The following is a 288,358-nucleotide window of genomic DNA, read 5'->3' as shown; positions in this document are numbered from 1 at the left end:
TTTTGAATTGGATGTTCAAAGGCAAAGGCTCCACACCACATCATGCCACAGACTCAACATGGTCTAAGTGGATGGCTCTGATAACACAGAGAGCTCGAATGGGAAATCTTGAAAGACCTGATCTGGTGGAGGTGATCACAAGTTGTCCTGAAGGCACCAACTGTACTAAACCTCTGCAGGAGAGAGTAACTCGTGCTGAGGAAGCTCCTCCTTACAATGACCTTTCTGATGCTGAAAAGAAATATGCTTTGTTCACAGACAGTTCCTGTCGTCTTGTTGGAAACAAGCGAAGGTGGAAGTCTGCAGTGTGGAGTCCAACACGCCGAGTTGCAGAGGCGAAAGATGGAGAAGGAGAATCCAGTCAGTTCACAGAGGTAAAAGCTGTCCAGCTAGCTCTCGACGTGGCTGAATGTGAGAGATGGCCAAAGCTTTATCTCTACACCGACTCATGGATGGTAGCCAATGCTCTGTGGGGTTGGCTAAAGAACTGGAAAAAGAATGGTTGGCAGAGAAAAGGAAAACCCATTTGGGCAGCCAACCTGTGGCAGGACATTGCTGATCGAATCGAGAGAATTCCAGTGAAAGTGAGACACATCGATGCTCACATTCCTAAGAGCAAAGCTACTGAGGAACAGCAACACAACCATCAGGCAGATCTGGCTGCAAGAGTCTCTCAAGTAGACATGGACTCTAATCTTGATCTGGACTGGAAACACCGAGGTGAGATGTTCTGAGCTCGCTTGGCTCATGATTCATCAGGACATCAAGGCAGAGATGCAACCTACCAGTGGGCTCATGAGAGATCCATAGACATTTCCATGGATGCTATCACACAAGTCATCCATGACTGTGACATTTTGCTGCTATTAAGCAGGCAAAGCGAATTAAGCCCTTGTGGTATGGTGACCGATGGTCCAAGTACAAGTATGGTGAGGCCTGGCAGATGACTACATCACTCTACCTCTTTCTTGATCTGGTTAGTAATGTGTGCTGAATATGGTAGAGGCAAACACTGGATGGTTGGAAACTGATCCTGTACCTCATGCTACTGCATGCAACACCATTCTCGGTCTGGAGAGACAAATCCTGTGGAGACAAAACTCCAGAGAGGATTGAGTCAGACAACAGAACTCATTTCAAAAGCAGTCTCATAAAAGACTGGGCCAAAGAGCAGGCATTGAGTGGCTATGCCACATCCCCTACTATGCACCAGCTGCAGGAAAATTCGATCCTTACAACAGTTCACTGAAAACCACCCTGAAATCAATGTGGAGTGGAACTTTGAAAAACAGGGACAAACATCTAGCACAAGCAATCTGGTTCATAAATAGTAGAGGTTCTGTAAATAGAGCTGGACCTGCACACTCAGATTTGTTACCAAAGAAAGAAGATGATAAAGTTTCTGTTGATAAAATAATTAGTTAGGGAAAACTGATTATTTTGTCCTTCAGGAGATTGTAAGCCTATCCAAGCAGTGGTTTCTACTGAAGGTCCTGGTCACACTTGCTGGGTAATGCGAGAGAATGGCGAAATTCTGAGTGTTCCACAATGAAATCTAACTTTAGCTGAGAGTTTAAGTTCAGAGTGTATAGAACAAGCTGTTAGGAGTTTCTGTTTCAGATCCAACATCACACCCAAAGAAAAACTTCTTGAGGAATCTACAGTACACAAGCACAAACCCTGAGTCACCTGGGAGACTCTGTTCTGTCCTTTATCTCATTGGCAAAGAGGTCAACTGTTTTCTTATTTCCTGCTTTTTGAATTTTTGAATCACCTACATCTGAGATCGCTGGAATGGAGGATGAACTGAAAATACAGACTTTGATATTCATTATTGTAGGTATTGTATTAGATTAGATGGATAACATTAGCAAACAATGGAATTATATAGGATGGGTGGATTGTTGCAGTTGTCACAGTTTGAAGGGAGAACTTTAGCCTAGATCCTGACTGCAAAGACTGAAAGTAAAATAAATTACCATTGGATGCAAAACAACAAATAATGATAAGGTCTATATAATTCATTGGATTGCTAATGGGATATAGACCAGAGGCATAAACAGTTCTCTCCCTCTTCATCTCCTGTCGCTTCTGCTTGCAACTTTCCTCTTTCTCTTCTGTGGCCTTGCTGGGGTATCTTTGTTTTGACTACTGTGTGAGGTAACAGGGAGGAAGGGGGGAGGAGGGGAGGATGTCAATGGGTCCACTGGTTTGTTTATAAATTGTAAAAATATATATGTTATACATATCTTGGATATTTTGTCCATATTCATTGCATTTCATATTTCTAGATTGTAGTTTGCTTGTAAATACAGCTTCATTAGCTTCCAAAACCTTCTGAGCTAGTCTGGCAATTTTATTTTTGGGGTAATTTTCTCCAAATTAGCTGGGGAGAAATTTCAACCCACCACACCAGCACACCACACCCTTCTCCACTTTGAATCTAGTTTAAAGCTTGATTAATGAGCTACATTAATTTTCCCATCATGAAGGAAACAGTGGAAATACTTGTGCTGGTTAATCTGCAGATATAGTGGTTAATAAAAAATTGTTTAACTTTCATATCTAAGGTACTCCCATTTTATTCAGATTAGCACTGGGTAAGCTTCAATATTCATGCTTTTATGCCTGGCTGCACAAAAGATTTTAACTTGTAGAAAAAGCCCCCTTTCACTTGATGGAAAAAGTAGCTAAGGACACTGATTATCACACAGCCATGTTATGGATGTTTTTGAAGCCTTCTGTGGGATTTTCAGAGAAATATTGGCACTTTTCACAACTGCCATGACAGCAAGACCCACTTTTGAAAAAAGTGGGGACAGGTGGCTAAAGTTACTGTCTGTCTGTCTGTCTGACAAACCTGAATTATCCACAAAACTGAACTTTCCTCTGTGTCATACCTTCTTTCTTATCACTTGTACATGTTTCAGAATAAGGATGTGAATACACATTACCTTTTCCATGGAAAAACCTAAAACTTTTTGTATTGTATTAAAATAATCATCTGCTGTCATCAGGTGATGACCTGTAAAAGAGTCAACTTCCCAGTAAAAAATGTGTCACAGGATACTTATGGCTTTTATGTATTCCCCACTTTTTTGCTGGGCTAATGCTTTCCCGGCTAATGCTGTTCACTGGAAGACAGTTTAGTTTGCCTCTTAGACTTGATTCTCAGATCAGCTGCAGCTGTCTCTTTATGGTGAAATGTACAAGATGACCTAGAACCTGGCTGGAGTTCTCAGTGCCCAGGCATATTGAAGCAGCTCCTTCAGAATCAGTCTTCATTCAAGCCAAGGTATAGGTAAAGAAAAATATTTACTTCCAAAGCAGCCAAAGCAGATGCAGACGTTTGTCAAGACACAGCAGGCAGAAATTAAAGATGTGTTCCATCTATTTGTGCAATGAAATCTGAGATGTCTCATAGTGCCACTGGCAGTCTGACTTTAACCCAGGTTGCTGGGGACTCAGCAGTCTTGCACAGTTTGCACACTCAGCATATGTGACATTCTTTTACTTTAAACCTCTTACCTGGAGTCCCATTCAGCTTCAGCTCTTCTTTATCTTAAAGATTATTGATCTTCAACTTCTCTGGAAGCAATTTTGCTCCTTTGCCTTCTGTCTTCTGAAAATGCTCATATGTCTGCAGCAGCACAGTCATGATCTCTTGTAGATGACTAAATCATTTTAACTTATAAATGAGAAATTTTAAAGTCTGATAATTTTTTTCCATATGAAGCTTTTTTTCCCTTTTTTTTTTTAATGTAACCACCAACTCCTTTGATATAAAAATGTAAATATAATTGCTGGATGGAGCTCATTACTGGCTCTGACTCTTATTCAAAAGTAGAATTCTGGTTGAGTCACTATTTGGGGTGGGAGTGAGCTGGGGGGCAATTGAATTCAGACAATTAATTATTTGCTTTATTCCTTGACAAAAATTGTTGCCTCTGTTTCTGATAAGTAGATCCTACACCATCCTGGAATTGGAAAACACACCAGAAAGTAGAGAAGTGCTGCATAATACACCATCAGCATAACCTCTTGTCAAATGTAAAAATCACAATTAAATATATTTCAAGAAATAACACAATTATGTTTTAGAAATGTCAGCACAACCATTAGAGCTAGGAGCAATCAAAGCACAGTAGGATGATATTTGCTCTGTCTGGAGTAGTTGGCTAATGAAGGAAGAACTAAGACTTTGCTCTTTAGCATCAGTAAAGGGGAAGGGGGCTTTAATATGTCAATTCTATAGTCCTCACAAGGAAGACAGGCCAGCCTGCTTTTTTCCATCATTATTCTCAAATCCAAGCAATGAAATCTGCTAAGGCACAAAATGTCCTGTGCTTGGAACATCATCATGTTCTATGACAAGTCTAAGACAAGTTGGAAGAGAGAAGTTGAAGATGAGGTGTCAGGACATTGCTAATACTGTTCATATCTGTGAATCATTACCAACAGATGTAAAGCAAGTGAAAAGTTTTCTGTACAATACAACACTGAAATTCTAGAACCATCTTAGTGGTTTTACACTGTATTTCTCTCCATGTGGCTCATTGAGAAGTATGGTGCGAAGATGTTAAGCTTCTTAAAAAGCAATGCTTTCAATGTGAAGATAAATAACAATACTTAAGTGAATGTAACTGAAGTCATGTGCTTAAAGAATACCCAAGTATAGCTTTGATTGGGATTTATTGGTACAAGCAAGTACTCTCAAGTGAGCAGCGAGTTTAAGGAAACCTTGCCATTTTAAGAGCTGTCAAAAATATAGCACACATATATCTAAGCTAGATAAACAATTCTTAGCTGGGTATAGGTAAATACTTCCCAGCTGGGGCACAGGTGGCAGTCTAGTTCCAGCAGTTCAGCCAGATCTCTTGCAGTGATCTCAGGTAGCTTCAAAGTACTGTAAGCTATATCCTGAGCTTTTATAAATGTGATATCCTCTGTGTGACTACTTTTATGTCTCTTCTGCACCTATTTTATTTCTAGATAAAAAGCAATTGCCAAATTCAGCAAATTCAGCAAATCCTATATGGTCACCAGAGCCAGCAATATCGCAGTATCACAGTATCACAGTATAACTTAGGTTGGAAAGGACCTCGAGGATCATCGAGTCCAACCTATCAACACAGACCCCATGACTAGACCATGGCACCAAGTACCACGTCCAATCTCCTCTTGAACGCCTCCAGGGACGATGACTCAACCACCTCCCCAGGCAACCTGTTCCAATGACGAATGACTCGCTCGGTGAAGAACTTCCTCCTCACCTCGAGTCTAAACCTCCCCTGGCACAGCTTGAGACTGTGTCCCCTTGTTCTGGTGCTGGTTGCCTGGGAGAAGAGGCCAACCCCTTCCTGGCTACAACCACCTTTCAGGTAGTTGTAGAGGGCAATGAGGTCACCCCTGAGCCTCCTCTTCTCCAGGCTAAACAATCCCAGCTCCCTCAGCCTCTCCTCATAGGGCTTGTGTTCAAGGCCTCTCCCCAGCCTTGTTGCCCTTCTCTGGACATGTTCAAGTGTTTCAATGTCCTTCTTAAACTGAGGGGCCCAGAACTGGACACAGGACTCAAGGTGCGGCCTAACCAAAGCAGAGTACAGGGGCACAATGACTTCCCTGCTCCTGCTGGCCACACTATTCCTAATGCAGGCCAGGATGCCATTGGCCCTCCTGGCCACCTGGGTACACTGCTGGCTCATATTCAGGTGGCTGTTGATCAGCACCCCCAGGTCCCTCTCTGTTTGGGAGCTCTCCAGCCACTCTGACCCCAGCCTGTAGCTCTGCATGGGATTGCTGTAGCCAAAGTGCAGCACTCGGCACTTGGACTTGTTGAATGCCATCCCATTGGACTCTGCCCATCTGTCCAGTCGGTCGGATGGGATATCCCCAGCTCTGGAGCTAACAGGTTGAATTACATTACTGTCAGAGTTGCCTAGCCTAAACTTCATTGGATTTGTTATTGTAGGTAGTGAGGGGCAAAGTGTCAGGCTATTGGAACAGACGATAATACCTCCTGCCAGGCTTTGAGAGTTTCCTTCTCCACAACCAGAGCTAACCACCATGGGGTCTGGCCCACCAGTGCCTCTTTTGCTTCCAGAGGTAACAAAGTACCAAAGAACAGATGAGAATATAGAGAACTTTAAACCTGAGCATGACAAAGCAGAAAAGGCCAAGTATGGTTCTTGCTCTAAGGTTTAGCCTCTTGTATGGATTTTAAACAGAGCTTGCAATGTTGGTGCACTACTTCTAGAAGTATTCTTGTCTGGAGTTCTTGGACAGTTCACACACTTCCTTAGAAGAAAGTGTTTACTCTATATTTAATCTATATGATGTGTGCCGTTTTGGATATGTATGCTATTGGAGATTTGGATTTCTTATTTTGAATATTTAAATTTGACATATTGTTATCTGCTTTTTTAATTTTTATGGTTAATTAAACTCAGATGTTAAGCTCTACCACTGTATTTGAAAATAATTGGTGCCATGGTTTAGTTGATTAGGTGGTGTTGGGTGATGAGTTGGATTTGATGATCTCAAAGGTCTTTTCCAACCTGGTTAATTCTATTCTATTCTATTCTATTCTATTCTATTCTATTCTATTCTATTCTATTCTATTCTATTCTAATAATGTTGCTTACCATACCTTTTAAATATTCTATGGGATAAATTTAGGAAAAGAGAGGGAAATTCTTTAACATACTTCATTAAAGGCTCCATTAGTAACAAAGGAATTTAAAACTAAAAGTCCTTTGGCTTTGTGGTAGGAATGGGTTAATTTTTGTTTGATCAGCAGTACCCAGCTGGCTGATAAGAGAGGCTGAAGCTGTGAAAAACAGAGCAGGGGCGTGAGTTATGTAACGCGTTGCACAATAGAGAAGAGCTTTGCTCTCCTCAGCTAAGTCCAGCCTCCTAGGACGTAGTTGGCCCCTACATACAGGACACTGGACCCTATGTAAACCAGAGCCTCTGGTGGTGGGGGGAGCAGCTGCAGCAATCCTCTGTTGAGCCACAGGGATACCCACTGGGATGGGGACACTGGTCACCCCTGACATTTTGAAATCTCCTGGGCCGTGGTAACGTGTGCCTAGCTTTCTGCTTGTGCCGTTGTGTTCTGGTTTGTGCCTTGCGTTCTGCTGCTGCAGGCCTTGCTTTCTGTCCCATGTTTTGCTACAGCGTTACACAACCTCATTGGCCTTTCAATAAAGGAATGCTGTGCCTGGATGGCACTTGTGAGATGCATCCAGATTCCTCAATCTGTGAACCCCCTAGAACAGTCTTGGAGTAAGCTTTATGCATCTTTCTCCCTTTAGTGTGTGCTTGGTGGTTTGTTTGGGGTTTTGTTAAGTTTTCTGCTATGTGTTTACTCAACATCTATTTTTAAAATGCTTGGGAAACAGCATTAGCCAATTTAATGACAGCTTCAAAGATTTAGAAGTTTGTGATATTGAAGAGGTAATAAATTTATACCTGGATACCTTTGTTAGAATGCTGAAACTCATTTTGAATCTTACTTGGCTGATCAGAGGTTTTCCAGTTTTGATATCCCTACTTATTTCAAGTTTTAATAGGTTTTCCAATTTAGTTTAAATAAAAACAAAGCCAAGGACTAAATGAGAGACAGGTTCTGAGTAGATTTTTCAAAGCCCTCAACCACAGCTCTACATGCAGTCACTCAACTGCAGTGTATAATGCAGGTATCTAGGCTACCTATATACATTTACACTTTGGCAATATGGAAATAATGTTTTCAAAAAATAAATAAAAAGGCTTAGAGTGGATAGGGACCTGTCTTGTAGTGGACAAGATCTGCTGATATTTGTCCCAGTTTGTCCTCAGACAGTAGTACACTAAGAGCAAACTTGGCCTAGGTGTCAAATGTTTTAATCCACCAAAAAGGTGGTTGCAGCCACTAAGTCTAGCCAGAAGTTAACATACTGGGAAAACAGCACTGATTTCCTTGGGAATTGAGTTGGATCCAAACTATAATTATTTCTCAAGGAAGGAAGGCATTAATATTAGATGTTAACACTTTTAGTAACTCTACCTCTGCTAGTGTTTTTCCTCTGTTGTGCAGGATTTATGATTCTCTTGTACATGTGCAGATGTACTCTTCAGGTACTTCACCAGTTTTATATGAACAAATTCCAAAATTACTGCCAGCCCCCAAACTGCCCAGTTAGCTACTAATGTGCTCAAATGCCATGGTGATAGCTGCAGAGAAAGAAACCTTGTTAGGTTTTCACTCCTATTTCTACATACTGTCTTCAAACTATTAGAACACTGTTTTGCTCAAAACTATTTGTCTTTGTGCAAGTGTTTTAGCATCTTACAGCAAGGGAAAGTCTGTCCCACATATTGCTTTTATACAATAAGTTTATTGAATATTTTATACTTCCCTTGTCCCTTTGAAAGCAAGAAGCAAACATAAAGATCTAGTCCATGAGAAAGAGAGATGCTTAAGGTCAGAGAAATTAATTTTGTATGTGTGATATATTGCCCTCAGTCCTATGTACAACTAGCAATTACTATCAATGTATATTGATATCTGAATTAATTTTCCACATATTACATTCTTTTTCATTTTCCCCCTCCACTGCAAACTGTTACTTCTCCCTTTGGTTTCTATATTCCCCAGCATTCTTTTAGCTAGAATAAACCCTTCTGTGATGACTACTAAATTGTTGACTTTAGGAGACACTGGAGACAAGTAAGATTGTTCCTCTGGCTAACTCAGAGCTGTATCTTGGGAAATTATTGTGCACTCCATGGTCCACAGAAAGAAAGGACAGTGCAGTATACAAAGGAGCATTAACATGAAGAGATGTCCTTCTAGCCTCAACCTTATCTTGATACTATCTCATGAAACTGAGCTCCTGCTGAAAGCAGTAAGTCAATAAACCTGGTGTTAAACCTACTACTAGAGAAACCTTTGTATGCATTTCCAGTGTTCTCAGTGATGAAACAACTCCAGGTCCAACAGTCATGAGATAAAAAGAACATCTCTTTCCTCACATATGAACCAACCCTCAAAGCATACAGCATTAAGGATGCCTGTAAGCAAGTTTGAACTGAAAGACACTAATTGTAATTTTGAACATTTTATCAACAGTATTGAATATTCTTCTACCTAACAATTGTTTTGAAGGACATTTGTAATATGAAACAAATTTAAACAAGTGCTGTATAAATATCAAAACAAAGTAGTTTTGGCAGAAAGTGACAGCTGAACAGCTTTCATGTAGCACAAGAAGTCCCTACTCAATACTTTTTGGTGGTTTGATAGCATGTCTGGTTCACTCAGCAGGGAAGACAAATTTTACTTGGATAACACAACACCTTGAGTTTTTAATTTATTTTTCTAAATTCCTGAGGCACTCTTTCTGCTTCATTTCAACAAAAACAGGGTGACCAAGGATTTTACTTTTATTTAATCTGAAGCCTGGAAAAATTATATAGCAGCTCAGACTACAAGGGAAACATGACATAGTGCTTGCATTCTGTAAACTTCCACCTATAAAAAGCCCAGCCTATTCTATTATGACACACACAACTTGCAAGCAGTCATCTAGTTTTCTGTGCCAGAGGAACATTTTATTTCATATATAGTCCTCTAGACTAGGGCTACAACATTTTGCATACATGTTAGTATCATTCTTTTGGTAAATTTGTATTTCTGAAATATAAATTTCTTTCTGAGAATTATCCTAAATGGAGATTGTTAAGGCCCAGTCCTCCCCTTACCAACCCTGGTCAGCAGGGGGCGGGGGGTAGCCGTGCCAAGGTGTGGCAAAGGCACCATATGTCCAGAATTATGCCCCAAATACTGTAAAACTTGTCCCGACATGTTTTACCACATTCCCTCTTCCACCCTCCTTTTCAGAGTGAGTATTCAGCCCAGAGCTGAGTGGGACAAAGACCCAGAGTGCCAGTCAGATGGGGTAAACATCCCAAGCTGCCTTCTAAGGGGAAAACATCGAATCATAGAATCATAGAATCAATAAGGTTGGAAAAGACCTCAGAGAGCATCAAGTCCAACTTATTACCTAACACGTCCTGACAACTAAACCATGGCTCCAAGTGCCACATCCAATCCCCTCCTGAACACCCCCAAGGATGGTGACTCCACCATCTCCCCAGGCAGTACATTTCCAATGTCTAACCACTCTCTCTGTGAAGAACTTTCTCCTCACCTCCCCTGGCAACACAGCAACATGCACTCACTTCATGGGATGCTTGTGCTCCTGACAAGGAAATAATTCAAGCCTCAGGTTTTCTATAGATTGCCCCTTGGCCAAAGTGGACCTTTGAAAAACTGGGAGAAGCATCTAGCACAAGCAACCTGGCTAGTAAACAGTAGAGGTTCAGTGAATAGAGCTGGACCTGCACACTCTGATCTGTTACAAAAGGTAGAAGGTGATAGTATTCTTGTTGTCAGAGAGAAAAGAATCTGTTAGGCAAAACTCTTTGAGTATTTTCTCCCTCAGGAGTGGCCAAACCTGTCCAAGAGGTGGTTTCAGCTGAAGGTCCTGGTCGCACTTACTGGGTAATGCAAGAGAATGGTGAAATTCACAGTATCACAGTGTCACGGTATCACTAAGGTTGGAAGAGACCTCAAAGATCATCAAGTCCAACCTGTCACCACAGACCTCAGGACTAAACCATGGCACCAAGTGCCACGTCCAATCTCCTCTTGAACACCTCCAGGGATGGTGACTCCACCACCACCCTGGGCAGCACATTCCAATGACGAATTACTCTCTCGGTGAAGAACTTTCTCCTCACCTCGAGCCTAAACTTCCCCTGGAGCAGCTTGAGACTGTGTCCTCTTGTTCTGGTGCTGGTTGCCTGGGAGAAGACGCCAACCCCCTCCTGGCTACAACCACCATTCAGGTAGTTGTAGGGAGCAATGAGGCTCTGTTTTCCTGTTTCCTGGTTCATGGACTTCTGAATCATCTACATATGAGGACAGCCAGAATGGACTGTGAACTTTATTTACTAATTGTAGATACTGTTTTAGATTAGAGGAATAGTATCAACCAATTTTGAAAAGCCAGCGGCAACTCATGGGAGCTTCCATTTCAGCACGTGTGCTCTCTAGGGAACACACCGTGACCTACCTGGACCTCAGCAGGGCCTTTGACACCATCCCCCACAGCAAACTCCTGGCCAAGCTGTCAGCCCATGGCTTGGATGGGAGCACACTGCGTTGGGTTAGGAACTGGCTGGAGGGCCGACGCCAGAGAGTGGTGGTGAATGGTGCCACATCCAGCTGGCGGCCAGGCACTAGTGGTGAGCCCCAAGGATCAGTGCTGGGCCCCATGCTCTTTAACATCTTTAGTGATGATCTGGATGAGGGCATTGAGTCCATCATCAGTAAATTTGCTGACAACACCAAGGTGGGGGCAGGAGTTGATCTGCTGGAGGGTAGAGAGGCTCTGCAGAGGGACCTCAACAGGCTGGACAGATGGGCAGAGTCCAAGGGCATGAAATTGAACACATCCAAGTGCCAGGTTCTGCACATTGGCCACAACAACCCCATGCAGTGCTACAGGCTGGGGTCAGAGTGGCTGAGAGCGGCCAGGTAGAGAGGAACGTGGGGGTACTGGTCGATGGTAGGATGAACATGAGCCTCCAGTATGCCCAGGCAGCCAAGAGGGTCAATGGCATCCTGGCCTGCATCAGGAACAGTGTGGCCAGCAGGAGCAGGGAGGTCATTTTACCCCTGTACACTGCACTGGTTAGGCCACACCTTGAGTCCTGTGTCCAGTTCTGGGCCCATCAGTTTAGGAAGGAGGTTGACTTGCTGGAATGAGTCCAGAGAAGGGCAACAAAGTTGGTGAGGGGTTTGGAACACAGCCCTGTGAGGAGAGGCTAAGGGAGCTAGAGCTGCTTAGCCTGGAGAATAGGAGTCTCAGGGGTGACCTTATTGCTCTCTACAACTACCTGAAGGGAGGTTGTAGACAGGCAGAGGTTGGTCTCTTCTCCAGGCAGCCAGTACCAGAACAAGAGGACACAGTCTCAGGCTGCACCAGGGAAGGTTTAGGCTGGATGTTAGGAAGAAGTTCTATACAGAGAGAGTGATTGCGCTATGGAATGGGCTGCCTGAGGAGGTGGTGGAGTCACCATCATTGGAGGTGTTCAGGAGGAGACTTAATGGGGTGCTTGGTGCCATGGTTTAGTTGTTTAGGTGGTGTTGGATTAGTTGATAGGTTGGACACGATGATCTTGGAGGTCTCTTCCAACCTGGTTTATTCTATTCGATTTGATTCGATTCAATTTGATTCTAACAGCCAATGAAATTATTTAGAAGGGGTGGATTGTGGCAGTTTCAGGCTGTGCTTTTAAAATGAAGCTGCAGATTTCAAGCAGAAACCTAGAAAAATATAAATAATTCACTACTGGGTGTAAAAAGGAAAACAAAATATTATTCTAAACAAATTTCATTGGACAGAATGTCTGGTATAGGAGCAGTTGTTCCATAAACATCTTACACATTTTACTTCCATCCCATTCCTTCTTTTCTTCTCCGGTCCGGCTGTTCTGCTGGGAAGATAACTCTTCTAGCTGACCTTGAGTCTAACACTGCTTCTCTCCCTGCTTCTCTCTCTCGGTACAGGGGGGTTTGGGAGGTTTGGGGTGGGGAGCAGGGGGGAAGCAGTGGAGCAGCTTTTCTGGCTGGGGTTCCATGATGTTCTCTGATTGTAAATATCTGTATAATGTTGTAAATACTGTATATTTTGTACATATTCATTGCATTCCATTGTAGAGTGTAGTTTTTGCTTGCAAATACAGCTTCCATTTGCTTCTAACTGAGCTGATCATGCTTAGTTAATGTGAATGGGAAACTTTAATAATTGGCACCTATTCAACATGGGGCAATTGCTTGGATAATTCCTGCTCAGATTAAGGAAGCAAAGTCAGACAGCTGTTCTGACAGAGTCTACCACTCAAAAAATATTACCAAGAGGACCACAGGATTTAACTTCCTTAAGTATTTGAGCATTTTTGAAAATGCAACCCTGAAGGCTATTTGTGTATCATGGAGTTCAATCAAAATTTTAAAGTATGCTTTCTTTCCATTTGTTTCAAGGGACTATGAATCACACAGATTATTTTATTATTTTTTTTAATGTTAGATCGGTAAATCAAGCTCCTTAACATAGAATTGTGGAATCATTCAGGTTGGAAAAGACCCTTGGGAGCAAGTCCAACCATTGACACTATTCTTCAGAGTTCACTCCTAAACCATCTCCCCAAGCACCACATCTAAATGACCTCTAGACACATCCAGTGATGATGACTCAACCACCTCTCATTCTAGAGGTGATTTCCCCACTTTTCCAGATATTTTTTGGTGGTTGCATAAGGTTTGTAATGACTTAGGAAATCACTAATTATCAAAATCAACAGAAAGTGAAATTTTATTCTGTGTAATAATAACTTATTTAAAACCTTTTGAAGATAAAAAGTTACTGATCTGAGCATTGTTTTCATTAAGTATTTCATGGATGAACAGTGGCTGAAGAGTCTTTTTTAAAGAGAGTTGTTAGACAAATCCTGCTAAAATTAAAAGGAATTCTTTCTTTTTCTTCATCCTGGGTGTCTTGCTCAAGGCAATCCCCTGAGCACTTTATTCTGCAGAAAGCAATGTTCAAGACACAGTTATTTTTTAATTATATTTGCCTGGAACAGCAGCACAACAATGATCTTGGTTTTGCTCTAACTAGAGAAGATGCCAGGAGCCTATTGGGAAGATGAAGAAAACTAACCCTAGTAGTTGATGAGAGACACCCTGAAGCAAATTTAAATTTAATTAATGTTAAAGGTTATATAGATTCTGAGGAGACATCATTTAGGTTTCTTTGATTCTTAAGCTACACAGTAGCCCTGGTACTTGTAGACCTTAAAGTAAGTACTTATCCAGTGTACAAAATGGGAAGTGCAGAGATTCACAAACTGTTTCCAGCTGGCTGCATCTGTGGAATACAGTGCACCACTGAATAGAAAGAGAGTTCAGGGTTTAAAGTGGCTTTGCCATGACTACCTGTGCCTGAGTTCACAGACTTTCCCCTAGCCACTGTTAGCTTAGGTGCTTTTTCCTCATACTCCAGTGCACAGGCACTTGTTGACTTGTTACAACACAGCCTCTTGTCAGGCACCTGTGTTTATTGTGTCACTCTGCTACTTTCTGGGATTTTTTGGCATGGCTATGGCTGAGGCCATTACCTGCTTTGGAGCCTCTACCAAACCGGTCTGGTTAAAGGTTTGAGTGCATCCACCACACTGTACCCTGTGACTGCAGTCAATCCACTGTATCAAACCATAGAGTGGCAGTATGGTTGCCTTTCGCCTCTATGTGATAAATATGTGGTGTGTTGCAGATAAGTGATAAGAGTCTAATTATTTGATAAGCTATTTAATTTATGTGACCAAATTAGTGTTAATTATATACTATGCTAGCATACTTGCAGATTTGTGGTAAGCAAACAGGTTTTGGTGTAAAATATTTCTATTAATTACATTGTTGAGTGATTTATCCTGATGTTGATGTTATATATCAAAACTTTACATATAAAATTATTATAATTAACAAGTGTAATATTGTTAGAGCAAACAAAATCACAAACAGATGAAGCATTAGATTCAAAGCTCCTGATGCTGCTGGTAACCATCCAAAAAAAGTATCCCACCAATGATGTTGTTCATCTTTCTTCACTCTTTGTAAGACATAGCATATCTTCTTTTCAGTATGATGGGTAACAATTTGGGTTCTTTGCCCATTATTTTTATCATTTTTTCAGATTTGTTTTAGCAATTTACTCAGGTTATCATGCTGCAACATTTTCCTTACCAATATAAGATTAATTCAAAAGAGAGTAGATAAATCTTGGTATGATGTACAGTTAGATTGTAGCAATTTGTGGGTTATGACAGGAGCTGGAGTGTTGAAGTCACATCCCATGATTTCAGGAACATTACAAATATTTGAATGATTACATGTGGTGTAATCAATAAATGTAGAACCACAAAGGGTTCTCATACAAATGCAACCATTTCCAACACATACAAGTTCTGCCTCAGATGTACATGCCTCAGGATGTATTTCAAAATGACAAATATTTTGTGCAGTATCAAGACAAATGTCTTGGGCCTTAATGGTATTACTTTCACAAATAAATCCTTGTTGCTACCTTATGTGCATCAACATCAATAGTTTGCCGTTTGCTCCCATTATGTTGGGCCCATACTCTCTGTTCTAATGGGCAGAGGATAGTTCCATGGTGATTTAATCTCAGTTTTGGTATATAGTGTATAACAAAGCTTTGCCTATTGTTAGAACAAGAGCTGTGGCTTTACTATTTGTGATGTCATAAGTAAAATTAACCAACCAAGACTGGAAATCTTCTTTTAATTGAGTCACATTATCATAAATAAACTTTCCTATCTCAGTGGACAAGGTGCCCACATCACTCTCCTTTATAAATGTTATTAAAGTAGATTGCACCCACAACTGAGAAACATGTATGGTGCAGAATGTACTAGAGTTACTACATTGATAAGCATAAATAAAAGTGAGGGTCTCTACTTTGTGGGTCAAGCTTACTGACATGTGACCTGAAATTGGTTCATGCTGGCAATGATTACTTCTGCAAACAATCCTTTGGTGGTTAACACAGTCTCCAGGGAAGGTGTGTTGGTATTATTCCTGTTATGATTATGGAAAAATATTAATAAGTCAAATGTTATATTAAAATATTACTAATTTAAATTGTCCAAACTTTACTAATAGGAATATATATCTTTACAATGGGAATGTAAAATATTTAGGTAATATAACAATTTCATGCAAACCAGAAAAATAACTGAGAAAGAGAATCCCTGGTGCAGTATGGTGCTCAACCACTGGGGGAGACTCGACAAGAACCTTTTACAGAGGCAAGATAAAATTAGTTATTGACAATGAGTCCCATCCAAGCAGGGGGGTGCTGCAGATGTGTGTTAGCTGATAAGGCTTTTGAGGCATTCTCATACACCTTGCACAGCAAGATACTGGTGCTGGTTGCTGGCAGGGATGCCATGCTGTCTCAATGGCCAGTCTGGTTTCAGCACGACGGCGGGTGGCTCTTGAAACTTCTTCCCAGGAACTGCATGGTGTCCTGGGGTTTTGTAAAGCAAGCAATTGTGTTGGTAGCAACTTATCTCTGCAAAGGGGAAGGTTCCTGGGGTCTTGGCTCACCTAGGATTTGTCCCTCTACCCGACAAGACATGTCTGCCTGCTCCTGGGCTTTTACGACATGTTATTGTGAAGGGCACTTGTGTCTTTCTGGGTAAACTGAGGCACAGAGCGGATTCCAAATTGTGAGGCTTGGCTTCTCTCCCAGACCTTAGACAAGGCAAGGCAAGGTGAATACAATTTGGCCTGTGTTTATCACTTGCCTGAAATTCAGTTTGGGCCAATAGAGCAACTGAAGCAAGCAAACAGTTAACCAATGAAATGGGATTCTTCCAGGCTGTGACCACAAAAGGCAAAGACATAGGCCTGGTCTAGGAGAAGCATGGCCAGTGCACAAGCTCTTTTACTATAAAGGAATCCATTTGTTTACCAGACTTACTGGTGCCTGGGTTCTTTTGCCCTTTTCCTGCTGTTTCCCAGACTCCTGCAGGAGAGAGGCGGAGAGGGGGACCATGTCTGGACATGCCAGCACTTGATCCGGGTTTGTATTTGGCCTGTTCTGCCCCAGCTCCATAATTCCCAGTATTATTCCTGGAAAGGAAAAACAATACAAGTTATGGTGTTTCATTGTTTGTTTATTTGTTTTTCTGTATGGGTTTCTGCCTAGTGGCTCATCTTGTTTAACTTAACAAAGTCCCACTCAGAATATCTGTCCTGTCTCTTTAAATACAGTCAAGCTAAGCATAAATGGACAGCTTAGCTCTGCCCAGTCAGGAATAGATTGCAATAGGCAGCATGTTCTGAAAACACCCATTGTGGTATAATAGGGTCACAGGGGTCTGCTGGCTGTGCTGACTGGTACATCTTTCATGCCTACATTAGAGTTTTGATTGCCTCTTCGTATTCTGGCTACCATTTCCATGGTTTTCCTTTTTGTTAAAGTGAGTAATGATGGAAAATCCAGGTACATTTTTCTTCCAGTACCCTAAAGAACCCATATGATCTTGCAATTCTTTCTTACACTGGAATATCTGCAATTGTTCTATTTATCTTAGAGTGTCCAACAGAATTGCTGCACTATCTGCAGTCCACCAAGCACCTAAAAATTTTACTTTTCTACTTGGTCCCAGGCATTGTTCAGGTGGAACTTCAACCTCTGCTTTATATAGGGGCTGCCACACTGATGCTGCCACTTCTCCCAAGTTTTCAGGGTAGGTCCCTCCAGTTAGAATATCATCATTGGTGCAGTTTCAAATTGTGAGGGAGTGTTTTTGAAAGTTCAGTGAGAACAGCATGAGAAATTGTGGGTGAATGTTAAAGGTATATTGCATTCCTTCCCAAGTAAAATCAAATTTCTTATTATACTGCTCCTGCAAAAGGACCACAAACACCATATCTCTGACATCTGACACTGCCATCTGTAGATATCTTTTGCTTGTAATATGCAGATTTAAAATTGCAGGATTTGGTATGGCAGCCATTAATGGATCTGTGTTGGCATTTATCTGCTAATAATTAATTGTTAGGTGCCATCTCCCATCTGACTTTTGGGTTGGCCATATGGGTAAATGGTATGGAGAGTGGATTCTGCAAATAATGTGATACTTTTCCAAGTCTGCCATCACGTTACAAATTCCATTTTGTTCTGCAGCAGGCATCAGATATTGCAGTATATTGGTAACTTTTTAATCAGGGAATGCAGCGGCTATGTGGAAAACATGTGCTGTGCTGTAGCCTCCCATTTCCTACTAGGGTTAGGGTCAGTACTTGTATCAAAGAATTACACCCTGCCATCTGGCAAGTACCAGTTTTGTCCAGTCAAGATGTCAAAACCCAAAATATTTTCTTTGTGTTTTTTTAATCACAAAGCAAGTAGACAACATACACTTTTCACTTGGGAACCATTAATTAACTTTTGCAGTTTGGCACATAACACTTCCTCTGTTTACTCTGGTGACAGACTTGCCATCCGGGTTGCCCAGCCAGCTTCTTGGCATCCTTTGGTATTAGTTTTGAAATTTGTGTGTCTCTATTAAAATGTGAGGACCAGCTGGAATCAGAATGTATTCTGCTTTAATGATGGGTCTACTATGTTCAGGAATCTGAAAGAGGCAGGGGGTTAATATTTCTCTCTTAATAGTCATCAGAATTACCCCAAATATCACCATCTAAATCCTCTGGGGACACTATTAGTTTCCTAAGTAACATGGAGTTTGAGGGATATAAGGCCCACAGGAGCATCATCTTGATCTTTTCTTCCATTTCCCCTCTCCTTTTCTTCTTGTAACTCCTTCTGTAGCTTTTCATTGTGCAGAGATACTAATAATTCATCTGCCTTCCTGCCTTTTATTTATTTATTTCAGATCTTGTCTTTCTCTGTTACAGTTATTCCTGTCTTGACTGGCAACTTCTAGGCAGGTGTCTAATATCTTAGAAATAATTATTTTACCTTTACCATCCTTAATATTTCTTCTCGCTTATTTTAATTGTTCTTCAATAACACCCCAGACATGTCATAGGTTGTGAGCCCATTCTTCCAAGAATTCAGGGCTCAGACTGACCCCATGCTTCCCTAAGTCATCAGCGAAACTACTTGCTATTTTGCCAACTCACTAGTTTGGCACATATGCCTGTGTCATTCCGTGTCTTTGTGGAGTTTCTAGAAGAGTCTTCCACCCAGCTACAGCTCAGGCCTTTACTTCCTTTGATGTTTCAACCAAACTACTGCAGTTTGGTTAAGGGGTCACGTGCATCTGTTATAATTGCTAATATGGATTTAAAAATTCAGTGCAAACACAGTTAAACATGTTTTCACCTTGACAGGAATTTCCTTTTCCTTCTGAAAACCTCAGAGACAGGTCCTGTGCATGACTTTCACTGAGACAAAAAGGCAGCATGTATTTAGACTTTGATAGACACTTTGCTGAAAAGGTGGAGAAACAAAAAAGTATGAGATCAAAGCAGCACACCAAATCTTGTAAGTTTTAATTAAGCAAAAGCAGCTGCATCCTGTCTTCTCAGAGAAGTCCCATCATTTATGCTTGTGTAACATTAATGCTCACTGAATTGCAAAGCTCAAGGGAACTCCAGACACAATTTGGAAGAGACAAACATTTGCTTTTCAGAAACAGATTCATTATCATTTGAAGTATGGGTTTAACCTAACCAGAGATCTTATGGGAATATCTTAGAAGAGTTCTGTCTCTGCAAATTAATTTAATTTGTAAGAAAAAGAAATAGAATCACCAAAAAGGACCAGATCAGTATTGCACAGAGAACATTCAGATGGTATTTCTTCAAGGACACAAGGACATTTTACCCTCCAGAAACTAATCAGGAAAACAAAAAATAACTTGCAAAGACATTTTAAAAATTGATTATTTTCTACCTCATGGATTGCTGAGAGAACATGACAATGGAGATTATTTTGACCACAGTCTCCCAAAGAGGGATTTGAATTTTTGTCTTTTCAACAAAGCAATCTAAAAGTGTCTTAGAGCACTGGCATTTCTCCAGAGATTCAGGTGACAGGAGAAGCACAGCCTTAGTGTAGCTCAAGTAATTCAAGTATGGCTTTGGACAACATGCTCACAGCCAGGCTATGCTCGCACTTGCAAAAGCTTTTTGATGTGTTTTGTGACACCAGATGAGTTGTAAAGAAGTTTTCTTTACACAAAACCAATCATAAAGAACTGAATGAACCAAACTTTCAACAGACTACTTTGATTGGATTGATTTCTGAATTGCAATTGATAACAGAAATAAGACTGATTAAGGAGATGGCTTAATATAAAAAGCTCACCAGGGCTGAAACTTGGTAGAAATACAAAGCAGAACCAGCTCAGTGGCTTCATTGGTCATACAATCAAGGGCTGATTTATTGCAAAATACAGCTCTTCCTGTAGTACTTCTATTTTTCATTTTATTGCTTTCATTTTATCATTTTCAGCTTATTCAAAGAAAACTGTAAGCGAATCATGTTTGTTAGCATCTGCCTACACAGCATCAACACTTCAGGAGAGCAATGTGGCCAGGCAGCAGCACAGGATAACAAACAGATCTTGCTAGTGGAGTCAATTAGTCATTACTTGTATTCAAAATATTGCATGATGTTACTATTGATTGTTAATTCCTGTTAGTGTTTTTGGAAGTTACAGAATATAGCACCTCAAAGAGAATACAGCCCCAGCTACCCAGAACTGTTCAGCGTGTTAATCAGAGGTTTCTGTTAAATTAACACAGACTGGTTAGCACTCAGGAAAATCCCTATTAGACTTCACCTAAAGAGTTATTTGAGTTCAACTGAAAGAGTTATTTGAGATAGCCAAAGAAATCCAGATTCTATGACCAGCAATTAATCTGTCTATACTGTTACCCGAAGTCATTTGCATGTGCCTCAAAATACTTCTCACACCACAGTACAACAGCACTGAAGATCTTCCACTTCTTTCTAAAAATGCCTAATAACCTCTGTAAACAAGAAAAGCAAATTTATCTTTTAGTCTCATGCAAATATCAGTGTGACTGATGAACAAACCTTTGCCCTTATATAACCTCTTTTTCAATGTCAGTTTAACCAACAAACCTGTAAGCATGCTGTTGTAGTTATATAAATTTATTGGCCAGAAATATGATAAAATATGAATATTATTTATTAACTATAAAAAATCATTTTCCTCAGCCAATTTTATTCAGGTTCGTTTGCCAAGCTGCTAACTACCAAAACCTTTGCTGAATGAAGAGGTGCTTGAGTTCGTAGTTATAGTCCAAAGGGCAGTGTCCACAAATTTAGAGGTAATGAGAGGGCACGCTGCTGTAGTGAAGGCCCAACTTTAGCACTACACTGCTAAAACAAAGAAGCTAATTGCTCTGAAGATAGGACCAAGTAGGGTGCTGGTCGCCACCTTGAATCCCATTAACGAACAGGGGAGAGAGGTGAGAGAGTGTAGTGGTTTGAGCCTTAGCTGAGAGTTAAAAGCTCAAATGGGAAAAGGCTGAGAATCTCTTCCCCACTCCCCCCCCACCTCCTCCCTTCAAACAGGGAGAGGAGGAAAAAAAAAGGGGTAAGGAGCAAATCCACTAAGCAACAATCTGGAGTCAGCTTGGAAGTAGAGAGGCAAATAATTTTTTTCTTCAAATTATATGTATATATAACAATAACAGGGAAAAAACAAGGTTCACAAGGGCAAGGAACAAGAATGGATGGGAGTGGGACAGAAAAAAAATAATACAAAACCAATCTTTCTCTGAGGAGGTGCAGAGGCAGCAGGGAAAAGGAGCAGGTCCGGCCACGTGGCTGAGGAGCAGGAGGGCAGCTGCAGTAGCTCTCATCCAGCAGAGGCAGGAGCCAAAACAAGGAGATCCAACTGCTATGATGTCCTGCTTTTTATACCCTAGCTGGGCAGGGAGGGGGAAGTGGAACAGACTCAGCTTTCCCAGGGGGGAAAACGCCCTGCAGGGAGGGTAAAGTACCCGCAAGCCCTCCACCCTGCTTTCTTCTTTTGTTTTCAGAAAGAGGCGTTAACCCACCACAGAGAGCAACAAGCATGCAAGCTATGAGTGTGATGAGCCCAAAAGTATAGGAGGTCTTCCCCTATAAATTCCCTTTTTGAAAAAGGAAGGGCCCGATGGTACATCAGCCATGCAAATCCCGCCAATCAATTCAAAACTGCACACCTGCAGTGGCTTGGGGATCGGGTTCAGCTACCACTCCTCTCCAGGCAGCCTTAACAACACCTGCCTACTAGGCTCCTCAACCTCAATCCGGACTCTGTAACAGAGAGGGAGGAGAAAGGGACAGCGGCTCAAAACAGATTTAGCTGTATTGTTAACGACTAATCCAGGACACATGCCCACAGCCAGCTGACAAGCTAATTGTTATCACTGGGCAGAACTGGTTGAAGGCAAAAATCCTTCTACTTGCATAAGCACAGAAAGGCAGAAAGAGAAACTGAAACTGGATGTCAAACCACGAGAATAACTCTGTGAATCGCTTTTGAATTAAGACTTCAAAAAGTGATGCGAGAAATTATTTTTAATATTTGACTTTAGCAAGAGGAATTACTGGGGACTGTGGGGTTTGATCATTGGGCTGATTGGTTGGTTATGGTCTGTATTGTGTGGGGTTCATTCTTGTGTATTGGGAGAGAAAGGTGAGGCGCCAACAGGTCTAGAGACTGGCCCAGGTCAAAAGTGCAGGTTTTGTCTGTCCTGATGGAGAGGGGTGGGAGCCTGCTGGGGAATATGTATGTTTGAATATGAATATATATGTTTGCCGTCTATATAAGTTCAACTCATGTTGTTAGGGTGCGCCTCTAGCAAATTCGCTATGTGCCCAGCGCTGTGTTGCCTTTCTTTTATAATAAACTGGTTATAAAATTCAGCAGTGAGTTCGTTTCTCACAGTGATGCACTTCCATAAATATAATTTTGAAATGGCAAACAAATACAAAATAGATGGAATTAGAAAATCCTTGAAGACAAAAATGGACAATGAATATGGGGACTATTTTTAATGTTATAAAAAGAGAGCTGCATAGAGTTGTAGTTTGGGTATTTTTTAAACCATTAACAATTTATCTCTCTAGCATATATCTAAGGAGGTCAAACATTTTCTGCAGCAATATTTAATTTAGACTAATAGATGATCATTTATCCTCCCTTGCAAAAGAAAAATTTTACTGGGTTTTCAGAGGTTTTTTTCTTCATTCTTACGGTAAGATGGAGGATTTTCAATCAGAGAGGAAGAAATGGGGAAGGATAGATACTGGTATGAGAGGATTACATGTAGGGGAGCTAGATATGAAAGCAATAAATGACCAATCAGCAGATAGTAAAGAGCATCAGTGCGATGCACTTGAGTGTTGTTATAGTTGCTATTGCTCCTGTCCTTGCTCCTAGAGAAAATTTTCTCTGGTTTGATTCCCTATAGCAAATCTATTCTCAGCCTAGGAATATCAGTGCTGGAGAAACTCAACTGTCCTCAGAGGTAAGTGAAGACCTTCTGAGTTGAGCTTGGTAGTTTCCATGGAATGATGGAGGTGACCAGCTATACTTCAGAGCCTGAAAGCACATGACTGCAGCATGGAATCCCAGGATTTGGACCTGCCAATGCTCGCACATAAAGGAGAGTTTAAAACTATATGGAATACTATTAAGGTAGTGCATGGTATGTCTGTAGATTCAGATCAAAACAATTCTGAAAGCATCACAGAAGTTCATGTGCTGTATGTTATTCACCTGCTGAAACTAGACTTGGAGAACTGAAAGACTGAATTTTATCTGGAGACTGAACATAGAAGAACAGATTTTTGGATAAGACAATGCAAATATTGTATCTCTATGAGTCAAGGTATCAAAATTTGCATTAGATTTAAGATATCCTGTGTGATACTGTGATGCTGGGAAAATGTTAATGGGTGACAGTTGGTCTTAGTGCTTGAATTAATGAAGATGAAAGTAAACTGGGGTGCTTCTTGGTTTTAATATTTTCATTAGAGGCAAAAGGCTGTTGAGCTCATTCTGAGAGAAAGTATTGTGGGCTATTTTTATATTGCTTGTGTAAGACCAAGAAAACATCATAAAAACTCTGAATGTTTAATTTTGATAGGGCAGGAGTCTGGTGTGCTCTTGAAGCATACAGTATTTTCTTTAATAAAATACATGGTGATGCAGGGCTGCTCTTACTGCAGTTGTCAGGCACTGCAATTCTGATTAATGCAACTGTCTCCAAGCAATCTTTATACCTCCCCCCAGAGGAACTGTTATAGTGCAGTGGGTCTTCCCAGCAGGAGAGAATTCAGTTTCTGTAACATCCCTTTTAGGTAAGGGAAGAGGAGGAAGGAATGAAAGTACCCTTCTAAAATCTCAAGGGAGTTATATCCTTCATGTCTCCGTGACATCATACAAGGTTTTCCCCTTCATAGTTTCTAGATTTAATTTTCCTGTAACAGATTCTGTGTAGTTGATGATTTATGTTGTTGCACAATTTTAAGGGCAAGAATAAAACTCAATATTCTACTAACAAAATATTTTGGGGTGCCTCAAGAGTACTCAAAAATACATGAGCTGGATTTCCTGCCTTAGAGGAGAAAGTGGAAACTGCTAAGTAGTTCTTCACTCCTGTGAGTGAAGTGGTGTTTCCTGCAGACTGAGGTTTCAGGGGAGATTGTTTTTTAACTTGCTTCTTTACTGGTTTTTAACTTGCTTCTTTATTGCTTTGTTATTGTGGTGGTGATGAGTTTTCCTCTTGATGATGTTGGTTACCTGGAAGATGACAGCTTTTCCTTCAGTGCCACAAACTTGCAGAAATATCACTATCAAGACTTTTCTCTTCAAGCTGTAGTTAATCTGGTCTAGGTGCCTCACGGATTAATTACTCATCTCTTCTGTCATTTCATGAAGCCATTTAAGCTCTTACTCCTTCAAACAGCAGAAGTTCCATAGTTGGCAGATATAATTTTTAGTTTCTTTGATGGTGCAGAGACAGCTTTAACTTTGGGGCACGGAAATAGTACCCTGCTCACTCAGTAGCTTCCCACTTACATTCTCACACACTCCTTCAAAGTCTTTATCTGGTTGGTTGTACCAAAGAAATTAATCGACCCAAAAAAGAAGAGAAGTGTTTAATTTTTTTTTCTTGTTTGTTTTTTTGGTTGGTTGGTTGGTTCAGCGGAGTTGGGTTTTTTATATTTCTATAAAGCTTCCAGGCCATGGTGCCCTAAGGCTGTGACAGAGACTAGTTTGGCACTCTTATACCCGTACATTGGGTGAGACAGCCCTTCCTCTGAAGAACACGGAGTAAGTGTTGAGTGAGAGGTGCAGGAACTGACTTTTGCCTTATTAAGAGCTCTTCTTGATTAGATGAAAGCTCTGAATTATGTGGGGCAACAGAAGCCAAAAGCTTGCAGGATCGCCTTCATTGTCCCACATGTACTATTGCTCATACTTGACCTAATAAGCAGGACAGAAACATATGTCAGTGACCTGTCTCTCCTTAGAAGTGTCCCTGTCCTGTTGTGTAGTCTGTGCAAAATGAAAATACTCCAAGAAATTGAAAGCAAGCCACCAAGAAGCCCACACACATATTTAACACATCCAAGTGCCGGGTTCTGCACACTGGCCACAGCAACCCCATGCAGTGCTACAGGCTGGGGTCAGAGTGGCTGGAGAGCGGCCAGGTAGAGAAGGACCTGGGGGTACTGGTCGATGGTAGGCTGAACATGAGCCTGTAGTGTGCCCAGGCAGCCAAGAGGGCCAATGGCATCCTGACCTGCATCAGGAACAGTGTGGCCAGCAGGAGCAGGGAGGTCATTTTACCCCTGTACACTGCACTGGTTAGGCCACACCTTGAGTCCTGTGCCCAGTTCTGGGGCCCGCCAGTTTAGGAAGGATATTGACTTGCTGGAAGGTGTCCAGAGAAGGGCAACAAAGTTGGTGAGGGGCTTGGAACACAAGCCCTGTGAGGAGAGGCTAAGGGAGCTGGGGTTGCTTAGCCTGGAGAAGAAGAGACTCAGGAGTGACCTTATTGCTCTCTACAACTACCTGAAGGGAGGTTGTAGACAGGCAGAGGTTGGTCTCTTCTCCCAGGCAACCAGCACCAGAACAAGAGGACACAGTCTCAAGCTGTGCCAGGGGAGGTTTAGGCTGGATGTTAGGGAGAAGTTTTACACAGAGAGAGTGATTGCCCATTGGAATGGGCTGCATGGGGAGGTGGTGGAGTCACCATCATTGGAGATGTTTAGGAGGAGACTTGATAGGGTGCTTGATTGCATGGTTTAGTTGATTAGGTGGTGTTGGATTAGTTGATGGGTTGGACACGATGATCATGAAGGTCTCTTCCAACCTGGTCCTATTCTATTCTATTCTATTCTATTCTATTCTATTCTATTCTATTCTATTCTATTCTATTCTATTCTATTCTATTCTATTCTATTGCATTTCTCTGGAACATGAGAGAACAGGGTGAGACATCAAGGAAGACTTGAACTGAAATTGCTGTATTCTGGGTGTAGCCCTTCATCAATACATGAGCATTTACTGAGGAGGACTTCCTAACATCCATGGAGAAAGAAAGATCCGCTGGTAAGACAGAAGTATCCAAAGAAAAACTGTTGGGCAGAACAAAGCAACAAGAAGATTGGAATTAGAGTTATAGAAAATTCTAGGCTAGGGGGGACCTCTGGAGATCATAGAGTCTAATACTGCTTTCCAAGCAGAGCTCACTTCAGTGTTAGGTATGGTTATGATAGTCTGTTCTGGTATATTTGGACTCCTTCTAATCTGCTCTCATTTACAACACAAAAACACCTTAGGAAGTTGGAAAACTTGTCTTCTGCATTCACATTACATTGGTCCAGTTGAATATGGCACATCATATGCCAGTTGGAAATGTGGCACTGAGGAAAGGTGTTCCAAGGTGTGACAGAGTGATAAAGAGCCATGGAACTTATCTGGGAACTGAAGAAACAAATAATGTATAATGAAGCAACAGAGAAGTGTTAACAGAAGGAGCAGAACTAAAAGAAAACATTGAATAAAGTAGAAAGGAAACACTCAGATGCTTAATAATTTTGCACAGTGACTTAGCAACTGCAAACATGGAACAGGAGGCAAACAGAAACAGCTTTGCAAATCTTTCTTTTGCAAAAGTGGAAGGATTAGGATATCCAAAGATTGCTCCTGAATTGGTTAGTGTGAAGATAAAAGCTATAATACATTATATAGTTCAAGGTATAAGAGCTGGAAAATTTTAGTACAAAAACTGGAAGCATTTTAAGGCAGTTAATATTTCACTGGAAGCATACAAAAGTGTTCAATCTGAAGTATGTAAAGACTAAAGGGAAGAGCATTTAGAATTGTCAGCCTGAAAAAAACTTCAGAGTATCACTCTCAGTGTTATTTAGCCTTCAGAAAGAAAAATTTTACCTTCATAATGGGTGTTTGGTGCTTTAGAGAATGGTATGTGCACAGAGTGCCTTCCTACTTGCTCATGTCATCCTCTGGGAAGGGGAGATTCAATTATTACAGCCTGAAAGGGCTCAGTTTGACTTCCTTTTGCAGCTGGACACAGGCTGTAGGAACACAGCAGGGACCCCACTCCCTGTGTCACAGTGTGGCTTTGAGAAAAGTGCAGATAGGACTTTAAACACTAGGTCTGGATACAAAATTCAGGTCTTAAACTGGATAAGATGGTGAGAAAATGCTTGGCAAAGCGAGGTGAAGTTGATAATTGGAAGTATCACTGGAATATCTGCGCGGCTTGTGCTGCATGTCGTCACTGCATTTCTATTTATTGTACATCCTTGTTGTTTACATGGGAAGGATATTAAGAAGGTGTCACAAGGGGAAGATGTGTCTGAAAACAATGTAGATGCTGTCCTGAATGATCTGGCTTTGCCCAGGTCTCTCTGCTTGCATAGGCCTCTGGTACAGAAAGACAAGAAGTTGAAGGGCCAGGAATGGAGTCACAAACTGTTCGTGAAGGAGGTATGCAAGGCGTGTCAAAGTGGAAAGAAAAATGGGCTAAGAGAAAGCCAGATTGACTGCAGGCCTGGATTCTATTGATCTCAGGTATAAATTTTCCTTATGTTCTGGAGTAGAGTTTATTTAACTTCCTTTAACTCTGGGTGCCTCTCTCTGGTTGTTTTTTTTTTTCACATTTCAAGCCATATCTTTCATATGGGAGTCTTTTGGGGCTTGTTTTTTTGGCATTTCAATATTCTCCTGTTAGAAGAAGTTGCATTTTCTCCCTTTGTATTTAGTTCTTGTCTTAGTCATCTAGTGCTCATGTTTCTTAAATGCAGCCTCAGATAGACATTAATCATGCTCCAGACATAAAAGTAAGGATCAAAAAGTAATTAAAACCTGAAATTAGAGTGGAAATGTTCATACAATCCTTTCTGCAGATGTTCTCATGGAGTGGTGCACAATACTTGATGAACAAAACTCAGCTCTACAAATAGATATTAGCATAAATATGCCTACTTCACTGATATTAAGGAGCATACGTACAGGCACTTGTGGCAGCTGCTGTCCTGCAAACAAGAGCTTCTAAGATGCATGCAGAATGCATGAAATTGTGAAACATTCCCTAGCTGACCAATTACAATGAACCCCCTGGCAGTTTTCACAGCTTACAGAAAATTCTTCAGGTGTTAAAGTGACCATGCTGAAGGCTTTTTCCAGTTACAAGAGATATTGCAGATATGAACCCTGATGCCAAATTCTCTCTTGATACTTCAGTTAGTTTTCCATTGTGATAGATCTTAAAAATTAGCCTTTTCAATGCCTGCAATAATTAAGTTTTCAGAAACAACAGCAAGAAGAATATAGGAGCTAATTAAAACCAGTGTTTTGCTATAGACAATGTGATTGGATGTTTTCAGAGGAATGTGAGACAAATTAAAAGTAAATAGACAGGAGTATTTTGATATGAATAACACAATCTAATGTAAAATTGCATACATATAGTTATAGAATAACTATATAATATATATATAACTATATAGAATAAACCAGGTTGGAAGAGACCTTCAAGATCATCGTGTCCAACCCTTCAACCAATCCAACACCACCTAAACAACTAACCCATGGCACCAAGCACCCCATCAAGTCTCCTCCTGAAAACCTCCAATGATGGTGACTCCACCACCTCCTTGGGCAGCCCATTCCAATGGACAATCACTCTTTCTGTATAGAACTTCTCCCTAACATCCAACCTAAACCTTCCCTGGTGCAGCCTGAGACTGTGTCCTCTTGTTCTGGTACTGGCTGCCTGGGAGAAGAGACCAACCTCTGCCTGTCTACAGCTTCCCTTCAGGTAGTTGTAGAGAGCAATAAGGTCACCCCTGAGTCTCCTCTTCTCCAGGCTAAACAACCCCAGCTCCCTCAGCCTTTCTTCATAGGGCTGTGTTCCAAACCCCTCACCAATTTCGTTGCCCTGTGTGATATGCAAGAGGACAACATTAATAATAGCAATAATATTAATAGGAATAGGTACAGGAACCGTAGAAATAATATTTTTTTCTTTATTTTGTTATTTTATCTTTTAATTTTTAAAATTAATTGTTAAAAAAATTTAATTTTTAAAAAAAATTATCTATTTTTAATTTTTATTCTGTATTTTATTTTTTATTATTTTATGTTATTTTATTTTATTTTTAACCTAATTAATTGAATTTTTTCTCATTATTTTTATTTCTTTGGTTTATTTTTTATATTTTTATTTTTATTTTATTTTATTATTTTTCATCTTTTTGTGATTATTTTTAATTACTATTTTTTATATTTTATTTTTTTAATTTAATTTTTATATTTTTAAAATTTTATTTTATTAATAATTTTTTATTTATTTTTAATCTCATTTTTATAATTTAATGTTTTAAACTTTTCTTTTTTAATTATTTTTTATACTTTTAATGTATTTTTATTTCTTTTTTATTATATATTTAATTTATACTTTTAAATTTAATTTTTAAAAATTATTTTACTCTATTTTTAAAATTTATTTTTTTTTATTTTAATCTAATTTTTTAATTATATTTTTTAAATCTAATATTTACATTTTTTGTTAGTATACTTTTTGGTTTATGTAGTTTTTTTCTTCTAGTAATCCCTGTCTTAATAATCCTTATCATTTTTGCTAACAATCCTTATGTTTTTTGTTAATAGTTATTTTTTTGTTAGTAATCCTTATGTTTCTTCTTAATAATCCTTTTTGATTGTTTGTTTGTTTGTTAGTAATCCTTATCTTAAAACTATTATGAGCACAAAGAGGACACTTAAAAAGACTATCACTCTATAATATCCTTATATCAACCTCTTCACTTATGCTACTACCAAAACTACTTAAAACTTAAAGAACTATGTTAAGATTAAAGTATCAAATCAATGTCTAAAGAGGAAATAAAAGGATGTTACATTAGTTCTATGAAATCTAAATTATTGTTTTGCCCTTTTTGAGAAATTAACTTGATGGTTTAACTTTTAACATAGTCTTGTACTTTACCATAGATTTCTAGTATTAGTCCAGAGTTTAGAATAGGGATATCACAGAATGTTTTGGTCTTTTCTTTATACAAATGATAGTGCTTTAAGATAAGGATTATGTCAAGATTTAGAAGAATAGAAAAGTTATTACAACACATTGGAAAAGTTAAATTGGCAGAATTTACACATACACTGAGATTTAATTATAAAATACTAAATTAGATACTAGCTTTCTATCATAGATAAATAAAAAGAGGTGACACCTTTAAAAGATCACTTGGTATGTGCCACTGCAGCTACTGGAAAGTAAGATCACACCTATGGAGTCATTTCCTGAGTTAGTTTGCAATAATGGAAGTGCCAAAAGAAACTAAAACAGATAACAGGCATTTGAGGATTTTTCTGATACATCATACAGAGAGATTCAGCCTATAAAGGGCTGGTGTATTTGTCAGGGTAGGAAAGAGATGTGCGTGTGTTTATGTCACCTATAGGTCCTCAGTGATACCAGCAATAAAAGTCAAGCCATGTCATGAGCTGGAGAGATCTGTTGTACAACTCAGTACTGCAAATGTCTCAGCTGACAACGCAGGAATCAACGGATAGGCAAAACACCACTAGGAACACCATGGACGAATGAAGGCTAGCTGCAATGACAGCAGTGCCCACGAAGCTGAAAGTCAGCTAACCTAAGACTGATCACAATGACTGCCACCCTGAATTGAAACTGATGGCATTGATGTGAGGTGGATCACATGTAAATGAAAATAGAAGACATCTGAATCTGGACTGAATACCATGATTGCCTAGTTATTGCGTGATTAGTTGTGACCGTTTGAGGCTGTCCCCTTAAGAAAGGGAATATTGTGGTCAGATGTTTGTAAACGAAAGATGGATCTAAACTAATTTCATTGGTAGATTGGGAGGAAGCATCTTCTGAACTGGGAGTGCAGCAGAGTATCCTGGGCATTCCTGCACTTTTCTGGTCAGTCTGTCTTCCCCCTCCTTCGGTGGCTTGCAGCTCGCAGCTTCTGGGCTTTCAGCCAGGCTTGACCTTGAAACTGATAAACTGCAAGGCCTGTATTAACCACTTTCCAATTAACACATAACTGCTTTTAATTTTTTTTTCTCTTCTCTCTCTTTCTAACCCTCTCTGGGGAAAGGGGGAGAGAAGGGGGAGCAGAGGTGGGGAACCCCCTCAGCAGAGGGGGGAACTCTCATTTCTCTACTACTTTGTTGTATATTTCTGTATATATTGTAAATACTGTAAATTCTGTATATATTTCTCTGCATTTCCCTAAACTGCTTTGTAAATATACAGCACCCACTGCTTTGCTAATTCAGCTATGAGGTTTTTTTCCTTCACTTTCCGGGGGGAGGAGAAGGCCCGGCCTTTACCTTCCAACCCTACGACATTAGTTCACATGGGTTTGTGCATTAACTCATCAGAATATCCCAGATTATTTAAATAATAGTCTCAAATGATTAAATACAAAAAAAATTGTTTAGTGGTTTAAGAGTGTGCATTTCTATAGCTGTAGCAATAGTAATAACTTTGTTGCTTGCATCTATGTTATGAATTTTTTGGTCAATGATTACAAAAATGCAAAAAGCATCATTGCTGCCTTAATTGTCCCAAGTGTTCTGGAAAAACAAAGGGGAATTGTGGCAGCTTCTGTTCTGCAAACAAGAGCTTCTAAGATGCGTGCAGAATGCATGGGATTGTGAAACATTCCCTAGCTGACACGCTGCTAAGAACAAAATAACAACATTCTGTGTGTGCCAAGAACAACATCCTGCACGAACCAGACCTCTGCATGTGCTGGGGACTCTGTAGGAGAGTATTTTCAGTCTGTATATGGGGCTGGATTCTATTGGTTTAATAAGTTAGTGTGCAAGTATTTAAATAGCTACTTTGGGCAATAGAGGGGTGGGGCCTTAGGGATTCTGTTAGATATACTCGGGATTCCTTCTTCTGACTCTCTGGGATTCATTTAGAGATTTGGTTAGGGATTCTCTTAGGGACTACTGCTTCTGTTAAGGGCTTCTGGAACTTCTGTTAAGGACACTTTGAGACTCTGTAATGCTGGGTTTCTGCAGTGCTGTACTAAAGGACTTCTGAGATTCTCTACTCTCTGCATTTCCGGAATTCTATTGTGGAGCAAGGTTTGTGCATTCATCACCCAAAGGCCCCCCGACATCGGGGTTTACAACAGGGGCTGAGTTGTTTAGCTGAAGTTTTTTTGTGTCAATAGTCAGCAAAAATCCAGGAGTGCGAAGCTGGAATAACAACTCTAAGGAAGAAAATTAATGAGGAATAATATAGTCAGACTTTGAATATGGTAGTACCTGGCCTGATTACAGATGGAAAGAGGGCTGTTCAATTTGTGGATAAATTTAGAATAATGAATTTTCAAGTGTGGATTATGGCAAAAGAATGTCTGCTAGGTGGAAAGTTGCTGTTGCGTGATGAATCTGAGGACAACTGGTGAGCTAATTTAGACTATTCCCAGAAGATTTCTGATTAAGGCTCAATGACAGAAAGGAAGAGACATGGGGATGAGACTGGTGTTGAGTCTGAGCCAGAACCTTCTTTTTCAGACACCTTACAAACACAGTATGAGCCTGAATTACACTAAGACCACTTCCTTGTCCTGGCCTTAGGAAGTCCTTGCAGAGGGATTTATGATTCCATGAGTGTGAATTTGAGCCTCTGAAAGAAAAGCTGCAGAACTAAAGACATCTCTGCTCTCAATACTTTTGCTACTTCAAGAAGACAAAATGCAAGTCTTAAATGTCAGGAATGGAGAGGAAGGCTTGACAGTGAGAAATGCTATGGTTCAGGCTTATAAGATTCAGCATGTCTCTGTACGCAAGCAAATACCACCAGTACCATTTGGTGAGGTTACACTGGCAGGGAGGGATCTGGCAGCACTACGATGTCATATTTCAGCTATTTGATCTGTGCCAACAAGTGGGAGTTTGTGTGAGTTTATCAGCCTGGCCATAAAACGCTTTGCTAGCTGTTGTCCCACCTTGTCACTGGAATCAGGGTTGGGATGGTGGGACTGCAACTCACTATGTACTCAATGATCTGGTTCTGGTTTTGCTGGTTCAGCAAATGAGTTCCTAGATAGGGTGAGTCAAGGTTGCCTCCTCTGCCTGCCTGGCCTGAAGCATCCATATTTGCCTCATGGTATTGTTCAGGGTTTCCGGAAGAAGCTACGGTGCTTCCTTTAGAAGACTAACCAATAGGATGTAACAAGGCTCTTGTGGCCTCAGTTCACATTTCTTCTGCATTCAGAGGAACATTCACTAGGACTCATAACCCTCCCACTAGGTGGGATGAACTGGGAAATGTACATATTGTCTATATTTGGAATTAGGAGGTCAGACTACAGGTATGCTTTCCTCTTCATGGTGAGTGTCCTCTTGAAAACAGTCCAGGCTCTGTTTAGTAGCAGTTGTCTCACATATTAAACAGAAGTATTAAGTGCATGGTTCTGAACATTGGCATCCTTTCTGTTAGGAAACCTCCTTTGCCTTGATTTGTTTCATTATTGCCCTCTCCTCCTCTCCTCTCTCTCTCCCTTCATCTCCTCTCTCTCTCTCCTCTCTCTCTCTCCCCTCCTCTCCTCTCTCTCTTTCCTCCTTTTCCAAAAACAAGTGATTCATTTCTCCCTGTTGAGATGTGAGCTGTAGTAGCCCTGTAGTGAGGGAAAGTGTATCTAATCAGCACTATGAATGAGCAATGCTGCACAAGTAGAGCTGCAGCACTTGACAGCTTGAAAGGAGAAAATTCAGATATCCTGTGTGTCTGAATCTGCAACTTGAACAAATCAGGCCCCCTTGATGCACCCTGTCCATCAAGAGCAGTGTTCTGAGAGCCAGACATGAAAGTCAGGAAAGGTGATTTTTCAGCAAAACTAGCTCTTTCCAAACCTGAGCCTCTGTGATTTGATTCAGAAGTATTTCACATAAGAGCAGGAGCAGGCTAATAAGGAGAGTGAAGAACAAAAGATGAAGCAGAAGTTTTACCTAGGAGCAGGGACCTGGCTTAGAGCTGATGCAGCAACAGAGAGCACAGCAATGCTGTGCAGAGATGTGCAATCCTCATTTGTTTCCAGGGACTGGGGGGGTTTATGGTCTGGCAATTCCTGCACTGTTCCTTTTAACACAATTAATTAATTTCTAAAAACATCCTATTAGCTGTGTGGGTCCTATGTAGTAGCCCAGCAACAAGTATTTCTGAGAATGAGGCTGAGGCACCACAGCGCTGGGGAAAATGTGGAGGAAATCCTTCCTGTTCTGTGAGCTGAACCTGGTGGTTAAAGGTGAAATTTGAGCAGTCTGCCTGCCTCTCACCCCCAACTGCACAAAGCCAGATTCAGCATACAGCCCACTTCAATTGCTTAGACCTTTCTATCAGAGGCTTTGTTCCTACCTTAGGACAAAACCCTCTTGTGTGTGGCTGTTCCTTTAACATTTTCCTCAGGGAAGGCTTTAATATACACCTGAAAGCACTGTCAGAGACCATAGGAAGCTGACTTCTTTTTTTAATGGCCATGTGCAACAGGCTTTGCAGATTCTAATCACATACAGAATTAATGTAATGATTTTTAATGAGACAACATATTATGACTAAAACACCAGCTGGTGAATGAGAGCAATAAAAGTATTAGAGGTTTTTATCTTCTGAGTATCATGAGTTCATAGCTCCCTAATAACCTTGGGACTTAAATTGCTAATAACCATGCTTCACGTTGCTAGGGAATGGCGCTGCGTGCACAGTGAGCACTCTGTGCCCACGGCATGATGGCAACTTGCTAAAGCTTTTCATTATTTTATTGAACACTAATACAGTTTGATGACCCACAAAGTTGAATGCATTTTATAGTGTTTGTTAATGTCAGTTGTCCAGATTAAGTGATTAGTTAAACAGCATTTTACTGCAGCATGGTATTTTCAATACTGGTTGCTGACCTTGGTACATTAGATGTAGTAGTATGCAGTGGGTAGGGGTCTCCAGCGCTCTGTTGTCTGCCATGAAACTAATACATGCCTCAGTGTCCTTCTTGTACCTTTATCTACAAAGATGAGGCTCACCAGCGAGTATTTTGGAGCCCTTTTCCTACCCCCTTTGTAGCCTGCATGGTGTTTGGGATTCCCATATTTACCTGGGGTGAATGTTAATTTTCAGAAATGCACATTTATACTGCAGCACAGCACTGCCAATTTCCTACAACGTTACTCTTCAAACTAACAAACAAAAACCTCTTTGTAGCACTGCTGTGCCTGGCAGAAGATACAGATGATTTATAGTTCTCTGACATGAGCAGAGTGATGCAGTACCTCTTACATAATGCAGTCAGTTACACTGGAGGTGTAACTTGTGTGGCAGCCCAGGAAGCACCCAGCCCAAACTGCCACAAGGGGGCACGAAAATTATCCGAGGGATGGAACACCTTTCCTATGAAGAAACGTTGTCCAGCCTGAAGAAGAGAGAAACCTTAACTGTAGCCTTTCAATACTTTCTGTAAGAAAGTCTGGACAGCCTTTTTAGTAGGGCCTGTTGTGACAGGACAAGAAGTAATGATTTTAAACTAAAAGAGGGTAGATTTAGACAAAGAAGAATTTTTTTTACAGTGATGGTGGTAAAACACTGGAACAAGTTACCCAGAGAGGTGGTAGATGCCCCTTCCCCAGAAACATTCAGGGTCGGTGTAGACAGAGCTCTGAGCAACCTGATCTAGGTAAAGATGTTTGTGCTCACGGCAGTGGGGTTGGACTAAACGATCTTCAAAGGCCCCTTCCAAACTTTCTATGATTACGTGATAAGACAAAAGGGCTTTGATCAAAATAAATGGTAAGTGGTGTTATACACAAATATAATGAAAAGCTTCAAGGAGGTTTTTATTTGTAGAAAAGCATTAGGAAAACTGTGAGGAGCTTTCACTCTCAGTTGCACAAGACTAGTTCTTGCTCCTTCTGCAATATTGAAGCAATGACTAATATTTTTAAATACCATTTTTACATACTTCATTCCAAAAGGGAAAATCAAGTCTGGAAAATAAATTAGAACAATGTGCTAGCACCAGGGTCAGACAGAACATTTGCCCCTGAAAGGGAAGTCAAAGAGGCATCCAGGATTTAAAAAGTATTTCTCACTTTATTTATATATTAAAAAAAAAAAAAAAGAGAGAGAGACAAACAAAACAAACCCAACCACAACCAAGAAACATGGAAACAAAAAAACACCAGTGGTGTGCCCCAAGGATCAGTGCTGGGCCCCATGCTCTTTAACATCTTTATTGATGATCTGGATGAGGGCATTGAGTCCATCATCAGTAAATTTGCTGATGACACCAAGCTGGGGACAGGAGTTGATCTGCTGGAGGGTAGAGAGGCTCTGCAGAGGGACCTCACCAGGCTGGACAGATGGGCAGAGTCCAAGGGCAGGAGATTGAACACATCCAAGTGCCAGGTTCTGCACATTGGCCACAACAACCCCATGCAGTGCTACAGGCTGGGGTCAGAGTGGCTGGAGAGCAGCCAGGCAGAGAGGGACCTGGGGGCACTGGTCGATGGTAGGCTGAACATGAGCCTGCAGTGTGCCCAGGCAGCCAAGAGGGCCAATGGCATCCTGGCCTGCATCAGGAACAGTGTGACCAGCAGGAGCAGGGAGGTCATTCTGCCCCTGTACACTGCACTGGTTAGGCCACATCTCGAGTCCTGTGTCCAGTTCTGGGTCCCTCAGTTTAGGAAGGAGGTTGACTTGCTGGAATGAGTCCAGAGAAGAGCAACAAAGTTGGTGAGGGGTTTGGAACACAGCCCTGTGAGGAGAGGCTAAGGGAGCTGGGGTTGCTCAGCCTGGAGAAGAGGAGACTCAGGGGTGACCTTCTCACTCTCTACAACTACCTGAAGGGAGGTCTGATCACAGAAAGCAAGGGGGAGATCAACAGAACTCAGATGTGTCTCCTATCTTGCAGCCTCTAGGTTATATTTTCTCTGTAGATGAGACAATCAAAACTGACTTTGTTTCACCAGGCAGATATAACAATACAGATTTATGTGGGATACCTCAGACAGCAAAAGGACCATTTTAGTATAATTACTCTATAATTTGATTTATACTCTGTGTCCTGTTAGCTTTTCAGTCCCAAGTGCATCAAACTGGGTCACCTATACTGCTACAAATCTGCAGTTAGCTTTTTAATTGACATCAGTGTGAATTCTGTGTCTGGAGCTGCAAAGTGGTGTGGCCTACAGAGAAAGAAATTGCTCTTTGCAACTTGCTGCTTATGATTAGGAGACATTAAATGAGAAAGGAATCGTGAGGGGGAAATCTGTAGGCATTTCCTGTCATAATCTGTAAAAGTGGGCAGAAACTCTACCAGACCTCTGGGGGTTTTGGTGCATTATTTTTGGTTTGGTTTGGTTGTTTGGGGTTTTTTCCCTTGATGTTCTTCACCCTAACCTTGAATGTTTGTGTGACAGGCCATTGTAACAGGAAAAACAATCATAAAGAACTTTCTTCTTTCACATATACCATTTCCAATTTGGCCTGGATTTTGCCAGTAGGAATTAAACTTCGGAAGGCTCCTATGCAAACGTGAAATAAAAATGGTGAAGGGTATGGGAATACAACTGAAAATAAGTTTATAACTTGCAAGAAACAAGGCTTGTTTTGATACAACCTCATGAGAAAGGTTCTACCTGATATACATAGCAACATACCAGGGCTCTTGTAGCTCTAGCCAAACTCTCTGGGTACTAGCAAAGCTGACTCCAAAAATGATAGCGTATAGGAGGATCCTTGCAATTTTTCACACAATACATGAATAGAAAAACACTTGTCTGAAACCTTTTGCAGGATGTGGAGTTGGAGACCATCGTGTCTCCAGCATTTGCAGTCATGCACCTCCTCAGCATAAAACTGAAACAATTAATGAGAAAAAGGCGCAGCAGCACTTTTTTGGCCTAATGTATGTTCAAATCTGAAGGCAGACAGTGCAGTAATAGTTAAACTCTAAGCTGTCCAGAGTAAATGAACGCATTTTTTTAATGTCTCCTTTGTCTTGTAGAGACAGGTTTATCTGAGTCTTGTGTAATGTTTTCAAGCCAGTGGTGCAAAACAGCCAAAATGTCTGTTACAGGTTCTGTTTGCTCATTTATTGCTGCTCCTGGAAATCTGTTTTTCCTGCAGTGCAATTGAAAACCAGAATTACACCTTCAAGCTTCATGAATGCATAGCTGCATGTTAGTTCTGAGAAACAAAGCACATCATTACTCATTCTTCGCTGGATTGTGCAACTTCCAGGCTCAGTTATTAGGAGCAGAGCTATCAATACAAGATGTGATGCTAGATACTTCTTCTGTCCAGCAAATTCTAATTAGGAATACCTAATACACAATACAGAAATAACCAGGTTGGAAAAAACGTTTGAGATCATCAAGTCCAACCTAAAACCCAGCACCATCTGATCAACTAAACCATGGCACCAAGCACCCCATCCAGTTTTAAACACTCCCAGTGATGGCGACTCCACCACCTCCCCAGGCAGCACATTCCAATGGGCAATCACTCTCTCTGGGACGAATTTCTTCCTAACATCCAGCCTGAGCCTCCCCTGGTACAGCTTGAGACTGTGTCCTCTTGTTCTGCTGCTGGGTGCCTGGGAGAAGAGACCAACCCCCACCTGGCTACAACCTCCCTTCAGGTAGTCGTAGACAGCAAGAAGGTCTCCCCTGAGCCTCCTCTTCTCCAGGCTAAGCAACCCCAGCTCCCTCAGCCTCTCCTCACAGGGCTGTGCTCCAGACCCCTCCCCCAGCTTTGTTGCCCTTCTCTGGACACCTTCCAGCATCTCAACATCTTTCCTAAACTGAGGAGCCCAGAACTGGACACAGGACTCAAGGTGTGGCCTAACCAGTGCTGAGTACAGGGCACAATGACTTCCCTGCTCCTGCTGGCCACACTGTTCCTGATCCAGGCCAGGATGCCATTGGCTTTCTTGGCCACCTGGGCACACTGCTGGCTCATGTTCAGCCTACTATCAACCAGTACTCTGCAGTAATTTTAGGCTATGCCTTTAAAATTTTTTCACAGATCTTGCACAGAAAAGTAGTAAAATGTAAATAAACCTCTATTGGGTGTGAAAAGGAAAATCATGGTAACTAAACAATTCCATTGGAGAGACTGGTTGTACCAAAACAATTCCTTCTCCTCTTCTTGCTTTTTCACTCAGGAGAGATACTAACTTGCTTCTGCTTGACCTTGGCTGCATTGTTTTGGTTAAGTCTAACAACAACTTTCTCTGGTCCTTTCTCTTCTCCCTTTTGGACAAGGGGGTGGGGGGCACAGAAAAGGAGAAGCTAGTAGCTTCCCCTGGTCTTTGACCAGGGGGTGTTTTTGTGCAGTTTAATTGTAAATATCTGTAAATATTGTAAATCCTGAATATTTTGTACATATTCATTGCATCCCACTGTAGATTGTAGTCTTCCCTGTAAATACAGCTTCCATTAGCTTCCAACTGAGCTGATCTGGCAAAGTTAGTGTTGGGGGTGGAACTTCAACCCACCACATAGCCCCAGGTGCCTTTCCACCTGGCCACTCTCCAGCCACTCTGTCCCCAGCCTGTAGCACTGCATGGGGTTGCTGTGGCCAACAATAAAAGCAATGCAAGTTAAAAGATTAGTTTGGACTTGATCTAGCATTTGAAGACTCATATGCAGACAGTTAAAATTTATAGAGAGAAAAAGACAAAACAGAGATTGCTGATCCTGATGAAATGTGTATATTGGATGGTCATTTGAGTTTACAGCATGTGAAAATTAAAGGGCATATATGAGTGTCTGTACAAGAGACTGTCATCTGGCTGGTGAAAGCTGATGAATTTTGAAAACATGGAACTCAGACCTGAAATAGAGCACACATGTTTATATGTATTTGTGTGGAATAACCATCTGACACATAGTCACATGTGGCTTTCAGCCATGGTGTTCCGTTCTTAAAGGCGCAGCCTCAAATGGTCACACCTGCTGACATTCGATGATACTCTTTGCAGGTGATTACTTTGTGTAGGTGCTGATGGCTTTCTTTACAGAGACCGTGAATATCACTTCCCCATTTCTCTCTCTACTTGTACCTGAGAGCCAGTGGTGATAGCTGGGCCTGCTGTTGAGCAACTAGAGTATTCATGATGGCCTTCCATTTCTTAGGTCAGGCAGGCAAGGCACTACAGTTTTGGACAAAACCGCAGTCTAGCTATTTGGTTGTACACACAGAGAAAGGAATGGATTCCATGGAAACAAATTGGTTACTCTATAGCCATTCAATCTCCCTTGTTATAGAAGCAAGAAAACTCATTCTGGGAACAGGTACCTGATTCCTTGTTGCTTCCTGCTCCCAGAAAAAGAGGCAAGAAAGGCAAAGACATCCACACCTAGGAAGGAGAGGCAGCAAAGCAGGAAGAAGCAATGACTCTAGTTAATAGTGCTGCTGACAGTCTCTTCTAATTTTGCTCAGTTTGGTTTATCTCATACAATTTAAACAAAGAACATGGGATTTGAGCCTGTCATCTACAAAAGCTGTATTACACAGGCTTTTCTTGCAACTCAGTGCAAGAATGCGCCAGACAGCGGAGAAATTTCTTCAAGGGCACGTGTCTCCCTGAATGATTCCAACATTTGAATAGTGTCACAGTTGGATATTTTAGTTGCTACATGTTGCAGTACAGATAGATCAAATACGCAGCTTCTTGGCTGGCAGAGTTGATAGGCATTATCCATCAGATTCTGCATAGCTGAGTATATGTCTAAACAAAAGTTCAGACCTTTGTCTAGCAAGCCATTCTTCACTGGATAGGGAAAATTGTCAGCCAGACACAGACTGTCTGCAACAGCCTGGAGGGGGAGGCAGACTCTGGGATTTAAGCTTAGTGTATTTTGAAGTAATTCGTGTGCAAATAAAACCCATTCTGCTGCCAAGTGCCACGCTCAAAAGCAGCCTGGGATCAAGTAAGCACTGCTAGGAGAGAAGATCTTGTACCACTGAGATGTCATACAGATACGTGATAGCGTGTTTCCTGATCGACAGGCACGCTTGCCATCTTTCACAGCAAACATGCTTGTATTTCTCAGCAATCTGTGCAGCACTTGCACTGCAACTAACTGGAATGGATTCAAATGGATGATCTTTATTAAAGATTCAATTAGGACTGAATATGCAAAATACTTCAAGGTTGTTTTTCATGCCTATTGCTAAAATTAACGTTTGGATCACTTTCCGCTTTAAAGCAGAAATCCAAGTGTGGCTACCCATGAGACCCGGCCGAGTCCAAGCAAGCTATGGCATAAAATGCAGGCAGCCTCTGGCTTTTTTCCCCTTTCTTGCATTTTACATGTAACTTACCCAATATATTCCTTTTCCTCTTCGTGCAAAACATCTGTATTTTTAAAATGTTAAGATGTGCAGGGGTAATGCTTTGTGACAGGAATGGGGAAAAATTACCTGAAGCCTCTTGGAAGGCTTGACTTTGGAGAAAGGAGGGTAAGGGGGGGGGGGGGGGGGGCAAATACTATGTACATGTGTATGAGGAAACAGCTCCTAAACACTCTTTGGCTTGCTGGTGGCAGTAACAAGAGATTCCCATTTTCCTATTTTCTCTTGCATTTCTTTCTTAGTGCCTTTTCATCTGTCAACCTTAAAGTTCAGATCAATTAATTAGGATCTTCACATTGCAATTGCAGTGTTGTATCGCTGTACTGAGAATGTGAAACGTGAAGGCCTCTAGGGATGGCATGGCCATACTGAAACACTGTGGAGGAGTGCTCTCCTCAGCATACTTTTATCTTTAGGCGGCTGAAAGACACGCATACTATCAGTGTCTAAGTGCATTTATTCAACTACTCCCACGTAAAAAGTAGGGAGAGGGATCTTATTTAAAAACCATTACAAAGAGATAACAAGACATCATCTAAGCAGGAAAGCCCCTGTCTCTCAACAATAAGATAATGCCATGGGGGACAGCTGATTATCCATGAGATAAATTTGTTACTGAGCATTTTACGTCTCAGGTGGCTTTCCCTTCCAAATCCGGCAACCTGGGGTATGAAAGCTCATCAAAATTTATTCTCTACCATTCCTTCGTGCCAAAACACTACAGTAAAAGCTGTTACTTAAAAATGCATCTTGTTTTCTCAGTTCTCAGTGCTGGCAGGTTGCATAATTTGTAAGACAAAACAAAGCAAAAAAAGGCAGCACATCATACAAGTAAAATGAAGTTGTAGTACCCGGCTCCCATTCTTACTTCTGGGGGTGACAACTCAAAATATTGAAGTCGCTTTCTTGATGCTGCAATTCAGCGCTAGTTCTCCTTCCTTGATACTTTATGTTAACAGCAAGCCAGGGATAGATGATTCCTTGTAAAGGTAAGGGTGTACCTGAAGGCTTAGGAATAGGTTAGGTCTATCACCAAAAATAACTCAAAACACAAACTCTCTTGAATCTTCATAAAATATGGTATCCAAAATATTTCTGAGTAGGTATTTAACTAGGTTGGGTGGTTTTGTGGGGGGGAGGGGTTGGTGGAAGGGGTGTTTTTAGTAAGAAAAATAATTCACAATGGTGTACTTTCTTTACGATGATCTCAAAACTAAATGAGAGGTGGCCAAGGTTTTGCAGCTGCAGCCTAACCGTCTGGCTACAGCTTGCAAGCTTTCTTGTTCTTCAGGGCACTTTGCTGTGTGAACATAGCAATGCAGTCCTTTCTCTGATGAGGGGAGTCCTGCCCTCCTTACCAGGGAAAGAGATTGAATACAGTGTCTCCTTGGCTTCTCTCTCTTCCAAAGGAAACGTGTGTGTCTATCTGCATATATAACTAGGTGTGTGTGTGAACTGAAAACAATGCACAGAGTTGTTATAGTGACCTGTTCCACCAAAAATTAGTTAAAACTTGCAGTGAGACCTGAAAGGAGTTTAAGGATTAACATCTCAAAAAAACCCCAACAGCAGAATCAATTATCTACCAGTTGAAGCCAAACAAAAGTGTACCAGCATGTTTATTTCACCATTGGGACAGATAGAGCAGTTTGAAACCTTAAAGATTTGTCTGTTTCATTACTCATGTAGTTATCTTTATTGTGCAGTAAGATTGTTTGACAAATGAAATTCCAAAACCTTGTACAACTGATGCTACAATACTGGTACACTGTGATGCACACAGTGATGTTATCATTATGGAATAAACCCACTTTAAATGCTCTTTGTCCTACTGCCAAAGGTACAAATATTTAGTAATATGCCAGCATTTGGAGAAGTTCTGCTGCCACCTGCTTATGTAAAATGAGCTCTGTGTGCTCACTGTGGAAACCAGCAGCATCCTCGCACTAAGGCACGTGGAGCACAGCCCACAAAGTATTTGTCCTGTTTAAGTTGGGGGGATGGCAAGAAGAACAGCTTAACTTTCTCAAACTGTTCACACACTCCTGCAAGACAAGAAATGCAAAGCTACAACCATATGCTAAAATGATGTCTTCAGTCTGTTCATGTCAATTTCTAGAACACATAAGGCAACCAATTTAAAACAGTTTCTCCAAGAAATTTGATCTGGATAACGAACCCAATGCGATCACAGAATTAACTACAGCCAGTGCCAAGAGGTGCATGCAGGAGGTCCTTCAGAGATGTGTCAAGTCCCATGAGCTGTGGTTCATTCATTTTTGGTTTCTTGGTTGTGAGGCCATGTACAGTGCTACTAGACAGTAGATAGTCCCTCCTATTGTTAGAGCCATAGTGGTCCGATAAAGCAGCTTATCTGGAAGGCCTCTCTTCAGGTGTACTGGCAGCCCGTCTGCTCTCTGTGGGAAGAGTTTAAAAAGGAAACAAAGAAACTAATACCCATACCAAGGCCATAAGGAACAAGCTACCTTAGGTAAATTAAGAGACTTCCAAGAGGGAAATAACCTGACAAAAAAAGCTATCTACAATCAAGTGCATACCGTGCTTTCCATTTAGCAAGACAATGCAAGCTAACTTAAATAACCAAAGCTGTGAAGTGCAGGCAGTAATACCTCTAGAAAAGTGTCACTAACAAGAGAATGTGATAAGAGAGGCATAAAAAATTATTCACCAAGTTATATAAAGCACATTATAGGTGTTTTGGGAGAAAAATGCTTAGCTGATCTGCTTTATGACAACTCCCAAACTGCACAGCTACCAAACTGGCTTTGGAAACTTCACTGTGCTCCTCTTGTACTGCATTATAAATAGCTTCAGCAATATTCCAATTATTAGACAGAAAACAATAATGATCTGCTTTGGTCCTCCATATCTGCTTTAAGGCAAACACTAGAAATCCCAGACAGAAAGTACTTCCCATGGTCAAATACCATAATCAGCCCCTTCTGGAGCCAGCAAGAAAAGAGACAATGTTGCTAAGCTTTTCACTTTTTGTATTGATCTCCTATACAAGATATATGTATATGAATACCTTGCAATATAGTACAAGTATGCAGCTTATACTGTACTTGACACTTTCTAACTAGACTATACAAAATTTTAGTATTGTAGAAGACAGAAGTAGTTAGCCACACTAAAATAAGGAAAAGTGTGTCCCACTCTCCAGTTTCCTTTAAATTACTCTCAAAGTTGTTGTTACCTGAAAGAGTTTCTGTAGGTCTGGCACCTTGTTTTTACCCAAGAAAGAATCAGCTGCTGGTACATCTGAAGCAAGTTTAGCTGTTGTCCCAAAAATCAGAGCTGAGGATTCAGTGGATACTACTGGTTTGAGTCCCTGCACAAATAAAGGTTACAACATCAGGGTATGTAACACTCCCAAATGTACCAGTTGTCACATTAGGTAGGCACGCTGCCAGTCATTACAAGGAAACGTTACAAAGAACACTTATCTGGTATGACACAACTTTGGGTTTGGGACTTGGCAAGGAGAGCTTTCTGATTTCTTCACAACATATATTTATAGCCATCATAAGTTGTTCTGTGCTGGCACTCTGTCCAAACTGCTGCTTCACATTTTGCATGTAGTCAGACTATCTAGGGGCCTATCCCAGGAGCAGGGTTAGAAGCAGGGAATCCCTGGTGTTGAAGTGCAGAGAACTCAATGAATTCTTATTTCTGAATGCTACAAGCAGTAGCTGTAAATAAAAGGGTATTAAATAATTTGGATGTATAGGGGTTTTGATTTTTTTATATACATAAGAAGTATTATCTACTATCTGACTGCTGCAGCTTTCCTTACCTCAATGCCTTCCCATGAGCAGTGTAACTTAGTTTCCTTTCAGTCCAGATGGTTGTATTCTACATTTGCCATAATTAAAAACTATGGTTCCATGGTAATTCTATGAAATACCTCAAACAGTTCCAAGATAAAGGTCCTGCTTTCATCATCCCTAAACTCACACATGGAGGGATTAATGTGATTAGTAACTCCTACCATTGGTTATTAGTGCTAAAACTCCTGTTTCTACAGGATACCACCTTGGATGCAAGACACTCTGTGCACAGTGAAATCAATCATGCTAATATCTGTACAGAGAGGCTGAGGAGTGTTACACTGAAGAATTTTAGTACAAATGATTTTTTAAGTAAGACATTAAAACACCTTAAATGACCCAGAAGTGTCACTTGTATTTAACACGACTAAAACCACTGGTTTATTTAGTAACATCACTGTCTCATTACAGCCAAGACAGTACTTACTGCCCCTACACACTGACCTATGCCTCCTCAGAAAATGTTTTACACTGCTGATTCCTCTCTTGGTGTTAAGGCATTCATCTTTTATTTCCAATCACGTTCATAGACATTTGTCCAGTTCTTGGACAAAGCACAGTGGATGCACTGGTGCAGAAGAGTCAACATCAGCTGATTTTATCAGCATGCTACAGACATGACTGTCACATGCTGACGTGCTCAATGGAAGGTCAGGATAAGTAGCTAATCCAAAGCAACACACACAGTTCTCTGCCTGCCCCTACTCTGGTAGTTTTAGGCTCTGCCTAGGAAAGGTTTCCACAGATCTTAACTAGTACAATGTAAAAGAAAAAATAGCAATAAGGTCTAAACAATCCCATTGGTCTGATAACTAACATTAAGTTAGTTGTAGAAACTAACTTTTCTCTTTCAACTTCTTTGCCCTAGCAGATACCAGCTGGTGCTTCTGCTTGGCTGTTGCTGACCTTGGCTGCATTCTTCTTGTGGTCAAGTACTAAGAAGCTAACTACTAAATATGAGCAAGAGGAAGAAGTTGTTGGTAACCCCCGGGTTTGTCCAGGGCAGTTCTTGTTTACAAATGGCAAATATTGTGTATTTTGTACCTATTCATTGCATTTCACATTCTAGATTTTAGTTTTGCTTGTAAATACAGCTTCATTTGCTTTCATAGTTTCATAGTTTCATAGTTTCATTCAGGGTTGGAAGGGACCACAAGGATCATCTAGTTCCAACCCCCCTGCCATGGGCAGGGACACCCCACACTAGATCAGGCTGGACAGAGCCTCATCCAGCCTGCTCTTAAACACCCCCAGGGACGGGGCCTCGACCACCTCCCTGGACAACCCATTCCAGGGTTTCACCACTCTCATGGTGAAGAACCTCCTCCTCACATCCAGCCTGAATCTCCCCACCTCCAGCTTCATTCCATTCCCCCTATTCCTATCACTACCTGATATCCTGAGAAGTCCTTCCCCAGCCTTCCTGTAGGCCCCCTTCAGATACTGGAAGGCGACAATTAGGTCACCTCGGAGCCTTCTCTTCTGCAGACTGTACAGCCCCAACTCCTTCAGTCTGTCCTCATAGGAGAGGTGCTCCAGCCCTCTGATCATCCTCGTGGCCCTTCTCTGGACACGTTCCAGCACCTCCACATCCCTCTTGTAATAGGGGCTCCAGAACTGGACACAGTACTCCAGGTGGGGTCTCACCAGGGCTGAGTAGAGGGGGAGGATCACCTCCCTCGACCTGCTAGCCACACTTCTCCTGATGCAGCCCAGGATCTGATTGGCTTTGCGGGCTGCAAGTGCACACTGAGAGCTCATGTTGAGCTTTTTGTCCACCAGCACCCCCAAGTCTCTCTCCTCAGGGCTATCCTCCAGCCAGTCACTGCCCAGCCTGTATTTGTGCCTGGGATTGCCTCGACCCAGATGCAGGACCCTGCACTTGCTCTTATTGAACTTCATGAGGTTGGCTTGTGCCCACCTCTCCAGCCTGTCAAGGTCCCTCTGGATGGCCTCCCTTCCCTCCAGCTGTCTGCTGCACCACACAGCTTGGTGTCATCAGCAAACTTGCTGAGGGTGCACTCAATGCCACTGTCCATGTCCCCCACAAAGATGTTGAATAAGACAGGTCCCAGGACTGATCCCTGAGGGACTCCACTTGTCACTGGCCTCCACTGGGACATGGAGCCATTGACAGCCACTCTTTGGGTGCGGCCATCAAGCCAGTTCCTTATCCATCTAGTGGTCCACCCATCAAACCCATGTGTCACCAGTTTGGACACCCGGATGTGGTGTGGGACAGTGTCGAAGGCTTTGCTCAGGTCCAGGTAAACGACATCAGTTGCTCGCCCCTCATCTATTAATTTTGTCACCTGCTCATAGAAGGCCACCAGGTTGGTCAGGCAGGATTTGCCCTTGGCAAAGCCATGCTGACTGTTTCCAACTGAGCTGGTCTGGCAATTTTATTTAGAGGGTAATTTCAACCCACCACATCTACATAAATGATGTTTGTTCTCCTGTCAGAGGTCGGAAGGTCTTAGGATGCAATGTATCCACTGTTTCACAAACATGCTCAAAGTTAAACCAACTTATGCCTTATTAGCATGAATCCCCATGCCAGACTTCTATTTCCCTGACAGCACAAAAAACAGTTAGCGGATTTGGAGCAAAGTTGAATTGAGATAGCACCCCACTTAAGCTTTTTATTGTTAGTGGAATTGCTAAAATGATCAGAGAGTAAGAAAGTAGCTGAGGTAAGGACCAAAATGAAAAGGGGAAACAAGAAAGCAAGTTAAGCTGCTATTGTTTCACACCATGCATTGAGGTTAACTTTATAGACTTCCTGAGCCTAGGCAGTTCCAGCATAAATAGCAAACCCTTCACAGTAGAACATAGCTCATCATATGGGATCAAATATTTGTTGACTCTAGCACATGGATGCTTTTGGGTGGGATCGCTTGAGGCTTTGTATCGAGATGACATGCTCACTTAAAATGTACACAAAATCACCTTTATTATCTACAGCATAAAAGATCAAGCATTCCAGTTCTCCAATGAGCTCCAAGCATTTCACAACAGCTAAAATCAAAAGACCTGTGGTTGGGGAGGGTGGGGGGAGGGTTTAAATAACTACATAGCAAAGTAAGTTGTATGAAGTGAAGATATGTAGTACAACTAAATTTCTAACAGGACTATGGTCAGCCTTGAGGAACTAGGGAAATGTTCACATTGTTATTCTTATCTGAGGGCATCTTTATTAGAATAAAACCTTTATTAGAATAAACCAAACCAGGTTGGAAGAGACCTTCAAGATCATCGTGTCCAACCCATCAACCAATCCAACCCACCCAAACAGCTAACCCATGGCACCAAGCACCCCATCAAGTCTCCTCCTGAACACCTTCAATGACAGCGACTCCACCACCTCCCCGGGCAGCCCATTCCATAGCGCAATCACTCTTTCTGTATAGAACTTCTTCCTAACATCCAACCTGAACCTCCCCTGGCGCAGCCTGAGACTGTGTCCTCTTGTTCTGGTACTGGGTGCCACTATCAGTCCTTTAAACATAAGTCAACTCTTTGAATTAACAGTTTTTATTGTACTTGTAACAGTTATGCAGTCACCATCCTCCTAAATCTGAGTAGTAGTTTTTAACTTATTTCACTTCCCTCCTGAGTTAGTTGAGAAAGTTCCCACCTAATCAAACAGGCAAAACTGTTCATGCTACTTCACATAACTTTGCTAAAACTAAGGCTTCTGAGAATGCCAAGACAGAGATGAAAAAACCAATACAGGCTTCATGTTAAGAGAGGTTTTTTTTCTTCTTGTTAGTATAAGCTGTTAGCAAAATAATTTCTGAAATACATTTTGACTGATAGTTTACAAGCCCAGAATAAGCTGAAACCTGCAAATAGTCCATTGGGAAGCATGAGGATAGTGTGAATTATCACACTGCATATTTCAATGAAGCCGACATCGAATGGCAGGATGCTTTCATTTTTCCAGAAGCAAGAAGATAAATGGGAGCACAAAAAGCAAACCATTTCACAAGCCAAGCCATGGTTTTATTAAACAGCAATGAAATCAATAGGGGAAAAAAATTCCTTCCTTTTGCACTTAACATCTACATATTCCCATCATTCCTTTCCTATTTTTATTGGAAATAACTTTATCAGACTGAGGCATCTGAGTATGTCACCTGAGAGCAGAGTTAAGTGAAAAAATAATTCAAAGTACAAAAAAGTTGGCATTAGAACACTGTGAAAAAGGTACTGAAGGTAACTTTTTAAAAGCACAGTATCTTTGTTGTGCCTCAGCTAAGAGCTGTGTGTATGGCGAGACAGATATGGAAGGCACGGCGTTTTCATCAGTGCCAAACTCCCACACTTATTAAATAAGACAATACTGATATGTCTCATGTGGAATGCCCATGCTTGGACACAATCTCACCTTCTCTCCAAAATTAGGTTTTAACATTTCAGTGATGACATACAGTGCCATGAAATACAATGCCACTACAACGTTCTAGAACTACTTTTGTTCCTTGAACACTCTCTTGCCTTGCACAGCACAGATCGATGCAGATTTTTTCCTTCTCTGCAATACTACTTACAGGGGAAGCGAGTTTTGCATCAACCCTTTATAAACCAGCTTTGAAACATAACACTACAGCATTTTAATCTAGATGTCAAGAATCCAGAATTTGCATCTTTTGGTATCTAGGGCAACTATACTCCTTCATACCCAATACTCTTAACAGAGCAGAATGTGAGATAACAGAATCCTGTATCACTCTCATCTTGCTTCTGCCTCTTTAATCCCTGAAAATTATAATCATGATTGTTGTAATGTGAGTAAACCTACTGAACAGAAAGGCAAGCAATACTCCACAACCTGGGCTCTAGAAGGTAAGAGCATTGTCCTTAGGATGACTTTACTGTAGGCACTTATCAGAGCTTTCCGTATTTGTGGTAGGGTATTTCTCTTAAGATCCTTCCAAAGATGCATTACTTGCAGGAAACAGTCACAGTGCCCATACACAGTGCCCATACACAGTGCCCAAGCTATAGTCTTCCAGAAGGGAGGTACGTTACTACTTGGACTTAGTATCATAGTATCAGTCAGGGTTGGAAGGGACCACAAGGATCATCCAGTTCCAACCCCCCTGCCATGGGCAGGGACACCCCACACTAGATCAGCCTGGCCACAACCTCATCCAGCCTGGGCTTAAACACCTCCAGGGATGGGGCCTCGACCACCTCCCTGGACAACCCATTCCAGGACTTGAAGCCCTTCCCCCTCCCCATCCCCCATAGTAACCCCAGCCTTTGGTTTCCTTAACACAAATGAAGTGTTAATTAATACAACTTTGTGTAGAAATAAGAAATGCCCCAAACACTGCAATAGTGGCAGGAGTGTTTTCTAGCACAGGCACCTATTGGACATACAGTTAATGACATACTTTTAGATTAGGACACATCATTTATTCCACTACCAACCCCCACACACCCCCAAGAGCTGCCCAGCAAGCCTTCTGAAGAGCGATAGGGAAAGAGAAGGATAAAAATCTTGCTGGGACGAAAAATGCCATATGAGGAAGTCACTTAAGGTTTACTTAAGATTGTAAGATACTTGAGGACAGAAAGGCCTTCTAGCACTCTTTAGTCAAAACTGAGGTAAAACCAGGTTGTTGTGGGTTTTATCTGACCTGACCTCAAAAACCTCCCAGGATGGAGGCCGCACAGTCTCCCTGGGCACCTGTTCCACTGCCTGACTGTTCTCACCATGAGAATGTCTTTCCTTATCCAGTTTGAGCCACTCTTGTTGCAGTTTATGCCTGTTGTCATTCTGCACTGCGCAGAGACTGGCTCTTTTGTCTTGATGACTACCCTGTAAGTGCTGGCTGGCTGGCTGCTCTTTGGTCTCCACCTACCCTCTCCCCACTGTACTTTCTCTTCTCCAGGTAGAACAAGCCCCATTTCCTCATCATCTCCTCACAGGCAAGTGCTCCAGTCCCCCTGACGATCTTGTTAACAAATCTGCTGAACTTGCTGCAGCTGATCAAGAATAATCCCACAAATGGACTCAGTACCTATACCTGATCCTGTGAGCACCAAGTGAGAAGAAAATGTTCTCTTTTCTTAATCTACTGTCTGTGCACATGGTAATACAGCCCAGGATGCCCTTGGCTCTCATCCAGCTTGCTATCTCCCAGTACCTCTGGGGTTTCTGTCACAGAGCTGATCCCACCAGCCTCAGCTCTCGACTTGCATCCCTGACACAGACTTCCTTTCCACATGCACAACTTTGCCTTTTCTCCTGATGGAAATGCATAGTGTTCCTGCTTACAGCTCGGTTCTACACTGGTCCCTCTGAATTGCAGCTCCACTTCAGGCATTTTGGAGCCACTGCCTTGATGTCTTCTGCACACTTTACAAGAGTGCACTCTATGCCTGCTCCAGATCTCCTGCAGTAACCTGCAGTACTGCACTTGTTATGAGCATCCTGGTAGAGTGTGACCTGTTGACAGCTATGCTAAACCTGCTCATCCAGTCATTGTACCCTTTCTAATCGTCTATCCAGACAAACTAGAACATCTTAAGTTCAAAGGAATTAAAACCTAAAGGGTTTGCAATTAGTCTAGGCCCCCTGAAACATTTTGAGATTTTACAGAGGCTTAACACAGTATTTTTACTTGCAGGAGGTGACTGCATTTTCCCAGTGAAACTGGCATAGTAAGGGGTATCTGGGGAAACAGAGCAGCGAAGGAGGATGCTCACAGAATTATGCTTAGGATTGAAATAGTTACTTGGGTAACAATACACATGAGTTTACACTAATGAAGCATCTTTCAGTTACCTCATCAGGGAGAAGACAAACTGTAACTTTTACTTCACTTCTGTGTCTATAACTGTATCAGATGGGTTTGCACTCTGGAGGTAGTTATTTGGAAGGCTGGCTTTCTAAAGGTCATTCTTGCAACCCATAACCTCAGGGCTGGGTTTCCTTATCACTACGCTGCACAAGCTTAAGCTTCTCAAAGTTTACTCAGAAAGTTGAAAGTAGCACAGCGACCATGCTGTGTTTGTCCAGGGACATGATTACATCACAAAACCTGCTCGTATCCCTCGGGAATCTCTGTTCATGCAGACAAAAGCAAGCAGGTTCTGTGCTTTCCTTCCAGAAGCATGCAACTCTATTGTCCCGAAACGTCTGAGCTAACAAGAATCCAGGCAACTCCCCTGCACACCCAGAGCTAACCATGCACTTCTCACCGGAGAGCACAAGCCTGTCTAATGCAGCTCTTAACCTACACGTTTAGTAAATACATCAGCAGCATCCAGGCAAGAAGCTGGTTTCGGTTTCCTCCAAAGGGACCTCCGCGGGTATTTGCCCTTTCTAATGAGGGCTTTCCGCAATTAGTTTTTCTGCATGCACAGATGAGAAAGAGAGTAGGGACTACCTGGAGTACCGTCTGAATTTGCCAGCTGCGATTTTAGACGGCCAGCAGCCTCAGCCCCGCAAGCGTGCTGTGTCAAGCGCACCTCAGACATTCCAAAACTCAGACCGTGCACTCATCGCACAGCAACCGCCTCATCCCCCCAAGGTCACACGGCGGCGCGCCTCGGACCGCGCACGGGGGGGCACGGCTGCGAGGGAAGCTAGGAAGGTGGCTCCGTTACCTGGGGATTGTAAGCGGCAGAGGCTGCCGCCCCGACCAGCCTCTGCGTGAAGCCGTTAAACTTGTAGTACATGGTGGGGGCCGCCGGCACGCGCGCTGCCCACAGCCCACCGGCTGCGACGCGCGGCGCGGAAGGACCCTGCGCGCCCTGCTGCGGCGCCGTAACGGGCAAGGGCCCGCCCGCTCGCGGGGTCCCGCCATGAACGCCTGCGAGCGGCCAGCCCCAGAAGACGCCACGGAAGCGGAGTCAGAAACCAACCAACCAAAACCCCACACAAACAAAAAAACCCACCCAAAACAAACCACACCAAACTGAGAAATACTTAGGTCTTTCCTAAAGCAGCGGGACTACCTCTCTCCTTTGAACGCTTGCCTCGCTCGAAGTCAAGCTGGTGGCACTTTTCAGTCAGGCAATAGTCTGGGCCTCTAAGAAGCCGAAGGGTAATGGCCGTGGGATGCTGGCTCGCGGCCGGTGGCGTGGAAGGAGAGGGGGGGTTGCTGCCAGCCAATCCGCGCAAGCAGCAGGAGAAGTCACGCCCCCCACCGAGCCCAGACTTGGGGGGCGTGGGCGTGACTGTGGCTGGGGGTGGTGCCGGGGTTGTTGCGGGACCGTGGCGTTGTGTGAGGAGGGCGTGCGTGGCTGCACCGTGGGGAGGGTCGTGTGTGTGGTGTTCCCCCTAAAGCAGTCCACCTCGCCCTGTCTCTGCCGAGGCTTGGCGGCTTGGGTCTGCTCTCTGGGCGCCCGGCATGTGCGCTTGCAGTCGCGTGCCCGCCGTGTGCAGCGTTTGAGACAGCGCTGGCCGTTCGTTTTGTTTTCTGGTCTGAAATAAGAAAGGGCAGCAGCGGTTTTGTTGTCTGGAAATTAATCTTTGTGTCTCCATCAAGTGGTTCTCTCCCCTGCTGTCTTTTGAAAACATCTGAAACCTGCAACTTCTTTAATAAAAGAATATTTTTATTAAGTAAATGTGGCATCATGAGCTAGGGAAATGTGCTATGCCGCTGTTCTGTTACGAACTGAATCTTCCTGAGAAAGCCAGCGGCCCTGAGACTGAAGGTACAACGTGGAAACGTTTAGCCATGCCTCGCAGCTGCCGGGCATGTGAGCAGAGCGGTTACTTGGTTTCTGGGCATGCCTTGGGTCACAGGCTGTCACCAGCTGAGATCTTTTTGTTGGTAATCCAACGTGTCTTGCTATTAACAGGGTCTGACAGTGGAAAACGATAGTTTGAGCTGTCTGTGAATTGCCTGCTGTTGGTTTAGAGTAAACATCCTGAGGCTTTATTAAAACGGGATCCTCTGCTGGTAATGTTTGATCATTAGTGACTCACACCAGTTAGAGTGTTGCCTATCAGAGTCACACACGCAGGTTTGCAGGTATGCTTGACATAGCTGTGGTCCTACAGTGAGTGAAAACGACTAACCTGTACTTTGCTTATAAACTGGGGGAAGATCTATTCATAGGAGATGTTTCTGAAAGTAGAAGACCCTTATAAACGTATGTATACTATGATTTCTTAACCCACCTTCTGCTTAGTGTTTAGAATTTGACTTTGGTGGCAGCAAAATGAAACCTTGAATCCTCTTGTCTCTTCCCATTCTGAAAAGACGATAACCACTGCTCGACGGTGAGGAAAGCGCCTGTGAGCCCTGTGTGTCCAGGTGCTTGTGAGAGCAGGGTTATGGTCTTGCTGTGCCGCTTCTTCCCTGTTCCTGTTGCCCTGTAGGCAGATATTTCTCTTGGTGAGACTTCAGTGTTACAAACTCTGTGCCTGCTGCCCTCTCATCAAGAAAGCCAGCTGCATGCTCCACGCCCTGAGTTGATGCTCTGGCTGTGCTAGGAGCATTAACTGGAGAGGATGTGTTATTTGCTCAGGTAAGTAGGAAATCTATGCAAATATTTTTTTAAATGTTAGAGGCAGAATTGTGAAATCCCTGTAGCTTTCCAGACTAGGCAGCATTAATGAACTGGAACAAATGCTGCATAATTTAGGGTAGAGAAGAATTTGCTGATCAAGATTCCACTTATTTCTGAGAAGACTAAACTGGAAGCTATGTCTGATTACAAATCCGCCTGTGATGGACCAGAAGACCCTGAAGATGGGGTATTCTTTTAAGAATGGAATGCTGTGAGTCATAGCTAGGTTTATGTGCCAAAAGTCCACGGAATTCCATGGAATTTGTGTCATTACAACAATTCTGAAACCATCCCTGGACGCGCCTGTCTGCAGATCCACTGTATTTTTTGCTGATCAGGCTATTTCAGCATTTGCCAGGAGAAGTAGGTGTGTCTGGCAAACTAACTAAGGTTGTTTTGTATCTTGCTTGTCCACCTTTTTTTCCAATGCCCATACAGGCTATAATCCCAGAGGAGCACAGGTTTTGTGGCAGGTCATGCATGGAAGTTTGGCCCGTGTACAAATAGTTCTTGCTGCATTGATGCACTTGAACCAAATTCTTGGAAAGTGATTCAGTATTGACTGAAAGCCACAGAAAGAAGAAGTTTGTGCCCTGGAGCTCCATGGAGACTGTGAAAGTCGTGATGCTTAAAAGCAAGCTGTGAAACTTTGCTGCTGCAAGTTGTTGAAACAAAACCTAGGTGCCATCTCTTGTTTTATTTCACAACATCAAAGATGGGGAATAGTTTGCTTTGCAAGAGGGACGCATGGGAGGATGACATGAAGAACATTACAGATGAAGCTTCTGCTGTTGTTATTGTAACACAGGAGCCTTCCATGAAAGGGAAAGTGAAACCAGCATAGCGTGAAGTCTCTCCTTTAAAGGAAGGAGCTTGGTTTTGCTTAAGGCTTTTGGTTCATCTTTTGCTTCAGTCTACATGTTTACCAGGATTGCTCTGCTTATCAGACTTTGTGATGTAATGAGTAATCAGACTGTGAAGCTTACTGCTGTAGAAGTAATCTGAGCAAAATGAGGCCACTCACCCTAGCAGGGCTCCAAGAAAGCCTGAGCATCTTTATGGATCATAAAACTATGTACAGTTACTGTAAACAAGGTGTCCTGGAAGCAGAAGACTGCCTGCATTGGACTTCTAGCTGATCTCTGACTTTCAGACGCAGGCAGATAATTCGTGGGGACTGGCAGTTCTGCATCTGGTCTGTCAGGGATTTTGGGTCTTCATCGAAGGTGTGGTATTGGTTGCAGCTAAAACCAGTACTGCAATGCACTTTATTCTGCTTTTATCCAGATTTTAAAGGTGACTGATTTAAAACATGTTAGCTTATCGTGGCTCTTCCCTGGAATAGCACTAAGATAATGCTTCAAGACGAGTGGATGTCAGTGAGTGACTCAAAGCAGCAGACTACTTTGAGCTTCTTTCTTCTTGTTGTGACATTTGTGTATTTATTTTCATTTTGGAGATAAATAAAACAAGAAGACCTTATTCTGTTGCTTAATGAACAAAACCTTCATATGCTGATTATTATTTCAGCACAGATGTCTGGAACTCAAGATCTGTGAATCTGCCCATGCAACTCCGTTCTTGAATCGCTGAGAACAACTGTGTGGGTAGACTTAGAACATGAAATTGCTGTGCGCACTTATGTTTTGTTTATGCAGTACTAGATTGGACTTGCTTAATATTGGCTGTGTGTCTCTCTGTGCATAGGCATGATAGATACAAACCTCCAAACTAGATGATCACCAACCATAAGCTCTATTAACACAAGTCTGTGGCATAAACAGGTTCCATTTATATCACATTATCAACTGAAAGAAATGAAGTCTATGCACAGAATAAAGGAGTAGTCATTTCTGACACCTGCACCTGAACTTGTTGGTGCTGTACTGCCCGTATGTACAGCACAGGTGACTCTAGGAAACAGATTGCTGTTCCCAAGCAATAAGAGATGTCTTTTAATAATAAAAATAATAGCTTTTCATTTTAAAACTGTTCATGCAGTTACAATATGAATATAAACTGAAGATACTTGGTGCCATGGACTAGTCCTGAGGTCTGTGGTGACAGGTTGGACTCGATGATCTTTGAGGTTGTGGTGGGTTAACGCCCTTTTCTGAAAACAAAAAAACCAAAGCAGGGGGGAGGGCTTGCGGGCACTTTACCCTCCCTGCAGGGTGTTTTCCCCCCGGGGAAGCTGAGTCTGTTCCACTCCCCCCTCCCTGCCCAGCTAGGGTATAAAAAGCAGGACATCATAGCTGTTGGATCAGCTTTTGGCTCCTGCCTCTGCTGGATGAGAGCTACTGCAGCTGCCCTCCTGCTCCTCAGCCATGTGGCTGGACCTGATCCTTCTCCCTGCTGCCTCTGTGCCTCCTCAGAGAAAGACTGGTTTTGTATTATTCTTTTTTGTCCCCCTCCTATCCATTCTTGTTCCTTGCCCTTGTGAACCTTTCCTGTTATTGTTATATATATATATATTAAGAAAATTCTTCACCTCTCTACTTCCAAGCCAATTCCAGATTATTGTTTGGTGGATTTGCTCCTTACCCTTTTTTTTTTTCCCCTCTCTGTTTGGAGGGAGGAGGGGGGAGTGGGGGATTGATTCTCAGCCTTTCCCACATCTGGGCTTTTAACTCCCAGTTAAGGCTCAAACCAGTACAATTTTTGGCGCCCCACGTTGGGCACCAAAATGTAATGGGTTGGGGCAGACCCCCTCCCCACCACGGGCAGAAATAACGACTCAAACAGATTGCAAAAGCGATGGAAAGTTTAAATAGAGAACAGTGAGTGTGTGCAGAAGGCTAGGAACACAGTGACAAGAGAGACCCCAAAACAGACCCAGAAAGATCCCATCCCCACCTGAGGGTGCACCCAAAACTCCCAGGGCTCCTTCTTCCCCCCTCCCCCCACTGCTAGGCTAGTCTCAGCTGGCCAGATCTGAGACTGCCCATTCCCCTGTGGCCTTGGGCCTAACCAGGCCCATGGCCAGGAGATCTCTCCCCCAGTTACCGGCTGGTGGAGAGGAAGGAAAGAGGAAGTGCCAGACCCCGCCGTGAGACTTATAGTGGTGCAAGGGATCATGGTAGGAAATAACCTAATTTCCTGTGTCCACCCACTGGGCTGGACTTCTGGACACAGGAAACACCCCCGTAGCAGAGGGCACCCAGCCCAAACTACGACAGAGGTCTCTTCAACCTTAGTGATACTGTGATACATTTACTATTTATCTTTCTCATAACATAATTCTTGCCTTTGTTGTGTTCTTTTGCTGAGGGAGATGGGATTAAACAGGAGCCACTTATATCTTCTTCATCAATTTCAGAAGAATTACATACTTCACGTCTGTTTCATGGACACTTCTTTGTCTTGATATAAGGCTTCTGCATGTGAAACACCTGATAGCAATAGTTAGTTAATAGCAACAGCAACTTTGGCAATGAGCGCCAAATTATGTTGAGTGTGATGGGGATCAGGAATCTTTCAGTTTTGGGGGGGGGCATCTACATCTTGTTACACATGTGTAGTGTTCTTTCCAGGTTCTCAAGCAAAACTTGTCAGAAAAATAAAGAAACACAAAACATGGCAATATAATTATTGTGAAGTGTAATGATTGGATTGTGCTTATAGGGCAATACCTTATGCTTTTTACAGACTGTTTCTCTTCATTTATGCATTACCTGTATAAAAGCCGAATGGAAATTGTGAAAGCAGTGGTTTGTTCTAGTTGAGCAATGAAATGTTGTTTTTTTTATCCTGTAGTCTTCATTTGTGAGAAGCATTACAGAGACCTGCTGTAAGTACTGTTTTCAGTACGTTCCAGCTTTGCTGTCTTCGCTTTTGCCCCCATTGTTTTCAGACTTGCAGGAGTGGAAGTGTATGTTTGGCACATCAGTGTTGGTTGTCAAGAAAGTATTAATTATCTGAAAGCCTTTTTTGTTTTGAGGAAGGAATCTTGAAATCCCCAGGCCCTATCTCAATGGCTTATAACAGTTCCCAGTTTTGGAATGCTGCGCTAGAAGCCTGGATACTGTGTCTCTTGTTGACTTTGATAGGGACAACTCCAGCTCCAAATTTCTGTGTGTCTTTGTTACTGTGACTTTTTCCTTTACAGCCAGAAGGGAAATCTCACTGTGGCAGCACCTTATTCTTTCTGTTTTTTTTCCCTTAACTGGTGAAATAAATTCCTAAATAACTGAGTGGTACCTCTGGCCATGGAAAGGTAAAATGTATCTGTATGGTTTTCTGTTTTCACACTGCTGCCCAAGTCCTTCATCTCTCCTTCTCGCTCCCTAGGTTATAAATGTTTTTCTCTCACAGAATCAACAGTCTACAGCAAAAGTGTCTTTTTCTCAGACACATTGTAGACGATGGGATGATGGTGCATTGGCCTTGTATTTATCTCTTTTCTTGCCATCCTTTGCATATGCAAATCCACAGACAGAAGTCCAGAGGCAACCACATCCTTAGTGCAGGATGTAACAAACTCCCTGAATAAAGCAAAAAGAGACTTTCTCTTCCCATGTGTCCCTGAACATTTTTACAGCATGAAGCAGACAGCAGGGTATTGTGAGGGGCTGAGGAAGGATCCATGCACTGTTTCTCAGCATTAACAACTAAAATACAATTGTCTTCAAGGAAATTCACAAGGTAAACAATGCTTCGTGGCTTGACTTGAATACTCGACTCTCTTGTTTTCTTGATCCCGTGCTTACTCGTTAGTCATTCATACTTAGTTACCTGCCACACTTTGGAACATGCCACACAGCTGTGTGTATGAATTTGGGTTGAAAGTGCATTTTCCCAGCAGCAATGCTGCCTTCTGTCTACTCCTAACAGCTCCTCGGAGAAGGCAAAAATCAATGAACTTGCAGGGTTGCTAACAGCAGCTTCAAGAATCAAAAAGCCAGCTGGGGTTGAAAAGTTTGTCAGTTTTTTCATGTTTGAGCATGTGATGATGTTTTACCACATCTCCCTCACACCTTGGGATGTAAGGAAGGGGAAGAGATGAAAGCCTCCTTTCACAGGAGTGATTTGTGTTGTGGCTGTCCTAGGTAATAAATCTCAATCGTTGGCAGCTTCTGAGTTGTCATTTCCTGAAGAAAGTTGTCCTGTTTGAGCTGGAAGCAGCTCCGAGCTGAGGACAGAATAAATGTACCTCAAAGGAGTAAACAAACACACAGAGAACTGGAGGTTAAGCAGAAATACTCTTCACAAAAGTAAATCAAATACAAGAGGCACAAAGGCACAAGGATGGAAACACATGCTCACAATCTGCCCTGGCTTAGTTTTTCCCACCTGAGCCCCACACTAGGCCTGCACCAGACAAATCTCTTCCCTCCCACGCTGGCCCTCAGGAGTCTCAGCATAGGCAAACTGCCCTTCCCTGCCCCCCACCCCCATCCCCCCTCCCCCATCCCCCCTCCAGGCCTCACTGCCTGCATACCCCCCCCCCCCCCACTGCATGCACCCCCTCACTGCCTGCCTCACTGCCTGCACCCCCTCACTACCTGCACCCCTGCCTCACTGCCTGCACCCCTGCCTCACTGCCTGCATAGCCCCCCCCACTGCCTGCACCCCTGCCTCACTGCCTGCCCCCCTCACTGCCTGCACACCCCCCCACTGTCTGCACACCCCCCCACTGCCTGCCCCCCTCACTGCCTGCACCCCTGCCTTACTGCCTGCCCCCCCACTGCCTGCACCCCTGCCTCACTGCCTGCAACCCCCCTCACTGCCTGCATCCCTGCCTCACTGCCTGCACACCCCCGCCACTGCCTACCCCCCTGCCTCACTGCCTGCCCCCCCACTGTTGCCCCCCTGCCTCACTGCCTGCATAGCCCCCCACTGCCTACCCCCCTGCCTCACTGCCTGCACCCCCCCTCACTGCCTGCACCCCCCCACTGCCTACCCCCCTGCCTCACTGCCTGCACCCCCCCTCACTGCCTGCACCCCCCCACTGCCTGCCCCTCTGCCTCACTGCCTGCCCCCCTCACTGCCTGCACACCCCCCCACTGCCTGCCCCCCCACTGCCTGCACCCCCCATCACTGCCTGCACCCCTCCACTGCCTGACCCCTGCCTCACTGCCTGCACCCCCCTTCACTGCCTGCACCCCCTCCTCACTGCCTGCACCCCCCCACTGCCTGCACACAACCCCCACTGCCTACCACCCCACTGCCTACTCCCCCCACTGCCTACTCCCCTCACTGCCTGCCCCCTCACTGCCTGCACCCCCTCCTCACTGCCTGCACCCCCCCTCACTGCCTGCACCCCTCCTCACTGCCTGCACCCCCCCTCACTGCCTGCACCCCTCCTCACTGCCTGCCCCTCTGCCTGCCCCCTCACTGCCTGCCCCCTCACTGCCTGCACACCCCCACCCACTGCCTACCCCACCTCACTGCCTGCCCCCCTCACTGCATGCACACCCCCCACTGCCTGCCCCCCCTCACTGCCTGCACCCCTCCACTGCCTGACCCCTGCCTCACTGCCTGCACCCCTCCTCACTGCCTCCCCCCCCCCCCCTACTGCCTGCACCCCCCCTCCTCACTGCCTGTACACTACCCTGTCCTCACTGCCTGCACCCCCACACTGTCTGCCCCCTCCCCCCAGGCCTCACTGCCCCCTGGCAGCAGCTGGACACACCAGATCCAGCTACACAGCCAGGCCCTGCCACAGGGCCACACTCCCCCACCAGCCAGAGAGCAGCAGCTGGGCTTGCTGGGAGCAGAGAGAAGGGGCTGTGAGCTCTGCTGGTGCAGGAGTATGAGGTGGAATAGCAAAATCAGTCTCCTGTGCCCACCCCCTGGCACTGCCTGGCCCCTGGAGCACTTTCTCTCCATGGCAGGACAGCCAGCCCCTGCCTGGAGCTCCACCCAGGGAACAACAGCCCAGGTGGAAACAGGTTGAGATTCTCTCCCCAGCCCTTTCCTGGCAAGGCAAAGCAAATCAGGCAAGAGGGAGGGCAGGTAAAAATCACAAAAGCAGCAGCTCTGGGATTGGCTTGGAAGTGAAGTAATTTTTTACCTCTATCTATGGCAGTAACAGGGGAGGTTGGAAGGGTAGAGGGTAAAGGGTAAATAGAACACTACACAAAACCAGAGCAGCTGGCACTGGGCTCCCTGGGTGCAAGTGGACACAGCTCCGTAGTAAGTGTGGATGCAGCATGGAGCACGGAGCAGGGCAGCCACAGGGAGCAGGGCAGCCACAGGGAGCAGGGCAGCCACAGGGAGCAGAGCAGCCACAGAGAGCAGGACAGCCACAGGGAGCAGGGCAGCCACAGGGAGCAGAGCAGCCACAGGGAGCAGGGCAGCCACAGGGAGCAGGGCAGACACAGGGAGCAGGGCAGCCACAGGGAGCAGGGCAGCCACAGGGAGCAGGGCAGACACAGGGAGCAGAGCAGGCACAGGGAGCAGAGCAGCCACAGGGAGCAGAGCAGCCACAGAGAGCAGGACAGCCACAGGGAGCAGGGCAGCCACAGGGAGCAGAGCAGCCACAGGGAGCAGGGCAGCCACAGGGAGCAGGGCAGCCACAGGGAGCAGAGCAGTCACAGGGAGCAGGGCAGCCACAGGGAGCAGGGCAGCCACAGGGAGCAGGGCAGGCACAGGGAGCAGAGCAGTCACAGGGAGCAGGGCAGCCACAGGGAGCAGGGCAGCCACAGGGAGCAGGGCAGGCACAGGGAGCAGAGCAGCCACAGGGAGCAGGGCAGGCACAGGGAGCAGGGCAGCCACAGGGAGCAGGGCAGTCACAGGGAGCAGGGCAGCCACAGGGAGCAGGGCAGCCACAGGGAGCAGGGCAGGCACAGGGAGCAGGGCAGTAACAGGGAGCAGGGCAGCCACAGGGAGCAGGGCAGCCACAGGGAGCAGGGCAGGCACAGGGAGCAGAGCAGGCACAGGGAGCAGGGCAGCCACAGGGAGCAGGGCAGTCACAGGGAGCAGGGCAGCCACAGGGAGCAGGGCAGGCACAGGGAGCAGGGCAGCCACAGGGAGCAGGGCAGTAACAGGGAGCAGGGCAGGCACAGGGAGCAGAGCAGTCACAGGGAGCAGGAGCGGCAGGGGTGGCCAAGCAGGCAGGAGCAAGGTGCAAAGCAGACGCTGCCTGCCCTCTATGCTGGCTGGGCAGGAGGTGGAGTGGGAGAGGCTTTGACCCAGCGGGCACCTCCTCCTGGGAGGGGGAGAACCAAATCTCTCTCTGCCCGCCCAGATCAGGTTCCTTTTGTTTGCCTGGGGCTGGATTCCCTTCAGCCCCCATCGAGGATGCTGTAACCCAGCACACTAACCTGCAACCAAAGTATAAACTATTGGTTAGAGCTCCATGCTCAACATAGTGTAACGTGATTGATATATACATGGAGAAGCAGTCCTGTTTGATAGAGTGCATTGAATCTACACTGCTCAGGGCCAAGAAGCAAGTATAACAGCAATTCTTCCCCAAGATCCCTGCTAATAATTCTTAAGGCAGTACCATCAAGAAGCAGCAATAGTACTTTACATCTAAGCATCCTTGTGAGACTACTAGGCATGTCTTTTCAAATCTTTTGGGTGTGTTTTAGCTAAAGATATGTCCAGGATGCAGAGCCAAGGTGTCATCTCCCAGGTTGTTACTGGATAGTTTTCCATAAGAAGGAAACCAATGAGATGCATCCCAGTGTCCTGCATTAGCTGATAGAGTCACCAAGCCACAGCTGAAGAGTCCTGTCAGTCAGGTGAAGTCCCTAGTCTCTGGAAGGAGGAATGCATTACACCCACTTTTAAAAAGGAGCACCCTGGGAACTACTGACCTGTCAGCCTCACCTCTGTACCTGGGAAGATCATGGAGCAGATTCTCCTAGAAGCTCTAATGAGCAGAGAGGTCCCAGAGGACTGGAAGCTGGCCAACGTGGTGCCCATCCACAAGAAGGGCAGGTTGGATGAGCCAGGGAATTATAGGCCTGTCAGCCTGACCTCAGTGCCAGGCAAGATCATGGAACAGGTCACCCTGAGTGCAATCACACAGCACTTACAGGATGGCCAAGGGATCAGGCCCAGCCAGCATGGATTTAGGAAGGGCAGATCCTGCCTGACCAACCTGATCCCCTTCTATGCCCAGGTGACTGCCTGGTGGATGTGGGGCAGGCTGTGGATGTGGTCTGCCTGGACTTCAGCAAGGCCTTTGACACTGTCCCCCACAGCAAACTCCTGGCCAAGCTGCCAGCCCCTGGCTTGGATGGGAGAACACTGCATGGGGTTAGGAACTGGCTGAAGGGCTGAGCCCAGAGAGTGGTGGTGAATGGTGTCACATCCAGCTGGCAGCCAGGCACCAGTGGTGTCCCCCACGGATCAGTGCTGGGCCCTGTGTTCTTTAACATCTTCATTGATGATCTGGATGAGGGCATTGAGTCCATCATCAGTAAATTTGCTGATGACACCAAGCTGGGGACAGGAGTTGATCTGCTGGAGGGTAGAGAGGCTCTGCAGAGAGACCTCGACAGGCTGGACAGATGGGCAGAGTCCAAGGGCAGGAGATTGAACACTTCCAAGTGCCAGGTTCTGCACATTGGCCACAGCAACCCCAGGCAGTGCTACAGGCTGGGGTCAGAGTGGCTGAGAGCAGCCAGGCAGAGAGGGATCTGGGGGTACTGGTTGATGGTAGGCTGAACATGAGCCTGCAGTGTGCCCAGGCAGCCAAGAGGGCCAATGGCATCCTGGCCTGCATCAGGAACAGTGTGGCCAGCAGGAGCAGGGAGGTCATTCTGCCCCTGTACACTGCACTGGTTAGGCCACACCTCGAGTCCTGTGTCCAGTTCTGGGCCCCTCAGTTTAGGAAGGAGGTTGACTTGCTGGAAGGTGTTCAGAGAAGGGCAACGAAGTTGGTGAGGGGTTTGGAACACAGCCCTATGAGGAGAGACTGAGGGAGCTGGGGCTGCTTAGCCTGGAGAGGAGGAGACTCAGGGGAGACCTTATCACTCTCTACAACTCCCTGAAGGGAGGTTGTAGACAGGCAGAGGTTGGTCTCTTCTCCAGGCAGCCAGCACCAGAACAAGAGGACACAGTCTCAGGCTGTGCCAGGGGAGGTTCAGGCTGGAGGTCAGGAGGAAGTTTTACACAGAGAGAGTGATTGCCCATTGGAATGGGCTGCCCGGGGAGGTGGTGGAGTTGCCGTCATTGGAGGTGTTCAGGAGGAGACTTGATGGGGTGCTCGGTTGCATGGCTTAGTTGGTTGGGTGGTGTTGGATGATAGGTTGGACACAATGATCTTGAAGGTCTCTTCCAACATGGTCTGGTCTGGTCTATTCTATTCTATTCTATTCTATTCTATTCTATTCTATTCTATTCTATTCTATTCTATTCTATTCTATTCTATTCTATTCTATTCCATTCCATTCCATTCCATTCCATTCCATTCCATTCCATTCCATTCCACTCCATTCCAGAGAAGATACTGAAATACAAGGAGCAAAAAGAGAACCTTCCTCCAGATTACTGGGAAGCTTTTAATCAGAAATATGGTTTTTAAGTGAACCTATAAGTTATACCTGTGGTTTGGTTCTTTTTGTTTCTCTCTCTGAGCAGACAGATATCTTTTTTGAATTAAATTGCACTTCCTGATCAACTGTAAGAGCACACCTAGTGTGCTTCAACTGCTAATGAACATTAGACAAAATAGGACCAGACCAGAACTAGTCTGAAGAATGCCCCCTTAGTGTGGGTGTCCAGTCCTCAGCACCAGCTGTTTCGTTCTGCACACTGCTCCTCGTCTCCAGTGCTTCCTGTAAACCTAGGGAATTGTGGAAGATGGCTGAGAAGGCATTTTCTGTATTCTAATGCCTGCCTAGAATACCACTCACAGCTACTACTTCAAAGCCCTTTTTCCAAGTGCTGCTATGGGATAAAGCCATGCTCACTCAGAAGGCCCAGTTTTGCCCAGATTATTTGTCAGCAGGCTCTACTCTCAGGGGTTTCTAGTTGACTTATTTAAAAAAACCCCACAACCCTGCATACCCAAATTTAGTTATACTAATGTCAACTGTCTGACTGCCAGAGACATCTTTTTTTGTAGAAAATATTCTTGTTTTATGAATCATTTAGCACATCAGAGGTAACATCACAAAAATAGATTGCTGTCATGAGATCAGTGTCTTCTGCATTGAAAATAATGCAGAGTTTTGACTACATTTATTTTTGAGGACTGTATTCTTCCAGCACAGGAACTACTACCCTGTGATACCTCCACAACTGACAGTCTCCTAATGGTCTTTCCTGCAGCATCCCATAGTCTCACTGACATTCTATAAACATGTAACTATTATGGTTTTGTCTCATCATACGGCAGTGCAACTCAGATCCGTTTCAAGAAGTCTTGCAGGGTTTTTTATGCATTTCCTCTTTGTCTGGCTGCATTATGATGATTTTTTTCCTTTTAAAGTATTCTGTCAGCACTGTGTACCTGTCTGTGCTTTCTTGCAGCCATCAGAACAGGGACAATGGAAATCCGTGAGCACAAGCAGATAAAAGAACTATCTACCTCCTTCCCCAGCCTTCCCTGCATAGGAGAAAAGTTCAGAAGGTTAGGTAAGTGTGGGAGAACACTGGCCCAGAGTGAGGTGAAAAGGGAAGCTCAGTAGCAGCATTGCAGGAAAGAGGATTTCAGTGTGCTGGAGTGAGTGGAGTAACAGCAGGGAAAGCTGAGAGGAACTGTTTCTGAGCCAAGTCCTTGCACACATTAAAGGGCTGGATAGTTGCAGAAATAGGGAGCCCTCCAAGTAAATGCTGCCTGCAACATCTGCCTCTGCATTGTGCAGGAACTTATCTTTGGCAGAGCATACACAGCCTTACAAAGCCATTGTTAGATGGGGTTCTGAGCTTTGCATCTCTATTTATAGTTTCCTCCCAAGCAGGAGATGACCTGAGTGCAGGTATGTGGATGGAAGCAGTGGGATTCAGTTGCTCACCACACTTAAGATCTTGAGTAAAAATTTTTGTTGAAGACATGTCTTTAGATAACACCCTCCTTCCTGAAGATTTTTCACAGTAAATTTTGCTGAACCATATCTGGCTCCCTTGTCTTGTAGGTTCTGTGATCTGTGATTCCAATTGCTAACAGTGAGTTTCATTTGGCTCAATGTATAGGAGCCTGCTGTTTTGTAATGGGGAAGTGGGAGCTGTGTTTTCCCAGGGAGTATCAGAGCTTGCAGTGCAAGCAAGCTTGTGATGGTGCAAGCATATTCATTTAACACCATTAGATCCTATTTTGCAGTCTGAGGGGACTGAGGAGGACTGATGAGAAGGTATGGAAATGGAGATTTGGCACCATGACTTTACTTGCTTTTTACTTTGCATACTCAGCATTTCCCCTCCCCAGTATAGTTCTCTTTTCAGGTTTTGCAGTGTGGAGATAATGGTTTCCTGAAGGATTCCTCATCTCCTGTAGACCACAGTATTGGTTGTTCCCTGTTCAAAGGCAGAATGGAAACGTTCAAAGGCAGAATGGAAACTTGCTTCTCTGCATCCTCAGAACTGCTGGAAGCACCACTTTGACCCTAATGAATGGTTTGCCCCAAATCTAGTTGACACCAAACAGTATCACATTTAAATGATTTGAACTTACAAACTGAAGCTTCTTAGAGCTGGCTAAAGACTTGCCTTGTGCACTAAAATACTTACTGTAGGTAGTAGTATAGGAACTGAACTACTCCAAGTTCATTTTTCCTTTCAGTAGGTTATTGAATGTCAGCACTGCTGGTTTTCTGAGCAAACTGGGCAGTATCTTGATTCTGGGCCGGCCAGTCTCAACACGAGAGCCAAATTACAAACTGATAGACCAGCTGCGAGGAGGGGCCACGGCCACAGCTGAGCCGATGGGCCCCGTCTGTGGAGCTGGAGGCTATTGAGGCACGTGTGAATGTTACAGTTCCACTTTCCCACAGCCTATCCCCACTAAGCCCACTGTTTTAACAGGTGCTCTTCTCCCCAGTTGCTTTTCCCATCCACTTCAAGGATTTTTAATACTAGAGTGAAAGCCTACCAACTTCCAGTGCTGCTTCTAGCATGACTTTTTATTATATGCTGGTGGAAGTGGACCAACCCAGGGAGACCTATTGTCCAAACTTGGCCATTTTTGCTTTACAAATCTTGGTAGAAACCAGCAACTTAGAGTAATCAATGGAAGAGTAAAGAACAAATCTGCAGCTCTGACATCCCGATTCACCTGTCAGGTCCACTCATGTTAGCAGGAGTAGGTGGCCAAAGGCAGGTAGGTAATCTTTGGTACAGAGTTGTGAGTGGATTTGAATGGGCTGCAGGATTCAAGGTACCAGAAAAAGACTAGAGGAAGGGTGGGGTGTGTACGATTTAAGCTATTTTGTGTTGCTTTGTAAAAGCTTTGCTTTGCAGGACTGTTTCTTACCATTATGTATGACATTTACTGTGGGGGAGGAGAGAACTTGTTATCCAACACTGAGACAGAGAAATATATGGATGCTTATTCTCAGCTATCTAATCTGGAGTTGAACTGCATTTCAAATGGGAATGGGACAGTCTACATGAAGAGGATGCAAACGTAACAACGGCTTCAGTCCTTGGGTGTTAATACTTTAGTGCTCCTTGAGTGAGGATCAGGTGAAAAGAGAGAGGTCTAAGAAAACAAGAGACATGCTGAAGGTGGAATCTGCTATGAAGAGGGAAGCAGATGAGCTTCCTAGGCCCTGATCTTGTGTTGAGGGTAAGCTGGCACTTACATCCCAAACTTTTGTCTTCCATAACCCAGATAGCAAATAGATTTTCTAAAACAAAGCAAACTTCATCTTAGCTAACTTTTATTCACTTCTGGTTGCCTGACTCCCTTGAAGAGGGCATTTCTTTTCAGACATATCTGGGTTTTAAGCCTCTAGAGTCAATGGAGACCTAAAAGCTTCTGTGATGTGGAGGCTCCATTGGTATCAAAGGAACCAATATGCACAGCCTAAAGATACTGCACACAAAAGCAGGGCTACTCAAGGAATCTGTGTAATTTTGAGGGCTGTAAGAAGGACTCTCTAGAAGGAATCCACACGCGTAGATTTACATTTAGTTATTTTTTATTGAAGTAATTTTGTTACTCATGCTTCCTGGTGGGCCTCTGCACGACTGTACTTAGTAAATACACTCTGAGGATTGGATGACAATGTGGCATCGAGGGTTTATCCTAATGTTACTCATTCATAGCATCCCATCAAATGATATCAAAGTCAGATATTAAACCCTAACAGCAGAAATCACGGTTAGAGGCTGCACTGTCCTGGCACAGCTGGTACAGCTATCAAAGAGACTGTCTTCTAAGTCCTGCATCTTCTGGGAGCCTCTCTAAATTGAAAAGGAAAAAAGAAAAGTCTTTGAACACTTAGTACTTACAAAGTGCATCAGACTTAACACACAGGTAAGGTATACTCGAGCTACAGAGAAATGCCATGCCGTTAGCTAGCACTGTTGTCTGCATAGTTTAGTTTTGTGTTTCAGACTTAGACTATATGGTTCTTGGGGAACAGCACTCTAATTTTGCTTCATGGTTGTAGAGCACTTAGTACAACAGAAGCCTAGTCCTCCCTGAAGAGCCAAGTTGCTACTTCAATATTGGTAAAACAGCAGTGACAAGAAACATAAAAACCGAAGTGGAGGACTGATCCTAGATTTTAATGACACTCTCCACTGTTTTGTTTTTTACTTGCTTTTATTTATTAAATCCTCATGGCAAACAAATGTATAAAATGTTTCTTTAGACAGCGAGAATCAACAGCACTTTGGGAAGGCCTATGTATTGACAGCTGCAGATCAGATTGCTAGGAGGTGTAAGTGCTGAGCACATCTGCAAAACAATAACAATGTTAAAACATTTCAAAAAGTTCTGTTTCCAAAGTATTTTAGAAGTTCTTTTATAAAACCACTTCTAGAATATGACTGTGTAGAGACCTGCTTTGTGTCTTCACCGACTGATTCCATGGAACATTCTGAAAACTGATACATAAAATACGAGAAGTGAAAATGCGCATGATTCCTAAACAAAAAATGTGCTCATTCTCAGAACAATGCAGGGGGCTGCTGCCAGAGGAGTTCACAATTCAGTGATCTCTCAAAATACTCAAACTTTGTGGAAAGAACATTGGTTAGGATTATTTTTGGAATTACTTTTGAAATGGCAACATTTAAAGAAAAATCTGGTGCTGGACTGTCTCACATCTGTGCACAGTGACACCAGCACTGCACTGGTGAAGCTTCTGGCTGTTTTGAAATTCCAGAATGAACACTGTGTTGATCTTTTGTTTTGTTTTGGTTTAATACAGTTCAGTGAACCTGAAGACAAATTCAATCAATTTTTCCAGATTTGTTCTTAGGATTCCTGAGGAATAATGCATGCATTACATGGCTGCTTTTTTTTTTTTTCCATTGATAGTTCTGTTGTTCATAATTCTAATAGATATTTGGCTGCTGGAGAAGAATCCTTCACAGGTTTATTTTCTGGCTCAGACTAAATTCTAGATCACATATTTGTGTTTTCTGTTGCGTAAAACTCCCTGGTTATAAACGGCAGACTTCTCAGTAGCCAAAACTTGGTGTAGGGAAGTTTTTACTGAGATACAATGTAATAGGAATAGCCACAGAATTCATTCACTAAAAAGACCACATTTTATAAACATTTGTGTTTTGACCAGCAGTCCATGAGACACAGCAACAAGACCAGCAAATTTTATTATGTCGCTTTATGCATCTGATTCCATATTCACATCAAGAAAACACATTTATTACCTTTTCAAATTATACTATACATTTTTGTTTACAGATAAGCAAACAATATATAAAATAATGTTCTATAAAATTAAAAACCTTTGCATTTGTAAAGAATAAAGGAGTCTAAAATGTGCAGTTGCAAACATTCACGTTTATTCTCCTGTGGCTCTGAGAATTTCCTGTCAAGCAGATTATCAGTCGCGGTGCAGCCATCTTGATGCTCAAATCTATGCTGTCATTCTGCAAAAGATACTCCCTGATTTGTGTTGCACTCCACAGACCATACATCGAATGTTTGTCACTGTAAAACCAGCATCGTGGTGTTCTTTCCATATGGGCTGGGACAGCTTTTCAGCTAATGTAAACTGTTACAGCTCTCGCAAAGCTGGAAGACCTAAGTCTACTTATTTTAAACAGGGATCTATTTTATGTAGCAAGTTTAAGTAGCAGCACATATACTGACCTGCGTGTTTGCTTTTGCAAACAAATAATGGGAAATGAAGTCGACTTCCTTTTTAAAGACCATAGTGAAAAAAAAAATACAAAGCTCTATTGTATCTTTAGCTATACACAGCTTGCCTAATTTTCCACAAAATGTTTCCTCGGAAGCTCATTTGAAAAGATCATTCTAAAATTTTCAGGGTACTTCAAATTCTCAAAGTTAAATTGGTAGTTTTATCCTGAACCTCTTAGGTGGAAGAAAATCAGATCACAGCAGACCTTGTTCGTTGTGCTGGTTCCCAGGAAACTGGCTGGTTTGGGTGCTGAATTTAGCTGGCTGGTATGTGCATATGACCACTTCTTGGCAGACATTCATATCTGGTAAGATTTTTGTAGTTGTCACCCAGAGGGGAAGAGATAAGTGTTTTGAACCTATAAAGACTTCAGTTTTATTTAGAAAACATGAAGGTTGAATGCTACAAAAGCTGAAGACTGATTCCTTTACAGGCACAAATTGTGCATGGGATATGAAAGCCTGGTGCCTTTTCTTGCAAATACTTGGGGTTTCAAAGATGAACCTTCTATTAACAGGGTATTTTATTTTCCTCAAAATTGCTGCTCTGTGCTCTTGGGTAAGCCATTGCACAGTAGGAGGTAATATCACATATTTAAATGTCCAATCCCTATGCTGATAGAACCACTTCAAATCAGCCCATATTGATCCGAGTGGTCAGTCCTAAAGATTGAACCTATTACGTACATAATGAATGACCAACCTATGCTGTCATCACGATGTACGACGGCAGTTCAGAACTCACTTGCAGGAGTTTTGGTTTCAGATAAAGCAGGAAGGCTGGATCACAATTACATAAGCTGTCTTAATTTATCCCATCTTATTATATTTCATCCAATTTGTTCCCACTGTGAATGTCTGAGATACTGAAAGAGGTACTGCCCATGAAGAATTTCTTGTATAGGGTTCAAACTGCTAATGATCGGAAATGAGCCAGTTTGCCTTCATTTGGCTTCAAAATGCTGTACTGTGAAACAGAGCCTTGCACCCTGTCTCTGCACAAAAGGCAGTCTCAAGTAAACTTTTAATAAAACAGTTTCATCAGTTTTACTAAACATGCTCATTTTTTACTACACATTTAATTCAGGGAGTTTTAAGTTTCACTGCAAAGCACTGGTCCATCGAAAATAGCCAGAAGTCATGAACCCCATTTGCTCACTGTAAAACTGTGTTTTAAGGCTACCACTGAGATCATGTTACTTCAGCCTGGTTTCTAAGGAAACCAAAGGCTACACACTGATAATCATACAACAATAAAAAAAGCAAAAAACCCTCCACCCCAGCCTCCCTCCTTGGTGGGCTTCTATAGAGCAGTTTCAAAATATTTTATTATAACTCAAGTTAAAAAATACATTAGGTCATTCTGTTCACATTTCAACATACAGAAAGTGAACATATGCTGGTTAAAAAAACCCAACAAACAGTATGAGACAATCTCCACAGACTTACTCTTTTACAGGGTTATTTTCATCGGATGATATTTTAGCACTGGGAAATGTTTCTTTATCTGGAAAAGTCTTTATAAATGACCAAACAATTAGTTTGTTTACCACATATAACCTGGATCTTGGAAAACTTCCTGTCCTTAATCGTTAACACAACATGATTTGTGGTGCAAATTGGTGTTTACACTATTATGTGCATTCGTTTTTTTTCCCTTTGTATGGGCATCTAAATATTAGAATTACAGGTAGTGCTGAAATCCATTTTATCTTGTCTTTGAAATCAAGATGGCAACGTACTTTGAAGTATATTCTCCTTCTGTATCAATTGCAAACTATTGTCACTGCGATGAAGGTTTGGGCGTTTTGTGGGAGGAGGGTTGTATTTTCAGAGTATTGGTTTGGTTAACTACAATACATGGACTAAAACCAAAGGAAGTTTTACCAATAATAGTGGTTTTCCCAATAGTTAAGAACAGTGTAGAAAAATCTGTAGAGCTATGCTCTTGGTGTGGAATTTTTAAGCCTATTTTTAATGGGGAAAGACATTGGAGCAGAATACAGAAAGGACAGGGGTTTCTCCTCCTTGAAAATGGTTTTATTATTGTCAAACTTTTCATTAGCAGATGAAAATGTCAATTTCTTCAACAGCTGTGTTTGGATTAATGTCTGAAACTTAGTTTTGTCAAGTAGAAAATTTTTTGTGAGGAGAAAAAAAAAAAAAACCACCCAAACCATTTCAACTGACTATAATATATGCAGGATATATATAGGTACACATGCAGGAACACAGAGCCAGCATCTTCACTGGTATAAAACATCTAAGTGCCTCTGAAGTCACCACTTGCCTAACTAACATCAGCTGTGAATCTCACCTATGAAAGACATTTTTGCTTATCTCATATTCACCTCTCTGTGGAATGCTGGAGCCAATTTCTGAACAACATGACTCAGACATAAAAGGCATAAATACAGTGGTACGAGGAACTACAGAGCTCATCTGAACACCAGAATGTGTCAGTGGCAGGAATCAGAGTATGGCTGCAATGTTACTTAATGATGTAGTATTGAAAAACTATTTAAGGGAAAGTCAAGCTTGTCTGGAAGCAGGCTACTAAAATGCTTTTCAGGTCCTCAGAAAAACTGCATTTGAATGTAATTCTTTAAGACTACTTCAGAGCAAGACCACTTCAATGATTTTTTTCCAGCTCTGAGGGTAGAGCCTTCAACATCCTGGTTACCGACCAACATCGACCTTCGAGTGCGCAGTCCCAGAGGCGTGTTTGCTAGGTGGTATTCATTTTACTTCTAAAGGTTTTAACGAGTATGTACATAAAAGATGCCTCTACAGCATAGTAACAGTAAATGCAGTATGTTCAGGCAAGCACACCAAATTCAACTACGCCGGTGACTCTGAACTTCCATTGATAAGAAAGCTCCTTGTTGATGTTTGTTGGTACCCACCTGTGTAAAGCTGTACCTTACTGCTTTTATCTCACTGCACACAGCAGCCTTTCAGGATGATACTAAATGATGCAACTAACCAGTACTACACAAGAAATGTAGTGAACAGTATTTCAGAACCTAACTCGTTTCATTTTAATTTCCTAGTTACATTGGGGAATACACCATTTTTGCCAAAGCAAACTTGTACTTCTATATTTTGCTTTCTTTGGTATGCTCTGGGCTTTTTACAGTTGTTTAAAAAATTTCCATTGAAGTGTATCCTTCAGTAAGGACTGCAGAATTTTAACATCATGATCTGACAGGGAGCAGCTACTCTTGCTTTCCTGTGCTTTCTCCAGACTGGGTCACGTGATGAAGTCTTACACCTTGTCGTAGAGAACTTTCAGTATGATATATATGTTTCATTAAATGGGGGGGAAGGGGAAAATCTATGCTCATGAGTATGTAACTTTGGGTGGATGGAATTGAACTAAACATAAGTAAAGTTTGGAGAGCTCCTCTACTAAGCTACCAGAAAATATATTTATCGATGCCTGATTATTTTTTTCTGCTGATCTTGTAAAGTGTAACACCTGCTTCTACTAATAATTTGGTTCCAGAGAAGAATTTAATTTGGTCTAAGGAAGTCCTTGGTACGATATTCAGAGGTGCACTTCTTGCACTTCTTTGAATTACCCATTTCAGAGCAAAGCCACAGGCCTCACTCGTTTTACAAAAGATGTGTGTGCGGCATCCAAGATCAGGATCGGGCTGCAAGACTTTTTGCCCTACAAGTCTTCCTCATCTTTCCTGAGTTACAGAACCAGCTCTAATCTGTTGCAAAACTTAAAAGTAGCAATGATTCTCCTTCAGCATCTAATTTAGTTATCTAAGTGCAAGAAGTTACCAATGCCTCTACAGAGCATTTAGATACTGAAATCTTTGAAAAACTTCTGCTACATGTTGCTTAGAATAGTATCCGATGTAGCTATGGGAATGGCATTTAAGCCCATTTTTTTATTCTGCTTTTGTGTGGAAAGGCAAATTGAAGACCAGACTGGTCTAGTGGAGGACCTCTGGATCTTCTTTTGATAATTTTGTTCTCTCAAATTTGAACCTTCGCTCCCTCTCCCTGCAAGGTGCCCAAGGCCGATGGCCATCCTTCCTGTCTGAATGGTGACGGGCTTTCTCCAGGCTGGTGAGAATGTGGTTCCATAGGACCATCCAGTCAAGGAGGACACGCAAAGGGACCTTCCACCATTGTCTTCTAAGACAAAGCTTAGCAAGTAACTACAACAAAATGTAAGTTTGGTCAATTTAAGAATTCAGCAGAGAGGCTTCTACCATATCTAGCAGATCGGAACTTGAGCTCGTGGTAACACTGCACAAAGCTGTGATAAATAAAAGTGATTGGCAAGGCTAGTAAAACAATACCGCTAACCACACAAATTCCTCCAAGAATCCTTCCTGGTACAGTGATGGGACACATGTCACCATAACCAACAGTGGTCATTGAGATGATCACCCACCAACAAGCAGCAGGAATGCTGGCATAATCCTTATTCTTTGTTCCCAAGTCCAGCCCATTTTCAAGAAGCTGGGAAAGTGCACTGAAAATTGCCATAGCAACACAGATAAAGACAAGTAGCATCACCATCTCTCTGTAACAACGCTTCAGAGTCAGACCAAGTGTTTGAAGGCCAATGAAATGACGAGCCAGTTTAATCACCCAAAAAATCCTCATCATTCTTAAGACCCTCAAGGTGACTCCAGCCCTCTGAAGCTGTGAATTTTCCCCTGTGAAAACTGTCATTAGAACAGAGATGTAGTAAGGAGTAATTGCCAGTAAATCAATGATGTTGAGAGGTCTTCTGACAAACTCACACTTGTTTTTAGAGACGATGAACCTCACAATGCACTCTGCAGTGAACCAGCCTATGCAGATAGCTTCGATTATCCTGTCAAAAGAAACAAAGTGCAGTGTTTATGTTTTGTGCAAAAGCTTTAGTGGATGTTTGGCTTGCTCACGGACATTACCAAACTGATGCTCAAAAAAGGACAAACAGAAAGCCATGCTGTTCTTATCCTATACATGTGGCACTAGATTTCAGCAATTAACTGGAGGATCCAATGAGAAGTTTACATTGGTTGCCTAACACTGAGCAAATATGACTGCAAAACCTGGACCCTGCAGGAAAGGGTATGCCACTGATGCCAATGCATAACATTATCAAACAAGAACTCAAGTTTGGTTGGGTTTTGGTTGGGTTTTTTTCTTTTAAACCTCTGAGGCCTGATCCACTGGGGAATGACAAGGACTGTGGATCAATGAACAGCAAGGTACAGAATTAGACTGCTAAACGAAAATGGAAGTGGAGAAAGCAGAAAGCAGCTTTTGCATTAGGGAATTCATGCAAATTGGCTCTTCTGGAACCAGCCAAAACCAATGTGTCTGGTTTGCATCCCAGGTACTGCCGTTAAATAGAGACAGTGTTTTATTTTTCTTCATTGGGTGAACAAAGTAATAACCCTGTGTCCTCTTTTTTATGACTGCTCTGCATTACTGGGGGTTTTTTAATTATTATTTTAAATGTAACTCCACCTAATCTGTGTTGCAACAGGCAACACAGCCATAGGCAAGATCATCTTGCAAATCAAATAGTAACTGTAAGAAATTCTGGAAGGTGGTGATTTCACTAGGTTCTTAAATATTTTCAAGTCCCAGTGCAGTGAATAAGAAAAGACTGTCTCAACTCAAAATCAGCAGAAGGTGGAAACAGAAGATGAAAATGCTACTCTACAGCAACAGGTCTGAAACCAAACTGACATGAGAGTGGGGATTTGAGAATAGTACACAGAACCACTTTTGCTCTTTTGCAGGGAACCCAACAAGGCAGAGTCAGTAGAAATGCAATGATTGCAAGTAATAATGCAACTGACATTCCAAACCTAAAATTTTGCTTCCCTAGCACATCTGCATAATATTTCACCAGGTCTGAAATCTATTGAGACGACAAATGGCCTGCTAGAAAGGCAACACTCTTCTGTACCTACTGCAATTGCACTAACAGACTTCATGAACTAACTTTCATAAATGTTTCACACACCCAAGTGCTGGATTGAATTTCTTATTAATTTCATTTTGTTCATTCATTCACTTTAGTTTTATGCTAAAAATGGCCAGTTGACATGAAGTCATAAGGTACAAAGCCACAGCAACTTTAACGGAATATAAATATATTACTTAAATAGTTATTCAGATAAAATCAGACCTTGCTTTTCTTGTTTAGTGAATAATGACAGAAATTCTGTGAGCTGGAGGCCTTTATTCATAAATGGCTTATAGAACACTTGTTCTGGTTAGTGTCTTTTGACAGAAGGACCTCTGAATCTCAAAAATAGCTTGCTCAAGAATTATGTCTTGTCTTAAAAACCAGGCTTTTGAAAATACTAGGGCTTCTTTTCATAATGACAGTGAGTAGTAACTACCTCAGATGCAGATTTCTTCTTAAAAATGCTCAGCTCATAATGTCATCTAAGCAGAAGTTGTACACAGGATGCATCAAAGCTACTGCGTGAGTGGGGACTGTCATTCCTGTACACTGAAGCAAAAAAGATGTTTTCAATCCTTTTCACACATGATGAGGAAATACTATAGACTCTCCCTAGTAAAATCAGTCCTTGGCCTTCTCCACATCACTTGCCACTAGTTCTCCCATTTCCTTTCTGAGGGGCCCACACCTTCCTAGTCTTCCTTTTGCCATTAATCTACCTACAGAAACTTTTGCTGTTCCCCTTGCTCTCCCTGGTCAGATTTCATTCTAACTGAGCTTTAGCTTTTCTAACCAGGGCTCTTGCTGCTCGGGCAGCTTCCTTACATGCCCCCATTCCAGCTGTCCTTTTCCCACTCCTTGTAGAGTTTCTTTTTGTGTGACAATGTGTCTAGGAGCTCCTTGCTCATCCAGGCAGGTCTCCTGTCATTCTTTCCTGACTTAAATTTTGTGGGTATACTTTGCTCCTGGACACAGAGAAGGTGATCCTTGAATATGGATCAGCTGTCCTTGGCCCTCCCTTCTCTCTAGGGCTTTGTCCCATGATACTTTGGCCAGCAGATCCCTGAAGCAATCAAAGTCTGCATGCATAAAGTCTGGGGTCATAAGCTTGGGACACATCCTCCTAGATGCCCCAAGGATCTGAAATTCCAGCACATTGTGGTCACTGCAGCCAAGACTGTCCCTAAGCCTCATACTGGTCACCAGCCCCTCCCTGTTAGTGAGAACAAGGTCCAGCACAGCACCTTTTCTTGTTGGTTTATCCAGCATTTGGAGGAACATCCTGGATTGCTGGTGCCTTGCTGTGTTGTCCCTCCAACAGATATCAGGGTGATTGAAATCCCCAAGAGAACCAGGGCCTCTGAACATGAAGCCACTTCTGTCTGAGTATCTCCATGGATGGGCCCCAACCACCTGCCCTCGCAACCTGTTCCAGTGTTCCTCTACCCTCTTAGTAAAGAATTTGTTCCTAACATCCAGTCTAAATATACTCTTCTCTAGTTTGAAGCCATTGCTGCTTGTCCTATCACCACAGGCCTTTCTAAACAGTCTCTCTCCATCCTTCTTGTAGCCCCCTTCAGGTGCTGGAAGGTCACTATTAGGTCTCCCTAGAAACTCCTCTTTTCCAGGCTGAACAACCCCAGCTCCCCCAGCATGTCTTTGTAGCACAGGTCCCTGATCATTTTCATGGTCCTTCTCTGGACCCACTCCGTCAGTTCCATGTCTTTCCTGTATTGAGGGCTCCAGACCTGGATGCAGTACTCCAGAGCAAAGTGGCAGAATCACCTCTGTGGATCTGCTGGCAACACATCTTTTGATACAGCCCAGGATGTGATTTGCTTTCTGGGCTGCAAGTGCACACTGTCTGCTCATGTCCAGTTTCTTATCCATCAGCACCCCCAAGCTCTTTTTCACAGGGCTGCTTTCTATCACCTCATCCCCCAGTCTGTATTGATAGTGGGATTGCTCCTGCCCAGGTACAGAACCCTGCACTTGGTCTTTCTGAATCTCATGAGGTACACCTGGGCACACCTCTCCAGCTTGTCCAGGTCCACTCAGCTTGGTGTCATCTACAAACCTGCAGATGGTGCACTTGATCCCACTGTATCATTGGTAAAAATATTAAAGGTCCCAGTGCGGACCTCTGAGTCACACCACTTGTCACTGCTCTCCATCTAGACTTTGACCCATTGAGCACTACCCTCTAGATGTGACCATCCAGCCAATTCCTTATCCACTGAACAGTCCACCCTTCAAATCCATATCTCTCCAACTTGGTAAGTAGGACGTTGCTGGGGACTGCGTCAAAAGCCTTGCAGAAGTCCAGACAGACCACATCCATAGGTTGTCCCTTATCCACGGACACAGTCACTTTATCATAAAGCCACTAGCTTAGGCAGGCAGGATTTGCCCCTAGTAAAGCCATGATGCCTGTCTTGAATCACTTATGCTTATGCAAGGCCTTATAGGCTTGGTTCTGCTGGTCAGGTCGCCTGTAACAGACCCCTACTGTAACATCACCTTCCCGCCTTCCCTTTAATCTTAACCCATGTGCACTCAACCAGCTCATCATCCTTGCCCAGGTGGAGCTTCACTGATTCTAGCTGGTCACTGGCAACACCTCGTCCCCTCCTACCCTGCCTGTCCTTCCTGAAGAGCTTGTACACATCTAGCCCAGCGTGTCACAGGCAGGCATGAGATTATTAACCCTTTCCCCTTCAAATCTAGTTTAAAGCCCTATCAATGAGCCCTGCCAACTCCTGCCCCAGACTCCTTATGCCCCTCTGGGACGAGTGCAACCCATTTGTTGCTCACAGCTCTGGAGCTCTGTCTACCAATCTGTGATTGTAAAACCCAAAGCCCTGTCAACAGCACCAGTCCTGGAGCCATGGATTGACCTGGTGGCTCTTCCTATATATTCCCTCATCCATTGCTGCTGTCAGAGGGATGGAGGAGAACACAACTTGAGCTCCTGATCCTTTTACCAGTTGCCCCAAGGGCCTGAAACTTCTTTTAATTGATTGTGAGCCTCTTGTTGCTACATCATCACTACCCACCTGAAAAAACAGAAGTGGGTAATAATCTGAAGGCCTCACAAGGGTGGGAAGTTTTCCTATGATGTCCTTTACTTGGGCACCAGGGAGACAGCAGAGCTCAGTCTGCACACTGGGCCTTGTGCTCCCCTCAGCAGGGAGTCTCCTACAATGACTCATGAATTTTCCTTTTCAGGGACAGTTTTGATGTCCAGCCTGAGGGAAGTCAGCCTTGGTGGCACTTCTGGCCTTCCCTCGTCCTTGCTCTCAGCCAGTTCCTCCTGAGAGCTTCATACTTGTTCTGCAAGGCCACTGCAGGTGCTGCTCTTCTTAAAAGAACACACTTGCTCCATTTGTTGCATCAGGCAGAAACCTGTTCCAGTGACTCTGCTCCTGTGGGTTGCTACAGGAAGGCAGTGGGGCTTGCTGATGAGAGGAAATGGAATCCTCTGCGCCATGAAAAGTTACCACCCACTCCATTTTGTACAGATCAGTTTGTGGAAATCATCAATTGCCCTCTCATCCTCTGTGCTGTTTTTTAACCTACTCACCTCTTCCCTGAGCTCCATCACTTCATCTTGGAGCAGTGCCACCCAGCTGAGCAGGTCATCAACCTGCTCACACCACATGTAGCCATAGTCAGTGTTACCCCTTGTTGCCAGTGAAAGGCTGTGGCATTCCTCATGGCCTGTGGCCTGGATACCAATACCCATTTTGGTGGACGGTGGGAACAGAGTTTTCCTCCTTCGAGGAGGCACCATCTGGAGAGAAGTTCAGCGACTCAGCACCTTCCCCTGCCGACTTCGTAGGGTGCACAGGGATCAAAGCCTCCCTCTCCCTCGTCTTGTAGTGACTTATCTTTATAGCTGACCTTATCAATGGATAGATATCATCTAATAAGGAAAGCAAATTTAACAGTTAGTCCTCAAGAGGACTACCCAAGTATGAAGCTGGGGCCAAATAAAATGTGTGCACACAGGAAACTAAAACTATTGCAGTTCTTCCATTAATTCTTAAAATATTTGCTGCCTCTTCCCAGGACAGACTGCCTCTTATTGCAGTTCATTGGATAATGAGGTATTCAAATCTGTAACTAAATGATTTACTTGGTAAAATGTATTTCCACCACAGTTTTTTGGTTGCTTTTCCCCTGCATCAGTTCAATTTTAAAATAGTTGGTATTGAAAAAGGAGAGGGGAAACGAAAACCAAACTCATGAAATGTGTCCTTGAAGAGTCTCCCAAAATGTCCAAATAACCAGAGGAAAAGTCCTAATTTTTATTGAGTTACAGGTTATTTCTGCTCAAACTTACTGTTCATTGTCCCAGACCTAAGCACGTGAAATAAGAGTTTTTTCCCCAAAATGTTAAGCCTCTTGCTATTTCAGTCTTTCAAAATTGCTTTCATGAGTCTTGTCCACAAATGGAAAACGAAGCCCTCGTGAGCCTTGTTTCCGCTGTACTCCCATCACTGCTCAGTTTTCTCTTCCCTCTGACAACTTCCTTTCAGAGTAAGTGATTTCAGACCACTTCAGTAACGTTTTCTACCTTTAACAAGACTTACTTGTTACTAACAAAATCATATTGTGAATGTCTTCAAGTTTTTCAACTTAGCATTACCCTTTAGCCCAGTGTGCCAATTTGTGTACTTCCAATAACCCCTGCTGAGTTGGTTGAAATCTAGCCAAAATATTTGCAAGTGGCTCTGTTATCTATCATGCTTGTAAATAAAACATGCACAACAGGACACATGAGGAAAACAGTATTACTAAAGACAAGTATATGACAGGATTAAAGTCTGTCAGCACTGATTTGTTACATTGCTGCTGAAGCCTATTTCCATGTAAAGCACATTAAACCTGAAAAACACCCAAGCTGTAGCCAGAATGATCAAATTCCTGCTGAGAAAGGCTCTAAGTCATTTCAGCAAATGTCTTATTTTTAATCAGCAAGGTTTCCAACTCATTGCTGAGTAAAGGCCACAGAACCAGTGGCCACAGCCAGTTTCCCTGCATTTTAAAACCCTTGCTGGCTTTTCTTCCTTGCTGTCCCTGCTTTGGTAGCAATGGTATGTCTTCATGAATTTAACTCCAGTAACTCACGCGGGAGGCTGTAATCACCCAGCACTCCCCAGGGAAAAGGCAAACACCTTTCATGGCTCTCAGGGGACACATGGATATGAACATCTTGAGCCCCAGGGTCCTCAGCAGCTTCTCTGTGTACTTTGAACATGAGTGGTACCTAGCTGTGCTAAGCTCATGTATGTTCTCCTGTGGTCAGGCAGGGATACTTATTTGACCTTTGTGTTATTTCTACTTTCCAGAAAGCTTGTAAATTTGTTAGAATTCACATCCATGGGGTTTCTTTTGTGGTTTTTTTTTTCACCTCTGTGCCAAGCAAGATCACAGAGCAGATCCTCCTGATAACTGCGCTAAGGTGCATAACAAGATGATCCATGACAGCCAACATGGCTTCACAAAGGACAAATTGTGCCTGACAAACCTGGTGACCCATGACAGAGTTACAGCTCTGGTAGATAAGGAAAGAGCAACTGACATCATCTACCTAGACTTGTGTAAGGCAGATGACACCATCCTACACAACATCCTTGTCTCTAAAATGAGACATGGACTTGATAGAAGGACTGTGATGGATAAGGAATGGGCTAGATGAACTCAAAGGGTTGTGATTAATGGTTCAACGTCCAGGTGGAGACCAGTGACAAGTGGAGTTCCTCAGGGATCTGTACTGGGTCCAGTGCTGTTTAACATCTTTGTCAGCAACATGGAACTGTGGAATAGGCTGCTGAGGGAGGTTGTGGATGCCTCCTCCCTGGAGGTGTTCAAGGCCAGGTTGGATGAGGCCTTGAGCAGCCAAGTGCTAGTTGAGAGACATCCTTGTCCATGGCGGGGAGGTTGGAGTAGATGATCCCTAAGGTCCCTTCCAACCTAAGCCATTCTACGATTTTTAACTTAGCTTTGTCATCCCATGCCTTTACCTTCAGCCTACTGTTTTAACTTAGCAAAAAATGGGGGGTTGAGCCTACAGCTTTCCCAGGAAAGAAGTTATCCAGTTGCTTTTCAACAAATATTGGATGTGAGCATTCAAGCCTCCTGAAATTCCATCACCAGAAAGAAATAATGATTTTCTGGTGTCTAAAATACAAATGCAACTTTTTAAGCTTATGTTTTGCAAAGATGAAAAGAAACCCACTAGCATCTGTTGAGAGATGCTGTTTGGAGAAGTTACTGTGTTTACATGCTTTTGCTCAAAACCACAGCCATCACATAGGCTTGACAACTGAGGGACTCTTTCATTACAAATTAAAGCATGATTAGCAAGTGGAAAATGGGCAACAGTCTCTCCCTGGTGTTAACAGGCTACTCCTGTTTTGCATTAGAAAAACAACAGCAGGTAGATAGAACTGTGCTGACAGTTAAGTCAAGCAAGCTTCAAATTACTTCCTATTACAGGTTTAAGAAGCTCTCCCCAAAAGATTTTGCTTATTATCAGTGGCACAGTTCAGAGAGAGAGCAAAGACGACTTGAAACTAGCAGAAGCAGCAGAAGGGAAGACAGGTGTCCCTGCTGTCTACTCCTAAACTGTGCAAATCTGATGCAAATCTTTAGCTCTGATAAGTGAAACGTGCCAAAGCAGGGAAGGGAGCAGAAACCTTGAAATGCAAGAAATTTAATAATTCATGCTTCAACCTGAGAATGGACCTGGGAAAAGCAACCTCTCTGTAAGAAGCATGAAATTCAGAGGTTAGATTCCTCACGCTTCTATGCTTAAAATGCCTTATTTATGGAGTTCTCTGTTGCCCTCTAAAGGGTGTTACTCCACAGGATGAGAAATAGCTGTAGGCTGCTCACCCTTCCAGAGTGTGGTCACCATGAAGTGTTAACATGGTAATGGTTTCTGAGAAAAGTTTGCTGGATACAGTTCCTCTTCTGGTGAAGAGGTGTGCGTACAAGGCAAATAAATACAGCTGGTATTAGCTGGCAGCTGCAGTAACCATCACTGCAAGCCTCATTAAAGAGGCTGATTTTGTAAACTGTACAGCTAGAGATCCCCTCCCATCTAAACATGATGTCCAGGTAAGCTGGAGACACAGCTGCCCAAAGTGATTCTGGGGATGGTTACCACAGTTCAGCCACAGAAATTATCCAGGTGCCACCTTTCTGAGCTGTAACCCAGTTGGGGAAGGACAGGGCATTCTATTAGTAAGCATGTGAAAGACTAAAAATAGCAAAGTTGCTGAATTTCACGAGGTAGTTCTCGCCTCTTCTAAGCAGTGGCTTATTCTGATCTGAATAGTCAGCTTACATCCAAAATCTACAACCTAAGGACTCCTAGGTAAGACCATTCAATTTCTAAAGTTTGTCAAAGTAAAGGTTCAGAATAATGTCAAGTCTCCATAGTAATAATTAGAGTGCCCTGGGAATCAAAGCTTGCACAGAGCATTAATGTCACAATTTCTCTTGACAAAAAAGGAAAAAAATTCCTTACTGTACGGTCATGTTAGATGGAATTTCTTTGTTTCAACGAGGAGTCTGGGCCAATAAACAAAAGACAGAATTTGGCTTCAAACTTTTAATTGCATCAGAAACTAGTAGCCAGATTTTTCAAAGCTTTCTCATCTAAGGTGGACAGTATCACCAGAGCTCACAGTCCCAGGTACTCCTGTGTGGTTTCTGTGGTCAGCCTTTCAAATAAGCCACTTCAGTTCTGAAAATCTCACTTACTTTACATCAAGTAACTAGAGAGAAAAGAAATATAAGCAAAGGGAAATAAAGTCAGATGACTACTAGGCATGCTATGTCAAATCCTAAGGCATGTATAAGTAGTTTGTCATGGTTCAGCATTTGCAATAAATAAAGAAGTTCCTGTCAGAGAAGGCGGCCACCTCAGCAGCTGACCAGCTGTAGACAGGAAAGGAACACATCTGTCTGTTTCCATGTATTTGCCATTAAACTGCCATCAGTTCCTGAGAATGAGCACATGGGTTATGCCACATGTGAAATGAACCAGCCTGACTTTTGCAGGAAGATGGTTAGAAGACTTCTACAGTTATCTTTTTGTTGTTGCAATTCCACAGAGTATCAGTATTGAAGAAACTCACCACTGATAGTGGTTCTTCTGGTATTAAAAGCAGCCTTCCCTGCACTCTGTGAAGTGCTTGGCTACACTGCACCTTGGAAGTATTTTGGATTGTATCCTTCAAACACTTGGTACACAATATGCAATTGTTCAGAAAAGTAAAGTTCAGCGTGTACATCAGACACACATTCTTTAAGACAAAGACACTATGAAAGACAAATCACACATCACATGCCTTATTCTTTTGCAAGCTGAAATTATTCAGCAAGAGAAAAATTGTCATTGACTCCTACACCATGAACAAAGATAGGAGCAATGTCGTTAAGGCTATGGTAGTAGATACCATCTGTATGCACCTGTTTCCCTCTGTTCATTGGGGGTACCTAAGCAATTTGCTTAAAAAAGAAAACAAAAGAGCATCCTCCCTTTGAAACAGCCTTGCAAAGCTTAAGTAAGGCTTTTCTAATTGGAAGAACCTCTAAGAGCAACTTCTGACCTACCCCAATCTAAGCAGGAATCAACAGCTTCTCAATCTGTATCAACTTTCTTTTTGTTCATATGATTAGTTCCTTGGCTTAGCTACAACGAGAAATACAGGTGCAGTTTTCCATTAAGCTAATGGAAACTATCAAAATGCTTTCCAGGGAATTAATTTGGCTAGTAGGATATAATTTATCACATTCCAATTAACTGTATAGTAAAATCTGATGATTTCATAATGACTAGGCTGCTATTCCACTGTAAGGCAGAAGCTGAGAACTTTGTGTTGACTGTTCTATTTTAAAAGAACGTCAAAACTAACAAACATGGGAAAATGTTTACTTTCTTCTCTATGTGTCTGTCTTATTTATAGGAAAAATCCAGACTGGTCTTGATTCTGTTCTCTACTGAACAGAGAGAGAGGGCAAGGACACTAAGTCAGCAGAGCTACATCAATGGAACCCTAAGCTCAAGTAACAGGACATGAAAAAGGGTTTGTCTTACTAGTAAATCTCGAGATCGAGCCTTACACCCCGTTCTGCAACTGTTTGTCATGTTTAGTGTGCTTACACGGTTTTTTCTAAATGAAATGTAAACGTCTGTTACATTCAAACACTGAGGCGCTGATGTGTTCGCAGGAGCTTAATACAGACCCTGACCATCTCCTGTGTTCCCCACATAAAGCATCTGAGTCGGAAAGAGGAACTGGGGCAAAGCTGTTCCCACACACAAGGTTTTACAAGAGCAGAACCATAGCTGGAACTGTATCTACTCCAGGAGACCTGTCCGAATTTAGGCAGAGCCCATACAGGATTGCGCTTTTCCCAAAGGAGAAAGAGAAGGGAATTTAATTGTCTTCAGGTTTTCATTTCCCTTTTTTCTCCACAATCGTAAGGCTAATAGGATTTCCGGAAGGTTGGAACTTCTCTATGTGGGTAGAGTTCCGTGGCTTCTCAAAAGCGAGGAAACAAGAGCTCCAAGACCCTGCACAGGCGGAGGCGCGCTTACAAAGCTGGGAAGCCTTATTCCGATGGCTTCTGCTCGGCGCTCTGCCTACCCTAGATCCGAGCCTGCCCGCTGGTCCCCGCTAGCCGCTCTCTACCGCAACACCCGGGCCCTGCCTTCGGAGGCAGCGGGCAGAGCTCGGTGCAAGCCGGAGTGGCAGAGCAGCGCCGCTCCTCTGGAGCTCCCCTACGCTCCCCTCGGCTCCCCAACTCCGGGCCAGGGTTTGAAGGCGCACAGGCGATCTTCGCCGGCGGCGACTACAGCCATGGACCATCAGGACGAGGGCAAGACACACTGGACGGGACACACGGGGACCGGACAAAGGGAAAATAAAGGATCCTCCTACCCTGAGGGCTCCCTCACTGATTCTGCTGTGTACCTGCTCTGCTCCTCCACGCTGCGGTTCTCCGGCGCCCGCCACTCGGGCAGGGTGCTGGCGCACAGCACCACCATGGACACGATGACGAAGAGGATGGAGACGGTGGCCAGGATCTGGGCGGCCAAGGAAGACGTGGGCTCTTCAAAAGTCCTCCTCATCCTCTCCAGCCACTTCCCGCCCTCGGCTCCTTGCGGCGGCCGGCCCTTGCCTTCAGAGCCACCGAGCGGCTCCCCCGGTGGCTCTTCCGCCGCGTAGTAGGTGCACGTCTCGGACATGCGGTCGTCGAGGCGGCGCTGGCAGCAGTAGTCGAGGTGGGAGCCCTCCAACCCCCAATAGATCATCTCGTTGTAGAAGGAGAGCTCGCACATGTGCGGCACGAAGCGCAGGTGGCCGTGCCGCACGTACAGCATGATGAAGCCGAAGGCCTCCGAGTGCCGGTCGAAGAAGTACTCGTTCCGCTCCCTGTCGTAGTCGTCGCACACCTCCAGCACGTCCTGTTCCGAGAGGCAGCCGTGGAGGCGGCTCACCCGCCGCAGCGGGAAATCCTTCAGCACCTCCCGGGAGAAAGAGTACCGGGTGCCCCCGACGTTCAACACCACCGAGGGGCCGCGGCCAAAGTTCATGGCTTGGGCAGGACGGAGGAGGGGAAGGGCGGGTAGGGTAGGGCAGGGTGGCGAGGCGTGGGGCAGCTTGGGCGGTGAAGGCTATCACGACCCCGGCTTCGGCACCGCTTGTACCGCCGGCGGCTCCCGCTTGGCGACGGGGTGGGGAGGAAGGGCGGGGACGGAGGGCGGGAAGGCGAGAGAGGCGCCGCTGCGGGCGCCCCGGCGGCCGCGCAGGAGATGGGGAGCGGTGAAGGCTGCGCGGCCCTTCTCTGCGACGCCCCTCCAAGGTCCGGCCGCAGCCTCAGTGCCAGCAGGCGGGCGGCTCGGCAGGTACCCGCCGGGGCGGGGGCACGGCCGGGGGTATGGCGGGGCCGTGCCTCTCCGCGCCCGGCGCCGCTCCGCTCCGGCAGTGCCGGGTGGCACTGGAGCGGGAGGCGGTGCAGCGGTGGAGGGGTGGGGACACGCCTCCTCCCCCGCCCGCGCACATGGCGGAGCGCACCGCAGGGCGGGGTGCTGCTGTCGGCCGCTCGTCGCCCCCGCCCTGGACCCGGCTTTGCGGTGACACTTCAGGATAGCGGTCTTGGGCTGCGGCGGGGGAGAGTCCACACTCGCCAGCCCTGGTGCCCGCCCCGCGAAAGCGGCACTTGGGTGAAGTTGTTCGCCAAACCCAAGCGACACTGCAGGGTTCCTTCAGAAAAAAGCTCGAAGTGAAGCGTTTGTGCACGGCACCGCTCCCTCCTTATTGAAGACAACTGGTTTCCAACGCCTGTCGCTCCTGTCTCGTTTGTTTGCCACCGCACTTTCCACCAGGGCGGCCACCGGGCCCCCGCAGAGCCGAGCTGCTCGCCACAGCCGCCGGGCTGTCCCGCAAAATATGAGTTTCTCTCCCGAGCCCGGGCCCCGCGTCCCCCACTCTTCCGTGCACGTTTGGATAAAGGAGACATTTATCTTCCCTCTGCACATAGTGTATGGACATCAGGAAGAGTAGGGTGCCTCAGCCTTTTTCCCTGCTTCCACACACCCCTGCCTCCCGTCTGTACTTCTGAGGCGCTCTGTGGACTTAATGCCCTATCTACAACATTAAAACACCCATCAGCTGGCACGACCCTGTCTGCTTTTCAAAGCTTTGATTTTGATTTCATTAATGTGCATGGACTTTTGATTGGCATTACTGATTGTTTTTATTATATCTTTTTTTAAGCCACATATGACAGTTCTCCAGGCTGATGTGTTTTCTAGGCTTATTAACATCTGGAGCGTCATATCGTAAAATCAGCGAAGACACAGTTCTCCCTTTCACTGAGGTGCTTTCAGTTGTGAATGAGTCTCCAGCTGTAAGAGCAGGTGAGTATATCCTTTTAACACCAGTGCCAAAGATTTGTCGCTCAAGCGCTGGGTCTGTAAAAGGACATCCAGGTTAAACGGGCATTTTCCCCATCCCCATCTTTGTGGCTCTAGGCAGATGTATTTGTCGTTTTGGATTGGGGGGGTTCAGTTGTTGCTGCCATATTAGTTTCTCAGATGAGATTTGTAAGGCACACATAGGTGTATCAAAATAAATTGTCATCGAATTCTGGGTTTTGTTTTGCTTTAAGGGGAATGAGATTAAGCACTGCTATTTTTAACCCTATTTGCATCCTCTAAAAACTACTTCGAGAGATATTCGGGTAAATGTCCACGTTCCCCCCAGGAGGATTCCGCCGGCTCTGCTGTGGCTGTTAGTCAGTGCATCCACTAGAGGTCACGATTAGTCATTTTTCTCTTCATTTACCGCGATGACAAGAAACCCACCCAAACTCCAATTACAAAACGTAGTGAAGTATACCCGGCAGCGCGTTGTTCCACATTAAGCTCATTTTTTACCTCTGTTTAGTCATGCTGGTGTCTGTTTTCACATAGCTGCAACGGTTTCTCCTTCCAGCAGCTGCGTTCAGTTAATATATCTTGTCTGGCTGTTAATTTTATAAGCAACAAAGACTTTTAAACCTCTTCACCTTTCTTTGATGTGTATGCTTCTGTATTCCATTCTTTCAGGAACAATTACTAGAATATCTGTTAAAAAAAAAAAACAATTAATAGTAAAACTTGATTGGAACTCTGGCAGTAACAATGAGTTATCCGGGTGCTCCTGGCCTTGGAATTTGTCACGCTTCCTGTTCCATAGTTTTTAACTCCATTTCTCACAGGGAGCTTGCAGTGGGAGAGAGTAGAGATATCGTGGTCTGAAGACATCCATTTACCAACTGTATAGAAATACCAGTTAGAGTTTATGTACTAGAAATCATTTAATGAAGCTTCATGTGCTATGTTGTGAAGCTGAACAGGTCAAGTGCTGTGCTCACAAAACTTCAGTGCTGCCATTGGTGAGGTGACCTCTGGTTTTGGTTTTTAATGTCTTTGGAATATGTAACACAACATTTTCCTTCTTCAGAATAACACTGTGAAACATTCCGTGTAAGCAAAGGCTAGCCAGACAGCAGCAATGTTTTCATAGTTTCATAGTTTCATTCAGGGTTGGAAGGGACCACAAGGATCATCTAGTTCCAACCCCCCTGCCATGGGCAGGGACACCCCACACTAGATCAGCCTGGCCAGAGCCTCATCCAGCCTGCTCTTAAACACCCCCAGGGATGGGGCCTCAACCACCTCCCTGGACAACCCATTCCAGGGTTTCACCACTCTCATGGTGAAGAACTTCCTCCTCACCTCCAGCCTGAATCTCCTCACCTCCAGCTTCATTCCATTCCCCCTAGTCCTATCACTACCTGAGATCCTGAGAAGTCCTTCCCCAGCCTTCCTGTAGGCCCCCTTCAGATACTGGAAGGCCACAATGAGGTCACCTCGGAGCCTTCTCTTCTGCAGGCTGAACAGCCCCAACTCCTTCAGTCTGTCCCCATAGGAGAGGTGCTCCAGCCCTCTGATCATCCCTATGGCCCTTCTCTGGACACCTTCCAGCACCTCCAGATCCCTCTTGTAATAGGGGCTCCAGAACTGGACACAGTACTCCAGGTGGGGTCTCACCAGGGCTGAGTAGAGGGGGAGGATGACCTCCCTCGACCTGCTAGCCACACTTCTCCTGATGCAGCCCAGGATCTGATTGGCTTTGCGGGCTGCAAGTGCACACTGAGAGCTCATGTTGAGCTTTTTGTCCACCATCACCCCCAAGTCTCTCTCCTCAGGGCTGCTTTCCAGCCAGTCACTGCCCAGCCTGGATTTGTGCCTGGGATTGCCTCGACCCACATGCAGGACCCTGCACTTGCTCTTATTGAACTTCATGAGGTTGGCTTGTGCCCACCTCTCCAGCCTGTCCAGGTCCCTCTGGATGGCCTCCCTTCCCTCCAGCCCACCTGTTGTCTGGCAGGTTCAAGTTTAGTTATTTTAGTTCTAATTAGTGACTTTCAAATGAGATTTGCTCTAGTGTCAGTAGCTCATGTCAGTAGCTGTAAACAGCACCTTTTTGCAGGAGGAGCAGCAATTTACTGGGAACAAACCCTCAGATTTTAGGCAGGGTTTTTAATTTTCCAGTAAGTGTTCCCATTTGGGCATTTTGAGATTGGTCACCCCGCTGCAGTTGTGAAATCGGCGATTGATGGTAAACTTGTGGTCATTTACATTGTCTGGTGGGAATTGCTCAGCATTTACAAGTGTCAGTTCAGTGATTGTTGTGGTCAGGAAACTTCTGTGAGAGTAATTTTTGTTTGTTTTGGTTTGGTTTGAATTTTGTGACTAAAAATCTTAAGAAATTTGGGGGGGGGGGGGGGAAAGGATGGAGAGCTTGAAAGAGACAAAATGCTTCTGTTTTATGTTGACCTTAAAGAAAATGCTTAGTAGTATATTAAGAAAAAGAAAAAGGCCATTGCAGAGAAAAAGAAGTATTTGAAAGTTCCAGCTGCCCTGATGTGAAAGGTGGTACGTGATTAGTAACAAACAAATGAGTCAATAAAGCCATTGAAATAGGTCAACCAAAAGTGTCTTCAACCTAGGTATTAAATGGTAAAGCATGAGGCATAACATAACGCTGTGGAAGGACTGAGCTGGCTAATAATCTGAAATAGGACAAAGACCTCTTTGAAGTAGTTACATTCAGATGGTGGGGAGCTGGTTTGATTTGGGGTTTTATGATCTGGAGATACACACCGGGATGTTGAATCAAAGCCATTTCTCTTCTGCTGGGCTACAGTTGTTATCATTTGCTGCCCAGGAGAGTTTTGCAATTAATAGTCATTATGTAAAAATAGCTTTCTTTGTATCAGCATTTATTTCACGGCTTAAACTGTGCTAGTGCATCCTAGGGGTATTTAATGAATTTGAAATATCTTCTACAGCTTCAAAACCTCTTTGGCCTGGCACTGAGACCCTTGCTTTGTGTTTTGAGTGCTACTCTGTGTTTACTTTTTAAAAACAGATTGTTTACTTGCATTTTGTATGTGAGCAAAGCGGTATAGCACGGTGGCAGGAATCTTTTCTAACTCCAGATGAGGTCCTTTACTGGATGCTGTTGACTTCAGTGCAAGCAAAAGTGGCTTATGGTGGGGGGTCTACTGTCAGGATTCTCACTCATTTTTATGACCACAACACACAGGAGCTTAGGAACTCTAGCTGTGGAGCAAGTTGCCATGATGATAGGCTTGTACACGCAGAACAAAATGGTATTTCTGACCAGGGAGCATTCAGGATGTAACATACAAACTTGCAGGGAGGGAAATCCGATGCCTTTTGGTATTAAACACATTGTATGTGGCCATACCTACCTTAATTACTCGAAGAAGCAATACATAAAGATTAGAACAAGTGCTTCAGGTTTGGCATGCACAGATGGATTATAGTTTGCTTTTATCTTTAGTGTAAGACTTGGGGGGAAAATGGTTTCAAATAGACCTTTTTTCCTTTAATCAAACTTCTTTGCACCAAAGCCTTTCTACTTAAATGCTATTTGAGAGTTGTGTAGAAAAAGCCTTTCAGGAGATGAGCCTGCTGCCACGTGTGATTGCCAAACAGTCTGGTGACATGCAGTGTGGATTGTCGGTGGCACCTGACATAAGAGTACAAGTTCCCTTGTCACTGAGGTACTTACAAAAATCTGAATAATTTTGAATATGAATGTTTCTAAAAGTGGATGAATGACATTTAGCAGGGAGCTGGGTATTCACATGTATCTGCATGTGCACAGAATACAATCTGTAGTTGGCATTTATAATTAGACTAACTTATTTCATGAAACATGCCAACAATTTGGATGGTTTGGCTGTGCACAATTAAAATTTGACACTGGAGATTGTATTTGTAGGTCAGAATGTAAGCCTTTTTTAATATGAAAGACAACTCCCTTTTCTGCTGCCCTTCACATATTAAGAAAATCTCAACGTTTATTTGACCTGATGCTGGGTTAATTATTGAAGGCTGCTCAATTTCAGTTATCATTGAATCAAATGAAGCTTTCATGGACAGAGATGGCTACTAGCTGGGGTAAACGGGTTTGTTACATGTGAATACTAGGCATATACAAAGCACTGAGGGAAGGACATAGCTTGCCTAAGGAAGGTGTTTAGAAGGAGATTTGCAAATAGGGAATTCAAAGGCATGAAACTACCCTCACAGGAGACTGCAACACAATAGTGTGGTTGTATACCAGTGAGATACTTCTCTAAATGCCTACTGAGGGGAAGGGAAACTGCAGAGAAGATGGAGAGGAATACTGAGATTTGTAGAAGCCATGTGTATGGGCAAATCCAAACTATGCTCTCAGAGGAGTAGGAAAACCAGGACAGATAAATGCATATAAGCGTTATTTTGTCACATTATTATTTGTGGCTTGGTTGGTTGGTTTGGTTTGGGCTTTTTATTTGTTTTCATTTTGTTGGCTTGGTTCTTGTTGTTGGTTTGTTAGTTTACTCATTTTTGTTTGGTGGTTTGGTTGGTTGGGTTTATTTGCATTAGCTAACACAAAGAGTTGCTGTGGTGCTGCTTTGTAGTGTGGTGTACTGGTTTTGTTTTTTACTTGCATCCTCAGCAAATTTGGCTTCCTTGCCTAAACCTATGCAAATTACTGCCACCTGAGATGCCCTCCATTTCCCCTATTCTCCATGTGCTGCTCCAGCAGCCATTTGTGTCCTGCCCACTCTCCCCACAGATGTCCTGAATGCCATACGAGGGCACTTCATACCTGTGTTCAGGTAACATAATTGAGCCCTAGGCACCTGTTATGCCTTGTTGAAGCACAAGAATGGAAACTTGGAAGTTGTGTTGTTTGCACCTTGGGTCATATGCCCTGGTGAGTCACCCATGGTCTTTGGAAATGAAATTCAGACAGCTGCAACTCTGAAATCCTGTTGCTAGGGACTTCTGCAGAACCATTGGAGGCAGCACATGTAGCCCTGCCTGCTCATGTAGAGGAAATAATAAACCTGGATGTCTAATTAGGTGTGACTTAACCACAGTAAGCTAGTGTCCCATAAGTAGGTTTTACTGGATTTGTGGAAAAAATATTCAAAATAGAAAGACTGGTTAATTATTTTTATTCCCTAGTGAGAAAGAGCATACTTTTCCATTTTAGGTATCTAAGATATCAGGGGAAAAGAAGAGAGCTAGAAACTCTGTCTTGCTATTACACTGTTCTAATCTTCACATTTCAGATTAAATAGTTTAAAAAGGCATTTTAAAGAAAGCCTTTCACTTTTTTCCTGATGAACTGGGAAATATTTACTTCTTTAATGCTGACTCCTTGATTGTATTAAACTAAAATTATGCAGAATCAGGTCTTGTGTAACGCTCAAGCATACAAAATTCAGTTCCTTTGGCCCCTCCCCTGGAAGTGTTCAAGGCCAGGCTGGATGAGGCCTTGAGTAACTTGGTCTAGCAGAAGCTGTCCCTGCCCCATGGCAGGGTGTGATGGAGGGCACATATGCCCAGAATTATGCCCAAGACACGTCCCTACATGTTTTGCTCAAATCCCCTTTTCCCCTCCCTTCTGGAGTGGGTAGTCAGCCCAGAGCTGAGAAAACAAAGAGCCAGGTGTCAATAAGCCTGGGTAAACAAACCAACCTGCCTTGTTGGGATGAAGAAGATCATGTACCCACCTTATGAGATGCTTGTGTGGTGCTTGTGCTTCTTCCTTGTATGGGAGAATTCTGGCCATATGCTTTGCTATAGGTTAATGGGGATGTTTACCAAGATTTACTATTGGGCAAGTCCAAGCCTCAAGCAAATTATAAATGTTAGCCAATCGGTAAACAACTTTGCTCTCTTGCACAGGCTCTCGTGCACATGTTCTGCTTTGTCTGCAGTCCAGAGAGAAGCCTTGCTACCCTGAAACCCAGAAAGAAGCCGTGCCAGAGTTTACCCAGGAACCAGCAAAGAGTCCTTCACATAAGCTGCACTGAAACTACAGCCAGCTTAGAGTCATACTAGTCGCACTGGTAGGAAGAAACTCCACTGGGCCCTGAAGGGACAGAGACCTGGGAGGCTAGCCCCTGGGGAGAACCAGTACCTCGCCTGAGTTGTGAGAGAATCTATGCCTCTGCCAGCTGGGGGGAACTTGCCCAAATCCCTTTTGGCAGTTCTAAATGTGTCTGCTGCAAGCACAAAGCTGCAGCCCTGCAAGCCAAAGCCACCCTCCATGTGCCCACTTGCACACAAAAACCTCACTGCAGCCCTTCCTGCACCTAGAGGAAATTTCCCGTGCTGAACCCAGCCAGCAAAGCCAGAACTGTGCCCAGCCACTCCTGTGCCAGACACTAAGCTGCGGGAGAAGGAGCTGCCACCGTTTCACTTGCCCAAGAGCCCAAGTGCTGGGGTGACCCACCTGCCACAGCCCTGGGAAGAAGCCCTGGGAAAAGCAGCCACCCACTCATTTCAAGCTGAGCCACCTCCCTCCAGTCTGCAAGCTGCTCCAGGAGGGATTCCACCCCCTCACATCCCCCTTAACTGCGCCCTACAAACTCTGCAGTGCTGCCAGCACTGGGGGACTGCCTGAGGGCCTGTTCCAGGTGAAGCAGCCTTCATAGCCCGAACAGTTGCCTAGGAGTGGAGCCCAAGCTGCACCCCGCAGTACCGGGAGAAAGCTGACTCCACAGCACTGCCAGCACCGAGGGATTGCCCTCCGGGAGCCAGCCAGGGCCCAGTCCAGTGCCTGAGGCTCGGTGACAACCAGCTTAGCAAGAAGCTTCAAGTGAAACTGTGTCTTTTCCAGTGTTCATGTGTTTAACCCCAGACTTGGTCCTCTTTAAATTCCCCGTGCTTTAGCACATGTGGTATTGTAACCTGTGGGTTATAAAGCAGCAGTCCCAGTAATGCTGAGAGTCAAAATTCATGAGTAAAAATTGGTCTAAGTCTCTTTGCAACAGTTCCTTAATTGTGTCCCCTGACTCCTATCTTGCTGCCGTATTGAGCAGCAGGGTGCCCGTCGAGTTTTCCCCTAGTGGGCAAGAGGCAGATTGCACCCTAGTTCTCGTCCTTGTTTAACAGCCGTTTTGTATTTTCCTAGTTTGGTTCAAAATTGCTAATTGTTCCCTTTTATGGAAATTACACCCACAAGTGTACACTAAAATCTGTATATATACTGTAAATAAGTTGTTAATTTTGTATTAACAAATAATAATGTTGTTACTATTTAATAATTCATATTTAATAACTATGACATGGGGGAGTTGGAACTAGATGATCTTTAAGGTCCATTCCAACCCAAACCATTCTATGATTCCAGAGGTCCCAGAACCTGTTCCTGTTGGCTGTATTGGTTTATAGAAATGACTGGTCTCAAATAGTTATGCAAATGTTTATTTAAACTTAAAGACAGCTGTGAGGTTCTTAAAATACTACATCTGAAGTCAATTAATGAAACAGTAGTTTCTTGTTTTCTGTTCACTAAGAAATCCTTTTGATTCTTAGTGAAAATGAGGTCAGAATCCTTTGTCAAGATCCTCTTTTCCTAAGCCTCTTGCAGTGCTGGAGAGTGCAGCGTGCTTGTATCCTTCCTCATGACATAAGCACACTTGGTTCTGCAGTACAATGAGGTGTTACAATCTCAGCATCATTGGAGCTTCAGGAACAACTGGAGCATAGCTCTGTTACAGTTGGAGGGAAGCCAATAAAGCCACTCCAGTCTGAGTTTACCAGGTAGGATGTTAAATGGCAGCTTGCTTTTAGTGGCTGTGCAGAAATAAGCTGAAGACCTCTCAGTACTTTGTGTAACTTACTGGCAATATATTGTGGAGGACTCTGGCTTCTAGGGAAAAGGTTCTGTTACACTGGGTTGCATGTCAACAGGTACCTCCATAATTGTTGTCCACACTTAAGCAAATTACACAGCATTTCCTTAGTTCACTGCTGTACCACTGGGGCAAGTTAGTGCTTCCAGGACTGGTAATTTCTTACCCTTTACATCAAATGATTCTTTGTTAAATCACTTAAGAGGCTGGATTATGTTCTGGAAGTTAGTGATCACACCATTCTCTATTACACACCTAGAAATACTTCACAGCCACAATGAGTTCGTCTGGCATCTTTTTGTGATGACACAATATTTCTTACGACAGTATTTTTCATCTGTGACTTCAAGATATAACCACTGAGGGTATGGATCAGACCCAAATACTTGTAACAAAATCCACCAGGACGATCTGGTGCTTGATCACGTCTCAGAAGAAAGTTAGCAAAATACCTAAGAAGTGGTTTCTTCAGATTAAACCTCTCCATGAAAATACAGCTTTATTTCTTTCACACTGCAAAAAAATACACATTAGTGTAATTTATTTGTTTTCTGTGTGAAAGCTTTTTTGCTGGTGTAGGTTACCTCATTTTGTATGAGTACTGATGGCATGATTTTTCTTTTTGACACACATTTTTGCCTAGTTCAACATGGGATTATTTCTGCAGAGGGAACTGCACATCCTACCTACATGCAGACTTGCCCTCCTATCTAAAGTCTAGTGCCACTGAAGTCAGTACCTGAGTCACTTTATAGAAAGCTGCAGTATGTTCACTAATTCTGCTTTTCCTGCTAATTACAGGAGGGGAAGGTGACCTCTCCTTACCCAGCTTGAGGGGGGGGGTTAGGATTCAGTAGGAGGAGTGGTTCACCAGTGGTATCCCTCTTCAATGTGTGTCAAAACTATAATGAAACTGCACTTGAAAAAGATGCGTTCCTTTGCCATCATGGGGTGTGTTAGAAAGCACTGCTAGTAGACCTTGCAGTGCTCAGAAACAGTTGTGTCTTGCTGAAATCAAACTAGCAAGTGGGCCACCTGCATTGCTGTAATGGCCGCTACCTCTCTGACTCAGCTCCTGGTGTACCTGCAGGATGGAAAGCTAATCAACTAAAATCAGCAATTTCAATTCCCCCCTAATTCTTCTGCTTCCCATTGTGATAAACTGTGGAACCCAACTGCTCAGGCTGGAGTGACTTTGGCACAACTTTACCATGAAATTAGGACTGACTCTAGCCTGGATATAGTAGAAAAGAAAAATATCACAATATTGATGAAAAAGCCCTGGCAGCAATGGGTAAGAAACAAATTATTAATGCTATCTGCAAAACTATGCAAATATATTCTGGTAAAATTTATGGTAAATTTTCAGTATGAATGGGTTTGTGCACATTAAGCTGCTCAGGCAGCTTTATTAATGTGCATTTGAATTGCAAGAGCCAGAATAAAATGGATCACTCATTTAGGATGCTCAATAATATTTTCCTTTGATTCATAGCAGTTGTGTGATTTGCCTGGTTTATTTTCCCAGTATTACATAAACAAGCCATGAGACAGAAGTAGCCTTGACATCCTATCAGGAAGATTGTGGGTGTCTTTTTAGGAAAGCTTGACATCATTTAATGTGACACATTTGTTGTGTTGCACTTCAATAAATAAGATATTGCCCTGCTTCTCAAAGGTGGGAAATTACAGTAGCTTCTTTCAGAAGGCTCCTACCCTTAGCAGAAAGTCTCTGCTCATAGGCGACAGCATTCAGCTCAAGGAACTTCTTTGTCTGGAGATTTGGACTTCTACTTAGTTATATTGTGTTGTGGTATTTTGCTGAAGACCATAAAGCATGGCCTCAAGATCGCGTTGCTTCCTTAATTATATGAAGAGTATTGTTAATGAATCATCAACACTCTCTTTTCATTCCCTCAGTAGGTTTCAATGTGACTCCCTTCCTTCTCTTCTTTAGAATTTTCACTCCTTTAAACATTTGTGCTGCCAAACAGATTTCAAACTGGGAACAGACATCTCATGTTTGCAGTGCCTTGTTTGTTTGATTTCTTTCCTCCCACAGTTGTATCTTTAATTCTGACATGTGTCTCTAATTCACCAATTTATATCAATGGTTTTCTGTCTTCTACCAAACCATTTTTGTAATTTATATACTTTTTTCCTTCAGAACGAAATAAGAACGGGGGAAATAAGCTTTAAAAACACCCACAAAACAAAACCAAAAGAGCCAAAACAAACCAAACAAAATGAACCAAATAAACTACTCAAACCCCAAACACTGATTAAAATATAGGATTGAAATCCTGTGCTTCTGTCTTCCAGGAGCCACACTCAGAGCCCTACTTCTGAGTGTCCCACTCGATAAATCATATATTCATCCTCGCTGCTTCTCTCTTCTTAGCACCAAACATCTTGTGCCTCTAAGAAGAGGATGATGAGTTCCCTACTCAGCCTGTGCTGTGGTCATTCCTGCAAAGATGTTCTGATAGTTCCCATCAGAAAGTAGGGGTGTGGCAGAGCCTTTGCTCTAGCTTATTATTTACAGAGATTATTTGGAAAATATTCATTACAGTCTGCTCATCTTTGAAGTTCAACATTCCAGTGACTTAAAAGAATGTGAAACATACTCAGCCACTGCCAAGTATTTAATCAAATTGCAGGATCATGCAGCTGACTTTTAGTCTCTGACACTCTTGTTATGCCCCAAAAAGTAGTCCCTGGAAGTTGAGAAAAGCTGTGATTCTGAACCCCACACTTCTTGGGCAGCTTTGTGGGGATGAGTGTGTTGAGGCGCGTGAGTATTCCTCCTCCCGGTAGACCAGGCAGGTCTGCCAGACCAGCTGCCAACCTGAAGCGTGTGGTTTCCCATCCAGTACTGGGAGGGGAGAAGACAGGCATGCAGTCTTTTTATCATGGGGTTAAGCCTTTAAAGATTCAACTCATTGCTGAATTTTGTAATTGTGTGACCAAGTTCTGTTGCCTTCCCTAAGATTGAGATTCCTGTAGATTAACTCAAGAGTATCAACAGAATGATTCTGAATTTGTGGTGCTGTGACTGAGTCAATTATAGCAGAGTATTTCTGAGTCTCTGTAGGCATACAAGATAATTAATTTCCATCACTAATGTGATGGTCTGTCTAGTATTCCAGTAGTCCTGTATTTAAACAATTTTAGATAACAAATTCCACTGAAAGAAATCTGCATTGCAGAAATTGTGACCTTTTGGGTCAGCTGGCTCAAGAGATGGATACTCTGAGTAGCATAAAACTCATTGCTTGTTTACAAATTGCTTGGTATAACTGTTTGCAGGCATTAGATTCTCGGCCTATTTTGTTGACATAAAAGCAATCCTCCAGGTCTCTGTCAAAGGTTAGGGCTGGGTCAGCCACTGAACAAGTGATAGACTTGCTCTATTAACCCTTCTCCCCTCACAGAGGGAAGAGAGGGAGACAGACTTACAGTTTGGAAAAGAAAACTAATGAAAATACTAACAATAAAATGAAAAATGTTCAAAACCAATATCAAACCCAACCCTCCTGATGGCAGTCAGTCACTGTCACCACCCACGCTGTGGCAGAAGTTGCACATGGGTAAATGGATCCAGCAGCTGGATTCTGGAACTAGATTCAGGAACTCGTGGGTCAGGATCAAAGGCAGAATGAGCAGAATCCTTATGGGATGCTGGCCACTGATGTCGAGGGAGATAAAAGAGCTTGGCCCTTGTGATCCCTCAGCTTTATATTGAATACAGTCAGTTTAGGGTCACCTGCCCTGTCTGCTCCTCCCTGCAGGTGCAGCCTTTTCCTTCTGCATCCTCAATGTGGCACACAAGATTTAGTAGTGACCTTGGTGCTAACTAGAAACATTGAGAGCTATCATAACTAGAAGCAGACACTCTCTATGAAAACATGCTGTTAACTGCAGACAGTGCAGCCAATAGAAGAGACTAAGCTGAAAAGTAAAATCATTGAACAAAATTTGTTTTGTTGCAACTCAAACTAGGACAGTCTCTTGCAACCACAGAATTCATTCTGTAGTGAAAAAGGAAATAGTTCGTGGGTTCCTTAAACCTCTCACAGGACAAATTTCAGCACAGCATGAACTTTTACAGCCAAACTATAAACCCTGGAACAGAGGCTGGTAGTGGACATAGTAATGGAAAAAAAAAATTAGAGTTGTGAATGGTGACATGATAGATTCTCTGTGCCTCAGAGTTTTGCACTCAGAAGGATTGCAAGACTGGCATGTCTAGAATAGCAGCATTACCTTTTACTGGTTGAGCAGACTCCAATTGAAAGTAAATACAACTACCTGAAGGGAGGTTGTAGACAGGCGGATGATGGTCTCTTCTCCCAGGCACCCAGCACCAGAACAAGAGGACACAGTCTCAGGCTGCGCCAGGGGAGGTTCAGATTGGATGTTAGGCAGAAGTTCTATACAGAGAGAGTGATTGCGCTATGGAATGGGCTGCCCGGGGAGGTGGTGGAGTCGCCGTCATTGAAGGTGTTCAGGAGGAGACTTGATGGGGTGCTTGGTGCCATGGGTTAGCTGTTTGGGTGGGTTGGATTGGTTGATGGGTTGGACACGATGATCTTGAAGGTCTCTTCCAACCTGGTTTGGTTTATTCTAATAAAGGTTTATTCTAATACTTTTATTTAACACGCCATTCCAGAAAGACCATGAAGAACTGTAGCTGCTTTTGCCCTCTTTGATGGGGAAATAATTTTGATCAAATTTTAATGTGTTTTCCCAGTTTTTGTAGAGAACAGCTCATCCCTTAACAATGATGTTCTGGAACTGTGTAATGCATTCAGTAATGTATTGAAATTTGTTAAGGACTAATATAGCAGCAAATACTGCTTTCAGTCCTTGTGATACTTCCAGCATAGAAATCTGTAGGTGAATAAGCAAGCTGCTCAGCAACATAGTTTGTCCCATTAAAAAAGAAGAGAGAGGCTCCAACTGTAAGTTGGTACTTCCATTTCTACATTGTGATGTATGAGGAACACTGTAAAAGGCCACCTCTAAGTCATGACTGCTATTAAGCAATGTACCTCTTCAATTTTTAAAGATAGAAGTAATATGAACTTGCCATAATCTGTGCTTCATAGATTGTATTAAGCTCACTAAAGAGCTGAAGCAACATGTCAGACACTAGTGTAAGCTCTGTGGAGTCCAGATTCCATGCTATAGAATGCAATGCTATGCCCCTGCCCAGAAATCTCCTCCTGCTTCTCGCATCACCAGACACCACTATTCAATCATTTGTTATTTTTTTTCTAAATAGAAAAGATGATGCAATGACTCATGTGCAGAGGAAAATATTCATCAAACAACCTTCCTTATCCCCAAATGCTGGGCACCTACCAAAGAGGAACCAAATCAAAACATGACATTTTCTTAAATATTCATTAAAAATGTCACATTGGGAGAGGCTTGACAGTCACCATGGGTAGGATATATTTATTGCCATTTCCCCCTCCCTGTCATGGTGCACTATTTTTGTCTGTTCTCATGGAGAGGTCTGCAGGGAACTGATGTTATGAATAATTATTACAAGAACTATACTGTACTCTCCAGCACTGCAAAGTTCAAGAGCCTTCTACCTGTACAATGCATTATGTATCTGTTGGTTGGTGTTCATGAAAGCAGATGGCGTGCAGCACTTGTTAGAACTGAGTGATGCGTTTGGATGTTGATCGATGTTTGTTCATGGACCCAGCCAGTCCTCAATGGGATATGAGTCTTCATTTGGGAAGAAGTGTAGAACTTCTGGAAGCACATCTAAGAAACATGGATGAGCAGGCTTCTTCAGTCTCAGAGTATATTCAGAGTATGTGTGATTTAGCAGCCTGAGCCATTTTTATTTTCTCTCTGGTGTCTTCTGGGCATTTCACATACACAGAGGTCTGTACTCTGACAAGGCTGCTGGTTGTGATTCTGGTGAAACTCAGGTACTAGGTTCAGTGAAACTAGTCCCAGATAACTTGCTGCTCAATTTGTTTGTGGTTTGCTTGGTGGTTTTTTGTTTGGTTGGGTTTTTTGGTTGTGTTTTTTTTTTTTCTGCTTGCCTTTTTCCCCTTTGTTTTGTTGTTGGTTAGTTGGGTTTTTTGTTGCTGTTGATGTGGAGTAGTTTTAAAACTTCTACAGATTCCCAAAGGGAAAGTAACTGTAACAGTATAAAAGGAGGTTGCTCCAGTATGGGTTCTCCTTGTGTTTAGAAGAACAGGAAAACAAGCACACTGTATGCATTTGAGCCCAAGACTCCTTACTTCTATCACATCTTTCTTCAGGATTTTGAGTTCTGTCCCAGAGTGGAACTTGCAGGATGGACCCTAACATATTTTCAGAGTTGTATGGCAGAACTATTGGATCAAGTAATCTAGGTTATTTTTAAAATGATTTGTGTTTTCCCCTAGAAGTTCTCCTTGTTGCTGATTCCCTAGTTCAGACTAGTTGGTCTGATAGCTTTGAGGAAGACAGGGGAATGGAAACACTGAATTTTGGCTCTGTTTGGTAGTCTCAGCTTGCCTCCCAATGGAAGCTCATCAGGGAGAGAGGGCTGATGCACTCTGCATTTTTGTTTACACTGAAACATAAATTATAAGAACAATTTGTTTGCAAGCAGACAATCTTTTCTGTATTCTAGACAATATAATACAATATTAAAGCTCAGATACTTGCAGACTATTAATCTGATGTATCCAGATTTTACAAGTTTCCATCCCTAGCTGTAACCAAGCCCCAAGCTGAAAAAGGGTAAAGTATATGGGAGGCTCAGCTCTCAATGGGCACAAAGACTGTGGAGCCAAAAATCTTCAGTCTGCCAGGGAGAAGAGTAAAACTTGACAGACTGAGCATGGACATGACAGACCTATTAGACAGCAGAACTGGCATTTACTTTCCCTATGCAGAAGAGAGGCTTAAGTGCACTAGTGGGGGAATTTTCCAGAGGCATGTAATATGTTCATTTTTGTTTGTTTGTTTCTTTGTTTCCTATTTGGAGCAAATGGCCAAAATTGGCACACAAAGGCAACACCCAAAATTAGGCTCCTTGCTGTAGTCCTATCTAGGAAATGCATAGTCTCACGTTCCCTTGCATACAGTGGGAACACTCAGGTATTTCAAGTGCAGAAGTGTTCTCTGTCAGTCCACTGTGTGCTATACAAAAGAGGGGTTTCAAACTGTTTCTTTCTTTCTGCCAGATATAACATTTAACACAGACAAAAATTCAGAACGACGTAACATGCCAGCTTTGCAGCTAGGGAAATCTCTCATTCTTACACAGTTTCTTGTGTCATCACCTATTCCTTGGTGTGGTAACTCTACCTGCCTGCAGTAATCTGGCTACCTAAAGGTACAATACTTGCACTTCCCATTCATTCTGAGAAAATAATTAATGTCACTGACTTCAGCCAAGTATGTCACTGTCTCTCAGTAAACTCACTGCCACTACTTTCCAAAATAACAGTACTGCTACTATTCTGCAGAGTGCTGCTGTGTATATTCCCTAGTGCCCAGGCTGATTTTTGGAAGCAAGACATCTAGTCAGAAGCCTGTTAATCAGGCAGGCAAAGTGACCTCCTCTGTGATACTACCTGTCGTTAGAAATAAAGGTCACTTGAACACAAAGTCACTGGGTGTAAGCAGGCATGATTTCCCTGATTTAAGAGGAAGGCATGTACATTACACCACTGAGAAATGCGTCCCTGAAATTCACCGATCCATTTAGAAGTTTTCCCTACCAACAGAATGAGTGATCACCTTCTCACTACACTGGCCTGGAGACTTGCCACATGCATATAGAAAATGCTCAGATTTTCGGAACTAAAGGGAAAAGCAGTACCTGGTAATTTCAGTTTAAATGTGTCTTCAATGGAAACACAAAGCAGTGTTCAGAGGCACGTTAAGGCACTGTGGGCACATTTGTCAGTTAATTGTGCTTTGTTGCTTGCCCATAATGACTCAATTCCCCAGAAAACCCAAACACATGTTGAGTCCTTGACTTAATTCTGCTCAGATGAATGTCCTGTACTCTACTTAAATGTGTCATCAAGCACTTTTGACAGGTTTTTAGCTGGTGTTTAGCATGAAAAATAGATCATATGAGAGAAAGAGAGAGATTGAATAAATCCAGTGTGGTGTGCTTAGTGTCTATCCAGTATTAGTGTTTTCAAGCCCATGATGGCTTTACTTAGGAGCCCACAAGCAATGCTCCAAGCGTGCTCCAAGCGTTCTTCCAGCTGCTCTGGTTTGCAGTTTTGCTTATGTCAAAGACAACAAAGGTATATAATGGTCTTAGCCCAGCCCTGCTGGAGTCGACCACAAAAACTCACATTGACTGAACAAGAAACAGGATGTGAACCTAAGTCTTCTGTAAAAATGGCAAACAAAATGGGGTGCAAACCTGAAGCCTAGAGATGTAAGCTTTTTCTCCATTAGGATGAGAATTGCAAGATAAATTGGTAGCTACAACTAAAGGTGTAGATAGGCAAAATTGATGTTATTTTTTAAAAACCTGACTAGAAAATAAAATCTTCACTGTTACTGAGATTATTAATAAAAATCTGTGAGTTGTGCCTGCGAAGTGGAAGAAATGCATTTCTTGCATATCTAGTGTTTAGCAGTAGATTAATAGAATAGAATAGAATAGAATAGAATAGAATAGAATAGAATAGAATAGAATAGAATAGAATAGAATAGAATAAAATAGAATAGAATAAACCAGGTTGGAAGAGACCTCCAAGATCATCGCATCCAACCTATCATCCAACACCACCCAACCAACTCAACCATGCAACCAAGCACCCCATCAAGTCTCCTCCTGAACACCTCCAGCGATGGCGACTCCACCACCTCCCTGGGCAGCCCATTCCAATGGGCAATCACTCTCTCTGCGTAAAAATTCCTCCAGCCTGAACTCCCCTGGCGCAGCCTGAGACTGTGTCTTCTTGTTCTGGTGCTGGCTGCCTGGGAGAAGAGACCAACCTCTGCCTATCTACAACCCCCCTTCAGGTAGTTGTAGACAGCAATAAGGTCACCCCTGAGCCTCCTATTCTGCAGGCTAAGCAACCCCAGCTCCCTCAGCCTCTCCTCATAGGGCTTGTGTTCCAAGCCCCTCACCAACTTCGTTGCCCTTCTCTGGACAAGCTCCAGCAAGTCAACCTCCTTCCTAAACTGAGGAGCCCAGAACTGGACACAGGACTCGAGGTGTGGCCTAGCCATTGCAGTGTACAGGGGCAGAATGACCACCCTGCTCCTGCTGGCCACACTGTTCTTGATGCAGGCCAGGATACCAGTGGCCCTCCTGGCTGCCTGGGCACACTGCAGGCTCATGTTCAGCCTACCATCAACCCTATTTTACCATCATTCTCTCTCTCAATCAAACCTATAGTATTATTTCTGTTGCAATATAATGGTTTTCATTAAAGCAAATTTAGCCAGAAGAAGAGAGGCACATACTGGTCCAGAACCACACACACAACTAGTCCTTAATTCAACTGTAAGATTTATGGGGAATGAAATCACGTGTGGTAACAAAGCAGTGTCATGTGGAAGGCTGCAGCATTTGTCTACAAAATAGAATACTTATTGAATAACTTTTACCAAATATCTCTTTTTTATTACCCTCTCTACTTAACCTGTTGCCAGCCATAAGCAGCATTTTTCTCTGCACACTTAGTTGTACTCTTACAACTTTAAGATTTTCATTCAACATCTAAGTCTGCAGGCTACTGATAATTCAGCAATTATCTTTAAGCTGTTTAAATATTTTTTAATGAAAATAGTGACATACTTAGCTCAGTCTTGAGAGAGCTGACTCAGAGTCAGTAAAAAAGCCAGTGCTGTTTCTTATGCCAAGAGAAGATGATTTTCTCTTGTGAGAGGGTTGGGATTTTTTCTCCCCCCTGATTTATAAAGAAGTTGATATGGAAGCATCTATTACAGATCACACCTGCCAACAGCAGCTGACATTTTCCACTGCTTACAATAAAGAACACTGAGATTTATATTCCTGCAAATTAAAAGAATGAAAAAAAATCTTCTATGATACCTGTTCCAAAATGAAAGTTATCTGATGATTTTCTGAGTATTGACATGGAAAAATGTTTTTCTTTGGTGACTAATTAAATAAAAGCAATACAAATTCTGCTTTGGCTGCAAATTCATTAATGAGGTTTTGTAGGCTATGGTGTGTCTGCATCATGTAAAGAAAACATGGATGTGCTTTTAGCTGCCTGTAAGCCAGTCTGGTCTATATGCAGCCCTACTAGCTGGCATGCCTGTTCACACTGGATGAAACACTGCTCACACTGAACAGACTATGTATTATTTCTGAGTCAGAGAACTACAAAAGTCCCTTGTACTGATGAATCACTCTTAGTGTAAGTAGGTGTTTAGGACAATAAGAAACAATCATTTGTAAAGTCCTTTGTATTTTTTATAAACTCTGTGAGTTATGTGTGTGCAGCCTGCTTATTTCTTGTAGCGAAATTGTACTAGCAAGGGAGTCTTATTTCCTTGCATATACTCACAAATGCTTCCTCGGCTTGAACTGACGTTTCCTGTGCTTCCAGATTGCCAATGCCTAAAAGAAACTCCAGTCTCAGCCACTTTGACTTAGGCAGGTCCTTTAAGTATAGCCCAGGAAGAGGAATGTCTGAATGCCTTTTCCTTTCTGTTGCGTCAGCATGGGGGTGAGCTCTACAAGGAGTTGAGCACCTGAGTTCAAGCAACTCTTTTCTCCAATGCTTTTGTCGATTTCTATGTTACCATAGTATCATAGTATCATAGTATCAGTCAGGGTTGGAAGGGACCACGAGGATCATCATGTTTGTCCCAAAGTACTGGTTAGGCCACACCTCGAGTACTGTGTCCAGTTCTGGGCCCCTCAGTTTAGGAAGGAGGTTGACTTGCTGGAACGAGTCCAGAGAAGAGCAACAAAGTTGGTGAGGGGTTTGGAACACAAGCCCTATGAGGAGAGGCTGAGGGAGCTGGGGCTGCTTAGCCTGGAGAAGAGGAGACTCAGGGGTGACCTTATCACTCTCTACAACTACCTGAAGGGGGGTTGTAGACAGGCTGATGATGGTCTCTTCTCCCAGGCACCCAGTACCAGAACAAGAGGACACAGTCTCAGGCTGCGCCAGGGGAGGTTCAGGTTGGATGTTAGGAAGAAGTTCTATACAGAAAGAGTGATTGCCCATTGGAATGGGCTGCCCGGGGAGGTGGTGGAGTCACCGTCATTGAAGGTGTTCAGAAGGAGACTTGATGGGGTGCTTGGTGCCATGGGTTAGCTGTTTGGGTGGGTTGGATTGGTTGATGGGTTGGACACGATGATCTTGAAGGTCTCTTCCAACCTGGTTTGGTTTATTCTAATAAAGGTTTATTATTCTAAAATTACTACATACTTAAACATATTTCTGTCAACATTTTGTTTCAGACCCCTGTCAGTTTAATCCTTAAGCAAGTAATTTAGGAAGATTTGTCTTCAGGGCTCCTGTCTTTTGTTAGCAAGTTTGTGGATTTTTTTGTTTGTGGATTTTTTTGTTTGTGGAATTTTTTGTTTGTGGATTTTTTTGTTTGTAGATTTTTTTAATTTTATTTTGTTGGGGTTTGTTGTTTGGCTTTTGTTTTGTGGTGGGTTTTTGACTTTGTTTTGTTAGATTCAGGTTTTTGTTACTTAGAGAAGATGCTGAGGCGGAACCTTTGAAAAGAAGTTCACTGGACACAAAACAGGACATTGCATAGCAGCTGCCAGGGAAGTACTCTTACTCTGCTATTTTCTGGGATAATAACTATTGACACAGCTTTATGAAACTTTCATGTTGGCTCTGCAATAATGGAAAAAGAGCAGTGGTGAGGGGTTTTTTTATGTTTGATGCAAGAATCCTTGATTTGTCCTAAAACCTCTGCTCTAATGTGAACAGCTGGAGTTCTGCCACTGGCTGAACGCAACTTTTGGTCTCAGAAAAGGTACAGAGAATTAAAAATAGAAATTCAGCAATAAAATTCTCTGATAATGGATTCCCATTCCCTTTGTCCAAACAATTCCACACTTGAGAAAAAAAGCTCTAAACTGCCTGTGAAGAAAGAGTGAAAGTTGTTGTATTATCATTAATGAAAAACTGTGTTTCATCACTGCATAATGTTGTTAGTAAGAAAATTGTATAGCTCTAGTCAGCCTAAAGGGTATTTAATATACATGATTTAGATGAATCTAATGATGTTAAAGTGAAGAAGCTAATAAAGAGGGTGTATCCTGGACAAGTCAATAGACACTGTATTGGTAATACCATGAAAGGTCCTCAGGAATCTCTGCTCTCAGCACCTCATCTCTGTCTCCTTCAGTACTGCTGATCTACCTGTGTCCTGTGGGGGCAGTTGGTGAGCCTGGACTGGGGAACTGGTCTATGTTTCAAAGCATTCTCTGCACACTATACTATTCTTCTTGCCTTGTTTGTTGTTGTTGTTGTTGTTGTTGTTTATTTTTTTTAAGTGAGGAATATGAGGAGAAATTATGGGCCACTCATGATGGCACAATAAAAACGTTGTGAAATTAAGTTCTCCAGTAATCTGCATCTCTATCAGGACTGACCTGTTTTGCAACTTCAGCTGCCACAGAAATGTGGTTTCTTTTGAACAACACATGTAATATTAGTCTTTAGCTGAATACAGTTAATTTACCAGGTTAAGACAAATCTTTTATGTGATTTTTTTCCCCTAAAATGCTGTGGCTGTAAAAATGTTTCCATTATATTTAATCTAGAAAACTGAAGGTGTTTATATAACTTCAATTTTTCCCATTCCGTGCACTGAGATAGCACAGAAAACAAACTGCATCCAGGGTTTTATACACATTACACCAAAGTAAAATGTACTGCCAGTCCTGCAACTCAGTACCAAACCCCAGCCAGGTGTGCCTGCTACCTCCCTCAGCTTGCAGCAGTGACTTTATAATACAGTAGCATGACATCTGATCGTGAGAGGCTGTGCTGTCTGTGAACTGTGTTAGTGTGAACAACAAGGCTCAGTGATTCAGTAGTACAGTATATAAACATCATTATTCATCTGATCAGTGATGTGTGCCTTAGGCAACTGTAAATAAAGGGGGTTTTCTTACTGTTTTCAGGCTGTCAATCTGAAAGGTCAGTCTGGGATCAGGGGCTTGCCTGGACTGTACTCATGATTTTGAGAGGCAAATTTTGTATCCTTCAGGAGTTACCTTCCTTTTCCATAGGCCATGCCTTCTGATGTAAGCTGGAAGCTATTTCTATGAAAATCCATTCCTTGATGGATGCAGTAAGCTTACATTATAAGCTTCAAAGTGTGGGAAGCTCCTCTAATGTCCAAATGCAGATTTAAGCTGACCAAAAGAGCCTGCAGGCACTGTTTAATTGATAATGACTACAACATGCCAGCTACTTAAATTAACTGTTCGTTTGCCTGGAAACTTCAGTCTGTTTCATTTACAGAACAGTAGACCACAGGAGTAAAAATAACACTTAGTTTGACTTTTAGCTGTTCATATTAGGCTGGGGTCAGAGTGGCTGGAGAGCAGCCAGGCAGAAAGTGACCTGGGGGTACTGGTTGACAGCTGGCTGAACATGAGCCAGCAGTGTGCCCAGGTGGCCAAGAAGGCCAATGGCATCCTGGCCTGCATCAGGAACAGTGTGGCCAGCAGGAGCAGGGAAGTCACTGCACCACTGTACTCAGCACTGGTTAGGCCACACCTTGAGTCCTGTGTCCAGTTCTGGGCCCCTCAGTTTAGGAAAGATGTTGAGATGCTGGAAGGTGTCCAGAGAAGGGCAACAAAGCTGGGGAGGGGTCTGGAGCACAGCCCTGTGAGGAGAGGCTGAGGGAGCTGGGGCTGCTTAGCCTGGAGAAGAGGAGGCTCAGGGGAGACCTCATTGCTCTCTCCAACTCCCTGAAGGGAGGTTGTAGCCAGGTGAGGGTTGGTCTCTTCTGCCAGGCAACCAGCACCAGAACAAGAGGACACAATCTCAAGCTGCACCAAGGGAAGTTTAGGCTGGAGGTGAGGAGAAAGTTCTTCAGAGAGAGTTGTTAGCCATTGGAATGTGCTGCCCAGGGAGGTGGTGGAGTCACCATCCCTGGAAGTGTTCAAGAGGGGACTGGATGTGGCACTTGGTGCCATGGTTTAGTTGGTCATGAGGTTTGGGTGATAGGTTGGGCTTGATGATCTTTGAGGTCTCTTCCAACCTTATTGATTCTATGATTCTATTTTGGTCTCTGCTTTGGTAGTATTATTGTGCCTCTAGAAATGACTGGCTGGACAGAACTGCTACTTCCCAAAGAGTTTCTGCAGACTTCCTTTTCAGCTGACACAGTTCTTGTTTGGAGCCAAAAGAGGAAGTTTTCTCATTTTTCCTTTCCATGCATGAAGGTGGTGGTGGAGGGGAATACTAAATCATAGTATCAGTCAGGGTTGGAACGGATTACAAGGATCATCCAGTTCCAACCCCCCTGCCATGGGCAGGGACACCCCACACTAGATCAGGCTGGCCACAGCCTTGTCCAGCCTGGTCTTAAACACCTCCACTATTCACAAATTCCACAAATCACTATTGAGTATCTTGTGCCTACTGCACATATTTCAGGAATTTGGTACTGTTGCCTGTTTGACACAAAGTGGTCACTTGGGAAATTAAAAGTGCCCTTAAAGTAGAAGAAATCTCAGTGTAATAGTCCCAGACACACTTATATGGGGAAAGGGAAGAGAGCACACAATCATTTAAAACACCAGGGAAGCTCATCCTCTTTCTAATCGTTTCAGTGAAGCTCAGGGTGAAGTGAAGTTAGTTTAGTAATGCTCGAGCTACACACCTAAGAAAACCCAGAGCATGGAATGAATAAGAAATCATCCCCTCCCTTGCAAGAAAATGATAAAGAGTATTTTTCTCTCAAGGAAGGGAGCAGGATCAATTTGTTTGTGAAGTATTTGGGTTGTTCGCCACGGTGTGAAGTTTGTATAAACACGAGGAAATGGCTTCGTATATTGATGTGTTTGAGGCATCCTTCCCATCAGATGATTTGTAAGCATCTCCTTCAACGCTTCATGATTCCAGACGAGCTGCTAAATTTATCTTTATTCTGTCGTAGACGCTTTCTGCTAAGTCAACTGGCTTCTCCAAAGAGCGGCCCCCGGAGAGCCCCGGCCCCCGCAGAGCCCCGGCGAGCCCCGGCGGCAGGGCGGGCTGCTGTCCCCGCTCTCCCCGGCCGCACGCTGCTCCCACGGCGAACAAAGGAGCCGCCAAATCTATCACCAACAGGTACTGCGCACACCCAAGCGTGAGAAACTTTCTCGACTAGCATTCTCCTTAAAGAGCGAGAACCCTCGGCTGAAAGAGACAAAGCAGCGCTGGGGGAGAGGCAACAGCCACGCACCCGAGGGGGCCGGAAAGGAAACGATGCGAAGTATCGCCGCTGCCCGCCAGCAGCGCGGGGCTCCCCAGCTTTGGGACGCGGCGGCGAAAGTCGGTAGAACGTGAGGAGCGGCGGAGCGGGGAGCGCGGTGCTGGCTGCGCGGTGCTGGCTCTGCGGTAAAGCTCCTCGCCCTGCGCCCCTGGGCGCGGGCAGTCCTGGCCCCGCACCTCCTCCGGGAGCGCACGTCCGCCGACCCCGTCCCGCCTCGGACCACCCTACCTGCCGACTAGCCGCTGGGGCCGGTAGACGGTGGGGGAGGGAGGAAAGCAGTTGGGGGGCGGGGGGTAGGTGGGGGCGGTTGTTTAACCCTTTCCCCGCCGGATGGCTCGGGAAGCGGCCGAGGCGGCGGCCCTGCGAGGCGCGGCGCTGTGCCCTGTGCCCGGGCGGGGAGGGGTGGCGCAGGGTGGGGGCGAGCGCGGGGCGGGGGGGCTGCGGGAGCCGCTCCTTCCTTGCCCAGCCCGGTAGGGGCTGGAGGAAGACGCGGAGCGCAGACATGGCGGCCAACATGTACCGAGTGGGAGGTATGTGGGGACGCAGCAACACCCGCTCGGCACCGGGGGGTCCTGCGCACGGAAGCGGCGATGGGGCCTGCCCGGGAGGCCTTGCCGCGCCGCGGGCTGTGCGAGGAGAATCCAATCCTCTGCCTGCCGGCGCCACCGCCGCGGCCCCCTGCGGCACGGCCGGTCCCGGTAAAGGCGCTGGGGGCCCTCCGCGGGGTGGAGGGCGCGGGCGCAGGTTCCTCCCATGCCAGCCCTGTGCGCCGAGTGGGAGGCCGGCCCTCACCGCAGAGGAGAAGGGCAGCGCCGCCCTCCGCGAGGAAGGTGGGGAGCGGCGCCGCCGCTTTCGTGATCCCTTCCTGTGGCGGGGACCAGCCACAGCCTCCTCTCGCGCCTCGTCTCCTTTCCCGGGCTCCCGGCGCCTTGCGAGGGGCGGCCTGCTGGAGCCGCGCGCCCCCAGCTCTGGGGCCAGCCTCGGCCCGGGGCTGCGGCCTGGCGGCAGCGGGCAGTGCCGCGCGGACAGCCGGCGGCCGCCCTCGGGGGCGCTCCCCTCGTTGCTGTGCCCGAGTCCGCCTCTCCGCCCTTTAACGGCAGTTTCTCCGCGCCTTCGTTAGCCTCTCCAGGAAAAGTGATAAATCCCGCTGTGTGAGCAGGGCATTTCTGTTACCCTCCTTGCCTACCGACGTGCCTCTTGACGAGTGCTCTCACGGGTGACTGCTCAGTACTACGTGGAGGGGGTCACTTTGGCGGTAAAAACAAAACAAAACGTGGCAAACGTTCCTTTCCCCACCCCTCTCCTGGTGAAATCGACACTGGCAACTTTTCCGCTGCCCTTCCTTAGGGAGTGAACATAGTTCTGTTCCTAGCGATACGGCTCAGGTGCACCACTCAAGTTAGGTTTTCAGAGGCTGGTGCTCAAAAACGTTTGTTTCCTCCTGCTCTTACCTCGACAGCCTGAGGTGAGAAGGAAGATGCAGGGAAGTGAGGAGTTATCGTAGTTAGTCTGAATCTCTTTCTGCTTCTGTTGTGAAATATGCAGATACATCCATAAATTGTCCATCTGCCCGTCCCTTCGTGAGAGTGTTCAGACTGTGATTTCATCAGCCCTTACTCGTGATAATCGTTTGAGAGCAGTGCTGTTGAAATCTGGGTAGAGTTTGGTTTTTAGATCATCAATTCTAATTTTTTGTTGTTGTGATCTTAATGAGCAATGTGAACGCTCTGCAGAGATCATGTTCTTTCTTTGCAACTAAGTGAGCAACTACCTGAGACTCTTTGACTGTAATGTAGTGTCAAAGCATTGTGGAAGAGTTTGGTACATCATTATGGTCCCTCCACCTGTTTGTCCTTTTGTGTTTTTTTTTTGTTTGCTTTTATTTTTAAGAGCAGTCAGGTATCAAGTGTAAGGTGAGCTTAGTATTTGCTGGGTGCCTTTCTGTTTGATGGAAATGAATTTGAGAAAACTATTGAAAACTGTGTGTCAATTATTTCTATGTTACAGTTACTTGTATGTTACATGGGAGCAGCCGTGAGGGTATGAGTGAACTGCCCTGTACTCTATGAAAATTTTATGTTAATGATGCTGTAAGAGATTTTGTCCTGAAGAAACCTTGCTAACCTCATGACTATTGCTGCTTAATACAGTTTGTGAGCAAAAAACATAACCAAATGTCATAAAATGTGGACTACTCATTTAGAGAACTGTGCTACTATGGCCCCTGATAACGTGATGTAGCATATCTTGCAGAAATGTTTCTCTCTGTAATGTAGAAATTCACTTAGGGGACACAGTCTCAAGCTGTGCCAGGGGAGGTTTAGACTCGAGGTGAGGAGGAAGTTCTTCACCGAGCGAGTCATTCGTCATTGGCGCTGCCCAGGGAGGTGGTTGAGTCACCATCCCTGGAGACGTTCAAGAGGGGATTGGACGTGGCACTTGGTGCCATGGTCTAGTCATGGGGTCTGTGTTGATAGGTTGGACTCGATGATCCTCGAGGTCCTTTCCAACCTAAGTTATACTGTGATACTTCTGTGCTGAGTTCTTAAAGTCTTCCCTGATTGTGAGAAACTGCTTCTTTTAAATCAAGACTTATGAAGTGTGTGCGTTCCTGAATTAGTGTAACCTCCAGCACAAGACATTTAACTTCGTTTTAGTGTGATTGTTAAAGCAAATGTAGTGCAGTCATACCAATAATTTAGAAACCAATCATGTTAAATCTCAGTGCAGAAATATTCTACTGTCTTAACTTCCATGAAGAAATCTCACCTTTTTAGCAGATTCTATGTTTAGAAGAAAATTCTTGCACCAATAATATGCCTTTTACATATTGTTACATTTTGGTGTTTCAATATCTTTATTCTTTTTTATTGCAGATTATGTTTATTTTGAAAATTCTTCCAGCAATCCATATCTCATTAGGAGAATTGAAGAACTTAACAAGGTACACCCATAATTTTTCCTTAATCTTTGACAACAGTCAGTGCACTTTTCAAACACTGAGAATGATTTCCATTCCATAAGATTTCCAGTGGACTAAGATTTGGTGGTGGTTTGTTCTGTTGGTTTTATTTTTCTGCACTTTCCTGAGATTTGCTGTGTGTTTGTTGTATGTTTCAGTTACTGAAGTCTTGCTGTGTGGTGCACTGTAATTTTGGCCTGTTAGCGAAGTAAACACCCAGCTGCTTATTCCTAGTGAGCAGGAGTACTCTGCTCTAAAAACTTCAAAACCAAATCTTCTGAATGGTTGAAGAAATGAATGAATTTACTTGTGTGTAGTGATGACACTGTGAATCCATCTGGAATGCTAACGGTCATGTAATGTGTCTGCTTTTGGATGTGTGTAGAAAGAGCTAGTAGGTATCAATGAGACTTTGCAGCGATCAAATAACACTGTGTGACTTCAGCGGCTGTTTGTTGCTCTGCTTATTGGCAGCTCAAGTGAGGGAGAGAGGCTTCTGGGAGAAGAGGCTCTTGCATGGAAATAGTGTGTTCTCTTTAAGTGTATTTTTATGAAGAATGGAGGCATTTTTCTGTCATTTCTCTTCATTGTTGTACTGCAAAGAGCCATGTATGATTTTAATTTGTTTTTAGCGTGGCATGTTTTCAGTAGTCCATCAACCGATATTAAAACTTACTGATACATTGTGTCAAAATGCCATGTGATGATGCAGTGATAAGGATTTTTTTCCCCTGTGGTTAAAAAGTAAATTTAAAAAGTTGCTTATCTGAAATAGTTTTCTTCTTACTAATGAAACAAGACTCTGCTCCGTAGCAGACTGACTCTGCTCCGTAGCAGACTGACTCTGCTCCATAGCAGACATCAACCACATTACCTGTTAGTGCTCTCCAACACAGCATTCGCTGAACTTGTGCATGGCAAATAGTTTTTGGCTTTTAGTGCAGAAGAGTATTTTTTTTGTTTACCATGATGGAAGTGATTCCAATCATGTCCTGAATGTAATGTTTATTACCTTTAAACTGTATTGCTATCATTTTATCTTGCTTATGGATGGTACAGCAGGTATGAATGATGTGCTTTCAGGTGTTAAAGGCATTGAGCAAGCACAGAGATGTTGTGCATCTATTAAATGGAATGCATTGGCAAGCATTTTACCAGAGAGAAGATGCTTCTTTTTTTCCCCCATTTGTTTTTTTGTAAGAAATTTAACTGAAACATGATACTTTTCAGTACCCTATCTCCAGCAACTCCTAGTAGTAAACCAGTTCTGTACTTTTCATACCAAGAAAGAGGATATGGTTCTTCAGATATCATCAGATTCTTTGCATTATCAGACTAAAGAGCATGATCCCTGTAATGAGGCATGAAAGCAAGCATGAACTAAACAGCTCTTCAATCTTGGGAGCTGCAGTGAAAGTTCAAGTGATTTTTGGGAAGGATATTTAATATAACACAGTTTATCAGAGTAATTTGAAATACCCCTTTGTGTCTAAAGCTGGGTTGCAAAGAAATGTTTACAAGCCTGTAGCATTTGTGAAGTAGCCTTGTGTTATCATCATGCTGACGTTACCTCTCGAACCAGCTGATAAATGCTTAGGACTGAGTAATTACAATCTATACAGTTACCTGATCCGAAATTGATATTGGCCTGTGTCTGGAAGTTACTGCTTTATTTGACTAACTTGATTACAGCCTGACTGAGGGCATTTACTTTAAATTACTCAGCTGAGGAAGAATATATTCTGATTGGATTTGTCTTTCTTTTGTAGACTGCCAATGGAAACGTGGAAGCAAAAGTGGTGTGTTTTTACAGGCGAAGAGATATTTCCAACAGCCTTATAATGCTGGCAGATAAGCATGCTAGTAAGTAGCCTGTACAGGGCATTTTTCTGTCTTGTTGCAGCCTGTTCAGTTTCTGCTCCTACTTAGTATTGCATTTATTTGGCATGTGGAATATATATTTATATTAGGCCTTAATTAATATCCAGTTAAAGGCTTAGCATTATCTGATACTGGCCCTGGTCCTGGTAGTTGCTTCTAGGACTTCAGCTGTATTAAAGTGATTGAAAGTCTTCATAGAAGGAAAAAAAATACATCTGGAAGATCCAGTCATCCTTTTTTAATGTTGAAGATAAATCCTGGACATAAGTTGATTTAAGCTTAAGAGCATTCATAAGGATTCCATTTTACATTTTTTGAGGTAGATATGAAAGTATATTACTTACTCTAAAGATCAAAACTTAACCATTGGGACTGGAAAATCCCTGGAGTTTGTGCAGTAGTGTTATTTGCAGTAGTGTTATATGCTCAATGTAGACACTAATCAGTAGAATAGCAGCAGCTATCATCTCACTTGTTTGGTTTTTTTTTAACAGAGCAGCAGGTAGTAGTAGGGCAAAAAGTTCCATTTCCCTAATGAGCTTTTTTTGGTAGCTGCTATTTGGTCTACACCCAAGGCAGGATGTTTTTCCATAACTTTATAATTAAAAATAGAATTTTGAAGACAAACCCAGAACCTAAAAACCCAGGTATTTGAGAAGATAGTTATATGCAAAATATTGCACTCGTGCTTGTGAATAATTGAAGTGTTACGTGTGTCAACATCTGGTAAGTTTTTTGCTATAAATAACATTTTGATTATAAATTGTGGTGGGTTGAGAGAGAAGGCTTAGCTTTCTCTCCCCCACAAAGAGGAGAGAAACCACAGCTAACTCAGCTGGAGAAGCGGAAGGGATGCTATATTTTACAAGCAATGTGGAAAAGCAGGTTGGATATACAATTTATACAGTATTTACAATACATGTACAGAAATACACAGCAAGGACAGAAAGAATACAGGAATGAAATTCCCTCCTCTGGACAGAGGAGGGTTCCCCCCCCATGCCCCCTTCTCTCCCCCTACCACCCTTTTTCCCAAAGAGGGTTAGAAAGAGAGAAAAAGGCAGTAATTAATAAAGCAGAGTTCTAGTAGGCCTGTTAGTAGGATTAGTTGCTTACCTGTTCAAGGTTGCTCTGGCTAGGAGCCCAGAGGCAGGCAAGCTGGAAGGGGGAAGGAAAGGAGCGAACTGACAAAAAATTCCAGCTGTGCTAAAACTTAAAACTGCATTCTACCAATCTACCAATGAATTTTGTTTAGAACATCGATGTTTTCATTGTCTCCAACAAAACATTCAGCCAGAGTGCCCCAGCACTGTCCCTTTCTTAAAGGCACAGCCTCAAACGGTCACATAAATAATACTCCAGTTTTCAAAATGGTATGAGTAAGTGGCACAGGGATTATGAGTCTGTTTTCTAATTTGACAGCATGAATCTCTTTAAAAACACAGCCAAATGCTGCATTTTGTGTGCAGATATGTTGTGGCATAATTAGGTGCTTGCTATTTATTTTAGCACTAAATTCTGATTATTTTACTCCACCCAAGTACCAAATGTGAAAAGAAACAGGCAGCTTTTGGCTTTTATTTTATTCTTTAAGTGGTCCTAGAGCAGTGGAGGTGATTTGAGTATGTCATGTTGTCGTAGTTTGGGCTGGGTGCTCTCTGCTACAGGAGTGTTTCCTGTCTCCAGAAGTCCAGCCCAGTGGGTAGACACAGGAAACTAGGTATTTCTACCATGATCCCTTGCACCACTGTAAGTTTTACAGCGGGGTCTGGCACTTCCTCTTTCCTTCCTCTCCGCCACCCGGTAACTGGGGGAGAGATCTCCCGGCCATGGGCCTGGCTAGGCCCAAGGCCACGGGGGGATGTGCAGTCTCAGATTTGGCCAGCTGAGACTAGCCTAGCAGTTGCGGGGGGGGGGGGGGAAGAAGGAGCCCTGGGGGTTTTGGGTGCATCCTCAGGTGGGCATGGGATCTTTCTGGGTCTGTTTTGGAGTTCTTCTTGTCACTGTGTTCCTAGCTTTCTGCACGCACTCACTGATCTCTATTTAAACTTTCCATCACTTTTGCAATCTGAGTTGTTATTTCTGTGCCTGGTGGGGAGGGGGTTTGCCCCAACCCGTTACACATGTGAAATAACTTGCCTTTTTTTGTTAAACATCTCCCTTATGTTCTAAACTGATTGATTGAAATATTTTTCTAATGCGGTTGAATACATGGTATAATAATTGTAACCTATTTTGTGGTAGCCTGCCCCCACAATCATTAGTCTTTTTAGTTCTTCCATGTGATGTGAAGAAACAGAACTTTCAGTGAGCTTTACAGCACTTGGTTGGGTGGTGTTGGTTTTTTTGCAGATAGAAGGGGCAGGAAAGGCTGAGAAGGAGAAATGTCTCGCTGGGAATACAGACTTGGATTGTTTGTTCATTTGACTGTTTAAAGCATGAATTTCACAGGTTTTTTGTTGGCTTATTTTTTAGATCAAGGTATGATAATTCTGTGGGCATCATTCAACTTGGAAAAGTGACTAAGATTTTTCTCTATCTCCTGTAAGCATCAGCTTGCCGTTTTGTCAGCACTTCCATTGTGTGACTCATTGCTGCTCTGTCACTCTTCCGCTATGGCATGCGAGGGCTTCGGTGGTGTCGGGAGGAATAGGATGGAATCTTCCATCCTGTTATGCTATTGAGATTCTCTTGCTATTTTCTAGCGAGGAAACAGACATGTAATTTCTAGCTGATTTAACAAGCATCTTTAGGATGCCTCTGTCTCACAGGTTGTAAGTCTTCTAACCCTGTGTTCTTGGAGATCAGGTTTCTCTGTGGACCTTTTCTCCGTACATAATGTTGCCTTTCTGAGCAGCTTGGAATCTGTGCATCAAAATGACTTTGAGATACTTGTTACAGTAGCGGAGGATAGAACCTAGTGTGGGATTGCTGCTTGGATCTTTGTACAGCTCATGCAGCAGACGTAGTTAAATGTCAAATGTTCTGATTCTGGAAGGCTACACTGTTTAAAAATATGATGTATGTAAGCAAAATACTTGTTTATGAACGGAACATTGTATGTAGCTAAGCACGCTGGTGCCTCAGTGCTTCTACCCAGTTTGTCACAAAAAATGGCTAAAAGATGCAAAGTTTCTAGAGTGGAAAGTAGTCTAGTCTAGTAGTCTAGTTCAGGCACAGGTTACTCCAGTGCATGTGTGTGGAGAAGTCTTTTAAGTATAAGATCTGCCTGATCTTTTCTAACGACATTTTATATTGGGAATGTTTTGGGTTTCGCTTTCCTTTGTGATAGGCAAAACTTTGAGCGATGCACTTGGAATCTTTTGGCAGGTGGTGCTTGGGTTTTGTGGGGAATGTTTTGGTTAATGAAGGCTGCATTTTGTGTCACAGGTGTGGTCCCATTTATTAAGAAAGTAGTTTCATAAGGAAATAGTTTGAAACTTTAATTCAGTTTCTGGGCTATATAAAGCAATTGGAGGAGACAAAGCAGAGCTTTTCTCTGGCCATTCTAAAATACTCGGGTACAGAGGAGTTCCCTTGATTTCAAAGCATCTGATGCTGATCTCTGAGGAAACTGCATTTCCACATTTTTTTTTCCTCTGGTTCTTCTGGTTGAAGCTATTGAGTATTTTTATTTGTCTACCATCACTGTATGACATCAGTCTGGATCTGGGAATAGTTCTATAAGCTGACTATAGCCACTGAAGTCCGGGGTTTGTGATGTTTTATGGGCCCTCGAAGGTGTTACATTTCCCATTACATTTCCACCCTCCTTTGATTTCAGTCCTGGAGTTTATGATAAGGCCAAATTGAAAGCCAAAACAAAGTACTGGCCAAGATCACCTTCTTCATCCCAGGCAGCCACCTGAATGGAGTAAGGGAGTTCTGTTGAAGTGTGAACACTCACCAGCTCTTAGGTTGTAGCCAGTACCCTGGGGTCTCTGTGAGGGACACATTCCCTTCTTCATGCAGCAGAGGAAGGTTTACTTTGCGGGGAAAGACGGAAAAGAGATAAACAGGAGACAGCAGGCAGTACAAGAGCTATTGCAACAGGTGACTGAAGCACTTAAGATTGTAGAATCATAGAATTACTTCATTTGGAAAAGACCTCTGAGATCATAGAGTCCAACTGTTGACCTAACACCACCATGGCCATTAAACCATGTCCCAAATTGTCATGTCTGCATGTTTTCTGAGCTGCTCCGCGTGCAACTCTACCATGTCCCTGGGCAGCCTGTTCCAATGCCTGACCACTCCTTCAGTAAAGAAATTTTTCCTAATGTCTAATCTAAACCTTCCTGGTGCAGCTTGAGGCCATTCCCTCTTGTTCTGTCACCTGATACTAGGGAGAAGAGACCATCCCCCACCTTGCTTCAACCTCCTTTCAGGTAGTTGTAGAGAGTAATAAGGTCTTCCCTCATTGTCCTCTTTTCCAGACTAAGCAACCCCAATTCTCTCCACTGCTACTCATGAGTCTTGTTCTCCAGACCCTTAACCAGCTTTGTTGCCCTTCTCTGGACATGCTCCAGCACCTCAGGGCCCTGACAGTGAGGGGCTTAAAACTGAACACATTATTTTACACGTTGTCAATCTACATTAGTATCATAATGATTGTCAAACACTCCAGATGTATCCAAAAGAATGAAGCTGTTAACATGCTCTCTGATTTTTTGGGAAGCATTTTATTTCAGTGATGCAGCAGGCTAGCAGGCAGCAGAAAAGATGGCAAGAAAATGAGCTTGACTTGAGAAATACCATGTAAGAGTTCTGCAGATTACCATGTGACGTTCCCAAAGATACACAACAATGAAATGTGATTTCCTTTTATATGTCTTCAGGGTTTTTTTCCCTATATGGTTGCTGTTGATTAGTGATATACTTAATGCTCAGTTCCAGGAAAAACATGAGGATTTTTCCTCCCTCTTCAATGACTGAAGAATTACCCTCTGACTACTACCCATTGCTGGTAATCCAAGCTGGAAGTGATGAGATTGATAAGGGCACCAGGACAATCAGAAAGGAATTCAAGGCCCTCAGACAATTGATTGATGGGGCAGGAGCTCCAGTGGTGTGTTCTGTTCAGTTCCCTCAGTGGCAGGGGTGCACACTGAGAGGAACAGGGGAACCCATGCCATCAACAAATGGCTCAGGGGATGGTGCCAGCAGCGGAATTTTGGGTTTGTTGATCAAGGAGCAACTTTCACTGCACCCGACCTGCTGGACCTTGATGGGGTGAATCTATCCAGAAAGGGCAAGAGGGCTCTAGCACCAGAGTGGGCAGGGCTTCTTGGGATGGGCTTTAAAATAGGTTTGAAGGGGGTGGGTGATGAAACCAGTCTCTCTGGAGAGGAGACAGAGGGACATAAACTAGAGTTAGTTGAGAAATCAGCAGCCCAGCTGAAGTGCAGGTACACCAATGCAGGCAGTATGGGTAACAAACAAGAGGAACTGGAAGTCTTGGTTCACCAGGCAAACTATGCTGTAGTTGCCCTTAGAGAAACGTGGTGGAATGATTCACATGACTGGAGTACTGCACTGGGTGGTTAAAAGCTCTTTAGGAGAGACAGGTGAGGAAGAAGAGGAGGAGGGGTGGCTCTGTGTGTTAGGGAGTCTCTTGGTGCCACAGAACTTGAGGTAGAGGATGAAAGGATTGAGTGGCTGTGGGTTAAAGTCAGAGGGAGGGCTAACAAAACTGACATCCTGGTTGGAGTCTGTTATAGACCACCCAACCAAGATGAAGAGGTAGATGAAGTATTCTACAAGCAACTGGAGGCTGTCTCAAGATCATCAGACCTTGTCCTTGTGGGAGACTTTAACCTGCCAGACATCTGCTGGGAACTTAACTCAGCAGAGAGGAGTCAGTCCAGAAGGTTCCTAGAGCATATGAAGGACAGCTTCTTGATGCAGCTGTTAAGTGAGCCTACCAGGGGTCAGGCTCTGCTTGACCTGCTGCTCTCCAATAGAGAAGGGCTGGTGGGAGATGTGATGGTAGGAGGCTGTCTAGGGTGCAGCCACCATGAGCTAGTGGAGTTTTCAGTGTGCAGGGAAATAAGGAGGAGCAATGACAGAACCCTCCCTTTGGACTCCTGGAGGGCAAACTTCAGTTTGTTTAAATAACTAATTTGGAGAGTCCCCTGGGTAGCAGCCCTTAAGAACCAAGGGGTCCAGGACCTACTTCAAACAGGAGCTCTTGAAGACACAGGAACAGGCTGTGGCCATGTGCTGAAAGATGAGCTGGAGGGGAAGGCTCTGGGCCTGGATGGGCAAGCAGCTCTTGAAGGAATTAAGGGGAAAAAAGAGGCTGTATCTCCTTTGGAAAGGGGGGAGGCAACTCGAGGTACATTTAAGGATGTTGTTAGATCATGCAGGAGAAAAATTAGAGAGGCAAAAGCCCAGTTAGGACTTAAGCTGAACTCTGCTGTGGAAGACAATAAAAAGCATTTTTATAAATACATTAATGCTACAAAGAGATCAAGAAGAACCTCCACTCTTTATTGGACCTGGAGGGGAACACTGTAAGCAAAGATGAGGACAAGGCTGAGATACTAAGTACCTTCTTTGCCTCCATTTTCAACAGTAATGCAGGAGGACTTCAGGACAAGTGGCCTCCTGAAGTGAGTGATGGGGTCAGGGAGCAGTGTTGTACCCCTGAAATCCATGAGGAAGTAGTTAGGGACTTGCTGAGCCACTTGGATACCCAAAAGTCCATGGGACCGGATGGGATCCATCCTAGGGTGCTGAGAGAGATGTCAGATGAGCTGCCAAGCCTCTCCATTATTATCCACCAGTCCTGGCTCACTGGAGAGGTCCCAGATGACTGGAAGCTGCCAATATGATGCCCATGGACAAGAAGGGCTGGATGGAGGAACCTGCAAATTCCAGGCCTGTCAGCCTGACCTCAGTGCCAGGCAACATGATGAGCAGATCATCCTGGGGGCAATCACAGCACACCTGCAGGATGGCCAAGGGATCAGGTCCAGCCAGCATGGATTTAGGGAGGGCAGGTCCTACCTCACCAACCTGATCTCCTATGCTCAAGTGACTGCTTGGTGGATGTGGGGCAGGCTGTGGATGTAGTCTGCCTGGACTGCAGCAAGGCCTTTGCCACCATCCCCCACAGCAAACTCCTGGCCAAGCTGTCAGCCCATGGCTTGGACAGCAGCACTCTGAGCTGGGTTAGGAACTGGCTGGAGGCTGAGCCCAGAGAGTGGTGGTGAATGGTGTCACAGCCAGCTGGCAGCCAGGCACCAGTGGTGTCCCCCAGGGATCAGTGCTGGGCCCTGTGCTCTTTAACATCTTCATTGATGATCTGGATGAGGGCATTGAGTCCAGCATCAGTAAATTTGTAGATGACACCGAGCTGGGGGCAGGAGTTGATCTGTTAGAGGGTTGGAGAGCTCTGCAGAGGGACCTTGCTGGGCTGGACAGATGGGCAGAGGCCAAGGGCATGAGATTGAACACATCCATGTGCTGGGTCCTGCATTTTGGCCACAACAACGCCATGCAGTGCTACAGGCTGGGGTCAGAGTGGCTGGAGAGCAGCCAGGCAGAGAGGGACCTGGGGGTACTGGTCAATAGTAGGCTGAACATGAGCCAGCAGTGTGCCCAGGGGGCCAAGAAGACCAATGGCATCCTAGCATATATCAGGAGCAGTGTGGCCAGCAGGAGCAGGGAAGTCATTGCGCCCTGTACTCAGCACTGGTTAGGCCACACCTTGAGTCCTGTGTCCAGTTCTGGGCCCCTCAGGTTAGGAAGGAGGTTGAGCTGCTGGAAGGTGTCCAGAGAAGGGCAGCAAAGCTGGGGAGGGGTCTGGAGCACAGCCCTGTGAGGAGAGGCTGAGGGAGCTGGGGTTGCTTAGCCTGGAGAAGAGGAGGCTCAGGGGAGACCTCATTGCTCTCTCCAACTCCCTGAATGGAGATTGTAGCCAGGTGGGGGTTGGTCTCTTCTGCCAGGCAACCAGCACCAGAACAAGAGGACACAGTCTCAAGCTGTGCCAGGGGAAGTTTAGGCTGAGGTGAGGAGAAAGTTCTTCCCAGAAAGAGAGATTGGCCACTGGGATGTGCTGCCCAGGGAGGTGGTGGAGTCACCATCCCTGGAGGTGTTCAAGAGGGAATTAGATGTGGCACTTGGTGCCATGGTTTAGTTGGTCATGAGGTGTTGGGTCACAGGTTGGACTTGATGATCTCTGTGGTCTTTTCCAACTTTATTGATTCTATGATTGTATGCCATGTGATTCAAATTGTCATGGTTTACTGTTTTTCTTGAGTGTCTGTAGAACTAAGACAGGAGTGATCCAATCAGTTATTCAGTATGTAGGAAAAATATTGTGTGTGTGTGTAGGCCCTGGTGGTTCAGTAAAGAACTCTGAAATAAAAAGCCTATGGAGAGTAACTTTGTGTTCTTCAGTGTTCTTTTCTTAGTCACATATTTGATGTGGTGTCATTCAAAACATTTATAATCTGCCATTACTTAGTTGTTTTTGTCTGATCAGATGATAAGGGAACCAAAACCTGTGTGTGTGGTTCTTTGTTGTTGTGGTTCTTTCTCATGGTGTAGTTCTTGTCCATCTAACTAAGAAGCTGTTTCTCAGCAAGGGTACAATGTTTCGTTAATCACAGTCCTTTTTCTGGAACATCACTTGAAGTTGAGAGCCTTTGTCCTGTTACTTTTTATGCTAAGACCTTATATGATTTAAATTATCTTTGAATGGATAATTTGTTTGAAATGGTAAATGGCTTTTTTTGGGGGGGTGGGTCCCATTCTCTCCAATACCTGCTGTCTCCATAGCCTATGCTTAGGTCAAATGAATGTGAGATAAAAATTCCCTTCCACATTCTGTTGCATATGAAATGCTTATAGTGTTCTATTCTACATATGACTTCCAGGGAATAAATTAAGACAGTTTTACCTGCTTTACTGGTGGTGCTAGTAGAGATTCACATCTATCCCAAAGGAAAGAATGCTCAGAAGCATAGTGAGTTCTTAGTTGTTCTTTCAGGGGAGTTGAAGTTTAACAGGTGGTCTCTTGAATGGAAAGTATACTTGTATCAAGAGCAGTGCGGTACAATGAAACAGAAACAAAACCTTTTGGATATGATTTTTGTCATTGGGATGCATTGAAAGGAAGTCTTTAGAGCTCAAGAGTTCAAAGGATTTACATCTTACAGTAATGTGTAAGTGGCTGTTCCATGAGAGGTAGTGGCTTTCAGAAGGGTTTGTGAGGTTCCAGTTCATTCTGTAATTGCATTTGCTGAGGTCTCTTTCCTGCTGCCGGTTAAGAAAGCAGTCTGTGGGTGTTACTCTGTGATGAAGGATACCATTTCTCTGCATATTAGTAGGAAAAGGAACCAAGGAGAAGAAAGGCAGAGTTGGGAATCAAAGACAGGAGAATGAATCTCTTAGAGCACTGAAGAGGAAGAAGAAGGCTTGGCTAGTAGATAGACCTGAAGACTGGGTGAGCAGACTTGTGTAACTAGTTCAGTGAGATGCTCCCTTCTGAACCTCATGGCTTCTGTAAATATAAAGTAGTGCTTGTTTGCAGCTTAATGTCCCTGGCTCTGTCATCTGTGTCAACCCACCCTGCTCACCTTGTGAGTACCCAAAAATTAGGAGACAATAATTTTTGACCTCACATTTGCTTTATTTGAGGAAGATAAAAGTCTTTCAGAAGTCAATGTCAGTGAGCAGGACATCAGAAGACTCTTGTGTTTGCTTCAGAGATGGAGTGGTGAGACAAAACCAAAATACAGCTAGCCAGGAAAGTTTAGGAGAATGAGTTCCAGTGTCTGTTTTGCTTGAGACTGGAATTTTATGTATTATATTTAGTTACAGTCAGCTAACAGAGGCATGTAAACTAAGCCCTAGTGAATTTGAGTCTGTTAGATTGCTTCTGGGGATCCTGAAGTGAGATGGGTGAGACACACCCTGGCATGTCCATTTAAGACCGGGTACAGGTAACAGATTCGTCAATCAGTGACAGAGTAGCTTTTATTCTGAGGTATTTCTATATTGGTGCAACTATCACTGGCTGAAAACAAGCTTGAAGAATAGGCTGTTGTTGGGGTTTTTTTTGGTGAGGAAGAACATGACTCCTGATGCAAGGGAACATGAAGTTTTCCTTCTTTTACCGAAGGGAATGCCTTCAGTTCTAATTTATTTAGGGGGGGAAGTCAGAACTTGAAGAAATAGAGCAGATCCTGTCCAGAATTACATCCTTGTCACCAAGGATGTCAGCAGGTATCCTTTTCAAGGACACTTTGAGTAGTCTCATAAAATAGATACTTTGTTCATTTGATTGTTGTGCCAGAACTGCATACTTGTGAATTGTACTTATTTTTTCCCCTCAGCAGTAAAAGCAATAAGAGAGCAGTAATGAGGAGCTTCTTGCTTTTGACAATATCTGAGTCTTCTTTTTGTGGATGGCATTTTGGAATGAGCAGTTAATGAGGCAATATGCACTGCAGTTAACAAGCTTACTGTCAGCTCTAAGTATCTTTTGGAATTATTAACTGCTGTGGCCGTCCAGACTCCTCCTGTGGTGTGGAATGACCTGTTGGATTGTGAACGGCAACGATCTCCTAAGGGAATGGATGGATTTCCAGCTTCATAGTTTAGGAGTTCTTAGTGCTGAGGGAGAGCTGCATTAATGCTTTGTGTTCACCTGAGTATATGCCATCTGTATTTCCATACATAGGATTTTGCATGTACAGTTTGAATAACTGCATCTGATTTTTTGCAAGAACTTGAGACCTAACAAAACTAGCTAGCTGTAGCTTTTGACCTTTTAAGAGTGGATTTATAATTCTGGCCAGCAATACCTAGATAATTATTTTACTTTTTTAAAACTCAAAATATTATTATTGGGAGATGTAATTTAAAAGGCTGTAACACATTGCTGCCAATCTCTGTGAATGTAAAAACAAGCTAAACCCAAAATCCAGGTTAATTCCTCGAGTTTGTTGGAGAGTGTGGAAAGCTGCAAAATGCCAGTTCACAGTGATGCTTAGAATTGTTGGACAAATACCTGAAATTCAGCTGTCCTTTGGTTTTGTCTTACTTGCTATAATTATGTAGTCTGTTTCCTCAGTAGACAGGGGCTCTTTGTGCTGGCACCTCCTTGAGCTCTACTCAAAAGTAAGTTTTTTGGTAGGAGATAGATTCCGCAGAAAGCTTCCAAGGAATTGTGTGCTCTCTCCTTGCCTGTGTTCCTTAGGACTCAGTTCCCCGTGGTCAAGTCCATAAACAGAGTAGTTTCTTTTGACTTGTGGAAAACACCTAACTGTCACCTGTCAGCTGCTACGAGCAGGTGACCCGCCTGGTGGATGTGGGGAGGCCTGTGGATGTAGTCTACCTGGACTTCAGCAAGGCCTTTGACACCGTCCCCCATAGCAAACTCCTGGCCAAGCTGTCAGCCCATGGCTTGGACAGCAGCACTCTGAGCTGGGTTAGGAGCTGGCTGGATGGCCAAACCCAGAGAGTGGTGGTGAATGGTGCCACAGCCAGCTGGCAGCCAGTCAGTAGTGGAGTCCCCCAGGGATCAGTGCTGGGCCCCATCCTCTTTAACATCTTCATTGATGATCTGGATGACAGCATTGAGTCTATCATCAGTAAATTTGCTGATGACACCAAGCTGGGGACAGGAGTTGATCTGCTGGAGGGTAGAGAGGCTCTGCAGAGAGACCTCGACAGGCTGGACAGATGGGCAGAGTCCAACGGCATGAGATTTAACACATCCAAGTGCCGGGTTCTGCACATTGGCCACAACAACCCCATGCAGTGCTACAGGCTGGGGTCAGAGTGGCTGGAGAGCAGCCAGGCAGAGAGGGACCTGGGGGTGCTGGTTGATGGTAGGATGAACATGAGCCAGCAGTGTGCCCAGGTGGCCAGGAGGGCCAATGGCATCCTGGCCTGCATTAAGAACAGTGTGGCCAGCAGGAGCAGGGAGGTCATTCTGCCCCTGTACACTGCACTGGTTAGGCCACACCTGGAGTCTTGTGTCCAGTTCTGGGCCCCTCAGTTTAGGAAGGAGGTTGACTTGCTGGAACGAGTCCAGAGAAGGGCAACAAAGTTGGTGAGGGGCTTGGAACACAAGCCCTATGAGGAGAGACTGAGGGAGCTGGGGCTGCTTAGCCTGGAGAGGAGGAGTCTCAGGGGTGACCTTATTGCTCTCTACAACTACCTGAATGGAGGTTGTAGACAGGCAGAGGTTGGTCTCTTCTCCCAGGCAGCCAGCACCAGAACAAGAGGACACAGTCTCAAGCTGCGCCAGGGGAAGTTCAGGCTGGAGATCAGGAGGAAGTTTTACACAGAGAGAGTAATTGCCCATTGGAATGGACTGCCCGGGGAGGTGGTGGAGTCGCCGTCACTGGAGGTGTTCAGGAGGAGACTTGACAGGGTGCTTGGTGCCATGGGTTAGTTGATTAGGTGGTTGATGGGTGATAGGTTGGACGTGATAATCTTGAAGGTCTCTTCCAACCTGGTTTATTCTGTTCTATTCTATTCTAATGTTCTTCTCTTTGATGCTTGTTGATTGTCAGACCAGCAATCTTACACTGTTCTCATGCTAACTTCCAAAGCACTAGTAACCTTTAAATGGATTATTGGTGACAGCTTTTGCTCATGAATAGGACGTTTCACACCACTTAGATTTCTGTACTCTCAAATGGTTCTGCTTTTTTTTCTTATTTTCTTTTTTTCCCCCCTTGACTTGCAATTTTTAGTGACTCTTCCCACTTTCTCCCCTGTGCACCCAAATTGTAGTAAAGCTCCTGGGTTTTTTAGACTAAAACCACATTACTATGTTATCTCTGTGAAGCTCCAATTAAAGATGTTTTTTACATCTTCGAACAGTTCTCTGATAGTCTAATTGAATTAGTAGTTTATAAAATTTACAGATCTGATGTAAAATTCTTAATATATGAATATATTTTAATATTTATCTTTAATAACCTTAATTTAACATAAATAGTTCCCATGATGTAGTGGCAGTTAAACTTAGGAACTGGAGATAAGGCTTGGTGGTTTAAAGGCTCAGCAGCAGCAATTCTTGAACGTCTGTATTATGCAGTGGAATGAAGTCCGTAGTACTTGTCCTCAGTAATACTTGGGTGTGCCTGTACCTTTACACATGATAGCAGAGATGGAGCTTATTAGCTTGGGCAGAGCACTGAGATTGCATGTAGTGCTGCCCACACAAGCGGATGGAAGCAGCGTACCTCTGGTGTGAGATACTACAGAACAGCTAGAAGTAGCAGGTAAGATGAGGCTGTGAAGTACTTCTGTAGTTTGCAGACTGTTAAGTGTGGCTTGCATAAAAAACCGATGTAGGCTCAAAGTTACCATTTATGTCGAGTCTGGCATGCCCAAACCACATGGAGTATCGGAGGGGGTGGCTGTAATGGCTGTGCTATTTGTTGATGTGTTTTGCCTGAGCAATGCTTTTTCACCTAAGCTACTGTTTGTAATCTTGTCCGAGCAAGAGAACTGTAGTGTGAACTTGCTTCAATTCTGATTTGAATGTGCTACACAAATGCTTCTGCAGGGACTGGAGATGTTTTGTACTAACATAGAAAAGATAATTGCCACGTGCAAAATGGGTTTTAGTGGTAAGAAGTGCGTGGTTTGTGGGTTTTTTGTAAAAATCTGTTCTACATTATTATATTCTTAAAAGACCTTGGGGAGCTAAGTAGCTTATTTTGACTGTCACCCATTGTCAACAACCAAAATTTGTTTGCAGCTTTATCACAGTATGTAAGATGTCTTTTCCATGCAGATGGCCTAGTTGCTGGGCCATGCATAGTGTGCTGTGTATGCATGCATCCAGAGCCTGTGTAAGTGCATGTACGTTTTCTACTGGTGCAACAGGCTGGGGTCAGAGTGGCTGGACAGCAGCCAGGCAGAGAGGGACCTGGGGGTACTAGTCGATGGTAGGCTGAACATGAGCCTGCAGTGTGCCCAGGCAGCCAAGAGGGCCAATGGCATCCTGACCTGCATCAGGAACAGTGTGGCCATCAGGACCAGGGAGATCATTCTGCCCCTGCACACTGCACTGGTTAGGCCACACCTCGAGTCCTGTGTCCAGTTCTGGGCCCCTCAGTTTAGGAAGGAGGTTGACTTGCTGGAACGAGTCCAGAGAAGGGCAACGAAGTTGGTGAGGGGTTTGGAGCACAAGCCCTATGAGGAGAGGCTGAGGGAGCTGGGGTTGCTCAGCCTGGAAAACAGGAGACTCGGGGTGACCTTATCACTTTCTACAACTACCTGAAGGGAGGTTGTAGACCAGCTGATGATGGTCACTTCTCCCAGGCACCCAGTACCAGAACAAGAGGACACAGTCTCAGGCTGCACCAGAGGAGGTTCAGGTTGGATGTTAGGAAGAAGTTCTATACAGAAAGAGTGATTGCCCATTGGAATGGGCTGCCCAAGGAGGTAGTGGAGTCACCATCGCTGGGGGTGTTCAGGAGGAGACTTGATGGGGTGCTTGGTGCCATGGGTTAGCTGTTTAGGTGGTGTTGGATTGGTTGATGGGTTGGACACGATGATCTTGAAGGTCTCTTCCAACCTGGTTTGGTTTATTCTATTCTAAATAAAAACCAGCACAAGTTATATGCTGAGTTTTCATTTGTCTGTTCTTGTTTCTGTGAAGGATTGTGACAGTTATACGCAGCACTGAAACCAGTTAGTTTCCTGTATTAAAAGTGCAGCCTTGTTTTGGCTTAAACCAATGCAGAAAATGTTAGTGTTGGCAGGGTCAGTGACCTGTAACCCAGTCCTATAGGGTACTGTGACCCTTTGCTTCATGCCAGTTCCTTTAGGCCAGATCCTTTGACTGATGGTGCTGTCAGCAGTGAAATCCTGATGCCATTATTCTCAGTAGGGCCTCAAGGGGCCAAGGACTCTGTTGCTTAGGATCATACAAGAAAAAGGGCTTCCTACATGGCCAGCTTTCATAGTTATACTTGTCTTCAAAGGGTTACTAACTTCATATACTTTAATAGTGCTCTTCCCCTGCTTTATATTTTTTTTTTCTTGAGAGGAAAAAAAGCCAGGGTTGGAATGCAGAATGTTAACTTAGGTGAATAAATGCCAACTTTTGTTTACTATGATACCAAACATGGTATTCAAATGTGCTGAGAATAGACTTTACTTCATTTCCATTTAAAAAAAACAACAAAAACCCCCAAACCAAAACAACACACCCCACAACCCCCCCCAAAAAAACCCCCAACAAAACAAGCCCACCAAACCACACCCCCCCAACCAACCAAAAAAAACCACCCCTAAATGCTTATGTTTCAAGTTTTGACTAGTTAATACAATGTTATGTTTATTCTTACGCTTTTTTGCTCATTTTTTTTCCACTGGCATGAAAAGGACTAGATTAAAAGGTTCTTATAATTTAAAGTGATATATATATATATATTCATATCTCTTGATAGTATTCTCAGTTCATGTGTCTAATTCCCATTAAATAGAATAGACCAGAATAGACCATGTTGAAAGAGACCTTCAAGATCATTGCGTCCAATCTATCATCCAACACCACCCAACCAACTAAACCATGGCACCAAGCACCCTGTCAAGTCTCCTCCTGAACACCTCCAGCGATGGTGACTCCACCACCTCCCCAGGCAGCCCATTCCAATGGGCAATCACTCTCTCTGTATAGAACTTCTTCCTAACACCCAACCTAAACCTCCCCTGGCGCAGCCTGAGACTGTGTCGTCTTGTTCTGGTACTGGCTGCCTGGGAGAAGAGACCAACCTCTGCCTGTCTACAGCTTCCCTTCAGGTAGTTGTAGAGAGCAAGAAGGTCTCCCCTGAGCCTCCTCTTCTCCAGGCTAAGCAACCCCAGCTCCCTCAGCCTCTCCTCATAGGGCTTGTGTTCCAAACCCCTCACCAACTTTGTTGCCCTATCAGAGGCCTTTGCTAATTTATTTTTCTTTCCCCTGCAGTATTACTTGGATAATGGTAGTCGGGCCTGTGGAGATTTTTTTGCTTGTTTTGGTGGTTTTGGGGTTTGTGTTTTTTTTTGAGGGGTATGGGGGTGTTGGTTTGTTTGGGTTTTGTGGGGATTTGGTGGGTTTTGTTTGTTTTGGTTTGGTTTTTTTGCTATCCACATTCAAGCACCAAGCCACTAATTATTTGTTTTATGCAGGTCACTATGCTTTTTTCAGCTTTCAAGAAATAACTAACTTGAACAAAAGTTTCAAAAGTAAAACCTCAAAATGATAAAGCTAGAGAGAATACAGAAAATAGACTCTTAAGATCTCTGTACATGCATCCATGAAATAATAGTACACCCTGAAGTAACTCTGTAGCATAGTTGAAGATGGAAGAAAATCAAGTTGTAAGTCTTACACAGACCATCAGAGTAAATGAACACATTTTCCTGCTTATTTTATCAGGTGTACAAACAGAAGAACTCTTTATACCATGCTGGTGTTCAGCAGATGTTGTCTGGGATAACATTTTTCTCATTTTAAAAACGTTGCTGTTATGTCTGGGGTTAAGTTTACTCAGGAATAGGATATATTCTAAAAATTTTTTCCCCTCTTCCCCCCCTACTTTTTCTTGCAAAAAAAAATAATCAAATCTAATGTAGCTCTCTGGAAGAAGGTGCTGTAGCCAAGAGGGCCAATGGCCTCCTGGCCTGAATCAAGAACAGTGTGGCCAGCAGGAGCAGGGAGGTCATTCTGCCCCTGTACACTGCACTGGTTAGGCCGCACCTCGAGTCCTGTGTCCAGTTCTGGGCCCCTCAGTTTAGGAAGGAGGTTGAGTTGCTGGAACGAGTCCAGAGAAGGGCAACGAAGTTAGTGAGGGGTTTGGAACACAGCCCTGTGAGGAGAGGCTGAGGGAGCTGGGGTTGCTTAGCCTGGAGAGGAGGGGACTCAGGGGTGACCTTGTCACTCTCTACAACTACCTGAAGGGAGGTTGTAGCCAGGCAGAGGTTGGTCTCTTCTCCCAGGCAGCCAGTACCAGAACAAGAGGACACAGTCTCAGGCTGCACCAGGGGAGGTTTAGGTTGGATGTTAGGAAGAAGTTCTACACAGAGAGAGTGATTGCCCATTGGAATGTGCTGCCCGGGGAGGTGGTGGAGTCGCCGTCATTGGAGGTGTTCAGGAGGAGACTTGCTGGGGTGCTTGGTGCCATGGTTTAGTTGTTTAGGTGGGTTGGATTGGTTGATGGGTTGGACTCGATCTTGAAGGTCTCTTCCAACCTGGTTTGGTTTATTCTAAAGGTTTATTCTAGAAGATAAATAAGCAGTGTTTCCTAAGCAGAATCACATGCCGTTCTCAGAAGGGGCAGGAAAGCCTTTGTGCTCTGTGCCTCTTCAAAATATGTTGGCAGCAATGAAAAGCTGTTTGCCCACTGATGAAGATGTGAATTGTATGTTAGAAAAGCTTCTCTGAAGCTCTGTGGTTTTCATTAAAGTGAATGAAAATGCCAGTGTAGGTCTTAAATGTGGACTCCTGGTTCTTAGGAAGAACTTCAAGATGTTTTTGGTGTGCTTAGTTCCCTACGTGATATATTTAATAACTTTAAAAATACTGCTGTTTGCAGCAGCTCCTCAGAGGGCAGCTGCTGGATGTGTGCAGAGTCCATGATTCCTTAGCTGACCAATTCCTTAGCGTGCTGCATAGAGCAAAACAATTGCATTCCATGTGAGCCAAGAACAACATCCTCACATTGGTAACCTTTGGTTGGAACATGCTGCAGAAGCCACTTCCAAGAGATGCTGGTGTCTCTTACTGGGAAAAGATTCTAGCTTGTATATCTGGTTGGATTTTACTGGTGAAGGGATTGATACCAGAGTATAGAAAACAGCTGCTCTGAGCTATAAGGTAGACTGGGGGTTAGGGCTGCTAGGGACTTCTTTCTGCTTCTGTTAGCTACTACTTCTGGCTAGGACTTCGGTGTAGGGATGCTGTGAGGGATATGCTTGGGACTTCTATTACCTGCTTTGTCTGTTAAGGGCTTCTGGGTCTTCTGTAAGTGGGACTCAGACTCTCTAATGCTGGGGATTCTAGAACACAAAAATAAAGGACTTCTGGGAGGACTTCTGAGATTCTCTGCATTTCTGGAATCTTGTTGCTATATAGCAACGGGGTTCATGCCTTCATTTGTCACCCAATGGTGGCCTGAATCAGGAGGAGAAACAATATATTTACACTGCATTTTTTTTAAGGAGAGGCAACTACACAACTTGTTAACTCACTAGATTGGGCACACTTGTTGCCTATTCTGAAGGAAAAACCATCTTGTTATAATGTGTTATGAGCAGAAGGTTTGTATGGAAATGATGATGATGCAAGTGATGGGAAAAGCTAACGTCACCAATGCATTGGAAATGGAAGATACAGATCTCCTTTTCTCCAGCTCGGGTTAGTAATTATTCATGATGGCATTGTGTTGTTGCAGACAAGCCTTGTTATTTCTTAGAGCCAGGTGATAGATTGAAAAAACCCAAACTTCTTGGTTAGTGTCAGATTCCCTGTATGCACTTTTGCTGTATGGGTGGTCTGCCAGTTTGGATTTGAGGGTAGAACTGTAACTTTTCACCTAACTTCCTACCACAAATCTAAATGTCTTTACACTTGAAAAATTACTAATTGGCTTCTGATTCAGCTGATGAGCTGGTAGCCATAATTGGGCATCAAAACTATTTGTCAGATTGCAAATAGCTCTCTGTGGCACAATTTTGAATGCTGCTTGGTACTACAACCTGCTTAAAGAAGCACTGCAGGGCTGTTGCTTTGCACATCCTAGAACAGGTTGCTGCAGTTTATAAAGGCACACACATGACCAAACAGATTTTGAGCCCTGTAGTAGGATGCTTTCTCATTTGGAAGAATTTATATTTGAATATTGCCAGGGCCTCTCAAGTCTATGTGAGAACAGGAATGACAGGACACCAATATGATACATAAATTGTTCAACTTTATTAACTGTCAGCTCTACTTTTATATTGTATACTCGCACTGTTCTGCAATAGGATCGGCTGTTCTGCACCCTCACCAGCTGGCTGTGCACCCTTTTGATCAATCTGGTTGGTTGTTAACACTTGAGCAAATTGAATCACAATCCCAGATTCACCTCCCCTGTCTTGTTACAATGTCTTCTTATTGCTGACTTTCCCAAAGGCTGTTTATCAGGACAGCCGTTCGTGTTCTTTTACAAGGCTATTGTAATACATACTCTGCACAAAGCTATCATAGTACACATTCTAAATTAGCTGCTTATGCTAATGCTTCAAGACAGACCAGGCCCCAACAGATTATGTAATACACTAACTAGGTAGGTAGGAGAGAAGGGAAAAAATCTGGTTTAGATTTGTGATACAGCTTTTTTCCCTTTTCCTACGTGTCACACAGGATTCCAGCATGTTAGGAGTTGAAAGGGATCTCTGGAAATCGTTGAGTCAAACCCTGCTGCTAGAGCAGGACCATAGAATCTAGTGCAGGTTGCACAGGAATGCATCCAGACAGGTCTTGAAAGTCTCCAGAGGAGAAGACTCCACACCCTTCCTGGGGAGTCTGTTCCAGTGCTCCATGACCTTTACAGTAAAGAAGTTCCTCCTCACGTTTACATCCATTGCTCATTGTCCTGTCACAGGGCACAAGTGAAAAGAGTCTGTCCCTAACTTCTTCACACTCAGCCCTCTTCCATACATTTATTAAATCCCCTCTTAGTCTTCTCTTCTCCAGACTAAAAAGCCCCAGGGCTCTCAGCTTTGCCTTATAAGGCAGTACTCCAGTCCTCAATTGGACTCTCAAACAGATCCATGTCCCTCTTGAACTGGAGAACCCAGAACTGGATGCAGATATTCCAGGTGAGGTCTCACCAGGGCAGAGCAGAGGGGGAGCAGAACCTTCCTCAGTCTGCTGGACACACTCCTCTTAATGCACCCTGGGATAGCATTTGCCTTCTTGGTCACAAGGGCACATTGGTGACCCATGGATAACTTGTCCACCACGACTCCTAGGGCCTTCTCCATGGGATCTGCTCAGAGCAGATCACCTAACCTGTACTGGTGCAGTTTATTATTCCTTCCCAGATGCAGGACTCTGCACTTGTCCTTGTTGAACCTCATTGGGTTCCTCTTTGCCCAGCTCTCAGCCTGTCCAGGTCTTGCTGAACGGCTGCACAGCCTTCAGGTGTCTCAGCCAAGCCTCCCAGTTTGGTGTCATCAGCAAACTTGCTGAGCAGACTCTGTGTCCCCTCATCAATGTCATTGATAAATATGTTGAACAGGACTGGCCCCAGCACTGATCCCTGAAGGACTCCACTAGCTACGGCTCTCCATCTGGACTTGGCACCATTGATCACCACTCTGCACTCTGATGTGTAACTAGTTCTTAATCCATGTCTGTTCTTCTATTCCATGCTTCCTGAGCTTGCTCATGAGGATGTTATGGGAGACAGTGTCAAAAGCCTTGCTAAGGTCAAGGTAGACTACATCCACTGGTCTCCCTGCATCTACCCATTCAGTGACAGCATCATAGAATGCTATCAGATTAGTCAAGCATGATTTCCCCTTGGTAAATCATTGCTGACTGCTTCTGCAAACCTTCTCTTCCATGTCATCATTTTCATGCTTCTATGGGATGCTTTTCTTCTGCAGTGTTCTCATGGACTAGTTTGCATCGCTGGATAACAATGTTAAAAAAAACTATTGTGCTTACTCTTGTATTTATTTATGTCACATTGAATTTATTAAGATATATTTATTGACATAGCACATCTAGATTCATACTACTTACAAAGGTAATCCTTCTCTGCCTTCCATCCACAGGCTCCTTGCTCTCAAAAATCTCCAAACCAAGTTATTTGAAAAACCCTTCCGTTGGGTTCTGGAAGGTAGAGTTTTCTGGTAATGAAAACCATGCTAGTTTTCATATTATTGTTTGCTACAGGCCTATGATAAACATGAGAGAGTTTCCCAGTTAACTTACTGTTGTCCTGGGAATTCTTAATGTGACATACTACTTGGAATTACTCAAAGTAAAGACCTTTGCTTGATTTTTAGAATTGCCTTTTATTTTTAATTATTAGAGAATAGGTGTGGCATATGAGTACTTCATGGTTGTACAGTGCAACTGTTTCTTTGTTTTGTGACCTTCTTTAGAAGAAGAAATGATGAGGTAGCATAGGAGGATCACCTGGATGATGGTGTAAGAAAACTGACCAACCTCCTAGAGGCCACGCGTCCATCTATGTTATCCGATAGGAATTAAAAATGCCCATCTCCCTGTAAACACAACTGATCAGTTTGGGTTTTTCCTACCTGCAGAATTGCTTGTATGTGACACTTTTAAATGATTCATAATGCCAGTCACCAGTGGCATCCCCCAGGGATCAGTGCTGGGCCCCATCCTCTTTAACATCCTCTTTAAGGGCAGGAAGAACCTGAACTCCCTAGTGGACCTGGAGGGGAACACAGTTACTGAGGATGAGGATAAAGCTGAGGTCCTGAACACCTTCTTTGCCTCAATTTTTAACAGCAAGGCAGGAGTTCAGGACGAGTGGTCTCCGGAGCTGGGCGTTGGGGTCGGGGAGCAGAGTAATACCCTGGAAATCCATGAGGAGTTAGTTCGGGACCTGCTGAGCCACTTGGATATCCACAAGTCCATGGGACCAGATGGGATCCATCCTAGGGTGCTGAGAGAGCTGGCGGATGTGCTAGCTAGGCCACTCTCCATCATTTTCCTCCAGTCCTGGCTCACTGGTGAGGTCCCAGATGACTGGAAACTGGCCAACGTGGTCCCCATCCACAAGAAGGGTCAGATGGAGGAACCTGGAAACTACAGGCCAGTCAGCCTGACCTCAGTGCCAGGGAAAGTGATGGAGCAGATTATCCTGGCAGCAATAACTGCGCACCTGAAGGATGGCCAAGGGCTCAGGTCCAGCCAACATGGATTCAGGAAGGGCAGATCCTGCCTCTCCAACCTGATCTCTTTCTATGATCAGGTGACCCGCCTGGTGGATGTGGGGAGGCCTGTGGATGTGGTCTACCTGGACTTCAGCAAGGCCTTTGACACCGTCCCCCACAGCAAACTGCTAACTAAGCTGTCAGCCTGTGGATTGGACCACTACACTCTGTGCTGGGTTAGGAACTGGCTGGAGGGCCGGGCCCAGAGAGTGGTCGTGAACGGTGCCGCATCCAGCTGGAGGCCAGTCACCAGTGGTGTCCCCCAGGGATCAGTGCTGGGCCCGGTCCTCTTCAACATATTTGTTGATGATCTGGATGAAGGGGTAGAGTCAGTCATCAGCAAGTTTGCAGATGACACAAAGTTAGGGGCAGATGTTAGTCAATTAGAGGGTAGAAAGGCTCTGCAGAGGGACCTCGACCGACTGGACAGATGGGCAGAGTCCAATGGGATGGCTTTCAACAAGTCCAAGTGCCGAGTGCTGCACTTTGGCTACGGCAATCCCATGCAGAGCTACAGGCTGGGGTCGGAGTGGCTGGAGAGCTCCCAGACAGAGAGAGACCTGGGTGTGCTGATCGACAGCCATCTGAATATGAGCCAGCAGTGTGCTCAGGTGGCCAGGAGGGCCAATAGCATTCTGGCCTGCATTAGGAATAGTGTGGCCAGCAGGAGCAGAGAGGTCATAGTGCCCCTGTACTCTGCTCTGGTTAGGCCGCACCTTGAGTCCTGTGTCCAGTTCTGGGCTCCTCAGTTTAAGAAGGACATTGAGACACTTGAGCGTGTCCAGAGAAGGGCAACAAGGCTGGTGAGAGGCCTTGAACACAAGCCCTATGAGGAGAGGCTGAGGGAGCTGGGATTGTTTAGCCTGGAGAAGAGGAGGCTCAGGGGTGACCTTATTGCCCTCTACAGCTACCTGAAGGGTGGTTGTAGCCAGGAGGGAGTTGGCCTCTTCTCCCAGGCAACCAGCACCAGAACAAGGGGACACAGTCTCAAGCTGCGCCAGGGGAGGTTCAGACTCGAGGTGAGGAGGAAGTTCTTCACCGAGCGAGTCATTCGGCATTGGAACCGGTTGCCCAGGGAGGTGGTTGAGTCATCGACCCTGGAGGCGTTCAAGGGGAGATTGGACGTGGCACTTGGTGCCATGGTCTAGTCATGGGGTCTGTGGTGTCAGGTTGGACTCGATGATCCTCGAGGTCCTTTCCAACCTAAGTGATACTGTGATACTGTAACATCTTCATTGATGATCTGGATGAGGGGGTTGAGTCAGTCATCAGCAAGTTTGCAGATGACACCAAGTTAGGAGCAGATGTTAGTCAGTTAGAGGGTAGAAAAGCTCTGCAGAGGGACCTCGACCAACTGGACAGATGGGCAGAGTCCAATGGGATGGCATTTAACAAGTTCAAGTGCCGAGTGCTGCACTTTGGCCATGGCAATCCCATGCAGAGCTACAGGCTGGGGTCAGAGTGGCTGAGAGCTGCCAAACAGAGAGGGACCTGGGGGTGCTGATCGACAGCTGCCTGAGCATGAGCCAGCAGTGTGCCCAGGTGGCCAAGAAGGCCAATGTCATCCTGGCCTGCATTAGGAATAGCGTGGCCAGCAGGAGCAGGGAAGACATTCTGCCCCTGTACTCTGCATTGGTTAGGCCGCACCTTGAGTCCTGTGTCCAGTTCTGGGCCTCTCAGTTTAGGAAGGACATTGAAACACTTGAACATGTCCAGAGAAGGGCAACAAGGCTGGGGAGAGGCCTTTAGCACAGCCCTGTAAGGAGAGGCTGAGGGAGCTGGGGTTGTTTAGCCTGGAGAAGAGGAGGCTCAGGGGTGACCTCATTGCCCTCTACAACTACCTGAAAGGTGGTTGTAGCCAGGAAGGGATTGGTCTCTTCTCCCAGGCAACCAGCACCAGAACAAGAGGACACACTCTCAAGCTGCACCAGGGGAGGTTTAGACTCGAGGTGAGGAGGAAATTCTTCACCGAGCGAGTCATTCGTCATTGGAATGTGCTGCCCAGGGAGGTGGTGGAGTCACCATCCTGGAGGTGTTCAAGAGGAGATTGGACGTGGCACTTGGTGCCATGGTCTGGTCATGAGGTCTGTGTTGATAGGTTGGACTCGATGATCCTCGAGGTCTCTTCCAACCTTAGTGATACTGTGATAATCCATGCAAGTTGTGCTTTAGATTTCTAATCCTATCAGACAGTAACAGCACATACCAGATTGATGTCTTATGTTCTAGGAGCCATGTGAGCATTGTGCTAACAGACATGATGGAAGTAAAGCTAATTAATGCAGTTTTGGTAACCACTTTCTTACTGAAGTTGGCAGTATAACCATGTATAGATGACTAAACTCATATCTTGATTAAACTGCCTTACTACAGCACTAGGGGGTTAAATATCAGAGCTAAGATGGTCCAACACAACGTGTGTCGAGAAGCCTCGCTCAGATGAGCAAAACTGCTCACCTAAGAGTTCTTCATTCACAGTCTGAAGAGAGTTGTTCAGAATGTTAGATTTAACTTTTTGCACTCAGTTTGGCAGGAAACTTACTCCCTCCCCCCAAAATCTGTATTTATAATTCTTACTGCTGTAGCATCTGACTGCCAAATACTCACTTGGTGTTTTTGCCACAGCCAGCTAGGTGAAGATAGACTTAGGCACAGCTGTCTTTTCATTTGATGTGTGTGGTAAACTGGCTGCTGTTCATCATTCTCAGTTTTTTTTATCTATAGGTTTCAAAATATGTTGATGATAGATGTGATTTATCTAGCTGAGTGTAGAAGCAAAAGGCACACTGGAAAGGAAAATTTATGCTGATCTAATACAATTTTAAAGGGGTTTTAATAAACTTAGTGAAACTGCTGCAACTCCACAAATTGGTAGTGATTTAAATCTCTCCATCTAAAATTGGATAAACTGGATGCAGCTAAGCTATGATTTCAAAATTGGAAGCAATTGCATTTAAGAGGGAGAAAGTTTAATGCACGTCAGTTTTTGATTGCACCGCTAGATTTAATTCAGTGTTGGTCCTTGCTGCTATTTGTGACAGTTTCAGGCTATGCCTTTAAAAGTTAGCTGCAGATTTTTGAGCATAAGAGTGAAAAAGTATAAATGATTCACAGTTGGATGTAATAAGGAAAGCAAAAGATTATTCTAAATGAATTTCATTGGTCAGATGTGGGAAGGGGACCCTTAGCAGTCTCATTTCCCACATTCATTCTTTTCCCTTCTCTCTGGTGGCTGCTTTCTGCTCTGCTCAGCTGGGAGGATCTTATTGCCACTGACCTTGAGAGAACACTAAAGACTCTTTGAACTAACAGCACTCCTAACTTCTTTCTCTCTCCTTCTAATTAAACATAGAAAGGGGGAGGGGGAGGAGGTTAGGGGAGAGCTGGAGCAGTTGTTCGCCCGCTCTTTTGGGATCCCATTAGGGGTTCAGGGGAGTTTCCATGCTATTTTCTGGTTGTAAATCCCTGTATAATACAGGAAATCCTGTGTATTTGTACATATTCATTGCATTCCATTGTAGAGCACAGTTGTTGCTTGTAAATGCAGCTTCCATTTGCTTTCCTAACTGAGTGAGCCGAGCTTTTGTTAATGGGGTGGTGAATGCCAAAACCATGGCACTGTTGAAAGGAGTGGTCTTGTTTCTTTCCCATCTTGTTTTCTTCATTGAAGTCTTATTCCTGCCTCTTTTTTTCTTATCTTTTTGTGCCAGAACTGATCTGGAATTGATCTGCATTAAGGTACAACTGGGTAACTAAAAGCTAATCATAGAGTCCTAGCCAGAGGGTGGTGGTGAAGGGTTCATACTGTGCCCCACAGTGACCTGTCTTTATCAGTGACTGGAACATGCAATGTGCACTCTCATCACATTCACAGTGACACCACACTGCTAGGGGATGAGCACGTGATACGCTTCAGGGAAGGGCTGGCAGTCAGGGATTCCTGGAAAGCAAAAGGAATGGTTGGTTTGAGTCCTGAAGGTATTCAGAAGGAACAATGCCAGATCTTGTACCTGGGAAGGCAGAATCACTGTCAGGGATACAGACTGAGATTACAGAGGAGCTTGGGAAGGCAGCTCTACAGGAAAGGCCCTGGGGGTGCTGGCAGACAGCAGCCCCCCTTCAGCAAGGTTGACCAATATCATCCTACACCATATCAGCAGGCACATCTTTCTTTTACATAATTAAATGTTTCTTGTAAACCAGGAAATGTACTACAAAACAGCATTATCTTAAACTTCACCCAAGGCTTGAAGGGGATTGTATAATTTTCGAAAGCTAATTGTTTTCATCTTTGCAGTAATACATAAGACTTCAAAAATTATTTTAAGATGATCAATTCTAAATTGTATTTTGTTTTCTCTCTAATCTTGGAACCATGGGTACTGTGTGTCATCACCTTAGTACTCCATCAAAATACTTGCTTGCTCTGAGGCATTACTTTATTTCCCTTCCTGAGTGCTGAAAATGTGCTTAGCTTAGTGCTACTTTATGAGTTCCTGCAGGTGCCTTCCATTTCACTCCTTTGGACAGGAAAAGTCTCTCTTTGGATGGCAAATTTAATTGAAATGTGCTGCAAATCTCAGTCAAATAAAGTAAAGAGATCTCTAAAAGTATTCAGGCTCATCACCACTGTTATTCTAACAGGTGTTAAGGCCTCATCTGTGCAAAAACCTGGTTTGAAAGCAACTAGGTAAAGGTTTGTGCAGATGTTGAATTCTTTGTATTGCCATCAAGTAAATTTATTCTTTTCACTTTGTTGTGCTGTGTTTCCTTTCCTGGTGCGAGTTTGTGTTACTGCTGGGGCAAGCTGCTACTTGTTCTACTAAATGTAAATCCTACTGTTAACATTGTTTTGGTATTGCAACACTGAAAAATTAAAGTGTGGTAAATGATACTGTAGTCAGATGGAATTGTTCTAGGTCTGTCTGTGTTGTGTTCGGCTTACTACTGAGCCTGTCTCTTAATAAGTAAAACTTGAAAGCTTTATTTCTGAAAATCCCAACAGAAGTTGCATTGATTCATATGGAGGTTTGGAGTGTTTTAAGAGATGTGTATAAGAGAGCTTTAATTTCAGCTTTGGGGGCTTGGATCAGCACTTACTTAGCATGTATAAGAGTAGTACAGTCAATTTTGGAGTTTTTAAAGTTACTTTTTCATTTAAATTTTTACTCTTAGGGAACTATTAGGATACTTGAGCATAGCTGTATAAAGCAGTTTTAAACTCTGGAATATCATCTATGACTCCCTGCAGCCACTTCAAAATGACACACGCCCTTCTGTTGCCTGCCATATGTGCAGTCCTGTGTTTTTGGCACGTCAATCTGAAAGTGTCCCAGACACCTGAGACATGTTCAGATGTCTAAATAGCTTTCTACCTGACTCCTTACTGTCAGCTGTTTTCAGATGGTTACAACACAAGATTACCTTGCTTAGATATTTTTCAGGAAGGAGAGAGGAAATTAATAGCCAGCTGAAAACCTGTAGAATACTGCAAGCAGTACATTTATTTAAAAAAAGCAAAGAAGGAACCACTAAAGCAACCACTGGCATGTCTTGGTACTTTCAGAAGAAATGCTGGTCCTTGACCTTTGAAATGCAAACACAGCTTGTAATGGCCACTGACTGTGATAAATGGTTGTAGCTAATTGCTTGAAACAAAAACCTTTTAATATTAATTTCTGTTTTTAATTACTTAATGAAAAAATGCTTTGTGTTTGCATATTTGCCTGCATCAGGAACAGGGTGGCCAGCAGGAGCAGGGAGGTCATTCTGCCCCTGTATACTGCACTGGTTAGGCCACACCTTGAGTACTGTGTCCAGTTCTGGGCCCCTCAGTTTAGGAAGGAGGTTGAGTTGCTGGAACAAGTCCAGAGAAGGGCAACAAAGTTGGTGAGGGGTTTGGAACACAGCCCTATGAGGAGAGGCTGAGGGAGCTGGGGTTGCTCAGCCTGGAAAACAGGAGACTCAGGGGTGACCTTATCACTCTCTACAACTACCTGAAGGGAGGCTGTAGACAGGCAGAGGTTGGTCTCTTCTCCCAGGCAGCCAGTACCAGAACAAGAGGACACAGTCTCAGGCTGCACCAGGGGAGGTTCAGGTTGGATGTTAGGAAGAAGTTTTACACAGAGAGTGATTGCCCATTGGAATGGGCTGCCCGAGGAGGTGGTGGAGTCACCATCATTGGAGGTGTTCAGGAGACTTGATGGGCTGCTTGGTGCCATGGTTTAGTTGTTTAGGTGGGTTGGATTGGTTGATAGGTTGGACGCGATGATCTTGAAGGTCTCTTCCAACCTGGCCTGGATTATTCTAAATAAATGTTTATTCTAAATTTTTTTTAAGCTTTATTATTTGAATTCTAGATGCCAGAATGATTCTGATCTGTGTTGTGTTGTGACCAGAACCTGTACATGTGTTAGGTGAGGCTGTGGGCCATCAGATGTGAGACTGGGGGGACTCTTGTTTTCATTATTTGTTTTTAATCTCTCCACAAACCATACTAAACAAGGAAGGTGACTGAGAGAGAGTCTACAACACGATAGACTGTAAGTGGTTTGAAGAAGTTGGTTACATCAGAGTGCATGTTTATTGCTTTTGTGGAAACAACTATTAGAAGTGGAATGAACTACACACAAGCACAATTAAAAAAAATACAGAATTCAGTGCTTCAGAGAGAGCTGGTTGCCATGAGAATGCAGACAGGCTTCAATTTGAGGTAGTGTCTACAGGTTGGTTGTGAAAATGGCTATTGTTAAATATTGTTAAATACTACCTAGTTCTGAGGTTTCCTTTTTAAATTTCTGAAGCATATTATATAAAGTACACTTGGTTTTACAGTTGATGGATAGTTTAGCAGACAGAAAACTGCCAAATCTTGGAGAAGTTATAAAAGTGCTTGTATTTTTGCATACAGTATTCATGGAGACTTCTTGTCCTTTCTGGGGAGCTAGAAGAGATACAGGTTTGAGTTCCACATGTCCTTGGCATCCACTAGAAAGACAGATATTATTCATGAAGATCTCAGGGTAGCCATTTAGGAAAGCTTGTCATCACAGGACATGTCAGCAACCACTATGAACTCTGTAGTGAAGCTTTCTAGTGTCAGCTTTTGTTTCTTCCTTTATGGTTCTAGTTTACTCTTGAAATCTTTAAGAAGAACTATTCCCTGGGTTTTATAAACAAGACCATACTACAGAATTTCATATTAGACTGACTATGACAACTGAAAATGTCCTTCAAAAAAGGGTGTATAAGTTTAACATAATGGAAGGCAGTAGGCTTTCTCAGTTTTCTTAGACTGCAGTTTGGCAGGTTTAGACTGTAATTACGTCCAGTAAATTGGTGTTCACAGAAAGTGTGCTTTTCCCCAAGACCTCCGTAAAAATTTTAGTAATAGCAATACCAGCAACAGAAAATCTGAACTAGAAGTGGTCAGCAAGCAAGAAGCACCCTCAGAGGAGGGGGAAAAAAAAAAAAGAGAAAAGAATGCTAGAGGTTGGAAGGGACCTCCACAGATCATTGAGTGCAACCCTGCCTGCCAAAAGCAGGATCACCTAAGGTAGTCTGCACAAGAATATGTCTAGGTAGGTTTTGGAAGTTTCCAGAGAACAAGACTCCGCAGCCCCCTGGGCAGCTTGTTCCAGTGCTCCATCATCTTCACTGTAAAGAAGTTTCTCCTCCTGTTGGGGTGAAACCTTCAATGTTCAAGTTTCTATCCATTGTTCCTTGTCTTATTCCTGTGCAGCACCAAAAAGAGACTGGCCCCATCCGCTTGACATCCACCCCTCATATTTATAAGCATTGAGATCTCCTCTCAGACTTCTCAAGACTAAACAGCCTCAGGTTTCTCAGTCTGAAGACCTGTTGGACACACTTTTCTTAATGCACCCCAGGATACCATTGGAGAACTTGCTGTCCCATGGAGAACGTGCTGTTGACCTGTGGAAAAGACCCCACAACCCACAGAGTTGTTATGATGTGTATTGCGACTTGCTGGATGCATGGGGAGTCCTTTCGCCTATCTCGCATGAAATTCACCTGCACAAGCCAGTTTCTAAGTTACAAAGTAACTGAGGATAGGCATAGCTAATGCAAACTGTTTTCAGGAAGTCATTAGCACAGGTGTCCTCCCCTTCTCATTTTCAGGAAGTCATTAAAATAGGTTTCCTCCCCTTCTCTGAATGTAATCACACCTGGCCAGTAACTCACAAAGCAGAACCCCTCCTTCAAAAAATAGAGGGCCTCCCATTCCATCTGTCTTATCAGTGGTTCTGTCTACCTGACTGTTGGTCCTTAAAAGTTCTGCCTGCCTGGCTTTGTGAAGCCATGAGGGTGAGGGAGAACCTTATTATTTAAGGACAGGATCTTTGTACGCTTAACAGCCAACATTTACTTCTCCATTAAAATATACATTTACTTTCTTCCTTGAAACCAGATGCTGTCCACTAGGAATCCCAAGGTCTTTCTCTGTGGAGCTGCTCTCCAGCAGGGTAACCCCTAATCTCTACTGGTGCCTGTTGTTATTCCTCGCTAGATGCAGGACCCCATGGGTTTTCCTGCATGCAATGAGCAATATGCTGATGTTGGACCTGTCGGTCTCAACATGGAGAGCAGAAATAAGACTGATAGATGAGCGTGAGGAGGTGACCACTGCTGCAGGGTGGGTGAAGTGGCCCAGACCTGTGGAGCCAGTGTCTATTTATTGAGCTGTACACGAACGTTACAGTTCCCCTTTCTCAAAGCCTGACTCATTAAGCCCACTGATTTCTCTTTATTTTAACAGGTGCCCTTCTGCCCAATTGCCTTCCCATGCATTTCAAAGATGCAACACTGTTATTTTTCACTCCCATCCTTTTCTCACCTGGTTTGGTGGTACAACATTTCTTACCACCTCCAGGGCCCCACAGATGTGAAGGCCATCTAAATATTCCCTTTTTATTCCCTTTTTGCATTCCCATATTCTGGTGGTTTAAGCCTTAACTCCCCTGCTCCCCCCTCCTCCCTGCCAGCAGAGGGGGAACAATAAGGAAAGGAGCAAATCCACCAAGCAATAATTTGGAGTCAGCTTGGAAGTAGAGAGGTAAATAGTTTTCTTTAAACAATATCTATCTATCTACCTAACAACAACATGTAAGGTTCACAAGGGCAAGGAACAAGGATGGATGGGAGGGGGACAAAGAAGAAGAATACAAAACCAGTCTCTCTCTGAAGAGGCGTGGAGACTGCAGGGAGAAGGATCAGGCCCAACCACGTGGCAGAGGAGCAGGAAGGCAGCCGCAGTAGCTCTCATCCAGGAGAGGCAGGAGCTAGAAAGGGCTAATGACTCCAATGCCTTCCCTTTTATACCCTAGCTGTACAGGGAGGGGGGAGTGGAACAGACTCAGTTTCCCAGAGGGAAAATGCCCTGCAGGGAGGGCTGAGCACTTGCAAGCCCTCCACCCTGTTTTCAGAATGGGTGTTAACCCACCACACAGATCTCCCCCTTTTTTATGTTTTAATTTTGAGTCCATGGCAATCATGGTCTTCAGTCCCAATTGAGATGTCTTCTGGTTTCATTTATATGTGATCAGTCTCACAGTATATGATCAGTCTTAGTTTGGTTGACTTCTAGCTTTGTAGGCTTGGCCTGCAGTCACTGCAGTTAGCCTTCATTTGGCTGTCTTCATTGAAGGCAGGGGACTTCACGTGCATGGACTTGTGCCAACCACAGGCTGCTTGACCTGTTGTTCCCTCCCAAATGGCTCTCTTTATGACAGAGAAATCCATCCCTCGTGTCAAGGTCTGGTACGGCATGTGTCTCCACCACTCAACACTTGTGTTGCAGCCAACAGTGGAGCTAGTGGTGGCTCTTGGTGGCAAACACAGAGACCCGTCCAGTCTTGCCCTTGACCATGGTAGGAGGTGCTTTGTTGGCCCCAGCCCTTTCACCTGGTTGTTAACACAGAGCCTCATCTGCCTGATCTGGTGACAAATAGCTTTCAGAGCAAGGCAGAGGCAGATATATGTGAGCAGAATAATGATATCAGGGTGTAGTAGGGTTTTCTGGTGGCTGTGGAGTTCCTAGGGGTGTTTCACCTATGCATCCAGTTAGCGTTGTCAGCTGAGATGTCTGCAGTACCAGGTTGAGGAGCCGGTCTCTCCAGGTCAAGATACAGCTTGACTTTTCTTGCTGGAGTACCTGTGGGTGACAAATCACAAACATACCCCTTCCCTACACTGACAAATCTGCTGGCCTTCCCTAGGCTGAATCTCCCTGTGTGATGTCTCTGGAGAATTCCCCCTTTGTTTTTAAAAGGCAGGGGTGTAAGTGCAGTATAAGCATGTGTGACTATTGTCTGTGCTGTGATGTTACAGGGAATGCCTGCTCTGTAAAATGATTGTATATCATGTGCTGTGCAGACAGGTCTGTTACCCGGTTTTAATTCCTTCTCGCACTGTCACGATTGCAAAGGACTCCATAGGTATGATCTTATGTCCTAGTAGCTGCAGTGGCACGTGCCAAGCTATCTTTTAAAAGTGTCACCTCTTTTGATGTAGAATAGAATAGAATAGACCAGGTTGGAAGAGACCTTGAAGATCATCGCATCCAACCCATCAACCAAGCCAACCCACCTAAACAACTAAACCATGGCACCAAGCACCCCAGCAAGTCTCCTCCTGAACACCTCCAATGATGGTGACTCCACCACCTCCTCAGGCAGCCCATTCCAATGGGCAATCACTCTCTCTGTTATTCCTAACATCCAGCCTGAACCTCCCCTGGTGCAGCCTGAGACTGTGTCCTCTTGTTCTGGTGCTGGCTGCCTGGGAGAAGAGACCAACCTCTGTCTGTCTACAACCTCCCTCCAGGTAGTTGTAGACAGCAGTAAGGTCACCCCTGAGCTTCCTCTTCTCCAGGCTAAGCAACCCCAGCTCCCTCAGCCTCTCCTCATAGGGCTTGTGTTCCTATAGAGAGCTAATACCTAATCTGGAATGTTTCTAATGAAATCTCAGTGCTTGTGTGAAAACTGTAACTCGTCAATTGAACTTTTGCCAATGCAGTGTAGTAACAACTTTTATATTCTTCTAAATCTCAACATAATCCTTATCTTAACTATTATTAATATAAAGAAAAGACCAAAACATACTGGAACATCCCTATTCTAAACTCTTGACCTTACTTATGCTAACACTAGAAATCTATGAGAAACTAAAAGACTGTGTTAATTAAACCATCAAATTAATGTCTGGAGAAGAGCAAAAACTATTTTACATTACATAGAGCTCTTCTGAAATGCTGGCACCCAGAAGAAGTCCTAAACCATTCCAACTAGAACTATTGACCTATGAACTGACAAACAACTTACTCTATTTAAAATTACTTATTCTAATTATAATATTCCAATCACAAAACTTTTTATTCATTTACAACTGGCATTACTATTTTACTATGAGCATTTGCTGAAACCCTTATTTATATTTATCATGCTTCAATCTTTATTACTATTGTCTATTCTTATCATCTATTCTTATTACTTACAATCACTTATCCTATATGACACCATTCTATCCTGTAGTGTTGCATTACTTATGTACCATTAATTATCCTATATTATTCTGTTACTCATTATTACTTATCCTATAGTATTCTCTTGCCACTATAACTTCTCATTATTATAAATACATCATACTTAGCATAATTTATTATAATCACATGCTGCTTAACATTCTATTATAATTACTAAGCCTATTCTATTATAATTACCTATTTCTTCAAATACTTTATTATAATTACTCACCATAATTACTCATTATGTATTATTCCTACTGTTAAAACTCAATTATTACAGGGATTAAAAATGCAAATTTTTAAGATCCATTACCATTAAGAATTAAGAATTTGGCATAAACTTAAACTAAGCATGAAGTATATTGTAAACTGTCCCTTTAAGAATACAGCAAGGGGCAATGAAAACACAAGCAGGAGCGAGGCTGGGCCAGGCCTGCCTGCAAAAGTGAACTGCGAAGGCTGAGGGAGCTGGGATTGTTTAGCCTGGAGAAGAGGAGGCTCAGGGGTGACCTCATTGCTCTCTACAACTACCTGAGAGGTGGTTGTAGCCACGAAGGGGTTGTTCTCTTCACCCAGGCAACCAGCACCAGAACAAGGGGACACAGTCTCAAGCTGCGCCAGGGGAGGTTTAGACTCGAGGTGAGGAGAAAGTTCTTCACCGAGAGAGTTGTTTGTCATTGGAATGTGCTGCCCAGGGAGGTGGTGGAGTCACCGTCCCTGGAGGTGTTCAAGAGGAGATTGGACGTGGCACTTGGTGCCATGGTCTAGTCATGGGGACTGTGTTGATAGGTTGGACTCGATGATCCTCAAGGTCTCTTCCAACCTTAGTTATACTGTGATGCTGTGAAGGAAGCAAGGGAGGAGGGAGGGGGAAAGAAGGAGGGGGGCGAGAGAAAAACTGGTCAGAAAAAAATGGCTGCAAAGGAAAGGAGGTCCTAAGAAAGTGAACAATGGAAAAAAATTATCTGGTTGCAGGTAGCTGATTTGCAAAAGTGCTATGATGAGGTACACATTAAAGCCTTCCTTGAAAACTCTGCAGTCTTTAACAGTGAATATTGTAACACGTCCCATGGCAGGAGCTATTGCCATCTTGTAGCTGCAACTTTGCCTACCACCCACTCATAAAACCATAAAGCTGTCTGTTACATGAAGCACAAGCTCAGGCTCCGCAGTTGTGTTAATTATTGTTCTTTTTTGTCCTGAGAAAGTATCCTGAGCCCATCTTGTGTTTGTAAGAAAAAAGAACCTCTCCAAGACAACTGCTGCACATGCTGACTAACTTTCCCTGGAAAGCTAGGGAAGCTGCAGGCTAATTTATACTCACCATCTGGCCACTGATGTTTCACTTATTCGTGTGCAGGCTCTCCACTGATCCTGAAGCCTCCTCATGGCTTCATCTGTGCACTTTCCCTTTCAAGAAGGTCTCAACACAGAGAGGAGAAATGCAACCAACAGCCAGTTGTGAGGAGGTGACCACTGCTGCGGGCCCTGACCTGTGGAGCCGGTGTCTGTTTATTGAGATGTGTGTGAATGTTACAGTGACACTTTCTGACAGCCTGCCATGTTAAGCCCACTGATTTAGCTTTAAACAGGTGCCCTCCTCACTGGTTACCTTCCCGTGCATTTCAAAGATGCAACACTTGTGATTTTTCACTCCCATCCTTTTCTCACCTGGTTTGGAGGTGCAACATCTCTTACCACCTCCAGGGCCTCACAGACATGACATTCCATTCTTACTCCCTGCACATGTCCTTACTGAACTTCATGACGTTTGCCTGCACCCAGCTCTCCAGGCTGTCCAGATCTTGTTGGGTGGCTGTACAGCGTAATGGGGTGTCGGCCATACTCCCCAGTTTTGTATCATCGTTGAACTTGCTGAGGGTGCACTCAATCCACTCACCCAGATTGTGGATAAAGATACTGAACAAAACCGGACCCAGTATTGATCCCTGGGGAACACCAATAACCACAGGCTCTCAAAAGACAAGAATGAGTAATGTTGTCAGGATAGTTCTTAACAGCTGTGTGAAAGACATCAATGCATAGTACAGTAGGAGAGGAGCACAATTATTTAAAGAGGTATAGAATTCAAAATAATATTCTCTGCAGTTCTATAAACTATAGTCTTCTTAAACTCCTCTTTGAAATTCTGAGGGAGGTTGCTAAGGGGGGGGGGGGATGCCAAGTGTCATGGCTACAGTGGTGTTATGCAACAGAGTTAATTTTGACCAATGCTCTGCTTCTCTGCAGAAGAAGTTGAAGAAGAGTCTGAAATTACAGTTGAGGTTGATTTGACTGATAAACAGAAACATCAGTTGAAGCACAGAGAGCTCTTCCTGTCTCGACAGTATGAGTCCCTTCCCGCAACGCATATCAGGTAAGAAAAAGTGTCTCCTGTGTCTCTGCATCTGTCGTGCTGGACTGCCTGCCAGCAGGAGCCACCTTCATCTCCCAGAAGGAGGTGGTTCATCATAGGTGAGTTGTGCCGGGTTGTCCCATGAACTGCTTTAGAACTGCTTTTGCTGTTTCCTCCTGTTGCTTCATCTTTGACTCTTGGAAGGGACAAGAGTCTCAGAGCTCTGACTTGACAGAGCATCAGTTCTGTTCCTGCTTTGGAAGAGTTGATTTTTTTAATCATCATTCTGCTGGCCAGAGGAGCTTTGACCATTTAGTCTGCCCTGGGAAACCACAGACGGATTTGGAAAGGACACAGTGGCTCAGTGGTCAGATCTGCAATTTAGAGCTGCACACATTTAAAATTAACATTACCCCAACTTATTTCAGTAAATGTGAAAAAGTAATGATTGAGTTTGGCTAAATGTTGCAAAAGCATTTCAAATATTATTTTAAATTGCCCTAATGGAGAAAGAGGTTTGCTAAAGTTCAAAAGGAGTTTGTTGATTTCTTTGTGTAAGGTGATGTAAGTGCTTGTGTCATCTCGTTTTCATCAGTCAAGCAAATTGTTTTGGGGAGGAGGGGGGAACTGATGTACGTAGAAATGGACAAGAAAGAGCACAGTAACAGGGAGGGGTGATAGGAAGTGTAAAGCAAGAGTTCCTAAATTGCATTCTGAAGGAATCCCTGTTTTCTCATTAGTTCCAGCTGCTCTCGGCCATTTCAGACCATAAATGCTACCAAAAATTGGAGAAACACTTTGTATGTGTATATGTATTTCTCTTTCACTGGCAAATATATGGCTTATCTTTCTGACTGCCAACACTAAAACTGGAAGTTGGCAATTTTTGTATTAATTTCCTGTGCTTGATTCAGTTACTTCTTCTCTGACTTTGAGAAAGTAATTTAACTGTCAGATCTCTGCTTCTTCAACTATAGCATAGAGATAATAATCCTGTGTAGTATGTTTTGCTCACTTTGACATTTAGATACTGAAATAAGGTATTCTCTTTGTAGAGAGAAGATTACACAGAAGAAGTATTGTAAATGTCTTCTTGCCTCACATCTGAGAGAGCAAATACAATAGAGTTTCTCCAGTACCTATTTCACAAAGAAGCCTGAAAAACATGAAGCTTCATAGTGCATGAAACATTGCACAGCAGGCAAAAGCAGTGATGACTCTCATCTGGTTTTCAGAACAGATGAATGCTGTAGGGCTGTGCTGCCATGTGTTAGTAAGACCTTTACCAGGCACGTTCTGGAACAAGCTTTATGTAGTCTAATGACGTTTGAACAGTCTTAACTATGTTAAAAAGAAACAAGAAGGAAAATACACTGCAGTGTATTTGTTAGTTTTTTAGCTTGCTAACATTGACAATCTGTAGCTCTCAGTAGTTTTTACGCTTTTAGTTTCTCCTGTAGAAGAGGATAGAAATATTGTGAAGGTGGTACTCCTCAAACTTTATCCTGTCACTACTCCTGAATATCCTTGCTGGAGATTTCACAGCCTCTCAGGGTGTCCTTTGTACCACTCATCTTCGTATATAAAGCTAGCAGTACTCTTGCAATACATCTGTGTAGCGCCATTGTGTGGGCCTTTGCTCTTACCACCTGCAAATCTAGTACAGTGGAATGTAGTGGAGAATGGTGATCAGTTTTCTCAAGAGGGAGAATATGAAAGCTCAGTCACTTTGGAAGTGACACACACACACAAAACAAGTTAGTGCCAGATGTAGAAAAGAATTAGAAGTGAGTAGTCTAATATGGATATCGCGGCAACGGAGATAGGAATCAATACGGCTGAGCAATGTGATCGAGTATTGTTCCTTTATTGTTCCAGTGGTGCAGGCCGATGGTGCAGGCCTGAGGTGCAGGCCTATGGAGTAGGCCCGTAGTGCAAGTATAGCACGGTAAAGTGTAGAAGAAACAGGAGACAGGAAAGGCAGAAGTGCGTAGCAAGGCAACTGCTACAACTTATATAAACTCAGAGTGCCTCGTTGGCATAGCTCCATTGGTTCCCTCTGAGTGACCACACATTGCACTATTACAGATGATTGGTCCAACTACTAACGACACACAAGGTTTGTTGATGCAGGTGCATGTCCTGTTGTCCCAAGATAACTGTCCATGTTTATAGCTACCAGTGCCTTGTTTTAGTTACAGGCTGCAGGCACAGCACTGTTTTGCTCCACTGCTAGCTGGCTCTGCATTTATGCTGAGCATGGCCTACCACCATGTCAGGCTCTAGGCCTGCACTGCCAGATTGCTCACACTGCTCGTCGCTGGCATTGCCACAGTCTAATCGCAATTAAACATAGCAATGCTGCCCTGTGGACATGGTGTTCCTAAAGTGGAATATACTCATTGCCTAGCTCAGTGCAACACCATTCTGGAGTGACAGCATGTGGCACAGTCCAAGCTGATGTACTAGTTTGTGTCTCAATGGCAGGACTTGCTTTTCAAATTACAAATGAAGCCATTCCCTCCCAAATCTTCTTGAACTTGTGAGGTTAGCAGCACCCTGCCAATGAATGATCTCCATTTTTCCCAATCCCTGCATGTCACTGTCCTGGAGGGGCAAACAAGCCCAAACATGTCCAAGCCTCAAACTCCCTCTTTTCCCCCTCCCTTTGAGCTGGTATGTCTGTGTAAACATGGGCTTGCCCTAACTTGTCCGTGTTTTGATAAACAAGTACCCACGTGCCTCATTGTTATGAATTTGAATTATGATTTATTAAGAAGGCAAAGATGATACTAATAATTATTATTTGTTAATGTGAAAAATTGCCAAAAACTCATTAATAGGTTCAGTGTCCAGCTGTAGAATATTTACAATGGATATAGAGGCAACATTAACAATTGAAACAGTACTGAGTGAACCCAGGAAATTAACACTGGGAAAGAGAATCTGCTGTGGCGTTACGCTATTTGTCCACTAGGGGAAGACTTGACAGGAACCTCTTACAAAGAGGCTTTATAGAAGTAATTAATTACTCACAATATTATTCTCTCTAGAACTGCAATATAGTCCAAGTTACACAGAGGGAGGGGAACTCCATCATGTGGAGGAGTGCTTTTGCTGTACATTAGCCAGTATGGCTTTTGGGGTGCTCTCTGGTGCTGGTTGCCAGCAGAGTTGTCTCATTGCCCCAGTGACCAGGCTGGATTGACAAGATAGCAGGCGGCTCTCAAAGCTTCCCAGAGTTCTCAGGCTGTCCCAAGGTTTCAGGCTCTCAACAGAAGCCTGTTTCTCTTGGCGCTTTGCTGCAAGGTCTGGGTTTGAGAAACAGGCACTTAAGCTGGAAGTGACTTACTGCTACAAGGGAACTGTTCCCAGGGCCTTGGCTCACCTGGGATTTGTCCCTTCTGCAAGACAGGTTTGTCTGCCCCTATGCTTTTACAGCACAAAGAGGCTGACTGTGGTTTCAGTGCAGCTTACGTGAAGGGGCTTGCATCTTTCTGGGTAAACAGGCACAGCAAGGATTCTGAGTTCCTGGATCTTAGGCAAGCCAAGACACTTGTTTACAATTTGGCTTTGCTTTTTTCATTTCCCCTAGGATCAATTCGGACAATTGGCAATCAATAGAATGGGATTTTGCCAGGCCATGACCACATAAGGTAAAGACATAAGCCTAGTCTAGGTGAAGCATGGGCAGTGCACATGCCTGTCCATCACAAAGGGAGGACATACCCCTTGTTTACCAGACTTTCTGATGCCTGGGTTCTTAGTCCTTTTCCTGTGTTCCCTGGACCCCTACAGGAGGGAGGGGGAGAGAGAGGGATCATGCCTGGACATGCCAGGACTTGTTCTGGGTCTGTGTTGGGCCTGTTTGGCCCTACCATCATACTCACCTGTGCTTGCCTTATGCTGGGCTTATGTATTTACATTGTTTGGCCAGATTCCATACCATAAGGCTAAACTAGCTTGTTTATTTATTTTGCCATTGGCCAACATTCTTCTTGACAAATATTAGCTACAAGCTAAAATGGTGAGCGATTCACCCCTGTTTACCAAGAAGCCCTGGGTTTCACCAAAGCCTGTTTGTACACATGAACCCAGAACTTCTGCCATGGCTGAAAGTTGGTGGAAGCTGATTGTACTTACGACAGCCTTAGCATGAACTGCTGCGAAGCTGCAGCGAAAAGCCCTGCTGGCAAGCTGAGCAAAGCCTTGCCGAGCAGAAAGGGAAGAGTCCCGGGAGAGCTGTGCCAGCTGCAGCATGAAGCTGCAGCCCATGAGCGAAAAGCTGCTTCGTGAATCAAGACCTCACTGCAGTCTTTGCACTGAGAAGCAGGCTGCCACCCAAGTGCTGAGATGCTGCCACAGCCTGTCAGCTGGGAAACTCTGAGAGCCAAGCGCCAGAGCCTGAGACCTGTCCACCCGAGAGCAGAGAGTGGCCATTGCCAAACCGTGGCAAGACTGATCCGAGAAACCACCAGACGCAGGTAGAGAAGCTGTGACTGCTCGCCCAGCCAGCAAGCAGAACTTGCTGCAGCGCCCGGTGAAACCACAAGAGAGCTCAGCCAGCAAGCACCACCTTGCTGAGTCGAGAAACGCTGCTCACCCCCTGAGCTCCCAAAAGCCTTTACCAGCTGCTAACATGCAAGCAGAAGCCACTCACTCTGCACCCCAGCCAGTGAACCATGCCGGCTGCTGAGCCGTGAAAGGAGCTACTGCCAAGCCACAGCAAAGCACTGCTCCATGAGCCTGTTGCAGGAGTGCCAAGTGAATCTGTGCCAGCTGTAGACCTAGTGCTGAGAAAAGCAGCAGCCCGGAGAAGTCACTGCAGCTTGCTCTGAGCCAAGAGCCAGCTACAGCCTGTGAGCCAGGGAAGAGCCACTTTGTCCCCTCTCTACAGAGCCCTCAGTGGTAAAGTTTCCCCCAAGACCACTCTCTCTCCAGTGGCAAGATTGCACCAGAAAGCAAGCTGCAAAACTTTGGAAAGTTTGCTCTGGTAAGGCAAGGCACCACGTGGCACAGTGCTTTAACTGGTGCTGTGTATTTTGGATGACAAATTGCAGTCCTGGAGGTTTGTCCTGAAACCAGGGACAGGTAGCTTTACTAGTTACACCAGGGCTGTGAATAACTGTCTTTTGCCTATAAAGTCTCCTTGTAAAGGTTTGTGCCAGCTGCCTCTGAAGTGGCCATAGAGTCTCCTAGCAGGCAAGCCAGCTTTTGCCATGCATCTCTTTCCTGATTTACATTACCGCTTGCAAATGTCACACACCCTGTTGAGAGAGTTGCCAACCCAACCGAACACCTGTACCTCTGAATGTAAACCCTGAATAAGTTTTCAGTAAGGTTTTGTATTAACAAATAATTTATACATTTTCATTGATATCTTTTCCAGGATAAATATTAATAATTTCATAGCAGTCACAGATGCAGTTTTTCCAAGGTGCTATAATCTCCAGATCTCCTTGTAGCAGAGTGTGTTGCCAGCCAGCCTTGCTGAGCACTCCATTCACTCACACAGTGGATGCACCCAGAATTCATGCAGATGGCTCCTGTAAGCAATGCCAGTCTTGGAGAGGGGCTGAGTTGAGCCAAAGTGCTGTGTATTTAACGTGGGTTTTCAGAGCTTTGGGCATTACCAAATTCATTGCCATAGAAGTGAGATAATTTGCCAGCGTTTTAAAATTCACTGTAGAACTTGGCACATGGTGAAAGGGTCCTGCATATAAAAATGTGAGTAATTACCCTGTTGGAGAGATGCGCTGGCTTATCCCACTTGGGCTTTAATTGGGGGTGTGTGTGTGTTTGGTTCTTAAAGTCTCAAGAGTGAATAAGCACATTGAGGTTGCTGTGAAAGATTTCATTAACTTCAAAGATGATTTGTAATTGCTTTTAAATGTAATACTTGATAGGAGTTGTGTATAAGTTGTCCATCAGTGTTCATCTTGCCATTTCGTTACCTTTGCTTGATTCTCGTTTGCTAATAATGCTTGCATTCTTGGGGTTGTGGCTTTTGGTGTGTGTTTATTATTATGATGATTTTTCTAAGTGTTTGGAAGGCATACTTAAGCATTCTGAGATGTTGTAATAAAATCAAGTGTGAATCTTTTGGTTGGCTCAATGCTGCAATAACATTCCTCCCCCTTAAAACCAAAACTAATTTATGCAGTTGAAAATCAGAATATCTTGGAAAAGGAGAAGAGATTCAGGGTGGTGGCCATCTCCTGAACAGGAAAGAGGATTAAAAATATATAATGATATTTGTGTGCTATCTTGTTGGTGATGTAGTTGGTTGATGTGGTTGTGTGGGGGTTTGTTACAGTTAAAAAACTACTACTTTGTTAAAATTCTTTCTTAGTTACAGCATACCCTTCTTGAGTAATTAAAATTTGCTAAATGACTTCTAGTCAGCAGTCTTATTAACACAACTTGGCATCCTGTTGGCTCTCTGCGGTGGCAGCGAAAGCCAGCGGGATGCTGAGGTGCATTCATGAGGGTACCGCAAGCAGGGACACAGACGTCACGCTCCCACGCAGCGCTGGTCAGGCCGAACCTTGGGTACTGTGCGGTTTGGTCCCTGCTATACCGAAAGGATGTGGACAGGCTTCAAAGGGTTCAGAGAAGGGCCACAAGAATAATTACAGGACTGGAATACCTGTCATGTGGGAGAAGACAGGGAGAGCTGGGTTTGTTAAGCCTTGGGAAGAGAAGGCTTCGGGGAGAGCTCATAACCATGTGCAGGTATATAAAGGGTTGCTATCTTGTGGAGGGGGACTCCCTTTTTACAGAGAGACCAGGGGTAATGGGGATGAGTTGCTACTGGGGAGATTCAGACTAGATGCCACAATCTTTTTTTTCCACAATTCAAACTATTAGACATGGGAATAAACTCCCAAGGGAGCTGGTGGATTCCACTACATTAGACAGTTTTAAGGCCCAGCTTAACAGGGTGCTGGGCCATCTTATTTAAACTATACTCTCATGCTGAAAGGTGAGACTTGATGATCCTTGAGGTCCCTCCATTCCAGTGTGGTATTCTGTGAATCTATGCATCTTTCTGATAAGTTGGAGTTTGAATACAAGTTTTTCAAGAGTCCTTTTCTGAGCCAAAGAAGAATACTGTGAGATTGTCATCTCTTTAGTTGCTCTTTTACCTGATTCAGGCCACAGAGTTTTGTACATAGAATACATACATAGAATAAACCAGGTTGGAAGAGACGACTTCAAGATCATCGTGTCCAACCCATCAACCAATCCAACACCACCTAATCAACTAACCCATGGCACCAAGCACCCCATCAAGTCTCCCCCTGAACACCTCCAGTGATGGTGACTCCACCACCTCCCCAGGCAGCCCATTCCAATGGGCAATCACTCTCTCTGTATAGAACTTCTTCCTAACATCCAGCCTAAACCTCCCCTGGCACAACCTGAGGCTGTGTCCTCTTGTTCTGGTGCTGGCTGCCTGGGAGAAGAGACCAACATCTGCCTGCCTACAACCTCCCTTCAGGTAGTTGTAGAGAGTGATAAGGTCTCCCCTGAGTCTCCTCTTCTCCAGGCTAAGCAACCCCAGCTCCCTCAGTCTCTCCTCATAGGGCTTGTGTTCCAACCCCCTCACCAACTTCGTTGTACAGTGACTGCTGATGTGATCCTAACTGTTGTGCTTGAATTAAGTTGTGCTTGTATATTTCAGTGAGGGAGCTGTGTTGGTAATTTATCCTCACTTGCAAAATTGTCATATTTATTGTTTCATCAGTTGCTGGTTACCTGTGTTTGTACCACTCTCCGTCTTGTGTAAATGCAAGGGTTCTGGTATCATATTATTTTGTTGTTGTGATTTTTCATTCTTTCTGCTTTTGGAAGCTCTACTCCCTGAGTGCATTTTGCTTTGTTTGGACACAATTTCAAGAAGTTGAAATTCTATTGAGCTTGATTCCTGGACTCGCCATGGCACCTGTGCACTACATGCACATTTGTCGTTATGGAGATTATTCAAGTAACTGTGATAAACCTACACCATGCTGCTTAATGGGCACTATTTATTTAGTCTTTCATTGTATGAACTAACTATGTCTTTTACTTCTTGGAGGATTCTTTTTATTGCTTGGTGTAAGTAGTAAGTTCAAGCTTCCTATATTCCTGTAGTTTTAATTAAAAAATCTTTCTGAACTCTGATTCTGAAATATTTTCTTCTCATGCATACACATATTTATTAAAAAACAAAACAAGCAACACCAAACCCCCTCATAAGCCCCAAACCATTCTTATGACGCTTCTCATTGGTTCATTTCTTCTGTTCCCACACCGAAAGAACTTTGCGAGCCTTTGGGAGATTGTGATTGCATAAATTCCTTTTATTAAAGGCTGATTAATATGATTGAGAAGGTGAATATTTTTGTAGAATGTATGGGTGACATCAGAGAGCTTCCAAATAGTTTGATCAGGAGAAAAGGTAGTAAATTATTATCAAGAAATTAGGAACTTCTGCATGCTTTTGCCTGTAAGCACACAATAAACAGGAAAAAGTGTGCTTAAAATTTTAAGTATCTACTGTGAGGTTTCTCTCAATTCTGAAATTGATCCCTGTCATGGTTAATACATTTTTACTGTCTCCTCTTCCTGTGTTTTGGGGTTTGGCTGATGTTTCCTGTAGTTTTTTTTTTGTATGTTAAATTATCCCCTATACTACAGTAACTTTGATAACATTTTGTAGACATACCAGAAAAAAATAACAGATGTATGTGCAGTTTATGAAAACATGCTGTGCCTGCAAACTGTCTGTAAGAGTATGACACTGTGTAGAATAGTACGGTACAGAATTAACCAGGTTGGAAAAGACCTTCAAGATCATCCAGTCCAACCTCTCACCCAACACCACCTGATCAACTAAACCATGGCACCAAGTGCACAGTGACTTCCCTGTTTCTGCTGGCCACACTCTTCCTGATGCAGGCCAGGATGCCATTGGCCTTCTTGGCCTCTGGGGCACACTGCTGGCTCATGTTCAGCCAGCTGTCAACCACTACCCCCAGGTCTCTCTCTGCCTGGCTTCTCTCAGCCACTCTGACCCCAGCCTGTAGCACTGCATGGGGTTGTTGTGGCGAATGTGTAGAACTCTGCACTTAGATGTGTTCAATCTCATGCCCTTGGCCTCTGCCCATCTGTCCAGCCTGTCAAGGTCCCTCTGCAGAGCCTCTCTACCCTCTAACAGATCAACTCCTGCCCCCAGCTTGGTGTCATCTACAAATTTAGTGATGATGGACTCAATTCCATCATCCAGATCATCACTAAAGATATTGAACAGGATGGGGCCCAGCGCTGATCCCTGGGGCACACCACTAGTGCCTGGCTGCCAGCTGGCTGTGGCACCATTCACCACCACTCTGGGCTCAGCCTCCACCCAGTTCTTAACACAGCTCAGAGTGCTGCTGTCCAAGCCAGGGGCTGACAGCTCGGCCAGCAGTTTGCTGTGGGGATTGGTGTCAAAGGCCTTGCTGCAGTCCAGGCAGACTACATCCACAGCCTGCCCCACATCCACCAGGCAGTCACCTGGGCATGGAAGGAGATCAGGTTGGTGAGGCAGGATCTGCCCTTCCTAAATCCATGCTGGCTGGGCCTGATCCCTTGGCCATCCTGTAAGTGCTGTGTGATTGCACTCAAGATGACCTCTTCCATTATTTTGCCATGTAGCCATGCATCTTTATGCTGTGCTTTCATGGTCTCATCAGAACTCACTGCTACTTCATACAACTAGGGTGTATGCTAATACTTTTTCCTGACTGTGGGATTCAACCCACCCCACCTTTAAAACACAGCAAATGATCTGAAGCTGAAGAGTGACATGACAGGTCATTTTGTAGAAGAAATGCTGTGACTTTTTAAGGCAGACAGGATTTAGTGAATATTACTTCAGGATTTCTTGTTGTGGCATTCTTGGCAAAGTAGAGTTTGTGGATGTATGGACTCTGTGTGTTCATGCATTTACACCTTGTGTGTGTTTATGTATATGTATATATACACATGTATGACCAAACTTTTAACTACTTTTTGAAAAGCTTACTTGGAGCCTTACAAGCCTGATTTATTTCCTAACTGCTGAGCAAACTCAAGTGGAAGAAGAGAGTCTGCCGATCATGGAAGGAGGGTCTGACCACTTGAGAGGAGTATAAGACTTGCCAGAGGATGTAGGGAGGCAACTCGTAAAGCTAAGGCCTCCTTGGAATTTAACCTTGCAAGGGAGGTCCAGGACAACAGAAAGGGCTTCTTCAAATACATTGCAGGAAAAATTAAATCTAGAGGCAGTGTAGGCCCCTGCTGAATGAGATGGGTGCCTTGGTGACTGAGGATACAAAGAAAGTGGAGTTACTAAATGCTGCCTTCCTCTCCATCTATGTTGCTGGAGACTGTCCTCAGGATCCCCAGAACTCTGAGGTGTCAGAGACACCTTTGTCATGTCTCAGGAGTTTTCCTTTCTTGATGAGAACTGTGTTAGGGAACAATTGAGTAATTTGGACATCCATAAATCCATGGGTCCTGATGGCATGCACCCATGGGTGCTGAGGGAGCTGGCAGAGGTCATTGCCAGAACACTCTTCATCTTTGGTGAGTCGTGGCAGACAGGAGAGGTGCCTGGGGACTGGAGGAAGGCAAACATTCCAATCTTCCAAAAGGGTAAGAAGGAGGATCCAGGTGACTATAGACTGGTCAGCCTCACCTCCATCTCCAGAAAGGAAATAGAGCAACTTATCCTCAGCACTATCCTTAGAAATATCAGGGACAAGAGGATCGTTAGGGCAGTCAGTATGGGATGTCATGTTTGACCAACCTGATGGCCTTTTATGAGGAAATAGCCAGGTGGATGGATGATGGTAGAGCAGCGGATGTGGTTTATCTTGATGTCAGTAAAGCATTTGATGCTGTCTCCCACAGCATCCTTGAAGCTAAACTGAGGAAGTGTGGTCTGGATGATTGTGTAGTGAGGTGGATTGTGAACTGGTTGAAGGAAAGAAGTCAGAGTTGTGGTGAATGGGACAGAGTCTGTTTGGGGGGCCTGTAACTAGGGGAGTCCCTCAGGGATCAGTACTGGGACCAGCATTATTCAATATAGTCATCAATGACCTGGATGAGGGCATGTCTCGGTCCAGAGACACAGTTCTTTTAAATATTCCCATGTTGTGAAATTAGAGGCACAAACGAGGCCAGGATAGAATAGAATAGAATAGAATAGAATAGAATAGAATAGAATAGAATAGAATAGAATAGAATAGACCAGACCAGACCAGGTTGGAAGAGACCTTCAAGATCATCGTGTCCAACCTATCATCCAACACCACCCAACCAACTAAACCATGCAACCAAGCACCCCATCAAGTCTCCTCCTGAACACCTCCAGTGATGGCAATTCCACCACCTCCCCAGGCAGCCCATTCCAATGGGCAATCACTCTCTCTGTGTAAAACTTCCTCCTGACCTCCAGTCTGAACCTCCCCTGGCGCAGCCTGAGACTGTGTCCTCTTGTTCTGGTGCTGGTTGCCTGGGAGAAGAGACCAACCTCTGCCTGTCCACAACCCCCCTTCAGGTAGTTGTAGAGAGCAATAAGGTCACCCCTGAGTCTCCTCTTCTCCAGACTAAGCAGCCCCAGCTCCCTCAGTCTCTCCTCATAGGGCTGTGTTCCAAACCCCTCACCAACTTCGTTGCCCTTTTCTGGACTTGTTCCAGCAAGTCAACCTCCTTCCTAAACTGAGGAGCCCAGAACTGGACACAGTACTCGAGGTGTGGCCTAACCAGTGCAGTGTACAGGGACAGAATGACCTCCCTGCTCCTGCTGGCCACACTGTTCTTGATTCAGGCCAGGATGCCATTGACCCTCCTGGCTGCCTGGGCACACTGCAGGCTCATGTTCAGCCTGCCATCGACCAGCACCCCCAGGTCCCTCTCTGCCTGGCTGCTCTCCAGCCACTCTGACCCTAGCCTGTAGCTCTGCATGGGGTTGTTGTGGCCAATGTGTAGAACCTGTCACTTGGATGTGTTCAATCTCATGCCATTGGACTCTGCCCATCTGTCCAGCCTGTCGAGGTCTCTCTGCAGAGCCTAGACTATTTATTGCATAAATAAAGTGGACATAAGAAGGGGAGAGCGAGAAAATAGAGAGGGAGAAAGAGAGAGAGAAGAGGAAAGGAATTACATTGCCACACCCCTCACCCCCCCAAGATAGTTTGAGTCTGTGGAGGAAAGATGCTGCAGGAGATGTTGGGTTGGTACAGGAATGGTGTTGAGGCTCTGGCTGGAGAAGAGCTGTGGTCCTCTGGGCAGCCTGGGTCTGTAGAGGAAGGGTGCTGAGGCTTTGGCTGGAGAAGAGCTGTGGTCCTCTGAGCAGCCTGGGTCTGTAGAGAAAGGGTGCTGAGGCTTTGGCTGGAGAAGAGCTGTGGTCCTCTGGGCAGCCTCTTTTCTCCATGAGTTGCAGCAGGCAGAACATTTCCTCCTCAGCGGCATGGTCCTTCTCCTGTGTTTTCCTTCATCTCTGTTTTTCTTCCTAACAAGCCAGTAGTGGCTCCAGTCTTTTGTACAGTTTTTAGTCCTTAGGTATGTGTCCAAGTATTGTCCCTCAGGAATTCAGAGGCAAGAAAATCATCCTTAGGTAAATGTCCAGGTATCGTTCCCCCGGAAATCTTTCTGTGCATTCCTGTGTGTTTGGATGGAGGGGGGGGGGGGTCTCCGCCTCCTCAGTCTCCATCCAGACAAGCCCCCACACTCCTTACACATCAGAAAACAGGTGGTGAATCCATTGTGTCACCCTTCCCAGGGTACTTGATGGGTGGAGATTGTCTTGCCCTAAAGGCGTGATGGCTAGGTCCTTGGGTCCATTGTTGTAGTCCAGTGTTATCACGATGCAATCACAAGCTGATTTGCATCCAGGATTGGTCTTTGCACCTTCCTTGCAGTGGCTCTGCCCAGCACATATCAGCAATTGTCTGGGTAAGCAGCAAGTGATTTTATCTTTGTTGAGTCACACCAAGAGAGACAAACTTTTAGTCTCTCACAGGGCACCAAGTGCACTGTCGGCAAGTTTGCTGATGACTCAAAACTGTGGAGTGGCTGACACAGCAGAGGGTTGTGCTGCAATCCAGCAAGACTTAGGCTGGAGAGCTGGGCAGGGAGAAATGTAATGAAATTTAAGAAGAGCAAGTGTCGAGTCCTGCACCTGGGAAAGAACAACCTCATGTATCAGTATAGGTTGGGGACTGACCTGTGGAGAGCATTGATGGGGCAAAGGATCTGGGGTCCTAGTGGCTAGAGGGTTGACCATGAGCCAGCAATGCACTCTTGTGGCTGAGAAGGCCAATGCCATTCTGGGATGGATAAGAAGAAGTGTGGTTAGTAGGTTGAGAGAAGTTCTCCTTCCCCTCTACTCTGCCCTGGTGAGGCTGCATCACAAATGATGTGTCCGGTTCTGGGCCCATCAGTTCAAGAAGGACAGGGAACTGCTTGAAAGAGTCCAGCTCAGAGGCACAAAAATAATTAAGGTTGTGGAACATTGTTGTTATGAGGAGAGACTGAGGGAGCTGGGTCTCTAGTTTGGAGAGGACGTGACTAAGGGATGACCCGTATTAATGGTTATAAATAATGTAAAGGGTGAGTGCCGAGAGGATGCAGCCAGGCTCTGCTCGGTGATGCCCAGTGACAGGACAAGGGGCAATGGGTGGAAGTTGAAGAATAGGCAGTTCCATGTAAACATGAGGAGAAGTTTTTTCACTGTGAGGGTGAGAGAACACTGGAACAGTCTGCTCAGGGAGGTTGTGGAGTGTCCCTCTCTGGACATAATCAAGAGCTGCCTGGATGTGTTCCTGTGTGATCTGGTATAGGTGACCCTGCTCTGGCAGGGAGGTTGGACTGGCTGATCCTTCGAGGTCCCTTCCAGCCCCTAACATTCTGTGATTTTGTAAGCACTTTACGTAGGCATTTGCTTACCTAATGATTTGGATTGTTATGAAAGGAATTCTTCCTTTCTGGATTGAGTTTATTTAGAGCAAAGGGACTTTTGAAACCTGTGTAGTGTTGCTTTGGGGTTTTTGGTGTTTTTTTTTCCTTTGCAAAAGAATTTGGAGAATTCTGACATGGAAATTCAGTGTAGGCTGGAGTCTTGTTTTCAGATGTGGTCAACAGCCAGTGCTTGTAACAGTCTATTGGTGAAAAAGTGGAAGGTTGTCACTTAATTACCTGGAAATCAGTACAGACTTTCCTGTAGTGGCATAATTGCAAATTAGGAGGCTTTTATATCGTGCACAAGTTCAGTTGCTTGAAGTGATGTGCATGGCTTCTGAACTGGGCAACCTTGTAATGGACTGGATCTTAAAGGTCTTTTCCACCCTAAATAATTCTGTGATTCTGTGAAAACTTCCTGACCATCATGCTGTGGTTCTGTTCAATGATGTGTTGGTGCTGTCATGCTAAAGGTAGCTTTCTCTCTTTTCTTTTTTTTTAATGTTTCAGCATGAATTAATATCTAGAGTAAAAATACCAATTACTTGAGTTTCCTACAACAGTTCATAGAAGGTGTACATATGGTTATGCTTATTTTAGGTAGTTTTACTGTGCCTACACCAAGAAAACTTTACCTCTCTCTGTGGCACTCAGTACATGGTTCTTTCTACTTAGAGTTTCTTGCAGACCTTTCTGAGCTGCAGACCACAAGATTCAGTCACTAATGTAGACTGGAAGAATACTACTGTAAATGCAGTTTTAAGTGATAGTGTATTAAAGCTTGTTTCAAATGTGTGCATATTCATAACCCCATGCATTTTACCTTAATAGTTGTCGAAAGTGCTGGCGTGTTCTGGTGAAGGTGTTGAGTGCTTTAGCCTTTCAGCTGTCATCATAGTAATTTAAAAGCAAACTGTAAATCGTTACTGACTGCAAAGTCGTCTTTAATTTGTCTCTTGTAAATTTGTTTCACATTGGGATTGCTTTGTTCTGTTTAGGTTGTGACTAGACAACAGTAGTGAGAACTTTAGAAAAGTTGGACCTTTAAGAATGTGCAATACAATTGGAATACGATCTGCAAATTGCTGTTAAATCCACGTCAGTTGTGTGTGACTGCTTCAAGAGACTGCATTTAAATCTTGCCAGTTTGGAGTGCTCAAAATCAACACTCCAGCTCTCATTAAGATTAAAACTTTGAATTTTTTGCCTGAAAGACACACTGAGGATGAACAGCCTGGGCCATCCATATGATCTAGGCTTAGATTCGAAGTAATTATTGCTTCATTTAGATGTTAGTAAATCAATTTTCTGTGCACTCTGGCTTTAGTTTTATTTGATCAAGAAGGTGTTAATCAGATAATACCAAACTTATTGACCTATTTTGGGTAAGAGATACACAGCCCTGTACTGTTTGGGAGATTGGTATAATGTTGTTGGAGAGACAGATCCTCATGTTTCAGATGAGTCTGTAAAAGAGTCCTTGAGCCAAACCTGAACCAGTCATGTATGAATCAGTACATTGCAGATCTTTATTCTGCCAATCCTGGATATTGACTGAATAGTTTTGAAGTCAAACTCTAGTTTCAGATTTAAATCATTATGACAATTATTTTATTTTCTAGGGTTTATTGTTGTGCAATAGCTTGCTCTCTAGTTGTAATTAGCTTTGTGTGATGGTTTGAGCTTTAACTGGAGTTTCAAAGCTCAAATGGTAACAGACTGAGATTCTACACCCACCCCCCACCCCTGCTTCTTCCTGGTAAGGTTAAACAAAAGAAAAAGGGTAGAGGAAAGGGCAGGTAAATTCATGAAAGAAATATTCTGGAATCAGTTTGGAAGTAAAAGAGGTGAAATTTTAACTATATACATATATATATATCTATATCTCAATAACAGGGAGAGTTTGCAGTGCTAAGGGATAAGGGTAAATAGGGAAATATACAAAACCAAGCCCAGATGGCCTTATATTCCCGGGATGCAAGTGGGTTCAGTTCCTTAGAAAAGCATGGATGCAGCTTGGAAAGTAGGTCCTGACCATGTGGTCAGTGCAGGCAGCAGCAGATGATCTCTCTCACATGCAGACAAAGAGCAGTAACCGATGTCTGCCCTTTTTATAGGTTTGCTGCACAGGAAGGGGGAGTGGAATAGACTACCTTTGACCCAGGGGACCCCTCCTCTTGGGAGGGGGAAAACCAAGTCTCTGCCCACCCGCATCAAGTTTCTTTTGTCCACCTGGGGCTGGGTTCTTTCAGCCTCCCCATCAAGGATGGGTGTAACCCAGCACACTTAGCAATGTGGAGAACTTGAAATTTGGCATAAAGACTTTAGTATGTGTCTGTCAACACGATTCTGTGCCCCTTAAACTGCACTTAGAAGTGAAACAGAAGTACTCTTAGTATTGACTTCCCATGGCCAGGGAATCAATTTCATATAATTAGCAGGAGCTCTTCAGGCTCCACATTTCCTAGTCTGTGGTTTGGTGATCATCATTGCAATTTAGACTGCTTGTGAGGATCAATACTTGGCTCAAAGTGGTCTTTTGATTGGAGATCTTCAAAACACTTTCCCATTTATGATAGTTCAGGAAAAACCCTACTTGATTTTGGGTAGATCTCTCCTCCTCTACTCAATATCTGTACATCCCCCTACCTCCCCCCACTTCCCCTTTATACTGAATATAAGAAAGGTTACTCCTGAGTTCTGTTCCTGCACAAAACTTTTCTACCCCTCTTCATTATGCACCTTCATTTTACTTTTATTCCTCCTGAAATAGCAGCATATGTTAAATCAGATTTTCCTCACAAGTATAATATTTCTTAGTGTTCTTTCCTGTTATTTTAGTCTCAGACTGTTTAGTGACTAATACTTACATGTTCCAGACCTCTGCTGAGGAACCAGCATTTCTTGATGAAGATCAGTAAGAGTCAATTGATCTGTGCAGAGTTACCCAACATCATTCTGTCGTGTTCACCAGTGCAATGAATTTCAAATGCCTACATAAACTTGCTTTCTCTCTTCAACTTGTATCTGAATGATCAATGCATGGAACAGTGAGTTCTGAGAGTTCTTTCAGTGCATCAGTCTCACTCAGACTGCATCTGCTTTCCAGTAGGAAACTTGCATGGTCCGATGCCACACCCATGATGTTCTTTCTCCGCTCCTGTGGTTTGTCCTGGGTAACAGACACTGCATCTTGTTTCTCTTGTAATTTATTTCTGTCATTTTGTTTGTGTATCTCCTAGCCCAAGAAATCCTTACTAAAACAAGATTTGGGTCTCGTGGGCTTACTCATCTGGTGAAAAGATGAGGTAGTAGCCAACAGGAATAGCAGAACAGGAATTGTAGATCTTTCAGTGGTTTAAAAGGAGTGACTATGCTGAAACAAACAAGGACTTCAAAAGATCAAAGCGGCTGCTTTTGATTTCAATTACTTTGGTAGTTTTAGAAGCTGTGTTTGCATCAGCTTCCTTAATTTTTTTGGTAAAAATTTGAAACTATATTCTTGGTTACTTCAAGAAAAGCAGTTATTGAAGGGCAATGACCCAGATAGTGCAAACAAGAAGTCTTGAGTTCCCCCCCCGCACACACACACTCCCCAGAAGTCCACTGGAGAGTTTTGTTTTGCTCTAGGTTGTTTAATCAGGCTATATTAAAGTATTTTTATAACGTGGTCTTGTAAAATAGCCTTGGTACAACTTTTACTGTGCAACTTAAATTCTTGAGATGGTTCTCATCATCTTGTGTCTTAATTAGAACAGTTAGTAAAAGGCATTCCTTCTCTGCTTCTCTGTTCTAAATGTTGATCGTTGTCATATTCCCATGTATTTCATTCCTCTACTGGGGCTCACTGAAATGTTACACTTTTTAGTTTTCAAGACCTATTAGATCTTGTCTCTGCTTACTTTCTTGGAAAGCTCTCCTTCAGGACTGTCAGACTAATTAATATAGCTTATATAGAGTGTTAATTTCCATTAGCTCCTTAATGAATCTTCCAAGAAACTCATATCTAGGAGTGTCTCACAAAGCTGCCATTGGTTATCTTCTTTTTTTTTTTTTTTAATTGTCCTTTTCATTGCTCCACAGCACAAACAAACCAAAACAAACCCCCATGTAAATTAATAGCTCCATAAAATGGTGTAGGGAGGGGGGAAATCAAAATAATTGTGTTTACTGCACTGAGACGTGTAGTCTTGCCATCTCTTCATATCCTCATTAATGTCTCTGTGCTCTGCAGTTTCAGTCAAGGATTGGTAGCATTTTGGTTTGGGGACTATATGGTCCTGGCTTTCTGCTAGTCCTTTTCTACAAAACCATTGCAGTGGGTTTTTTTCAAGGTAGTACTTCCAAGTGTTTTTGTGGACAGTATGTGAGTCTCATTTCTGTATTGTAATAGAAGGGCTTCACTGAAGCGCGGAAGTAAATTGTAGGTGTGGAGAAATAGGTTGTTAGGCATCCTTGTAAATGTCAGGAATTGACAACCTACTGGTGAAGTCACCTGAAACATACAAAACAAATTTACAAGTGTGAGCGTTTGAGGCTGTGCCTTTAAGAAAAGGACAGTACTGGGGCACTGTGGCTGAATGTTTTGTAAACAAAAGACAGGTCTAAACGAATTTCATTGGTAGATCGGTAGAGTGCAGCTTTAAGTTTTGAGTGTGACTGAGACTTTCTTCAGTTTGCTCTTCCCTCCCTTTCGAGCTGGTCCGCTTCTAGGCTCTCTGCCAGACTGACCTTGGACAGATAAGCGTGGCCTACTAACACTTTGCTTTAATTTATAACTGCTTTAATTAACAACTGCTCTTTTTCTCTCTTTCTAACCCTCTTTGGGGAAAAAGAGGAGAGAAGGGGGGAACCCTCCTCCAGAAGGGGGGGAATTTCGTTCCTGTATTATTGGTTTTTTACTTTGCTGTATATTTCTGTGTATATATTGTAAATACTGTAAATTGTGTGTATGTATCCTGCATTCCCTAAAAATTGCTTGTAAATATAGCATTCCTTTTGCACCTCCGGCTGTGGCTAGCTGTGGTTTTTATTTCTTTTTCTCTTTGTGGGGGGAGAAGGCTGAGACTTTCTCCCTAACCCTCGACAACAAGCAAGCAGGAGCTTCTAACAAATGACAGGGAAGGAATATTAACATGTGAAAACAGCTTTCCTATGGTTAAGGCTTTAAAGAAGGAGAAGTTATGAGTTGTAGTTCTGGTTTCTGGCACAGGGGAAGCAATTGAAGTTTGTATGATAAAGGATGGCAATACCACAAGCATATATACTGCCAAGGTTTGTTGTCTTCTTTTACTACAAGATTTCTAAATTACTTTTTATTGCTGACTGATTTAATAATATAACAAGTTTTGTTGATGACATCAGCTCAATGAAGAACTTTTTATTTGTGACCAGTTTAAATGAAAAGTGTATCTAAGACCAGAAAGGAATCTGAAAGGACAGTTTTCCACAGTACTTTATCTAAAAGTATGTTTAGAGGTTGGAAGGGACCTCCAGAGATCAAGTGCAACCCCCTGCCAGAGCAGGATCACCGAGGGCAGTCTGCCCAGGAGTGTATCCAGGCAGGTTTTGAGTGTGTCCAGAGAAGGAGACTCCTCAAGCTCACGGATGGCCTGTTCCAGTGCTCCGTCACCCTCACTGTAAGGAAGTTTCTCCTCATGTTGAAGCAAAATCCTCTATGTTCAAGCTTTAGCCCGTTGTTCCTTGTCTTATTGTTGCACACCACTGAAAAGAGTGTCATGAAGGGAGCCAGTGCTCAAAATTATGCCCCAAATATTGCCAAAACTTGTCCCAACATGGTTTGCTCACATCCCTCCTTTCCCCTCCTTTCTGAAGTGGGTGCTCAGCCCAGAGCTGAGCAAACAAAGGGCCAGCCATCTCCATGACAGGGTAAACCATAGAATCAGAGTCAGTAAGGTTGGAAAAGACCTCAGAGATCAAGTCCAACCTGTCACCCAACACCCCTAAACAGCCCAACCTGCCTTTTTTGGGGTAAACAACATCCTCTATCAAGTACAGAATAGTACAGTATAGAACTAACCAGGTTGGAAAAGACCTTCAAGATCATCCAGTCCAACTTATCACCCAACATCATCTAATCAACTCAACCATGGCACCAAGTGCCTCAGCCAGGCTCTTCCTAAACACCTCCAGTGATGGTGACTCCACCAGCTCCCTGGGCAGCACATCCCAATGGCCAATCTCTCTTGCTGGGTAGAAATTCTTCCCCACATCCAGACTGAACCTTCCCTGGCACAGCTTGAGACTGTGTCCTCTTGTTCTGGTTGCCTAGGAGAAGAGACCAACCCCCATGTAGCTACAACCCCCCTTGAGGTAGTTGTAGAGAGCAAGAAGGTCTCCCCTGAGCCTCCTCTTCTCCAGGCTAAGCAACCCCAGCTCCCTCAGCCTCTCCTCACAGGGCTGCGCTCCAGACCCCTCCCCAGCTTTGTTGCCCTTCTCTGGACACCTTCCAGCATCTCAACATCTTTCCTAACCTGAGGAGCCCAGAACTGGACACAGGACTCAAGGTGTGGCCTAAGTAGTGCTGAGTACAGGGTTCAATGACTTCCCTGCTTCTGCTGGCCACACTCTTCCTGATGCAGGCCAGGATGCCATTGGCACCCTGCTGGCTCGTGTTCAGCCATCTGTCAACCACTACCCCCGAGTCACTTTCTGCCTGGCTGCTCTCAGCCACTCTGACCCCAGCCTGTAGCACTGCATGGGGTTGTTGTGGCCAGTGTGTAGAACCCTGCACTTGGATGTGTTCAATCTCATGCCCTTGGCCTCTGCCCATCTGTCCAGCCTGGCAAGGTCCCTCTGCAGAGCTCTCCAACACTCTAACAGATCAACTGCTGCCCCCAACTTGGTGTCATCTGCAAATTTAGTGATGATGGACTCAATGCCCTCATCCAGATCATCAGTAAAGATATTGAACAGGATGGGGCCCAGCACTGATCGCTGGGGGATGCCACTGGTGCCTGGCTGCCAGCTGGATGTGGCACCATTCACCACCACTCTCTGGGCTCAGCCTCCACCCAGTTCTTAACACAGCTCAGAGTGCTGCTGTCCAAGCCATGGGCTGACAGCTCGGCCAGCAGTTTGCTGTGGGGATTGGTGTCAAAGGCCTTGCTTCAGTCCAGGCAGACTACATCCACAGCCTGCCCCACATCCACCAGGCAGTCACCTGGGCATGGAAGGAGATCAGGTTGGGGAGGCAGGACCTGCCCTTCCTAAATGCATGCTGGCTGGGCCTGATGCCTTGGCCATCCTGTAAGTGCTGTGTGATTGCACTCAAGATGACCTGTTCCATGATCTTGCCTGGCACTGAGGTCAGGCTGAGAGGCCTGGAGTTTGCAGATTCCTCCATCCATCACGTCTTGTGGATGGGCATCACATTGGCAGCTTCCAGTCCTCTGGGACCTCTCCAGTGATCCAGGACTGATGAAAAATGATGGAGAGAGTTTTAGCAGCTCATCTCCCAGCTCTCTCAGTACCCCAGGATGGATCCCATCCGGTCCCATGGACTTGTGGGGATCCAAGTGGCTCAGCAGGTGTCTAAGTGCTTCCTCCTGGATCACAAGGGAACTATACTGCTCCCTGACTCCATCTGCCAGCTCTGGAGGCCAGTTGTCCTGCAGACATTCTGTCCTGCTATTGAAAATTGAGGCTAAGAAGGCCTTAAGTACCTCTGCCTTTTCCTCTTTTGTTACTATATTCCCCTCTATGTCCACCAAGGAGTGGAGGCTGTCCTTGCCCTCCTCTTGCCATTAATGTATTTGTAGAAGGAGTTTTTGTTGTCCTTCACAGCAGAGGCCAGGCTAAGCTCAAAATTGGCTTTTGCCTCTCTAATTTTTTTCCTACTTGACCTAGCAACATCCTTAAACATTCCATGGGTCACCTCTCCTTCCTTCCAAAGATGATACATCCTCTTTTTTTCCCCTAATTCACTCAGAAGCTCATTGCCCATCCAGGCTGTCTGCCCTGGGGCTCATCTTCCGGCACATTGGCACAGCCTGTTCTGAGCCTTCAGGAGTTCTTTCTTGAAGTAGGTGCAGCCCTCCTGGACCCCTTTGTTTTTAAGGGCTGTTTCCCAAGGTACCTTCTGAGTTAGTTCCTTGAGTAACCTGATAATCTTACCCAGTCAAGGAGAGAACTAGCCTGAACCATTTTGGCAGTTCTAAGGGTCTGCTACAGCCACGAGGCAGCACACCTTTGTGAGATTAAGCCACAGACTTGTGAGCCAAAGCAGCCCTTCATGTGCCCTCTCACAAGGCAGTACCATGCCCAGGCATGGGGGAGAAGGAGCCACCACCTGTTGCTCCACAGCCCTGGAAGTCAAAGCTGACCTAGGGCGATTCAGAGCACCATGCTCTGCCGGGAGTGTCCTAGATACTTGCTCATTTTGACATGAGGGGAAAAGCCACATCATTCTGTGCCACCCCCTGCCATGCTCTCAAGCCACTCCAGGAGGGGAACTGCCGCACCCCCCCCAGCGCCCTGCCAACTCCACAGGACGGCAGCGCTGAGGGAGCCACTCAAGAGAGCCTGTCCAGGTGAACCTGCCTGATCAGCAGAAATCTACGCTGCACCCCGACACTGGTGGGAGAAAGATGCCCCCAAGCATCTGGAAAGGACCGCCCAGGGAGCCCCTGAGTTTTCGTGGGATCCCTGGAGCCAGCCGCAGCAGCCAAGCATAGCAGTAATTTAGCAACCAGTTTAGCAAGTGAAACCGTGTATCTTTTCAGTGTTCACCTGCTTGTTACCAGATTTGGTTCTGTTTAAAATCCCCACACTATAGCCTGTGCTGATGTATAAGGCAGTCCCCCAGCTGCACCCAGAGTCATAATTTGCGAGCATAATAGATTTAAGTCTCAAAGATTTCTTTAAGTTATATGCCCTGACATGGTGTCTCTTCTAGCTGTGTAGCAGCTGCCAGATGTCTTGTTGAGTCACCATCTGGTGGACAAGTGGTGGAATTGCAACCTTGGTTCTAAGTGAATGACTGTTTTATAGTTTTCTAATTTGGTTCGAAATTGTTATGCTGTGCCAGTTTATGGGATACATTCCATGACCGTGCACTTGAATCTGCATATAAATATGGACAAAATGTTATTAATAATGTGTATATTACTAAAGAATCAAAATATTAGTTTTCATAATTAATAAAACAATAACCTTATTCATTACAAAGAGATTTGCCCCATCCACTTGACATCTACTCTTCAGATATTTATAAACACTGATGAGATCCCCTCTCAGTCTTCTCTTCTCAAGAGTAAATAGCCCCAGTTTTCTCAGTCTCTCTTCATGGGGGAGATGCTCAAGTCCCCTAATCATCCTTGTGACTCTCTGTTGGACTCTCTCCAGCAGGTCCTGTTTCTCTTGAACTGGGTAGCCCAAAACTGGACACAGTATTGCAGGTGTGGTCTCACCAGGACAGAGCAGAGGGGAAGAAAAACCTCCCTAGACCTGCTGGACACACTTTCTTGATGCACTCCAGGATACCATTTGCTCTCTTGGCCACAAGGCCATATTGTTCTCCCATGGAGAACTTGCTGTTCACTAGGACTCCAAGATCTTTCTCCCTGGACCTGATTTCCAGCAGGGCAGCCCCTAACCTGTACTGGTGCCTTTTTTTATTCCTTCCCTGATGCAGGACCCTGCACTAATCCTTATTGAGCTTCATGAGGTTTGCCTGCCCCCAGATGTTCAGCCTGTCCAGATCTTGTTGGATGACTATAGAGCCTGAGGGGGTGTCAGCCCCCCCTCCAGTTTTGTGTCATCATTGAACGTGCTGAGGGTACACTCAATGCCCTCATCTAGGTCGTTGATAAAGATATTGAACAAAACTGCACCCAGTACTGATCCCTGGGGAGCACCACTGTCCACAGGGCTCCAAGCTGTCTCTGTGCCACTGATGACAACGCTCTGAACTCTGTTGTTGAGCCAGTTTTCAATCCACATCACAGACCAACTGTCTGTGCCACATTTCATGAGCTTTTCTATGAGGATGTTACAGTCTCAAGCTGCGACAGGGGAGATTTAGACTCGAGGTGAGGAGGAAGTTCTTCACTGAGCGAGTCATTCATCATTGGAACGGGCTGCCCAGGGAGGTGGTGGAGTCCCTGGAGGTGTTCAAAAGGAGATTGGACGTGGCACTTGATGCCATGGTCTCATTATGGGGTCTGTGTTGATAGGTTGGACTTGATGATCCTCGAGGTCCTTTCCAATCTAAGTTATACTGTGATACTGTAATACTGTGAAGAGAGAGTATCAAAAGCCTTACTGAAGTCAAGGTGTATGACATCCACTGCTCCTCCCTCATGTACCCATTTGGTCATGGTTTCCTAGAAGGCTAGCAGATGAATCAGGTAGGGTCTCCCCTTGATAAATCCATATTGTCTACTCTTGATTACCTTGTCTTCCATGTGGTTAGAGAATCAGAATTAAATTGAAAGTGAAGACATAAAATTTAACTTACTTTTTTGTTAGTGGCTATGTCCTGCTTCTGTCTGGAATAAGTTAATTTACTTGTCTTCCTAGTATCTGGCAAAGTGCTGTGATTTGTGGATTCAGTGTAAGAGTAATGCTGAAAACACACTTATGTTTTAATTGTTGCTGAACAGAGCTTACAGTAAGTCAAGGACTTTTCAGTTCCTCAAGCTACCATTCCAGCTGGAGCTACACAGGAGGCTGGGAAGGGGAGGTGGCAAGGACAGATGACTCAGAAAACCCAAAAAGGTATTCCATACCATATAGCATCATGTGCAGTATATAAACTGGGGGAAATTGGCTGGGTGTGCTATGACTTGGAGTTGACTGGTCTAGAGGGTGCAGAGCACCCAAGAAATGGGGTGGCATTTGTTACATGTGTTCTCGTGGTAGTAGTTTTATTTCTCTCCTCCTCTGTTCTATCATATTAAACTACCTTTATCTCAGCCTCAGTGAGTTTTATTTTTCCCTCCCCTGATTCTCTCCCTCTCTCCACTGGGGGAGGGGAATGAGTAAGTGGCTGTGTCATACTGGGGTTAATGAAAGGTTATTTGTATATTGCTGAGGTATCTGAAACTATTCTTCAACATTCATACAAGAGAAATCTTCCCTAAATCTGTATACAGTTGTTTTTTGTTTTTTGTTTTTTTTTTTTTTTTCTGGATACTATTTAATTACAGAAAAAGATCAAAACTTCAACATCAATGAGACCTTTGGATGTGATTTGGTAGATGAGGGGTGAGCAACTGATGTCATTTACCTGGAGCTGAGCAAAGCCTTCGACACTGTCCCGCACCACATCCTGGTCTCCAAGCTGGTGCAGGATGGGTTTGACGGGTGACCACTAGATGGATACAGAACTGGCTTGATGGCAGTACCCAAAGAGTGGCTGTCAATGGCTCCATGTCCCAGTGGAGGCCAGGGACAAGCAGAGTCCCTCAGGGATCAGTCCTGGGACCAGGCTTGTTCAACATCTTTGTGGGGGACATGGACAGTGGTATTGAGTGCACCCTAAGCAAGTTTGCTGATGACACCAAGCTGTGTGGTGCAGCAGACAGGCTGGAGGGAAGGGAGGCCATCCAGAGGGACCTGGACAGGCTGGAGAGGTGGGCACAAGCCAACCTCATGAGGTTCAACAAGACCAAGGGCAGGGTCCTGCATCTGGGTCGAGGCAATCCCAGGCACAAATCCATGCTGGGCAGGGACTGGCTGGAAAGCAGCCCTGAGGAGAGAGCCTTGGGGGTGCTGGTGGACTAGAAGCTCAACATGAGCTCTCAGTGTGCACTTGCAGCCCGCAAAGCCAATCAGATCCTGGGCTGCATCAGGAGAAGTGTGGCCAGCAGGGCAAGGGAGGTGATTCTCCCCCTCTACTCAGCCCTGGTGAGACCCCACCTGGAGTACTGTGTCCAGTTCTGGAGCCCCTATTACAAGAGGGATGTGGAGGTGCTGGAAGGTGTCCAGAGAAGGGCCACAGGGATGATCAGAGGGCTGGAGCACCTCTCCTATGAGGACAGACTGAAGGAGTTGGGGCTGTTCAGTCTGCAGAAGAGAAGGCTCCCAGGTGACCTAATTGTGGCCTTCCAGTATCTGAAGGGGGCTACAGGAAGGCTGGGGAGGGACTGCTCAGAATCTCAGGTAGTGATAGGACTAGGGGGAATGGAATGAAGCTGGAGGTGGGGAGATTCAGGCTAGATGTGAGGAGGAGGTTCTTCCCCATGAGAGTGGTGAAACCCTGGAATGGGTTGTCCAGGGAGGTGGTCGAGGCCCCGTCCCTGGAGGTGTTTAAGCCCAGGCTGGCTGAGGCTCTGGGCAGCCTGATCTAGTGTGGGGTGTCCCTGCCCATGGCAGGGGGGTTGGAATTGGATGATCCTTGTGATCCCTTCCAACCCTGACTGATACTATGATACTATGATTTGCTAGTCATTAACTCTGTTGATACCAGTTAAGAATGCTGTTTGGTGGAGAAGTTAGTGTAAATCAGGCAACCAGAGCCATTTAAGAGGGATAACATTTCATATTTGAATAATTCTTAGCTTTCCAGTTCTGTGGTGGTGGATTGGTTTTGGTTTTGTTTGGTTGGTTGGGTTTTGATGTGTTTCGGGGTTTATTTTTGTTTTTCATTTCATGGAAGCTGGGTAGTTCTTGGTAATTTTTACCTTAGTCAGTTTTTGTGACATTTCAGGTAGGAGACTCCACCTATAGAACAATGACATTGTACTCTACCAGCCCAAATAATCCTAAAGCATTCAGAAATGATAGTGTTTTTGCAAAGTGAGTGCCATTTGAATTTAGTGTGTAACAGATCTTGCAGTCTGGTAACTACAGTGTATATTCTCTTGTTTCCCTTGTCTGTGTTGGTATCCAGCTCCATCCCCCCCCCCTCTGTCCAGGTTAGAATAGTCAGATTTTATTCTGTTACAGTGATCCTTTATTTGATACTGCTCCAGCTACCCCAATTATCTAAAATTGTTTAAATACTTTAATAGAGGAAGTTTTAGAATGCTGTGAGATTGACAGTATTGTATCTAAATCTGGAGAAGCTCTGGGTTTTTAGATACATACCTTATGGAAAGAACTCAAAGTTTAAACCATATTAACTTTCTCTCCAGGGAACTTTGAGTATTAGCATTGGAAGAAAGGCTGGAAGGTGCAGTTATTGTTGAAGAATATTTAGGAACATATCACTTCAAATCTGAATTCATTTATTTCCTTGGCAAAACAACATACAGGTAACAAAGTGTTACCTGTATGTGTGACTCCAGCCATTGGATGGTTAAGATACTGTACAAAGAAATGTGACACTGGGTAGAAATTCACTGCCTCAGAAGGCACAGCAGGGAGGTTAATCTTGTCTCTCCATGAAATAAAGTGACACTTTTTAAAATGACCAGAAACAGGGTGTAAGGTCAGTCAATAAATGCTCTTACATTTGAATGACAGTGAAGGAATGCCCTTGCAATAATTGGAGTTAATAGGAGTAGGCTGTAGTGGAGAGAGAGCATACTAGAGGTACATGGAAGAAGAGCAGACTGGAAAACTCCTGTTTAGCATTTAAGACTACTGAAAAAAATCTGTTAAAATAAAGCTGACAAACTGACTTCACAGTATAACAGAATTAATTCTCAGAAGCAAATATTCTGGATTTATCAAAGTCAAAAGCTCCAAAAAACTTCCAAAGACATGGTCAGGTGGAGAGAAGGTTTCATACTTCTCTGCTTCAGGATTCTTTTTCTCTGGTATTGTATATTGTGCTCAAATATTTCTTGGTTCGTCTTCCCACCATTTCTCATTGGTGGTCTGGTTCTTCTGGCAGATGTGGAGATCAAAAGAAATTCAGGAGGTTACATGCTGCAGGTTTAATGAGTCGTTTAATCCCATTTCCTGTGATGTGCAGTGGTAATGAATAAGGGGTTAGCTGGACGTGTTCTCTTAATGATCAACTGGTAACAACTGGCATCTAATGCTTATGGTTGGTCTTAAGATTCATCAAAATGAACAATGTTTTTTGCAATAACTCTTTATTTTGAAAACAAGGAAGCCTCTTCAAGCAATTACTTTATTTCTATATGACTCTGCTGGTCTGTTCCATGGACAAGGGGTATTCTAGGCAGAGGTCCTCATCCAGGTGTGCTTCTTCATTTGTCAAAAGAAATACTTCTGCATTTCATTTGCAGAAAAGCTGGAAGCAGAGAAATTTTGAGGTGGAAAAAGTGATGGGGAAGAAAGGGATGAAAAAGAGGGGAGAGAAAAAGGGTGGGGGTATTGGGGTCAAGCTCCCATTGCGTTATCTATGTGTTTATGTACCACTACTGAACAACGGGAAGCTTTCTACTAGCAGCCTGCACAAAAGTGTGGTAGTTAGCATTATAATGTGGCTGCATTGCTTTGATGTTAATTTTGGCATCTTAAGAGTATAGCAGTGTGTATTTCACTATAGTTTTTCGTTTAGACATTTCATATCTAGATTGTTTTCTTGAAAAAACCAAACCCTTATAATGTAAACATTTTAATTAAAAGAAAAGAGTAACTTCTCTCCCTTGTATTTGTGTAGGGGGAAGTGCGGAGTCTCGCTTCTCAACGAGACAGAGTCGGTGTTGTCCTATCTGGAGAAAGAGGTAATGCGTGACTTCTGCTTGAGTTTTTACATCTGTATTTCTCATAAATGGGAATCAGTACTTTTTGAAAGTCTTTTTTAGTGATGTTAGAATAATTCTGTTGTTGAAAACACTGAGTTTAGAAAGTTAGTGGATAAAAAATCCATTGACACTGTAAAACGGCTTCATTATGAATATGCTTATGGAAGAATATAGTTGTGAAAGAATTTATCTTAATCTTTGCCCATTTATACAGAGAGCAAGAGGGGCTTCTGTAGAGGGCAGCTTAGCATAGAAGTTTAGTATTAAGGGCAGTGTGGTTAGAACTCTTGCCGGAGAAGTCTAAAGCAAAAAGTCATTGAGTAGAATAGAATAGAATAGAATAGAATAGAATAGAATAGAATAGAATAGAATAGACCAGGTTGGAAGAGACCTTCAAGATCATCGTGTCCAACCTATCAACCAATCCAACCCACCTAAACAACTAACCCATGGCACCAAGCACCCCATCAAGTCTCCTCCTGAACACCTCCAATGATGGTGACTTCACCACGTCCCCGGGCAGCCCATTCCAATGGGCAATCACTCTCTCTGTGTAGAACTTCTTCCTAACATCCAACCTAAACCTCCCCTGGCACAGCTTGAGACTGTGTCCTCTTGTTCTGGTGCTGGCTGCCTGGGAGAAGAGACCATCATCTGCCTGTCTACAACCTCCCTTCAGGTAGTTGTAGAGAGCAATAAGGTCACCCCTGAGTCTCCTCTTCTCCAGACTAAGCAGCCCCAGCTCCCTCAGTCTCTCCTCATAGGGCTGTGTTCCAAACCCCTCACCAACTTTGTTGCCCTTGAATTTGAATTTGAGTACCTCAGTATTATCCTTATCCCAGGTGACCAGGTCCCCTGTTTCCTGCTGCAGAGGGCCCACATTATCCCTGGTCTTTCTTTTATCGTCAGCATACCTATAGTTGTTTTCTTTGTTGCCTTTGTTGTTCTTGTCCAGATGTAACTTCACCTGGGCTATTGGTCAAGATAGTTATGACAACAGGAAGCTGTTAACATTAATTCTATTCAACTTATTTATTTTTGTGTGTGATTCTTTTCGTTATTGCTCAGTTCTGAAATAACTCTTAGCCATGAGAGATGCTCCCATTAGTCATTTAAAAAAACATAGAATAGAATAGAACAGAACAATAGAATAGAATAGAATAGAATAGAATAGAATAGAATAGAATAGAATAGACCAGGTTGGGAGAGACCTTCAAGATCATCGCATCCAACCTATCATCCAACACCACCCAACCAACTAAACCATGCAACCAAGCACCCTGTCAAGTCTCCTCCTGAACACCTCCAGCGATCATCTACATTATTTAAAATATGGGTTAGTGTACCAAACCTGTGTTCTGTAAAAGTGGCCAAAGGAGGTTAGTTGAACAACTTTCCAATGGAAGGGAATACATATTTACCACCCTAATTTTAATCAGATGTTTAATCATTATGCTGTGCTTCTTTGTTTAGGATACCTTTTTTTATTCACTGGTGTATGATCCATCACTGAAAACGCTTTTAGCAGACAAGGGAGAAATCAGAGTGGGGCCCAGATATCAAGCAGATGTGCCTGAGATGCTTGCAGAAGGTAAATATATTATCTTTGATTACCACACACAAAAAAAAAAAAGTAAAAATCTTCATTTTGCATTATTGCTTGTGCTGACTTAGAACTAAGCTAATCAGTGTAGGTGCAGATAAAGTAAAATTGCAGGTCTGAGAAAATGGGCAGGTGTCAGTGGATCCTATGAGCAAGAGAGGAAGGATGCTTGAGTAGCTGTGGGATAGATACTGTCAGTTTCCGGTTTGTACATAACAAAATTCAGGCATTTAGTGGTTTTTTTTGTTTAATTGTAGGGTCCATTTAGTTCTTTCCTATTGGCCTCAAGGAAGAAAGATGTTGAGGACCAACCCTTTTTGTAGAATAATATGTTAACAAAACAAATGAAAAACACGTTCTTTCACTCCCTTTGGAAACAGAGTCTACACAGATGATGTGTGTCTTTGTGTCTTGTACTTCCATCAGAGCACCTTGTTTGTTTTGTAGCAGGGCTGAAATAAATACTTAAAACTTTATCATATCTTTTAAATAATTGGTGTTTTTAAATTCTTATTTTATTTTTAATACAGCACAGCTGTCTTTGTCTTTTGCTACATAGGAACTTTATTCTTTCAAACAAATTCTAGAGCTGGGATGGTATTTAGGAAGCACGTCTTGTTGTTTGAAATGTTATATACTCAGCAGATTTTAAGCTAAGCTGGTTTTGTCAGTGAAATATGAACTCTACATAGCACTAAAGAAAAAAAGGTTTCCTGAGAAGCATCTAGATATAGATACTCTTTTCAAGAATTTTGGTATTTTTTCATGAATGAGAAAAAACACATTACAGGAATATCAGAACTCTTTAGTTTTACCACACGTGAGCGACCCAACGTTTATTTACAGGTTTAAATGGTACATTTGCCATTCATTGTGATCTGCCTTGGGTTGTTTTTAATCTGCTATTCTTTGTCCTTCATACAAAAAGCACTCCTTCTACAAAGCTTCTTTAATAAACTGTATAAAACAAGAATGACTTGATTTCTGGCAAGCCACAGATGCAATGGATGCTGTTCAGTATCTCACCTTGTGACCGTTTGAGGCTGTGCCTTTAAGAAAGGGACAGTGCTGGGACACTCTGGCTGAATGTTTTGGAATAATAATGAAAACAATCAGATATTCTAAACGAATTTCATTGGCAGATTGGTAGAATGCAGTTTTAAGTTTTAGTGCAGCTGGAATTTTTTCTCAGTTCGTTCCTTTCCCTCTCCCTTCCAGCTTGCCTGCTTCTGGGCTCCTAGCCAGAGTGACCTGGGATAAAGATAAGCACTAATACTGCATGCACTTTTGAGGCCTAACCAAATTTCATCCTTATTAATTACCTTTTCTCTCTCTCTAGCCCTTTCTGGGAAAAAAGGGAGGTAGGGGGATAGAGGGGGTACAGGGGGGGAACCCTCCTCTGTCCAGAGGAGGGAATTTCATTCCTGTATTCTTTTTTTTTCCTTGCTGTATATTTCTGTACATATATTGTAAATACTGTATATATTGTGTATATCTAACCTGCCTTTCCACATTGCTTGTAAAATATAGCATTCCTTCCACTTCTCCAGCTGAGTTAGCTGTGTTTTTTCCCTCTTTGTGGGGGAGAGAAAGCTAGGCCTTCTCTCTCAACCCACTACACACCTGCGTTACTCTTCTAACTTTTGAGAACCAGAAATTAAGTACAGGAAGTCTTTTCCAGTTGGGTTTGTGAGGTGTGCAGATTTGGTTCAGAACAAGTTTATGATTGTATTGTGGTACACTGCTGTGAAATGTGCTGCCATGGCGAAACAACTAATTATGCAGACATTTATATGCTCAAGAGGAAAAGTTTCCCAGAGGACTACTGTGTGTTTCAAGTGGCCAGGAAGTATTAATGTGCTTCTGAAGCAGTTTGCTGAACTGTGTGTTGTCATGATGAGCTGTGACTGTCTGCTGGGCAGGAAGTCTTTCCCTACTGAATTCTGCTGCTTAAATTAACAAAGAGCCTAATTATGGAATACTGAATACTGCCTGTGAAGTAAATGTTTTTCTTATTAAACTGTCACCTGTTCAATTTGTTTTTTAAATTAAACTCTCTGTTTATTGAAGGTTATGTTTCTAGCTTGTCTGCAGTTTAACATTCTGAATTAAATACTTGACTCAGCTAAGTGTGTGGCAAATCTCTCTCTCATGTCATGAGAACAGGACAGGCTTTTACTGTGTTTTACTGTGGTGTTTTTCTCACGCCCCATAATGCAGTCTTATTCATGTATTTAGTAGGCAACCATAGTCCATAAGTTATAAAAATTCAGAAACACCAAGTTGCCCACATACCAAGAATCTGGTAGCATACAGAGCACCTCGGCACTGCACTTGGATTAATCTGCACTTTTTTCCCAGTGTGGCTGGTGGGAAAAACAGTTTGGTTTTAGGAGGATAAAAATAGTAGCTTTGAGTGATTATCTTAAATGTTTCTGTAGTCTTCTGACCTCTAAGGAAAAGAAAAAGATGATGCAGCTGTTACTGTACTTTTCTGTTAATCCATCCATTGTCAAACCCTTCCACTGATGAAAGTAAATCTAGAAAATATTTAAAACCAATATAATAAAATAGTTATGTTTGGAAACCCAGGGTGCTGGGAAGAGTTCTGATTCTTGATGTAAATTTTTCAGCCTGCATTTTAAAAAAGTGGCTAATGACATGTATGCCCAAATTATTATGCTATAATGTATGATTTCCTAAGCTAAAAGACATGGGGAATTAAATTACAACAAAGGATTTATACAACTTCAAAACAGTTGGGGATCACTTGACAAAAAAATGGGGTTAATGTAATCTAATAATGGTTTTATAAAATAGCAAGCATTGCTAGTTTTGTGCACACATAAAATATGTCTTTAAATGTAAAAGAATGTAAGGGAAATAGACCTTTTTGAAGGTTGCTGGTAGGCATGTTTTGTGTCTATAGAAACCCCCTGCAGCCATTCCTGAGAAAAATAAAGAAACTATTTAGAAAAATCAAAGCTTCACAGACGGCCAGTCACTTTATTTTAAAAGTTACTGACATATAAATGCAATTCAAATAACTGAAGACATGCCAGTCCAGATTACCTTTCAGAAGACAATGGAAGACAATGCCAGGGACAGGGAGGAAGAACTGCCTATTGTAAGCGAATATCAGGTTGGTGATCACCTTAAGAACCTGAAAGTGTTCAAGTCCATGGGACCCGACGGGATACACCCATGGGTACTGAGAGAACTGGCAGAGGAGGTTGCTAAACTCCTCTCTATTCTATTCCAAAAGTCCTGGCAGTCTGGGGCAGTCCCCACAGACTGGAAAAGGGGAAACATTACCCCATTTTCAAAAAGGGTAAGAAGGAGGAACCAGGGAACTACAGGCCAGTCAGTCTCACCTCTGTGCCCGGAAAGATCATGGAGCAGATCCTCCTGGAGGCACTACTGGCTCAGAAGAATAGTGAAGAGGTGATTTGGAACAGTCAGCATGGCTTTGCCAAGGGCAAATTCTGCCTGACCAACCTGGTGGCCTTCTGTGAGCAGGTGATGAAATTAATAGCTGAGGGGAGAGTAACTGATGTAATTTACCTGGAGCTGAGCAAAGCCTTTGACACTGTCCCGCACCACATCCTGGTCTCCAGGCTTGTGACACATGGGTTTGATGGGTGGCCACTAGATGGGTACAGAACTGGCTTGATGGCCGCACCCAAAGAGTGGCTGTCCATGGCTCCATGTCCCAGTAGAGGCCAGGGACAAGTGGAGTCCCTCAGGGATCAGTCCTGGGACCTGTCTTGTTCAACATCTTTGTGGGTGCCATGGACAGTGGCATTGAGTGCACCCTCAGCAAGTTTGCTGATGACACCAAGCTGTGTGGTGCAGCAGACAGCTGGAGGGAAGGGAGGCCATCCAGAAGGACCTTGACAGGCTGGAGAGGTGGGCACAAGCCAACCTCAGGAGGTTCAATAAGAGCAAGTGCAGGGTCCTGCATCTGGGTCGAGGCAATCCCAGGCACAAATGCAGGCTGGGCAGTGACTGGCTGGAAAGCAGCCCTGAGGAGAGAGACTTGGGGGTGCTGGTGAAGATGAAGCTCACCAGGAGCTCTCAGTGTGCACTTGCAGCCCGCAAAGCCAATCAGATCCTGGGCTGCATCAGGAGAAGTGTGGCCAGCAGGTCGAGGGAGGTGATTCTCCCCCTCTACTCAGCCCTGGTGAGACCCCACCTGGAGTACTGTGTCCAGTTCTGGAGCCCCTATTCCAAGAGGGATCTGGAGGTGCTAGAAGGTGTCCAGAGAAGGGCCAGGAGGATGATCAGAGGGCTGGAGCACCTCTCCTATGAGGACAGACTGAAGGAGTTGGGGCTGTTCAGTCTGCAGAAGAGAAGGCTCCAAGGTGACTTCATTGTGGCCTTCCAGTATCTGAAGGAGCCTACAGGAAGGCTGGGGAAGGACTTCTCAGGATCTCAGGTAGTGATAGGACTAGGGGGAATGGAATGAAGCTGGAGGTGGGGAGATTCAGGCTGGAGGTGAGGAGGAAGTTCTTCAGCATGAGAGTGGTGAAGCCCTGGAATGGGTTGTCCAGGGAGGTGATTGAGGCCCCGGCCCTGGGGGTGTTTAAGCCCAGGCTGGCTGAGGCTCTGGGCAGCCTGATCTAGTGTGGGGTGTCCCTGCCCATGGCAGGGGGGTTGGAACTGGATGATCCTTGTGGTCCCTTCCAACCCTGACTGATACTATGATACTATGATACTATGACCAGTCACAGCTTGGCTGAAAAATGATGAAATTTCTTTGAGCTGTGAAAGTTGCCATCTCTGGAGGTGTTTAGGAGGAGACTTGATGGGAATGATTTGTGCCATGGTTTAGTTGATTAGATGGTGTTGGATGATGGGTTGGATGCAATGATCTTGAAGGTCTCTTCCAACCTGGTCTATTCTAGTCTAGTGTATTCCTTCCATGTATTCTACAAACACTAAATTATTTTGATGTAAACACACTGATGTACTCTAGTAGATAAAAAATGCAAGTTGCTTGCATTCTGCCTGTACTGTGATAAATGATATTCTATCTGAATGGATTGCTTGTGGTTTTGTTCTGTTGGGTTTGTTTGGTTTTCAGTGTCTGTTGAAGATCTCTATACTTCTTGCGTGTGCGACTATTAGTAGTTATTTTATTGTTAAAGAAGTGCAATCTTAAACCTAGATTTCCTGAAGCAGTCTCAAGCATAGAATCTCATAAAAGTAAAGAATTTAATAGAATGGTACAGTAGCAGGGACAGCTTGAGCTGGGTGACTCCAGAGAAGGACCCCAAACAAAGGAATGCACACATTTCTCTGGTAGACTATAGACTATGCATCCACCCTTCATGCGAGCACCTTTTGAGTGCCCTTTCATTCACTGGTGATTTGGCTGGAATCCTAAAACACCTTCTGACTCCTTATGCACTGTCTCCAGGCAGCAGGCTGTTACCTGGACTAGTTACAGCTGCTGGTGATGGTATAGCCTTGAAGCCTCCTTATCCTTTGACTTCTGGTCGTTATGTGGCCCTGTTTTGAATGAGTTAGTACAGCTGAGTAGATCCAAATGTACAGCCCCTTGCCTGAGGTTTCAGCAAGTCTAGCTACTCATGATGAGGAAGTAAAGCTGAACAAACAGCACAATAAAGCGCACAATATTGTAACTCTAAGTGATTGGTTCTCTTTAAAACTTACCTGAGTCAAACAACTAGTATCTCTGTAGTATCATGAAGTTCTTGTATAAAACTTGAAGATTCTCATCCAAACTCAAGTAACGTCTTCATATTCTACAGTTGTTCTGAAACCTCTCCTATAGATGCTTCACTTTGAGGTCAGGCTTCTATTAGATCTCTTATGAAGCCCACAAACCTGTCCAGTTTTTTCTAGTTACCAAAAATGCAGAGAATTGATTTGATCTAACAGGTAACTTGAATTTCTCATCCTCCTTCTCTTTTTAAACAGATCCTGTTGCCAAAGACTTAGACCCTTAGGTCTTATAGACCTTTTGACTTGATTAATTATCTAAGACTAATTATTTGAATGCCCTCTGAAATTTGGACAAAGTGGAAGCAGTAAGGATCAAAGAAGAGTAACAAGACTAAAAAGAAATAATTAATCCTATGTCTGGTAGTGTCTTAATCACAAGGACAGTTTCCTTCCTCTGTGTCTTGAGATTGCTTTGATTTTGTTCTAGCTGAAAGCAAAATTGCAGCATATGAAGGTAACTCCTATTCATGTATTTCATACATATGTATGACATTCAGTAGAGGCTGAAGGAAGCAGCTCTGTGGGAAGGGCCCTGGGATGTTAGTGGATAGCAGGAGGGTGTAAGACACTATTGTACCCTGGCAATGAAGTCAGCCAACAGCATTCTGGGTTGTCACCTGGCGCATAGCCACTAGGTCAAGCAAAGTGATCAGCTTTCTTGACAGAGCACTCATTAGATCACATCTAGATACTGGACCTAGGCTTGAGTCTCCCAGTATGGGAAAGTTATTGATGAACTAAGTTCAGTGGAGGCCATTACCCTTGTTGGGAGGTTGTGTTGTCTCTTCTTGCAAGTTTTCAAACACCAGGTGGATAAAGCTGTGATCTGAGCTCACAGCTGAGTAAGGTTTGAGGAGGAGCTTGGGTAGAGACTTCATGAGATCCCTTCCAATCTGAACTGACCCTACTGTGGTGCTCCAGCTTAAGAACCTGCTAATATGATTCAACTCAGTCCTTCTGCCTCTTACCCTGGGCAAGTGCTTTTTTATATGCAGAGGTTTACATCTTAATAAACAGGAATGTGAGTGAACAGTTTAATCAAAACATCTGTGCTTCAAAGATGATCTTAGACCACTTCTTTTTCTGTGCTTACATAGTCACGTATCATCAAGAACAGCTTCAAGAGAAACCCTCAACTGCCACTTAGTTGCTTTTCCTCCAGATAATGCCAGGTAACTTGCATGTTTTCAGTCACTGCCCCTAGCCAGCTCAGTTTCATGACTTTCCCACAAAAGCCTGAGACAATATATTGAGCTTTTAGTAAATCTCAGTCTAAAAATAAAAGGAACACCTGAAGATTAGGAAGTGCCAGCATTAATGTTAAGCTAACTGCAGTAATACCTACCAAGAAGTCTTTGGTATAATTAGATTATGATACTGCAATGTAAGAAAAAGAATAACATGTATAGTATGACTCAGTTAACAGAGCAGCTACTAACCTTTAAAAATTTTATTTCTGTCTTGTAAAAACATGTTCCTGAGATACAGTGCAAAACCACCAGCTTGAAAGTAGATTATAGAGGGAGTTACCCTCTGAACTTTCTCTACCTGTCTTAAGTTGTTCACATGGTTGAAGAGATTTTTTTGGGCACACATCGTAGTGGCAGCTGTTCACAGGTACGTACCCACGTGCACACATTTACCTGAACAGGTGGAAGTGCCTGGTAAGAACACTTTACTGCTAATTAATTTCCTGTGTATAGCAGCAGCTTCTGTTGGCTCAGCCAGCCATGTTCACAGTGCCTGCTGTAAGGATGCTGAGTGGTGAGCGAGTCACATGGAGCTGGAAATCACTGGGCCAAACAGAGGCACACCAGAGTGGGAAATGTCATGGTGGATACATGAAGGGTTAGGATCGATTGGCAGTTGGTGGGAAAAGATATTTGAATCTCTCTGCAGAGGTATATTAAAGGAGACGAGCATCAAGAGGTTGACAGTGGAGGGGAATGATTGTGTGTAAAAGTATAGCTAGAGAATGGGCTGCTAGTCCAAACTGAGCACTGCAACCAGCAATGGCAGATCCCTGTTTTAATTAGCCTGGACAGCTGTCATTAAAGCCACTGTTATGGGAACATCTGTGTATTGCTGCATGGAATTTTTCTCATGCTGATGGTCCCCTCCCAGCTGCAGTCCTGTTCCTGTCCCAGTGCTGTTTATCTCTTGTATCTGTGCTCTGGTGAATTCTCTATGGAGCAGGAATCTGATACAGTTAGGTACTTTGGTGATTCAAAGCAGTACAAAGAGTTTGGAGCTGGCAAAGAGGAGGACTATGCTCTTACATAGAGAGGAAGAGGAATTAAGAGTCTCAAAAATGGAGGAAGCAGCAGCTTGTAGAAAGATGTTCTGTTCAAAGCATTTGTTTGTTTTAAATTATCTGCATAAAACACCAGAATCCCTCTTGCACATCTGAAAATATCCAGAGGACACCTTGAGTCAGTTCCATTTAGAATAGAATAGAATAGAATAAACCAGGTTGGAAGAGACCTTCAAGATCATCGCGTCCAACCTATCATCCAACACCACCTAAACAACTAACCCATGTAACCAAGCACCCCATCAAGTCTCCTCCTGAACACCTCCAGTGACGGCGACTCCACCACCTCCCCGGACAGTCCATTCCAATGGGCAATCACTCTCTCTGTGTAAAACTTCCTCCTGACCTCCAGCCTGAATTTCCCCTGGTGCAGCCTGAGACTGTGTCCTCTTGTTCTGGTGCTGGCTGCCTGGGAGAAGAGACCAACCTCTGCCTGTTTACAACCCCCTTTCAGGTAGTTGTAGAGAGCAATAAGGTCACCCCTGAGTCTCCTCCTCTCCAGGCTAAGCAGCCCCAGCTCCCTCAGTCTCTCCTCATAGGGCTGTGTTCCAAGCCCCTCACTAACTTCGTTGCCCTTCTCTGGACTCGTTCCAGCAAGTCAACCTCCTTCCTAAACTGAGGGGCCCAGAACTGGACACAGTACTCGAGGTGTGAATGGCTTCCCTGCTCACCACACTGTTCCTGATACAGGCCAGGATGTCATACATACTCCTTATGAAAGGCTGGGTAACAGCACTGCAACCCAATAGAAGCTTTTACTCAGGTGTTTGTGGTAAGAGATGACACCATTTCCATCATGTGGCAAGTCCCTTTAGGTAGGTATTTCTTGAAGGGGAGGCATTTTAGAATGAGTAAAGTAGCTGAGTGCTTAACAGGAAGAAGGGGAGCCGTTGGGCTAATTTAAGCTGTAAACTTTGAATGGTGTTTCGAGAAATTGTATCCAAAACTTTTCTCTGTTTTAAAAAAGAACAAAATAATTCCTTTAGAGAAGTTTTCTGATGTCTCCTCTGGTTTTGTGCTTCTTACTGCAACTCAATTGTAAGAGCATGTTGTTTTTAATAGACCAGGCATATCAGATGGAAGCTATTCAACACAGAGTGCAAGCCTACTAATGTTTGGGAATATTGGAATTCCAGGGTTTTAAGCTTGAACATGGCTACAACTAAAGAGACAGTTAAGAAACTCATCTACATACTGTTTGAATTGTTTAACATGAAAGTTCAGGATGCTTAGTGTATTTTCAGTTCTTTCAATGCTTCTCATATACAGAAAATGTTTGTTTTCCTTTAATAAATGAAAGATACATTTTAAAATAGCAGAACCCAACTGTTATCTCATAAGGAGGGATCTGTTCTGTTACTCATGCTACATAACAGTCCTGTTTACTGGAAGAACCACTGCTGAGTTTGAAAATCACTCATACTAGCCAGAGACTTGGGGGAGTTTTTTGCACTGTGCATCTGGTTGCCTTGTCAAAAGCCTGTGTACTGGTTTATCTCTGTCGGTGTTGATTCAGTGAGTTCGTTCTATTGTGAGAAAATAAACAGCAGGCCTTTTAAAACTCAGGCACTATGAAATAATTTTAGAAGATTCTTTGTTTAAATATTTGAGTTAAAAATTGGAGAGCCCTGCAATTGTTAAACAAGTAATGTATAGCTCTGAGAAATGTCAGAGGAGACAAGCAAATACTGTCTGGATGTCCTTCAGTTTTCAGAAAACACAATCTGCCGTTTGTGCTAAGTGATCAGTCCTAAGATAATGACTGGATGTGAGGAATGGGTACAGGACAATAGGCAGCTCTTAGAAAATAAAATGCAGGAAGATTTGCCTCTTTGTTCCTCATTTCAGTATTTCACAAATAGTAGATGTCTAAGCCTTTCATCTTTAACTGGTTTTCAAAAACCCTGAGGGCTGATGATTTTGAGTCCATGTTAGTGTTTTCTTTGAGTGAATCAGGTTGGAATGACAAGAATAAATTTATGGATTTAGTGTAATCCTATTCGCAACCCATTTGCTCAGGTACTACAGGTACTGTAATCAGACAGATTTGTTTTTCCTGAGCACACACAAAAGGAGACAACAGTAGCAACTTTAGGCTCTTGGGTAATCTCTATGGTGGCATGTGACGAAAGGCTTTTGTGGAAAAAGCTGTCAGCCATGTTTGTTAGGGTGGAACAACTCATTTGTGTAGCAGCATACACGCCTCTTGTTCTACCTACAGCAACTTTGGGGTCTATAGTTTGTTATTTAAAACCAGATTTCTTGTCACTTTTAAGATGACTTTACCAGGACCTATACAGGAGAAAGCAAAGCTCAAATTCTGAAAGCAAAGGATCAAGTATGAAAGGAGATGTTCATGCTTAACCTTGATTTGCTTTAAGAAGATGCCAAGAAGCCTTGTAGAAATGTATTCCACCGACTTCAGTGTGAAATGCATTGAAGCTTCCAAGTTGAAGTAAGTTAGCAGCAAAATAAATGATAACTTCAGAATGTTAGTCAGATTATGCCAGAGAGAGAGATCTTTGGTCCGACTAAAAGATGACAGTTTTGTTTTAATGAATTTTTCATCAGGAATGTGTGCAACAATAGATGTAACAAACATATCCAGGAGTTCCTGCTTCCGGAAGCTGCAATAGAATACCAGACATAAAAGGGGTGATTGCTAGTCTGGTAACTTACATTTATGGCCAGAGTACAAAAATGTTGCCTAGATTTGATTCGCCTCAGCTAAGAGGGATATCTCAATTAGGTCGGAGGATGTTTAAGGTTAGATGAGATTGTTCTCAAATGGAGTTTCTGTGGTTGCATTTTTGACTTGGAGTTAACATGCATTTTTTCCATAGTACCTTCTAAAAGAAGGAACTGTTTCTGGAGGGTTAGCAAGTTCACATATGGTCACTTATCTGACCAGCAGGTTTCTTTTTCAGACCACATCAAATATCACAAATAGTAAAATACTCTTTACAATGTTCATGTCGAATTTTAATAGGATTATGATAGTATCCCTTACATCAGTCCTGCCAATCTCTTCTGGGGAGCTGAGTGAGTGATTTATGTGCTGTGCAATTAAATGCATGCTTATGGACTTTTCAGTTTTACTATAAATTTTAGATTATATCTTTGTGTTTTTCTTTTTCTTTTTTTTTAGTAAAGACTTCACTTAACTTCTGCCTGACCTTGCAGATGCAAGGGAAATATGTAGTGTAGGATTGCAGCCATATGTATTGCAGAACCTCAATGAGGTATTGGGAAGCTTTGTGTTATAAAACAGTGGTTTATGATGGCTTTTCAATAGTGTTACTTTAAAATATCTTTTGTCTTCTCATGCTGTTGAGGTATTAGAATAAACCTTTATTAGGATAAACCAAACCAGGTTGGAAGAGACCTTCAAGATCATCGTGTCCAACCCATCAACCAATCCAACCCACCCAAACAGCTAACCCATGGCACCAAGCACCCCATCAAGTCTCCTTCTGAACACCTTCAATGACGGCGACTCCACCACCTCCCTGGGCAGCCCATTCCAATGGGCAATCACTCTTTCTGTATAGAACTTCTTCCTAACATCCAACCTGAACCTCCCCTGGCACAGCCTGAGACTGTGTCCTCTTGTTCTGGTACTGGGTGCCTGGGAGAAGAGACCATTATCAGCCTGTCTACAACCTCCCTTCAGGTAGTTGTAGAGAGTGATAAGGTCACCCCTGAGTCTCCTCTTCTCCAGGCTAAGCAGCCCCAGCTCCCTCAGCCTCTCCTCATAGGGCTTGTGTTCCAAACCCCTCACCAACTTTGTTGCTCTTCTCTGGACTTGTTCCAGCAAGTCAACCTCCTTCCTAAACTGAGGGGCCCAGAACTGGACACAGTACTCGAGGTGTGGCCTAACCAGTGCAGTGTACAGGGGCAGAATGACCTCCCTGCTCCTGCTGGCCACACTGTTCTTGATGCAGGCCAGGATGCCATTGGTACTAAGTGCCTGTATAATTCTGACCAAACAAACAGTTACATAGATTATTCACAACTTCCACGTTAACAGTCGAATGTTGAAAGAGTTGGGAATTGTGCTGTTTAGCATTTAGCTAGTAGAGAAAACATTCCACAGCTGGGGTGAGCTGCATGAGTTGTTCTGCTTGGGGATTGTTGGAGTGATCTTTTCTTTCCCCTGTCCCTGACTCAAATTGAAACAACCTTTCTCAAATTTGTCTTACGCTTGAGGAGAAGGCAGGTGGAATTTCAGTCTTTGTAACAGGTGCCCCATGATTTCCTGCCATCTTTAGCTTCGTGAGAAGAGTCGTGCTTGTTCTCATTCTTGAGCTTGTTATGAGACCCCTGCTTTTCAACAACTTGAAGGAAATGGTTGAAGTAACTGTCTTTTCTTTTGCCCTTCTGGTTTCACTGCAGTATGAATGGTCTGTGCTGTGTTGTTAGTGTGGAAGGTTGTGCATGATTGCTTTTTGTAGGAGTTCTTTATTAGTGGTAGCTGTAGAGTCTTAGCTGACATTGTTCAAATACTGAGTTCTGTTGGGCAGTCAGCCTTATGAAGGGCACAGCTATTTATTGTGTGCTGTATGTGCTTATTATCCCAAATAATAAATTGCAATAAGCACTCAAATCACATTTCAAACAGCAACATTTTGTGGTTTAATTGACTTTGGTTTTCAGTAACTTTACCTAAATGGACTTAGTGTGAGTTCATCTTTTTATTTCCTCTGCTGTTGTACTACAAGTCAGATGGATTTTAAAATAAATTTATTCTGCAGAAGATGAAAAAATGTGCAGATGAAATGTGGTTTTATTCTTGAAAAAGTCAAAATAGATTTAATGCTGAAGAGTTACTCTCCAAATTACATGTTTTGCTGGAATTCATGCAAATTAATAGTCTTATCTGTAGAATGCTGTACTTGTGAGGAATGTGCATATTTAATAACATAACTTTTGGGTTGTTTCCTTTTGATTGCAGGACCAGAGATTTCATACTGATTTAGTGGGAGGGTTTGTTGGTTTTTTTTTAAGACTACAGTGTCTATATATTGTAGTATCCCTCTTTCCTCACGAGGGTCAAGAAGACAATGTGTCAGTACAGGCCAGGAATGATGAGATTGAGAGCAGCCGTGCAGTAAAGGACTTGGGGGTACTGGTGGATGAGAAGCTGGGCATGAGCCACCAGTGTGCACTTGCAGCCCACATCCTGTGCTGCATCAAAAGAAGTGTGGCCAGCAGATGGAAAGAGGTAATTCTGCCCCTCTGCTCTGGTGAGACCTCACCTGGGCTACTATGTCCATCTCTGGAGCCCCCAGCACAAGAAGGACATGGACCTATTGGAGCTGGGTCAATGGAGTGCCACAGAGATAATCAGAGGGTAGGAGCACCTCTCCTGTGAAGACAAGCTGATACAGTTGTGGTTGTGCAGCCTGGAGAAAAGAAGGATCTGGGGAGACCTTATAGCTACATTTCAATACCTGAAAGGGACCTACAGGAAGGCTGGGGAAGGACTGTTAGAAAGACTTGCAGCAATAAGATGAGAGGCAGTGGGTTTAGACTGGAGCAGGGAAGATTTATGTTGGAGGGGAGATTCTTTACAATGAGAGTGGTGAAATACTGAAACAGGCCATCCAGGGATGTGGTTGAGGCCCCGTCTCTGGAGACATTCAAGATAGAACTTGATGTGGCCCTGAGGAGCCCGATCTAGTTGGAGGTGACATTGCCAGGGGGATTTGGCAAGATGATCTTCAAAGGTCCCTTCCATCCTGAGGCATTGTATGATTCTATGAAGTATTGTTAATATTCATAAGTAGTATGGTACTGTCATTATTTATACACTGAATTATTGCCCCTGTGGTTTTCTGAAAACTATTACCTCGTGTTGTTATTTCAGGAATTAAGAAAAATGGTTGCAGTCTTCTGTATTCAGACTGGAGTAGGTGCTAGACCACTGCACAGTGTCATCTGAAATGGGGAAGAAGGGCGATGAAACTGTGCAAGTTGTATTTATTCACATATATCAAAAGAGTACAGTCAGTGAATTCCAAATTAAAGAAGAATTTCAAGTATCTTTTCATTAGCTGAATACTTACCCTTTGCCTTTGAACTGAAGGTGACCGTTGTAGTGTTACGCTGTATATTAATTTAGGTTATTGCCTTTAGATTTCCTATAAAAAGCTGAAATGAAAGGACTGATTTTTACTATTTCATTTCTGTGGCAGTGGGGGTTCTAACTAAATGAAACTTCATGTAACCACTGTAAAGTGAGGAACAGTGTGATTTGAGGACATTGTGCCTCTGTGTTCTCTGAGCTGTAGAAGTTTCTTTTTTTGCATACTCCTCTGCAGTACAGATTTTGGGAAAAAGGCAACCTTACTTGTTACTGTTCCAGCACTGGACATTCCCATAAGCCAACCATTCTTGATGCAGCATTATGCAGAATTTGGTCACTACTATGTAATTACAGTTCAGTTTATTCTGATGTTGATTTTACTTAGTTTCATAGTTTCATAGTTTCATTCAGGGTTGGAAGGGACCACAAGGATCATCTAGTTCCAGCCCCCCTGCCATGGGCAGGGACACCCCACACTAGATCAGCCTGGCCAGAGCCTCATCCAGCCTGCTCTTAAACACCCCCAGGGATGGGGCCTCAACCACCTCCCTGGACAACCCATTCCAGGGTTTCACCACTCTCATGGTGAAGAACCTCCTCCTCACATCTAGCCTGAATCTCCCCACCTCTAGCTTCATTCCATAATTTCTGTTTATTTCTAGGAAAGTAGAACATGATGAATTAGAGGGGGAACTGAAGAACTTTCTGTTGAGTTGGGAAACTCAGATTTTACCTGAGATAACCTGAATGTCTGGAACTTTGTTCATAGCTGGACAGTATGAGAAAATCCTATGTGATTTTTTCTTTTCCTCATCTGTAAGTTAAAGAGAGTTTTCAGACAAGCAGTCTAAATAGTAGCATGAGAAGGTTGTTCAAAAACTGAAACCTCTTTTTTCAGTGATTAGTTGCCTACTTTTACAATGTTCTCTAGCATATGAAGCTATGTGCAAAAAGATATTCACTGACATGTACAGTCAGTACACTGCCCAACAGCACCCAACAAAAATCTACTAAATGGTATATCTACAAATCTGATCTTAGGGTTCAGAAACGAGTTTCATTGTGCTGCATAGTGAACTGGACTGTGGCAGGATAAGAACTCACAAGTACCTCTCTTCTGCATCCTTGTGTAATGGGTTGGGGCAGACCCCCTCCCCGCCACACCCAGAAATAACGACTCAGACAAACAGATTGCAAAAGTGATGGAAAGTTTAAATAGAGAACAGTGAGTGTGTGCAGAAAGCTAGAAACACAGTGACAAGAGAGACCCCAAAACAGTCCCAGAAAGATCCCATCCCCACCTGAGGGTGCACCCAAAACCCCCAGGGCTCCTCCTTCCCCCACCACTGCTAGGCTAGTCTCAGCTGGCCAGATCTGAGACTGCCCATCCCCCCGTGGCCTTGGGCCTAGCTAGGCCCATGGCCGGGAGATCTCTCCCCCAGTTACTGGGTGTCGGAGAGGAAGGAAAGAGGAAGTGCCCGACCCCACCATAAACTTTTATAGTGGTGCAATGGATCATGGTAGAAAATACCTAATTGCTTGTGTCCACACAGTGGGCTGGACTTCTGGACACAGGAAACACCCCTGTAGCAGACACCATGCGGTAAAGCTAAGAGAGATTCTTATTTCCCAGGTATAAAAGCACAAAGATGAAGACATTGTATTTACATCTTGGAAATGTGCCAAGAGATTGTAAGAACACAAATATCCACACAGGCCTTCGTGTTTATGTACTTGCTTAGGTATCTAGTGAATCTGGGTAATGAATGCTTGAGTCAAGAGTTTTGGTTAATTTTCAGGAGATTGAATCAAGTCCTGAATGAATTTCCTTAATGGAAGGAACTCTGGAGTACAAGCTAGTGGTCTAGTGTCCAAGAGCTGTCCAGGGATATATCTGATCAGAATATTGCAGCTGATTGAGAATCCAGCAGCTGGTACCTATGTTTTGCATATCATGGAAGGTAAATTCACTCGAAAGCTGAACTCTGCAGAGGGTTAGTTCATATGTTTGGACTGAAGTGACCATTGAGTTACCTTTTGGAAAAGCAAATTAAAAAGTATTTTGAAATATAGTGCAGATTGTGCAAAATGCAAAAGTGAGATCTCCTACCTGACAGGGGCATTTCTAAAAACCGTCCTTCTAGCTATTTTTCAGTCAGGTATCTTGTCCTCTGTTTGTCATGAAAAGTGGAACTGATATGGTTTCATTGAAAACCATTTTTAAAAGATGCAACTTGTATAGATTTTATATTGCAGTTTCTTAAAAGGGTACAATATTGTATCCTGTTATGTATCTGTGCAAGTAAATGTTTATAGTTCATACAGCAAGTTGTTTTTGCTTTAGTAGGATATGTAATAGCAACGACGTGGGATCGTGCTGAAACTAACGTATTAATTACCTTGGGGATATTTATCTGCAGGAAGTGAAGTATCACAGTATCACAGTATAACTAAGGTTGGAAGAGACCTCGAGGATCATCGAGTCCAACCTATCAACACAGACCTCATGACTACACCATGGCACCAAGTGCCACGTCCAGTCTCCTCCTGAACACCTCCAGGGATGGTGACTCCACCACCTCCCTGGGCAGCACATTCCAATGATGAACGACTCGCTCGGTGAAGAACTTTCTCCTCACCTCGAGTCTAAACCTCCCCTGGTGCAGCTTGAGACTGTGTCCCCTTGTTCTGGTGCTGGTTGCCTGGGAGAAGAGACCAACCCCTTCCTGGCTACAACCACCTTTCAGGTAGTTGTAGAGGGCAATGAGGTCTCCCCTGAGCCTCCTCTTCTCCAGGCTAAACAATCCCAGCTCCCTCAGCCTCTCCTCACAGGGCTGTGCTCAAGGCCTCTCCCCAGCCTTTTTGCCCTTCTCTGGACACGTTCAAGTGTTTCAACCTCCTTCCTAAATTGAGGGGCCCAGAACTGGACACAGGACTCAAGGTGTGGCCTAACCAATGCAGAGTCCAGGGGCACAATGACTTCCCTGCTCCTGCTGGCCACACTATTCCTAATACAGGCCAGGATGCCATTGGCCCTCTTGGCCACCTGGGCACACTGCTGGCTCATGTTCCGGCAGCTGTCAATCAGTACCCCTAGGTCCCTCTCTGTATGGGAGCTCTCCAGCCACTCTGAAAGTCCTAAAAGACTAACTAAAACAATTTCCCATTGTTTTCTATTTCATCCTAATTCCATTCAGTTAAAAGTTGCTTTTGGTTTACAAATGCTTTGTAACATTTTCCTTACAATTGTTTGAGGGGAGAGCTTATCATGCATTGTTTCAGATGACTTCACTGGATGTAAAACTTAATGGTTTATAAAAAAATATTTCAAGAAAATACTATTGTGCTTTTTACTAGAACAGAACCATGACAAGGAAGACATTCTGTAATTGATGAGGAGGGAACCAGGCGTATTTCTAGCTATATACTAGTGTTTTTCATTAAAATTAAGTTAAGCAGCACTCAAAATAGTTTCATAGTTTCACAGTTTCATTCAGGGTTGGAAGGGACCACAAGGATCATCTAGTTCCAACCCCCCTGCCATGGGCAGGGACACCCAACACTAGATCAGGCTGGCCAGAGCCTCATCCAGCCTGGGCTTAAACACCCCCAGGGCCGGGGCCTCGACCACCTCCCTGGACAACCCATTCCAGGGCTTCACCACTCTCACGGTGAAGAACCTCCTCCTCACATCTAGCCTGAATCTCCCCACCTCCAGCTTCATTCCATTCCCCCTAGTCCTATCACTACCTGAGATCCTGAGAAGTCCTTCCCCAGCCTTCCTGTAGGCCCCCTTCAGATACTGGAAGGCCACAATGAAGTCACCTCAGAGCCTTCTCTTCTCCAGACTGAACAACCCCAACTCCTTCAGTCTGTCCTCACAGGAGAGGTGCTCCAGCCCTCTGCTCCTCCTCCTGGCCCTGCTCTGGACACCTTCCAGCACCTCCACATCCCTCTTGGAATAGGGGCTCCAGAACTAGACACAGTACTCCAGGTGGGGTCTCCCCAGAGCTGAGTAGAGGGGGAGGATCACCTCCCTTGACCTGCTAGCCACACTTCTCCTGATGCAGCCCAGGATCTGATTGTCTTTGCGGGCTGCAAGTGCACATTGAGAGCTCATTTTGAGCTTCTTGTCCACCAGCACCCCCAAGTCTCTCTCCTCAGGGCTACTTTCCAGCCAGTCCCTGCCCAGCCTGGATTTGTGCCTGGGATTGCCTCGACCCAGCTGCAGGACCCTGCACTTGCTCTTATTGAACTTCATGAGGTTGGCTTGTGCCCACCTCTCCAGCCTGTCCAGGTCCCTCTGCATGGCCTCCCTTCCCTCCAGCTGTCTGCTGCACCACACAGCTTGGTGTCATCAGCAAACCTGCTGAGGGTGCACTCAATGCCACTGTCCATGGCACCCACAAAGATGTTGAACAAGCCTTGTCCCAGGACTGATCCCTGAGGGACTCCACTTGTCCCTGGCCTCCATTGGGACATGGAGCCATGGACAGCCACTCTTTGGGTGCAGCCATCAAGCCAGTTCCTTATCCATCTAGTGGTCACCCGTCAAACCCATGTGTCACCAGTTTGGAGACCAGGATGTGGTGCGGGACAGTGTCGAAGGCTTTGCTCAGCTCCAGGTAAATGACATCAGTTGCTCGCCCCTCAGCTATTAATTTTGTCACCTGTTCAGAGAAGGCCACCAGGTTGGTCAGGCAGGATTTGCCCTTGGCAAAGCCATGCTGACTGTTCCCAATCACCTCTTCACTATTCTTTTGAGCGAGTAGTGCCTCCAGGAGCATCTGCTCCATGATCTTTCTGGGCACAGAGGTGAGACTGACTGGCCTGTAGTTCCCTGGTTCCTCCTTCTTGCCCTTTTTGAAGATGGGGTAATGGTTTCCCTTTTCCAGTCCGTGGGGACTTCACCAGATTGCCATGACTTTTGAAATATAATAGAGAGGGGTTTAGCAACCTCCTCTGCCAGTTCTCTCAGCACCCGTGGGTGTATCCCATCAGGTCCCATAAATCCAATCCACTGGTATGTTATACCAGCCATCCAAAAACAATAGCCAAACATGGTTCAGAAGCTGTAATTGTTACATTGATGATGGTGAGGGAAAGTAACATTTATAGAGCAAACCCTGAAAACCTTCTTACATTTTCAGTGTTGCATCTGAGAACTTCCTCATTCTGTTTGTCTCCTCGAATTTGTAATATAAGGAATTACTAGCATAGCAATTTTGATACCTGCTCATTTTGAATATCTCTTACAGTTTTGTGTCAAATTCAGAAACATAAAATATAAACATAGAGGTGTTAATAGAAAAATTGAGTTTTAGTTTTAAAGTGGTTTGCCATGTTCAAAATCCTATAGTGTAATGTACAGAGAGGATTAACTAGGGACAAGCTGCTCAAGGAAAACAGAGGAGTTTCATAATTGCTATTTTGAAAGAAGACCTGTGGAAAGAAGACCTGCTTGTCTTTTGTGATCCTTCTATACTAATTATTGTGGCACATTCCAAGGAAGTAAACAAAAATGTTATTCCTCAAATGAGCTTTTCAGGGATTTCTACAGCACTGCTTGACTGCCTCCTTGATTTGATCTGCTTAAGTGATGGTCGATGGTAGGCTGAACATGAGCCAGCAGTGTGCCCAGGCAGCCAAGAGGGCCAATGGCATCCTGGCCTGTATTAGGAATAGTGTGGCCAGCAGGAGCAGGGAGGTCATTCTGCCCCTGTACACTGCACTGGTTAGGCCACACCTTGAGTCCTGTGTCCAGTTCTGGGCCCCTCAGTTTAGGAAAGATGTTGACTTGCTGGAAGGTGTCCAGAGAAGGGCAACGAAATTGGGGAGGGGTTTGGAACACAAGCCCTATGAGGAAAGACTGAGGGATCTGGGATTGCTTAGCCTGGAGAAGAGGAGACTCAGCGGTGACCTCATTGCTCTCTACAAGTACCTGAAGGGAGGTTGTAGACAGGCAGAGGTTGGTCTCTACTCCCAGGCAGCCAGTACCAGAACTAGAGGACACAGTCTCAGGCTGCACCAGGGGAGGTTCAGGTTGGATGTTAGGAAGAAGTTCTATACAGAGAGAGTGATTGCCCATTGGAATGGGCTGCCTGGGGAGGCGGTGGAATCGCCGTCATTGGAGGTGTTCAGAAGGAGACTTGATGGGGTGCTTGGTTGCATGGTTTAGTTGTTTAGGTGGTGTTGGATTGGTTGATGGGTTGGACGTGATGATCTTGAAGGTCTCTTCCAACCTGGTCTATTCTATTCTATTCTATTCTATTCTATTCTATTCTATTCTATTCTATTCTATTCTACTCTATTTCCTGCCATTTAAGTGGAAAATCACAAATGAAATCTTTTTTGGAAGTGCAGTTTGGCAGAGACCTCATATCTTCTGGAAAACTCTCTGTCTGCCATTGCTGAAAATAATTTATATGTTTGGATTATTTGATATAGAGTGTTTACTTCTATCAAGATTTAAAACAAATTTTGATAGCAGCAGTTTTAAGATTATTTCTAATTGAAGTAAGATGTGTAGTATTGCAGGTTTTTTCAGCTTTTTGCAAACCTGATTCAGGAGAGTGACACATTTTAGTTGAATACTCACTCATGGTGAAATCCTACCCAAGATTGCCAGAAGTTAACAGTTTGTCTCCCATACTAGATGTGAGTTAGCATAAACAGAAGTCCATTTAGGCAGGTAATTATTTATTGTCTCTATATCTGAAGAAACTAATTTACTATGTTTTTCTGAGAGTGCCACTGTGACATTTGTTCCTGAAACATGATCCAGAGAGCACAGTGCAGTTCTAAGTTGTGTATTTAGTAGAGATAAACATATACCACATTTTCATTTCCCTCTGTAATGAATGTGCTAGAGAAGCTCACCTTACGTGATCGCATTTCAGAAGAGCCAGTACTTAGTTCGCAGTCTGCATCCAGACTCTTAAGTGTGCAGGTTATTTCATGTCTTGATGATACTGTGGATATTTAGACTGTCTGCTTTCACTAAATGATAACGAACAGCACAGACTAAAGTGATTTTCTGTGTGCTCAGAGGGGTATCTACACAGCCTAGATTTTCAAAGGAAATGGAATAGCTGCATTTCAGAACAGGTTTTTATTCTTTTAGTAGCTCATGAAAGTCAAAGACAAGTACTGGCAGCCAGCTAAACATTGGAGTTTTTCATGTGTTCACTGAAGAACATTCTCACATTCTAAAATACTGAGGAAAGTCAATGATTTTAACTTTAGTGTTGTCATCTCTTGTGGCCACAAATGGTCGGCCACATTGTAGAGGTAAGTAATTTTGCACTAGTAGAATATGTATTGCCTACTTAACCAGCCTCTATAAAGTTTCTCATTTTGCAATAGAAGTTACTGGTGTAGTAGTCAAGCCAAGACTTAGGCTTCCATATAAACAAGAATCATTGCACTGTCTTCACACTGTTCTTCCCAGCAATGCAAATGCCATACTCTTTTAACAATGCATAAAGGGCAAATTACATTTCAGAGACTACCACTGTTCATTTGGCCACTTGGTGATCTGTTCAGACACACTTGAGTTGGGAAATGATGATGTTGTTCATAGTAACTTTATTGTGCTGTAGCATTATACATTGTTTTATAAGATAAGTAGTCAACATACTCATTAATTTTAATAGTATGATTTGTGTTAACAATGCAGATAAAGTAGTGGCTGGGAGCAAGAAGTGAAAATACAAATGTATACAGCCATTTTTTTGTAATGGTTTTTGGTTTTGTGATCATAGAATACAAATTGGATAGAATTTAATGGGTAAAGCTGGCTAAGTGGAAAGTTAATTTTAATATGGCTTAAGAGAAACAGTAACTATTATATAGTTGAAAAGCAATTTAGAGAAAACACTCATTGCTTAGGTTATACTTTCAAGTTTATAGTTACATTTTATTACATTTCTTTGATACTAAATCTCCTAAGAATGCCTCCGTAAATTGAAGTGCTAGAGTGAAGGGAAGATAATGATTGTACTGATGCTGCATTATGGAATTGCAATGGATAACTGCTGATTTTTAAGTACTGTATGTGTTTGAGAATGTGCAATGTCTCTTTTAAACATAATACAAGAAATACACAGAAAAAAAGCATTGTGATTAATAAGTGTTTTGTTCCATCTACCTTTTGACAGGAGAATTAGATGACAGAGAACAGGCAAAGCTGGAAGTAAAAGTATGGGATCCAGATAGCCCACTTACTGACCATCAGATTGACCAGTTTTTAGTTGTAGCACGGTAAGATTAAAATCATCTAATTAAACAAAAACCATCTTCGTTTTCTAATAACTGTTTATTCCCCTAGATCACGTTGCTCCACTTGTTTGCCATTTTGTGAGCCCTTCTTTCTCCCACAGTTAGCGAAAAGAGAAAATCAGACCATAGCCTTCTGCATATTTATTGAAGCTAGCGATACAGAAGAGAGAAAAGGAAAAACCATGATGCTGCACTGGCGGTACCGCGAGTTTAGTAGCATGTGATGCTTCAGGTAGCAGTCGATTTTCCCCTCAAGAGTAATGAAACAGGATGTCAATGCTAATATTTCAGTCTGATAGTACTTGGAATTTCATAAGGTAAGATAAAAGTTAAGAGTACAAATAAAGAAAATGTTATCAAATGAAATAATGCAGAACTTGCCCGATGTACAGATGAGCGAAATAATGTGCAGTGCAATTGTTTTGGATTAATACACAAATGAAAGTTTTCAAGTGATACATTTCATTAGGGAAAACTATTGGGTCAGGTCGATTTTATAAATTAATGACATGATTATACAGATTTGAGAGGAACATCGAATCCCTTGGAATTCATAAATACCTCTAAAAATTATTTATCTGCTTCAAAAAACAACCAAAAAAGAACTTTCAAGACTACAGACTTCTTACTGAAGGACACCTCTATGCTCGTACAACACAGCATGTTTCACTTGTCCCATAACTTGTACTTAAAATATAGTACAAAGGTACTGTTCTAGTGATGGCAGAGAACTGTTTATTGCAGCTAGTGCAGGGATATTATCCTGAATCACTCCATCTCTTCTGTTTTCTGTAACCTGGTTGCAACCATAGCCCCAAATCTTATGCAAATAATCCTTTTGCATTATTACCAGTTTTCATTCTTTATTCTTTCTTCCCTTTGAACAAAGTATTTCAAGAAAGGAACAGAGAAGATGCTTTATATTTTACAGCTTATATGTATGTGCTTCCTTCTCTCCCACTTTGTAGTACAGTATGATTTCCTATGCAGTAGTAAAACTTGGCCTGCCCCTGTTGAATTTCCAAGCAAGCCAGAGCAATATAGGGGTCAAGATCATAGTATCATAGTATCAGTCAGGGTTGGAAGGGACTACAAGGATCATCCAGTTCCAACCCCCCTGCCATGGGTAGGGACACCCCACACTACATCAGGCTGGACAGAGCCTCATCCAGCCTGGGCTTAAACACCTCCAGTGACAGGGCCTCAGCCACCTCCCTGGACAACCCATTCCAGGGCTTCACCACTCTCATGCTGAAGAACCTCCCCCTCACATCCAGCCTGCATCTCCCCACCTCCAGCTTCATTCCATTGCCCCTAGTCCTATCACTGCCTGAGATCCTGAGAAGTCCCTCCCCAGCCCTCCTGTAGGCTCCTTCAGATACTGGAAGGCCACAATGAAGTCACCTGGGAGCCTTCTCTTCTGCAGACTGAGCAGCCCCAACTCCTTCAGTCTGTCCTCATAGGAGAGGTGCTCCAGCCCTCTGATCATCCTCGTGGCCCTTCTCTGGACATGTTCCAGCACCTCCAGATCTCTCTTGTAATAGGGGCTCCAGACCTGGAGGCAGTGCTCCAGGTGGGGTCCCACCAGAGCTGAGTAGAGGGGAAGAATCACCTCCCTTGCCCTGCTGGCCACACTTCTGCTGCAGCCCAGGATCTGATTGGCTTTGCGGGCTGCAAGTGCACACTGAGAGCTCCTGTTCAGCTTCTCCTCCACCAGCACCCCCAAGTCTCTCTCCTCAGGGCTGCTTTCCAGCCAGTCCCTGCCCAGCCTGGATTTGTGCCTGGGATTGCCTCGACCCAGATGCAGGACCCTGCCCTTGGTCTTGTTGAACCTCCTGAGGTTGGCTTGTGCCCACCTCTCCAGCCTGTCAAGGTCCCTCTGGATGGCCTCCCTTCCCTCCAGCGTGTCTGCTGCACCACACAGCTTGGTGTCGTCAGGAAACTTGCTGAGGGTGCACTCAATGCCACTGTCCCTGGCACCCACAAAGATGTTGAACAAGACAGGTCCCAGGACTGATCCCTGAGGGACTCTGCTTGTCCCTGGCCTCTACTGGGACATGGAGCCATTGACAGCCACTCTTTGGGTGCGGCCATCAAGCCAGTTCTGTATCCACCTAGTGGTCCACCCATCAAACCCATGTGTCACCAGTTTGGAGACCAGGATGTGAATCTCTTCATGAGGATCAGAAGTGCCTTCAAGGTGCTTCATAAAATAGAACCTAGACACTCAACTAGTTCTGTCACTAGCAATATGCCCAGACACATGTGGACAGACCATTATGGAGTGCCCAAAAATACCATCTGCATGAAGATTGTGTGCATTTTTGAAGAGTTCATCCATTGCCTGCACATCCCTCCACTCTCCTTTTTTCAGCCACTCTGGGAAACTGGAGTAGTATGCTGTGAAGTTGAAAATGTTCCCAGAGCAGTGTAGCAATAAGCAGTCTACTGAGAAGTGACAGCGAATAAAGGAAATTTTTAGAGACATCCTGTCCTGTACAGTATTGCACACCAACCAAGACTGCATTTAGAAGTTTGAAAAGTCAATAAATTTAAATATAAAAGGTTTCTGTTGTGATGGAAGTAAGTCTTGGTCATAGATGACTGATTTTAGCTGTGAAAGATCCTGTGGAAGGCAATCACTAATGACCATCTGTAATCAGATCTAAGTCAGGAAACCCTTTATTGATGTCCTTATGTGACACTCCATTAATCTCTGTGAGCTGCTTTTGAACAGAAACTCTTTCCAAGTTTCCATATACTTCTGTATTCATGGACTACCAGGTTACATTTCTGCTGTGTTCACTGCTTCTGAAACAGGTTTTCACCAGTTTCTGGAGAAGCAGTTCAGCTGTGATGATTGTAACAGCTTTAAATTTGGTATGTTGTATTCTTACAGCTAGAAGTTTTCATTATCATGGACCATTAAAGTTTTTTGAGTGGAGTTGATATTATGGTCTGCTAAACTGCATACACTTAGCAGATGGCTCTTCTGTGGCCTAACTGTATTCACTAAGCACTGGCAGTGCCTGCTGAGGCTCCAGTGAGAATGCTATTTCTCTAGTCGTGTTCGGTTTCACAAATTTGCAGTTTTGGCTGTAACTTTGGCCTAAATGCTCTCCTTGGTGTGAGTTTGGTTAAGTGTGTCTGTGCTGTCTATATTTGAAACTTTAAAAGCATTTTCACCTGATCCTTTGTCCATGCTGCCTCAGAGGCTTTGAGCATTTCTCAGTTTTTTCAGTCTGCTCTGGTTGAGGTAAGAGTTGCTTTTGTCCTTATAGGCTTTAGTTTTTTCGATCACACAGGCACACTTGGTTGATTCTTCAGAAGGTCTTTAAATCCGCTTTTTCTGTTTGTGTTGCCTGTTTGCAACATATTTGGCCTTGGGCATGTGACTTGCCCGGTCTGACAAGATTTGTTTGCTGTCTCAGGAAGGAGAGGCCTTTTTTCTGCATTTATGTTCTTGGTGGCTCTGGACTTGTGACTAAGCTCTAGTGTGCCATAATGTGCGTGACATAAAGAGAGAAGAATGTACCTGTCCTGAAAAGAAATTGCAGTTAGAAGTGACAGAGAAATCCATGGAGATATGGCAAAAATCAGGAGTACTTGAGTGGAAAGATCCTTAACTTCGAGCTCCCCAAGTAGTCTTGCTTGACTCTGGATTTACAAAGCTTTAATTACTGTAGTGGTAGTAGAGAGTCTTGCTTGAACTAGCAAAAGCATCTGTTGGGAGAAGCTTGAGGCATCAGACAAATGTATTCTGGTTGTGATTTTTTTGGGGGGGTAATACACTGCTATTTGTACTTTAGCAATGAGAATTCCAGCACTGTTTTCTACTCCATTCAAATATGATAAAGCTTCATTATCCATTTCTTGTTCTATCATATATTTTTTCTGCTAGCTTCAAAGAGCAGGATTCTGAGAAGTTGCCACAGCAGTTTAGATCTGCTCATGTTAGCAAATAGTACAATGCAGTAGAAGTGGATTTGTAGAATGGAAAGTTGTGGTGCTGAGGGCCTAGCATCCACACTGCACATTTTGAGCAGTTGTGGTGGGGTGGAAGGGTAAGGCCAAGAAGCCTCCTCCCTCCCCCCTTGTAAGGTAAAGGGAAAGAAAATTGAAGGGAAAGGAAAAAAAACTCACAAGCTGAATTAGCAAAGCAGTGGAGCTGTATATTTACAAAGCAATGTAGGGTATGCAGGGGAATATATACAAATTTACAATATTTACAATTTATACAAAGATATACAACAGAGTAACACAGAAATGAGAGTTCCCCCCCGCCTTGCTGAGGGGGTTCCCCACCTCCACTCTCCCTTCTCTCCCCCCCTTTCCCCAGAGTACGTCAGAAAAGAGAGAGAGAAAGAGAAAGAAAGAAGTTAAAAGCAGTTTTGTGTTAATTGGAAAGGAGTTAATACAGGCCTGGTATCTTATCGGCTTCAAGGCCGAAGCCTTGGCAGAAAACCCAGCACAGAGAGAGCTGCTGCCCAAAGGAGAGGCGGAAGCAAGACTGCAGAAAAGTGCTGGAAAACCCAGTATACCCTCCTGCTGTCCCAGTTCAGAAGGTGCTTCCTCCCACTTCACCAATGAAATAGTTTAGATTATTCTTTCCGTTTACCAACTTCCGTCCACCATATTCCCTTTCTTAAGGGGACAATGTCAACCGGTCACAGCAGTTTTATTTTTAGGCTAACTCATATCTAATCCTGTGGACTAAATATCTATGAGTATGTGAAACTATCCAGTTGTATGCTACATGATACTTTTTGATGTTGATTCAGAGGCAGTAGATAAAGACGACGGGAACAGTTGCTTTGAAATGACGTTTCTAATTTGATCTAAAGCAGTGACAGAGAGGTATCCTGTTTTCTCCACTCATCAGTCTCTATTATTCCTCATATACAAGGAGTACTTTATTTCCTTGTGAGATCTCATGTTCTATTTCTAACTCTGTTCCAAGTACTAGGCAATATTTCCTATTGTGTGCATAACATAATTATCCTGTGGGTATTTTTAAAAGTTTGTCAAGGACTTGAAAATGGTCCTGGACAGACTCTTATGTGGTAGGAAGGCTGAAAACTGTAGACCTGACTGTGAAAGATCTTGATGCCAGTGCTGCACTCACAAAACAAGATAATTTGCTACCAAGGTGGATTACAGCATATAATAGTAAGCATATGGTTTGGTAATGAAAAGGCAAAGGTTCACATCAGGTTTGCTAGGAGTGTCGATAATAGCATGTTGCTGCCTGTTTGTCATGCTTGCCAATACATGCTTCTTTCTTTGTGCATTTTACATTACTATACTTGACCAAATTAATTTACAAGCAACTAAATCAGGCTTGGAGCTGAATTTATTTTTCTAATAAATTCTGGTATGTTACATTATAAAGAAAAAAATCCCTTCAGGAGCATTTTCATGGACCTGATTTTTTGGGGCTGTAAATCTTCTGTGGCCGAAATTACAGGATAGCATACAGAGAAGATCACTTAAATCATATCCTGTGAATTGAACTGCTTGTATACAGCAGAATTCATTTCTGTTGAGAAAAAGATTTTCACAGAAGATAATGGCAGGGGCTGGAAGAAGGAACTGCCCATGGTGAGTGAAGATCAGGTTGTGACCATCTGAAGAACCTGAAAGTGTTGAAGTCCGTGGCACCCGATGCTGAGGATACTGGCAGAGGAGGTTGCTAAACCACTCTCTGTTATATTCCAAAAGTCCTGGCAGTCTGGGGAGGTCTCCACTGACTGGAAAAGGGGAAACATAACTCCCATTTTCAAGAAGGGAAAGAGGGATGACCCAGGGAACTACAGGCCAGGCAGTCTCACCTCTGTGCCCAATAATATCATGGAGCAGATCTTCCTGGAGGCACTGCTGAGGCAGAAGAATAACAAAGAGGTGATTGGGCACCATCAGCACAGCTTCACCAAGGGCAAATCCTACCTGACAAACCTGGTGGCCTTCTATGACAAGGTCACAACATCAATAGATGAAGGCTGAGCAACTGGGATCATTGACCTGGACCTGAGCAAAGCCTTTGACACTGTCCCACACCACATCCTGATCTCCAAGCTGGTGCAGGATGGGTTCCATGGAAGGACTATTCAGTGGATAAAGAATTGGCTTGATGGCCACACCCAAAGGGTGGCTGTCAATGGTCCATGTCCAAGTGGAGGCCAGGGACAAGTGGAGTCCCTCAGGGATCAGTCCTGGGACCAGGCTTGTTCAACAACTCTGTTGGTGCCATGGACAGTGGCATTGAGTGAACCCTCAGCAGGTTTGCTGATGACACCAAGCTGTGTGGTGTAGCAGCCACACTGGAGGGAAGGGATACATCCAGAGGGACCTTGACAGGCTGGAGATCTGGGCCCATGACAACCTCAGGAGGTTCCACAAGACCAAATGCATCTGCATCCTGCATCTAGGTTGGGGCAATCCCAAGCACTGGGACTGGGCAGGGACTGACTTGAGAGCAGCCCTGAAGAAAAGGACCTGGGGGTGCTGGTGGATGAGAAGCTGAACATGAGCCAGCAGTGTGCACTTGTAGCCCAGAAAGCCAATCACATTCTGGGCTACATCAAGAGAAGTGTGGCCAGCAGGGCGAGGGAGGTGATTCTCCCCCTCTACTCCACTCTGGTGAGACCTCACCTGGAGTACTGTATCCAGTTCTGGAGCCCCTATTAAAAGAAGGATATGAATGTGCTGGAGCATGTTCAGGGAAGGGCCACAAGGATGGTCAGAGGGCTGGAGCACCTGTCCTATGGAGACAGACTGAGAGAATTGGGGCTATTCAGTCTGGAGAAGAGAAGGCTTCAGAGAGACCTAATTTTGGCCTTCCAGTATCTGAAGGGGGCTACAAGCAAGCTGGTGAGGGATGTTTGTAGGGTGTCAGGGAGTGATAGGACTGGGGGAATGGAGCAAAAACTAGAAATGGGTAGATTCAGATTGAATGTTAGGAAGAAGTTCTTCCCCATGAGGGTGGTGAGAGACTGGCACAGGTTGCCCAGGGAGGTGGTGGAAGCCTCATCCCTGGAGGTTTTTGCAGCCAGGCTGGATGTGGCTCTGAGCAACTTGATCTAGTGTGAGGTGTCTGTGCCCATGCTGGGTGACTGGTCCCATCCAGCCCTTACAATTCTATGATTCTATGTTCCATTTCTATTTATTTGCTCGTGGGATGGAAGGTTAATTGTGGTGTAAGGAGACTTTGTATGTAATGCCACACTCTATCCTAACTTTGAGAGTCTTTTGGAGTGAGAATAGAGGCAGGTGGCTTTCATGTTTATCATGTCATCTCTTTTCTGTGCTGTAACTATCAGAAGTGATAATAATGAAGCATAAGACTGTACAAACAGTTGCTTAGAATTGCAAAGAAGTTGTATTCTGGAACAGCAACTTTTAACTTTGAATGTGTTCTTCAGGTCCAATTGTGCATTATCCAGTAGTACAAATCTGAGGAGTATTTTTCAACTTTAATAATGTGCTGGTGACTTGTATCTCTAATGAAGAAGTTGTTGGTTTTTTTCTTTCTAAGATTTTGAGCACCACAAGACTCTCTTAAGAAGCAATCAGATATTAATCAGTAGTTTGTAATGATCTGTTACTGATAGCAGTCTAAGAGATACAATCACAATGTTGCCAGATTTTCTTTGGTAAACAACATCCTATTTCAGAACTAGTTACTGATGAGCAATCTGATTATCACCTTAACTTGCATTTGCTCCTTCATAAGTTCATTGACTGCCACTAATATTAATCTTAGGCAAAAAGATAACAATGATTTCTTTAAAAGTCTTAGTCTTGAGTTGTTTGGAGCAGTGTTTTTTTCTATGTTCAATACCTAATCTGAAGTTTTGCCTGGATGTAGGACACACGGGCATGAAGAAAAGGATAATGAGCTACTTCATCCTATGAAAGTTCACTGTCAGGTTTTTTTGGACATAGATATTGTTGTTTTTTTCTGAATTTGTGGATTTATTCCCTAGTCTTAGACCTAGCACTGGATTATCTTCTTTTGTGTTATAATTTTGTGGCTGTCAGTTGTACTCTGTTATAAAGCCATAAGAGAACATTCTTGGTTCTGGTATTTAAAATAATTACAATAAGTAAAGCCTAATTGTGACACTTTCAGGCTATGCCTTTGAAAGTTAGCTGCAGATTTTTGAGCAGAAGAGTGAAGAAATAGAAACAAATCCACAGCTGCGTGTGAAAAGGAAAACGAAAGATTGTTCTAAGCGAATTTCATTGGTCAGATGTGTGGGATGTAGTCTAACAAACTCACATTCTTCTTCATTCCTTTCCCCTTCTTCTGGTTGCTGAGGCTGCTTTCTGCTCTACTCAGCTGGGAGAATCTTATCAGCCTAACCCTGAGATAAGCACACTAACTCTCTAACGTCTCTTTCTCTTTTTCTTCTAATTAAACAGAGGAAAGTGGTGGGGGAGGTTAGGGGGGAAGCGGGGCAGTTTTGCCCATTCAGGGGAGTTTCCTTACTGTTTTCTGACACCTGTGTAATGCTGTCAATCCTGTATATTTGTACATATTCATTGCATTCCATTGTAGAGTGTAGTTTTGCTTGCAAATAGAGCTGCCATTTGCTTTCCCCGACTGAGTGAGCTGAGTTTTTGTTAATGCTAGTGGGCTAAACTACCACATTACAAAATAATTGGTGCCCAATGTGAGGCAAGATTGCTTGATTTGTTTCTGCTTGGATAAGGGGAGCACGATGAATCTATTTTGGATTCTGTGGCATTTGGTATATTCTGCTCTGAGTGTGATCATTGACAAGTATACTATTGGTTTAATGTTTGATAAGCTGGGAAGATATCTGATGTATAGATTGTACCTTTGGCTTAAGTATAAAATACAGCTGTTATATGATCGATTTTGGGGGTTCTTCAGGCTTAAGAGATACGGAAATATGACTTCAACTACAATTCCGATGGAAATCCACAAGTTCAGCATTCCAGTAGGCAAAAAGGTCATCCTCAGTAATAGCTGGGATCCTAAAGTGATTTATCTGCTGTGTGTAATCCTGCTGTCAGTAATAATTAATGTGTTCTAGTTAATGGCTCTGTTTTGGGAAAGGCGAGTGGCTAAAACATGTTTCATCTTTAAATGCAGACCCAGACGTAGGAGAAACAGTTCTAACTCAAATCTAGAGATTTCCAGTGTTGAAGAGATAGGAGAGGCAGTTAGAGACAGACAGGGAGAAGCTATGGGTAAGGCAGCTCTGGACAGGACCAACACTCACTAATTCTGACAATCAGCCAGCAGCAGCAGCAGCAGCAGTGCCTAAGATGGCAGCTGCAATATCACTGGCAGCCATTAGAGAGGCAAATCATTTCCTTCTGTATTGGCAGGACCAGAAGTGGCCTCTGCAGCAGCTGCTGTGTCTCAAAACCTGTCTGCTTCTGTTAAGCCTGCTGTGAATACAAATGTAGCTCAAATTAAGCAAGTTGCAGCTTTAGATAAGAGAGTTAGGTGAAAGGCAGATGCAGGATCTGACCCAGGGGAGCAGCAAAATTCCTCTGCTGGTGAGGGAACTTCTGTTAAAAAAGATCCTGCTCTGGATGAAGAGAAGGTTTGTTTTAAAAACATAGCTGAATTATTGAGACCATCACTGGATAATGGAGATGGCAGGACAGGATACAGGTTCTGGTAGGACAGCAGCTAATGGAGGTGCTTCTGAACTTAAAGAGGTACTTAAGAGAGTGGAAGCAGGAACATGGGGACAGCAACTGCAGGAGGATGAGACAGATGACGAGCAAGGTCAAGATGATATCCAAACAGCAAATGCCCCCAGACAGGCAATTAGGCATGTAAGAAAGGATTACATCAGAGGAGAGAGTGAGCCAACTCTAGCCTGGCTTGGCAGGTGTTTTGATACAGGTGCACCAGCTTTAATAGTGGGAGACAAGTCAGCATCTCAGCTAGGAACTCTCTCAAAAGATAGCGGGATAGATAGACATCTAGGCAGGTGTCTTGGTAAGGTTTCTCTGAGGACATGCCTTTTACTGGCAGCTCTTACGAGATACCCATCCAGAGATGACTTTCTATGGGATCCTGAACCCTGGAATTGAGCATTTGAGAGAATTTCCTGTTAGAGAGGTGATGCATGGAGACCATGGTACTCTGAATCCTGATTAAATTCCTGTGGGAACTGGTCTTGCTAAAAAGCTCATCAAACTTGCTCCTCCTAATTATGCTACTATTCTGGCAAGCAGAATTGTGGCAAGAAATTATGGTGGAGCTCCTCCTACGGCTGGCCATTTAACTGACCAAATGAGACAACTGGAGGATAGCATGACACGTGTTTCTTTGGTTTCAGCCATTGAAACTCTGTCTGGAAAAATTGAGAATTGCATGAAAGAGCTGAAGGAGGAATTTAAAAACTCCATATCCAAACTGGCACAAGGAGATAATTGCAATTCTTCCTCCAGATGGATACAAGTTTCAGCTGTTAGGAACAGAGGTCCTCGAAGGAGGATATTTCAAAACAGGTCAAACCAAAACAGACCACAGAGGCAATCCGGTGGGAGTATTTGGATAACTCTGTGTGATCAGTTTGGTGAGAACATGAACAGGTGGGATGGCCAACCAACTTCTAATCTTTTCAGGAGACTGAGGGAACTGCAAAGTGGCAGAACCCAAGGCAGCAATACCAGAAGGGTAGCTGTTACTTCTGCAGTTCCCCAGAACAACTCTAGTAGCTCCGACAGTGATTAGAATTCTAACACTGGATGCTGTGCTAACTGCACATGTGGACATATTCCCCATAAAGCTGTGTGGTGCAGCAGACAGGCTGGAGGGAAGGGAGGCCATCCAGAGGGACCTGGACAGGCTGGAGAGGTGGGCACAAGCCAACCTCATGAAGTTCAATAAGAGCAAGTGCAGGGTCCTGCATCTGGGTCGAGGCAATCCCAGGCACAAATCCAGGCTGGGCAGTGACTGGCTGGAAAGTAGCCCTGAGGAGAGAGACTTGGGGGTGCTGGTGGAGGAGAAGCTCAACAGGAGCTCTCAGTGTGCACTTGCAGCCCGCAAAGCCAATCAGCTCCTGGGCTGCATCAGGAGAAGTGTGGCTAGCAGGTCAAGGGAGGTGATTCTCCCCCTCTACTCAGCCCTGGTGAGACCCCACCTGGAGTACTGTGTCCAGTTCTGGAGCCCCTATTACGAGAGGAATGTGGAGGTGCTGGAAGGTGTCCAGAGAAGGGCCAGGAGGATGATCAGAGGGCTGGAGCACCTCTCCTATGAGGACAGACTGAAGGAGTTGGGGCTGTTCAGTCTGCAGAAGAGAAGGCTCCCAGGTGACCTAATTGTAGCCTTCCAATATCTGAAGGGGGGCTACAGGAAGGCTGGGGAAGGACTTCTCAGGATCTCAGGTAGTGATAGGACTAGGGGGAATGGAATGAAGCTGGAGGTGGGGAGATTCAGGCTAGATGTGAGGAGGAGGTTCTTCAGCATGAGAGTGGTGAAACCCTGGAATGGGTTGTCCAGGGAGGTGGTCGAGGCCCCGTCCCTGGGGGTGTTTAAGAGCAGGCTGGATGAGGCTCTGTCCAGCCTGATCTAGTGTGGGGTGTCCCTGCCCATGGCAGGGGGGTTGGAACTAGATGATCCTTGTGGTCCCTTCCAACCCTGAATGATACTATGGTACTATGAATTAGGGGTGCCCTGCCTCCCTCCAGGGGGAGGAGAGGGATCATGGAGATAACAGAATCTATTGGGATGTGTACATCCAGTGGCCTGGCACTTCACAATTGCGGAAGTACAGGGCCTTGGTTGACACAGTAGCTCAGTGCACCATAATACCATCAAATTTTCTAATAATACAATACATAATTACCTTAGCTTAGCCTATTTGCAGAAATGGTGCAGTGAAATACAGGGGGAAAGAAAACACAGCACCAAACAGGAAACCAACCTACTGAACTCCCACTCTTTCCACTGTCCTGTCTGCAGAGAAGAGGCAACACCCAAGAAACTGGAACCCAGAAGCAGCAGTCAGAACAGGAAGCCTCCTATGTTGCAATGTGAACTTCAAGCCCCATAATACTTTGCTCCAGTTAGCACTTTAATTTTTGAAGTCGAGGTGACTGCAGCCTGGTACGAATAACAGCATCAGGTTCAATTCCATCTGTTACTTCTCCACCCCTTACTCTAGACCATCTGCATCATGCCCAGCAGCAATTAACATTGAACAATGTCCATCATAAGTCATTCACTGTCCATTCTCACTCAAAGTGAGATCACGTTGCAGTACACAGAAGACTGCTCAGTGCAGATACAATGGAGTTCCACTCTGTTCCATTACTGTCTGGAACAGTCCATGACCAGTCCAAATGGTGGGGCTGTGTTTCCATCCCTGGGGCAGTCGAGTGGAGCAGCTGAGTCCAGTGATTCCTTTCACTCCTTCAAGTGAAAGCAGACTGTGACTTCATTCTGGTGCTCAGCTTCCAGCACATTCAGGAGTGGAGATCCCTCTGTCACACCAGAAATACAGACAGGTTCCACCTCTTCAACCTGCCAAGGTGTTGGTTCCATATAGTGCAACAAAACCAGTTGTCTCTCTCCTCCATCTATTTGCAGGCAGGGTCCTTCTAATTCTGATTAGAATCGCCTGTATCCTGTGAGGATGCTTTGGGCATTCCCTTCAGAAGAATCAGAAATACTATCAGCTTGTCTGCTCTTCTTGGGTGATTTTCCACTGGAAACTGAGGCAGCATTCTTCCAGGGAGATTTCCCCTCTAATTCATTTACTCATGAAGCTAAGACTGAAATGGGTTTTCCATTCCACTTCCTCATGTCCTCCCCATGGTCATGCAACAGAAATCACAGGGTATACCAGTGTGTGTACCTCTCAGACTTTTTCCCTCAAACGTCAGAGCATCTGTTCCTCATGGCTGAAACTCAGGCCTGTACAGAGGAGGAGAGATTTTCCTCACCTCCCTCAGGCTTTTGCTAGTTCTATCCACTGACCTTGGCCATCTTCCAAAGCTTGATAAGTTTAAGAGCTGATTGAGCAAACAGCTTGCTCTTTCTTTTAGTTCCCCGGTTCATCCTTATCTTTTGCAAACTGCTCCTTTTCCTTGCACCACCGCAAGCACATACAGGACCCCAGCACATTGGCTCCCAGAAAGGAAATACAGCACACAACAGAAAAGGGAAAAAAAGACAACAAAAGAAAACTTACAGAAAACTTTCTTAACAAGCTTCAAGATGTAACTGACTCTCCTCCTTGTTTATCTCAACCCTTTTGTCTCTTGCCAAAATTGACAGTATTAAGACAGCTGTTTTCGCTGCCGCACATTGGGTGCCAAAACGAATGTAATGATTGAGTGCAAGGGCTAAACTGCTTGCTCCCCCAACACGAAAGTGAGGGGAAAAGTAAGACACACAGCTCAGGGCTGAGATAAAGAGATAATGGTTTAATGTAATGTAATATATCATAAACACAATGTGTAACAACTAATTAATAATGCATGATTACCTTAGCTTAGCCTGTTTGCAGAAGCAGCACAGTGAAATACAGGGGGAAAAAAAATACCATAAGACAGGAAACCAAAATCAGTAGCTACCCGACTCCCACTCTTTCCGCTGCCATGTCTGCAGAAAACGGCCAACATGCAAGAAACGAGAATCCAGAAGCAGCAACCAGAACAGGAAGCCTCCCATGCTGCAATCTGAACTTCAAGCCCTATAATACTTTGCTCCAGTTAGCACTTTCATTTTTGAAGCTGGCATGACTGCAGCTTGGTATGAATAACAGCAGCAAGTTCACTTCAACCCATGACACAACCCCTAACATTCTGTGATTCAGCACTGCCAACTTTTTGCAAACAAACAAAAACATAAAATAGAATGTGTATGTGTGTTCTTGTCATGTTTACCATCTCTACAAAGAAGGAGCAAAGGTTGTGGACCAGCATTTGCATGTAACTTATTTATTCCATAGCCTTTAGAAATTTAAGCAGTTAGTATCTAGAGTGTGAATCACTGCTGTTGAATCTTAACTGTTAACTTAAAATACTGTGTTATATAAGTTTCTGGCATCAAGTACTGAAACATCCATTCAGTATCAAACATTCAGAAATCCAAGATAAAATTTCAATAGCAGATGTTACTATCACATTCTCCATGATCAGCAATACACTTCAGTGAGTTAAACTCTTGATGCATGTTATGTAGTTTTTTTTGCTGAATGTTGAGTTTATAGTATGCACTAATGTGCCACTTAGAGTGTTTTGATCTGTCAATAACACTCCTTATTGGTATAATTTTGCACTGAAAACTTGTGTGGGGTGTCATTGCTGAATAAGGCTCTATGCCTAGTCCAGAGGCTTAGACTGTATTAAAAATGTTACGTGCGAAATTGGGTCATAGCAATGTTTTTTCTGATTGTCATAATGACACAATGCAGCTCAAGCATGAGTTGTTATGCAACTCAGGCTGCTAGAGCAACTTCTGTTAGTTAATAACCTTTCTTATGTGTCACTGCATCTTTGCTCGTGTCCTTCATGATATGGTGAACCCAGTCAAATTCACATGCACATCTTTCCCTTTACTGTGCATGATCTGCCTCCATGAAAATCTTGCTGTTTAGAACAGCTGATTCTCTACCTCCATTCCTTACCTTTTAATGTTATGCCAAGTATAATAAATGCCATGTGCAGTTTATCAACAGAAGAGAAAAAGCAAGGTAAAGGCATAGAGAAAAACTAGTCCATTTGAATCGTGTCGGAATGCTTTTATTGAGTAGCTTGGGAGATCCATTTCTTTGATTAGTATGGAAAACCTGTGACAAAAATACGATTCTGGAAGCACCTTAGAGTAAGCAGGTATTCTTTCTTTAATTCCCTAATGGGAGTAGTAGGCATGCATTACTGTGAATAAAGTGTTAGTAATTTCCTCATGGGAACATGGTGAATGCTCTTTTTAAATTGTATTATAATTTGTTAAACAGCTTTGTAATTTAAAAAATAACAGTGGTAGTCATAAAACCCAAGCTGAGTAGAATATTTGACTTTATAATTACTAAAGAAATTGTACGTTTAAAAGTGGGTACTTCAGAGTTCTCTGAGTATCTTTTGTTTCCATACTGTTGTTCTTATATGTGGATTGTTACTTTTAGTGGAGAGTCACAAGTCCATACTGCAAGGTTTAGAGATTTGCTTCTATCAAATTGTCCTTCCCGGAATCACAGAACATTAGAGGTTGGAAGGGACCTCCAGAGATCATCAAGTCCAACCCCCTGCCAAAGCAGGATCACCTAGGGTAGTCCACACAGGAATACATCCAGGCAGGTTTTGAATGTGTCCAGAGAAGGAGACTCCACAACCTCTCTGGGCAGCCTGTTCCAGTGCTCTGTCACACTCACTGTAAAGAAGTATCTTCTCATGTTGTGGTGAAATCTTCTATGTTCAAGCTTTTACCTGTTGTTCCTTGTCTTATTATTGTGCACCACTGAAAAGAAATTGTCCCCATCCACTTGAGACCCACCCCTCAGATACTTATAGACATTAATAAGATCCCCTCTCAGTCTTCTTTTCTTAAGACTAAACAGCCCCAGGTTTCACAGTCTCCCTTCACAGGGGAGATGCACAAGTCCCCTAATCACCCTCACAGCTCTCTGCTGGATTCTTTCCAGCAGGTCCCTTTCTCTCTTGAACTGGAGAGCCCAACTGGACACAGTATTCCAGGTGTGGTCTCACTAGGGCAGAGCAGAGGAGGAGAAGTACCTACCTAAACCTGCTGGACACACTTTTCTTGATGCACCCTAGGATACTATTGGCTTTCTTTGACACAAGAACACGTCCCTTAGAGAACTTGCTGTCACCAGGACTCTAAGATCTTCCTCTGTGGAGCTGCTTTCCAGCCAGGCAGCCCCTAACCTGTTGTTATTCCTTCCCAGATGCAGGACCCTGCACTAGTCTTTATTGAACTTCATGAGGTTTGCCTGGGTGAGGTTTGCCATGCTGAGGGTAGTCTCAATCCCTTCATCCAGGTCATTGATAAAGATATTGAACAAAATTGGACCCAGTACTGATCCCTGGGGAGCACCACTGTCCACAGGGCTTCAAATTGTCTCTGTGCCACTGATGACAACCCTCTGAACTCTGTTGTTGAGCCAGTTTTCAATCCACCTCACAGACCAACTGTCTGCCACATTTCATGAGCTTTTCAATGAGGCTGTTACAGGAGAGAGTATCAAAAGCCTTACTGAAGTCAAGGTATACGGCATCCACTGCTCCTCCCTCATCTACCCATTTGGTCATGGTTTCATAGAAGGCTAGGAGGTTAGTCATGTAGGATCTCCCCTACTCTTGATAGCCTTCCTGTCTTCCATGTGGTTAGAGGTGATCCCCAGAATGAGCTGCGCCATCATCTTTACAGGGATGGAAGTGAGGTCTGTAGTTTCCCGGGTCCTCCTTCTTGCCTTTTTTGAAGACTGGAATGACTTTTGCTTTCTTTCAGGCATCAGGCACCTCTCCTATTCTCCATGACTATTCAAAAGTGATGGAGCAACAGGAGCTCAGCAACAGTATCAGCCAGCTCTGTCAGCACTTGTGGATGCACCCCATGGGGGCCCATGGATTTGTGTGTCATCAGTTGGTACAAGAGATCTCTAACCTGGTCCTGACTGACCAGTGGAGTGCCTTCTTCCTTCCAGTTCTGTTCCCTTGATTCCAGGGCTGCCCTTAGGAGTAAAGACTGAGGGAAAGGTAGCATTCAGCAACTCTGCCATCTCTGCATTTTCCGTAACTGTATCTCTCATACCATTCAGTAGTGGGCCCACCTTTTTCCTACTCTTGCTTTTATCATGGATGTATTTGAAAAAGCTCTTCTTGTTCTCTTTCAACCCCCGGCAAGGCTCAGTATCAAGAGGGCCTTGGCCTTTCTTGTTTCATCTCTACATTCTCTGGGTATATCCTCCCAATTAACCTGACCTTTTTTCCACATTTTGTCAGCCTCCTCTTTGAGTTTTTCTAAGAGTTCCTTACTATCCATGCAGGTTTCTGCCTCCCTTACTTGATTCTGCCTCCCTGACTTACATTTTTCTTGAGCTTGGAGGAGGTAATGTTTGAATATTAACCAGCTCTCTTGGGCCCCCCTTCCTTCTCAAGCCCTGGCCCACTGGATATTTCTGAGTTTTGAAGAGGGCAAAGTTATCTCTTTTAAAGTCCAGCGTTGAAATTTGACTACATGGTAACTCTAATATGTCATGGTAACTACAGCCATGATTACCCCCAACCTTAACATCTACTACTAGTCCTTCTTTGTTTGTTAATAGCAGGTCAGGCATCATGCTCCTTCTTGTTGGTTCTTTATCCATGCACTGCAGGAACCTTTTGGACTGTTTATGCTTGGCTGTGTGATCTTTCCAACTAGCATCAGCGTGGTTGAAGTCACCCATGAGCACCAGGGCACTTGATCTTAAGGCTACTTGCACATTCCAGTCATGTGAGCTGTCCCACCAAGTCTCTGTAATAGTGACAAGGTCATAGCCCTGTGGCTGCAACCAGGTTTCTAGTTCATCTGGCTCATTTCCCATGCTTCTTGTATTTTTATACAGACACTTCAGACATTTAGCAGAGTATCTGTTACCATTGTGGGTGTCACATAATCCACCATCCCCTACAGCCCCTGGGATAGCAGTGGAGCTGGTACCCTGCCTCACAATTGTCTCAGGTTTGTCTTCAGTGAGCCTGTTTTTTCCTTCTTCCCCCTTCAAAATTAAAGACCTATCAACCAGCCCTGGTAGTTCATGTCCCAAGATTCTTTTTCCTCTTAGAGACAACCATTTCTATCTGCAAACAGCAGACCTGAGGTTTTGTAGAGTAGCCCATCAGAATTGGTGAAATCTTAAAAGTAACAGTATGTGACTTCTATTTTTTAAAGGATGATTTTATAGATATGACATGATCTGACAATTAAAAAGTGATTATGTCTTTTATGTATTTACTGTCTGCTGTTTCTCTGTTGTAGTGCGGTTGGCACGTTTGCTCGAGCATTGGACTGCAGTAGTTCTGTTAGGCAACCAAGTTTACACATGAGTGCAGCTGCTGCTTCCCGAGACATCACACTGGTAGGTAGTCTCTTAAAAACCCTACAGCTTTTTTAATATGTGTGAATTGAACAGATTATTTAGATACATGCATTTTACTTAGATACATGCAAGGTTTGTGTGTGTGGCAGGTAGTCCTGTGTGTGTTCTGTTAGCTTATGGTTACTGCCCTTGTAATCATACTGTAAATCAGTTGACTTTAGTTGAAACCTGTTTAAATATAGTATCTTCATATCACAGTATCACAGTCTCACAGTATAACTAAGGTTGGAAGAGACCTCGAGACCATGGCACCAAGTGCCACATCCAATCTCCTCTTGAACGCCTCCAGGGACGGTGACTCCACCACCTCCCTGGGCAACACATTCCAATGATGAACAACTCGCTCAGTGAAGAACTTTCTCCTCACCTCGAGTCTAAACCTCCCCTGGCGCAGCTTGAGACTGTGTCCCCTTGTTCTGGTGCTGGTTGCCTGGGAGAAGAGACCAACCCCTTCGTGGCTACAATCACCTCTCAGGTAGTTGTAGAGGGCAATGTGATGATTTGCACAGCAGAGTGGATAATGCACATTATGCAGAGATTCATTTAGTATCACAGTATAACTAAGGTTGGAAGAGACCTCAAGGATCATCGAGTCCAACCTATCACCACAGACCTCATGACTATGTAATATACTAATATAATAATATATATATAAAATAATATATTAATATAGTATAATCGATCAATAGTGTGATTTAAAGTTTGGGGTAATAAGGGTGGTTGAAAATTGTTTAGATAATATTTTGTACTTACTAGATAATGTGTCAGTGGATTTTCTAAAGGAGATGCAATCTAACTTCATAAGCAACATTTCAAAGAACATTTTCTTAAGATATCCTTAGTTAAATTTCCTTAGTTTAAGTATTTACTGTAATGTAAGCATCTGCATCTTTTAAAGAAGGTTAAAAATACTGTGACTACAGACCAAAATGTTATCTCTGTGTATTCATACTGGCTGAGATATGACAGGAAGTGCTACTTTACAGTTGAACCTGACAATCTTAAAGGTCTTTTTGAACCTTTGCTTGATTCTGAGTGATTAATACAAGTGTGCCAGGAAGACCCTGAGGACACAAAATCTTAGGGTATCATAGAATGAAATTTGACTTAGATTTCCAACGACACTAGAAGAAATTGGTATGTTTAGTATTTGTGCACAGAATCATGAAGAGGATAACAAAGGCTACAGTAGATCTGCTGTTCATCAGACACCTGATTATTTGAGGTAGAGAACAGTTGATGAAACTAGGAGGTCAGTTTAAAATAGCTAAGATACTGCCTTATAAAGTGACTAGAGAGCCTGTGGAATTTAGTTGCACAAAAGTTTGTGCGAAGAGAGAGCATCAGCACCTTTAAAAAACAAAACAATAAAACCAGCAGCCAAACAAAGCAATCAGAAAAATAAATAAATTTGTACTGAGGAGAACAGTAAGAGGTACCACCTAGCATTCCTAATTCCCAAGGTTTATAGATGCTGTTAAATGAAATAAGAATTTGTCTCAGAGTGTGGTTTGACTTACCTGCATATAGTTTGCAACATCTCTTGGTACTGCTGTCAGAGACAGAATGCTTGGCTAGATGGATTACTGGTCTGATTCAATAGGGCAGTTCTTACATTCCAGATAAATATTTTTCTCATGATACTAATGAATATATTTTAATTTTTTTGCACTTTTCAGTGTGCCCAGAGGCTACTGAACAGGAATCTGATTTAGTCTAGACTGCAGTAGTATGCTGAAGGCAGTGGAAAAATGTAACGTTTTAACTAATACTCAGAATAAGTTTACTGTTTCGCTCTTGCTGATGTGACCTTACCAACACAATTCAGTTAACATTAAATACTTCGTTTTTTTCCCCATCAAGATAGTTCTTCAGTTTAACATTTTTCATTTTATTAAGGTTTCATTGGATTAAGAATTTCTCATAAATCCCACACACTGAACATCCGTCTTACGGTATTCAGCGATTGATAGGATACATGCATCCTTACAGCAATATCTTCTTGATTGAAAGTGCGTGTGCAGTACTGCTAATAAAGGGAGTGTTTGAGTGCTGTATAAATGTGTTCCCATAAAAATGATCCATTAAGTTCCATTACACTTGATGAAAGGCATATCTTCTAACGAGGCTCCAAAGGAACCACCCCAGGTTTAATTATTGTGTCTCTGTTCTCATTTTCCTATCCTCTCAGCTTTTTAAAACCCTTCTCTTTGGGTCCTTGGCAAGGCACTTATTTTCTAAGTTAAAAAAAGACACCTTTGTCGTTTCAGTAGTCTTTCAGACATTCCCATGTTAATTTGGAGCATATTTTGAGCAGTAGTTGCAGTTAGTACCAGTGTTTGCAGAACTTGTGTATCTCATTAATGCTTTGGAAGGGATGTAGGTACGCTAAGAAAATTACTCTGTATTCTTAATGCAAGGTAGACAGCCCTTGCACCTACAGTGCAGTTAACAGGATTTCTGTACAGCTGTGCCTTTCCTGTGTTCCTAGTTAGTTGCTTTGATTAGAGGTGTCTGTAAACAGGCTGATACCCCCAAATGATAAATGCATAGGTTGTAAACATCATTGCATTCAGGATGGATATACACATTAGGGAGGTCTAGAAGCGTAATAGCAAGTGAGAGGCTACTTACACGTTTCCTTATTTTGATAACCTGGGAAAGGTAATGAAATAAGGAAGGAAACTACCAATGCTTATGAAAGACATGAGACACTGTGTGCTTACCTTCTTAGATGATAGAAAATATTCTTGTTTTACAGTGATAAAGACTTGTGAGACAACCCACCACCTGAAACTTGCATTTCTAGCTTTCTCAGAGGCAGTATTTTATTTTGTAATGAAAACTGATCTCAGAGAAGAGAAAGAAACTGGAAAGACTTCTAGTTTCACATTCCTAGATGCTGTGCAGTGCATACACCTATCATGAGAGCAAATCAGGTCACTGGAATTGCTTTCTCTTTGTGGTGGGCTTGTTTGGGAGAGCCTGCACTACTTTAAGGACATAAATACGGTTTTGAATGTTTCTTCAAAATGAAACAGTATGAACAGGTTTTTTCTTTGAGTGATATCTTTTTTGTGGTTTTTTTTTTAATTAGATTTCTGTGTATATTATTGAGTTATAGAATCCATACTCTGCTTCCTATTTGAGTGCTTTGTTGGAGGTAGTTCAGTCTAGCTGATTTAATTGACTACTGAAATTGCAGTCGGTTTGGGAACTGTGTTACAGGTTGTTTGCAGTGTCACTTACTTTCTTCCAGCTCCATGCAGCCCTTTCTTGTATTTCAATGGGTAGTTTCTTCCTTTCCCTGCTTGAGTTCCCTCTGTCTGTGTGGCTGATAACTTCACTTTGGTGTGGGTCCTTGTCTGTACTGAACAATATGCTCTGTGCAAGAACTCCTAGGGAAAGGTCACTCTTCCATAGTCCTTCAAGCACCTTCAAGTACGGCAAGGCAAGGTCTTCCCAGCTTCCTGCTCCTTAGATATAAAGTACCTACTACTTGTTTCTTGCAGTCTTCTGATCCTTGCTTAAAGCAAATATTCCAGGATGTTTTGTCTTGGGCTCTAGTGATACCGTTAAGCTACTCTTGCCTTTTTAAGCACGGTTTACTCACTGCACTGTGAGAATTTGATTGTAGGTGAGGGCTGGCAACTCTACAAAAGGCTAAGAGTTGTTACTGTAGGAACTTGTCAATGATCTGTCGTAGAACAGCTCAGTTCTTATAGCTAAGACAGTACTTGTCCACAGAGTTTATTATGAATCTTTTGTTTACTGCTGTCAGAAAAAGCTGTTACGAAATCAGACATTTATTATAGGTGGAAGAAATGAGCATAAGGCAAGATCAAGATCCTGATTTATTCACTTCTGTTGTCTTTTCTAAAGAAAGTTGGTTTTAGTGAATAAAGGACAAGGTTGCTAGACTTAGAGATGTAAGGGATTGTAGAAGGGAGACGAACTTGAGTAAGCAGGCTCTGCAGGCTCCCCAGCAGAGGCTGGTTATCCAAAAAGCAGCAGGGAATGGACACAGGTTTCTCTCAAAAGACGCAAAGTAAAACCTCCTTGCTTCCCCTCACCTTCCCCGCTTCCCTTGGAAAACAAGTATGGGGCACTGGAGGTCAAGGGTGAGGTGATTCTGATGCTGGAGGACACATCATCTGGGGTTTTCCCCTAGGCTAAACAACCTAAGGCTAAACAGCCTAAGGCAAAAACAACCTAAGGTTAAACAAGTTCCCCTGGGATCAGGACTTGCTCCCTTAAAAAAAAAGAGGAGGGTAATTGTTATTGGTGATTCCCTCCTGAGGGGAATAGAGGGCTCCATATGTCAGCCAGACCCTTCTCACAGGGAAGTTTGTTGCCTCCCAGGAGCTCAAGTTAGAGATGTTACCAGAAGGCTGCCTAGCCTGGTGCAGCCCTCTGACTACTACCCCTTAATAGTTACGCAGTTAGGGAATGATGATGTTGCAACCAGAACTCCCAGGGCCAGCCTGGATGGGCAATGAACTTCTAAAAGAACTAAGGGAAAAAAAGGGGGTGTATCATCTTTGGAAGAAAGGTGAGGCAAACCATAGAATGTTTAAGGATGTTGCTAGGTCTTGTAGGAAGAAAATTAGGGAGACAAAAGCACAGCTTAGACTGGCCTCTGCTGTGAAGGACAACAAAAAATCCTTCTATAAATATATTAATAGCAAGAGGAAGGGCAAGGACAACCTCCACTCCTTAGTGCACATGCAGGGGAATGTTGTAACAAAGAATGAGGAAAAGGCAGAGGTACTTAACACATTCTTTGCCTCAATTTTTAATAGCTGGACAGAATGTCTTCCGGACAGCTGGGCTGCAGAGCAGGCAGAAGGAGCCAGGGAGCTGCATAGTTTCTCTCTGTTCCAGGAGAGGGTAGTTAGAGATCTCCTCAGCCATTTGGATCCCTACAAGTCCATGGGAACAGATGGGATCCATCCTAGGGTGCTGAGAGAGCTGGCAGATGAGCTGGCCAAGCCTCTCTCCATCATTTTTCAACAGTCCTGGCTCACTGGAGAGGTCCCAGTAGACTGGAAGCTGGCCAACGTGGTGCCCATCCACAAGAAGGGCCGGTTGGATGAGCCAGGGAATTATAGGCCTGTCAGCCTGACCTCAGTGCCAGGCAAGATTATGGAACAGGTCGTCTTGAGTGCAATCACACAGCACTTAACAGGATGGCCAAGGGATCAGGCCCAGCCAGCATGGATTTAGGAAGGGCAGGTCCTGCCTGACCAACCTGATCTTCTATGGTCAGGTGACTGCCTGGTGGATGTGGGCAGGCTGTGGATGTAGTCTGCCTGGACTGCAGCAAGGCCTTTGACACTGTTTCCCACAGCAAACTGCTGGCCAAGCTGTCAGCCCATGGCTTGGATGAGAGCACACTGAATTGGGTTAGGAACTGGCTGAAGGGCTGAGCCCAGAGAGTGGTGGTGAATGGTGCCACATCCAGCTGGCGGCCAGGCACCAGTGGTGTGCCCCAAGAATCAGTGCTGGCCCCTGTGCTCTTTAACATCTTTATTGATGATCTGGATGAGGGCATTGAGTCGATCATCAGTAAATTTGCTGACGACACCAAGCTGGGGGCAGGAGTTGATCTGCTGGAGGGTAGAGAGGCTCTGCAGAGAGACCTTGACAGGCTGGAGAGATGGGCAGAGTCCAATGGCAGGAGATTGAACACATCCAAGTGCCGGGTTCTGCACACTGGCCACAACAACCCCATGCAGTGCTACAGGCTGGGGTCAGAGTGGCTGGAGAGCAGCCACGTAGAGAGGGACCTGGGGGCACTGGTAGGCTGAACATGAGCCTGCAGTGTGCCCAGGCAGCCAAGAGGGCCAATGGCATCCTGGCCTGCATCAGGAACAGTATGGCCAGCAGGAGAAGGGAGGTCATTCTGCCCCTGTACACTGCACTGGTTAGGCCACACCTCAAGTCCTGTGTCTAGTTCTGGGCCCCTCAGTTTAGGAAGGAGGTTGACTTGCTGGAGCTTGTCCAGAGGAGGGCAACAAAGTTGGTGAGGAGCTTGGAACACAGCCCTGTGAGGAGAGGCTGAGGGAGCTGGGGTTGCTCAGCCTGGAGAAGAGGAGACTCATGGGTGACCCTATTGCTCTCTACAGCTACCTTAAGGGAGTTTGTAGCCAGGCAGAGGTTGGTCTCTTCTCCCAGGCAACCAGCACCAGAACAAGAGGACACAATCTCAGGCTGCGTCAGGGGAGGTTTAGGCTGGATGTTAGGAGGAAGTTCTACACAGAGAGAGTGATTGCCCATTGGAATGGGCTTCCTGGGGAGGTGGTGGAGTCACCATCATTGGAGGTGTTCAGGAGGAGACTTGATGGGGTGCTTGGTTGCATGGTTTAGTTGATTAGGTGGTGTTGGATGATAGGTTGGACACGATGATCTTGAAGGTCTCTTCCAACCTGGTCTATTCTATTCCATTCTATTCTATTCCATTCTATTCTATTCTATTCTATTCTATTCTATTCTATTCTATTCTATTCTTTCTATTCTATATCTGGATTTAGCAGCTGCTTGGAAAATGCCTGATGTTTGCTGCTTTTCCACAAAGGCTGCAGTTTAAACAAAGGTTTAAACAAAGATTTAAATAAATAAAGATTTAAATAAATAAAAATATTTAAATAAAAAGATTTAAATAAATAAAGATGTAAATAAAGATTTAAAGATGGAGGGGCGGACAGATGGGGCGCTGCCTCTCCCCGGTTTCAGAAAGCATGGTCGTGGGGCACCCGGTGCTAAATCATTCGTAGACGACCTGATTCTGGGTCAGGGTGTAATGGGTTGGAGCCCAAGGGAGGTGGCTCACGCCATTTTACCTAGGCTGCAGCTGGGGACGAAAGAGGAAGTGAAGACCCCGCATGGACATTTTATAGGGGAGCAGGGCATTATGGGAAATGGAATACCTGCCTGTGACCACCCCCTGGGCTGGGCCCACCCATAGGGACCTCCCAGGTGTGTTCTGTGCAGTGGCATCTGGGCCAGCACCCAGCCTAAACCACCACACAGGGTTTCGTACGTAGCAGAGCAGCTCCCTTGCTGCGATCTATTGAGAATCATCCCTCAACACAAGCTTTTATTTTTGGCAGAGGTTGGTCTCTTCTCCCAGGCAGCAAGCACCAGAACAAGAGGACACAGTCTCAGGCTGCGCCAGGGGAGGTTCAGGCTGGAGGTCAGGAGGAAGTTTTATACAGAGAGAGTGATTGCCCATTGGAATGGACTGCCTGGGGAGGTGGTGGAATTGCCGTCACTGGAGGTGTTCAGGAGGAGACTTGACAGGGTGCTTGGTTGCATGGGTTAGTTGATTAGGTGGTGTTGGATGATAGGTTGGACGTGATGATCTTGAAGGTCTCTTCCAGCCTGGTCTGGTCTATTCTATTCTATTCTATTCTATTCTATTCTATTCTATTCTATTCTAACCTTGGTAATACTTACACTGTAAGGGTTCAGTCTTTAGGTTTGGTTCACTCGTTGCCTGAATGGTAAGCAATAAACCAGTGGTTTCATTTTACATTCTCTAATCTGAAAAGACATCATGTTGTGTATTTCCATAATAGAATACTTCATTTTAACAATGCTTTTTTTCTCCAGGCTGGTGAATTTGACATGAACCATAATTAAAATGATGTTTTGTAGGGTAATAGTGACATTACTTTGTGGTGACAAAACAGTTCAAGAGTCTTGTGCTTGATAGCTTTCAGAGACGTATTTTGATAGCTGGAGAAAGACTGGCCACTTGTAGGAGATGTCAAAAGATAAGGGAATTATTTGCAGTACATTTTTATACAGAAGTTCATCAGTAATGGTTTGGTAAATACTACTAGTGTTTCTTCCTTGGAAGATTTTGGATGCCCCCTGTGGTAAAATGACTTTAGTTGCCTGAGAGATTGCATGCGATGGTTACAGCTCTTTGCTGTGGCTGAGGCAGAGTCACACATGTTATTGCACTTTTATAACTCTAATACCTCTTTCTGCACAATTTAAGATTGTCCTGATGGGGTCTTTTTGGCCACTGAGTCTGAAAGGCCTGTTGTATGTATGTTGCTCTTTGTGGGTGGAGTTGAGGTGTAGTTACTTTTTATATTAGCCATCATTATTTAGCCATGTGAGTGTTCAGTGTTACCTGTAAAATGAGGAATGCTGTAAATTGATAGTTTTCTCTTTTCCTCTTCTATAACAGGAACTGAATTCACCAAAAAAATCTCATGTACCCATCTCTAACAATAGAGTTTAGCAAGGGACAAAAACCTGCTTGTTTTTCAGTATGATGATGGTGAAAACAATAAATGGCTTCCTTCCCCAGCAATGAGAGTATTGAGCAAATAGATGTCTGTACAGCTATTTGGCTACTATTTAGAACTTCTGGTAATGGAAAACGGCCCCTCAGTCAATATATGCCACTGTCTCTATTGGGTTACATGAAACCAATTTCTACCAACTAAATACTCTCTAGAAGTGTTTGCTTGCAATTTGCAGGAACTAATAAACTAATATAATTTTTAATAAACATTGTATTAAGGCATTTCCTTTCCCAAATTAAGTAATAAATCAATTACTTTCCTTCTGTTCCATAGCAGAAAACCTATGAAATCAAGACAGATTCTAAATGTAGCATTAGTTGAGGCTTCTATTGTGGCTTGTAGAAAAGAATACATTGAATTTGCATCAACTGCAGTGGACTGCTGTGTATGCCAGTGCCTTTTCTTAAATTGTCTCTTTCTGCTTGCAAGTTTCATGCGATGGATACCCTGCACAAACACAACTATGATTTGAGCAGTGCCATCAGTGTTCTAGTGCCAGTTGGAGGGCCTGTCTTGTGTAGAGATGAAATGGAAGAGTGGTCAGCATCAGAAGCTAGTTTATTTGAAGAGGCACTGGAGAAGTATGGCAAGGACTTCAATGACATTCGACAAGACTTTGTAAGTACAAATGTAGTACGCTTTACTGCATTTTCACATGGGCAAGCATAACTGCTTTCTGGTGGTTTGGGAGATAGCTAAAGGGGAAATCTCTGTAGCTGATAGATGCAGTTAACATACACATACATTGTGCCTGGATGAAAGTCAATATGCTTTCTTGTTCACTGTCATTCTTTGCAAAGATGTTGTCAGAAAATAATCTGTTAAATGGTTTAATACCAGGTAGGATGTCTCATACTGATGTATTTTGGTAGAGATTTTTACAAGGTTTTAAAAGCATTTAAAAAAGTTCCAACACCTTTTCTTTGAGTTTTTCCACAGTTTCCAGAGAAATTTATTAACAGGCTGACTCCCCTGAGTGCTTTTGGAAAGCTGAGCTATCTTCCTGTGTTTAACAGAGAGAAATTTATATTCAGATAGCTTTTAAAGTGCACCACAGGGAGTTATTTTGACATATTATTTTGGCACTTCTGAAAAAGGGAATGTTTTCCAATATGTTCTAATTACACTTTTTTGTGGTACTAAGTATCAGACTGTAGGGCATTCAAGCTTTAATTTGCTGAGTTTTTATGCAAAGTAATGACATGAAGTTGATTCTAACACCGTTTGCTGGAATTGCTAGCAATTTGTCTCCAAATTTCTTTGTACATTGCTTGCAGAATTTGTTTCTTTCAAGAAAACAGATTTCCCTGTTGTACTACATTCAGGGTGGGCTTCATGAAAAGGTTGGGATTTAACCCAAAGGAATTCCATTATTTAAGACTGAGGTTGATTGAAACGTTTCCACAACAATCTCATTCTGCTTGACTCAGAGCTCAGATACTTTTTATCCTTGGAGAAGTTATTAACAAACTTTGTGAGAAGAAAGTGGTACTGTATAGTAAATGTGGAAATCCTTCCAAGATAGAGTGTGGGACAGTGGGAGAAGGCTTAGCACTGAGCTAAGCTGTCTTTCCTTCACTTTCACAGTTCTGAAACGAAGCACATAATTGAATGAAGGTGGGGAAGTGTATTGCTTTTCTGAAGAACTGGCGTTTTAGCAGGTGTATTATAACTGTGTACTTAAATTTGAGATTCTGAAGGGAGAAAACGTTCACCGTGTTCATCACATAACACTGAAAATTGCATTATGTATAAAATAGTTAAGTTCAAGAAAGCATGACTAGAAAAGAATGTTTGTAGAGTGTTAGCACTGAAATCTTAATGAAATCTGCAACTCCTTATTCTTTCTCATATAGATAAATGGTCCTCAGCTGTAACTGTGCAAGAATTCAGTAGCTATGTTTTCTATCTAAATGTTTCCTAATACATAGTATTTGTCTTTCCAAAATGCATAATGCATATAATACAACTTTTACTGTCTGTTAACAAGTCTTACCACAATTTTTGGCCAAGTGTACCTAATCCTTATCTGTGTTGTTTATGTAGCATTTTTCTTTTCTGTATAATTTCTGTGTGACATAACATACAATTCTGGGGATATGCATACGATAGAGTGATACAGTGGAGCATGTGTTGCAGGAGTAATTTATGTGTTCAGATGCTGGGTATTTGAAAGAGTCTGCTAGAAGCTGTTCATAATGTTCAAAACATTCTCAGATAGACTTCTGACATCTTCCGTCTCCCTCCTCTGAAAATGAGAGCTGCACAAATCTAGGGATGGGTTTGTGTGGCGTACTGAGGGCACGTGCATGATGTAGCCAAGTGCAGCAGAAATAGGTGTGGGACACCAACCAATTACAGTCTTGTTTAGTTAGAACAAAGAGGTCTCTCATTATTCACTTGAGTTTTTTACTTCAAGAAAGTGGCATGTCATTTTTAAAACATCACTAGTGAGAACTATTCTACATGTCAGTTTGTGTGGTATTGGGAACTTGGTGCACACAGTCTTGATGTAATTCCATATAACTTGAATTCTTTATGCTATGTGAATCACTGTGTAATCTTTGGATATTTTGTTTTCTCTGGAGTAAAATTTATGTGTTCTTACTTGCTATGTAGCCTTCTGAAAGTACAGAGATGTGAAAGCAAACATTTAAATAATCATCTAAAATAGTCCTTTAAGATTTAGATCACACATGCATGAAAAGTTTCTGCAAGGTGACCTAGGTATAAATATGAGGCACTTAAACGGTGATTTTCCATCAGAATACATTTATCATCCCTCTCTTCAGTAGCAGGTCACTCAAAAGCACTCTTATCTGTGCTGTGAGAGCATGGGCAAAGAGCCAGGTATTGCCCATGCAAACTTGTTCAAGTGTCCACATAGGGTCTAACAATAACACGAAATCCTATGGTGCCAGAGATTAAACTCCAACCTAAAACATCATCCAGTGGGGCCATAGCACAGGCAAGATTGTCATGTTGCACAGCAGAAGGTGGTTGGTAGCAGTTTTCTGAAGTAGAAGGGTTATGTGATACCCTGCTTGAGTCGTGGCATGCCAGAGGTGTTGCCTTTTCTGAAGTTTGCCCAGATTTGCAAGGCGTAGTAGCTACTGTTGCAGCCCTTAATTGATAGTTGGCTAAAGGGCAGGTCCATTTCATTTTCCAGAAATTGGTAAGAACTGTTAAGTGTGCAGCTCACTGGAGGTGTTTAAGAAGCGCCTGGATGAGGCACTTGATGCCATGGTTTAGTTGATTAGATGGTGTTGGGTGATAGGTTGGACTTGATCGTGAAGGTCTTTTCCGACCTGGTTAATTCTGTTCTATTCAACCATTAAGCTACAAACATTAAATAGTAGTAAGCAATACAATTATTATAAAATGTGTAAAGGAATTTAATAGAGAGGAGAAGCTAATTTTCTATCAACTTACCAGTCTAACCTTTGAATAATTTTCATCAGCTGTTGACTCATCAGTTGTTATAGGAACTCATTTGTGGAGGTTCTGCTGTCTTTAAGAACCTATGTGAATCCTAATCAACCTAAGCTTAATTGAATTTGTCTGCATTACTTCACATCCCAGGATAGTAGAGTGGAAGACTGAATATTTTATGTTCTCCAAATATAAATGTTTTCCTAATGTTAAGAGTCAGCTGTCATGCTTGTTAATTCTTAGTTTTAAATTATCAACAGTCTTCACAATTTGTTAGATCTCAAATATGATAGGAAAGGCCTTGGGAATCAAACTTGAACCATTTCTGGAAAATGGCAGCGACTGTTGTCCAGCTTCAGAAAATCATGGAAAAATGCCTTAATGTTACAGGTACTTCCTCTTGATCTGAGTGCTCCCTCTTTGCACTAAACACCCTGAAAATTCCCTCTCCCTCTTTCCCTACTGCTGACACTTTGCTGATTTTCTCCTGCAAAAACATCACACAGATAGTAATATTTACTTCTTTCAATTAGTGTTCAATAGAATTGGGTAATGAGAGTACATTATTCCGTGGCTGTTCACAGCTTCTTGGGCGGTTCAGAGCAATCTCTGGAAAATTCGTGTGCCTCTACAGTGTTTTGTCATTTAACTGTGCAGGTAAACAGAACACAGGATAATCATAGTCTGTCATACAAGCAGAGTTCTGAATCAGTGTGAAAGGATGATGGTAATCCAGTCTAAGCACCTTAATTATGGCAGATAGAATGGATGACTCTTTCACTTCCTTGCAAGGAAGAATATAGACTTAGAAACTGAGAAGCAACTCATCTGTAACCTTGTACCACATATGTTCTCATAATTTGCCTTTTCTTGAGCAGAGTTCTTTTAAAGGCATAATTTGCCTGAGAAAGCAAAAGGATTTTAGTAAACTAAATGGTGTTGCTATTTATTGAAATGCCAGCGTATGCATTTGTTACATTGGTACTTTTTCATTAACTGCAAGGGGACAGGGATTTACACACTGAGGTGGACTGCCTGAGAGAATTCACAGCTGAGTCTGGACTTGAATCCCAGCTCCTGAAAAGCAGAAATGTGGGAGCCAGAGTCTGTTCCTCTTGTCTGAAATCTATTAGCATGAACTGTGAGCTCCTGCCTCCAGGGAGAGGCAGCTTGATATAGTGTTCCTCTGTTCATTTAGGAACTTAATTAAAGGTTCAGGAACATGGCTTAAGACATACAAAAAGCCCCAAAATGGAGTGAGTAAGATTGCAAAGATAGGCTGCTACACCTATACTTCCTGGGACATCTGAAAATCATCCTCATTTCAGGGAAGCATAGACTATTAATGTTAATGCATGCCTCTAGAAAATACCATGCACAAAAGAGTAGCATATTTCCAGTTATGAAGAAAAAATTGCATTAATTTGATAAGAGAAGTACTGATTTAAGTTATAGAAAGAATTTATGGAGTCAAATAGATTGTTGGGTAGCAATTAAAAATGTCTACTGTGTGCTTAATTTTCTCCACCAAGTGTTTGCTGATACATTTTTATTTTACATGTGCATCCAAAGTCATCATCAGCAATAATTGCCCTGAGTTTGTACAAAGATTTTTGTGAGGTATTGTCGGTATCACACTGATTGCTCAAGGTAGCAATTCTTCCTAGCATCCTTTTCTTGTTTAATGTTTGAGAGTATGTGGCGGGTTTGCAAAACTATTGCACAGTCTAGATGTTATAGGACTTGAAAACCTGTGAACAAAGTACAGTAACCATTGTTTGAACACAGTCAAGAGGATTATTTTAGTCCTGATGTTGTTCTCCATCTGATACACTTCATAATAGAGGTATTACCCACTGTGTTCCCTGACAGAAATCTGGACTCTGTTTTGATCACTTTATTTAACCATATGGCTTAAGCAGAATCAATTACATTTGGATTTGAATATGTTGTTGTTGCTCTGCATCCTTCTTAACTACAAGGAAAGGTTGTGTATTGTTAATGGTAATATTTACATTATCACTTGCATATTGATTTTAACATAGGTATTTAGTACATCCACATTTCAGTATTTGTGTATCGACTGTGCTTGAATTGACCATGTTTAATGACGTTTGGATATTGCAGTTCCTTGGAAATGCTTTCATTTGTAACAAATATTTTTCAGCTCCCTTGGAAGTCGCTGACTAGCATCATTGAGTATTATTACATGTGGAAAACCACTGACAGATACGTGCAGCAGGTAATTTAGTGACTGTTTCAGCATGAATCAGTGTGCCACATTCTTAAAAAATCTGAACTTGTTTAACCATAAAAATCTGTTAGTGTTCTTAGGGAGAAGTTTGGTGGGAAACCTGTTTTAACATTTTAGACCAGTGGATTTGAGCTGTTCACAGGGGGCATTGTCAAATCCTCTGATATCTGCTGTATATCATGTAGCTCAAAGAGCTTTTAAAGCCGTTTGTATTGTATGCTGGCCTGCAACAATGTGGTTCCTAGTTCTTACTCCAGCATGGGATAAGAAGGAAATGGTATGTAGAGCAAATGCTTTAGGCTGTGCAGCTGTGCATGGAACTGAAGCAAAAGGAGAAATACATTGTGTTAAAGTGGCTGTTAATGTTGTGAAGCTTTTGTTTTACTCTGTGATAAAAAAATGCTTTGACATCAGCAAGATTTAAAAAACAAATCAAGAATATTCTGCACCCAGTGGATGTGTTCAGACGTCTGACTGAGTGAGTTTTCTGATTGCTCTGAAGCAGAATCATGATAAGATTGTGCTGGGTACTGACACTGGAATATTTTAAGCACATTTAGGTAAAATGTCGGTGTTGGCGCCTTCTCTGTATTGCATACTTCATTTACTCCTTGGTTTAGATATATAAAATACTTTGAAATACTCCATTTTCAATTATGATTCTATATTTTGGTTTGTAGCTCCTTCACTTGCTATGGAATTGGTAGTGATAGTAGGTACAGCACGCTGAAAATAAATGCTGTCATGCTTACAGCTGTATTGTTAGATGAATCTTTGGGATTATTCCAGATTTCCTTACAGTGTGTCAAAGGAGCTGTGGCTTCAGCTGCTTCTGCTTTATTTGAAAGTATTTCTGCATTACTATGTTAGAGTATGGAAAGTGCAGTGAGTAAGGGAAGAGTCTTTTCCCACATGGTAGATTATGGGACTGTCACTACTTCTATGAATAATAAGAAAAGAAAACAATATGCTGTGTGTCTAAAGTCATGATTTTCTGGGTTTGTTGCCATACATTTAACTTTTAACCCTTTTTTTGCACTGTTACCCTTTATCCTAGAAAGATATTGTCAGCAGAGATTTGCTCTGCTGTTTGTCAGCTCTTAAGGATTGGGTTACAAATGATCTCGAAGAAACAGATAAAACTTTCATTGACACTGAAAGCCATGGACTAAGAATGAGTGGAAGTGCAGGCTGACTTTTGTCAACACTTTGGTTGCTCAGAGAATGATGTTATTTCCTATGAAGTTTTTCAGAAATACTTTCTCTGGAATGCCTGGGCAAAGACCAGGACTGCATTTCTCAAGTTAATTAGGGCTTCATGGTGGTTGTTGCTGTGATGATCAAGGGGTCTGACGGTGTGTTGTTTGTGTATTGTTTTGCAGGGTTAGGTTTTTTAGCCTTACACAGAAGAAAAAAAAACCCAAAAACGCATTATGGTTTTCTGGAACCTGAGAGCTCTTGCAAATGCCTGTGATTTACTTGGTAATTAAGTGAACTTACAACATCCTGAACTCAGAACATCAGTACACCATAGGATTGAAAGCTTTAGACATGTCCTTTCAGAGTCACACATATGATAGTCAGTAACAAAATACCTCATTTTGATCTCAGTTAGCATTTCTGTAATCCTCCCTAACAAGAGATCAGAAATTCATCCTGCTCTTCCTTAGTTTGTTCTGGAATGGTGAAAATAATACAGTTTGGTAAAATCAGTATTTGTAGAGGTTTTTTTTCACCAGCAGAACAAGCTGCAATAATTGAATGAATTTCGGGGAGAAAATATGTTCAGTAAGAAAGTGGCTTGGCAAAATAGGAATGTCTATGTATATCCCTGAATCCTATGTGTAAAATACAGCCTCTGGATGCTAGATGGGTGTGATTTAATATGAACACTTGCTCTTTCTTTGTGTAAACAGTCCATATTGTGTCAGGTGTAACAAAGATTTCCCTGTCATAATTACTGCTAAAAGTCATTCTTGTGTGGTAACTAAAGGTGGTGATTTAATGGCAGTGGAGCTACTAATGCCACCTTGCATGGCTTGTTCCCTTCAAGTTAAGGTGAAGGGTAATAGATGTGTTAAAAGTTCTCAGTTTGTGCTGAACCTGTCTAACAAAACTAATTCAGACCTTGGTGATAGGACACTTTTAATGACCATGACATTATATAGTGTTGAGGAAGACCAGGGGCTGCTTCCACTGAATGAAAAGTGTTCTCATTACTTGTGGTGTTCTCCTTAATCTGTTTCAATGCAAAATACTTTTACTGAGACTTTGTAAAAGAAAAGGGAAGAGCATATACATGGATAACTAAATTATGCTATTACCACAGCATATTACATCTCCCTATCATTTATTTCCACTGTTGAAAACAGTATTAACATAGTGAAATTGTCACTTCATGGGTTATTTATCAGCTTGTTTTCATAACAAAATTTCTTAAATGGAAGGAACATTCAGTTCTAAGGGTAGTTGATTAAAAATCATAGAGCCCAGGTGAAAACCTGGGTTATTGTAGCTTGACCCTCCCCTACAACACAATCTGTAAGACTTGTCTGGAATATTTAACTGTGTAAGAGCAGATGTAAATGTTTGGGGGTTTGGGTTTTTTCCTAGCAAAGCATCAGCGGTTTTTGTTACATTGCCCCAGTGATTTATTACTTTTATTGTTACAAACTGGTGGTTTGTTTCTTGTCTAAATATTTTCAATTCCAACTTCCAGCCTTCACAGTTTACCAATTTTGAGCCTCTAAATTCAACAAATGTTTCAGGTAACAAGTAGATATCTGAACTCTGTATTTCCTGTGCCATTGTTGAAAAAATTCTCAGCTTTAGTTAGTTGTATAGCACGTGGCAATGACTAAAACTTCCCAGCATTTTGGAACTTAGTAATGCTACATGCTTTAAGTGCAAAGAATACTAATCTGGAAATTCACAGACCTTCATGACAGGAGTGTTGATGTCCTGCCGCTGCTGTGTTCCTGAGCTACAGTTGTAATGGCACCTTATAGATGTTTGTTTATTTCTAACAGTCAGGAGGCTTTACCAGTCCAATTCCTTGTACTTCTTACAAAACACTGGTCTCAGGCTTGACAAGGCACACAAGAACAGACTGATACAGATGAGAAACTCATCATGTGCTATGTTGCTCCTTTATTTTCTACTTACTCTGCAGTGAGGGTTAGCCACGATCTGGTGAATGTTTAAGTACGTGTAGGCCATGTGAATCGCAGTTGCCTTTTTTGAAACTGTGTTGCCATAGGTGATTGCTGTGAGTGGCACTGGGCACGGGAGTGTGCTGTCATTTCAAACTAATCATACAAATAGAGAACTCTTCTTTCATGGTTTTCACCTTGTAGATTTCTGCACTTGTTTTGAAGACTCCTCTGGAATCACAAAACACAAATAATGTAAAGCTGGATTGTGTGCATCTTTATGAAATCGTGTACTTGTTTATAATAAAATAATGTGCTAATTTTTCAACTAGAAACGTCTGAAAGCGGCTGAAGCAGAAAGTAAATTGAAACAAGTGTACATCCCCACCTAGTGAGTATAAAGTTGGGGGGTTTTGTTTGTATTTTTAATAAGGTACAGGTAATGTTGAAGCTAACATGCAGTTACATGCAGTAACACACATGGTAATTTAGTTGACTTTTAATAGTTACTTTCTAAAGGGACGATGGAGATTGGAGTCAATACAGTTGACCAATATAATCAAATATTGTTCCTTTATTGTTCCAGTGTTACAGGCCTATGGTGCAGGCCTATGGTGCGAGTATAGCACAGTAAAGTGTAGAAGAAGAAGGGAAAGGAAAGGCAGAAGTGTGTAGCAAGGGAACTTCTACAACTTATATAAACTCAGAGTGCCTTGTTGGCATGGCTTCATTGGTTCCCTATGAGTGACCACACATCGCACTATTATAGATTATAGATCCAACTTCTAACGACACGCGAGGTTGTTGATGCAGGTGCATGTCCTGTTGTCCCAAGATAACTTTCTGTGTTTATAGCTACCAGTGCCCTGTTTTAGTTACATGCTGCAGGCACAGCACTGTTTTGGTACACTGCTAGCTGGCTCTGCATTTATGCTGAGCATGGCCTACCACCATGTCAGGCTCTAGGCCTGCACTGCCAGATTGCTCACACTGCTCATCGCTGGCATTGCCACAACTTTCCTTAATATTTGTTATGTATAAGCAGAATTATATAGAGAGATAATCAGGAAAAGCCACAGACGCTTGTCATAAGGGAAACCTTTGTACTTAGCCCTAACCCTGAGCCCTTTGACCTGCAAACTGCCTGAGAAGTTTTACAAAAGCCACCAAAGTGCTATGTGGAGCACTGGCATGAGAGAAAGACCTTACCATTGAAAAAACCCCCACTTTTCCAGAGTGATCACTCCCCAGTCTCCGTAGCACAGCACTTCATATTGTGTACATGCAGTATTTCAGAAGACAGGCGGTTTTGAATGTGGCTGAATAAAATAAATTCAGATACTTTACATTTTTACATTTTTTCTTCTTCAGCTAGAGAAGTGACGTGTTCTGGCTGTAAATTAAAGGTAGCGCACAGCTGAAAATCCTTTATCTTTGAACAAGTATTGTTAATAAAACTGAGTTTTCTCTGGGTTTTTATAGTATGTTTGGGTCTTGTTTGTTTGTTTTTATTTAAACTCAATGCTATATCTGCTTTTGTTACCATGCAGTTTACAGAAACAAGATCTCATCTGTCTCTTTCATATTCATAATTTCGAGATTATGAGAAGAGACAGGATTACAGATTACATTATTTTAAGATTTCTGTGGGCATATGAAGTTCACATATCTGTGACTTTCCCATTGGTATGAATATTTGTATAACAGAAGACTCGGATATCGGGTGAAGTACATTGAAAATCCACTGATGTCTTTTTGATCACTTGTATAAATTTCAGACAGTGGAGCTTCATTTCCATATTTCATGCAGACTTTTCTCTCTTAAACAGATTTAATAATACAAACAGCAAACTCTTAAATTCAGTCAATTACTCTCATCTCTGAAAAGATGATGTGCGTTTTGAGGTTCAAGTTTCTCATAGATGAGTCCTTTTTGAAAAAGCTGAAAACTCTGATGAGTGTTCCCTAAGCTTCTCAGGGAAGCAGTTGTTTAGGAAAACTGTAAGATACTCAGTCTTTCCATAATGCTATTTCCATTTAGTTTCTTGGGTACATATGCACAATTCAGGTCTTTCACTTGTGTTCAAAACAGGAACTATTTATACTGGGTGGCAAAACCTGTTTTGAAATACAGGATTTTTGCCATTTTTATCTTTTTTCATCTCTGTCTTTTGCCTCTATATCAAGACAAAATCCATAGTGAATGATAAGCTCTCCCTCTTAGGACTTCTCAGACCTTGGATGACTGATCTGGGGCACTCGTGGGCAAATGCGTTTCTTAAGGCTCTGGTTTAGGGCTGATTTATTGTATTTGAAACCTAACTGCTTTCTCAGAGCCGAATACCTTTTTGAATTTGATCATAAGAGATTTCTTGTGAAAGCAAGGTTTTGTCCTCAGTACCCAGAGTCCCTTTCAATTCATGGTTTCTGTTGCAACAGATTGCAGCATGGGGGATAATAATCTCTTGATACCTTCTCTTGTACCTTGAGCCCAAGGTACTTTTCTTGAAGGTACTTGATAAACCGTATCTGGAAATCATGAAAAGTGTCTCTCACTGGATATAGTGAAAAAGTGAAGACAGACTTGTTGGCATTTGGAGTAGGGACTTGATACAGTAAAGTTTTCTTTAGTTAGTCATTTTAAATAACCTTGGATATATTTTGTGCTATCTAAAGTAGCAAATAATATTTTAGGAATCAGTGTGTCCATAATTAGCACTCACAAAACTGGAGTTAACCTAGTGAAGAAGTAGGGGTATCTTAATTCTCTCTGCACTAAATGCCTTGTAAAGTTCTACTTCACTGAAGTATTAGTAGGTAAAATGATCACTATGATAATATAACAAAAAAATAAATCCAAAAACGGTTCTTCCACCTTCTCAGAGAACAAAAAAGTTTAGAACAGAATCCAGGCAGAGCAGCCTGATACTGAGCTTTGCCAGGGTTATAGGATGTCTACATTTACTGCAGTTGGTGGGAAGGTATATACCGCTGCTTGAGGTAGGAGCGGCAGACCCTCATTTGGGGTTTGTAATAGTATAGGCAGCATTGCGACTTTTAGTTGTTACACTTACCCCGAAGTCCAGCTTCACCACGTAGAGCCTTACCTGTTGACTGGAACTCCCTTCTTAAATCTTGTGCCATAGGCAGGCTTTTGTTAATGCTTGATGCTGAGACTTGATCTTCTATTAGCTTGTCAGGTATCTTAGACTATGTGAGAACATTTTACAAGGATCTGTAAATTTGACTATCAAAGCAGCTCTTTACATAGCAAGTCGTCAATAGTGCTGAAAATATTAGTCCTTTTGTTCAGAACAGTTTTATAGATGTTGCTGTCATATACCAGAATCCAAAATGAAATGCTTGTTTGGATATAGACTGACTGATTAGTAAAATACTTGTTTAATTTTGTGTTTAAAGCAATAAACCAAATCCCAATCAAATATCCAGTAACAACGGGAAACCTGCTGCAGTCAATGGAGCAATGGGAGCCTCTTACCAGGCACAGGCCTCACTGATAGGTCGAGCTTGTGAAAGTTGCTATAGTAAGTAATTCCTTTAAAAGTAAATAATATTGTTATAGTAATAATTCACATTTCTATTATGCAGCTGTTTAAAAATGTACATACTTTTGCACCTTGTAAATGGGAAATAATTTTCATTGAATTGTATGAGAAATAAGTTACAGCTGCCTTCAGCTTATTGATCAAATGTCAATATTCAAGTCCACTTTTTTTAACAATTCAGAAAGTACAGAAGCATGAAGTAATACACCATGATGGCACTGATACTGCTTGCCTTCACTTTCAGAATACTGCATTCAAACTTATTTTTGGTTCTCTATGATGACGGCTTTCTGAGTTGTTTGGGATTGTTTGTTGTTTGTGTAGTGGGGGGTTTTTTTGGCTGTTGGGTATTTTGTTGTTGTTGCTGTTGTTTTCTTAGCAATTTATGTGTTTCCAGTGGTTACTGGTGGACCTTTTGAAGTAGCAGCTTTCCTCATAGGTCATACATAATAAAATCCAGAATTGAAAATGGCTACCATATGAGAATTCTTTACTTATCAGTGCTATGGCTTTCTGTGTCTTCAACACCAAGTGAGGTCATATTCTGTATCCAGGCAATTTCAGTTACATACTTGTTTTGCAAATCACATTTTTCAAAAAATAGTTTTCTTGTGAAAGAATATGAAAAAAAAAAAATCATTAAATTAGTGTTTCATGCTGATTTTCCACATACACAAGATACACATGTGTCTCCCAACATCAGTGGCCAACATGATTGCCCTTTTCTTGTAGGGATCTTGACATACAAGTACTCATTCTGCATGAGCTAGGCAAGACACCCAGATCTGTAGTAATTCTAATAAGCAGACAAATTAGTAATCCTGTCTTCCAGGGTAAAATTAGAAATAGTGCAGAGTTTATAAACTTTGGGGGTTGTGTGGTTTGGGGTTTTTTATTTGTCTGGTAAACCATTTTTGTTGTTTGCTTGCTTTTGTAGTCCCCTGTAAAAAAAACTCTTGTCCTTCCAGTCTCTCATTCGAAATTAATTGACATTTCCATTTGAAGTTGACTTGGGGGGTGTTTTTAAACCAATATCCAAGTTGTTATTTTTTTCCATACAAAATGTATTAAATATGCATCCATATAATGCTCTTAGGAATGCCACTCATTACACCCTGTGGATTTGTTATAATGTATGTAACATGCACCGCTTTAACTGTGCTGATTTTTCTTTCTTAGCTCCACAATCTCATCAGTGGTATTCTTGGGGTCCTCCTAGTATGCAGTGTAGATTGTGTGCATCTTGCTGGATTTATTGGAAGAAATATGGTGGCCTGAAAATGCCCACACAAACAGATGAAGATAAATTGTCTTCCAGCCAACCTGCAGAGGTAGGATTGCATAGATAACACTTCCAAAAATTAAGTATGATGTTTCACAAGACTGTTGTGATTTGAATGTTTAATGAAATGGGGTTTTATGTATGTGTTCTACTTTAGTGTTACTGTAATGGGTTGGGGCAGACCCCCTCCCCACCACGCGCAGAAATAACAACTCAGACAAACGGATTGCAAAAGTGATGAAAAGTTTAAATAGAACAGTGAGTGCGTGCAGAAAAACTAGAAACACAGTGACAAGAGAGAGAGAGACCCAAAAACAGACCCAGAGAAATCCCATCCCCACCTGGGGGTGCACCCAAACCCCCAGGGCTCCTCCTTCCCCCCCCCCACTGCTAGGCTAGTCTCAGCTGGCCAGATCTGAGACTGCCCATCCCCCCGTGGCCTTGGGCCTAGCCAGGCCCATGGCCGGGAGATCTCTCCCCCAGTTACCGGGTGGCGAGGAAGAAGGAAAGAGGAAGTGCCAGACCCCGCCGTAAGACTTATAGTGGTGCAAGGGATCATGGTAGGAAATAACCTAATTTCCTGTGTCCACCCACTGGGCTGGACTTCTGGACACAGGAAACACCCCTGTAGCAGAGGGCACCCAGCCCAAACTACGACAGTTACAAAACTTAATTTATTCATCCTTTTCCTGTCTTAAGTAAAACTGAACAGTGTGCAGGTCCTGCAGTGTCTTTATATGACCATGTCTTAGATAAACAAACTTCCAGTTTATACATTTTTGGTGAACAAACATAATCATGTAAGTGAATCAGCCATAAGAGTGTCTAGCAATGGGACTAGGAGGAGTGGTTTTAAATTGAGGGAAGGTAGGTTTAGACTAGATGTCAGGAAGAAGCTCTTCAGTATGAAACTCTGGAAGAGGTTACCCAGAGTGATTGTGGATGCCCCCACCACTGGAGGTTTTCAAAGCCAGACTGGATTAGGCCTTGAGCAACCTGATCTAGTTGAGAGGTGTCCTTGTGTCCTTGAAGGGACAAAAAGCCTCAAAAATGCTCTGAATCAGACAATGGGGCAGGAGCCAGCAGATCTGGTTTTCAGAAAGTTGCCCAGGTTGCCCAGGTTTGTCTGAACATGTCTTAGGGTCCAAGTGGGCCAGGTGTGTGTGCCTTTGGCCATGTTTCGAGAAAACTCATTCTATAGGTTAAAGTATCAGGTTTTTAGCTCTTAATCTTTGTTGTCATTGGCCATCATTGTCTCAGGAAATCTATAAATAGAATAGAATAGAATAGAATAGAATAGAATAGAATAGAATAGAATAGAATAGAATAGAATAGAATAGAATAGAATAGAATAGACCAGGTTGGAAGAGACCTTCAAGATCATCACGTCCAACCTATCATCCAACACCACCTAATCAACTAAACCATGCAACCAAGCACCCTATGAAGTCTCCTCCTGAACACCTCCAATGATGGTGACTCCACGACCTCCCTGGGCAGCCCATTCCAATGGGCAATCACTCTCCCTGTGTAGAACTTCTTCCTAATATCCAACCTAAACCACCCCCGGCGCAGCTTGAGACTGTGTCCTCTTGTTCTGGTGCTGGTTGCCTGGGAGAAGAGACCAACCTCTGCCTGTCTACAACCTCCCTTCAGGTAGTTGTAGAGAGCAATAAGGTCACCCATGAGTCTCCTCTTCTCCAGGCTAAGCAACCCTACCTCCCTCAGCCTCTCCTCATAGGGTTGTGTTCCAAACCCCTCTCCAGCTTTGTTGCCCTTCTCTGGACACGCTCCAGCAAGTCAACCTCCTTCCTAAACTGAGGGGCCCAGAACTGGACACAGGACTCGAGGTGTGGCCTAACCAGTGCAGTGTACAGGGGCAGAATGACCTCCCTGCTCCTGCTAGCCACACTGTTCCTGATGCAGGCCAGGATGCCATTGGCCCTCTTGGCTGCCTGGGCACACTGCAGGCTCATGTTCAGCCTACCATCAACCACTACCCCTAGGTCCCTCTCTTCCTGGCTGCTCTCCAGCCACTCTGACCCCAGCCTGTAGCACTGCATGGGGTTGTTGTGGCCAGTGTGCAGAACCCGACACTTGGATGTGTTAAATCTCATGCCGGTGCACTCTGCCCATCTGTCCAGCCTGTCGAGGTCCCTCTGCAAAGCCTCTCTACCCTCCAGCAGATCAACTCCTGCCCCCAGCTTGGTGTCGTCTGCTAATTTACTGATGATGGACTCAACGCCCTCATCCAGATCATCAATAAAGATGTTAAAGAGCATGGGACCCAGCACTGATCCTTGGGGCACACCACTAGTGACTGGCCGCCAGCTGGATGTGGCACCATTCACTACCACTCTCTGGGCTCGGCCCTCCAGCCAATTCCTAATCCAATTCAGTGTGCTCCCATCCAAACCACGAGCTGACAGCTTGGCCAGGAGTTTGCTGTGGGGGACAGTGTCTTGCTGAAGTGCAGGTAGACTACATCCACAGGCCTCCCCACATCAACCAGGCAGGTCACCTGGTCATAGAAGGTGATCAGGTTGGTCAGGCAGGACCTGCCCAACGAGCCAGAGCCTTGCCTTGTAATTGTCCAAATTCTGGGAGAAGTCACAAGCCTTGCTTGGAATCCGAGCTGTGCTTCAGTTTACCCAGACAAGACTGCAAGACCCCTCACTGTATAGCATTGTAAAGCCCAGGAGCAGGCAGACATGTCTTGCCGGGCTGAGAGATGAACCCCGGGAGATGCTGTCCCTGGGACAGTTTTGTTTTATTGGAAGAAGCAACAAGCACCGCTGCGAAGATTGCAGCTGGAGAACCTCTCCAAATAGGCAAAGCTACAAAGCCAACAAGCCCAGCAAGCCTCAGCAGCAACCTCTTTTCTACAAAGCTTTCAGCTACAAAGCCTCTGGAGATAGATAAACCCTGTGTGTGCTACAGCAACAAGCTGCAGGAGCCAACAGAAGGTGGAACTGTGTTCCTGCAGCTTTCACGTGCTTGACGCCATTTTGGTTTTGTTTAAATCCCCACATGTGCTGCGGGCTGCCATGATCAGTGAGTAATTGTGACATCTGGTTTGTATAAGCATCTGTTAAAGCTCTGTTGCCCCAGAGAATTCTAGAGTTCCTCACCCTCCCCCCTTATGGGCAATCTCCAGCATGTTGCCGATGTTCTCTTTTTTCTTTACAGTTTAAATTGCTGTTTGTTGTTTCTGGATTTTTGCTCATATTGTTTAAATTGTTACATGTTCCTGCTGGTGAGGCATCTCTTCCACAACTGAATATTTCAAACCAGTAAACAGGTTTTATTAATATTTTCTGTGGGATTTTTTCTTATTAATAAAGTTATTAATATTTTTATTGATCGTTCTGCCTATTAAATATTAACCTCCTTATGATCATAACACCCTGCCCATGGCAGGGAGGTTGGAGTAGATGATCTCTGAGGTCCCTTCCAACCTAAGCCATTCTGTGAAGTTATACAACTACCTGAAGGGAGGTTGTAGACAGGCGGATGATGGTCTCTTCTCCCAGTCAGCCAGTACCAGAACAAGAGGACACAGTCTCAGGCTGTGCCAGGGGAGGTTTAGGCTGGATATTAGGAAGAAGTTCTATACAGAGAGAGTGATTGCCCATTGGAATGGGCTGCCTGGGGAGGTGGTGGAGTCGCTGTCATTGGAGGTTTTCAGGAGGAGACTTGATGGGGTGCTTGGTGCCATGGGTTAGTTGTTTAGGTGGGTTGGATTGGTTGATGGGTTGGACATGATGATCTTGAAGGTCTCTTCCAACCTGGTTTATTCTATTATTTCTATTATTTCTACTCCTTAGTATTATCTGTAGAATCTTGTATCTCATCTATAATAGCATTATTTATCCACAGACAACAGAGCTGTCCACTCCGTTACTCAGCTTCTTGCATAAGCCTCAGGCATTTTGTTTATTACTTGCACCTTACCTTGTGAATTTATCCAGATTGTGGTGTTTGGTTTTGGTTGTTTTTAATGCTGTAATTGATGAATGTGTGACAGTTTTTTGATTTTGTTTTGGTTTTGTAGGAATCCCGTGTTAGGACTCACATGTCCCGGCAGGCCACACAAGGAACTCCAGTTCGTAACACCGGCAGTCCGAAGTCGGCCGTGAAAACACGCCAGGCTTTCTTCCTTCACACCACATGCTGGACAAAACTGGCCCGCCAAGTCTGCAAAAATACCCTCCGCCTGCGGCAGGCAGCAAGACGTCCTTTTGTCCCTATTAACTGTGCTGCCATTAAGGCAGAATGTAAGATGTTTTTTTAATTCTTTTCTCTGTGTGCTGTGCTTCCCACCCATTTTTGTCTTTTATTTTCTTCTTCAATAAACATTTCTTGTCTATGTGCTTTTGCTTTTTGTTTTTTTCATTTGTCCAACATATTACCAACACATTGGATAAAGTCTGGCTTTACTGAACAGATTTAAGGCTGAGGAAGCATTTCAAATGAATTAAAAAAGAGAATAACTATTATCACATTCACTTAATAAAATTGTCATTAAAAAGTAAATTGGGGGCAGGGAGGAGAATTCAATACTGTGACATTAAAAACGTGCTTTCTATTAAGCATTGTTGATCTTTTTTGTTCAGCAGAGAGCACAGATCTGTACATGTTTACATTTTCTTGGAGGGATTGGTCCCAGAATAAGGAGCTGAGGATGCATAAGAATTCAAATGTGGCCTGTAATACAGTCCTTTGCTACTGTGGTGATCAGGTGGTGGTGATAGCCATGCTTATTTTTTCATCATAGTTTCTTTATTTTTTTATCATCTGTTCCACTTTTAAATTTACTTTTAAATAAAATTCTGTATTATGCTTATTCTTTTTATAGCCAAAATACAAAGAATGACTGATAAATGTACTAGTAATATGACAAAAGGTTATGAGTTGTAGATAGCACCAGAAAGCCTCTTTATGTGCATGTGTGTGTCATTCCTACTGCAGAATCACGGAATATTTCAGTAGGTTTTGTCCCTGTGCTGAGCACATTGTTTTGCAGTTTGGTTGTGTTTCCCATTCTTCTATGGATGAAGTTCTTGGAGCAGTCCCTTGGTGTTTCAAGATTAGTTGTCCTGGATCATTAGCTGGAACTGAAGAGTCTGTTCTAGAGTATTACTAGATTAATGCTAAATCTTTTCCCAGCATATTTTAACTGGTTTGCTGATGAGGTCAATGTCAATTACAACAAATTAAAATCTGGCTTTGAGTAATTATTTTCCTCTTACATACTTTAATACCAGCCATTCTTTGCATGCAAGCTCTTTACCTACTTCTGCAGCCATCCAGAACTTGGTGAATATTTCTGTTCATTGTCCTTGTCTTACTTATTCAGTTGTCCTGCTGGCCATTTTCTTTCTTCTTTCAAAGCTATGCCAAGTCATTAGCAGCTTTCAGATCTAAGGAAATTATGTGGACTGTGTGAACAAAATGAGTTGTACTTCACAAAAGAAGCATATCTATGTTTTGGCTTGGACTCTTATTTTTAATCCTTAATACAAAAGAAGAGTGATTTTCTGGGAGGAAAGCACTGTACCTTTTAATTTATGCAATTGGCATAGATTTACTGAATCATGGAGGAAAATTAGTTTTAGGACTTCATTTGAACCTTGAATTTTTCTATCCCTATCTCTTTTTCTTACTCACTACAGTAGCTCAGTGAGAATGAAGATGAAGATTTTGTTTAAGGAAGAAAAAATACAGGAAAAAAGTCATCCAACTATTAAGCATTGTACTACAACGAATGTTATATACACAGTTCAACTTTAAAACAAAGCAGGGAAAAGCTGGGCTTTTCAGCCAGAAATAGTCATTCTTGTTCTTCTGAATGAAAAGGTGCTGTATCACATTAACATTAAGAGCACAGAAAGATCTTTTTCCCTATAATCTCCATCTTTCTTTATTCATTTTCCTCAAAGCAAAATTTGGACCATGCAATTTTACCTTTTCAGATGCTCATGCTTCCTGATTAGACCTAACATAGATTGAAAAACAAAGGCAGAATTGTCAATGCTCTTTAAGACAACATTCAAATTGTTGTGTAATAGTGGAAACCACATTATACCTCATTTAAATTTTCTCTGTGTTCTGGCACTACCTCTCCGTGGAATTGTACAGTGCTCTTACCTGCATTGTCAGTGTCACATTTTTACTCCAGTAAAGCCTAATTAGTAAGTAAATTAAAAACATGTTTTCTAGTTTTGTTGCTTTATAGTTATTTCTGATGACCTGTGTTCGGTGCACTGTTACAACTGAAGAGACACTTTCTTCCTGAGAACTCTTGAATCCTTTTCTAAGGACAGCTCAGTGCAAGTTGTTTTGTTTTGTTTGTTGTTTGAACAAATTTTAAAGTGAGATATAGATTGCTTGTGTTAAATACCACTGAGTAATTACAATTACAATACTGAATTAATACCTGTGTTGGTTTTACAAAAGTTACAATCAAGCTTACATAATAACCTGGCCCGAGTATCAGGTCACCTATGATATGGCATGAGATGGCTAGGGTGTTCAAGAACTAATTTGGAAATTGATTTTTGTGTTGATGTGCTGGAACCTGAGTCTCGTGACTGTTCAGCTGTTTTGTCAGAGTTGCCTGATTCTGTGTGAGCCACACCAGTGCTTGAAAATGTAATTGCATTTCACAACTATATTGCAGTGGGGAACATACCAACACTCAGAAGCCATGAAATCTAAAGACAGAAGGATGGTAGAGCACTTATCCCAGCAGCAAACTGGGTTTGATGCCTTCTTAGTCATATGCAATTCGTTGAAGTGCCAGGTTGTAAATGAAAATAATTCCCAGTTCTGAGAAAGTCTGCCAAAGCCAGTCAGAGCTTGCTCATAAAATAAATTGATTTTTGCAGTATACCTGAACTCATTTGCAGATACTTCTTTTATTCTGAAGGGGCACAGAAGCCTCTGAGGATGTTAATTGCCAGCCTAACCATCTTTTAGGCGAAACTAGATTTCAGATAGCAATTTTTTTATTCCAGATGCATCATCTCTCTGGCTGTGATGGAGAGAGTATTAATGATGACTTGTGAAATATGAAAAATAATTTTGATTAAATTATTAATAACCTATTAATCACTGTTTATATACAGGCTCTAGTGCACGATTGTGAGATATATCCCATAACTGGTTTTGTATGTACAGTTTGAGCCCAATTAGAATATTTACAGAATTAATTTTGATTAAAGAATGAGAGGTGCAATTCCACCACTTGTCCACCAGATGGCTACTCGACAAGATGCGTGGCAGCTTTAACTATATACAAGGAATGTTACAGTGTGTCAGAGACATAAGCTAGGAACTGTCACGCAGCTGGGTGTGGGAGGCTTTGAACTGAATGTTAGTGGGTGCTGCACACGTGAAAGATACACTGTGTCTCTTGTTTGTATCAAAGCAAGTTTCTAGGTTATGGCAAGCTGGCTGCTACCTGCCCGGCGTGTTCTGGGGCTGGCTTCTGGGCTGGTCCGTTTCGGGGGGCGAGGGTGCTCCTGGGGCTGAGGCTGTGGGTGATGCTGCAGGTGGGCCTGTGGGGGAGGTAGAGACATAGGCTAGCCAGTCGGCAGGTTCTCTTAGCAGGGCTTGGGTGGTCCCACAGTGCAGCTGTGGCTGCCAGGGGCTCGGGGCTAACAGGGCCAGTGCTGGCTCTCTGGGGAGCGGTCTTGACAGGGTTGGACCCTTTGGGATTGGCCTGCACTGCAAGGCGGGGATGGGGGGGGGGGGGGGGGGGGTGTGAGTAGCACAGCTGCACCAAGCAGTGGCAGCCCCTTGCTTGGCTCAGGTGAGCTGGCAGGACTCTCTCTCGCTGGTCCTGACTTTGAATCAAAGGCATGGACGGTGCTCTCAATTTCCCTGGCACATACACAGCTGCAGCGCAGGAATGTGGGCACTCCCTTTATCTCCTGTGAATGGCAGGGTCATGCAGGATGCAGCTGGGCACTGTTCCTGCTTTATGAGCTAAGCACAGAGACTGGGGCTCGTCATCTGCTGCTTTAAGGCTGTGGCAGACATTTAGGCTGCTGAAACTCAGGCTAGTCCTCTCTTCCTGTCAACTGGGCAGTCTTACCCTCAAGGGTGCAGTCCTCTTTAAGACATGGAGGGCTCTCTCCTGATCCCGTGGGACTGTCAACACTGCCTGTAGCTTCAGCGACAGACTGTCCTTTGCAGATTTCTGGGTGCTGAGGCTCGGCAACCCTTCCCAGTTGCTGGCTTCCCTCTGTATTGCAAAGGCCGCTAGTATGCTTGTGAGTGGAGCTTGATAGAAGCAATAGCTATGGAGCTTAGGCCTGGAGCTCAGTAGCAAAGACAATAGCACTTAGGCAGAGAGCTTACAAAGCAAAGAGAGAGAACAAAGAGAGAGCGACTTGTTTACAACTTGGGGTAATACAAGTTTCTCAAGGCTGGATTTGGCCAATAGGCAATCTTGTCAACACACAGCTTTAGCCTTTAGAAAGTGAGACGCTAGAATTAATCCCTTACTTGGCAGGAGCACAAGCAACCCATGTGATGGGTGCATGTAGTTTTTTACCCCTTAGAAGGCAAGTGGGGTTGTTTTTGCTGTCTGGCTGGTGCCTTGGTCTTTGTCCACCCCTCAGCTGTGGGCTGAGTACTCATTCTGGAAAGGAAGGTAGAATGGGGAATGTGGCCAAACGTGTTGGGACAAGTTTTACAGTATTTGAGGCATAATTCTGGGCATATGGCGCCTTCACCACACTGGCCTATTATATTTACTGGCAGAAACAAAGTCCTAGTCTGTGTTCTTCATCCCTTCAGTTAGTGCAGAGAATTAGACAACTTTTTTCTCATTAGTGAGCGGTATGTCATGATCCCTCCTCAGAGGCCAGCAGAAGGTAGTGGAATCAATGCAGTTACATCCCAGTTGCATCTAGGGATGGTTACCAGGAGGCAGAGAAGTCATGGCATCTCCTGCTAGGAGCACAACCCATTGTGGAAATCTCAGACTTTGTTCTGCCTGAAGGTAACAGACTTGCTGTAGTTGTTGAATATAAACTTGTTTGATGGATTTTCAAGAATTATTAGACTTGATGAACTGTTCAGTAAAGAGAAATCCCCATGCTCTAAACGAGTCAAACCAGCTTTTTTTTAGTTTGGCTAGGTTGGTTTTTAGGAAGTTAGGGAAACGATCCTGTCTATGAAAGGTGACTTAATGAGGGGGAAGCACAGTGGGCATTTTCCTCCAGAGTTACTGACAAGATTAGATCTGTTTCCAGCTTTAAAATGTGTTGATATATGCATGGCCCTGAGCCATGCCTCTGTGAACCTTAACACTTCAGCCCAGGAAGATTGCTAAGGGCTTTTCTGTTTGGTTTCTTTTTTTCCCCTTTTTTTCGTTTTTTTGAGGGGGTGTGTGTGTGTGAGGTGGTGGTTTGTTTGTGGTTGTTTTGAGGTTTGTTTGTTTGTGGTTTGTTTGTGGGGTTTGGTGGGGTTTGGGTGTTTCTCATTTTTTTTCTCTTTCTCCTTGCTTGGCTGTAGTTTTATCAATATGTGTACTAATTATAATTGATTTGGATTTGGGTAACTGCACTCTAGGAAGACATGACTGACAACATTTTCAATGTATGACAATATATTATCTGTATAGTGTGTGTGTATGTATATATATAGATATATATATGTATATATATAGATATATATAAAATTACCTGAAATGGGTGTATTCTTTATGATCAAAATATAACTTTAAATCTGCAGGTTTAATAGCAAGTTTGATACAGTACTTGCTTGTTATGATCTGATTTGATAAAGCAAAATTAAGTATTCAGTATTCAGTATTCCTAAGGTTGGAAGAGATCATCGAGTCCAACCTGTCACCACAGACCTCATTGACTAGAGTAGGGAGAACACTACTGCCCACTGCAGGCTTGAACTCACGACCTTCCCATTAACAGTCTGATGCGCTACCAACTGAGCCAGAAAATATTAACAATTTGTCTTTGTAAGCATACAGCCTCTGTTTTAGTGTGGCAAACCCACCTGTTCTTCTGAAGTGAGCAATATTCCTGCGGATTGCCTCACAAACAATGCTTTACATCTTTGATTTTGATAGATACAGCATAGCTTTTGGGTACATCTAGGATGAGAGATTTTTCTCTGCTGTTACCTTTGAATACCGTTTGTGACAGATTTTAATAGCAAATTAAATACTTGAAAGGACACGCTATTTTTCCCCAAAGTGTCTGAGAAGAATACAATTCAGGGAATGCACAGAGTGCAGAAGATTCATTATATCATCTGAACATTGATGGAAATATGATGCAATGTCAAAGAGAAATAACTCTAATGACTCTAAGCTTGAGAGACCTACAAATATAGTTTAAAAAAAAACCCACCTTTTAAAATGTGAAAGAACAAGCCACATTTGCTCTCATCTTCTCCAAAGCACTCCTGATGTCATTGACTACTTTAGATTAAGAACTTGGTCTATTTAAAGCCTTACAAAGAATCCATTTCACACTTTGGGCTGCAATTGCATTATATCCTCTTTAGGGTCATATTGCCCCAAAGTACATGCCCTTCAAGATGCAGATTTCCCATCATTTTTGAGGAGGTACATGTTTTCATATCATCATAATTTCTAGTGTTCTGATTTAATTTTCTTTTTAAGTGGCCACTCTTTATTTTTGTCTAGATATTTTTAGGAAGATGTTGACATTGACTTCCTGAATTCTCCACTGCATGGTGGATGGTAGAACCCATTGTTATAGCTGTATGCTTCAGTCCTTTTGCCCCTTGAGAATCAGTTCACATTTATTGTTTGATGTTGGTGATCTTCTTTGCAATTAGTTTCAGTTTTGATTGTGCTCAGTAATTTATCAGGAAACTTTAACTGTCGAATCACCTCTTGTGCTACTCTATTGCATGTTGAACAGCATAGATCCTTTGGGGATTACATGGACAATTCATTTTAATCAGGTGAAAAAAATACTGAAAAATACCCTCTTTTATTCTGTAAGAGCTGGACAGCAGCAGTCTTTAGTGACAGTTTGTTAAAGCTAATTGAAGTGCCAGGTTGAATGTCAGATCAGTTCTATGTACATCTCCCACGGGATCCTTCAGAGAATCCTGGCAAATCCTGGGACACTTCTACTGTGACTGGTTTACAGGAAATGTAGGTATAAAGGGACCTCTTTAATCCCATCCCTTGCATAAAGTTCATGTGCTCATGAACCTTTTACCTAGATGAGATGTGTGCATCTCCCAAGGACAGAGACTCCACAGCTTCTCTGGGCACCTGTTCCAGTGATTGATCAACTCACAGTAAATAGTCCTTACATCTAATAAGAATTTCCTATCTTCCAGCCCATCTCTGTTGTGACAGCAACACTACATCTCGTAGTCCCACATACCTCTGAAAAGGGTCAGGCTTGGTCTTCTCTATGCTTTGTTGCTAGGGAGTTACTGTTGGAAACCAAGTCTCCCCTTGGCCTTCTCATCTCAAGCCTAGTCAGACCCAGTTCCCTCAGACTCTGTGTACGTCCTCTAATCAGCTTCCAACCATCCTCATGACTCTCTAATAGCTGGACTTGCTCCAGTATGTCTCTACCTTTTTGTAGTGGGGATTACAGAACTCAGTACAGGGTCTGGAGATGGTTTCACAAGGCATGGGAGGAAGGGATAACCTTTCCTTACCCTGCTGGCTGCCCTTGTGCTGGTAGGGCCCTGTATACAGTCCTATTGGTGGAGGGACAGGCTTCTGAATAATGTGAACACACCAAACATTATTTCCTTTTACAATGTCTTTGTTGGCTCCCTTGACATTTCCATAATTAACTGAATGCCCTATTTCAACCCTTTTTGACTGTTGCAGATCTGCTTACTGAAGAATGTTATCACATTTGCCGTGTTTTTGTTCTTTTGAACTGAGACCAATTTAAACATTGGTTAAACACCAGAAGTGTTGAGTGCTTGGCAATTTCTGTTTGGATTAATTCCACCTGGTATGGTCACTTGGTTTTATTCACTACCAGTTTGTTTTGAAATGTTCCCTCTGAGCACTTTGGTGTGACACAGTTCTCATACTTTGCTAATGTAAATAATTTTGGAAATGAGCTACTTCATGTTCTTCTGCAGTAAACACTGATGCAAAGAACTCAACTCACTTTCTGCTTTTGATATGTTTGGAAAAACACTATCAAATATAATACTGATTTTAATGTTTTTCCTTCTCCCAGTTCACACTGTTTCACTAATCTTATGAAGACTTTTATTGTTTGTGCAAACACCCATATTTGGGTTTAGGACTTGTGTTTAGTTTTGGTTTTGACAACTTCCCACCTAAATTTTATTCTATGGTTTCACACTTAAGAGTCATACACAGTCTAACTCATGTTTTTCTATATGTAGTGAATAAAGAACATCAACTTTATTATCCTTTTTATGGGAATACCATATTGTGGATTAAAGTTTGCTGCTGTTAACCATATTCACTTTTTTAATAGGTAGGTGTGCTTTGGAATATCCATCTGGTACCTTTGTTGAACATGCTTCGCCACAAGCATGGAAACTGTGCTCTCTTTGCAGTTGGTATTCTCACTCAGCATATGAATATCTCACCATGATTCAAGGTCTTTTTTTACAGTGAAGACATGTAGATGGAAAATTTTCTAGTTGCTTCCTAGATGATGTTTTGCTGTTCCCAAGGTAACTATGAAATGCTTACTGTATAGTCTATGCTTATTTTACTAAAGGAGACAGTGGAGACACATTTTTCTACTCGTGTCACTTAAAATACTTCAAACATTACAGAATATTAAAAATATTCCAGGCACCAGATTCAGTGCCTCTTTTTTTTTGGGGTGGTGGTGGTGGTGGTTTTGTTTGTTTGTTTTTCACTGAGAACAGTTTCTTTTGTTATTAAAATAATAAAATACTTTGTTAGGCTTTGGAACTTTAGGACTACCCAGATACCAGCAAGCATTTCTAGAATTTCAAGTACGTTTCTTAATACATTGAAATAAACTCTGCATTGTGTGCTCCACTGAAAACATCTGTGAGCTTGCTGAAATAATTATTTCAGCCATTGCTGTGGTTTTGTGACCTGCATGATTTTTGCACAGAGCTAGATATAAAACAAAGAGATTGTAAATTGTTCAATATAGTGTCTTACTCTCTTCGTGTGACTATGCACTCCCTCTTGTCTGCTGGAAAGAAGCAAACAAGAATATATAGGGGCGACGGAGATTGGAATCAATACGGCTGACCAATATGATTCAGTATTGTTCCTTTATTGTTCCAGTATGGCAGGCCTATGGTGCAGGCCTATGGTGCAGGCCTATGGTGCGAGTATAGCACAGTAAAGTAAAGTGTAGAAGAAGAAGAGACGGGAAAGGCAGAAGTGCATAGCAAGGGAACTTCTACAACTTCCATAAACTCGGAGTGCCTTCTTGGCATGGCTTCATTGGTTCCCTATGAGTGACCACACATCGCACTGTTATAGATTATTGGTCCAACTACTGATGACACGCGAGGTTTGTTGATGCAGGTGCATGTCCTGTTGTCCCAAGATAACTTTCCATGTTTATAGCTACCAGTGCCTTGTTTTAGTTACATGCTGCAGGCACAGCACTGTTTTGGTACACTGCTAGCTGGCTCTGCATTTATGCTGAGCATGGCCTACCACCATGTCAGGCTCTAGGCCTACACTGCCAGATTGCTCACACTGCTCATCGCTGGCATTGCCAGAAGAATGTGGTGGTAAAACAGAAGGTGGAGGCAAAGTGGAATTACAGTTGCATTAATCTGTTTATAACACCTCTGCGTGTGCATGTGTGGAACCTGCACATGTGAAACCTGTATGGAGAAAGGTGTGCATGTAGGTGTATTTATGGAGGATGGGTTTTCATGTGAGAGAATTCTGCAAAATCAACACATGAATGAATTTTTTTCACAAAATGCAATACCTATGTTCTAGGGATACTGGAAATCCTGTATGGTGATTACTTACGTGCTTCTGGAAGACACACAACCAAATAGTTCAGAATAATAAAAGGAAAAAGGAAAAGAAAATAAAATAAAAAAGAAAAAGAAAAGAAAAAGAAAAGAAAAGGAAAGAAAAGAAAAGAAAAGAAAAGAAAAGAAAAGAAAAGAAAAGAAAAGAAAAGAAAAGAAAAGAAAAGAAAAGAAAAGAAAAGAAAAGAAAAGAAAAGAAAAGAAAAGAAAAGAAAAGAAAAGAAAAGAAAAGAAAAGGAAAAGAAAAGAAAAGAAAAGACAAAAGAAAAGAAAAGAAAAGAAAAGAAAAGAAAAGAAAAGAAAAGAAAAGAAAAGAAAAAATAATAAAAAGAAAATAAGATAAAAGAAAATAAAAGAGAAAGGAAAATAAAAGACAAAAGAAAGGAAAAGAAAGTAAAGAAAAGAAAAGAGAACAGAAAAAAGAAAAGAAAAGGAAAGAAAAAAGAAAAAAGAAAAGAAAAGAAAAGAGAAGAGAAAAGAAAAGAAAAGAAAAGAAAAGAAAAGAAAAGAAAAGAAAAGAAAAGAAAAGAAAAGAAAAGAAAAGAAAAGAAAAGAAAAGAAAAGAAAAGAAAAAAGAAAAGAAAAGAAAAGAAAAGAGAAAAGAAAAGAAAAGAAAAGAAAAGAAAAGAAAAGAAAAGAAAAGAAAAGAAAAGAAAAGAAAAGAAAAGAAAAGAAAAGAAAAGAAAAGAAAAGAAAAGAAAAGAAAAAGAAAAGAGAAAAAAGCGAAGCAAAGCGAAGCAAAGCGAAGCAAAGCAAAGCAAAGCAAAGCAAAGCAAAGCAAAGCAAAGTGTCATTCCAGTAGCCTTGAAACTGCTGAAACCTGCCGTCTGGTGTCTTTATGCTTTACGTTGGTAGAGTCGGCTGTCTAGCAGTCATCCATGGGGCATTTAGTCTCTCCTTGTGCATTCACAGTGCCTTTAGGGGTATGAGGTCATAGTTGCAGCATCAAATTTAAGGTAGTTACCAGACTGATTATTTAATTTACTTTGCAGGAGGCTATTGTCTTTGAGACCTTTGAGCTCTGCCATATGTGATTCTCAATGACTGTTTTGTTCCAAATGTTACAGTGGAGGATTTATTTTTTTGGTTGGTGGGTTTTTGAGCTTCCTCTTGCCGTGACAGTCCCTGTGTTCTGTTGTACTGAGTGAGAATGACGTGAATCACCGTACTGTGTAAGACATGACAAGTCTCAACTTGCCTGTGTTACCCATTTAGAGCCAGACAAGCTTGTAGAAAATTATTAAGAATTCAGTGTAAATTAATGGTCAGAGCCGCTTCTATTTTAGTACTTAGGTGTTCCTCTGTTTCACTTGTCTAGCTGTCTCCAAAAGGATTTTGTAAGCAAAAGTCGCCATCAAATTTGTGTTAGAACTTAAACTGACTTCAAAAAACTTTAATATTTTCAAACCTGCATAACATGGCTTGCATGGCTGAGAGCGTGGCCTGCCTTTGAGCCTCCATCCATGCTAGTGTTGATGACAAGAAGAAAAACGTGATAAATGGAAAAAAACCGACTTACTGGTGAAAGTGCGAGTCAGAAAGCGGTTGATGTGTCCTAATTATACTTGTAATGGCAAAGTATTTAAACTGATTTTTATTCTTTAAAATTCTCAGATGCAGATCGACACTGTGAACTTTCTGCAAACCCTCTGAAGATCAAAAGCACCAGAAAGCCACTCTCGTGTATCATTGGCTATTTAGGTACGTGTCTGCCTCCAGAGAGCTACAAACCAGGGGAGCATTCAGTATGCACGGACACTTTAATATCTATATACATAGAATGAGAGATTTATGCTTTGAGTAACAAGAAAACTATAAAGTTAATAACATGCTGGTCTGCTATCAGTTGCAAAACTGCATGACTGAACTTGCAAAATGAAGGCAGAAGGCCTTCTGATACTGATTTTAAATGGCAGAGTGAAACTTGATGCAATTAGAATGTGAAAAATAATCTGGTGGTCTAAATAAAAAAAATAAGCACTCAGTGAGGAGGTACTCAGTGTGCTCAGTGCTGCTCTAATGTGCCCTTTGTATTTACATGGAGGAGACCTCAGCCACACTTAAGGCACTGATCTTTGATGGCATAGTTTTAAAAAATGTGGTGAAATCTGTAGTGAGATCACAGCCAAGAGGACAGTGAACTCACACAAGAGAATGGGGAGAGAAGACATTGCAGTAATTGTGACTTACACAGTCATAAAAATGTTGAATCACACTGGATCACTGTGGTTGGAAAAGAACTTTAAGATCATCAGCCAGGGCCACTAATACACCAGACCCTTGAGCACCAAATCTAGGCGGCTTTTAAACACATCCAGATATAGTGATACAACCACTTCCCTGGGCAGCCTGTTCCAGTCTTTGATAACCTTTTTAGAATAAACCAAACCAGGTTAGAAGAGACCTTCAAGATCATCGTGTCCAACCCATCAACCAATCCAACCCACCCAAACAGCTAACCCATGGCACCAAGCACCCTGTCAAGTCTCCTTCTGAACACCTTCAATGACGGCGACTCCACCACCTCCCCTGAAAAACTGACGTTTTTCCTAATGTCTAACCTAAACCCCCCCAGTATAACTTGATGCCGTTTCCTCTTCTTCTATCTGTTACAAGTTGTGAGATCAACACCTCTCTGCAACCTCCTTTCAGGTAGCTGAGATGCCCTAGAAGCTTTATATTAATTATCATACGAATAGAGGAATCAATCCATTGATCAGAGAATAATTCTGCAGTGTATTGATCTTATTCTACAGAAGTGAAGCTGAGGGTGTAGCTTGGTCTAGATGTTTTCCTCAACATTTCAGTCAATGGGAATTGTTGTTTTTTCAGAACAGCAAAGTAACCAATAGCAGTCTCTTGACTTACTGAAGTAGAAATCAGCTAATTAATATAGTTATAACTGTTCTTCCTGAACATCAGTTTTAACAAAATCTGAACTTCAGAGATGAATTAGTGTCTGCTCTCACTGAATTTTACTTCCTCCTGCCCTGGAGATTAAGAAAAAGGCCCATGGAGCTGTGGTTGTAAGGGGAGGCATTCAGATAGGAAATGGTTCATCCAGCTGACCAATCTGAGCATCCAACAGTTAAAAATGGCAGCATGTGTAATCTTAGAAGGTACTGCTCATTTTTAGTGTCATATTGTTCAGTTGGTGAGGGGCTACCTCAGTATCTATGAGAGTGTGAGTCTGTAGGTTTGGTGAGAGTTAATGGATGAACAGTGCCAGAATGCATCCATGGAGTCTGATTAGCATTTGCTTGGGAAGTAAAAGTATCTCACTGTAGTTAAGGCAAATGATAAGTGTTACAGAGATATGAAGCACACCTGGAGTAATTAAACAGATGCATCTAAATTAGCTGTGTAAGATAGCTGGAAAATGTCATTTAGCTTAGTGAACTTTTTTTAGGTTAGTTTGTGATGTTGGGTTTTCTGTTTATTTGGAATGTTTGCATGTTGCAGTGTATAAATAATGCTTTCTTTACGTTTCTCATAAGATGTTGGTTTAAATATCATGTCGTAGCTCTTGCAGGAAGCATTTGTTTTCTTTTTAAAATTCCTTCCATATTGTTCCCACAGACATTTATTGGCATACAGTTAAGTGTATGTCTGTGGGCACTACCGTTTTCAGTGCTCTGCACATACTGGGTCATCACTTCCCTTTATCCCTGTTCTGTCATCTTCTTGGCTGCCAGTTCCACAGGTGAGCTTAAGCATTAGCAGCAGGCACTGTCCTTAGGGAAGGTAGAGTTAAACCTACGTAATGGGCAGAGTCTGACGGCATGAGATTTAATACATCCAAGTGCCGGGTTCTGCACACTGGCCACAACAACCCCATGCAGTGCAACAGGCTGGGGTCAGAGTGGCTGGAGAGTGGCCAGGCAGAGAGGGACCTGGGGGTGCTGGTCAATGGTAGGCTGAACATGAGCCTTCAGTGTGCCCAGGCAGCCAGGAGGGTCAATGGCATCCTGGCCTGCATCAAGAACAGTGTGGCCAGCAGGAGCAGGGAGGTCATTCTGCCCCTGTACACTGCACTGGTTAGGCCGCACCTGGAGTCTTGTGTCCAGTTCTGGGCTCCTCAGTTTAGGAAGGAGGTTGACTTGCTGGAACGAGTCCAGAGAAGGGCAACGAAGTTGGTGAGGGGCTTGGAACACAAGCCCTATGAGGAAAGACTGAGGGAGCTGGGGTTGCTTAGCCTGGAGAAGAGGAGACTCAGGGGTGACCTTATTGCTCTCTACAACTACCTGAAGGGAGGTTGTAGACAGGCGGATGATGGTCTCTTCTCCCAGGCAGCAAGTACCAGAGCAAGAGGACACAGTCTCAGGCTGCGCCAGGGGAGGTTCAGGCTGGAGGTTAGGAAGAAGTTCTATACAGAGAGTGATTGCCCATTGGAATGGGCTGCCTGGGGAGGTGGTGGAGTCGCCATCATTGGAGGTGTTCAGGAGGAGACTTGATGGGGTGCTTGGTGCCATGGTTTAGTTGTTTAGGTGGGTTGGATTGGTTGATGAGTTGGATGTGATGATCTTGAAGGTCTCTTCCAACCTGGTCTATTCTATTCTATTCTATTCTATTCTATTCTATTCTATTCTATTCTATTCTATTCTATTCTATTCTATTCTGTTCTATGTTATCACTCTGCTTACTAAACAACCCCCCTAAAAATTGACCTGGGGCTACATGTCCTATGACACTACCTAGTTAAGAGGAAACCAGGATAATATTTCCATCTGGGATACATGTTAAGGAGATGAGACAGAGGTGTGCAGCCTCTGGAATCCAGGATGCTTAATCAAGTGACTCAGTAGCAGACTTCAACTTTTCTTTGCCTTTTTTTGTTTTCCTGGTGACATCAGTGGAAATGGGAAAACCTGCTGAAATTGTTACTGCTATGATCTTGTTTGGTGCTGCAACCTGACCTTACAAAAAGGGCTTCTAATATGTCATTGAAGTGCTGTTTCTCACTCTTATTTTACTTTAACTTCAGAAATAATCATACTGTCTGAATCTAGACAACTGGTTGGTTGTTGTGTGGTGTAATGCACAATTTGTGTGATTTGAATGTACGGCTAGTGCTGTGTGTTAGCAGAAGGTGCAGGTAGCTAGGAGATTTTCAGTGAAGTACAAGACAATAGAACAAGGGTCAGAGCAGCAGGAATTTTAAAATTTCAAATCACTTTTATTCCATAATACAATAATATGATGGGATAATATAAACCAGGCAAAAATGCTGAAATGCCTCATTAACCCTCTCAGGTGTGATGAAGCAGCCAGTTAGAAAATGCAGTTTTAAAGCATGCACACACTTGAAGCAAGTCTCTGCATAGAGGGTGAGTGAACATAAAGTGTAAAGATGCCAAAGGAAAGATTCAATTCACTGGGAAGTGGTCCTGGCTGTTTAATTATTGCCAGAACTTAGAAGGGAGAATGTCTTCTTTCTACCTTCCTCTAGCAGAAAGGGAAAGGGCTGTCTTGATGGTACACTAATGGAGGATTAGTGACCTCCAAACCAGAGAAAAGTCAAAGGAAGAAAATGTTTCCATCTTCAACTCACTCTGAAAGCATAAATTTGCATTTACATGCTGTAGACAGAAGGATTTTATGAGTTCTCATATGTTGATGCAGCTGGTGGTCACTACTGGATCTCTTTGGCAAATAATATTTTGCTGGTGTGAACCCAGAAAATTAACAGTTTTCTTCAGCAAATTGGAAGAGATCACTAAATGAGCATTTTAGAGTCCAAGTCCCTATGATTTTCAGCAAATGACACAAGTCTTTCTACGTCGGTTTAAAGTTTGGCTTCAGCCATCAGTAGTGTTCATAATATTAAGTGCATCTGTTCCCATTTTAGTAAAAAAAGCAAAACAGACACTTGGCAGCATGGGACATGCCATGAAATCTGCTGGGTGCTTGGTGTTCCTAAACTCTTATATATGATAAAATAGATGAGTACTGCAGTGAAAGGCAGTAAAAATGCTCTCATCTGAGTCAATGGTGAGAAGATGGGTGATGTCAAACCAGCCTCTACACCCAAATCTACAGGACTGCAGTGAAGCAATTACCTGTACTCTAGCTCTGTGCTATCCTAACACCTGTGTGGTCATTACCCTACTCTTTGTTTTACGACCCTCCAGAAGCATCTTCAATGGGGGCATTCGTGCTTTAAGGCTATGATTGCAAGCTGTGACCAAGTCAGTGGTTAACAATTAAACAAAGTATTGTCAAATGTGATAATTGTCTTCTCCTAGCATGGTGTTTCCAGTAGAGCCTGCCAAAGTCACTGTGGTCATCCTGCTCCTTTCCACCAGTTCAGATACTGCTGGAACGGGCTGGCTCTTCCACCTTTGTGTATTGGCCTTTTAAGGGCTATTTCAGCTTCTCAGGTGCAGCCCCAGCCTCCCCTACAGCCATGGCCAACTGGGCCGTCAGGGTGGGTGGGACGGATGTCTGGAGGCAGTGTGTGAGGGCTTGTTGGAGCAAGAGCGTGAGACCAGGCAGGCGAGCACTTGGGTATTAGCCTTCCTTGGTGTTTCTAAAAGGAAAACTCTGCTGTCAGCAGTGAACTTAGGCAACAGTTTGTTTCTCTGGCCTGGCAGTCATGAGTTGCAGAGGCTGGAGTGCCTCTTGGATACCTGGGCCCCACTTTAGACTTTGCATGCTCCTAGCCTCTATGCTTTGTTTGAAAAGCCAAAATGGAGACAGAAGCACTCCTCAGGAGACACAAACTTGGCCTATCAATGTTTTTAATTTTTGTCTTCTGATCTTAGTTCCCTGAAAGCAGCAGACTCTTCTGATCTGTTTCTCAGCCCCTCTTCCTTCACAGTCTCAACCCAGATGACTGTCCAGCTCTCCAGCTCAGTGGGAAAGTCAGGTGGCTAGCTTTAACTGGCCTGCAAGAGCCTCACATCCCGCACAGTGCTGGCAGCTGGTGGCCTGCGGCTCAGAGGGCCCTCAGCCAGTCTGACTTCCTTTGCAGATTTGGTCTGTCCGAACATGCACATTGTGGTGGCATTTTGAAATCAAGTATGTGATGGGAATAAGTGAATTGGTTCAGCAAATTCCTGGTGAAGGACAAGGAGACTTCGCTGAGGCTTCCTTTTGCCTCTGGCAAGATAACTGAGAAATTTCCATTCAGCTGCATCAGCTTTTGGCAAACACAGCAGCTGCCACGCTGAGGCATTCTAGTCAGATAGATACATTTTGTAAAGAACTATTTCTGATAAATAAAGTTATTAATTATGATTTATGAAAAATCTGGGGCATGGTGGCACTTCATGGGTAACAGGCTTCACTACAGACAAAGGCAGAGCACGTGCAATAGAGCATAACAGTTCAAAAGAGCTTAATGGCAGAAGAGCTTAATCAAAAGAGCAAAGAGCAACTTGTTTACAATTTGGGGTAATAGTTATGATTTGCTCAAGGCTAGGATTTAGCCAATAGTCAAACTTGGTAAACACCTTTAACCAATAGCAGAGCATATAACTAGAATTATGCCCAAACTTGGAAGAAGCACAAGCATCCCATAAGGTGAGCCTGTGATCTTGTTTACCCTAAAAAAGGCAGGTTGGGTTGTTTGCCCCAGCTTGTAGACACCTAGCCTTTTATTTACTCAGCTCTGGGCTGAGTACCCACTCCAGAAGGAAGTGGAACTGGGAGGGAGGGGGGAGGAGTTTCGGTTTTGAGGGGGGTGAGCAAAACATGTACGGACACGTTTTGGCAATATTTGGGACATAATTCTGGGTGCATGCTCCCTTCACCACACTCTTACCCACCTCTCTTCCAGTTCTCCAAGATATTCCTACTCTGTGAGCTGTGCTGGATACTCTGGGATGTTTGAAGCTCCCCAGTAATGACTTTGTATGGAAGTCCAGCAGTAACTGGGGGCCATAGTGCTTTCAATGGTTTGGTGTTCCTGCTGCAATTTTGTGAAAGCTTTAGCTTCAGAGACTGGCTGCAGCTGACTCTTGCATCTGTTGACTTGTGTTTGTAAAGATTCCTTGAAGTTTGTTATTATGGCAGAAAATATTTAATAGCTTGAGATACTGAGGTGATTTCACTATCGTAAAATCCTTTTATTTGTTTGCTAAAAATCTGTAGGCATGTAGCTCCAATATAAACCCTCAAAGGGTAGGAAAATATCAATGCAAACCTCTTCCATATTCCACATTCTTTACTGGAAATATAATTTTTTTTTTTTTTTAATACCAGCTATGTATAATTTCTCTTTCTCTTTTGTCTCAAACAGAGATCCATCCTGCAGTGAAGCCCAATGTAATCAGATCAACACCAAGCCTTCAAAGTCCAAATTCAAAACGACTGCTTGCACCTTCCAACCACTCTTCATTAAGTATTTTGGGAAAAAGAAACTATAGCCATCATAATGGCCTTGATGGTATGTGAAGAAATATAAATGAAATACTCTTCAAGTCTGAATTGCAAAACTTACTGCGGGCCTGACATTAAATAATGAGGGTACAGACAAACAAATGTAAGATATATATATCTCAATGATTTTTAATGCAGTGAAAGGCAGTGCTTTTCCACTGAACATGAATCTATTAATGTCACCTCTTACAAAAACTCCTTTTACCATTTTTCTTACTAATCTTAATATAAAAGGACAAGAAAGTGATACATCTGGTGAAGGCAGGGATGCAACGTGGTTTGCATTTTTATTTGAAGAAATATTTTGCAGAGGTTTGCAAAAATGTTTTAATAACCCTGTGTGAAATTGCATACTGGACCTGCTAGTTTACAGCCAATCTCGTTGCTAATATCTGAATTATAAACATGACATAGTCTGGATTCTCAACAGTGTGATATGCAATAGAGGGAAATAGCTTTTGGCACCTTGCATCCTCCTAGGACCGGTGTCAGAGTCCCTTAAAACAAGTAGTCCTAGAAATAAGGGCTGGCGGAAGGGAAGTAGTCCTTAGGGAGGCACTGACCCTGCACTGGTAGCACTCACAGAGGAGAAAGCAAAAGGGGTGTTGCAGGAGCGCTTTTCCTGTACACTGCTCAGCACCAGAGGAGATGCATAATTAAGCCTGGTGTACTCAGCCACTGCATTACAGTGTGGTGCAAAAGGAGAGCATGTGTGAAGCTGTTCACCAAAAGGATGGACATTTATGGGTAAGGCTAACTTTTATCAAATAATTTTTACTCTTTATTCTGAAAAGTGTTTGTGTATTAGTGATTTGGTTTTATTTCTTTTTTTTTTTTTTTATCATTATGAACAAGAAAGATTTTCAACTGGAACTGTGAACAGTTTTACCTCATGTCCAGATATGAGGAGAATCCAGCAGAGTATAATTTGTTTGCACTGAAAAGAAATGCCTCTGTTTCAAGAAATGTCTGTGTTTCTGAACTCTTTTTGTGAGATGTAACTTCGGTAAACCATTATCTTACTTGCTCTGAATTCCATGAGGTTGCTGAGATTAGAAATTGGAAAGAAGTTGGCATCTCAAATAGACTGTTGAAGACACAGTCTGCACAAAAGAGATGACTGTCTGCTTTCATGCTTCACAGAATAGGTTGAGGCAGGAATGAGAGCAACTAGCCTTTTAGACAAGCTAATAGATATAGTGTTCCAAATAGAGGCAGTAAAACTTGACCTTCCCATTATCTTCCCGTAATCACAGAATCATAGAATGCACTGGGTTGGAAGGGACCTCTCTAGAAGTCATCTAGCCCAACCTCCCTGCAGTAAGCAGGGACATCCCTAACTAGATGATCATGTTTTTCTGTCATTGCCAGTGCTCTTTGTCTCTTGCAGTACAAGTACCTACTGTACATTTCATACTGTACATTTCATAATACCTAGATAGAAATCACTACATACTTCAACACAAAGTGGTTATTAGCCATACATAGAAGAGAGGATCACTTGGGCATATGCACAGTATGCAACCAGCCATTATGCAGTAGGCAAATAACATGCATGGCACCATGAGCTGTGCAGTGGACTGAGATGACAACCCTGTGACTTGTACTTGGAAGAAAAGTTGATAACATTAATAGGCACAACAGTCAATGCTGAATTTCCACTGCAGTCTTTGAGCATGAAGTTCTAAAGGAATTGTCTGGTAGTTGTGCCATTAGAATGTGAACAAAGGCTGCTTCTCCCTCCACCAATGCTGACCTTTAGACTGGATTCTCCATTTGAGCTTTGAGTGATGAATGAGTTGCACCTGGAAGTAAAGAGGATGTTACATTTCCACTGCAGAGAAGGCTGTAGCAATAAGTTGAAGATAAACATCATTATTATGATCATGTCCCCATAAGGAGGCGTGTTTGGATGTCTAAACCCATGTTTTTTCTACTTCTGTTCTTTTCAAAGTAAAGAGTGTGTAAAACCAGCCATTAGCCACACTGATTAGTTTCTATCAAGCAGATAGCTAACTGTGGGAAGGCAATTTGCACAAAATAACCTCTAATTCTGAAAATCAGTATTGAGACCTCTAAGTCATTGCTTCAGGAGGTAACAATTTCTGCTTCTCTGTTTCTGAGAAAAGATATATTACTGGGAGGCATGTATCATTAATAACTGAAAGGTGTGCTTAGTTAACAGCGAAATTACTATTTTAGTATTAAAAAATTGTGAGTTTAGTTCTCAGCCTCCATGCTGTCGTTAATTAAAAGCCTGCAAATTGTAAATAAAATGCAAAGAAAAAGCAACAAAGCAGTAGCAGTGATACTCTATGACACAGGTCCTCTTTTCATTTTGGCTTAAACACAATTACTTTTACCGTCTAAATCTGTCTTCAGTTATTACTCGATATAAAGTACATTTTTTCCTTTCTTTTGTTTCTTTCTGTGATTTGTCTAAATTCTCTTCAGTCAACAGGAAAAAACTCTGTGACCAGATCAACTTGGGAAATGTTGGTTTCTATGTAATTGCCCTGACCATGATGTACTATTCATGCGATGTGTTTTTATGTTGCTATAAATACACTAAAAAGCTCTTTTGCTTTCAAAATACTGTTGATTGTTGCAGAGAGTTTGTCTTTTAATGCATGCTTTGATTGCAAACAAAAGGAGCACAGTGCCTATCTTGCTGTTTTCATAATCTTAATATCATGGACATAGAAATGTTCAGGTTTGCTTTTTTTCCAAGAGTATTAAAAATTGGTGGTAAAGAAACCATATAAATGTGTTTAATTCAGGTATAAAATTATTTCCATCAGTCAAGTAGATGTCACTTAGACACTTGCAAGTATATGTTTGTAGATTGGTATATTTAAAGTCAGTCTTACCGCCAAGGTGAATGGGGTGCCATATTTTGACAGAGATTATTATTAACAAAAGAACAATTATTGTCTCAGAGCCGATAGATGATGTGGCACTTCCTTAGGCCTGTATGGAGGAGAACAAGAAGATTATGAGTAACATTATTAATATTTGGTTTAATGCTTTTAAGTGTAATAAAGAAGAATGTGATTATCATTTCTTATATGTCTTATGTTGGCTGGAGTCTTGATTTTCTCCGAGGCAGCACAAGTTTCCTTTTCTATTTTCCATGGATGCACCTCCAGCTAGAGTCTGGTGCAACGGATGGGGGTGAGGGAGTCTGTAATTTCTGAATACTGTCGCTCAATCTTTATTGAGAATGAAGGGGAAGCTCATGTATATCTTCATCAATGGTGGGTTTCTACCTTGATATCTTCCTGTTAACTGGTACGAATGTCAGTCACTGGTGGCTGAGAAATAGAATCATAGAATGGTCATCTAGTACAGCCCCTCTGCAGTGAGCAGGGACATCCACCATTCGATCAGGTTGCCCAGACTCCTGTCAAGCCTGACCTTGAATATCTCCAAGGATGGGGCCTCAACTACCCCCCTGGGCAACATGTTGCAGTGTTCCACTACCCCCACGGTAAACAACTTCCTCCTAATGTTCAACCTAAATCTGCTCTTCTCTAATTTAAAACCATTGCCCCTCCTCCTATCACTACAGGCCTTTGTAAACAGTCCCTCTCTGGCCTTCTTTTGGGCACCCTTCACATAGTGGAAAGCTGCTATTAGGTCTCCCCAGAGTCTTCTCTTCTCCGTGCTGAACAAATCCTGCTCCCTCAGCCTGTCCTCAAAGGAGAGATGTTTATTCCCCTCATCATTTTCGTGGCCCTCCTCTGGACCCGGTCCATCAGGTCCATGCCCTTCTTTTGTTGAGGGCACCAGAGCTGGATGCAGTAAGGTGCAGGTGAGGTGTTGCCAGAGCAAAGTGGCAGAATTGCCTCATTCTGAGGGCCACACTTCTTTTGATGCAGCCTGTGATGCATGAACTCAGATGGAGACGTTGTACTGTGGTGGCAGGCTAGGAGCATGAGATGCATACTCCTAGCATCTGGCATTCCATTACTTGAGTTTTATTTTTTGTTTAGGATTTCCCCCTTACATATTAATGAACTATAAACCAACCTACATTGTTATGACCTTAATTCTATGTAGCAGTGATTTCCAACTGAAACAGAAGAAATTGTATCTCTGTTCACTAGTGTAACAGATGCTTCTCCTAATTCAAATAGCATCAAAGCTTAGCAAGAGCAAGCTGTTGGGATTGCTGAGAGAGGAAAAGGCACTTCATGGTGAACTGTCCCCTTTCTGCTGCTGGTTTGGTATTTCTTTTACATAGAGGCAATGTAGAGGCTTCAAATTGCATTAGCACTGGCTGTTGTAATTGACAGAATAAATCAGCTTTTAAAACATCAAGCAATAAGAACAACATTTAAGTTAGCATTTAAAACACAATGCAGATAACCAGAACCCAGTTCCTGGAGTCACTACTTTCCCCTAGTATTACTTTAAAGAATTAAAATTGCAGAAAGAGAATCCTCTCTGTTGGATAGGTAACAGGATTAGCACTGTATTACCTCATGGTTTACATGTTGTGGATTTGAGAACTGGAGTTCATACGTAAAGGCCTGTTGTCTATGATTGCTGTCATCTAGGTTCGTTAATTTTTGTAAGCTATCATTGCAGAGCAGTAGTTCTTAACAATTTTTGTGCATAATGCAACAGGAAATGCACCTTCAGAAAGTGCTTAGGCACTGTGACTGGAAAGATCCTGCACCTGGGGGAAAATACTTTTGATAATTTTGTATGGCTTTGGGCTTTTTTCTTCTCTGTGTATTGTCTCTCCGTGGTTTCAGATTTCTCTCTTAGGAGACTGAAGGTCTTCCTCAGATTAGGTCAAACTCATTCTTACTATGATTATAAGATGTTTAATGTTTAGAATGAGGGCACCTGTCATTCGCTAGCAGTGCTGATGAGCCCATCAATATAAAAGAGAAAGATGAATATCAGATAACCAAGTTGCTTATCCGTAGAACTCAAGAATAGCACATATAAACATAACTCATGAGCAGCTGGAAAAGGACTGGAGTGTTATTAAGGATGGGATTTCTACCCTGTCTTGAAGTCTGAAGGGAAAAAAAATAGGTTGCTGGGTAATAATGTGTAAACTTGAAATAATTCTGCATCTGGCAGCATCCCTTAGGAGTGGACTTTTTCCGATTTAGTCTTAAATGACTTTACAGTGGGAAATTTTATAGTCTATTAAGGCCCATAAACAAGGAGAAACAGTTGGTCAGTATGGTTGGAAAAGCACCTTCTAATGTGAGGAGATTCATTTTACAGCTTTCTATTTGAGTTCAAATAAATATGCTGTAGAACAAGCACATGAGCACCTTAGGCAGTTTCTGCCATTGGTGCATCAATTTGTCTCCAATAATAAAAGTCTAAACATCTTGTCAGCTCTGTGAAATGGTGCGTTCCTGCAATTGCATTTACTGTAATTTACTCACTCCACATCACCAGACTCCTTGTCAGTAATGTTGTCTGATCATCCTGTTTAAAGTGGAATAATCCACTTTACTAGCACATCGTTGGTATTAAGGGGAGAATCATTCTGTATCCTGGGATTTCCTTTCTATCGAGAAATGCAAGTACAGGTTATTGCCTGGCACAAAACAATTTGCAGTAAGTACTCATTTATAAACCAGTTGTCCACTGGTGCCAGTTTCACTGAAATTTGAGCCCAAAGGCATTCTAAAACTTGATAGATAAAACTGAAAATCCCAAGTTTTGACTTCTGTTCCACTGAACACTGAGATATTTGTGGGTTTTAAATAAGCTCCGTTGCCCTGAAGCCGTGTTGGTGTCTGGACTGATGTGCAGACCTTCTGCAAAACATGCCTTTCTGAACGCCTCATGCCCTTTTAATTGGAAACAAGAGCTTTCTTCCTTAGTTGCCTTAATTAAAAGCAAAGTTCTCTACATATTTGGCTGGTGTGTGTTCAAGCATGACCAATCAGAATCCTGCTAAATCAGAGTGTAATTATTTTCTGGAAGAAATCAGTGTCTCTTTGGTTCTAAAATCTAATGTTTAGGTGTCAGAGTATGTAAGAATTTAACTCATGTGACAATGGCGCCTTAATCAGTAGTCTCTGGTAGATCCTAACATCTTTTGCCTATGTGTAGATATTAAACAGTTCTTTCCCTAGCTTTTTATTTATGGATAAACTCAGGTGTCTTGATATTTCAGTACCTAAAGGAATAGAAGTGTATAGAAAGAAGAAAGTTTTTATTGCATGTTACCCTGCAAATGTAACAGTCCTTGCTTTACTTCTTTACTACATTTTACTAATAGGTTATCATATAGCTATGGACATTGCATTAAGAGTGTCTGTCAAGTCTTCTTCAAAGATGCACTGCTTAACAGCCTTCAGGCGCATCTGCCTGTTCCTCAGTTCCCAGTAGGGAGATTTCTCTCTTTCACTTGGTTGTCCATGGAGCTGAGAGACTGACTGACTATTTTGGGACAATTGTGGCAAAGTATGGATGTTTGTTTGTTCACGTGATCCTTTTGGGGGGTGACTGGAAGTGCTATGTAATGCATCCTCTCTGTATTTCAAGAGAGAAGAAGCCCTATGCTTTTCATTTAACCTGATAATTCTGCTTGAGCATTCCTCAGGGAATGCAGTTGTGCTCTTGGAGATAGGGTTGGTTTGTGTATGTTTTGGTTTTGGGTTTGGTTTGGTTTGGTTTCTGACTAGTTGGGCTTGTAAATAGCATGAGTTTTTGTGTTGAGTTATTCAGCTGGTTATCCCTCTCTGAATGCTGTCTCTGGGTTTTCTCAGGAACATTCAGGTCCTGAAATGTTATTTCACTGGGATGTCAAAAAAGTAGATAAGCTTTACTGTGAAGATGAAAATGGAATGGATAATAACATTCTTCAGTCAACTTTGAATTTTCTCTTACTTTAAAGGAGTGTGAAATATATGAAGATATCAGGAAACAGTATTTCTCTTTTAATACTGCCAGTTTAAAACTTGCCTGAAGGACTAGTGACCTAAGTGTATTTTTATCTATGATAGTTTTTGTGCAAAAAGAGGAGAGGAAAAGAGGGCTAGGAGTGGAGCTCACCACTAAAATACTGGTAGCTTTAGATAGGTTTTCACAGTACAGAAACTTTATCAATGGAAAGTTATTGATACCTGTATTATAGATTATTTTTTTACTAAGATTTGATTAAGAATGAAGACTTGTACAAATGTAAATGTAAACTAGATAGAGAAATTACTGGTAAATATTGGATTGAAGGTTCCAAAATGTTTGATATTGAGAATGCTTTGTCTTTGCTTCTGTCAGTGATAGAACCTTCAGACTGGTTAACTCCTCAAAATGAAAGAAAAATACCAGTTTGAGAATGTGATTACTGTTTGTTTTCTTTTCAGAAAGAGATGACCAGATGTTCTTTCTCATGTCCTTTTAATCTCTTTAATCTCAATAACAACTCCCCCAGAGAATTCTTTGTGTAAGTCATGCCAATTGGGACACCCATAGGAACTGCAATGTGGAACTGGAGCAAGAAGAACTAACCCGCTGTGACTACTGCACATTTATCTCGTTGTCAGAATTGAGACTGTTCTGGTTCGCTTCATGCAAAATTGTGTATATTTTACCCAGAAGTGCATGTAGTGTTCCTGTATGTCTCTTCCTTAAGAACTCTGTGCACTACAGCTCATACAATGTTTTACCCAAAATTTTGAGCAAGTCTGTGAGATATTTGGTAGCGTCATTTTGCATCTCATGGATGACCAGTGAATTTTCATGCAAGTTTTCTTTTTTGTAACCTGGTCAGGAAGATGTTTAGTTACTGAAGTTACACTGCTTTGAAAGAGAATATGCCTACAATATTGCAAGTGTAATGTTTTAAAGTCAGAGAGGGTGAAATTTCTGTCCTTGAGGAAGCATAAGCAGTAGGCTGAAATCTGTGTTGCCTATTGGCCTAATAGTGATTCCTCAGCAACTCTTAGTTCTCTTGACCGACTCCTGATTTATTAGACAGGATGGAATGATTAAGATTTCTGAACTTTACATTTCTCAATAAACTTTATCAGTTTCAAACTGAGAATCCACCTAAAAAATCTCAGAAAAAAAGACTGCCTGGGTTTATAAAGTTTTTTCAAATGGGAATTGTAATGGAATCATGCTGGTACTTACTGTGTTTGGGTTTTGTTTCTTTCTGCAGAGCTAAACCTCCATGTTAAATAATGCCATATGTTAAAAATAAAATGGAACAAAAACACTTCTTGAGACAAATTATGAACTTGTTCCATTTTTATATTTTCTGGCAGAAGAGGCTATTTCAGCAAGGGGCATGAGTGCAGTGAACAGCACGCTCCAGTGTCACATACATTTTTGAGACCAATAATGATTCTCATGCTCATTTAATGAGAAATCTTTCCAGTCTCTGCATTTCTGATATGTTCACGGTGGTAGCTGAACAGCAGCATCTTATCCTTCAGGGTGAATATCATAGAATAGGACTTTATGGATAAAGACAATACTCTAATATGCTGTGGTTCTTTTATTTTTCTTTTTTCCCTTGTTTTTCTTTTTTTCCAGAACCTTCCAGCCATACAACAAGGACAATAATGGTAAGTGCAATGGAGATTATAGGTATCAATCTACCTATAGAAATGATTTTTCATTTGAAAACAAAGTGGATGTAGTAGTGTCCTAAGCCATTGACATGTTCTTAATGAAGTCCAGTATTGCTGTAGAGATAAAATGAGTGTCTGCCAGTGGATTGAATGGGAAATCTTGGGAAAAAAATGGGAGTTGCAATAGCATAAAAAGTAGCAGTGCTGTAGGTCTGAACAGGTGAAAGATCCAGTTACATTTCTGAGTGTTTTGTGTTTAACTGATTTTTTTTATTATGTCACATTAATGTTGACGAGATCTCTTGTGTTCTCTGCATACCACATGTGTCAGAGCACTTCTAAAGTTTGTGTGTTGAGTATTTGCTTGCATCACATTCCCCTCAGGCTGGTTTCTGACTTTACCTTGATTTTGATAGTTTTGGTTCCAGAAACAGAGAAACATTTGCTGATGACACCAAGCTGGGGGCAGGAGTTGATCTGCTGGAGGGTAGAGAGGCTTTGCAGAGGGACCTCGACAGGCTGGACAGATGGGAAGAGTTCAAGGGCATGAGACTGAACATTGGCCACAACAACCCCAGGCAGAGCTATAGGCTGAGCAGCCAGGTGGAGAGGAACCTGGGAGTGCTGGTCGATTGTAGGCTGAATATGAGCCTGCAGTGTGCCCAGGCAGCCAGGAGGGCCAGTGGCATCCTGGCCTGCATCAAGAACAGTGCGGCCAGCAGGAGCAGGGAGGTCATTCTGCCCCTGCACGCTGCACTGGTTAGGCCACACCTTGAGTCCTGTGTCCAGTTCTGGGCCCCTCAGTTTAAGAAAGATGTTGACTTTCTGGAAGGTGTCCAGAGAAGGGCAACAAAGCTGGGGAGGGGTCTGGAGCACAGCCCTGTGAGGAGAGGCTGAGGGAGCTGGGGTTGCTTAGCCTGGAGAAGAGGAGACTCAGGGGTGACCTTATTACTCTGTACAACTACCTTAAGGGAGGTTGTAGCCAGGCCGATGATGGTCTCTTCTCTCAGGCAGCCAGCACCAGAACAAGAGGACACAGTCTCAGGCTGCACCAGGGGAGGTTTAGGTTGGATGTTAGGAAGAAGTTCTATACAGAGAGAGTGATTGCCCATTGGAATGGGCTGCCTGGGGAGGTGGTGGAGTCACCATCACTGGAGGTGTTCAGGAGGAGACTTGATGGGGTGCTTGGTGCCATGCTTTAGTTGTTTAGGTGGGTTGGATTGGTTGATGGGTTGGATGCGGTGATCTTGAAGGTCTCTTCCAACCTGGTTTCTTCTATTATTGAACAGGCAGATCCATCTTGGGAAAGAAAAAAAAAAAAAAGGTTAAAGTTTTATGCCTTAAAATGTTGTGGATTTAGTGTCTCCATTGGGCTTTTACAGGGTAAGAAATGGGAAATCTCTTTCCATTTCAGTTTCCTAAAAAAAGCTAGGTAAGGACTGAAGAAATTACACGTAAAGAAAACCTTTGTCTAACTGCGAATGATCATAGTATCACAGTATCGGTCAGGGTTGGAAGGGACCACAAGGATCATCTAGTTCCAACCCCCCTGCCATGGGCAGGGACACCCCACATTAGATCAGGCTGGCCAGAGCCTCATCCAGCCTGCTCTTAAACACCTCCAGGGACGGGGTCTCAACCACCCCCCTGGACAACCCATACCAGGGCTTCACCACTCTCATGGTGAAGAACTTCCTCCTCACCTCCAGCCTGAATCTCCCCACCTCCAGCTTCATTCCATTCCCCTTAGTCCTATCACTACCTGAGATCCTGAGCAGTCCCTCCCCAGCCTTCCTGTAGGCCCCCTTCTACATGCATTGCCTTGGATGCTTTGATGTGAAAAAACTTTTGCCTTACCAAGGTGAAAGATTTGAACTCCTAAGTTGCATTTATAGGTGATGAAATAAAAGAAGTAAGGAATTAAGTGCTGTTTTCCTGAGAACATTACAAGAATTCTTCTGTATTTAAATATAATGATTTTTGTTTCAAATTCTTGTTTGTAAAAATGATAAAATAGAATTTTTTAAAGGGTCTGTGTGAGGGGAAGAAGAGGGAGGAGGTATTTGTCTACGTTTTAACTGTAAAATAAATATCTGTGGATAGATGCCTAGATTGATCTTTTATTATTACTTTACTGGCTTATATAAATGAATACTTCAAAGTGATGCTTTTATAGTCATGGTTTATTCAAGGGTTATATAGCATTTTGTGTGGCTTGCTTGAGATACAGAGGCTGTAAAAATTGTAGTGTTCTAGCCCAGACATTTATAAAAGTCATCTGCTGTCTGTTGGTTTGGAGTTTTTTAACCCTTTGTACAGAAAGTCGTTCCGTCCTTTCTAGACACTTTGTGAAAGGTTTGGTAGCAAATCAAGATAATACTGCTGTGCTGACTAATTGGTTAATGTCTTCCATAGGGGCTGTTCTTTGAAAATAATTTTTGAACAGCCTTCAAGTTTCTTAAAATGAGATTCTGTACCCAAAACAAACACGTGCCTGCATACTAGTATTGACACTTGCAGATACACACCGTGTGGAAACTGGTTGTTAATCTTTGCATTCATCTCAAATCTCTGTGAATAACCAAAATAAACCATCTCCAAACCTTGATGCTTATTAGAGGTATAATAATAATTGGTGAGGGGTTTGGAACACAAGCCCTATGAGGAAAGGCTGAGGGAGCTGGGATTGCTTAGCCTGGAGAAGAGGAGACTCAGGGGTGACCTTATTGCTCTCTACAACTACCTGAAGGGAAGTTGTAGACAGGCAGAGGTTGGTCTCTTCTCCCAGGCACCCAGTACCAGAACAAGAGGACACAGTCTCAGGCTGCACCAGGGGAGGTTTAGGCTGGATCTTAAGAAGAAGTTCTACACAGAGAGAGTGATTGCCCATTGGAATGGGCTGCCTGGGGAGGTGGTGGAGTCACCATCATTGGAGGTGTTCAGGAGGAGACTTGCTGGGGTGCTTGGTGCCATGGTTTAGTTGATTAGGTGGTGTTGGATTGGTTGATGGGTTGGATGCGATGATCTTGAAGGTCTCTTGCAACCTGGTTTATTCTATATAATTCTATTCTATGTAATAATAACAACAACAACAACAACAACAACAACAATAATAAACAACCAGGTTGGAATGCTAATGCCTTTGCAAATAAGAACCCATTGGGTGTAGCAAAACAGAATCAATACTTGATTTAAATGTAGTGTAATCCTACACTTGTTTTACGCTATGTCCTGTATAGTTAGATCGATGCAAAATGTGTTCAACCAATTGAATATTACAAATCATCTGATTATGCGTGATTTCTTCTAGTGATTTTCTTCCCCATCTAGTAAGCTTCTTCTGCTTGATTAGATTTTTTAATTAAAGATGCAATAAAAATTTTTAAAACACTAATTTAGGTCAATGAGAATGTTGTCCTTCTTGAAAGGATGAAGGAAAACATAAGAGATCAGTTTGCAGCATGGAGACCTCCTGTTTGGCAGGTGAAACTCTTCCCAGAAGTAACTGTGCTGACTTAAATGTTTGTGTTCTTCATTGGGTGTAACATTGCCTGAACCAGAGCTCCCATAGCCTTGTAAGGTTTTTCTTTCAAGAGCATTCCTAGGTAGCTTTTCTCATGACGTCTTCTGGACATTTTTTGTCCTAGAGATACCAGAGATCCCTCAGCACGGAGGAGGATTTGTCCAACATGCGGGTAGCAAACTTTCAGCAAAGCCCCTGCTGCTCAGGCACTGTTCTGTGATCTACCACTGGTTATGGATTCTTAATAGGAGTAGTTTTGTTACAGAAGCACTGCACAGCTTATTAGAGATGCACACAAAGTCAAAATGTCAGTTCCAATTGCACATGGCAGTGTTAGCATGAAATTATTGGGACTTTCTGCATGCAGAGTTTTTGAATGAATAGGGTATCTGTGATAATACAGATTCTGTTTCATAACCTTTTAGCCTAACTGTGTGCTAGAGGGGAGAAGTTTAAAATCATAACAATTAAAGAAAATAAAAGGCATTCAGTGAGCACTTTTTATGAAAGCTCATATTGCTCTTGGTGTGGATATGAGTGTGGCACTGGCACTGAATGCTCTTTGTTATACACAGTGGTCATTTCCTTTTTTTTTTGAGAGGAACTAATGAACTGATTTCTTACTCAAGAAAATAAACTGTTTTGATTAACTAGAAATTAAAGCTAATGTGGTCCCTAGCACAGTCTGGAGAACAATGATCTTATTTTATCTTACTCTTAAGTAAAATTAGTATCTCCAAATAGCTTGAAAGGACCAGAGGAGAAGAGAAATAAAAAAGAAAATTCTAACCACTATGATGCAACAGCAATGAGATTATATTGCAGGCCTTGCACTCATGTAATCTCTTGCTTTGCATAAGAGTCTAGTAAAAGCAGACAAAACAGCATCACACAGTATCGCCAAGCATGGAAGAGACCTCAAGGATCATCGAGTCCAACCTGTCACCACAGACCTCAGGACTAGACCATGGCACCAAGTGCCACATCCAATCCCCCCTTGAACACCTCCAGGGACAGTGACTCCACCACCTCCCTGGGCAGCACATTCCAATGATGAATGACTCGCTCAGTGAAGAACTTTCTCCTCACCTCGAGTCTAAACTTCCCCTGGCACAGCTTGAGACTGTGTCCCCTTGTTCTGGTGCTGGTTGCCTGGGAGAAGAGACCAACCCCTTCCTGGCTACAACCACCTTTCAGGTAGTTGTAGAGGGCAATGAGGTCACCCCGAGCCTCCTCTTCTCCAGGCTAAACACCTCCCTCAGCTCCTCCTCACAGGGCTGTGCTCAAGGCCTCTCCCCAGCCTTGTTGCCCTTCTCTGGGCACGTTCAAGTGTTTTGATGTCCTTCTTAAACTGAGAGGCCCAGAACTGGACACAGGACTCAAGGTGTGGCCTAACCGGTGCAGGGTACAGGGGCACAATGACTTCCCTGCTCCTGCTGGCCACACTATTCCTAATGCAGTCCAGGATGCCCTTGGCCTTCTTGGCCACCTGGGCACACTGCTGGCTCATGTTTAGGCAGCTGTCGATCAGCACCCCAGGTCCCTCTTTGTTTGGGAGCTCTCCAGCCACTCCGACCCCAGCCTGTAGCTCTGCATGGGGTTGTTGTGGCCCAAGTGCAGCACTCAGCACTTGGATGTGTTAAATGCCATCCCATTGGATTCTGCCCATCTGTCCAGTGTTTGAGGTCCCTCTGCAGAGCCCTTCAACCCTCTAACTGACTAACATCTGCTCCTAACTTGGAGTCATCTGCAAACTTGCTGATGACTGACTCTACCCCCTCATCCAGATCATCAGTGAAGATGTTAAAGAGGATGGGGCCCAGCACTGAACCCTGGGGGACACCACTGGTGCCTGGCCGCCAGCTGGATGTGGCACCATTCACCACCACTCTCTGGGCTCGGCCCTCCAGCCAGTTCCTAACCCAGCTCAGAGTGCTGCTGTCCAAGCCATGAGCTGACAGCCTAGCCAGCAGTTAGCTGTGGGGGACGGTGTCAAGGGCCTTGCTGAAGTCCAGGTAGACCACATCCACAGGCCTCCCCACATCCACCAGATGGGTCACCTGATCATAGAAGGAGATCAGGTTGGAGAGGCAGGACCTGCCCCTTCTAAATCCATGCTGGCTGGACCTGAGCCCTTGGCCATCCTTCAGGTGTGCAGTTATTGCCACCAGGATAATCTGCTCCATCATTTTCCCTGGCACTGAGGTCAGACTGACTGGCCTGGAGTCTCCAGGTTCCTCCATCCGACCTTTCTTGTGGATGCGGACCACATTGGCCAGTTTCCAGTCACCTGGGACCTCTCCAGTGAGCCAGGACTGGAGGAAAATGATGGAGAGCGGCTTGGCAGCTCATCTGCCAGCTCTCTCAGCACCCTAAGATGGATCCCATCTGGTCCCATGGACTTGTGAGTGTCCAAGTGGCTCAACAGGTCCCAAACCACTTCCTGATGGGTCCCGAACCAATTCCTCATGGTCAGAAGTCCAGAACTAATAATAGCATCTGTCTGTGCCAGCAAAAAAAAAAGGTATTATGAAAAATCATGTACTTTTGTCATCAGGCTTAATTGTTATTCAGAGTTTATACCCTGGGAAATACACATTTCGTACACTTTTTACCTATGTGTGTTGTCTTGAGTAAAGGAAGTTGTATTTGATAATTGAAATTGTGACTGGGGAAATTGCCTTTTTAGCACTGGAATATTGCTCAATAAGTTATGATTCTGGCAATTACCAGATAAAAGTAATTAGTATGAAATCTGATATGTGGCAGTGTTTCCCATGCATGAATTCTTACTCACTTTTTGAGCACTCTCAACTTTGTACACCGAGATCAGAAATTAAATCCCTTTACATATTCTTAGAATAAAAACAGATTTATTTAGAATAAACCAAACCAGGTTGGAAGAGACCTTCAAGATCACCGCGTCCAACCCATCAACTAATCCAACCCACCTAAACAACTAACCCATGGCACCAAGCACCCCAGCAAGTCTCCTCCTGAACACCTCCAATGACGGCGACTCCACCACCTCCCCAGGCAGCCCATTCCAATGGGCAATCACTCCTTCTGTATAGAACTTCTTCCTAACATCCAGCCTAAACCTCCCCTGGTGCAGCCTGAGACTGTGTCCTCTTGTTCTGGTCCTGGCTGCCTGGGAGAAGAGACCATCATTGGCCTGTCTACAACCTCCCTTCAGGTAGTTGTAGAGAGCAATAAGGTCACCCCTGAGTCTCCTCCTCTCCAGGCTGAGCAACCCCAGCTCCCTCAGCCTTTCCTCATAGGGCTTGTGTTCCAAACCCCTCACCAACTTCGTTGCCCTTCTCTGGACTCGTTCCAGCAAGTCAACCTCCTTCCTAAACTGAGGAGCCCAGAACTGGACACAGTACTCAAGGTGCGGCCTAACCAGTGCAGTGTACAGGGGCAGAATGACCTCCCTGCTCCTGCTGGCCACACTGTTCCTGATGCAGGCCAGGATGCCATTGGCATTCTTGGCCTCCTGGGCACACTGCAGGCTCATGTTCAGCCTACTTGTTTTCATTCAAACTGCCTACTTCATATGGCATTTATTATAAGTAACAGCTGAATTACTTTGAGTAGCATGTCCTTTTGTGCTACAGCCTCACCAATGCCAACACAAAAATAAATATGGAAACTAAACTGCATTCTAGGTGGTGAATGAAAAAAAAAGAGAAAAATCAGGGAAATATTTAGAAGGATTACAAACATAGATTTAGAGCCCTGTGTGCAACATGAACTAATTTCATCATAAACCAGGTATGTCTCTAAGACAAAGGGAAGTACTCTCGTTTTAAGAAAGAGTTAGATGTGACCCGCTCAAACTGGATGTCTTGTTGCTCTTGTGTTGTTTGGTTTGATACATCAGATATAGGCAACTGGAGGAGATTGTTCAGTAATTTCCACTAAAATAACAAACACCAGAGTTTTTTGTTGAACACATAAAATTTGTCCTACTGTGGTTTTTCCCTTGAGTGTATCAAATGATATGTTGATCCCAGACCTGCTGGTCTCAGCCCGGTGGGCAGAAATACAACTGACAGACCAGTTGGAAAGAGGTGACCCCTGCTGCAGGGGGGGTGAAATGGCCCAGACCTGTGGAGCCAGGGGCTATTTATTGAGACACAGGTGAATATTACAGTTCCAGTTTCCCACAGCCCACCTCATTAAGCACACTGATTTATCTTTATTTAAACAGCTGCCTTTCTCCCCAGTCGCCTTCCCACGCACTTCAAGGTGGCAATTCTTTGTTATTTTTCGCTCTATCTTTTTCTCAGGTGGTTTGGAGGTACAACATCCCTTATCATGCACAGAGGCCTCACAGGCATGAAGGCCATCTACACATTCCATTATTATTCTCTTTTTGGGTTCCCACACTACTGGAGGGAGCAACTGGTGTGGATCTGAGCATGCTGAACATTGTGACATAATATGAATATAATTCATTGAGTAGACATGTACAAATTTTGCAGAAGAAATGAGCCCCTTAATTACTATTTTTTGACTATTACATTTTTCTGCCAGGATATGTTTTGCATCCTGTTCTGCTAGTTTTTGTGGATGCCACCAGTCCCCTATTCCTCAGTGAATTGGTCCCCTAATTAGAGGGTACTTTCATGAATATGCAGCATCATGTGCATTTCAGGAATGTTACAAAAATGCTGCTGGTAATGTGGGATACTGGCATTGTTTGACAAAGGAAATAGTACTTAATTTGAAGAGAACATGACAATATCACAGTATCACAGTATAACTAAGGTTGGAAGAGACCTCGAGGATCATCGAGTCCAACCTATCAACACAGACCTCAGGACTAGACTATGGCACCAAGTGCCACATCCAATCTCCTCTTGAACACCTCTAGGGACAGTGACTCCACCACCTCCCTGGGCAGCACATTCCAATGACAAATGACTCGCTCGGTGAAGAACTTTCTCCTCACCTCGAGTCTAAACCTCCCCTGGTGCAGTTTGAGACTGTCCCCTTGTTCTGGTGCTGGTTGCCTGGGAGAAGAAACCAACCCCTTCGTGGCTACAACTTCCCTTCAGGTAGTTGTAGAGGGCAATGAGGTCACCCCTGAGCCTCCTCTTCTCCAGGCTAAACAATCCCAGCTCCCTCAGCCTCTCCTTACAGGGCTGTGCTCAAGGCCTCCCCCCAGCCTTGTTGCCCTTCTCTGGACACGTTCAAGTGTTTTGATGTCCTTCTTAAACTGAGGGGCCAAGAACTGGATACAGGACTCAAGGTGTGGCCTAACCAATGCAGAGTACAGGGGCACAATGACTTCCCTGCTCCCGCTAGCCACACTATTCCTAATGCAGTCCAGGATGCCATTGGCCCTCTTGGCCACCTGGGCACACTGCTGGCTCATGTTTATGCGGCTGTCGATCAGTACCCCCAGGTCCCTCTCTGTTTGGGAGCTCTCCAGCCACTCTGACCCCCTGACCTCTGACTCTGACATTGAATCCACATGAGATAAAGTCATCAAAGTTTCATCTTTGTATAATGTCTTCCGTCATATGTGTTTTAATCAAATAGTGTTATTAGTCCTGTTTATTATGTGAGAAACAAGATTGGAATTTCAAAGATTAATATGTTTGTAATGGAATGTTCTTCCAAAATGTTATCTATAGATGATATGAGCAACATTATTTCTGCTCTTTCCTTTTTATTTATCAGAAGGCAGCTTCTCTCCTGAGTTCTTACTTTCATTGCACAGAATCACAGCATCACACAATATTAGAGTTGGAAGGGACCTCCAGAGATCATCAAGTCCAGCCCTCTTGCCAAAGCAGGGTCACGTAGGGTGGTCTGCCCAGGAATGCATCCAAGCAGGTTTTGAATATGTCCAGAGGAGACTCCACAACCTCACTGGACAGCCTGTTCCAGTGCTCTGTCACGCTCACTGTAAGGAAGTTTCTCCTCATGTTGAGGTGAAATCTTCCATGGTCAAATTTGTACCCATTGTTCCTTGTCTTATTGTGCACCACCGAAAAGAGATGGACCCCATCCACTTGACATCCACCCTTCAGATATTTACAGATGTTGATGAGATCCCCTCTCAGTCTTCTCTTCTCAAGAATGAACAGCCCCAGGTCTCTCAGTATCTCTTCACAGGGGAGATGCTCAAGTCTCCTAATCATCCTTGTGGCTCTCTGGTGGGTTCTTTCTAGCAGGTCTCTGTCTCTCTTGAATTGGGGACCTCAAAACTGGGCACAGGATTCCAGGTGTGTTCTCACTAGGGCAGAGCAGAGGGGGAGAAGAACCTCCCTAGACCTGCTGGACACACTTTTCTTGATGCACCCCAGGATACCATTGGCTTTCTTTGACACAAGGGCACATTGCTATCCCATGGAGAACTTGGCAGGACTCCATGGTTTTTGTCCATGGAGCTGCTTTCCAGCAGGGCAGCCCCTAGCCTGTACTGGTGCCTGTTGTTATTCTTTCCCAGATGCTGGACCCTGCACTTGTCCTTATTGAACTTCATGAGGTTTGCCTGCAGCCAGCTCTCCAGCCTGTCCAGATCTCATTGGATGGCAGCACAGCCTGATGGGGCACCACCCAGTACCCCCTGCCCCAAAGTTCAGTATCATGAGGAACTTGCTGAGGGTAGTCTCAATTCCCTCATCCAGGTCATTGATAAAGATATTGAACAAAACTGGACCTAGTACTGATCCCTGGGGAGCACCACTGTCCACAGGGCTCCAAGTTGATTCTGTGCCACTGATGACAACCCTCTGAACTGTTGTTGAGCCAGTTTTCAATCCACCACACAGACCAACTGTCTATGCCACATTTTATAGGCTTTTCTATGAGGATGTTACAAGAGAGAATATCAAAAGCCTTACTGAAGTCAAGGTATATGACATCCACTGCTCTTCCTTCATCTACCCATTTGGTCAGTGTTTCATCTCCCCTTGGTAAATCCATCTTGGCTACTTCTCATAACCTTCTTGTTTTCCATGTGGTTAGAGATGAACTTCAGAATGAGCTGCCCCATCATCTTTCCTGGGATGGAGGTTGAGGCTGACTGGTCTATAGTTTTCTGGGTTCTCCTTCTTGCCTTTTTTGAAGACTGGAGTGACTGGAGGTCCAGCATTGTGCTCCTCCTTGTTGGTTCTTCAACTACCTTCAGGAGGCAGTTGTCATCATTGCACTGCAGGAACCTTTTGGACTGTTATGCTTGGTCCTGTGACCATTCCAACTAATATCTGAGTGATTGAAGTCATCCATGAGCACCAGGGCACTTGATCTTGAAGGCTACTTCCAGCTGCCTGTAGAAGGCCTTATCAACAGCTTCTTCCTGGTTTGGTGATCTGTAGTAAATGCCCACAACTGTATCACTCATGTTTGCATGTCCATTGATACTTACCCATAAGCTTTCAACACTTTCATCATTTCCTCCTGGGTTAATTTTAATGCATTCTTGCTGCTTACTAACATGGAGAGCAACTCCACCACCTCACCTTGTCAGTCTGTCCTTCCTGAAAATTACATAGTCATCCATTACCACATTCCAGTTGTGTGAGCATCCCACCATGTCTCTGTAATTGCAATGAGATCATAGACCTGTGACTGCACCCAGATTTCTAATTCATCTTGCTTATTTCCCATGCTTCATGTGTTGGTATACAGACACTTCAGGAAAGCAGCATCTGTTACTGTTGTGGGTATAACATAATCCACCATCCCCTACAGCCTCTGGGATAGCAGTGGAGCTGGTGCCTATCAACCAGCCCTGCTAATTCTTGTCCCAGAACAAACATTTCCTATCTATAGGTTACTCACCTGCTCATAGCGGACACAGGTGGTAGTTCCTGCAGTCTGCCATGAGAAGTGAGAGAGTCTGGCACTCCTTACAGCCAGGAGCCTGGACACCTGCATGTTTATGCCAGACCTCTGTCTGGGTTGACACAGTTCTTTTGGAAAGAGCTTTAGGCTGAGTTGCAACCATTGCTGCTCCTGCCTGCGTGACATTCATAGAGAAAAATTCAGCAACAAACCTGCATGGCTCAGCACCTTCCTGTGCTGACTTTCTTGGGGCA

General features: G+C 43.3%; 3 protein-coding genes across 9 annotated transcripts; 1 reads left to right on the top strand and 2 right to left on the bottom strand.

Annotated features, from left to right (window-relative positions):
• Positions 1–42,709: 42,709 nt before the first annotated feature.
• Positions 42,710–53,216, bottom strand: COX7A2L (cytochrome c oxidase subunit 7A2 like). The gene is made up of 3 exons (XM_068165149.1): positions 53,080–53,216; positions 44,823–44,957; positions 42,710–44,022 (listed from the first exon to the last, which is right to left on the bottom strand). Exons 1-3 carry the CDS (start codon positions 53,149–53,151, stop codon positions 43,879–43,881), a joined length of 351 nt encoding a protein of 116 aa, XP_068021250.1. The 5' UTR covers positions 53,152–53,216; the 3' UTR covers positions 42,710–43,878.
• A 16,429-nt stretch (positions 53,217–69,645) lies between these two features.
• KCNG3 (potassium voltage-gated channel modifier subfamily G member 3) lies at positions 69,646–88,064 on the bottom strand. 2 transcript variants are annotated; one of them, XM_068165098.1, is made up of 2 exons: positions 87,137–88,064; positions 69,646–76,079 (listed from the first exon to the last, which is right to left on the bottom strand). In XM_068165098.1, the coding sequence occupies exons 1-2, from the start codon at positions 87,790–87,792 to the stop codon at positions 75,434–75,436; spliced, it is 1,302 nt and encodes a 433-aa protein (XP_068021199.1). In that variant the 5' UTR covers positions 87,793–88,064; the 3' UTR covers positions 69,646–75,433. The 2 variants fall into 2 exon arrangements, with proteins under 2 accessions (XP_068021199.1, XP_068021200.1); XM_068165099.1 differs by having other exon boundaries at positions 87,170–88,064.
• A 768-nt stretch (positions 88,065–88,832) lies between these two features.
• On the top strand, positions 88,833–271,255 carry MTA3 (metastasis associated 1 family member 3). 6 transcript variants are annotated; one of them, XM_068165125.1, is made up of 16 exons: positions 112,837–112,942; positions 115,289–115,356; positions 117,144–117,237; positions 152,978–153,104; positions 181,600–181,663; positions 183,158–183,275; positions 205,600–205,702; positions 223,701–223,800; positions 232,575–232,763; positions 237,745–237,819; positions 241,316–241,374; positions 244,404–244,528; positions 245,729–245,880; positions 249,886–250,108; positions 261,450–261,536; positions 268,078–271,255. In XM_068165125.1, the coding sequence occupies exons 1-16, from the start codon at positions 112,915–112,917 to the stop codon at positions 268,230–268,232; spliced, it is 1,767 nt and encodes a 588-aa protein (XP_068021226.1). In that variant the 5' UTR covers positions 112,837–112,914; the 3' UTR covers positions 268,233–271,255. The 6 variants fall into 6 exon arrangements, with proteins under 6 accessions (XP_068021222.1, XP_068021221.1, XP_068021224.1 ...); XM_068165120.1 differs by lacking the exons at positions 112,837–112,942; positions 261,450–261,536; positions 268,078–271,255 and adding an exon at positions 88,848–89,118 and having other exon boundaries at positions 249,886–250,200; XM_068165123.1 differs by lacking the exons at positions 112,837–112,942; positions 261,450–261,536; positions 268,078–271,255 and adding an exon at positions 112,472–112,537 and having other exon boundaries at positions 249,886–250,200.
• The last annotated feature ends 17,103 nt before the right edge of the window (positions 271,256–288,358 follow it).

Source organism: Melanerpes formicivorus, unplaced genomic scaffold (genome assembly GCF_026170545.1).
Source record: "Melanerpes formicivorus ecotype bairdi unplaced genomic scaffold, bMelFor1.0.p_v2 SCAF_84, whole genome shotgun sequence".
Classification (NCBI taxonomy): Eukaryota; Metazoa; Chordata; class Aves; order Piciformes; family Picidae; genus Melanerpes; species Melanerpes formicivorus.
This window is presented reverse-complemented; position numbering and strand designations above follow the sequence as displayed.

Coding starts and splice junctions, on each gene's coding strand:
- MTA3 (XM_068165125.1), top strand. CDS start 112,915: ATGGCGGCCAACATGTACCGAGTGGGAG. Junction 117,238..152,977: donor GCTGGCAGATAAGCATGCTA/GTAAGTAGCCTG, acceptor GCTTCTCTGCAG/AAGAAGTTGAAGAAGAGTCT. Junction 181,664..183,157: donor TGTCCTATCTGGAGAAAGAG/GTAATGCGTGAC, acceptor TTCTTTGTTTAG/GATACCTTTTTTTATTCACT.
- COX7A2L (XM_068165149.1), bottom strand. CDS start 53,151: ATGTACTACAAGTTTAACGGCTTCACGCAGAGGCTGGTCGGGGCGGCA. Junction 44,958..53,079: donor CTGCCGCTTACAATCCCCAG/GTAACGGAGCCA, acceptor TTATTTGTGCAG/GGACTCAAACCAGTAGTATC. Junction 44,023..44,822: donor ACCTACAGAAACTCTTTCAG/GTAACAACAACT, acceptor CTCTTCCCACAG/AGAGCAGACGGGCTGCCAGT.
- KCNG3 (XM_068165098.1), bottom strand. CDS start 87,792: ATGAACTTTGGCCGCGGCCCCTCGGTGGTGTTGAACGTCGGGGGCACC. Junction 76,080..87,136: donor TCAGTGAGGGAGCCCTCAGG/GTAGGAGGATCC, acceptor TTCTTTTGACAG/GATAATCGAAGCTATCTGCA.